At 44.4% G+C, this 288,358-nt stretch overlaps 1 long non-coding RNA gene across 1 annotated transcript; it reads right to left on the bottom strand.

The window, feature by feature from the left end:
* Nucleotides 1-63,562: 63,562 nt before the first annotated feature.
* LOC138583049 (uncharacterized) lies at nt 63,563-207,935 on the bottom strand. Its single transcript, XR_011305139.1, has 3 exons — nt 207,497-207,935; nt 83,693-83,835; nt 63,563-63,818 (listed from the first exon to the last, which is right to left on the bottom strand). It is a non-coding gene; the product is annotated as an uncharacterized lncRNA (long non-coding RNA).
* Between the last annotated feature and the right edge of the window lie 80,423 nt (nt 207,936-288,358).

Genomic DNA, 288,358 nt, shown 5'->3' with positions numbered 1-288,358 from the left:
TTTTGGTCTACCCGAAACGATTGAGTCAGACAGAGGTAGCCATTTCACCAGCGAAGTAATGACAAAGATGTGGGAGATACTTGGGGTTAAAAGGAAGCTACATATTGCTTACCGGCTAGCCTCTAGTGGTGCAGTAGAACGTTACAACAAAACCATTGTGAGCATATTAAAAAAGTTTGTGGCAGATTCTGGGCCAAGATGGGATATCCTATTACCTCTTGTCCTAATGGCCATCAGATGTACCCCTTCATGGGCAACTAAAATGTCACCGTTTGAGCTGATGACTGGACGCAGGATGGTGCTTCCCCAGCATCTGTTCTACAGGACCCAAGAGCAGACATTGATCAATGCCTCCACAACTCATGAGTATGTTGAAAATTTAAGAAAACACCTTCAACATGCTTTTGGCTATGCTCAGCGAAATTTAGAAAGATCAGCCTACAGCATGAAGACCCACTATGACTTAAAGACTACCAGTAAAGAATACAATGTAGGAGACCGGGTCTATCAATACAATTTCCAAAGGAACCAGGCCAAACAGCGGAAATTTCCACATACCTGGAAGAGACCTTTTGAAATTGTAGACAAGATCTCACCAGTCACCTACAAGATCCGCATCCCCAAAGGCAGTTTGTCAGAAGGGGAAGACAAGTGGGTCCATATTAATCAGCTAAAGTGTTGCCACCCTAGGCACACTCTACAGCACAACTTGAGGAGTCTTCTGGAACCCCAGAGGGGACCACTCCAGATCCATAAAATTCAAACTCTAAAATATTCCCTATATAGTCTATAAAATACAATAATGCAAATGTCTCCTGATTATAAAATGTATATGTCCGCCCCACTACATTAATAGTGGTGTGGAAATGTCTACAAATATGTTTTTGCTTTGTCATCCTAGGAGGGAAAGAGAGAGAGATAAACCATGGAGACTGACCAAGGAGGACGACCCGGGGACTGGGAGCAAAGATCCGAGGGGCCCCGGGGTATCGCTCATACTCCCATCAGGACTGGCGAGGACAACCAAGCGATCCACTCCTGATGGAGGCAAAGAAGCTGCACTTTGCCATTTGTGGAATCCGGAGAGATGAGGCTGACTGTCATGCCGCGGCAGGATTGGCGGAAGTGGAATCGCTGGCGGTTCTGTCCGCCGTAGCATTCCGCTACTCGTCATCCGTTTTACCGCTCTAGTTGTTGCACGCGTCCTTGACCCGGAAGTATTTAAGTCCTCACTTCCGGGTCGCATACGCGTTGCAACGTTTCCGGGTTCCTTCCTGTGTGGCTGCTGCTCCATCTCCCGGTGATTTATTCGTGTCTTCTTCATATCCTTTGCCAGCCTTCCCTCGCAGTTATTTCTCCACCCTGCCCAGTGCATGGTCTCGTCCTCGTCCTGCCTTTTTTCTTCTCCCTCTTTTCCTTCCTTTCCTTCTTGCCTTGTTGTTTTTCCCCCTTTTCTATCCCTATATCCTATTTGAACTGTTGCCAGACCCTTTGCCTGCCTACCGGACTGCCTGTGAATATCCCAATATCCTATTTGAACTGTTGCCAGACCCTTTGCCTGCCTACCGGACTGCCTGTGAATATCCCTATATCCTATTTGAACTGTTGCCAGACCCTTTGCCTGCCTACCGGACTGCCTGTGATTTCCTTAGTATCTCCTCATTGAAACCACCTTTTGCCATATCCTGGTCTACCGTTTGGATCCACCGATTTCCCGATTCGGTGCCTGCTCATCGGATCGCGCCATCTTCAGCTACTCACCTCCTGGGATCCTCCACGTTCAGGGGTTTTTTGTGCCTTCCGGCTTTTTTCCCCCTGTGAGGCGTTCTCGGTAGGAGTGCCCCCGCTGCCCCTATCTAGTGGCACGGTGGCATCCTATCGAGGGCGTCCTTATCTTCACAAGAAAAAAGAGAAGCCTCCACAACACAAGGACAGAAGGATTAAGCAGAAAGAGGAAGGTGAGGAGTTGGGGGAAGGGGGAGAACTTGTCATCTCATCAGAAGAAGAAGACAAACGTGACAGTTTGCAACGCCAACAAGAAACTGAGATGGCTACCCCCCAACAAGTCCAGGAACTGGTAGCCGCAGTCCAAAACCTTAATATGGAGGTCCAGAATCTAAAAACCACCAACGCCGCGTTACAGTTAAGAATGAATGAACGGGAACGAACCCCTGCCGACCTACCTCCGTACCCTCTGGTTTCGGGCAAATTCGATGGATCACCAAAACGAGTCAAGGAGTTCCTAGATGCCTGCAACCTTCATTATTCCTTCCGTCCACAGACCTTCACATCAGATCATACCAAGGTAGGATTCATGATTACCCATATGTCGGGTAATGCCCTGGCGTGGGCCACCCCTTTGGTAAATCAGTCAGATCCCGTGCTACAGAATTACAATGACTTCAAGACCCTGCTGCAACAAACATTTCTACGCACAGAAAGTGCTTTTTTAGCCTCAGAGGACCTCTTAGATGTCCGTCAGGGAAATAACGATCTCCTCTCCTACATCACTACGTTCAAACAGATAGCCGAAGAAGCTGGCTGGCAGGAACAAGCCCAGTATACCATCTTCCGTCGAGGGTTGAGAGAGGATCTCAAGGACGAACTAGCTCGGATCGACCGTCCAGCCTCCTTTTCAGACCTCATCACGGCCGCTCTTCGGATCGATTTCCGACTCTCGGAACGACGGTCAGAAAGAAAGAAGAACAAACTCTACAGTCTCCCTCCCTTAGAAACTCAGATACCATTCTCTCAACCACCTTCACGCCAGGGAAAGGAAGAACCGATGCAGATCGGTACTGCTCGTGCACCGCTCACCCCGGAAGAACGGAAGAGACGACGGGAAGGCAACATGTGCATGTATTGTGGAGCCTCTGACCATCTGTTACGGAACTGTCCTAACGTTCCTCCGAGGCGTTCGGGAAACGAGCGCCCTCGGTGAGTATGGGGACGCACTCCCGAGGGGCTTTTTCTAGTCCTTATACATCTCTGTCTATAGCCTCGTCTGGATTACTGGAGGATTCTAGGCTGATGGTTCTGTCAGTAACCCTTACTGTAGGCAGGACCGAAGTCCCAACTCAGGCTTTATTAGACTGTGGTGCTGCAGGTAACTTCGTAGATACCTTGTGGGCTAAGCAAAAGGGTATACCTCGTCTGGCCAAACAGGAAGATCAGAAGGTTGAAGGAGTGGATGGGGAACCCCTGATTTCCGGCATGATCACACATACCACTGAGGAATTACAACTATGTATCCAAAAACATACCGAAAGTATCTCGTTTGACATAATCCGAGCAGCCCATTTCCCTATCATACTAGGGATAGGCTGGCTACGAAAGCACAACCCTCACATTGACTGGGCGAAGAATGTACTCAGTTTTCAGTCCACCTATTGCAGATCCGAATGTCTACCTGAACCCAAGTTCGAGACTGTAGAAACTAACATTGTGTACGACTCCAGACTCATCCATTGTCTTCCACGCCATCTACAAGAATATACAGAGGTAGTAACGGAAAAAACGCCTAGTGATCTTCCTCCACACAGACCAGAAGACTGTTGTCTGGATCTAGTTCCTAATGCACTGGTACCGTTTGGTAGAATGTTCCCATTATCCCTCAGGGAAAAACAATTCCTCCGGGAATATTTAGATAACAATCTGACCAACGGACTTATAAGACCTTCAAAGTCACCAGCTGGGGCATCCCTGTTTTTTATTCCGAAGAAAGACACACAAGAACTAAGACCCTGTATTGACTACAGGGGTCTAAACAAGGTGACCATAAAAGACAGATACCCAATGCCACTTATCACCGAAATTATTCAAGCGGTTCATGGCGCCACGATCTTCACAAAGCTGGACCTTCGGAATGCATACCATCTCCTTCGGATCCACCAAGGGGACGAATGGAAAACTGCTTTTAGGACCCCTTATGGGCTGTACGAATACCAAGTGATGCCTTTTGGACTTGTTAACGCCCCATCTGTGTTCCAGCGCTTTATGGACCGGCTTTTTTCGGACCTGTTGTGTCAGACCACGATCGTCTATCTCGATGACATACTGGTTTATTCCAGAACTCCTGAGGAACATGTGGCTCATGTCAAAGAAGTCTTCCAGAGACTAAGAGAAAATCACCTCTCGGTCAAGATAGACAAATGTATATTTTCTGCAACATCTATCCCATATTTGGGTTTCATATTATCCAGTTGGGGTGTCTCCATGGATCCCCGCAAAGTTTCTGCCATTTTGGAATGGCCTTCACCAAAATCCATCAAGGAGGTACAAAGGTTTTTAGGTCTGGCAAACTTTTACCGGAAATTTATATCCAACTTTTCCCACCGAATGGTACCTATCACCACACTACTTAAGAAGAGCTCCAAACCTTTCCTTTGGTCCAGTGAAGCTGAGGATAGCTTCCACAGTCTCAAGGAAGCCTTCTGTACCGCCCCTATCCTTCTGCAGCCAGACCAAGACCGGCCTTTCATCATCGAGACTGATGCATCTTCATCAGCTATGGGGGCAGTTCTTTTGCAGGAACACCAAGGCGAGGAACATCCAGTCTCTTATTTTTCCAAGACATTAAATGACAGCCAAAGGAACTACTCAGTCATAGAGCGCGAGTTATTGGCCATGAAATCAGCCTGTCTAGAGTGGCGTCATCTCCTACAAGGAGGTAAACACCCATTCTCCATCAGAACAGATCACAGAAATCTACAAGTTCTGCGACAGTTTGAGTGCTACAACACAAGACAGGCCCGCTGGGCTCACTTCTTTGCCCAGTTCGATTTCAACATTACTTACATCCCAGGACCACAGAATATAGTCGCAGATGCCTTGTCTCGCAGAGGAGACTATGGGAATGAATCCGACAGGACGCCAGATCTTATGTTCCCCTTGACGAGGAGAATAGGCGTTCTATCCACTTTCTTAAGACAAGTGAAAGAAGCTTCAAAGGGGGGTTTTGAGTCGGAGCGTCATCCACAAGACCCCGCCTACGAAGTCAAGGAAGGCCTATACTTTGTGAAAGGGAAATTATACTTACCTACTTCGGAATTTCGGAGAATGGCGTTAAAATGGTGTCACGACTCCAAGCTGGCAGGTCATCGAGGTATTAAGGGAACATTGGAATTTCTACAGAGGCACTTTTATTGGCCAGGGATGCGCCAAGACGTGACCAGTTACGTGCAATCCTGTGTGACCTGTCTTCGCAGCAAGAGTTCTCGTCTGAAACCTTTGGGCCTTCTGAGACCAAATCCGGTTCCCGACAGTCCCTGGGAAGTGGTATCTACTGATTTCATCGTGGACTTACCTCCTTCTGAAGGAAGCACATGCATCATGGTAGTGATCGATTACTTCACAAAGATGGCTCACTTCTCCCCATTACCAAGGGTACCAACAGCAGCAGCCATGGCAGAGACTCTCATCAAAGACGTTTTTCGTCTCCATGGAATACCAAAGAAGATCATCTCCGATCGAGGTAGCCAGTACACTTCTCGTTTCTGGAGACATCTCTGCAACCGGTTGAGCATAGAGAGAGCTCTAACATCAGGTTTCCACCCTCAGTCAAATGGACAGACGGAACGTTTAAATGCCACACTAGAACAGTACCTACGGTGTTATGTGAACCTTCAACAGGACAACTGGGTTTCTCTACTACCCCTGGCTGAGTTCTCCTACAATAACTCTTTCCAGTCTACTCTCGGTTTCACCCCTTTTTTCTGTAACTATGGCTACCATCCCCGAGCTATACTACCTGTCTCTAATGTCTCTACCTCTCTGCCCACAGTCGACTCCACTCTCGCCGTGTTGAGAGACGTCCACCTACAGGCTAAACACAATCTTAGCAAGGCCCAAATGAGATACAAGGTCCAGGCCGACAAACATCGCAGAGCGGGGCCTGACTGGGGAATAGGTTCTCAAGTCATGTTGTCCACAAGATATCTACCACGATGGGCACACCCTTCCAAACTCTCCCCTAAATTTCTGGGTCCATACGAAGTCACACAAGTCATCAACCCGGTGGCCTTTCGGCTAAAATTACCCAAGAGTCTTCAAAGAGTCCACCCGGTGTTTCATGCCTCACAACTCAAACCTTTTCTTGCAGACATCTGGTCTCGCAAAAAGAAGAAAACCCCCTTACCTGCTACTTCGACCCAGGAGGTATTCGAGGTAGCCCAAATCTGTGACTCCCGGTACCGCCGGGGAAGGTTGGAATACCTTGTACGGTGGAAGGGGTATCACTGGTCGGAAAACTCTTGGGAACCAGCCTCTCAGGTACATGCTCCACTGTTGGCCCGCAAGTTCTTTCGCTCTCATCCGGGAAAACCGGGGGGAGGTCTCCATAGGAGGGGGCATACTGTCATGCCGCGGCAGGATTGGCGGAAGTGGAATCGCTGGCGGTTCTGTCCGCCGTAGCATTCCGCTACTCGTCATCCGTTTTACCGCTCTAGTTGTTGCACGCGTCCTTGACCCGGAAGTATTTAAGTCCTCACTTCCGGGTCGCATACGCGTTGCAACGTTTCCGGGTTCCTTCCTGTGTTGCTGCTGGTCCATCTCCCGGTGATTTATTCGTGTCTTCTTCATATCCTTTGCCAGCCTTCCCTCGCAGTTATTTCTCCACCCTGCCCAGTGCGTGGTCTCGTCCTCGTCCTGCCTTTTTTCTTCTCCCTCTTTTCCTTCCTTTCCTTCTTGCCTTGTTGTTTTTCCCCCTTTTCTATCCCTATATCCTATTTGAACTGTTGCCAGACCCTTTGCCTGCCTACCGGACTGCCTGTGAATATCCCAATATCCTATTTGAACTGTTGCCAGACCCTTTGCCTGCCTACCGGACTGCCTGTGAATATCCCTATATCCTATTTGAACTGTTGCCAGACCCTTTGCCTGCCTACCGGACTGCCTGTGATTTCCTTAGTATCTCCTCATTGAAACCACCTTTTGCCATATCCTGGTCTACCGTTTGGATCCACCGATTTCCCGATTCGGTGCCTGCTCATCGGATCGCGCCATCTTCAGCTACTCACCTCCTGGGATCCTCCACGTTCAGGGGTTTTTTGTGCCTTCCGGCTTTTTTCCCCCTGTGAGGCGTTCTCGGTAGGAGTGCCCCCGCTGCCCCTATCTAGTGGCACGGTGGCATCCTATCGAGGGCGTCCTTATCTTCACAAGAAAAAAGAGAAGCCTCCACAACACAAGGACAGAAGGATTAAGCAGAAAGAGGAAGGTGAGGAGTTGGGGGAAGGGGGAGAACTTGTCATCTCATCAGAAGAAGAAGACAAACGTGACACTGACATCCCAGTCTTGCAAAGTTCAATTGATGGAAGTTCAACGGCCATCGCAACAGGGGGGCTTGTGGGATGTATCAACCCACTCATCAAAGCCCAGCAACATCGCTATGCATTTTTGGCAGCAGAAACATCATAATGGCCACCGGAAAGCATGCTGCTCGCCAGAAATCACCAGAAAGTGTGCAGTGAAAACCTGAAAAATAGGCCACCATCTACTTTGTGCATATGTCAGTAGTGAGCACAGGAGATCACTGGCCGAAACCCACCAAGCAGCCTGAAACGGTGAGCAGTCATAATGTCGAAAAAATAATGTCGAATTAATAAAATGTCTAAAACATAATGTCTAAAAAAAATGTCGACTTTTTAATTTTTTTATTTACATGTTTTTTTTGGGTTCCGGGGGTAAAAAAAAGGGGTAAAAGAAAAAAAAATACAAAAAAGGGGGGTTGGGAAATAAAAAGCGACCAAAAAAAGAAATTCAACATTTTTTTTTCGACTTTATTTTTTAAACATTTTGACTTTCGACATTATGACATTCGACTGTATGACTATAAACCACCTGAAACCACTTGGAAAAAGCAATGCTGATTGCCAAAAGAAATACAGAGCTGTTTGGGAATCCGTTTTCTTGATTGTCAAAAATGGGCTAATATCATGGCTCACAAAACCACCAAAAAGATCCCACCATTTGTGTAAAGTTGAACAATTGAACCCAAACTATGCTAGAAGAAGAGAATTCCATCAAAATGCCATATAGAGTGCCACACATTGATTTAATGTTGAAAAAGACTGGATTTAATGATATGTTGCTTATTTTAAATGTATAAATGTATTTTTTTTTACAAGGAACTATGTTGCAATTGATGTAAAGTAACCTGATGCAGTTGAAACTCCAAAAGGCTTGCTTCCCCTGAGAACACTTCACACCTTAGGCCTTCCTACCAAAAGGGAGGATGTTGCATGGACATGTTAATCAGATAGGGAGGGGATTTTCTCTGCTGGCAGGAGAAAGGGACAATAGAGTCTTTCAACTGAATAGAATATGCTAAATTCGGGTGTAACTGACAACAACTCCTGGTAGGAGGATAGGCCATGTGACCTCTGAGTCAGCCCGGACCCTGGAGGCGGAGACAAACCATTGTGTGAATTGAATTGAAAGCAAATGTATGTTTTATAAAAATGCTTATCACAAATTGTACCAAGCTGACAAAAATGGGAAACTTTGAGGTTCTTAAAATGAAAAATTCCCTCATGATTTAAGACTAAGCTGGACGCTGTGTGATGTTCTGAGACCAAACCCCGGAATTTATTAATATCGCAGCTGCAGTGTTTTTGCTATGAACATAAGAAATTACAGAGATATGCTCAGATGGAGTGTGTATGCCTGTGTAAAATTTGGTGCAGAACCAATATTGGGAAACCCACCAAAAGCGCAAATAAGTCAGTCCATCCAGCTTATAGCGATTTTGCGATCCCGCAAAATGCTGCGAAAACGGCCGTTTTGCGCAAAATGCCGCAAAAACGGCTGTTTTGTGCAAAAATAGCAACTTAAAAAAAAAAAATTTAAATTATTCTGCAAAAATTACTGTTTAAAAAAAAATATTCAGGGTGCCAGGTTCTCCATTTTTTTTTCCGCAAGAAATGAAATGCACCAACGCATTTCATCACTTGCGCCCAAAAAAAGAGCAGCCCAATCCACAAGGGACACATGAATGGGCCATTTTATATATGCACTCATTCAGATGGCCTTTTTCACCTTCTTCATCAAATAAAGTGGTGTTTCTGCCAATTTAAAATTGCAGCACTCATTTCCAAGCAAGATGCACTTTTAAATGTGTAGAAATTGTAGGCAACCCTACGCGCACGGGATGTGGGGTTGCTACTGCATGACAGGGTCTTTCCTGACCCTATCATGCATTCCTTTAAGGTATGAACCGCAGCTGTGTCGCTTGCATTTCTGTTCATCAAACAGGATAAAAATGCATTTTTTGGGTCACATTTTACAGTGGCAGGCCCCTAAAGGGCCTGTCCCTGTGAAAGGCGCTGGGAGCTTGCAGAACACTGTCGGGAGAGCGATTCTATTCAAGGTACTACCCATTTTGATGGCAAAAATCGATCGAATGGTACAATTTGACCTATTTACTCCCGTACTATTCGATCGATTTTTATAAATACGGAACATGTGTGGCGGGGGTGTCACCCGCTCCCCAAGTTCGGTATTATTTGGTTTAGGGGGTTGCAGGGGTGTTCCCCACTTTTGAAAATTGGAGGCGGGGACAGAAAAAAAAGAAAATAACGAAAAAGGGACCCTGCGAAGTCGGAACCGACCCGCGTTAGAGGGACGGATCTGACAACGCAGGGTTGCAGGGGAAGAGGCAGCGACCAAGCAGTTAAGTAGGGGAGAGGCTGGTGGTGAAAAGTACATTTTGGGTTGTTTGGCTGAAGTGCAAATCAATTCGCGGCGAAATGGACTACTGTCAATTTCGCCGCAAATAATTACACTTCGGTCAAACAACCCAGAACACCATTCAAGGCAGCTGGCCAGCGCACAATTTGCGCTACAGATCAAGCCTGTGGAAATGCGCCGGTCACCTTTGAGAATAAGGTGACCTGCTCATTTCCAAAAATGGGTTGTCTAAAAATAGCATATCCTCGGCTCCATTTTTAAATGCCCCATTTTTTGATGGTCTGGATCAAAATCTACATTTAAAAAAAATAAAAAAATGGTTACACTATGAGAGGGAAAGGAGAGAGAGGGAGAGTGATGGGTGAGATGTGAAGTGATAGGCAAGACAGCAGAGGGAGAGCAGTGGGCCAGAGGAGGAAGGGGTGCACAAGAGAGCAGAGGAAGCAGTGGTGTGATGGGCCCGAAATCTGAGAGCGAGTGGAGGTTACAGAAAGTAGAGGGAGCGTGTGGTCAGTGAGCCAGAAATCAGAGAGGAAGCGGTGGGCCGGAAAGAGGCAGTGAGCTGCAGATTGGGAAAAAGGATGAGGGAAGAGTGCGATAGAATGGGAGAAAGGATGCAAGATGCAGAAGCATCACAAAAGAATTAAGGACTGTATATTATGGGAGGAATTGTAGAGTGTAAGGTGTGAGTTGGGAGCATGATTGGGAGTGTGGCAGGTGATGGGCAGTGCATATTGTGAATTGACAGTGTGATATAGCACGTGAGTATTTGTATGACAGAGTGAGAGGTTAAGGAATGCAAGTTGTGATGGGGAGTTGGTGAGATGTGTGGTGTGTGTTGGTGAGAGAGGTGTGTGGGTGTTTGGGGGATTGGAGAACATAGAAGGGGAATATGTTCAGCATTACAACTGATAATGATCAATTTAGTTAATACTATTAAATAGGCATGCACATTAAACCAAGAATGTAGCCAAATCAAAAACTGTTCTGCCAAGTCAGAGACATCTGGGACTCTTCCTATTTAATTAATACAAAAGATACATAATAATGATACCCTGGCTCTCTTGTAGCCTTGCACTCTGCCTATTTCCTGCAATGTGGCAATCTTACACCCTCCAGTTAATACAAAATGTCCTGCAGAAATGCCGCAATAAATAAAGATTTGTGCCGCAAAATGTGCCGTTTCATGTCGCAAAATTTGCCATTTCATGCCGCAAAATCCTGGAAGGTCTGATAAGTGGTCATTTCTGAACTCACGCTCGTAGGAACATGGGACTTGAACAAAGACATGCCTTAATTAATCTGTGATGTGTATATGTATTATGAACAAGTTGTGTATCTGGGAAATATGTTTTTGAGGGAAAAATAGGTTTTCTATGTTAAAGCAAAGGGGAGAGATTTCAGTTTAGCCATAAAACACAGCATCACTCTGACACATATGACACATTGCTCCTGTCTAAAATCAGGGGACAGGAAATTCTCTAACCTATCAGGATCCTTAGAGGGTTGGGCATAGAGAGTCAGCCTCCCCACCCACTTTGGAAACACATAAATAGGGACTGCTGAGACCCAGAAAGACACACTATTTCCACTCATCATCCGATTTCTTGGCGAAGCAGCCTGCAGGACTCCAGACTCCAGAACTTAGACTCCAGACTCCACATAGATCCAGAAACAAACTCTAGAACCCACACTCTAGAACCTTGAAGCAGAGAGGCCTAACCCACAAGCTGAATCCTTTTCAGCAGGCTTCAGAATCTTTTGCAAACCTAATTCTAACCCCTTAACTTCCACGGGGCCTAACCAAACCATTCAACAACCTGGCTGAGCTGTGTTGCTTCTAGCTAAGAACCCTGTGCTAGAACCAAGATCCAGACCCAGAGAGAGCAGTGCTGTAACCCAGAATCCGTCTGATCCAGTCCGAGACCGCCGTGCAGTGCTGAGAGCAGAACCCAGAGTGCCTGAGACCTGTCCGGTGGTGAGAGAACCCAGCCAAACCCTTGACCAGATCTTGACGGGGCCCATTCCATTCCAAAGCCTAGGAGTGAGTATTTCGTCTAGAACTGTACATAGCCAAACCCTTAGTTTAAAGTAATTCTATTCCATCCATTTCAACCTGTCCAGAACTGCATTATAGAACCTCTTTTGTCCATCCTGAATCCTCCAATCTTGATAATTGTAGCGATAATCATCTTTGCGCTGATATTTCTGAAGAGGGACAGGTGTTTTGACGGACAGAGATCAGAGCGGTGGGGCCGCGGTTCTGGTGGCTGCCCGTTGAATGTCTTGCTTCTTCATAGCTCCTTAGTATAAGTCCATATTGATTCCTACTCTTTAAAGCGCAATCTGTCATATCTGAAATCTTTACTTTATTTCTAAAAAATCTACCTTCACAAAAAACCTCTGTAACTTTTGAACCGCACGTTAAGATCCTAAGCTTTCTAACAAACCCAAAACGACATTCCAATTCCTTATATTTTTCCGTAATCGCGATTCACGCACGCAGAAAAATTGCTGCGAATTGCAATTTGGCTCAATTTCATTTTCTGTCAAAATAGATGTTTATTGCTTTCCACTGCTGAATTTCGTTTTCATTCAGATAATCATTCATGAATCATTGCTAGTGTTGATCTGTACCAATCCAAAGTAATTCTCACTAGTGCTGAATATCCTTTAGTGAATTAAAATCATTTTAGCTTATTTTCCCATCCATTGCAAGCACACTCAAAAGCATTTTGACCTGTGTTTTAAAATCATACCTGTTCTCTCTAAGCTTGCTGGGGGAACTGGGATTGAACTGCATTATTTATTGTATTCTTGAAACCTGTGTGTCCTCATTTCCATCTCTTCACATTGCATAGTGGGGGGAGTGAGTAGTCACAGGGGAAAAGTGATCATATTATCTTTTGATTGAAATCATATCAAGTTTATTTCTGTGTTGCATTCTTTCCCATCTTGCATTTCCTTGAATCCTATAAAGTATTCTCTGCTACCTTATCCTTCCTATTCCTACTCCTTACTGATTAAAGAGATTGTTGAGATTGTAACATTACCCATTGCTGATCATTGTCATATTCATAAGTGTCCTATTCAGAGATTATTTTATTCATAAAAGTGTGATATATATATTGTTCAATTCTTCAAATAAACCTTTTAATTTGCAAAACAAACCTACTTCTTAGCTCAGTGAGGTCGGGGAGATTCAAAGAGAGGGGCGTTATATAAGGGTTCATCATCCAGATTTAAAGAACTTTGACCTAAAAATATATAAATAAGGGCTTCGATTGGGCATCCCAGACTAGGCATTGACTTAGTTGGAGTGCTGGATTGAAGTCACTTACAATTCCCTCGTTCCCAATGCCTAAGTTGGGGGGTGGTTGTTTTTTAATCACCTCCAAGTCGTACCCCATTTTATGTAACTATGTGGTATGCAATTCAATGGGTTACAATGTTTTAACTGAGGTACAGTGGACATATGCGGTCTGTTTGGAGCCATCCTCCAACTTTTTCATCTCTTGACCCCATTCATGGCATATGAAGGCAGCACCCTTGTTACATTATGGTTGGAATCTAAAATATTCTTGTCTGTACCTATTTCATATTTTAAAAACTGTATGTGTATGTACTTGTTTTATGCCCGCTAGCCACTTCCGGTGATGTCATCAGGGTTAAAGAGTATCTGTTGCAATCCGGGGCAAAAAGGTCATGTGACATCACTTCCTGTGATATCATTAGGTGTGTGATGTCACTTCCACTGTTCCTGGCATTTGGTGAGTCAATGTCCCTGCCCACAACCAATGCTTTTTGGAAAATAAATGTTTCTCTGCCGTTGCAACTGGTATTAAACAAGCAGACGGGAGGCAGGGCTTTGGCGGGAGAAAGAAGAGAGCAGCTTTCACACAGCTAATTCCATTGTAACATCCAAGATGCAACAGGGCATGAACCAATTTCAGACCCAGACCCTCACGCACCACACAACTCCAGACACATGCGGCAATCCCAAAACAGGCCAACCCATCCCACCAAGGTGCAACAGGTTGTCCTAGGCTTTTTTCGTATGTGGGAGTGAAGCAGGATATAAAATGAGAGTTGACCAGTCACCAGAGGTGGGGCGTTGGAGCTGGAGAGGAATACTTGGAGGAGAGTGGTGAGCAAGAAGTGTATTAAAGAGGAAGAAGTAGTTGGAGGGTGAGAGGGGTTATTGGAAGCAGGAGTGTTACTATCTGAGCAGAAATTCTTATTAGAGTTACATTGCTTGAGTGTAGGAGAGGTACCATCTGAAAATGAGTTGTTGGGAGGAGGAAGGTTAACATCAGAGAAGGGGGTCAGTGGGGAGCAAAGTACTTTGGTAGACCATGGCTGTTAGTGAAAGGAATTAGATAGACCGGCGGATTGCTACACCAAGCCCAAGAAGGGGAGTGGAGTATAGGCTAAACCCTTACTCCTAACAAAAAGAAAGGGTAAAGACGATTCAATGTCACTGACTGACATTGAGTGTAAGGTAGACCCTGCCTCAGAGTATGACCTCCTTGGCCCAAAACCATAAGAGAGGGGAGGGTCATAGGTCTAGACAATTGTCCATTGTCCACTCAAGTTCTGAGGGATAACCTCGGTATTGGATTGACAGGCCGCCACTCAGTCAGGCAGAACATGCTTGTGAAAGCTGGCCAAGCACAGAACAATGAACCCCAGACGGATACAAAATCATTCACTCACCTGGGGGAAATCCCGGGACGGCACTTTTCCAAAAAGTCTTGGGAACTCCATAATCCTTAACAGAAAGCAAAGAATTGGATATGTGTTACATTATGCCGAGTTGGACTCTAGATCGGAGGTTGGGCTACTCTGAGATTGGGAAAGATTCCCGTGGAATCAACTGTAATTCCCAAACTTTCCCAAACTTTCATTCCATATAGGAATTGGGCAGCTCCCCAATCTGAGTAAGAAGAACATTTTTTTTTAAAAGGCTTGGTTCTCAGACCTCCTGCTACTCTTACTATCCCTTGCTACGTAAAGGTTAGTATACAAGACCCTAAGAATGACTTCACATATTTCTTCACTAAAGGTTTTGTGTCCATGTCCCATGCCAAAAGGAACCCCAGCCCAAGAAGGAGATAACATCCCAACAACCCTGAGATCGCGAAGTAAGCTTTTTCTTTCTTTTATAACCCGACACACCCTAACAGCCCATGTAGGTAAGCTGAGTAGCCAGTTTTATTATCCCTTTCACAAATACTGTGTTTAATAACTCCTTTCCACACGCACCTGACACTTTATTGTGACTGATTGCAATGCATAAGGTTGAGAAATCATATGCCTGACTCATTTTGTTTGCACTTGTGATAGTACCCTCAGATCATTTCTCAAGCTGCAAGTTCTTGTACTTCGACAGGTTGAACATTGTTCAATCAAATAGAAGTCATAATCAAAGGTCACTTCTTGGCTGCTGTTTGCTTTTTAGGTTCATGCAGGGTTTTGATACTTCGCTTTTTGGCAGACTAAAGCAGTTGGGGTCGCGAGAGATCTTTCCGATTCTAAAAAGTACCTTCTAAAGGCAGTGTAGGCCTCTGGGGACTTGCCATTAAGCTATTAAGCAAGTTGCTCATGGAGAACACCCACGTCTCCAGGTGGAAACAAAAGATGAAATGGCCACGTGCTGCTCCAACCTCAGCTGAAACTATTGGCCTTACACTGCTTATCTTTCTCGTGTGGGCAAGTAGGGGTACGCCGGGGTGTGTCTGTTGGAGCATATGAGGTTATCCCTTCAGTTTCCTTCTTGTTTATAGTTTACAATATATTTGGCTTTACTAGTTATGAAAAGGAATAGGGTCAGAAGGAAATCGGCTAATTGCATCCGAGCAGCTCGCCAAGAAAAGCAGAAGGCTCTTCCTCTTCACTTCTTGCTTTTGTGATCCAGTCACTGGCAGGTTCGGGAACTGTTCCGCGTGTAATTTCAGTCTTTTCCCTTTACATGCTTTGTAGCCCATCTGCAACAGCAGCCTGCATGTTCTACTTGATTATGGCTTTGCCAGATGGGAGTTCTGCGGCCTCTAGTTGCGATGACGCCGAAGACCTTACCTTCCTCCAGAATACAACTAACAGCTTAATTGCCATCCGATTGTTTTGGCAGTTGCAGGATTTCTTACAGCATAGAAGGACAGACGGAGATATACACTGGGCTGGGCACCAACAGCATAAGCACTGACAAAGTCAAAAGGTTTGGGCTGTTATATGGCGAACACATAGACACACATAGGCAGATGGGGATATCATGGCAGAGAGAAAGCCGACCGAGTGGAGAGGGGGGTGCATTGGGGTGGAAGTTTTGTATTATGGATTCATGATTCGTAATGTATTATCAATGTATTAATCATCATTAATTAAATGATTTTTGAATGATGTATTAATCATCATTAATTAAATGATTTTTGAATGAATGAGAGACAGATGATATGTTAATGAATGTATAATTAGTGATTGATGTCACACCTCCAATATAATGAATTAATATTTATTGTGTTATGGTTTAAATTATAAACTTTACACAAACCTTTAAAATAAGAAGAAAAAAAATGTGTACATAATCCAAATACAAATCTAAATACAGATACGAAACTTCATAACCTAACACATGAAAACTAACATATAAAATCTATTCACCTATATTTCATACATTCAACTCACAGTTGTCTATACAAAATTAAGATAATAACCTAAAGGGTTATGTCCAATCTAACTTCAATTCTCAGCCAAATGGTATATAGAGCTGTCAACGGGCGCATACTGTTGGAGTTCATACAATGGTGCCAAAACAGGTCATCCTTAAGATACATAATTTCATGAACATAGCTTCCAAGGAGGGGTGTAAATGTACTGGCCATTTCGAGGCATTCAGTCAAAAGGTGCTTTGCCGTCTCCAGCTGATCTTGAGTTTTACATAGGTGACATCTTCGCAGCTCGACAGCAATCTTGTCTTTTCTCCCCGTGATCATAATTGTGGGTAGTTGCTCCAATCTGAGCAATAAAATAAACCGTCTGAGTCTGGCTGATGGGCAGATGTTCAGATATCTCTGGGGTTTCTTAAACTCATACAATCTGTGTTGCACAAATTGATAGCTTCTCAGGCTCCTAAGATGTTCAAAATACTCTAACCAGTCCCAGAGATCTATACATTTGCTCAGAGCTCTATTTACTTCTTCTGAATAGCAACCATCCCTAGGTTGCCAACCTATTTCATGAAGCAGATCAGTCATCTGATCAATGGTTGAGCATACCGAGTACTCCTTATCCATTTCCTGATGGACAGCTGTTAATAATCCATTACTTGAGTCACGGGTCATATAACGAGGCCTGCTTCTTCAATACTAGTTCTAACCTAATAATGGCCATAGGGACACAGGGAGGTAGGCCAAAAATACAACGCCAAAATCTACCTTCTATCACCTGTAACCACTTTAAATCAGACTCAAGGAGGGCTTCCAACCCATAGATTATGGCCGGAGAAAAAGGTTGTACATAAAAGTTGTCGAGTACCCCACAAAGTAAAGCCACCCTGTTTAACAGTAAATCTGTGGAACAGGGTAGTCAATTGTGCTGCTCTGATGCTGCGCGATTGTTTACAGGCCACATAATCACCAAGGATTTCAAAGTCTATGCCCAGATATCGATACTGGGGAACGTAGGAGATGTTCACCAAACCTACTGTAAGTTGCACACGGGATACCTTCTTTTTTGTGTATCTCAGGACCTTCGTTTTTCCTAGATTAATACTAAGGCCATTCACCTCAGCATATTCCCACAGTGCAGCCGCCGATCTACGCATCCGACTAATGGTATAATCAAATATCACCAGATCGTCTGCGTACGCTAATACTGGACAAGTGGCTTTACCAATTTTAGGAGGGCAGTTGCTAGCAGCAGTTATTGCTTCAGGAATGTCATAAACACACATGTTGTATATTAGAGGTGCTGTGACGCAACCTTGTTTTACTCCACTATTTTGGGCAACGTTATCAGTTGTATGACCTTCCTGATCTAACTTCAGTTTGACCGAGTTATTATGGTGTAAGAGTCTTAGATAATATATTAAACCTTCCGGACATCCCATTAGTTGCAATTTTCTCCACAGGCGGCTTCTAAGTATTGAATCAAAAGCCGCTGTGAAGTCTATATAAAGGGCATATAGTGGGGCAGCCCCCCCTCTTAGTGCTCTAGTTCGTAAAATGTCCATTACCATAATATTATGGGAGGTAGAATATCCCTGGCTGAACCCACTTCGAAATTTAGACAGTACACCAGAACCCTTAGCCCCTGATTGTAGTTCATTAAGCAAAAATGAGGCAAATATCTTCCTCGTGGCAACTAACATTGAAAGCAACCTATAGTTGCTTGGATCGAGTCTGTTCCCTTCTTAAACACAGGGATTAATATTGCCTTTTGCCAAGAGTAGGGTATTTTACCTGATTTTAAAACTTTCTCAAATAGTATGCCCAACAGGCTCAACCAGAACTCAGGGTACGATTTCATAACAATATTGGCCTATCTGTTAGGGCCCAGTGCTTGTGAAGATTTTATCTCTTTAATTTTATTCAGAATGAGTTCATGTGATATGGAAATCGGAGCCTCTAATGGGGACTGCCCAATATTGTCACTTCCTCGTCCTCTGTATTTCTATTTTCCAGGAATTTTACCCACACTCTAGCTTCAATGGGGTTAGCCAATGCCCCCCTCTGAGCACCTCGTGCCTCACCCAAGGGGGACCATATATTACGGGTCTTTCCTTCACATATGGTCTTGACCAATCTTTGCCAGGAGAGTACCTTGTCCACCCCTTTTTTACCATAATGTCTGACCTGTACCTATTTTTAATCTCCCTGATTTTTAGAAAATATCCTTCTCCAAGGGCCATAGTTTTTTGGCCTTTCATAGCTCTGCTCTGAGATTACGTTTCATGTCTCTGATAGTTTCATCAAATGGCAGTTTTTTCCCCTCAGGACCCAACATCAACCCCATAGGTGCTGCTGCATGTTTACCTACGAAAGCATAAATCCAATCCTCTATGGAGTCGATAGACATCACATTAAAATTTGGCAACTTGTTGGATTCTACTGCCCCAGAGCTTCAACAGCGAGTGATATATTTTTATCCGACCAGGAAATCCTGGTACCCGCTTTATTGGTTTTCACCATACCTAGATTACTGGGTAAAGACTGTTCTCTGGGAATACCAATCACACATTTAGGCCAGCAGTCCCATTGTAAGACAGTTCATGATGCTGCACCACAACATATGTCCGAATACTCCCTGTAGAACAGTTTCATAATGCCTCTCCTCACAATATCTGCCAGAATTCTTACTTACACGATGCTGGAAACCATAGACTATGTCATCATTGCCACTGGAAAACGTTCATGATGCTGCACTGGTGCAGAGAAGAAATGACAATGTTGCCGCTGTGAAACCTTTGATGAGGCTTCACACACAATGTATACCAATGTTCTGACTGGAAACCCCTTTCATGATGCTGCACCGGTGCCCAGAAGAAATGACAGTGTTGCCGCTGTGAAACCTTTGATGAGGCTGCACCCACAATGCATACCAATGTTCTGACTGGAAACTCCTTTCCTGATGCTGCACCGATGCCATAAAGAAATGACAGTGTTGCCGCTGTGAAACCTTTGATGAGGCTGAACCCACACTGTATACTGATGTTCTGACTGGAAACCCCTTTCATAATGCTGCACCGGTGCCCAGAAGAAATGACAGTATTGCCACTGTGAAACCTTTGATGAGGCTGCACCCACAATGTATACCAATGTTCTGACTGGAAACCCCTTTCATGATGCTGCATTAAACATATAATGTATGTGTTGTATGGCACAAGCATAAATCAGGAGATACTGATAGTTGTATATGTGTTAGAACAATTTGGATACATTTGAAATCCTCGAACGTTGGTAATCCGGGCACAGTGGATCATAAACTACACATAGGAATTTCATAAAAGCAGTGCACGTGTTTTGGATTCTGTATTATGGAGAGGGTTTACAATGAGAATAATGGCATGTATGTTGGACACTGCCTTGTGAAATCTGGAGACAGTCCTACTGTTAGCCTCAGCATACTGGCTTACCATCCTGGTTGTAATCTGAAAGCCACAATGGAATGTAATAAGGCATGTATATAAATATAGCACATAACTAGAGTGCAGGGCAGCAGAAACTGCATCTGAGCACAGATGGAACAAACTGAAGTGATTGCTGAATGTGTGAATATAATCTATAATAACTAGTTTAGGTGCTAAACTTTACGAGAGGTTTTACAGAGAGTTCAGAGGCCGAATATGGAGGGGGAGATTTTTCCACAGATGAGGGTCCAGCACAGGAAGCTGCGAGGCTTGGGTTAGTCTGCCACCTTTGCAGGGACCAGTGCATGCATTTGCATTTGGAGGGATGCCCCTTGAAATAGGTCGTCATTGCAACAATATTATTTACCTTTGCACATATTCAGGGGGCGTTAACATATGAAAAAAACGAACCGATCATTGAGAATGTATTTATTGATCAGATCAGTGATGTTCATGGTCTCTTTTTAAACGCTCTCATCATTATGCTCACCAATGGACCTGGCCTGCAACAGGGCAGACCAGGAACCTGGGGAAGAGGTGCAGGTCTGCCGTTAAAAGGTGGTATACACCTTGATCTGTGGTAGGCCAGTTCCTGCCCCCATTAAGTGCACACATTGTGTGTGCCCTTTGCCTGCAAAGAAGTGGAGACAGCTCTCTTGTGAATCTTATGATGAAGTTTGGCTGTCTATGGATCAGCTTAATGGGTTACTCTCAGCCATGCAGACAGTTCTCTCCGAATTGCAGACATAGTTTGCCATATGGCATGATATGATAGGTTGTTTATAACGGCTTAATACCCAGAGGTTTCTAAGCGCGGGCCGGGGGTCGAACCTGTGTTGCTCCGTGTCTCCTTGCTTCCAAGGTGAGCACGTTGCCCCTGAGCTAACCTCCTAAGGCAAAATGACATGCCCAGCAGAGTACTTCCCTTGGGGTCCACACAGTTTGTGCCAACCTCCAGTTTCTACTGTGTCCTCAGCTCAGTACTTGGAGGCAATAGCAGCAAGTTGTACTGCTGGTCTCTTCGTTGGAGCTGACACATTTCTACTATCTCCTTCACCGGTGGACTCGTGTAGTAGAGTTTCTACGAACAGTTTCAGGGATCATTGCTTCAGGCTCATAGACAGTTTTGCTTCCAGCTGCGGGCCAGGCCCACACACCAGCGATAATGTAGAAGGCTTTATGTGACCCAAGGATGGTGTCATAATAGTCCATCGTACCTGTGTACTCACACAAACAAGTAAACTTCTTCTTTTCTAAAAAGGATTGTGACCTTAAAGATATTCACATTTAGTTGACCTACAGCCTGATAGTACAAAGGTATGAGAGAAGTCAAGTTTAAACTCTATTTATTTGAATGTACTAAATCATCAAACAATGAAAAATAAAAAGAACAAACAAGCAGTTCCACAAAATTATAATTTAAAACACATAGGGCCTCATTACGACTTTGGAGGCAGCCATCCCCTTAATAAGGGCATGGCTGCCTCCAAAACCCTGTCCGGGTTCCCTGAATGGGGAAACACCGGGCCATTCCGGTATGGAGGGCCCAGTATTTCCTCCTTCAGGAAACCGAGGCCCGGTCCTTCCCCATTCCCATTCGAGCCCCCACAGGGCTCAATGGGAATGGGTGCGGGAGCTAACAACGGGCCGATTACGACTGGCCTGTTGTTAGCTCCCTGGTCCCCTCGTGGGACCCGCTCTGGACGTCTGGTAAAACCTGGGAACCTTGTAATATTTCAGCACCGTTAAACCCATTCCGCAATAGTTGTAATGAGGCCCATAGTTGTTTCAGTAAATGTTCCAAACTAATTCAACAACATTCTTGAGCATTTCCTGAAGTTCTCAACTGCAACAGTAAAATGTAGTTACATCCTCTAAAGCTAGGCATTAAAGTAACATAAGGAATAAGTTACTTACCTGTAACTGTTGTTCTCCAACATTGGTCTGGCATGGATTCACATGCTCATGAATATTCCCTGTCGTCAGGCCTGGAATCCTCGGTAAGAAAAGAAAGCAGTATTGCTTTAAAAGTTTGAATACTGCCTTTCGTCTTGTTATCCAATCACTGAAAACCGGGTCATACTGCACCCATCCAATGATGATTGTCTCGCTGAGTCCCGCCCCCGGCGGCCATCTTCAGATTTGAAGTACATGAGGTGCCAGTATAAACCCAAAAGAGCCACAGCGGGGACAGAGGGAGGGTTCGTATGTGAATCCATGCCAGACCCTTGCTGGAGGACAACAGTTACAGGCAAGTAACTTCTTCCTTCTCCAGCATGGGATCTGGCATGGATTCACATACTCATGAATACAATTATACAGCAGCAACACATACACAACCACGGGAGGTGGCAAGGCTCAAAATAAGTACAAAACTTACCCCCGGAACAGACTCACCTCAAACAAACAGGTTGCGCAGCACCTTTTGGCCGACCCTGGACTCCTTCATGGAATCCCTGTCGCCATAGTAGAATCTCATGAAGGTGTGTGTTGACCTCCAAGTAGCAGCCCTGCAAATGTCCAGCCGGGGAACACCAGAGAGAAACACTGTCGTGGCAGCCATGGCTCTGGTGGCGTGGGCTCTCGGCCAGCCTGGAAGGGGTCTGTCGGCCAGACGATGACAGTGCATGATGCAGCCAGTGAGCCATCTGGATAAGGAAGCCTTGGACAGAGGCTTCTCTTGATTACCACGACTAAAGTTTACAAAGAGCTGAAAAGTCTTCCGGAAATCCTTCAAGCGGGCCACTTAGAACTTCAAGGCATGAGCGACGTCCAGCATATTTAGTGACTGTTAAGCAGCCGTAAAAGGATTCGGGAAGAAGACAGGAAGCACCAAAGGTTTGTTAAGGTGAAACTTAGATTGAACTTTAGGCATGAAGGAGGGATGAGTGCAATGATAGGTAGGCAGCTTTTCAGGAAAAAGCTTGAATCTCCCGTTCCGCCTGTCCGAAGTGATCACTACTGGGAATGCAGCTTTCCAAGAAAGAAACTTGAGTGGAGCATGATGTAACGGCTCAAATGGAGGTCCCATGAGCTTGTTCAGTACAACACTGAGTTCCCATGCTGGGGCAGGAGCCTTTACTGGAGGGAAAGACCTAAAGAGACCTTTCATGAACTCCTTGGCAAGCCTGTGGGAGCATAAATATGGCCTTGTAGGCGAACAGGTGTATTGCAAAATAGCTGCCAGATGCACCTTGATGGAGGCGTGGGCTAAATCAGACTTTGTCAGTGACAGTAGGTACGGCAAGAGCTGAGGAGCAGTGACACACAGCGACGTGATGCCGAGTCCTGCACCAACCTGTGAAGCCTTTCCATTTGTGACTGTAGCACAATAGAATAGAGGGCTCTCTGGCCTTGGCAAGGACAGCTTTACATTCCACCGGAAGGTTGTGCTGGCCAAACTCTAAGGCTGCAGGAGCTAGGCCATGATGTTCATTGATTCAGGATTGTGATGCAGGATGGTCTCGCCTTCTCTGGAGAGTAGGTCGGGAAGAGGAGGCTGCTAAATGGCCGGTGCAACTGATAGACAGAGCAACTGATAGACAGAGCAGGTCTGGAGCCCCACTGGAATGATGAGTATCATCTTGCAGTGGCATTGCTTCATTGTGTTGATGACACATAGCAGGAGAGGAATCAGAGAAAAAGCATACAGGAATTTACCCTCCCATCTGAGTGAGAAGGCGTCCACCAATCTCCCTGGCTGAGGAACCCTGCTGGCTAACTGCTTGACTTTAGAGTTTGCTGCTGTGGCAAACAGATCGATTTGTGGATAACCCCATCGGCAGAACAGGAGGGCTACTTGGTCCTACTGCATCCCCCATCCGTGATCGGACTGAAGTTCCCTGCTGAGGGCATCCACTATGGTGTTCTTTATGCCTGCTAGGTGAAAGGGTATGAGAAACATTTTCTGAAGAATCACTCAGTGTCATAGAGTGTGCGCTTCCAATGACAGAGCAGGAGATTGAGTCCCACCCTGCTTCCAGGTGTAGAACATTGTGATGGTGTTGTCTGTGAATATCCTCACCACTGGACCATTCAGCAGAGACTAGAATGACTTGAGGTCCCAGAACACGGCCTAAAGTTCCAGCACTTTGATGTGCAGATTCTTCTCCTCTAGCAGCCGAATACCTCTGGCGTGGAACTGTCCAGTGTGGGCCCCCCATCCGTCTAGCGAGGCATCTGTGGTGACTGTTGCCTGTAAGGGAGGGTACGGAATGGGAAACCCTGACTAAGGTGTGAGCACACTTCTTACCATTGGAGTGATTGCCTGAATTCCAGGTTAACCGTTAACTTGTCTGTCCAATTGCCCGTGACATGATGCCACCTGGTGTCCAGAAACTCCTGGAGCAGCCTCATTTGCAGCCTGCAGAATGGGATCACGTGTATGCATGATGACATCATGCCCAGCAGCAATCTAATTGCAGGATGGTTGCTGATTTGATGGTGGATAGACGATGCACTTTCCCCAGGATGGCCAGTACTCGGTCCTCTGGGGGAAAAGCTAGAGATGCCACTGTGTCGAGATGGGACCCTAGAAACAGAACGTCCTGTGATGGCGTTATGCACAATTTTGAATAATTGATGGAGAATCCGAGCTCCGTTAGTAGCCATATGATCTCCTGTGTTTGTTGCATTGCTAGGCTCCGAGAACGTGACCGGATGAGCCAGTCATCAGACATAGATGCACTGCTACTGGGGCCAAGCACTTCATGAATACCTGCTGCACTGACTTCAGACCGAAGGGTAGCGCCTTGATAGTGACGCCCCAGAACTACAAAACGTTGGAACTTCCGATGTTTTTGGTGAATGGCAATGTGGAAGTAGGCATTTTCCAGATTGAGAGTTGTCATGAAATAACCTTTCTCCAGTTGACCGAGCACTTGCTGCATCGTAACCATCCTGAACTTTTGGGATTTTAGGTATTTGTTGAGGTGTCGTAAGTCTAGGATTGGGCACCATCCCTCCCCCCTGACTTCTTTCAGACCAGAAAGTATCTGGAGTATTCCCGGAGCACTGGAGATGAGCGTATCATCTACTGCCTTTCCAAAGAGATTATCCCGGTTGAAGGGCAAATCCAGCACCTTGGCTTGAACATCTGGTCTAAAATTGGTGGCTTTTAGCCAGCCTTGGCACCTGAGCGCTATTCTGTTTCCCATTTGACAGAAGCCTTAATCTGCGACATCCATCGCCACTGTGATGGCATGATCTTAGGCCACCTCTCCAGCCTGGTAAAGGGCTAGAGCTGCTGTCGTCTTGTCATCCGGCAAGAAATCTAGGAACGGGCCCAGCTTGAACCATAAGTCCCTTTCATACTGAGCAAGGATGGCTAGGGCATTGGCGGTGTTAATGGTAGACGGTCTGCTGTATATGATGCACTTCCAAAAGGCATCCAGCTTTTTTCCCTCCTCCTCTGGTGCGATCATGGACTTGGAGCATGGGTTTACAGACCATTTGCTTGCTGCAGCTGAGCCCACTAAATCTGGAGATGGCTGTGAACTGAGACATTGTGGGATGAGTCCAGTACCCTGTACTTTTTCTGAAGCCTGACCCGCTTCGCTTGTGCGGAGCTTGGGGACTGCATTAAGGCTAGGCCCTCTTCCCACACCTCCTCCAGTAATGGGACAGGCAATATTGCCTTCTTGGCTGATGCTCGTCTTTGGTAGAGGAAGCCTTCCTTCTTCTTTTCCTCTGGGACTAAATTAAAGAGGGTATATGCACCTGCCATCAGGGAGTCGAATGACCCAACTTCATCTGGAGGTGAAGCTCTGGGGGTATCATTGGCACCTATCTGGTCCCCATCAGCCGGGATGAAGTCGTCAAACTCATCTGTCTCCTTTGTGCCGCTATCTGTGTTTGTTGAAGTATCAGTCTCCAGCGCCTTACCTGGCGGGACAGGCGGTGGTGACGATGGTCATCTTGGGGTGGCCGAGTGAAGCCTGCGCCGAGGTCTTGGAGGGCAGTACCTCAGAGTGCCCCCTGATGGGCCCGCTATTAGTGGTAGCTGCTGCAGTATCTCAGACACCAGAGAACTGAGCACTGTGAAGATGTCTTGGCATATATCCCCTGAGGCTGGGTCCCTGGGCCCACTGGAGAAGGACTAGTGTGCCTCACTGGGCTTGTGCAACCTGGTGACCCTATACCTATAGGGCTGTTGCCATCTGTGTCCAGTCATTCTTGTAGTGTGTCATCTTCAGAGCTAGTGTAGATCACCAAAGGACCACTGGAGCTCTCTCTGTGACCTACCACCCGTTCTGAAAGGATATTCGCAACAGGTCCTTTGGTCTAGCCGCTTCCCTTAGGGCTGAAGATACAACCGGTGCCTTCACCAACTAGGTAGTGGTGGTCGAGGAAGTAGTAGTCATGGTTGGATCGGTCATGGGTCTTGGAGGCAGCAAAACACTTCCCGCAGGCTTGGATGGTGGTTTTCCTTTGCTCGTCAATGAGGTGGCCGTTGACGAGGTGACCATCGATGGAATCGCTGACGAAGGGACCGTCAACGAAGATGCGCCCAGTGCAGCCGGTGACGGAGTCGTGGCCGAAGGAGCCGTAGAAGAAGGCTTTGTAGTTGCTGATGCAGCCGTGGAGGTGGACATCAACGAGGGCTTTGATGGGGACTCCTTTCGGGAATGCTTTTTAGGTTTCTCCTGTGATGAAAGACCTTGTTTCGAGGACCTTATCGATGACACGCCGGCCACTGGCAAGCTCACTGCAGAAAGACAAGGAGACGGGGAGAGCATGTGCCCTGTACTAGGACACGCTTCCGCTGCATCTCTATCTGGATCAACAGCCTGGCGCTTGGTTTTACGGGTACCCTCTGGGGGTACCTCCTTGGCTGATCTTGACCTTTTACACAAGGGAGCACATTCTGGAATGCCGCCTGATCCGGACTCTGTCTTAGTGTGCCCCGAGGCCACTCACGGACCCTGTCCTCTTTCAACCACACCCCCAACCATCGGTTTTGGCTGTGAAACTTCGGCATATGTCACATCAGTACTCTTCATAATCGGGATGAAGACAGTAGATACACCTTGCGTGCTTGTCTTCCACGTATATGTTCCTCAAGACACACCGGGAGCAGAGCCTGAACAGACTTCTCCTGCCTTTTTCCAACATGGCGAGGGGCAAAGTAGGCCTCACGAGGCCTCTCCAAGTTGACACAAAGTATAGATGTTGAACTTCACCAGCAACGGAGCCCCGTTACCGGTACTGACTAGGCGTCAACAGATTACATAATTTTCACAAAAATGTGGCTATTTCTCGTTGAAAACCAACAAATACTGAATAAAGCCCAGATAACAAAACTCGAGGACTCCCTGCACCAAAACGTGCTGTAAAAATCTGAAGATGGACGTCAGGGGTGGGACTCCGGGAGACGATCATCATTTGATGGGTGCACTATGACCCGGTCTTCAGTGATTGGATAAGAAGATAAGATGAAAGGCAGTATTCAAGCTTTTAAAGCAATACGGCTTTCTTTTCTTACTGATGATTCCTGGCCTGACGACAGGGAATATTCATGAGCATGTGAATCCATGCCAGACCCCATGCTGGAGAAAAATAATAATAGCTGTAAGTCTGAGGGGTATTTTCATATGAAGTGCCAATTCGAACATTTTTCAAGCACCCTCACACATTTTAGAGTGCCTCTCTGCAGGTTTGTATACCAACAGCCCTCAAGAAGTCAAGTAATTTTTGTCAACCAGTGAGAATGCAAAAGACATTCAAAAGAAAGTGTATAGTATTTTCTAACTGATGGATGGTGCACTTGCATGAGGCCTACCCAGCATTTAATTTTGTCCACTTGATGAGAAGGTAATTGTGAGTTAAAACTCCAAACGTAATCGTGTTTAGCACTTCCTTCCTGGATAGGGACCACATTGACATAATTACATATCATGTAGATGATCAAAATATATATTTGTTTATTCATATGGAAAGCTGGTAGTCGCCTTCAGTTTCCATTCTAAACCTGTTTAGAGGATTTCCAAGCCACTGAAATAACCTGTGGGAGTATCTTGCCAGTAACAAAGTTATACTAATTATGCTTAAAACTATGTTACTCTGTTAGAGTTTCTTTATTGTACCCACAAATCACAGTTCACATTTCCTCCCATGAGAATGAAACCAAGGCAGAATTAGCTCTAATGTTGCTTCTTACTTTCAGTGACTCAGACGTTCTGATACGTATACTAGATTTACTTGGATACATGTTTCCCGTGTGGTGATTTAAACTGGAATCTACTTTTTAATTCGATTTTTAATAAAAATCCTGTATCTGTATTTAACACAACCATGACATGTTACATAATATCAAAAGTCACCTGCAACTCCAATGATGGTAGATTAATGCACCTCTCTTGCCAAAGGCATCAATTGCTCCTCACTAGAATTCACAAAAGTCACGCCTTTATGACCGTACGTCGAATTGGTTTTGGAATTGCTCCATATGTTTATGGATGTGGTCAGTGATTACTTTCTCTTATGTTCCATAAAGGTGCTCTATACTTGGCCATAAACATCACCCTATGCTAGCATGCTGGGCTTCAATCAAGGCCATGCAAAAAGGAAGAGAATACTCTTCCTTAGCACTTAAGAGGCTAAAGAGCATGTAGCCCACATATAGAAAGATGAGAGGAAAAGAGCACAAGTTTTCAATTTCAACACATTAGGATATACTCGAGTAAAAGCAATATACCCAGTCTTGGAACTTATCTTCGATTTGCAGGTGAGTAGACTGTGTGGACAGCAGTGTCCCAAGATTGGTTTTGTTGAAAGCATCTGAGAGATAGCAAGGTACTACTACATGTTCCAACACCTGAAGAATTTCTCTCACCAGAAACTACTTAATGGTCAAATGAAGTGCATATGTCTATGAGGCCAGGCGACATCCAGTCAAGAACTGACTCATATGCTAATGTTAATCAATGAAGAGTTAGCTGTTCATGATTTCTTTTCCCCAAAATGGGCATTCAGAATGTTCATACAGGCTGACAATAGAGTCAGAATAGCAAAGTACCCCTGACAGGAGGGAGAGACCAAAGGAAAACTCAGGAGCACCCAGCTCTTGCCATTCATTAAAAGTGGGTGGGTGGAGTACAAACAACTGTGTACAAATCAGACTCTCCAATCAAGGAGCAAAGGACTGAAACCTAATCCCATGCATTGCAAGAATTTTGGAGCCCTACCTGTATCCGAACATCTGGGCATCGCACCACAGCGCTGTGAAGTGTGCCCAGCACAGAAGGGGACAACACTTTTACTCACACTTACCAAATGGCATATTCATGGAAGTAATGGTCACAAAAACATATGTTTCCAAAGACTGAGAAAAGCGAAATAACGTGACTGTTGTTGTTTTGTTGAACTGCATCCGAACACATGAAGTTCACATGCTGCATTTGTATTGATCCCTGATCGTATCCCCTTCCATTGTTTTCTTTTCAGATATATCATACACAATCAATAGGTCTATACACAAATGTCATATTTAAGAATTGCTCTTAAGGATTGTAATATGGAATAAAACAAAAGAAGAAACAGGAGCATTTTGAAGGAATATGATATTCTCGGCACTGGATCTCAAATTGGCAACGGGGCTAGATCACAGCCTCTGGTCATAGATGTCGAAGTAATTACCCCAGAACTCATCAAAATGCAATTCTCTCCCTCATAAAATCCAGGTGGGGCTGCTCCATAGAGGTGAGTCTGGACATCTCAGTTTGCCAGTCCTCGATTGTGGGTCTTCGCTTGGATTTCTACAACTGTATGATGTCTTTGCCATATGCTAAGGCTTTCTGAATCAACATTTCTACACTGTATATATGATCTGGAGCATGTTCAATACGACAGAATGCAAACTAGGTTTGAGATTTAGGTTCTTAATAAAATTTACTGGAGTAAATATGTTGTCCCAGATTGCGTTACTCTTTGGCCATGTGAAAAGCGTATGGACATACAAGCCTGTGATTTCATCACATTCCCAATATCTGCTTGAATTTGACGATTCCAATCTGTGTATTTTAGAGGCATCCAATATAATCCGAAGCATACATTCTGTTCTTGTAATGTCCATTGTTGACCTAGATCTACTCCAAAGCCATCCTGTTCTTATCAAATAAATGTTCATCCAACACCATGACCATCTTTTACATTTTTCAGATACTGCTCCTGCCAATGTTGCCATAGAATGGTGAGTGATTCCATGTGTGTTCTCACATGCTCTTCGAACGATTGAGGATCCAGGGAATCAGTAGCCCCTTCAATCTTAAGTCTTTCCAGATAGCTCCCATTTCCATTTCCAAGTTCAATTTTCCCTCTCATGAAAAGTGAGCCCACTGCCCCATCCTATGGCCTACCAGCATCGTTTGTAAAGGTTTCTGAGATATTTATTCTTCCCATTATCAAATATAAAAGGTACAGCCATATCAATGACAGTATTGAGTTGTAAAATTTGTTTGGGCTCGGTTGAAGGACTTTACGCCTTGTCAATTTCACAATGACCACACTAATTAGGTTGGGTGTTTGTGGGAGGTATCTAGTGAGAACCAAGAAAAATGTGCGAGGGTGGGCTCAGCAAAAGAAGAGACAGTCAGTTGAAGCAAGTTATTGTTCATTAATAAATTTCGTTTTGAGCGGCTGGGATTTGAGATTTGGATGGGTCTACTGTATATCATTGACTACAAAATCACCAGCCAACATGGATGAGTATTTTCAATTTTTAAAAGTCTCAGTTTTTAAAACACAGAGCGAGAGGAGAATAGAAAACACTTCATGTACTTTCAGAATTTCAAAACATTCCAACATTACAACAGGACCTCTTGTCAACCTCAGTTGGAATAAAGGTGTAAAAGGGTCTCATTACGACCCCGGCGCTAAACCATGGTGCTATTAGCACCATAGTCCATGCCGGGGTCCGCCATGGTGAATGCCGGAATTACCGCCCCATTCCAAGGTTGGCGGGGCGGTAATTCCCCATTCACCATGGGCCCTTCCCCATTCCCATTTTTGCCCCATAGGGCTCAATGGGAATGGGGAAGGCGCTAAGTACGGTGCCGCAAATTGCGGCACCGTACTTAGCACCAAGATCCCTTTGCGACACCCTACTTTAACGACTGGTAAAACCAGCCGTTAAGATCGGGTCCCTCAAAGGGACCCCGTAATCAGGCGTTAAGGGTTTAACGGCGCCGACACCTTTTACGGTGCCGTTAAACCCTTAAGGCCAGGGTCGTAATGAGGCCCAAAGTGTTGCTTTGTTTGGATTGCTGAATGCCTTAAGACGCTGTTTGAGAATCCTATCTCTTCTACTGATCATCAACCTCTTTGACTGGTATAGAACAAGGTGGGCAATTTGTGCGAGGTCTGCCTAATGACATTCTGCCTTTGGGTACCTGGTGAGCAAACAAGGAATGCACTTACCCCCTCCCTTACATCTGAGCAGCCCATGGAGGAAATAGATGATGCAGACTCAATGACTCACCAGTGCCGTTTGGAAGGTCAGATTGTGTGACACTCACAAGAATACAGATTCAAGGAAAAGGCAGCTGTGCATCCAATAACAACTGAAGATTGGGAGCACCTTTTCCCCCTGATCCTGTATCCCTTTGCTGTACTGGTCAGTGTCCCCATCCTCACACCCGATCAACTGTGCCCGTAATGTTCTATCCTTTTAACTGTATCCATGTTACTATATCTCTTTGTAGTGCAGTGCTCTGTTGCTGCACAGCTAGGTTGTTCTGTATAAAATGCCACCACATTCATAGAACAAAATCAAATACTCACAGACCAAGTCCCTTTGCAGCCTTTCAAACAAGAAATAATGACAATGTCAATCAAAAGATTACTTCATCTAGGTTTCTAATCTTGTTTTCTGATTCAACTACAATAGTCTATTTGGATCCTTAACTTTCGTTAGCCCAATTTCTAAACATATATGATTATGCATTAATTCACCAAGTGGTAAAGTGTTAACACGTTGCAGTTTCCAAACTGCTTAACACATGCTCTGATCATCCAGTATGATAGCACAGATGAGCCGCATAGTTCTTGGGAAAGGGTGTTTCTTGCTTCAAGCACAGAAGGGCATGTGAACATGGGGATGGCATAATTTACTAACAAACCAGCAACCGTAATTTCTACTTTTGCTCTGTTGTACAACTCTGGAACATGAATATTCAGTGCCTGATTATTTGTAGGTCTTGCAATGAAAAGCTTTTGTTCTCTGTCAGAGCGTTGGTATAAACATACTAAAGGGGCTAATTTGTCTATCGTGGTGCTCTGTGATTCAAACAGGTTCATCATGATGGTAGCACTGTTATAGTGAAAGCCATTTAGTAGACTTGCATGGAACGGTTTAAATTGTAGCAGGAGTTATTGCATGTTCCTTTTAAGAACTTGTTTCGTTTCCATGTTCCTTGGTACATTGGTGTGTTTTCCATGTTTGTGCTACAGTACACTGTGCTTGTTATTTTATTCGTGATCATTCTTCTTATTCATACTACTGCATATTGCTGCTGCTGTTCATGTGGCTGAAGAATGCACCAAGGGGGTGGATTGAAATCCTGATATTTGAAACTTGTTAATGCCCCCATCCATTATGGCCACCATATCAGACATTAGAATAGCAAAACGATATGACTTTGCAAATGTATTGGTAAGACTTTTTGGTCCTACGGGATTTTACACAATTAAATATTACCCTCTACATTTGCAAAGTCAGACATTTTAGCTTTTTCATTGCTTGTTTAAAGTGTTTCGAGTACACTGTGAGATTAAGTTAGTTTTAGATCACTGAACTGGATGGGGCAGGTATACCTACACATAGAAAATACACAGAATTGATGCATTTAGATGACACACAGGAACTAAACGAATCATGCTAATAAGAAAAGTCGGGTTAAGGACATTTTTATGGAATCTAAATCAACAGAATGACATTCAGGATTTGCAAAATTTTATCGAGGGTACAGAAATAAAATCTAAAAACTTGAAGACAAAAGGCAAAAAGAAACATAAAATAAAAAGAAACTTGATTACAAAAGCCAAAAAGAAACTTAAATGAACTTTAGTTCTTGACCCTATTGCAGAAGGTGAACCATTGTCTGTAGTGGATTTGTCTCTTGAAATGACGGGATTGAATGAAATTGTCACTGTCACCCCTTTACTTACTGATGACTTAATCTTTCTATTCTATTCAGAACCAATTCAAGTCACAAGTACAAACGTGCCTATAAACATGATTACAGTGGCCAGTGATGAGCTGACCTGTCATTTGTGTACATTGGAAGAAAAAACGACTCACCTGACTAAGCAATTTTAGCATAAATCGAATGTATTACATAAACCTAACACTTGTCTTTCTTTTAATCTAAATCGTTTAGGCTTGTATTCTGTTTTCCCTATGCACACCAGCATTGTTCTAAACACATTTTTTATTTTTTAGCATTGCTGTATGAAATTCCTGCGTTATGATATATTAACTCTGCAGATATTTTGCAAGTTGAATTTTCAGACCATAAACGTTTAGATAGGGTTATTCTTCCCATTTCTAACCCTATCAGACTTTATTGGCAGAAGCACCGACTTTACTCTTGATGGGCTATGAGTCATTTCCATTTAAGAATAACTTGCTACAAACTAATGATTCATGACAACTCAAAGATTGTAGCCGGAATGCTTGTGATACTGATCGACACACACAAACTGCGAATAAGATGTCTTGTGATGTCAACAGCACAGGAAGGTTACTTTGGTTAACTCTGCATCCAGAGGCCCTATTATCAAACTGCCCTGGTTGTCCTCTGCATTGGTATCATCTAAGTTCAAATCAGAAGACAAGTTTAAGCAGTTTATTCTTATACTATCCTGGAAAACATGGCGCTTTTCTCATCTATTTAACACCAAGAAAATCCAGTCACACAATTGGAGGTAGACATTTTGCTATTTCAAAAGTGCTGCTTCAAGAAAGCTCTTTATTAGATGGTGGTACTGTCCACTTAACTCCTGCAGAAAAAATGCACGAAACATGCCCATTCAGCAGCTTGCTTTTTGCTACAAATGATAAAGTTAGATCGGGAAAAATCAAGGTTTCCTTCATCAGAAGCTATTATTTGTATCACTGTTTATTGGATTGCTGAGAAAAGCACCTTTAATTTACAATTTGACATTATTACTAGGATTATTTCAGCATGGCAGAACCCCTTGAAAATCAAATTAATTATTTCTGGTGACGTCAACTGCTCTTCTTTACATCAAGGTTCATAAGAAGTCTTGTCTATTAACCTGACACAGTCTCACATTAGGGGTTAAAAGTGGCAGGAATTAATGTCATGAGGTTTCCAATTATTAAATTTGAATCTGATTGGCCGACATTCCACCCAAGAAACCTGGGATGATGGCTGAAGTAGCTCAGTGATTCATTACATTTTTGTAACCAATAATATGTTCGAAAATTGCTACACCCTGGAAGTTTATTATACTGATTTGAATGATCACCCTGCATTACATTTGAAGCAAGAGTTAACATTCAATCCCAGGGAAGTGTTGAGATGTGTAACTAATTTAAACATTAACAGGGGTTTAAATCATATAACCTGGAATGCCAAGTCAGAACACAAATGCATCACTCAGTTTGCATCTACCTTGACTATGGGTCTCCCTGAGCCTTTGTCTAGCACTTTTGTAATATCACTATTGATTTTTCTAACTCACAGTGTACTAATTTGAGCCCGCATTGCCATAACCGTTTTCCTTGTCCTAAACGTAAGTTTGATATTAAAATATTTCATTAAAAGAAGAGTTGATACATCATATTAAATCCCTAGTTTTGCTACCTCTAATTATAAAATCTGAACTGTAAGAATTTAACTTCAGCAGTGTAAAAAATGGTTGAACTCCAACAGATGTATCCTCCTCCAAAACGACTGTGAAAAAATGCTGAATTGCGTTCTTCATTCTGATGTAGCTAGCTTTTTGAAGATTCTCAATGATCTTATTGAAACTCAAGAGTCGGGTCAAACAAATCCAATTGGAGAAGATATCTGGTGGTCTCATTTAAAAAATGTATACACTACCATAGAAACATCCACTCAGTCTATTGAGTTGCATCTATCTTGGCATCTGGCTTTTATATTAGATGATATTCATGACTTGATTATTAAATCAAAGGGCACCAGGACCATATGTGCTGTCGAATTCTACCTTCATGGACAACCTGGGAATGTGGGCCTCAATTCTGTTCTGTTTATTTGCGCTTATAATGATAATCAAGTCTGTTCATTCATCCTGTAAACTAGCTCACTTGGTCCCAATTTTTAAAAGGGAGAGAATGAATCCATGTTATTATCTTCCTACAGTGATACTTGATGCCTCCTGCTAAATTTTCTCAGTTCTCATCTTAAGTGATTTAGAGGCCTGGGTACAAGCAGCCAAATTGATTAATTCCAATCTGGTTTTAGGAAGGGATTTGGCACTACCCTTATCAGACTTTGCCTTTCCCTGCTACAAATTAAGCTGTTAATATGAAACGCTCACTTTATTGTGCTTTTATTGATATTAGCAAATGCATTGGACTGAGTGGGAGGAAATACTCTGGCTAAATAGTTTGACTTGGGGCTGTCCTCAGTTCTTGGTTTCATAATGTAAAGATTTTCATTGGCAACTGAATGGAGTCAAATTGGAATTAATTACGCAGTTAGCTTACCTTGGTTTTATACCTGGTATTAATAAATCATCCACTTTGGTTTTTAAACATGTATGTGGAAAATTAAAGGTTTTAATTATGGAAGCAAAGAAGATCATCTCTAAATTTGCCTGCTCTTCCCTGTTCTAAGGATTTACAAAGCCAAGGTTAATCCTACTGTAATTTACGTTGCTGAGTGTTCTGATCCCACTAACTACCCTCCCTGTTATAAACTGGAGGGGATGTTTTGTAGATCCGTTTTAAAATGCCCTGCCTGCACCCTTTCAGCTAGCTACTCATTACGAGTTAGGGTTACCTTTGCTTGATTGTTTTGTGAACTGGAACATTTTAAGCCATTTGAATAAGCTATCTAATCCATCTAAAAAATCCTTATTTTTTAGTTTTTACTTAATTGAGAACGACCCTGCCCTGGTTTTTAAATTCCCAAAATGTGCTATCTGATATTAAGTCTTCTATGGGAATCCTGTCTACCAGACCAAATGAAGTTATAAACATGCCAATTTGATTGGTATAAAATAATGTTTTCAAACACCAGCTTTATAGTCATATTGGTCGGAAGGTGAAAAAAAGTGTTTTCCTTTGTATCTTACTAATTTCCATGTCCAATCATGAGTGAACAATTTTTAAGATTTTGTTTTAACCCCTTTTTAAATCATGAATTAATTGGTGAAAGATTATAAATTACTCAGGTAGATCATTTCTGTAGACTATGTCATGATTGCATTAAAATTGAAACCTTGGAACATTTGTTTACTGATTGTGACAAATTGCAGCTTATAAGACTTAGGTATTTTTCTAAATGTATACATGATACTGATGTATTGACAACTAAACATTTCTGGTATAGAATTTTAGTTGGTAATTAAACTTCCTTAATCATTGCATTTGTATGATTTTTATAAAATATATTTAAAAATATATAATGTTTGCTTTTTCTCTCTATTTTGCATGGAATTATTTTGCATGATTGTATGAATTTTATTAATAACTTGTTTGTAATCTATGTGAAAGGTTTGATCCAAACCGTATCTCTAAATTAAAATAAACCAATCATCCATTCTTCAAGCATAGCATCCATCCAATAGCTATGGTGAATCTTCAGAACACATGAGACTTCAGATGGAGGTTCAAACTGTTTTTACTTTTCATTACAAACATGTTGACATAAACATCTTTAGAGTATAGGGGCGTATCTACAACTAAATTAAGATTACTTCTTGGTATCCATAAATAAACTGTCAGGGTTGCCTACAAATGCAGTGGAGGTCTCTGTTTTGAGGATATTGTTCTCTGAACAGGAATCTTAGTTGTAGTATCCCATAGAATGTGTACTACCTAACTGCTTCTTAGCTCAAGATGAAATTCTGAGGCATTTAGCATTCAGTATTTATTTATTCAATATTTTACATAGATATAGTTAGGGTCCAGCTACTTCTTTGCCTCAAATCCTATTTACATAGGATGAGTATAGCATCCTGCACATAATTTGTAATCTACACCAGAATTATAGTGTCTGCCACACGCCTTCAAGATTCAGGGTTAAAGTTTCCCTCATCTCTGTGAGGCTCAGGGAGCCCTGTTCTCTTCCACATTATAACAGCTCCCAATCTTCCTTCCTGATAGGGATATAGCTCCCTTTTTACTCTTAGGCTTCTATAAGGGCTGTCTACTCCTTTTCTTTTTAAGGGTCATAGGGCCTCATTACGAGGCTAGCGGCCACGGAATGAACAGTGCAGGTACGGGAACGGCACTGTTCATTCCGGGCCGCCAGATATTATGAGATCTGCAGCAGGTCCCGCTTTTCACACCTGGTCAGACCAGACGTGAAGCGTGACCCGCTAGCAGGCCAGGATGCTAACAACGGGCCCGTCATTAACAGGCCCGTTGTTAGCATCCTCCCCGTTCCCATTGAGCCCTATGGGGGCTCAATGGGAATGGGGATGTACCGTGTACGGGTCCCGTGAAAGGGATTTACCGGGCCCTCCAAGGTCGGAATGGCCCAGTAAGTCCCCTTTTGCGGGACCCGGACCCAGGACCCGGTTTGGAGGCAGCCTCCAAACTTGTAATGAGGCTCATAGTGTCATTTGCAATAGAAGAGGTATGATGCCCTTCACACAGGCTGTGCTTAGGTTCAATAGGGTTAAGGGGCCCTTGTCTTAGGTCCACATGAAATTATTTCCCAGTTGTCCAGATTGCTATCCAATAAGCCTCTCGGTCCTCCATGACTGGCCCTCTCTGGTTTTTGAACCTTTTGTTAGTATTCCTGTGGTGTAAAATATAGCCCCTGAATGTCAGAAATAAAGAGGTCATGGCAGGCCAGTATTTAAGAGTGAAACTGGCTGGTCCTATCCATTGGAAAATAAAGGCCAGTCCAAAACACGTCTTTTTCCAACTTAAGGCCTAGTGACCTGGAAAGAAATGGGCCTAGTTAAATTCTACTGCAATGGGCAAGTGCGCAAGTGGAGAAAGACACTTCTCACAAATAAACTGACATTGAAATGCATTACACATGGACATATTTAAAAGCTGCAGCAGTGTACATGGGGCAAAAATAAATAGCTGTGCATTTGGAAGCTAAAAAGGAGGAACAATGCTTTTGCAATTCAGAAATAAAGGACAGATTACATTCATCAGGAGGAAAGAGACTTAATTTCATCATATACAATTACAGCATGGACAAAACAGGGTATATGTCATTTGGTGTAGATTTGAATACTGCTGCCTTATGTAACCATGGCCTATCTGTGTGGATAGAGTGAACGTATTTCTGTTTATGCAGTATGTAAAGAAAAGAGCATCCTGTACCTTTCAAATGTAAATATGGTGAATGTAATATGCTAGCCTTTCATAATGGTATACTGCCCCTTGTCTGACCCTCTAAGCTGAAATCACCCATTGAACTGTGAACTGAATAAGTGTGTCTAGATCCTGACCTCACAGCGCTTTGGTTTGATGAATACCAGGGATACAGGACTGGGTTCAAACAGATGCTTAAATATACAGAGAAAGAGATCGAATTTGCAGTAGATTTCTGATAACACAACCAACAGAAGCAACCTGTAAGGTCTGGTTCCCCATAAAAAATGTATTAGCTGTGATCAAAGACCCTTCGAAAATCTGAACTCCAGACGTTTGGCTGGGCCCATCCCGGTTCTCAGTGTAAAATGCTAAGATACACAAAAAGTAGACTGAATTTATTGGAGTTGCTGGTAACATGTCCTGCAGAAGTAACCTTAAAGTCAGGCTTCCCATAAACTGTACCTTAAGCACCAAGCAAGGCTTTGAAGCCAAGGGAAAGAAAAGATTAAGATAAACCAGATGGCTGGTCACATGTTTTAACAGAAATAGAAACCTAAGGAAAAACAAACTTACTGACACATGTAATGCATTGCCATTGATTAAACATTGGACACATGTTTTTCTTAAATAAAAAGTGCAGCGGGTATCCCACCAAGCTCAATCCGGGTTCATATTAAACAGAAGAAAAAGCCAATTGAGAGCCTGTAAAACATTTTCTGATGTACATAATTTAAGTTATGGGGAGAATTATGATTCTGCCATTTTCATACACCTAGGAAATTGTAAATTTGGCAAAGGGACAGATCATGAAAACAAACTTTGAATTAGAAATGGTCCCACTTGTAGCTATTTCGGCACAGGAGAAAACCACAATAAATGATAGCTCCACCCAGGAAAGGTGTGCCAAAATATAATTAGTATGGTCTGACTTGCCATACAATATAGAACCCAGATGTATATATCTTCAAGGGGTTATCTCAAAGATTAAGGGAGATATGACATGATGGGATTTTTCAGAAAGCTAATTTTAAAACTCCCTGTGATTTTGACATGATGCATCTATTCTTCTCCCTCAGCCTACATCATACATATCTCCAAACTTCTGGTCCTATCAGCAGCCAGTGGGCGTCCTGGTAGGAGGTAAAGGGAGCCAGTTAGCTTATCCGGACCATGGGAATTATGACCATGTTGCTGTGTCACTGGCCCTATAAAAGGGTATGTTTGCAGCAGAACAGGGATTTTGGGGCTTTTTCTCACTTATTCCGGGCGATAGCCTGCTACTGGACTCTTGCGAGGAACAACTAACAGAGAGGCAAGGAGGGTTAGTCAGGCCATCAGGGTAACCCTTGCCTGGAATCCTGGGAGGCCTATTTGGGAGACGGCTATCTGGAGGGAACTTGCTGTGGGAGAGGGCTCGTATGAGCTGCCTACCAAAAGAGGGTCCTAAAGATTCGGCTGGCTTCCTGAGCAAAGAGCATAGAGTCCCCATGTAAGTAGACCAATCCCAAAAAGCCATCCATTGTGTGGGAGCTACCTGCCTTTACCCCTTTCCATTAGTAGCTAAAGGGGGGGTGAAACGGGCTAGGCCCTTTGCACACATTTCTTGAATAGCACTTACATTATTTCCCCATATAAAGCAGCAACCTCTGTTGAAATTGCATTGTGATGGGAATAGCCCACCTTAATCCTTTCCATTAAACTGTGGCGTAAGGGGGAGACACTGTGTAGATCCTTAGCACATTTGATTAAAGTAAATCAATGAATTCCCATACAGAAAATCACGGGATAAGTATTGTTTGAATTTGAAACTAACAAAGCTCATACCTAGTGTGTTAGAGTCGGTATAGCCCATAAAGACTTGGTTGACTGTTTTCTGAAATCCTTGACTTCTATATAGAAAGGTGGGGGGTGTCCATAATCACAAAAGAAGTAATCCACAAAACACCACCTTTCAAGTCAGTGTGGTGGGTGCAAAAACAAAATTTCCCAAACATCCACACTCATTTTAAATCAGAATTACGTGTGTTGCAAAACGAAATTCCCCATTCATTTTAAATCTGAATTACAAATTATTGCATCTCATCTGTATGTGTGTTACAAAACAAAATTTCCCTTTTGTTCCCATTTTTCTGTGACCCCAAATGACCAACTCCTGCCTTTTATTTTCATGTGTTGACAAACGATTTCTATTTGAGTCCCTTTTTCCCGACCTTGTCTTTTAAATAAAGTTCAAAAACGATGTTCCCATTGTATTTCTTTCCCTAATACTGCAATTCTAGTAACAAGCCCAAAAATTTTTTCCATTGAATTCCCTTCCCAAACAGCGCCTTTTTGAATGAGTAGCCAAAACGTATTTTCCATTGTGCTTTCGCTTCCAGCACCGTGCCTTTAAATTAAAGGGGTCAAATTTCATTGAGGCCTGGAGGGTGGGTTTGCTGAGAGAAAAGTATTGTTTCAAATTAAGTCATTTGTGTGGTACTTGTATTGTATTGTGAATGTTTTCTATTGGTTAAATTGAAATTAAATCTGTTGTAAGTTGTTATTGCATGTTTCAAACTTTCACATCTGTTGTTTTATATAACCAAGTTATTGTGATATTGGCTGTTGCCACAGCATTGGTGGTTGATGTTAGTCTGTTTGCCAAATCTTAAATAAATACATATATATTCTCCAGCATGGGGTCTGGCATGGATTCACATGCTCATGAATATTCCCCGTCGTCAGGCTGGGAATCCTCGGTAAAGAAAAAACCAGTATCAGTTTCGTTTCTGATCTGTCTTTCGTAGTAGTAACCAATCACTGGTCTCTGCGTCATACTGACCACAGCCAATGACTGCCCTCTACCTAAGCACCGCCTCTGGCAGCCATCTTCAGATTTTTACCGCACGTTTATGTGTTGGGATCCTCGTGCTATTGCTCTCGAGCGTTAGTGCTATTTTTTCACGTTTTTTGCTCAAAAACTTCGTTTTTTCGGTCAAAAGAGCCTCAAGCTCCACCGACTCTCCATCCGATCAACGGGGACCCGTGTCGGATTCGTCTGCCCCCCTCAAGGGTGAAGATTTCGTCGAGCTACACTTTTGGAGGACTCCAGAAGCTTCTCAGGCCCGGACATGGCCCAGGAGAAGGGAAGCTCGACGCCCAGAAAGCTGTTCAGGGTCTGCCCTGGATGCCAGCTACAGAACGTCTTTAAGGAGGACGAACACTCCTTTTGCCTTTTGTCTCTACTGCTTACATGAGGACAAGACGCACGTGGCGAAGGACTGTGCGTTTTGCGGCAATATGTCGGAGCGGACCATGAAGGACCGCCATCAACGTCTCGCCAACTGGCTGGAAGGGAAGAGCCCGTCAGGCGAGAAGAAGAGGAAGAAATCCGAGCGGTCTTCTAAGACCTTTGAGGACGCCCCGGCGACAGGGGTCCAACACAAGGCCAAGCACCGCGAGTCCGCTGGCACCGGGAGCGCCGAACGGTCGGGCTCTACGGGCGCCAGGCAGGGCGCACCCTCCCCGGCACCTTCAGCCACGAGCCAACGCTCTGGGTCGGGTAAGAGGAAGGGCGAGCACCCGGCGAAGCTCCTGGAGAGGCCCCGGTCGAGCTCGAAGGCCCCATTGGAGGGGGAGCGAGGCAGTGTCCCCCCCTCAAGGATAAGGCGGTAAGCGCACCTAAGGTGGTGAAGGCCTTAATCCATCCGGCCAAGCCCTCTATCGATACTGTCGCGGCGGCCCTGGCTCAGCCTGTGGAGGCTACACCAGTGGTGGCGACCTCGGGGCTCAGAGTCTCCCTGCCACCTCGGAGGGAGTCCTCTTTTGTGCCCATCGATAGGACCCCCGTGAAATCCCCGGCGGGGAAGAAGAAGGGGGGGCAGGGCGTCGTCGTAGATTCGGCTTCAACCTCGGAGGAAGAGCTGATCGAGGTCTTAAGCCACGGCCTTGGCGTGGAAGAAGACCGGCCCGTCGGGATGGATCCCGACGCTGGTGACGACGACATCATCGAGGGTGCCGACGGGGCCCCTGATCGGCCGTCGGATTCCCCTCTGCCAGCGCCGCAAGACAACTCGGCGGCCATTTTGTTGGCTATACAGTCCTTATGCTCAGAGATAAGGACGAGACTGCCGTTGCCGACGGAGGAACCTCTCCCGTCGGGGGATCCTGAGCCGGGACCTTCTGGTGTTCCCCCGCCCAAGAAAAGAAGGATTCACCCTCCACCTCCTTTTCAGCCGTCGCGCACCGTCCAGCCCTCCTCCCCGTCCACCCGAGGGGATGATACGGGGACTGACACGGCAGCGACGGGTACGGACGACGAGGTATATGACGAGGATCTACCGTCGTCACCTCCCACCAGGGCTTCTCCGCCCGACGAGATTGGTTCGTTCCACTCCATGATCGCCAGGGCATCCGAGCTTTTCTAACTCTGCCCTGAGGAGAAGAAAAAGGAAGGATTCCTTTATCAACGGCGCGAGGCCAAGAGGAAGACGGTCCTCGCGGTGCCTCTACTGGACGACATTTGGGATGAGGGCCTCGCCCTCCTCAAGAACCCTTCCACTACGCCAGCTAGAAGAGACCGGTACGAGAAGAAGTACCGGGTCCCGGACGCGGCCCCCCTGTGCCTCCGGGCGCAGCCTACCCCGGACTCCGTCGTCTCCGCGGCGGCCAGGAAGAAAGCGGGGGGGGGGGCGGCCTCCACATCGACTTCCCCACCGGACGGCGAGGGAAAGAAATTGGACTCTATGGGACGCAGGGTCATCTCGTCTGCAGCGACGACGATTAAAGCGGCCGACGCCTTGGCTATCGTGGCCCGCTACGACAGGGAGCTATGGTACAAACTGGCTCCCCTGCTGGACTTCCTACCGGACGACAAGAGGGCGGAGGCCCTGGAGATCCTACAGGAAGGTGAGGTGGCGTCGGACCACTCCATCACTATTGCGACGGACATCGCCGACACTGGGTTTCGCCAGTTGGGCAACGGCGTGTGCCTTAGGCGGCGTGGATGGCTCAAGGCTACGGACTTCCGTCAAGACGTACAGACCAGAGTCCTGGACATGCCGTTCTATGGGAACAACCTGTTTGGGAAAACAGTGGACGATTCCCTTCAGGCCATTAAAGCGGACACTGAGACGGCCCGGGCCCTTGGGGTCCTGCAGCAACGACAGACACCCTTTCGGAGCAGCGGAGGCAAGGGCGCCTCCAAAGGTTCCGGCGGCGGTTTCTCCACCTACCGTCAAGCGGCCCGCTCGTCGTCTCAGGAGGCCTACAGAGGACGAGGCAAGTCTGGCGGACCCCGCCGTCGTCGCCAAGGAGGTCAAGGCGGCAAAGCCTCGTCGAAACAGGATTGAACCGACCGTGGGGTCGGGCCCCCACTGATGCACCCCGGTGGGAGGCCGGCTGGCGAGCTTCGTCAGCGTGTGGGAGTCCATCTCCACCGACCGTTGGGTGCTGGACGCCTTAGCCCGGGGCCACGCGCTCGAGTTTCAAAGAAGGTGCCCGCGCGTCCCCCCCGTGGCCAGGAAAGAGCTTCACGTCCCTCAGCTTCTCCTGCAGGTAAGGGCGATGCTCAGGAAGGGCGCCATCGAACTCGTCCCAAAGAGGCTTCGGGGCTCCGGAGTTTACTCGAGATACTTCCTCGTGAAGAAGAAGACGGGAGGATGGCGCCCCATCCTAGACCTGTGACGTCTGAACAAATTCATCAAGGCGCAGAAGTTCCGGATGGTCACCCTCCAGCACGTCCTGGGTCAGCTGGAGGAAGGAGATTTCCTGTCGTCGTTGGATTTGGAGGATGCCTACTTCCATATTCCCATCCTAAAGGGGCACCGAAAATTCCTCAGGTTTGTGGTCCAAGGGCGTCACTACCAGTTCAAAGCCCTCCCCTTCGGACTACGGTCGGCACCCAGGGTATTCACCAAGTGCCTTGCACCGGTGGCGGCGCAGCTGCGCCGCGAGGGGATCCACGTCTACCCCTACCTGGACGACTGGCTCATCCGAGCCAAGACGAGGGAGCTCGCCGTGGAGCACACGGCAAGGACTGTCCAACTTCTCACGGACCTGGGATTCTCCGTGAACTACGCCAAGTCCCACCTGGTACCCGCACAAAACGCACTGTTTCTGGGAGCGAAGCTTGACACAGTGTCCCTTCTGGCCTCCCCGTCGGAGGAAAGGACCAGGTCCATCCTGGGCAAGGTACAGCGGATGTTGGCTTCCGACGCGGCCAAGGTGAGGTCCATCAAGTCCCTCCTCGGAATGATGTCTTCTTGCATCTACCTCATTCCCATGTGCAGGCTCCGGATGCGCCCGTTGCAGGAGTTCCTGGACGCGCGCTGGATCCAAACGACGGGCGGCTTCGAGGAGAGGATCACACTCGACGAGAGTTTCCGCCGAGCGGTCCGGTGGTGGGGCACCCGCACGCATCTGACGGCGGGCATGGACTTCCAGACCCCAGACCACCAGGAGACAGTGACCACGGATGCCTCCCTGGAAGGGTGGGGAGCGCACACCGAAAATCTGCACGTGAGAGGCCTTTGGCTCCCGACGGAGAAGTCCCTCCATATCAACGTCCTGGAGCTCCGTGCAGTGTTCTGGGCCCTCAGGTCCTTCCTTCCGTCCCTCAAGGGCAAGGTGGTGAGGATCTTCACCGACAACACCACCACCAGGTCCCCAGTACTGTCCAAGGAGGCGCAGGACCTGTGGCATTGGGCCGTCGCCCAAAGGATGTTTCTGGTGCCGTTTCATCTGGCAGGGATAAAAAACACCATCGCCGACTCACTCAGCAGGGAGCTGCGCTCGTGCCACGAGTGGGAACTACGGCAGGATCTAGTGGATCGCCTCTTCCGACGGTGGGGCACACCCCAGATCCACCTGTTCGCGACGGCGACGAACTCCAAGTGCCGGAGGTTCGCCAGCAGGTTTCCCCAGGCGAGGAGCATGGGCGATGCTTTCTCGTTCCCCTGGGAGGGCCTGTTCCTCTACACGTTCCCTCCTTTGCCACTGCTAATCCGGCTCGTCAACCAGCTCAAGAGGTCACGGTGCAGGATGATCCTCGTCGCACCTGCGTGGCCGAGGCAGATATGGTTCCCGGACCTTCTGGACTTGTCAGCGTCCCCGCCAATCAAGCTGCCGGTGGACGCGGATCTACTTTCCAGGGAAGGAGGCACCATCCTCCACCACGACCCGAAATCGCTGAACTTGCAGGCCTGGCTCCTGCAGCGCTAGAGTTTGGAGGATACGACATACCGGCCGACTGCAGAGAGGTTCTTGCAAAGGCCAGGGCGTCCTCGACTCTTAAATGCTACGGACACAAATGGAAGAGGTTCTCTGTCTGGTGCCACGCACAGAAGATTAACCCTCTACGGATTACGGCTCCTCAGGTACTGCCGTACCTGCTGACGCTGGCCAAAGCTGGTCTGGCACACGCGTCCATCAAGATTCATCTTGCTGCGATCTCCCGATACACCAGAACCACGGGGCGGACGTCCTTGTGGTCTCATCGTCTGGTGAAAGAGTTCATGAAGGGACTGTTCAGATCGTTCCCGCCGGTGAAGGCTCCGGCCCCGGCGTGGGAGCTCAACGTGGTGCTGACCAAGCTCATGGGACCTCCGTTCGAGCCTCTGCACTCGGCCCTGTTGAAGTTTCTGTCGTGGAAAACAGCGTTTCTTGTGGCCATCACCTCCGCACGACGGGTGGGAGAGATCCAGGCCCTTTCCTGCAAGGCCCCGTACTTGACTTTTCACGACACGAGGGTAGTGCTCCTGACGCACCCCTCCTTCATGCCCAAGGTGCTGTCGGACTTCCATCTCAACGAACCCTTGGTGTTGCCTGTGTTCTTCCCGTCGCCTTCGTCGCCGGCTGAGAGGACTTTGCACTCGCTGGATGTGAATAGAGCGCTGAAGTTCTACGTGGACCGCACGAAGTGTTTTCGGAAGACGTCACAACTCTTTGTGAACTTTGGACCTGTCAATCAGGGGAAGGCTCTCTCAAAGGCTTCCATTTCCAGATGGCTCTCCGGCTGTATCATGTACTGTCATCGGTTGGCAAACCGACCGCTGCCTGGCCGTCCGAGAGCCCATTCCACCAGAGCGATCGCAGCTACCACGGCGTTCCTTTCTGGTGTGCCCCTGCTGGACATATGTAGGGCTGCTACGTGGAGGTCGACGCACACCTTCACGAAATTCTACTGCGTCGATCGGGATTCCAGGGAGGAGTCCAGGGTCGGCCAAGCAGTGCTGCGCAACCTGTTCGCCTAAGGTGAGCCTGGTGAGGAGGTGAGATGCTTAATGTTGAGTTTGATGTGATGCTTAATGTTGAGCCTTTGCCACCTCCCGTGGTTGTGCATGTGTGTACTGCTATGTATTCTTTATTCATGAGCATGTGAATCCATGCCAGACCCCATGCTGGAGAAGGAACAAGTTACTTACCTGTAACTGTTGTTCTCCAGCATGGGTCTGGCATGGATTCACATGCAAACCCTCCCGCCTACCCCTCTGCGGCTCTTCACTTGGTCATACTGCCACTTCACGTGCTTCCAAATCTGAAGATGGCTGCCAGAGGCGGTGCTTAGGTAGAGGGCAGTCATTGGCTGTGGTCAGTATGACGCAGAGACCAGTGATTGGTTACTACTACGAAAGACAGATCAGAAACGAAACTGATACTGGTTTTTTCTTTACCGAGGATTCCCAGCCTGACGACGGGGAATATTCATGAGCATGTGAATCCATGCCAGACCCATGCTGGAGAACAACAGTTACAGGTAAGTAACTTGTTCCTTCTTACTATACATCGGCCTGGTTCCTAATACATTGGTGAGACAGGGTATTTGTTGGGGTTGGGTGCGAGATGGGTTGAAGGCCTGACCAAAGAGAACCTGAAATCAAAAGTGCTTTATTATGCACCACCTTGCTTGGGGCGAAAGGAACTCCCTGAGTTGAGTGTGACCGCCTAATAAACCGTGAGATTCCGGCGGCACACTGGTTCCTGCAGATCCTAATCTGGCGTGCCTAGACTATGAGAAGGTCTTCGCTCCTTGGACCTTAATTTCTAGAATCGTGACATCCCACATGCTGTCACTAAAGTCCTCCCCTTTGCCTCTACTCTTCCTTCTCTTTTATAGCACTATGCCACTCTTTCATTTTAATTCTCACTCTCGGATTAGTTCCTTTCTGTGATAGTTTTTTATCATGCTCTAGGTTGGTTAATGCCTCTGCTGGCCCTTCCTCTTCTGGCTGGATGCTGCCTGAGTCCTCCAAAGTGCTGCAGAAACATTCTGAATTCATTCAGACCTCTACCATGTGCTGTTCTCTGTGTTCCTTCCTCACTGTTTCTTCTCCCATGGTTCAGGCATCAATGTGTTCCCGCATCTGTTTTCACTGCAGGTTTGTCCATGTCTGAGGATTCAATTACGTTCTGGGTTTTCTAACTCTTTTCATTCAGCTCACCTGCAAATGCTTGTGCTGAAGTGTGGTATCTTGTTGGTGTCTTCCTTCCCAATTGGGCAGCGACATTGTCCTCTACACGTACAGTCAGGACTTCAGTTTCTGATACATTTTATGGCACTTGAGAGTTCAGGTTATTTGGATCCTCTTGGATTCATATAGAGCAGCCTGCCTGAGAAAAGGAGAACATTCTGGGGTTCAAGCCCTTTAAGTTGCATATATAGTGCAGAGAATGGAAAGGGACAATGGCTTCTTCTTGATATCACTCAGGTCAGGCCGTAGTGCCCTTGACAGAAGGACATCTCTGCATCATCTGACATATTCTTTCTGAAAGACCTACACAGCTCTAGTAGGACTGCTCCATTGAAGGACTGCTACCAAATGCTGAAGAGACCATTCTGAGTCCTGTTACAAAGGTTGTGCCTTGACTTCATCAAATATCCACTCCCTTTCTCTGTAGTCCCCTCCAAAGGGAATATTCGCTATTGGACGGCGAGAGAGTAAATTCAAGTTGGACCGCAGCTTCCCTTCAATGTTGGATAATGAAGCCATTTGGCTGAAGACTCAGGAATCATCCTATAACTTAAGGGCTGACATCCTTAAGCATGGCCAGCCACTAAAGGGTTTGTCAGAAGCTAATATCTTTGTATGGTGAGATATTTGTGAGGCTAAATGGCCCACTCTGTCCCCAAACACTCAGATTCGAGGATAGTGTTGTTGTGCTTTCATGAAAGAATGTTCTACTGATATGCAATGTTTTCTCCCCTGAACTTCCTGGTATAGTGGGGCCCTCAAGCACAACTTTCAAGGTATCTGTTTGTGCAAAAAACTTTACGTTGAAGTCGGCATGATAAGTGAATCATGCCTCATTCAAATGGATAAAACTGGTCTTGCCAGCTTTGCTCCATGAACGTTTTGTAGAAATAGTAGCCTTCAACATATCTGTGAGGAGACTGGCCATTCCTGAAAATGTTGGAGTAAAGCAGACATAGTGGAGATGTAGTTACAAAAAGGACCACAACTTTTCTTTTGTGGTGGGTAGGGTTGACAAGTGTTCTGCTGCAACATATTCCACCTTCCTGCTCTTACAATAAAGACAAGGGGCCTCATTACGAGTTTAGAGGTAGCCATGGTGCTACTAGTACCATGGATGCCTGCAAACCGGGCTCCATTACCGGGTTCCTTCAATGAGGAATAACCGGGTCAATCCAACATTGTAATTCCCCTTTGAAGGAACCATTCCCCATTCCCATTTGAGCCCCCATAAGGCTCAATGGGAATGGGGAGGGAGGTAATAACGGGCACATTACGAATGGCCCATTATTACCTCCCTCTTCCCCTCGCGGGACCCGGAAACCTGTTTTACCAGACGTCTGGTCCGGGTCCCGCAAAGGGAACCTCGTAATCGGCACTCCCGTAATGAAGGGTGCCGGTCCCGTACCAGGAGCGCCACCCTTGTAACGAGGCCCAAGATATTTAATGGTGCTCTGTTAGATTTAAGGAAAGTTTACTGATAGGTCAGTCAGTATTCCACAGGGTCTAACAGACCAAATATAAAAGTGTCATGCACTCTTGTCAAGACTGACTTTGAATAATATGATTGCTGTATGCCCCCAGCCAACACTGAATATGGCCACAAAAGGTAACCCAGAAGACACTGGAATGTAGCAGGTGTTCTGTAACCCCTTGAGTGGAAGACAGTAAATTGCAAAAATTAATTTTGTGTTAAAAAGGCTACTTTCCTCCAATCCTCAGTGGCCAGGAGGGCCTGCCAATTCTCTCTATTCTGGCCTAAGGTACACATGATAGTGGAGGGACAGTTTCACCAGCAGCCCATTCACCCTTGGCATGGATCAGGCATTCACCCTATAGAAGTCGAAACTGACCATCCAGGCCCTTTCTGACTTTGCCACCAATGCTACTGGTGCCAATGCTACTGGTGAGAACCACAAGTCTAGCATCTTCTTCACTACTGTTAATAGCTCTTCAGGAGTTGCATATCCAAAACAGCCTACGTTGTATTGATTATCATGGGGATAATGAAATAAACCTTCAACTCACCAGATTTTTCCAAGAAGATATGGCTTGCAGTCTCTTTATTCCAGCTGGCAACTACAGGTACATTTGCAGCGTTCTCCTCTACTGAAACTGGTGTACCTTCCCCAGTACATAACCAAAGTCGCTCTGCCACTCCATGAGACATTTTGAGTTATATTTTCTCTTTTGTGTGTCTGTCCAGCTGCCATAGCTCTGCGGAATGCCAGATGGGAGATTTCTCCACCAAGTGGGGGTGGTAAGGCGTTCCACTGCATAACTGCTAGGTAGGAGAAGCTGGCGCCACCAGCTTGGCTCTCTTGATTTTGGGTACTGTGAGCATGTTTGCATATGGTGTTCTTGTGGGTCTGGCCGAGGATATGGGGTGGACTCTCTCTGAGAGGTAGGTGGGGGCGGTTAGGTGGATGCACTTGTGAGTCAAGGCAAGGGTTTTAAGGATTACTCTCTCTTTAACTGGAAGCCAGTGAGCTTGTATCCTTGCGGCCGTGATGTGCTCTCTTTTCGGGATTGTTTTGAATGACCTGTAGTTTAGCCATATTTTTTGTCGATGTTCCTAAGAAGAGGGCATTGCAATAATCCAGTCTTGAGCCAGTGATGGCTCGTGCAATGGTGATGCAGGTTTCTTTCGATAGGAAGGGTCTAGCTGCAGACATGAGTTTAGCGTGGTAGGCCGCCGCGGAGGCGATGGCGTTGACCTGCCTGGTCATTGATAGGTTGGAGTCAAGGTAGACTCCCAATGTTTTTACTGCATTTGCAACTGGGATTCTGATAAAGTCAATGTCATAGTGGCTGAACTTGGGGTCGAGGTTCTTGAGTGTTTCGTTGATGCCAACCACGAGCAGCTCATTTTTGTCAGAGTCCAAGCACAGTCTGTTTACTGCCATCCATGCTTGGATGGTGTTGTATATGTCATTCAGGGTCTTAGAGTCAGTGTCATAGTCTCCTGTAGGAGTGAGTTGGATCTGGGTAACGTCAGAGTAGTTAGTATACGAGATACCTAGTGTGTCAAGAATGAGGAAGAGGGGGCACGTAAAAATATTGTAGAGGGTGGGCGAGATGCATGACCCTTGTGGTACACCGCACAGAATGATGTTGAGGCAGAGGTAGAATCCGAAAAGACTTGCATGGTTCTTCCTTGCAGGAAGGATGATATCCATGTAGTGGTGTCTGGTGAGAACTTGGCTGTGGTGGCTAGGTGGTGGCATAGGACCTTGTGATCAACAAGATGGAACGCCGCCGAAAGATCTAGGAGGAGGAGATTAGCTGATTTACCTGCATCTCTAGCCTCATCCATCTGGTTTTTCAGGTCCAGTAGGGCGGTTTCTGTCCCGTGCCCTGGACAAAAACCTGACTGACGCAACCCAAGGAGTTTATTTTCTTCAATTAATTCTTGAATCTGAAGGTAGGCCGCTTTGTCTAGTATTTTGAGCAGAAAGCGCACGGTGGTGATGGGCCTATAGTTATTGGGTGAGGACGGGTCCAGGGTGTTATTTTTTTTAATGAGAAGGCATACCCACGCTTCCTTAAGGCAGGAGGGGACTTTGCCAGTCTTTGGAGGTCATTCCGAGTTGGGCGGTAAAGGTAAAACGATGCCGGTAAACGATTACCGGCATCGTTTTCCTTTACGGCCCATTCTGACCCACCAGACCGTTATTTATGGCGCCGTAAATTACGAGGCCGTAAATAGCGGTTTAGTGGCGCGCGCCCGACACTCCATACCGAAAATAGCGCCATGGCGTAAACCGGAGCTGATCCAAAGTAAAGCGGACATGGAAAAAACGGCCTCCACAAGGCCGCAACGTACCTTACCGCCATGGAGTAAATACCGGCATCGCCGAGAAGGTGTTAAGAACCATGAGCAGTGTTTCAAAGAGGCACAGAAGCACTCAATCAGCACAGGTGGAGGCAATGGAGTCTGTCACAGCACAAAAGGAGCACACCCACACACCACACCCCCTCCCACACCAAGATGATACCAATTGTAGCAGCATTCCTGGAGCTGGAGGCCCTGCTGGCAAGGCAGCAACTACAACAACAGCAACAACAACAACCACAGCCCCCACCACAGAGGATACACAGGAGGAAAGGAGGGTGAGACAGGCCCAGCATGCCCTACCGGTGCAGCCACCATTACCACGCCGGCAACCCCCAATCCCCTGCATCAGAGCCACCCCCTTCAACCTCACACCAGAGAAGATCCACACCCTGTACCGGCTTGACCGGGACACCATTACCACCATAGTGGACCTGATACATGACGACATAGTGAGCCGCATAGAAATCTGCACTGCCATCCCCCCTCTACTGAAGGTAGTGTCTGTGCTCCACTTCCTTGCCACAGGCACCTACCAGCATACAGTGGGGCACATGCATGGCATTTCACAGCCCGGATACTCAACCAAGTGCTGGATGCCATCCTCAACCACACAAGGGACTGCATATCCCTACCACGGACTCCCCAGGAGATATATGATACGAAAGTTGCCTTCCATGCACTGGCAGGCATGCCAAATTGCATAGGTGCCCTCGACTGCACCCACGTTGAATTGGTGGTCCTGCATGCCATGGAGGTGCCGTATCGCAACCGCAAGCAATACCACTCCATCAACGTCCAGATGGTGTGTAATGCCAGTAAAGCCATCACACATTGCAATGCCCGATACCCCGGATCAACTCATGACTCCTTGGTCCTGCGGAACTCAACACTACCACGCTACATGGAGCGACATGCTGGACGACATGCCTGGCTACTTGGTGAGTAACCTGAATGGCCCATGGCAGTGCATTGGGGCTGTGAGTAGGTTGTCTGCATACTCCACCTGTGTGGGAAAGGGGGGGATGCATACTCCACCTGTGTTGGAAAGGGGGGGGAGATGCATACTCCACCTGTGTGGGAAAAGGGGGGGGGAGATGCATACTCCACCTGTGTGGGAAGGGGGGGGATGCATACTCCACCTGTGTGGGAAAGGGGGTGAGATGCATACTCCACCTGTGTGGGAATGTTCACGCCAGTACACGATGTGCACCGCACAGAACACTGTGCCCTAAGACAAGTGACACGGCACATGACCACCTAACCACACAGTGCTGAATCCGAGGCGACACCTAACACTACATGACTAGCAGGAAACCTGGCCAAATACCACAACACATGCACCACTCATCGGCGGCCCTGACACACCGTAAGGGCATCCTGCACCATGCAGTGCAATAGCACCATGTCGCTGACTCCTGCATCACAACACACAGGACAGTCATCCCTGGGAGTGCATAGAAGTGAGTCTAACAGGGATCCCACAGCGTGTCACTGGTCCTGCACCCCATAGGATTGTTGCAAGTCACCATGGTAGGGATCAGTGCAGAATGACGAGTATGCTACCAACTACAGCCAACACCCCCCTGTCACCAAATCTCGCACATGAGATCAATGAATGCAGTCCAACACTGCTGCATGCATATACGACGCACATGCAACAAGACGTGAGTGCACACCATGACCCATCAGGAAGAAGCTACCCCCTCCATCATTCCATTGCACAGGACACATACCCGGGCAAGTAATGGGGTGACTGTATCCTGGGACATGTGTGCATGGCCAGTAATCACCTGCTGCCATGTAAGACTAGTACAGTTCTGCACCATGAATGTACAAACACTTACCTTCATTCCACTCTCATGCAGGTGATGCTGGCTACCCTTTGAAGCCGTGGCTCATGACCCCGGTCCGCAACCCACAGAACAGGCACGAGGAGGACTACAATAGATCCCATACCCATACACGGGTGGTGATAGAGCAGACCTTCGGCCTGTTGAAGGCACGATTTCGTTGCCTCAGCCGGTCGGGTGGGGCACTCATCTACAGCCACGAGAAGGTGTCCAAGATCACCATGGCATGTGTAATGCTGCACAACATGTGCATCCGTCGGAACGTGCCACTGCCCCCTGACGTGGAACTGCTACCACCAGATGATGATGAGGGGGAGGAGGAAGGAATGGCAGGACAGCATCACGGTGCCGATGCACAGGAGGGACGTTCCGTGCGGCAATCATTGATCGGACAATATTTCTGACTCACAAGTCAGCTGAGGGTGTGAGGATGACAGGACATTGGGCACTGGGTGTGGGGATACATGTACACCATGCACTGTGAGACATTAAAGGACACATGCACAATGATCAATGTCCACTCTGTTTCTTAGGGATGATCAACCAGTGTATTGAGTAATAATGTTCAAACGTGTACAACAAAACCTCCACCGTCACCTCCCTCCCCCTCCCCCCCAACTCCCACACACACACTCACCCCCATCCCCCTCCCCCCCAACTCCCACACACGCCCTCACACCCCTCCTCCTCCCCCCACAACAACCCCACAATAGTCCCATTGGTACAACATAGGCAACATGTGTGTGCCAGCATGGTCAACGTGCACTCCCAAAGCCAGGGGGATCCATGTTGTGGCAGCGCAATGTACGCAGTGAGCGTCGGACCGGGCAGGTCTGCGTGGACGAGCTTTGGGAGGGTGGGTCCACCCGCTCGGGCTGTGGTGTGGGGTGTGCTGCCTCCAGGGCATCTGCGATCCGGCCCAGCACCTCGCAGAGCCGGTTTGTGTTCGCCGTGATCACCTCGCCCAGAGCCTGAAGGTCATTGTGCCACTCCAACCTAGAATCACGATTGTCTCTGATGAACTCCTCAATGAGGCCTGTGCGGTGCTGGGAGCGCAATACATCCGTGGCCGATGTGCTTGGCAGGCTTGGTATTGGGCCTGCAGGCCTTTCCGGAGTGTCTGCAGAGGAAGTGGATTCAGGACAGGCAGGTTGTAATCCTTGCCCTGTGAGCCCTGGGGTGTCACTCTCCCCGGAGTCGCTGTGTGCCACCTGGCTGTATGATGGTGTGTCAGGGGTATGGGCAATGTCATTGGTATCCTCCGCGTTGGCTCCGGAAATTGATGGTGGGCTGTCTGGCACATCGAGGAGGCACATGGCTGCATGCTCCCCAGCCACACTGGACTCCTCTGAGTGCAGCGTGGGGCACGTGTCCAGCGGCACTGCAGGCATGGGTAGGGGTGCAGGTGGGGTTTGTGCACCCTCGATGGGGGTTGGAGGAGCAGGTGGTGTTGCTTGTGTTTTTCTCCTGCTTGCAGGTATACGTTGTCCCCTGCCTCTGCCCCTGGAGGTACTGGCCTGGGTGCTTTCCTGGTCCTCGCTGTCATGCCCGCTGCCTGTGGGGGGGGGGAGGGAGACGGCATGAGCAATGATTTGGGTGTCAGCATTTGTACATGCCTATGGTATCACAATGGGATTGCAGCGTTTTGTGGACATTTGGGTTGTGAGTGGGACAGTGATCTGGGCTTGGATGCTAAATGCATGCAGATGTCTGGGTCACTCATGTTGGCGGCGTACTGTGATGACTCACATTCAAAGTGTTTACAATCACTGCCCCGTGTGCCTCACAGATTTGGCCTCTTTGTGTGGTATGGGCCATATGGGTTACAACCTTGCACCTGACATCAGACTGGGTCCCACTTGTTACGGCATGATTTCATTGGGGGGGGGGGGTTTGCCCAACCAAGACGTGACACCTTGCCCAGCCCTTGGCAGTGACTTACATTAGGAATGCATGTTCTGTCTTGAATCATGACACTCACCTCCATCAGCGGATGACGCTGCACCGCACTCCATTTCGCCAACCCCTTCTATGGCTTCTGTGCCCATCATGGCCGCGCACGTTTCCTCCCACGGCATCATTTTGATGAGGGAACCTGGCCCTCCTCCTGTCTCCAGTGCCTGACTTCGGTTTGCCGAGAGGATGGCCCGCACCCGGAGACGGAGGTCATCCCACCGTTTCCGGCAATCCTTGGTGGTGCGGGGGGTGTTTCCTACGGCGCTCACCCTCTGTACTACCAAGGCCCAGATCTCTTTCTTCCTGACGACGGTGGGCCTACGCATATCACTGCTGAATACAGTGTCTGCATGTTCGTGCAGGGTGTCCACCAGAATCTGGAGCTCATCCTGGGTAAAGCGCTCCTTTCTTATGCGTGCGGCCCCCTTTTTTAGTGCTTTAGGCATGATGCTGGTCTCGAATGCCAATTTCTCTCTTCAGTATATGCCTCTGGGTCCTGTATGGAGAGGATGGCAATGGATTGTGATTTTAAAGATGGCCGCCGTGCTCCTTCCCGTTCCTGTGCGATGACGTTTTTTCCGGTTCCGTTCTTTACCGGTGACTCCATGTCGGTAGTGTTATGTACGGTGCATTTGTTGGCGGTAAGTGCTTTGGGGGCACTTTTGCAGCATGGCGCTAACTTTCATTACCGGCATTGAGGAAAGCGCATACTCGCGAAGTCAGAATAGGCCGATTTTTACGGTCTAGTGCCAGCACGGAAACGCTCTTAACGCCATGCCGGTATTCCCCTATACTTACCGCTCAACTCGGAATGACCCCCTTTGTCTTTGGTGAAGTTCTGTGGTGCGGGTGTGGGGGTTTTTAAGTCCCCAAAGATAGAGATAGAGAAAATCTCTTTGGTGTGGGATTGAGCTTCCAGGATCCTAGTTTCAAAGGAGATGGCTTTTGCTTTGAAGATAGCCTGTTTGTATTCTTTAGCACAGGTCTTAAAGTCAAGTTTTGCTTTATCCGTTTGAGTGGATTGCCAAAGTGTTAGGGCTGCATGTTTCTTGGATCGAAGTGCCAAGAGGTCGGTGGTGAACCATGCATTTGTGTGGCTGGAGGGTTTGGCCTTTCATGGTTTTAGTGGCGCGATATCTTCAACTGCTGCTTTGATGGCTTTGTCATAGGTAAGTGCCAGGATCTCTGGGTCGGCTGAGAGTGGGGGCCTGAAGGCTAGTCCTGACAGATAAGGAAATAGCCTTTCTTTTGTAATTTGCCTGGAGCTTCTGGCGAGGGCCCATGGCACGGGTGGCCTTGGGATATGTTTCTTTCTGGCAGTAGGTATGCTGAAGTGGATGACATGGTGGTCAGACCAGGGGGTGGGTGAGTTGGCAGTGATAGTGAGGGGGCAGTTGTGTTGGGCAATCCAGTCAAGGGAACGTCCCTGACTGTGAGTGGGACCTGTCACAGTGTTACTGAACCCTATTGTCTCGAGCGCAGTTTTGAACGATTTGGCACCAGTGTCATTGTCGTTGTTGAGGCTAAATTGAGGTCTCCTAGTAATATGGCCTTTGATGATTTTTTTAGATTGACAGACAGAAGGTGAGTAAGGGCAGTTTGGAAGTCACCTACTGGTCCAGGTGGTCGGTAGACAAGATGAACGTTGATGGTACAGTGGTGAGAGATGTTCATTTTAGCAAGTCACTGTTATTGTCTATGATCTTATTGGTCTTTCTAACCTTCCACCTTCTTTCCTGCCTTTCCTTTCACCCTGCCGGAGCTCTCTCCCTCTACTCCCCAGCACGGAACATCGTGCCGGATTTCCTTCACATTGCACTTTTCCTGGGGGTAAGGAGTGGGATCCCTCACCAGACAAAGATATTAGCTTCTGACAAACCCTTTAGTGGCTGGCCATGCTTAAGGATGTCAGCCCTTAAGTTATAGGATGATTCCTGAGTCTTCAGCCAAATGGCTTCATTATCCAACATTAAAGGGAAGCTGCAGTCCAACTTGAATTTACTCTCTCACCGTCCAATAGCGAATATTCCCTTTGGAGGGGACTACAGAGAAAGGGAGTGGATATTTGATGAAGTCAAGGCGCAACCTTGTAACAGAACTCAGAATGGTCTCTTCAGCATTTGGTAGCAGTCCTTCAATGGAGCAGTCCTACTAGAGCTGTGTAGTTCTTTCAGAAAGTATATGTCAGATAATGCAGAGATGTCCTTCTGTCAAGGGCACTACGGCCTGACCTGAGTGATATCACGAAGAAGCCATTGTCCCTTTCCAGTCTCTGCACTATATATGCAACTTAAAGGGCTTGAACCCCAGAATGTTCTCCTTTTCTCAGGCAGACTGCTCTATATGAATCCAAGAGGATCAAAATAACCTGAACTCTCAAGTGCCATAAAATGCATCAGAAACTGAAGTCCTGACTGTACGTGTAGAGGACAATGTCGCTGCCCAAGTGGGAAGGAAGACACCAACAAGATACCACACGTCAGCACAAGCATTCGCAAGTGCGCTGAATGAAAAGAGATAGAAATCCCAGAAAGTAATTGAATCCTCAGACATGGACAAACCTGCAGTGAAAACAGGCGCGGAAACACAATGATGCCTGAACCATGGAAGAAGAAACAGTGAGGATGGAACACAGAGAACAGCGCATGGTAGAGGTCTGAATGAATTCAGAATGTTTCTGCAGCACTTTGGAGGACTCAGGCAGCATATCTAGGGGGAATATCAGGGCTCCCTGAACCTCACTGTCAGGAGGCAGTGTGCTAGACACTATCCTTCGGGTGTGGAATGAAAACAGAAAGAAGGGTGTTTTAATTCCTTCCTGCTAACATCAAGCTGGATTTCCACCTCCTACATTTCAGGAAAGATCTGAAAACCCTGCTCTTCAAGGAACACTTCTCTGAACAAATGAAAACCACAGACCGGCAAAACTACCACTCCCCACTTTATTTTACCAACCTTAATTGTACTGTGCTCCATTGCATTCTAGCTAGGTTTGTGCTATATATAAATTACCTGCATACATAAATCACCTACATACATCCCTTCAAAGAGGATATGTGGCAAAGAATTGGCTGTCGGTTTTCTATCTCTTTCACTGTGAGCTGGATAAAGGAGCAGCTGGTTGCTGTATCCATGAGACTGTGTGTTTGAGCTAAGAGGCTGCTGAGTGGTGTAGAGTTCCATTGAGCAACTGATAGCTGTATGATAGGGACTCCCCGGCCCCCGCAATCATAGCCAATCATGACACTGTTTTTATTTACTGAATAAAGACTAACTGAACCTCCATCTCAGGTGCCATATCAATGGATCAATGGATCAAAATGGTGAGCAATCTATTCCATTTCCTTTCTGTTGTTATCAATTCTTCTTTCGCTCCATCAGTCAGTGAGTGAGCAATTGAGACTGTAGCTGAGTGTGTGCTGAATCTTAAATAGAACAGTAACCCCTGTTTTTTTAGGTATGTATACTTTCCCCAATCTAATTGGTCAATGTATGTGAATGGGCAGTGTTCCAAATGCAACCTCACAGTAGACATATACCTCGGCAGTCATTGGGCATATTTATGAAAGAGGCAGTCTGATGGGGGTAACTTCTAAACCCAGTTTTCATCCCATTTAATGTGAGGTTATCACAGGGATTTCTTGCATTAAATATTGTAACATTTTCAGGTAATATTACAATTTTATGAATTTGCCCACATATATCTCTGCCTGGTGCGAATCAAATGATGATGCAATTTTTATCACAATAGGACCAATGGTTAATTGCTTACTGATTTTGGCTATACCATATTAATACTTTTCTGTGTAAAATATTTTTCCATCTCAGTGACAGTCCCTGTGGACGCTATGACATATGACACACTAGCGTGCGACATTTGTTTGTGACAAAATAATACAAATGTGCCTAATTTCCATAATTTAAAATCACATAAGCAAAATTGATAGCCCTAAATACAGCATCTCAAACTGAACACATCACAAACAAGAATAATTTTTCTGCAACATTATTTTTCAGAATTATGGACGAAATAGTAAATCCCACTGCAAAAAAAAATGTTTTTTCAATACAAAATATTAAATCTTCAGTTCTTTAGGTGTTAGTTCAGGGCAAATACTATGACCCAGAGGCCTGGCAGTGATAACGTCTTTGAGGTTTGAAATTCTCGGGTCTGTAGATTTTCAGATAACCTTTGTTTTTCCAGGTTGTTTTCTGCCTTAATGAGTGCATGGGAGATCAGAGTAGGCAAAACAGATCGGCTGGTCACACTAAACCCCCATTAAGTGTTACTTATCTGAAGCCCACCATACACAGATGCAACTCATAAATGCAGGTTCAGGATTTTCAGTGAGGTCTAGCCTTTCTGTGACAAAGTTGCAAGCCAATAGTCATCTTTATGGCTCTACTCCCACCAGTTCATCTCCGTGAGAAAGCATGGGATTTGTTTTCTCATCTCATTTGAGGGTAAGTGGCATGAGGAGAATATAGATGTCAAGAGTTAATTTCTGGCTGATGCTTGATTCAGATTACTTTCTCCCAATTGCCAATTTTAAAGGACATGGTTCTCTACCCTTAGATGTAATATTTGCCATGAATGCAGTGTATCCACTTTAGCAAACAATTGCAGAATGCTTTCTGGTACTTGGACATCTTTATCTCTGCCCATGTCAATTATAGTTTTATTTGCGTGACTGCAAAACATTGTACATGTGTTTTTCAATGCTGTGCGCAGGCTGCAGCTTACATGTTGGTTTTGACCATGGCACCTTGTTCTGCATCTTTTCTTATGAATTAGATTTCCCTACAGCCAATATGTGTGGCTATTATATATGAGTTAGCTAAATCAATTAGTGCCTTCAGAAAATGTGAAAGATACATGGTTCTGACTACCTACTTTTGGTTTTTGCTCTCTCCTTTGCAGCCTTGCCATTGGAGTCCCACCTCTGCAGTGGTTAGTGTCTTCAAGGCATGTTCAAGGTTGGGTAATACTGTTGAGCAACTGCACCTTTGTGTGAGCTATTCTTTCCTGGTGTGGGTAGCCCACAGAGCTAAGTTTGTTTAACCTATAAATCCTGAAATCGGTAGGTCTGTTGGAAATAATACCACCTTTCCTAGGGAAGTGACCTGTCTGATGGCACTGCACAACTCATAACGAGCTGCTCCCAGAGTGGCCTTTGTCAGGTGGGTGGCCTTGTCCGATATCCTATTTTCAAATAAGAGACAGCTCAGGTTGAACCTTGGGGTCAGGTTCTGTCAATGACATCTAACACCATGCTGTGGCCAACCAACAGATCACATGGCACCTGAGATGGAAGTTCAGTTAGTCTTTATTCAAAATTGTAAACAAGCTTGGATAAAAAGGAATTCCGTTCTTGAGATCAGTAAATATAAACAGTGTCATGATTGGATATAAATGATTGCGGTGGTCGGGGAGTCCCTATCATACAGCTATCAGTTGCTCAATGGAACTCTACACCGCTCAGCAGCCTCTTAGCTCAAACTCACGGTCTCATGGATACAGCAACCAGCTGCTCCTTTATCCAGCTCACAGTGAAAGAGATAGAAAGCCGACAGCCAATTATTTGCCACAGCTCCGCTTTGAAGGGATGTATGTAGGTGATTTATGTATGTAGGCAATTTATATATAGCACAAACCTAGCTAGAATGCAATGGAGCACAGTACAATTAAGGTTGCTAGAATAAAGTGGGGAGTGGTATTTTTGCCGGTCTGTGATTTTCATTTGTTTGGGGAAGTGTTCCTCAAAGAGCAGGGTTTTCAGATCTTTCCTGAAATGTAGGAGGTGGAAATCCAGCTTGATGTTAGCAGGAAGGAAATAAAACACCCTTCTTTCTATTTTCATTCCACACCAGAAGGATAGTGTCTAGCACACTGCCTCCTGACAGTGAGGTTCAGGGAGCCCTGATATTCCCCTCCCCAAAAGATGGCTCCCCAAAAGATGGTTTGTCTTTCTTCCTGATAAGGGATATAGTTCACATTTACTTAATGGCTCAACTAAGGAATATAGTGTACTTTTGACTTTTTGAATCCAATAAGTGTAGCGTGACCTTTCCACTTTTCTCTTGATATATGTTGTCATTCAGAATGGGGCAGCCCAGATTCACTAGGGTAAAGCAATCTTCTACACTCGGTCAGCTGGCCTGCTCCTACTGCAGTTATCCTCCTTGCCTTTTCTCTTTGCACGCTTGTATAGTTCAAGCTAAAACTTTACTTTGCATTCCCACCATCGGATGGGTCCCTTACAGCCTTTACTTACACTTCTGGTGCTTCCTCTTCCTGGTATGTGCTACTTGAGACTTTGAAATGGCCGGTCACCATTTTGAATACAGGCAGAAGTCATATGTCACACTGTCCTACGTGTTTGGTCCTCACTGACTTTGCTTCTGTAGTTCCGGTGGTGCTGTTTCCTTTGTGTTTGAAGTTACTGGCAGTTCCAGGGATTTCCCCCCATTCATCTTTAGGTTACTGGATAGATGCAGCTTGGAGTTTGGGTGAAACTGCATTTTCTAGGGTGTTTCTGAGTTTGAGTTGTCCTTATCCTATTAGCTACACATCTTGCCTACTGGTGGGGAAAAGTGGCCATTCCAGGGGTCAGGCGCTCTGCTTGCATATAGGTGTTAGGACCTTGCAAAGGAAAACCAAGAATAGAGGGGGAACAAACAGTACAAGGGAGGGGTGACAAAAATGGCCAACCACACCAAAAGTGTTAAAGTAAACATAGTTTCTAGCTAGATTAGAGTCCCTCTACTGAGAATGCACAGAGTTTAAATAGTATGTGCTATGAAAATTTATTATAATTGGTATGGTGTTTATTGAGCGCATACTTTGCTTCAGGGAGCAACAGAGCAATTTACAAATCATAGGGGTAAGTACAAAGTAATGGAAGCAGAGATACAAGGGACTGAGGAGCTTAACACGGGGGTGGGCAGCAGGGAATTTGGCAGCAAGGGATCTATAAGCAGCCAGGGGAGTAAACAGGAGGAGCAGATTCTCCAGTCACATGAGTGGAGGATGTGTGGACTAGTTGTTAGGGAGGAGCCATTCCTTCCAGAGGAGGGTCTTGAGCTCCTTCCTGAAATGTAGAAGTGAATGGGCGAGTCTTGCATTTATGGGAAGGAGTCTGAGGGCATAGACAGCAAAGGCCTGTCTTCTGGTTCTTTCTTTTCTGCACCAACAGAGTTCAAGGCCGCATATTCCTTACTTCTGATGGATCGTAGGCCTACAGAGATGCTGAGCTTCTCAGCAAAGCTTTCTTGGGGACTTGATGGCAAGAGCCTTGTATATGATGCAGCAGGATTTGAAGTTACATGTGCTTGCAGCAGTATCCAGTGGAATTCGATGAGGGTTGGGGTGATCTAGCTGTGGATTCCTTTGCTGAGTCATGCTGCACCATTTAGGACGCATCTCAAGGGTGTCAGTGTGGTCACTGGAAAGCCTTCGAGAATGGCATTGCCACCATACAGATGGGTGAGGACCAATGCAGCAGATATTAAGCTGTGAAGAAGGGCTGGATATTCAGCAGGAGGGAAAGTTGGCTCCAAGCCATTTTTTCTTCCTTGACATGTGCTCCTTCAAGGAGTGGTGTCTGTCAATGTAGAACCCAAGGCACTTGACGAATCTGTTCAGCTGGGGTGTGAAGCCATTGGGGTACATAGCAGAAAGCCAGGAATGAATCTATGCAGGAGCGTATACGATCACCTTTTAGCCCACTGTACATCACCAGAGAAGAAATATCCATTTGTATATTAGTTCAGTATTCTTCTCTGTGAAAGGTAAAGAGAGCTGAAAACATAGTTTTAGATCCACCTGAGTGGGAACCATCCAAGAGAACAGGTTATTTGGCTGGTCTGTATTTATTTAAAATATTACCTTATTAAAGTACAGAATAAGACAATAACATATACATCAATTAAGACAATAACATGTACATCAATTAAGACAATAACATGTACATCAATTAATATACAACTTAGCAAGATACCTTAATCTAAAAGGACAAAAGATTGCAAAACAACTTTTGAAGAGGTCTGTTCTTACAGGTGTCCTTGTCATGTTTCCTTTTCATTTAACATTTAACACATATTTCACTAATTTGTTGTGCTGTATATTTAAATCAATTAATGAAACAATGAAGACAACCAAAATATGTAAATCATTTGTTTTTATTGCAGTGAATATAAACAACTCCAAAAATGCATTTGTTGGAGGAAATCAAAATACTAGAAATGTGGTGTCCTCTGGCCACACAAAACTCTACACAAAGAATTTTGTGGTTCACCTGACTACAACATGAAAACGTACGACTACAACTGGTTTAAAGGAATGTATTAAAGAATATCAAGTCAATAGAAGTACGGACAGATCTTACATAGTATCATCCGGAAGGGAACACAGTTCCATCTGTAAATAAAGCAAAACAATACAATTAAACACAAAGCATCATTTTTATAAAAACCAAATACGATTTTAGTATGTAAATCATGTTTTTTGGTAACAGCGATAGTCATGCGACAACACAGAAAGTGTCACTACAGGCCTCAATCTTTTTAATGACACTTCACTACCCCTCTCCAGAATTTCATTCACTTAACAATGTTTTTCACCCATGCTTAAGTAGGTAAACCCAAGGAATAGATAAGTGGAATATAATGTCTAAGGCACCCTAGATGATTGCTGCAAAGATCGATTTGGAAGCTGCTGGACACCACAGGTGTTCAGCCTGGTTGAGCTGAGAGTGCATTATATCCGTCTGAGGCCAATTGAATGAGCACGAATGAGTTGCCTCATTCTCCACCACAAGGTCTGGGGAGCGGATGTTGTTCGCAAAGCTAGGCCCAAAGCATGATTACGGTGTAAATTTAAGCCATGACCAAAGCGACATGACATGGTGGGCACAGGTAAAAGCAAATGTGCCTACATACAGCCATGGCCCATGCTTCAGACAGGACCCCTCATCCACTAAACACAATTTTGCAAGATGACGGTCAGCCCAAGTGGGTAAATTGGGCTTTAATCCCAGTTTGGGTGCACAGTTTGAGGTGATTAGTCTTCATACTACATAACCCCCATTACACCTTTCGGTTTGAATCTGCAGACACTGTATTCTGCATAGTTGTGTGTCAAGTGCTACACTAGGACTCTGTGCGTAGGGGTATATTTCTATATTTTCTAAGGGGGGGACTGGGCACTTTAAAGTTGCCACCCTTACCACCACCAGTGACATTTAAGAAAACGGCCAACTGACTCCAAACTCATTTGGGCAATTTAGGTCAATGGTGGGAGAGGTGGATGGAATGGAATGGTGCACAGACTTGAGGTATACAATTTCCACACACATTTCAATAGACTAGAGAAATGGGTATAGGGACAAAATAGGAACTATCTGACAGCGCTGCTTACTTACACCACGTGTTTTAAATATTTTAAATCAGCAGAGGCAAAGATGACATTTTGTCCCCTGCAAGGGTGTCGATATTTTGAAAGCCGTACCGTTTTAGCCAAGCCATTCTATATTCCTGTACAGTATTTTAACTTTTATTTCCTCGCAAGGTTTGTAAGTTTAACTGATAGGACTGGGCATTTCACATCTAGCACAGGCCATTTTGATATATATGTAATCTGCCGTCAAAGTGGTTATGAATGTTGTATAACTTCTCTTGGTCATAGGCATGAGTGTCCTAGATCAATTGGCTTCTTCTACTTTACAAGAGCATATGCATTGTTCATCGGTTCAGAAAACAAAGCACCTTCAACAGCAGGACTTTGCAATGGGGATTGCATCTTCCTCTGGAGCAATGCTGTGCAGACATACAGAGTCAGCTGAGTATCAAGTGGACTGATGGGCCAGCTCATCTACTGCATCCCTTAACCCTGCACCCTGAAGGAAAGACATCTTCGTTTGGTGTACATCAATCTACTGTTTGATTGTAATCCTAAACACCTGACCTGAATTCACAACTGCTGGAGAAGAATTCAGCTCTGATAAGCCTGAAATGAAAAACGTGTTAATATACATTGTGCGAGGCCCGAGGACTCGGCACATTGTGGTACATGCCTTTCTGTCATCAGGCATCAACCCAACATTGGTCCAGTAGCACATGTAGTTAAAATAAGACTATCTCCCAAGAAGTGCTGCTCTGTTTACAGTTGCACAGAAAATCTGCCCACACCTCCATCTCTTTTTGTGCCAATGTAAACTCATGGGGATCTGCTGCCAGACCCTGAAAGTTGACTTCGATAGGTGGAATGTGACAGTGTAGAAAAAGCACAACAAAGCTGTCTTCCAGGAAGAATCCGTGGTGGTTTTTTTTTATAGTGGATATAACATTCTAGCAAGGTTTTCACCAAAACCTCAGCCAGAGGCCTCCATCTGGGACAACAGCCAACAAACTAGAAATCCAAATGTGAATGTGTTCACCAGCCTTCTTCAACAGCAGTTCCATTGAGAAATTTAGATGGGAATATTTATCATAGACAATTATGGGGTGGCAAGTGGAGGTCTTATGTCAAGGTTCATACTGCATTACATCAGACAAATGCTACATTTTAAACACTTTTGCCTAAAGTGTTAATTGCCCACCCACGCAAACTAAATTCTTCTACAATTCCTGCCTGGCTCTAACAATGTCTTGCTGTGCTTTTCATTAGTATTCGATTTAATGCAGATCTGGGACTCAATATTTTTTTTGTCCTACTGTTTTATGCTATTGATGGCTGACTGGGCTCTCTCACGTCTGCACAAAATGGCAGCTAGCACAAAATTAGCCGCTTAGCAACTTTTCAAAGCAGCTATGTGGAATCTCTGTAAACCAGAGATGCGTTTGGATGAACTGAAGGAGACTCACCTCATACCTACCTTTTTCTTATGTCTTTGAAGGGTGGAAAAACACCACAATTACTGTAGCGTATGGCCTTGTTGATTGGATAAGGATAAACTAACTTGCCATTTTCATGTGATATTGATGCGCACGTGGTCCTGAAGGCAGGGAAATGCACATCCATTGCTCGGGCTTTTATAAGGTCTGGCAGTGGCTATCCCAACATCCTGCTTCTGGGTTTTATGGGGAAAAGAGAATAAAAATGGTGATGGCCAGATTGAAAGGAGACATCCATTGGCACTGTAGTATCTAGCACAACTTCCCCCTAACATCCGTAACTAAAATATAGGATATGGGGATTAAGGAGGCCCTCGCTGCAATTGAAGAAGCGCGAAGTAGGTCATTATGCCGTTCTACAGCACTCGACCGCAAATTGGGTTTAAACCTAACTCGAGTAAGTACACACGCGCCAAGTTCTATAAAGGCTAATGTCAGCCCACTACCCATGGAGAAACAACACATAGTAAACGTCTCTCCAGTGGTACACACAGTAATACCCCTATGTAAGGAAGATAGTCATGCTGCACCACTCCCTCTTCCTGACATACAAATTTCCCAAATGATGGATAGTAACATAAATTCTCCTGGGCTAGATATCACTAAGGGGATTGATGGGCAAAACATGCCTAATATGCCATTGCATGCACATCTCTTAGTTCAGAATACAGCCACATTAAATCTAGCGCTCCTCAACACCAGATCGCTAGTTAAACACTCAATAGATGTCCGAGATTATATTAAGGACAATAACATCGATATCATGTGCCTGACTGAAACTTGGCTGTCGGAGGCGCACGGACCTACGATAGAACAGGTTACCCCATCAGGTTACACCTTTTTCGGTAAACACCGCAAAGATGGACATGGGGGGGGAGCGGCTGTTATATGTAAAGAGGATTTGAAAATGTATGAATCCAAAATTGATTGCGAAGGATGCGACATCTTACATACTAAATTTATCCCCAATCCTAACTTCAGTATAAACATAATAACTGTGTATAGACCACCCAGACTTAATCACAATTTTAATGAACAGCTTATTAATGCTTTAAATACCATTCTATCCACAAACTCAGCCACCATATTAGTGGGGGATTTAAATTTGTGGCAAGGGAATGTTAAAGATAAAAAAGCTAAGGAACTGGAAAAAATGCTTAAAAGAAATAACATTCAGGTGCATAACAACGACCCGACACATGTTAAAGGCAACATCCTGGATTGGATGGCGAGTTACAATATTGTCTTATCAAACATCACCACCACACCTTGTATATGGTCTGATCATCTTTTTGTCTCTAGTCTAATACATCTTCCTCCCCTACAAAAGCATGAACATGAGCTGCCGCGCAAAATAATGCACAGGAATTACAAGGCACTTACTACAGAAATTCTAACAGAATGCCTGTCCTCACTCATGTCCGCCACAACTGATTCCGATCATCCGGACCACCTTGTGGAAAAATATAATTCCAAAATGGCCATCTTATTGGATTCAGTAGCCCCTATGAAATTAAAAAGTATAAGAAAATCTAACCACAAACAAAAATGGTTCTTACCACAGTTAACTATACTGAAGGCCACTAAGCGACGAGCAGAGCGCGCTTGGCGCAAAGACCAAAATTTGGCAAACAGAGTTATCTGGAAAACCCATGCCAAAACATACAAAGACGCCATTGCGGAAGCAAAGCGGACTTATTACAATGATCAAATAGCTTCAGCTGATAATGACACCAAGGAACTTTTTCGCCTTTTTAGGTCCTGGGAAAAACCGGAAGTTTTAAATCACTCAATTATCCCCACTAAAGAGGACTGTGTTAGAACACAAAAAGCCTTCTCTGATAAACTTACATGCGCCCAAGATAAAATTCGGAGGCAATTACCTCAACAAACCCTTGAGATAAACCCTACTTTAACTCAAGAGGTCAATTTTAACCATATGATCAATCACACTGAACCACAAGAAGAGGAGCAAAAATTAATGGACACTGGTTTTAAATTCTCTGAAATCACATTGGCAGAGATTGAAAACATCATGAGAGTTATGAATCCTACCAGTTGTCCAGGAGACTTGATTCCATCGAAAATCATATTAGATCATCAAAACATCTTTGCACCATTTATGTGCAGATTTGTAAACGCCTCTTTCAGGCATTGTACAGTTCCACAAGCCATTAAATCAGTGGCTGTTACCCCCCTTCTAAAAAAAGCTGGCTTGGATCCTAAAGATGCTGCTAACTATCGTCCAATTACCAACACTCTTTTCTTTCTGAAACTGGTAGATAAGGTTGCTACCTCTCAACTTCAATCATATATTGAAAACACGGGAAGGTTGCACGAGAGGCAATCGGGTTTCCGCCGCTTCCATGGCACAGAGAGCGCCTTGGTCGATCTCCAGACGCAGATGCTATCACTAATTGAGAAAGGCAGATAAGGCCTGTTAATATTACTTGATCTCAGTGCTGCTTTTGATCTTTTAGATCATAAGATTCTACTACACAGACTGTGGGATACCGGCGGCTTGGCCATTGAAACTGTTAACTGGGTGAGATCTTTTTTAGAGAGTAGAAGTTCCAGGGTGCATTGGGGCGAGGCCTTCTCGGAAGTAGAGACTATCCTTTGTGGCGTTCCACAAGGAGCTTGTCTGTCGCCCTTGCTCTTTAACATTTATATTGCCCCACTATGCAGAGAACTGGAGAAGTTGGGCTATTTTTTCACCAACTATGCAGATGACTTCCAGTTGTCAATGGAACTTTCAGGTGACCATCAAGCAGACCAACTCAAATTAAATAAGTTATACAGTGTAATAAAAGACTGGATGACCACAAACTGGCTATGCCTAAATGCAGGAAAGACGGAACTAATGATCTACGGGCCCAATAAACCGAGAGAGGGACTAGCTAAGGCTTTCACTGGCTTTCAGGTTGATGATAGCTTTATTGAAGTTGTTGGCAAGGTAAAAACATTAGGTGTTTATATGGAGGCTTCCTTGGATGCAGGCGCACACGTGGATGCTATAGTAAAAAATACCCAATATCATCTACGAGTATTGAGGCAGGTCGCCCCTCTTATCTCTGAAAACAACCGAGCCAAACTGGTCAGAGCCGTTATCTTGCCACGACTTGACTATTGTAATGCTCTGTTGGGGGGGCTAGTAGAGAAGACGTACAGCAATTGCAGAAAATCCAAAATGCCTCTGTACGTATAATATACGGTATGAAGAGGCATGAACCCACCTCTAACGCGAGAAGGGAGCTACATTGGCTCCCAGTATCAGCCAGGATTTCCTTTAAATTATTGACGTTAGGTCATAAATGCATCTATGGAACAGTCCCTAATTATTTGAAGGACAAAATCATGATATATCAACCGACAAGAAATCTGCGCTCTACAATGACTCTAAGTCTGCAGGTGCCAAGGACTAAGAAAGCGCGTGGAAATGGACGTTCTTTCCCGGTGCTCATGGCTAAGGCCTGGAATAATCTACCGTTAGGGCTCCGTACAGAGAGCAATCACCTGGCTTTCCGGAAACTCTTGAAGACAGAACTTTTCATCTAACCTACATCTTCGGTTGTCCTCACTGACCTCTCTGCTTGTGATGGAGCGCTTGGATGCCTCAGGGCTTGTAGCGCTATAGAAATTTAATAACATAACATAACATAACATAACAACTGGCAGTGGATAGCAGCTGAAGGCCTGTGGTATATTGGCCAAGTATACGTGACCAAAAGCATCAAATAATATTCCCTAAAGAGATCAGTAACATTAGTAAATTAAGATGCAGCTGTGAATCATTGATCTAAGAATGCCTTATGGACAGGCAGAATATTCTCGATGCTAAACTTTAACATTTATTACTCCTTTAGTTGAGCTTCAGATAAAATACTCGGTTCCATGTGTTAATATCTCTGCACAAATATCGCCATATTTTTGCGGCAATATTAAGGCAACCCCCGCATTATTTTTAAAGGAGCGGAGGACACCCCCACAACACCTGCTCCCAAAACCCCCCAAAATGATCCCCCCCAAAAATATCACCTATGGCCGTACCAGGCGACCATATATACAGTGATATTTTTGGTGGGTATAATATGTAGTGATACCAAATATTCGAATGGTCATTGGAAATGGGACGATCTTTGGCCTAAAGCAACTGAATAAATACCTCCTTTGCAGTATTTCCACTGTTGTTAGATGGGGCTGTGCTGGACCTTCTTATGTTAGACCTGATCAATATTGGCATGTTACAGACTATGATTTGCACTGACTTCAAAGAGCTCTGGTCTACTCTCTGTAAAAAACACATTACTTGTCAGTTTCAAAGCTACTTTACCTGACTAATTTAATAGGCATAGTGGTCTTGTCACAACTGCAACCCTATACTGACGACAACAAGGTTTTAGGCCTGGCAGTGATTCAGAGTCAGTAGGTTTGTCCACCTTTGCTGATCTGTTGCTTAAAAATGAGCAAGGTCAAAGCTCCATTCGAGTGCAGATCCTCTCTGCTGACTTTGATATGTCACCTAGAGAATCTGGGTCAATGATATTGCTCAGGGATGTTTTCAGTGTATATTCTCACAGGTAATTTGCAGAGTTCCTGAGGAGACTGATCTGCCCTCACTCTTTTTCAATATCTAAAGTGTGTTTGTCTTCCCCATTATAAAGATGTCATCTAGTCATTAGTCTATCCTCAAAGAAGCAGGTTAAATAACTCTCATTGGGAGCAAAAGTAGATCTACCGTCTTCATCGTAGGTTCACAAAAAGTAGAAATCTTATTTAGATAGTAGGTACAGTGATAGCACTTGCTTGTTTCTGCCTCAACTATGCAAATTAGTTCAATCAAATGTGTAAGATGTTGCCCCAATACCGCAATAAAATAGCGCAATAAAATGTTATAAAGAGTGGCCGGGAGAGGGAACATTCGATAAAGATATTATAGAAAGTATGTACTCCTACTTAGCAGCCACATACAAAGGAGCAAAAGTTAAAAAGAGACAGGAAATTCTGGGGCTTTGGAAATTATTTGTACCGCACACCGTCACCAATGGAATTGGTCCCCATGCGCTCTGTTGGATCTGCAAACTAAAAAAGGAGGGCTGAGGGGGGTGGGTGATGTAGAAGTAGGAAAGTGAGAAGGGTGGGGTCCTGTTGGCCGCTTCAGTTTGGTTTTAACTGTGTGATGCGCTTGGGTGTGATTATCGGATCGATGTGGGTCCTCATGTGCTGTTGGTACGAGTTATGTGTTGTTTGTTTGTTGTTGCAGTGTGTTGAAGTACGTGTGGTTTACTGTGGGGAGAAGTAGTTGTGTGTGTTTTAGTGTGAGAGATGAATGCAGAAAGTGGAGCTTTTGGGTTAGCGTTTTTTTTTGTCTCTTAGTCTTTGCATTTCTTGTTCCACATCTCTGATTGCCCCATGGAGTTGGTATTTTAGTTTGTCTGTCTAGTTGTTAGGCATGATGGGAAGGAAAATTTCCATCCAAGCTATTTCGGAGCTTTGTGTACCAGGTTGAGGCATGCATTGTCTCTCGGCAGTATATTTTACATTCATCAGCTCCCTTCCTATCCATTTCCCTGTCGGTGATCCATATTTGCCTATGCTTGCTGCATCAGCTAAAGGTGTGTTGACATGTCATCCTTACCCTTCCCTCCTGATCTCTCCATATTTGCTCCTTAGATCTTAACTTATCTACCTTTCATTTTGGTATAGTGATATGTTGTAAATTGTTCTTCCTCCTCCCTCTCTTTATGAAAGCTAGCTTAGGAAGATAGGGAGGATCGGTTCCTTCTCTGAGTATTGTTTCAGCTGCGTATGTGCCCCCATAGACATTGCTTCTAGTTATGGGGAGAAGAGCCAGTTTTTTGTGTCGTTTTCTGAATAGAAAGTGATCTCTCGTGTCACGTATGTTCTTTGGTAGCTCATTCCAGGTTTTTGGTGCAAGATGAGAGAAAGAGGAACCTCCGAATTTTCTTTTGTTGTATGGTTTTGGTTCCAAACGTGTGTCGCTGCTAGATCTGAGTGGTCTTGTTGGGGGGTAGATGTTTATTTTCTCTCTTAGTAACTCTGTGCCTTGGCCGTGGATTGCTCTGTGCGTTATGCACATTGATATGAACTTTATTGGCTGTTTAATTGGTAGCCAGTGTAGCCTTTTCAGGGCTGGTGTGATGTGTTCTTTTCGCGGTAGTTTGAGGAGAAGTCTGGCCGCCGCATTTTGTATGCATTGGAGTTTTTTAAAAGTCGCTCTGGCATGTCTAGATAGAGGCTGTTGGCTTAGTCTACTCTGGACATTAGATCAATGATGGTGAGTGTTTTGTGGGCGAATGAGAGGAATGGTAGGATCATTTTTACTGCTCGTAGGTGGAAGAAGCATTTCTTGATTAGAGCATTTACTTGTGGCTCTAGAGTTAGTTCATTTTCCATCAAGACTGGGGCTGGAGTTGTACCAAGTTCGGTTGGCCAAGGGATGTAGTGATTGTTTTCTCCGTTTTTAGAGATGATCATTATTTCTGTTTTGCCTGGGTTGAGTTGGAGGTAGTTCGCGTTCACCCAGCTGTAGATTTCATGAAGGCAGCTCTTTAGAGTTGTGTTTTCTTCTTGTGTGTCTTGTATTTTGTAGACTATTTGTGTGTCGTCAGCGTAGTTGTAGCATGTGAGGCTGTGTCTTTAAATGATCTTGATTAGTTGAGCATGGTAAATGTTGAATGATAATGCAGAGAAGGATGATCCTTGTGGTACTCCACAGGTGGATTCTCTTTAGGCTTCCCTTATCTGTGATGGGAAGGGCATCAATCATCAAAATGATTGTCCTCCCCAGATTCCTATACGGGTTCCAGAATGTGCATTACTACATTAACGCCCCCTTCTTTCGCTTGCTAGACACACTGCTAAGAGACTTCCTATGTGGGAAAAACAGGCACAGAATTGCATTCTCCACACTAGTCCTACCACATAGGCAAGGGGGGATACAACTACCACACTTGGAGAAATACTATTTAGCGGCACAAATCAGCCATGTAACCAAATGGCTGGCTGATGACACCACGTCTGAAATGACACTGCTACAACAAATGATCTCCCCAATACAATTGAAAGACCTAATCTGGGTGCCCGCAGCTCCTGAGCATGGTAACGCTGCTTGTTGAACTGGGCAGGAAAATATGGCTCAGGGCCAGAACACTCTTGCACATGAGACACCCATACTCACCGGAGATCCCGCTGCTGGCAGACATATGCACAACCAACGCAGACCTGAATAGCGTCAGACTATGGGAGAGATTCGGGGTATACACCTGGGGGGACCTGTAGAGGGCAATTTCCGGGAGTTTACCACACTACGAGAGGAGGAAGACATGCCAGGCGGCCAGTTCTTGTGGTACCATAAAATCCGAGGGAAAGCACGGACCAAGTGGGCAGCCTGGCCTGATAAACCCGAGGCAGACCCCCTAGTCACGCTGTTATACAACCTGGGGGAAGGCGGCAGGCCAGTGTCTCAAATTTAAGGCCAACTCAATGATACCCCAAACCCTAAAAGTGACATCCTGCGGTCTAAGTGGGAAGAGGACCTGGGAACCGAGCTGACCGATAAATAGTGGGACAGGGCGCTCATTTACCGGAAGGAGGTGTCCAGGAACTCCAGGTTCCATCTTATACAACTGAATGTACGTACCGCACGTACCTAACCCCACACAGAATAGCGAAGTTTAATAGACAGACATCATCCAGCTGCGTATGGTGCAATAGCGGAGAGGCAGATCTGTTCCACATGCTATGGGCCCGCACAAAGGTACAGAACCTCTGGACAAGAGTGTAACACGCCTGCACGAGAGCGGGTGTGACGAGATACAAATGGTCACCCAGCACATGCCTGCTGGGAACTTACCCCAGACTAGCCAAATCTAAACACACAATGAAACTCATGGACATGGCATGTGTACTAAACAAAAGGACCATAGCAATGGCCTGAAAACGCCCCGCAGACCCACAGTACAACACATGGCTCAAAGAACTGGAACGATGGGTGGGTGCGGAAACCAAAGCCTGGGAGGACAGCGTGGCCAGATCCACAGACTGCATGAGCGGGGCCCTGGACGCATGGAAGGCACTAACATGGACCATGTTCCACCCCTCAGATGATAAGCCCCGATGAATGCCTCACAGACCCGCAACAACTCACCAATTATGAAACCACCCGAGCAGGTACGCCTTGGAAAGCTATCTGAAACCCGTTCCTATCCCCATCATCCCCTCCCGAGCTGAGATTGCTTGCACCGGACTGCACAACTAACATATGGAGACAGTTATTGTTGTTTACATTACTTTGTACTTTTCTCTTTTTTCTCTTCAATCTCTTCCTTTATTTTCTAAGAATAAATGCCAGTATGCTCATGTTTCTATGACAAAATGCCAATAAAGAAATGTACAAATCAAATCACAGGTGGATTCTCTTGAGTTGGATTTGAAAGGTTAGATCCATATTTTTTCCGTTCTCTTTGTTAGAAGGATTTAATAATAGTAAGGCTGGGTCAGTGATTCCAATATCTTCCAATCTCCTGATGAGGATGTCGTGATTAAATGTGTCGAATGAGACAGAGAAATCTAGAAGCATCAGAGCAGTGTTTTTGTCTGAGTCTGCGTTTGCCTTTAGATCATCCCAGATTGAGAGAAGTGCTGTTTCCGTTCCTCTCATTGGTCTGAAACCTACTTGTGCTTGGTCCAATAGGAGGTGTTCTTTTATGAATTCTTGGGTTATTCTATAGACGTATGTTTCGAGTAGTTTCGCTGGGTTCAGGATGTTGGAGATATATCTGTAATTGGAGAGGTCGTCCACGTTTCCTGCTGTGTTCTTGAGGAGCGGCTTGATGTATGCTGATTTGAAGGATTGTGGCACTTTCCCTGTTGTGATTGAGTGATTGAAGAGGTTTTTGTAGTAATCCTTTGGTGATAATTGATTTGTATATTTCTGGGATGCAGGGATCCATGGGGGCAACTGTTCTGTTGCTTTTGTTTACCAGTTTGACGAATGTCTCCGCTGATGTTTTGGTGAAGTATCAGAGATTGTTTGGGCGTTCCTCGTATGGGTGGGTGGGTTGCACATTGCGGCCACATGGTCTGCCTTGTATGGTCTTTTGGATGGTGATGATTTTGTTTTTGAAGTGGTCTGCGAGGTCGTTGCATCGTCTCTTCGATGGTATCAGAGCATTGTTGCAGCCAGGTATTTTTTTAATTTCGTTTATGATTTTAAACACTTCTTTTTGGGTGTTTGGTGCTTTGATGATTCTGTTGTCGAAGTATTTGCTTTTGGCTTTTTGGATTTCCTTTTTGTATGAACACATTTGTTGCTGGAATTGGAATTACTTTGCACTATCGTTTTTGATCCACCATTCTAGCAAGGTTTCATGTTTTCCTTTTTATGGTGCTGAGTAGAGGGGTAAACCATTTTGCTATCGCTCTTTTGCATGTTTGGCTAGTGTTTTTGTGTGGTTGAGGGTTCTTCATCGAACCAGATTTTTAAGTTATCGAGGATAATCAGGTGATCCTGCTGGATGGCTAGATTGGTGATTGATTCCGTGAAGGCGTCTACGAAGGTCACATTGTAAGTCAGTGGTCTGTATACCAGTATACATTTCAGGTTTGTTTTTGGGTTTGTTGATAGGCTAAGCATTAGAGATTCACAGTTTTCGATGTTTAGTGGATCTTCAAGTTTAATTTCCAGGTGTTCCTTGTGGGCTATTGCTAGTCACCTTCCTCTTGTTTTTTTTGCTGTTTGCTTGGACGCATTGGAAGTTTTCAGGCAGGCAGTTGTGGAGTGTGATTTTGTAGTTGTCATCTAGCCATGTTTTAGTTATGAATAGGATGTTGATACCTCTGTCGCACAGGAGGTCGTAGATTTCAGTGGCATGTTTGGACATTGACCTAGCGTTGATTAGATTGCAGTGGACATTTTTGGTGTGGTTCGGTTTGTTTGTTGTTCTCTGTTTTGACTTGTGGATGTTCAGTTGGAGTGCTACTGTGTTGTTGTTGCCGGTCGGTTGAGGTTCAATGGAGGCCGCATTGTCGTTGAATCAGTCTGTTAGATTGATAGTTGGGTTGATGAATTCTGCAGCTTCATCATCTTTCGTGTTTTGATGTGGTTGTCGGTAGTGCCCTTCTGTTCTTGTGATATATGGACTAGAGGCTTGGTATCATCTCTTTCTCTTCTTGGGTCCTCTCATCTTTTTTTGCAGGGTTCAGGAAGACTCTTAGCTTGTCAGTGGCGTTGAAGTGTTGAGGTTCTGCAGTTGCTGCGAGGTACGGTGTAAGGTATATGGATTTTTCTCTTATGATGTTTGTTCTGTTGGTTGCATTGTTTGCTGGGGTGCGTTCTGTATTCGAGATGGCTTCTACTGGAAATGGGTGAGTTTGTGTAGCCATTGTGGTTGGTTCTAGTTCCAGGTCTCTTTGACAGCATCCAATTCTGTGTCGGAGAATTTTGTATCCTTGGTAGTAGGATTGGTTTGGATATTGAGTTTACAGGGGCAGTAGCCCACCTTTCGGGCCTGGTGCTCTGATAATATTGAGTTTTATCCTCTTATGTTGCGATAGCTGGATGCTCTCTGAGGGTGTCTGTCCACTCAGTCGGTTGGGTTTGGGTGTTCTATGGGTGGACTGTCTAGGGGGTTACAAAGCATTGGAAGGGGTGGTGCAGTTGGTTATGGGTGGACTATGGAATCCTGGTTAACTTGGGTAGTGATTCTGGTTGTAGTTACTAGATTTCAGTGGTTGCTTGGTGTTCTTGGGTAACTGGAGGGGCCTAGGATTCAATGATGGTAGGTAATGATACAATACACCATGATTTGAGATATCTAGATAACGGGGGAAAAGCTTAGGTTTCACAGAGTGGTTTACACTGAGATAATACTCTTAGAATTTTGGGATCTTAGGGAGTTGGCGAAAGGCCAAGGTTTCACAGAATGGCAGGCAGTATTTAAAAAACGACTAGATTTGAGACTCCTATATAACGGGAGAAAGACCTAGCTTCCACAGAATGGCAAGCAGTAATAAGAGACGCCTAGATTTCAGATTCCTAGATAAGGGAGAAAGGCCTAGGTTTCACAGAATGGCAGGCAGTGATGAAAAAACACATAGATTTGAGAATCCTATATAATGGGAGAGAGGCCTAGATTTCACACAATGGCAGGCAGTAATTAAAAAAAGACATAGATTTGATACTCCTATATAACGGGTGAAAGGCCTACGATTCACAGAATAGGCAGGCAGAAATAAAAAAGACCACCTATATTTGAGACTCCTCATTTTGAGACTCCTAGATAACAGGACAAAGGCCTTTGTAATTATACAAAGAAAAGGAGAAAGGGAAAGAGGAGGAGGAGCAGGGAAGTGCATTGCCACCACCCTATACCTGTTATTAAAACCAGCTGCAGGGTATACAAATCCTAAACGAGTGTCGCAAGATAAGGAAGAAACACAAAAAAAAAAGACAAGGGCGACACAAGCATTATCAGCAAGGATGAGAGAGGGATGAGGAAGTATTTAAATGACACAAACAAGAGCATGCAGTGAGGCAGAAAGAGTTATGGAAAGGGAAATAGAGGAAAAGGGAAAGGAACACGAGAAAGAAGCCAACAAACAGGGGTGGACAGCAGGACGCATACAGTTTAAAACAGACAAGTGGAGAGAGGACTCTAACCATAGTGGAACTGACATGGCAGATGAAGGGCACACCATATTGAACTGGGAAGACAGTGGCGACAGCGATCATGGGAATGACGACATAGAAACACACAGTGTGACAGACAGGAGAAGGCAAAGCAGAAGAGATGAGAGAGAAGAGGAGGAAAGAGAAGACTATGGTGATTGGGGAAATAGGCCTTGTAGCAGGAAAGCCAAAATAGCGGTAGAGAAAAGACCACAACGTGACAATAAACACAGAACACGCACGCAAATGCCCATTTTACAGAAAACAAAGGGCAAGTTGCACTACATATGGCAGACAATGGACAGGGACAATTTAGTTTGCAGTTTACCTTCATTTATGGTGGGGGCGGGCAAGTGGATTTCTGTTTTTGAGAAAGACAGCAGGAATCGTATTGGCCATAGAATACATAAAACGTTTGTTGGCTGTCTTGGTCAGTCTTGGTCAGGGAGAGAAGTGACAAAATCTGGCAACAGTCCGGATAGTCCTGGGTAAAATGAAGCTCTAATATACACGATGGAGCTCCCTTTAACAATTATCAAGCACATGTTTGGAATCCTCTAAAGGAGCTGTATCCAGACACGTCAGAGATGGGGTCTATTTTTGCTTGCAAAATGAAGCCTGACGAGGATCTCGCAGAATATATACGGTCCATATAGGAAATGTGAATGCAGGAAAATAAACAGTCCTGGGACGAAAAAATACTTTTGCTTTACCACATTTTAGTGAGGTTAATTCTCACATTGGCTTGAGACAGGTCCCTGTGCCCACAATGATGCCCGCTCTGTGGCTACATTTCTGGTGAGGGAGTTGCACCCGAGGTGGGGGATTCCAGATGAAATTTGCTCTGATATTGGGCAATGATTTAATAAAAGAAATTACAACTTTCCTGGAGATAAAACAAACTATGTACATTTTACCATCTTCAAGCCAATGGTTTGGCAGAAAAGATGAATGGAGAGCTGACAATTAGATTGTCTAAGTTTATACAAATGCTTGAAAAATCATGGGTGCACTGCTTGCCTCTTAATTTGTTTGCAAATACACCTGAGGGAGATCATCACTTGTCTTCCCATGAGATTGTTACAGGGCGTAGAATGCTTGCGCCAATTCCGCCATTGCGTACAATCTCTGATGCTCACTCTAGCTCTGCTATTCTGGGGGGAATTTGATCTGTATCCTAAAGAACTTACCAAGTACCTAAACTATTTCTGCTTGCAGAGGAGGCCTAATAACCAATATGGACAATCAGGTAATCGAAACAAACATTTCCATTTGGCAACCCCTCTTTTTCTGGGTGACCACGTCTTTGTGCGCAACCACGTGAGGAAGTGGAGAGAGGAACGCTTCACAGGCCGGCACGTCATCATCTGTTCAACACCCACAGCTGTCAAAATCCAAGGATGATGCAAATGGGTCCACATCACAGACGTTCGCTGAGACAAAAGTACAGTGTCCCAAAGCACAACCTAATAGGAAGTATTACAGAGTTTTCTCTTCATTTTCTAACAGCCCATTGAGATTATAAAAAGCCTGGGAAAGAGGGAACTGTAGAAGGTTACAATCGAAAATGGGTAACAAAGAAAAAGAAATGTTCAGGTTTCTGGAGCATAATGATATTAATATGTTTTAGTATATTTGTAATGCTTCATTTTATATGTTTCTAAAGAAAAAAGTGAAACCGGAGTAAATGCAAAAAGAAAAATGGGAAAGATAAATGTGATGAATGGGAAGGGCTTCCACCATGGCACTGAGGAAGAGCATAATTCATTGACAGGCAATATCTTGTATGATTAAATGATGCATGTGGAAAAAAAGAGAGTAAATGGCACATGCTACATGTTCTCTATCATTCCACAAGTAGTTGCAATGTCCAAAGTTCTCCTGCCCGAGGCTGTGTCCTACGAGGAGGCAGGATGCCTAATGCACCTTCCCCTTTGTAGAACAGTTCATTGGGAGAATGAAGGGGAAAATGTATATGAAGACAACTATGTAAAATGTATGCAAATGCCTCAAAGTCAGGAAACAAGGAATAAGGTAATAGAGTATGTCACCTAAGGCCCTAAAGAGGGGGAATTACAAATAAAAGACCATAAAAGATTGCAATGCACAACTAAAGAAGAGCAGAGTGTCATCTGATGTCACACGAGGCCACTGATGAGAATAGAGGGAGAAATTTGGTATGGGGACAAATAGGAGGGGGGAATAATGCATTGTCATGCTGAAGGATTGGTGGGTTTTGATCAAAACATGGTAGCCAAGGTTAATGACAACTGCCAAGCAAATTGGGGAAAGTATGTTCATGCCTTAACATGGTTACATGAAAAACATCACTCAGTTGACATAAGGAGCTTTAAGCGATTACCTTTGTGTTTCAGGTTGAATGGGTCCATTTTCCAGGGAACTCATTTGGGATGCGCCAAGGTGATGCAGAATGTAGCACTTAGGCGGGGAACAGCATCGATAATGGATTTCTGGTGGGCTTGCAGATCCAAAGCTTATGCCCAACTTCCACCTGTCTGGAATGGAATCTGTGCGTGCACTTGTGGTACCACAAAATAGCACTGCCATGAGCATTGCACTGCAGGGAAAAATGACACAGCAAAATGTGCAGCAACTGATAATGAGAAGGAGAAAGCGGGAAAATAGTTATTTCTTAAGGAAAAGCACAGAGAACCTGGCGGCTATCCCAGATGAGTGCCAACTGTTTTTCATGGCTGCCATCCTTTTACTTCTCTTTTGTTTTCAGGAGCAGGCTACAGCTAATCCTGTTACGAGCTATTGCAACTGGCTAATTCAACAGCAAAAGGGTTGAATGCAATCAAGGAAGAGATGAGGGCTTTACATGTGGTGGCCCTTCAAAATCTGTTCTGGATCTCCTAACAGCCATCAAAGGAGGTTTCTTTGCAAAGTTCTGGTCGAACTGCTGCACTGTAACACCTGACGGTGATGCCTCCAATGGAATTCTTAGTGCAGCTATACAAGAGATACAGACACTCCAGGGAAAGATGACAAGCTTGGTTAATGAAGTGCAAGGAAAAGACTGGCTGGACAGAGTATTCGCATGGGTGCCCACCTGGCTTTCCCGATTGTTTCGAGTAACTCTCCCCGTGGTAGTGCTGATTCTCATCACCTTTTTAAGAACATTTTTAAAGTATATTTTTACCAAACAAAAAGGACAGCTGATGTTACCCTTGAGTGTAGATAAAAGTAATTTTGAAATGAAGAGCAGGAAGAAAATAATAGGGGAAAGTGAGGGGGAGGATCCTGATGGATGGGTTTTTATGCATCCTGCTGATATCGAGAATTACAATGAATTCTGGATATAATGACTAAAGGATGGGACAGGGTGTTTATGGGTGGGGAAGAGCTGAATGGCTGGCGAGGAGACTGGGGGAGACATGACACGGTTGGAGAAAATATGGTTACATAAAGATGAAGTTGCTAAAAAGGAACGGGTGGCCCAAAAAGATGTCGTTATCAATAGATTAATAAAAGGGGGCAATAATGTAATAAAATGCAAGTTCAGTGCAATATCATTGAATGCACTTATCAGCTCCGAGAGTAGCACTGTAAAAGGGGGGGGGCTTTCTGTTATATGTGAAATTAAAGGCTTAATAAAACTAATCCATAAAAGCTGGGGCACAGGTAAGTATAATCATGCGTAGTGGTAGAATGAAATGCAGTAAATAGGCCCTAAAAGCTTGCTTCTGCTTTAAACGTGTGTGAGAATTTTGTTCACGGCAAAGGCCGCTGCAACTGGTAAATTAGTGTGGAGTCTGTAATCCCCAGCCAGCGTTAAAAGAAGCACAACGATTGTGATTTTTCGAGGTCAACAAATTAGAGCTCCCTTGTTCCGCCAGAGAACAATGAATACATGACCATTTTATAATTCAAAAACATTTATGAAATGCACATTTCTAATGGAGCCGGCAGGAGCCACAGCAGTTTCAAATCGCCCCATAGTATGTTTTCCCTGGGGAAAGGGTTAAAGTGTCCACAATATGCAACATTTGATAGGCAGCATGTCCGTGGTTCAAGGATTTGTTCTCATGTGAATCATGATGAGGTATCCAGGGCAGATTATTAATATTTAGTTGGTCGCCTCACATGTTTCAATTACATCATTTTGTGCTGTGGGAATTGGGAGTGGATTGTGACATAACAAGGTATAATTGAGGGTGGTGTGGGAAGGTTCACAAACCCAATCTTATGCTTCTCTATATGGATTAAAGTGCAAGATCCAATCAAACTGGCGTGGGGAGATTTTTTCATGTTGCACAATCGCATATGCTATTAATTTTGTTTTCTATAAAAGTTCTTAGTAATGGGGTGTTTCTTTTCATGCAGATCTGTCCTGCGATCTGTTTGAATTTGCTGTCCCAGCTGCATTTGGTGCCTTGAATAAAATTGCGTTACTTCTTGCACCAGCGTACATTCCTTTTTAACTACTTTTCATAATTTTTGGGTGAGTTCTACGAGGCTACCTCCTATACACATGCATAATATTCATGACAGCCTGCAACACATACAGACACAAACAAAAAAACATCACTCTACCTGTTCAAGAAACGTACCATCGCCGGAGGCCTAAGCCACAAAATCGTCAGGCTGTAAATTAAGAACTCAAAGAGGGACAAAAACAGTTAACAGAAAGATAGTATTTCCCCCTCCATCCTACACTCCCGGAAGGACTTGAAGATTCTCATATACAAAGAGAATCTGGCCAAATAACGATTGCTCAATTCAACCCTGATTCTCTCCCTCTGGAGCTTACTCTCTCTGCTGTTCCCCTTATCCATCCCAGCTGCTCTGTTACTTCAGCATTTTTATTTGTAACCTCTCGGCGTGAGGCCTCTGTGTACAACACTCCTTTGCTTCCCTGCTAGTTTACACTTTATAAATCCCACGAATATATACAAACCTTTGTCAGCTCATACACACCTCTACTTAGAAATCGTTTTACAATACATTGAAATGTACTATGTTTTCTCAAGTTTTTAGCACAAACCAAAAAAATATATATTGTCATTGGTCAATGTAGCTTCATGTTAAGTGGTGTGCAAATTAACTTAAATGATGTTAAATTAATATCATATATGAGTTAATGGAGAAATACGTTTTCTCTCAATCTAACCCGGTCTTCTCGAGTCATTGATCAAATAAAGATGTGTGGGTGGATTTTTAGATTCAGAATTGTTAAAGATGAAACATTCTGTTGTAGTTGCTTGACACATCACTATTTAGTATTATATTACTATTAGTTATAGGTTCATATAGAGTGGTGAAGCGATCTTGCTCACAGTTACGTAGAACAAACCTCTTGAATGAAATCCTCAGGAGGACCGACCGTTTGGTGAGTAAAGACTGTCTACCAGAAAAGGATTCCAATGAGTTAGTTTTAAGTCTCCATAAATGGTGAGAAAATCAAGATTCAACTTCTGAGAGAGATACCATAAATCCATGATCATATCATTGAATCAATGAAGTACATTCCTAAGGACAGAGTCTATTTGATCTGAAATGACCATAATTTAAAATACAACATACTAGTTGCATTGAAGATATGACATCAGAAGACACCTTGCATATATTAAGTAAGGTTGAGCATGCTGGCAATCCAAGTAGTACTATACAGCAAGTTTCTCGGGTTAGCACAAAGATTTTGCATGAGAACAAACAACATATAGCGAATAGCAGTAGATTTTTACCTGCATATTTATTAGGTTGTTCTTAAAAACTGACTTGATGTTACTGTTCAATCACCCGAAAAGCCCTGCCTTGATTTCAAATCAAGTCGCTACCTGTTCCTCACAGGCAAACATAGGCATATAGGCTTCTTCAAAATGACCATCTAGAGAGATACAGAACAGGTCAGTGGTGTTGTGCAACACAATCACATTTATCATCGGCAATTAATACACGAACACCAACAAAACAGTTTCCACTGTGTATTTCTAGTAAGTGCCCAAAACATATGAATATTTAGACAACGGAAACCCATTACAATCAGTTCAATTAAACATTCTCGAATTCCCTTCAGAGCACTTGCATGGTTGTTTACATCGAGCACACAACAAGATCAGCGACTGAGTTCATTTACAAAGTGGAGGCCACACGTTCTCTGTAGAATTGCCTCACTGGATTCCTTGCACTCACAGTAGCAGTCTGAACCCCAGCTGCCCCACTTGTATTTCTATCCCCCAAAGAGGAACTAAAAAGTGTTTTTCGTTTTGATGACATTTCACCATGACAGGCCCTTTGAGAGCCTGCCACCGCGACTATGTGCTCCAAGCACCCACATGAATGCTAATATATGCAAGTGGGCGGCCAGCCCCCAATAAAACCTCAAGTCCCCTTTGTGATAAAGGTGACCAGCACATGTCTTGACATCTTGAGTCACGCAAGTCTTTTTTTCTATGATTTTTATTTTGTGTGCACATTTTTTTAAATTGCGTCCTCCTTTTTTTGTTTCAGCAAGTATTGTTTCCCACTTTGAAATTCTCGTTCGGCAATTTAATAGATTTGCGACTATCCATGTAAATAAGCAAACTTTTCACTCACAAGATTGTCTGCTTTTTTCTTAAATTGACGCTTTGCTCTGCTATATTCTCAGAGGGCAAAGTCACCATTATTTAATAGGTCTCGCTAAAACAATTGTTTGAAAGAAATACTTCACAACCCACTATCCATAACTTGATTGGTGTCTTCGGGTTCCATTTCCCAAGGTCCTTACTGCAAACCTTTCTTTGCTTTCACGGAACATGCTGAACATTGCAAGAACAATAAGGATTTTTAGGGGCATTATGACTGGGTCAGTAAAACACAGCTGCCCCTAAAAGTCCCTCATTTTTCTTGCTGACTTTGGATCATCTTCAGCTGGTTCTTGGAGTCCAGAGAGCCGATTGACCTGTTCATAATCCAAAAGGTTATTTGATTTGTAAAAATATAAATGTGTAACCCTCACAAAAATGCTTCACTACACAGTTATGTTGCAGTTTTAAAAAGGAACTGACAGGATCACCACAGAAGTCAGGACCAGTACTACAATAAGGCAGTTACAAGCAGATGCCACAGGCAGCACCAGCATCCCCAAAAGGCGTGTTATTCTGCTTCGAAAACATCAAATATGGCCGCTTGTAAGGCGGAAGAAGTGCTAAATGTACTTTTTCTTGTGAAAGCATAATTACTTGCATCAGGCTTGCAGGAGTACAGGACGTCTAGGGCATACTTGTGAATCAGACAGTTTATATAGATGTAAAAAAAATGTAAAATAAAACTGCAGTTCCTGGGACCCCCGTGGCCAATGCATTCTAAATCAGGAGCATGAACGCTAAGCTAATGCATTCTAGGAAAATGATTACAGGAAGAACAACAAAACAAGAGTTTGCAGAAATATTTGAAGATTTTTCATCATGTCAAAGAAAAACCAAACTGTTAATTCATTATATATATTCTTTCAATTGACATTTAGGATATACACAATCCATGAAAAATGTGCTGGTTAACACATGTATCACATCTTCTATTGACTGTGCTAAGCAAAGGTATGAGCAGTCTCTGTCCCTTTGTTTAGAGACACTCCTCTTTCTGCCTCCCGCTGCCTTAGCATTCCTTTTTTATCAGCACAGAACACTTTGTTATTTCTTTTATTCCTCTATGTTTACTTATTGCATCTTTCAGTATTATTTACAGCCGCCACATTAAATCACAGGATGTTGACACCTATGCACACCTTCTTTTAGGTCTGGTTTTAATACGCATTTGACAAAGGCTTTGTGGACAAAATATTCTATGTGTTAGCATTGGAGGCTAGTAATCCTGTTGCCCAGAGTCTCCTTACCTGAAGGAAGTCTTGCACATTTAATATGTTGATAAATGCTCCAGCACTTCTGTTCAGCATGCAGACAACTATGGTGGATATTTTTTGCTATCACCTGTTCATGCTTATAGAAAGCTGGCAACATTGAGATGCCAATGACCAATGAGCACCGCAAGGAATCCTCTTATTTACCTATATGTATATATGACAAATGCTGCTTACCCAGTAATAGTCTTCCTGGAGATTGTATCTTTTCACTATCTAGTGGTTGGTCTGGGGTGTTACAAGTTGTTTATGTCAGAAGGCTTTGACCTTTAAGCCAGGGGCTATCTCCACAAGGGGGCAGAGGCTACACTTGCATTCCAAACATTCCCCTAGACAGAGTATGCAAAGCAGCAATATGGTGCTCAGTACATACCTTCACCAAACACTACTACCTAGATACACAAGCCAGATCAGATTCACAAGTTGGTCAAGTGTAACTAGAATATTTATATTCAATGGTACCATTTAGAAACCCACCTTCAAATAATACACGGCTCGCAAAATGCACAGCATGTGAATCCAAACAGTTTCACAAGCCCCAGAAGTCAAATTTTACTTTATCCAGTAATGAGCTTTCTGGACTTTGTATCTGTTTAGAATCACATGCACCGAAATGTGCACTGGTCACGCAAGTTACATGTACATTCATAAACATGTTTTGAAAGGCACATAAAACACTTGCACTACTCCCTATGACACAAGGGTCGCACCTCACAGAAAACAAAAAGTCCGAGGGCATCGAATGGAAGAGCATTGTGGGTACCTGCACAAGTAGTGTAGTACTAGGATGACAGGAACGCACCAGTCAACACAGAATTCGACTTTTGAAGTAAACAACTTTTAATACTCCACACAGTCAGGTAGATGATGAAGTATGCATAGCATGTAAAGCTAAGTAGATTCACAAAACCTCTGAAATATAATATATAGCAGAGAAGTGTATATTCTCTAAGGCAAGAACAGTTATGTAAGTAATTGACTCACTTAAATAAATATGTGTGTTGACACTGAGCCCTTGTAACAAATGTATGCATTGCGTTGCCCCACAAAGCATTTCAAGTGCGGGTGCCTCTCTAACTCACGTAAGTGCTGCTGCATTACGAGCCAATCCGGCTCCCTAATGCGTTTGTTGGCTTCCTAAAACCTGATGTCTATCATCCAAGGTATATTCATTGTGAGAAAACATTCCTCCATTATCAAGTCTTCTTTTTCAAGATCTCTCTACCGATTCATGTCCTGCTTGTGTCTGCAAAAAGATAGACGCAGTCCCATTAGCTTAATGAAACCGAAAACGTTAGAAGGCATTGAATGGCGAAATACCAAAATCACCAAAAAAGGCCTTGGCACTGGGGGGGTGGCGGGGACCCCATGACAGGCCGTGAACCAACAATATGAACAGTTCAACAATACAAATCCAACATTGGAACCAGATAAACAAGTGCATTTGGATTAAGTAAAGCAGTTTGTTAATTTGGTATTAAGTCTGATACTACTACTGGAAATGATGTTGTTGGGCACTCGATTTACCTCACACCACCACTCTAGGATTCCAACACACCCTTGTCCTCAATGAAAGGCAAATTCATAAAAGAACAGCTGTGAACATACTTTTTTTTTAATGCATTTGACTTTTTGCTAAGTGCAAATCACAACTTACTGTCTTCAGAAGGCGAGTAAGAGATCTCATCTCTTTGCCCCTCGTACGCAGTATAGCTATGCCATGGTTTGCATCATCCTTATACTTCAGTGGATGACACTATGCACTTTCTGATGCACGCCTCCGATATTGGTGTTTCTGTCGGAGTGTCTTTGTGTAGCGTTAATTGCCACCATGGCAGGTGGGCTTGGATGTCAACACAGGGCGGCAATTAAAGTTGCATGGGTGCTAAGTGCTTATAGTATTTTTGTGTTAAAAAAAAATCAACACCTCTTTCATTTCTATGCAAGAGTAGGCATGTGCTCAGTGCAGTGAGGCCAGCGTAGGACCGAAAGGCGAGGGGGAGAGGGACAGCAGATTGAGGGCCGGGCAAGCCCGATTAGGAGTAAAGAGTAGGCAATGTACCGGCCAACAGGCGTGAACATGGGCATACACTGCCCATGTGCACCCGCATTCTGAGGTTCCCGATTGGCTGGTGCCGTCTCCAAGGGTGCCAATATAGGCTATAGCATAAGATAAATCTATGACCTGGGAGCTCTGCCGTGGCCTGTACGCCATGTGGCGAGGTCATCTTTCTCCTCAAGGCCGCCTGGTAGATGGTGGCCATGTATATTTTACCAAGGGAGTTTTAAATTGATAAAAGAAAAATAACCGTTGATTGAAAGATATTTTTCATCTGTACTTTAACTGTATCTCTAAGGGACCTGTGGGTTTTGGACACTTGCAGCCAATAGTTTAAAATGTTCAAGATTGCATGTGGCTCTCTTGCCCTTTTTCTTAATAACACAAGCAATTGCAGAACTCCTGCATACATTTTTACTGCACTAGTGAATTACTGACAAAAAAATATTAATTAAAAAATGTAGAGGTTAGTATATTGACCTTCACAGTTTCAGAGTCAACAACAAAAAAAACACTTCCCATTTTGGGTGTGGCTGTACTCCCTCCCTCCTCCTTTGGTGTGTGCTGGGGGCGGGGTTTAAAGTTGGAATGAGACCGGCTTGGTTTAACCTGTGAAGAGTGAGTGTGCAGTATTATCACTGCAAATGGGGATTCTGACAGTAGAAAAGCAAAAAATACCATATCTTTTGTAGTGTATATTTTCGGGTCACTAATGCGATATATTCTTGTTGTTTCTTGATCTCCTTTTCCTTTTTTACAAATATTAGGTTTTTAAATTTTAATTATTATCTGAGTTCAGACCATTTATTTTTATAATCATCAGAAAGTAATTAATTTCGTGTTTATTAATATGTGATAAATGAAATTGTAAAAGTTGATTTATTCAGCTAAAAAAAATATATATATATATATATATATATATATATATATATATATAATCTTTTTTCACACAGCCATTTTCACAAGCGATTCTCGTTCTTAAAACAAAATCAAAATATATATTTCTAACGTTTGTGAGCCAAAAAATAAGGAAGATAGCTGTGGAGAAACGAACCCATTCTAGCAAACACACGTTTTCACTATTCCTACTCTATTGTGAAGCTCAAGCGGAGTATTACAGAGCTACTGACTTTCATGAAATGAAATAACACATATAGTGGAACATGCAGTCAGTGTTTTCACGCATTAATTCGTGATCCCCTATAGTTACGGCACCAGGGGCAGACCCCGAGAGGGTGCCGAGGCAACGTTCCTGTGCTTGTCTCTTTCTAAAGTGAGCGAAGTTCACCAGCAAAACGTCGACGTTTAACAAGCCCTGCCCAGCTCAAATCCTTGACGGATCGCTGCTCATAACCAACAATGAGCTTTAATAATGGACTTCACATTTTGTTCTGCTCTGCAACACTGAACTTCGGTCAACAGGAAAGCACGCCACGAGCTAGCACTTAACTTTCACAAAGGCCACGTGACATCCTCTGTTGGGCTGCGACTGACTATAGGAATTGCGGGCTTGCTCGCACTATGCTGACGAGGACAGTCTATACGGCTACTGCCTGCACTGCAATTAGTCCGAGAAGTCAAATCACTACCATATGATCTGCGATCCATCCTGCATAGAGCATTTTAATAACGACAGGGGCACAGGACTTGCTGGCTTGTGAGCACTGGCTGCAAGTGTCTTGCAAAACGGTGGCGCAAACGTTCCATTCATTTGGTCACTGCGTCCTTTCCTCGTTTCTAGCGGCCGGTATTACTATATATTTTCGTAAGCACAATTGTATTAGAACCAGTTCCAATGGGTTTGCACTGCATTCACAGGACAGTAAGATGGCTCCTGCACGGCAGAGCAGTGAATGAAGCAAGCAACCCTGCTTAGGGGCGAGCACAGGGATGGTAACGAGTTCCACAGCAAGGGCTCAGGGCCGTTACCAGCTCCGTTTGCCCCCCTTAGGGGAAGTGATTGCTATCAACACCCCAGGGTTCGTCCAGGGTGCAAATAGTTGTATTTAAGGCCACATATCGTATTGCACGAGCCCAATCTTCTGTAAAAAAATAAATAATAAACTGTACACCAAATAGATGGAATCCACCTTAGTATGGCTGCACCAGGGGAAGGGCCTCAGGTGGCTGGAAAGCACAGTGTGTTCTCGCCCGCGTTTCGAGCCACCTGATTGGCTATGCGCCTTTCCCCAGCTACGAATGGAGAATGACAGGTCGCTGAATTTCGAGAGCTCCCGTGTAAGTCTCTGTGCTGCAGTGGCACAGCCAACCAGTGGCTTCAGAGAGCAGAAGCCCTCCTTAATTGAAGAAGTTGCAGTCAAACGACAGCACTGGCAGCGAAGCCTGTTAACTCTCTATGAGACTGGAATATTTAAGTTTAAACAATAAGTAAAAGGTAGAAGCAAAACACTTTTAGAGACACAGTACAGAATCCTGCCCTGCCCATTTGAGTATACCTCCCACGATGAAGCCATAGGGCCTCATTACACGGAAGGCGGTAAACCATGGTGCTATTAGCACCATGGTTGCCGCCGGTACCATACCGGTACCACCATGGAGGAAAGGGGAATTACCACCCCATTCCAAGGTTGGTGGGGCGGTAATTTCCCCTTCCTCCATGGCCCTTCCCCATTCCCATTTTTGCCCCATAGGGCATAATGGGAATGGGGAAGGAGCTAATTACAGTACCGCAAATTGCGGTACCGTAATTAGCACCAAGGTCCCTTTGCGGGTCCCAACTTTAACGGCTGGTCTACACCAGCCGTTAAGGTCGTGTCCCGCAAAGGGACCTCGTAGTAAGGCGGTAAGGGTTTACCGGTGCCGGTAAACCCTTACCACCTACCGTGTAATGTGGCCCAGAGACTTCAAACAGCTCACACAGCTCTGCACACCCAGCACAGGCCAGACTAACAAAGCCTATAATCCTTGTTCTAGAAATCATGTTGCAGTTAGTGCAACATGATTATTTAAATAAAAAGCAAATCAGCAGTATTGCATCAGAAACTGTGATGCGATTTCGCTTATTCTATGCCTTGAAACTGCATGTAAAAAGCATAGTGTGCTCCTGTGCCCTGCTGCAGCAGTATCCTGATCTGCAGCTCCTGCTCTGCAGTGGCAGAGAGCAGGTTCAGAGGTGGCAGGTGCCCTGTTTGACAGCTGCTGTGCATTTGTGGAATTTAGTTCTGCATTCCTGTTCCAAAGCCATAGTAATTATGTTAAACTATCAACCAGGTTCTGGAATAAAATGGAAATATAAACAATAACTAGGTTTTGGTAAGGTGGCTGGTCCTTCACATAATTATGAAAGAATGTTTTGTAGCTTACCAGTATCCACCCTATGAGCTCAGTCCAGCTATGAAAGGCCATGTGGATTACAAGCGGCTGACTGCCTTCCAGGGAATGGCACAAAAGGCACGATGCCTGCCTCTGTTGACATTCTGGGAGTTTGGGTAACTACCCCTTGACAGGCACAGTAGCGCACAAGAGATCTTCTGGGTGCCTGGTTTCAAAGAGACAAGTCCATAACAAAGATCTGCCTTACAATTAGTGGTTGCACGCCAAAGGTCGTTTGAAGTGTAGGGCTAGAGAAGAGGTACAGTTTAGACAAACAGACAATTGTTTTTCTTTGGGTTTCTTTTGCCTTCCACTCTCCTACATTTCCTGTACAAGCAAAGCACTTTGGGTATAATGAAAGATGGCACACGACACTGGTTGCCATAACAAGGATTGGACCACTTAAAGCAGGCTTACTTTTAACCAATCCCATGTGACTTGTTGCCTTTATACGGAAGGGGCATGTCCCTCGTTATCTGATTCTTTCCTGGACTGCAAAAATAATCTTTTCCAAAGTCCCCAGCCAGTGAGGTGAAGGAGTGCTCCAAAGCAAAGGCAAACTGTACTCCCTATCCATCCCTATGCTGCTGGAGAAATACCTGCCCCTCTACCAGCTAAATTGGTACCCAGGACCACTTTCAAGGTGATGGACTCCTGCAGGTGTTAGCTAACCCCCTCTGAACTCCTCCCCCCTGGGTTGGGAGAGCTAGAGCAATGTTTTTTGGAGCCTCTGGATTGGAACTCACAGTTCTAGGAGGAGCAAAGCAGCAGGTTTCCTGCATTCTACCGCAGTGAAACACTGTTGTCCGTGTTCGAGCACACTCAAAATAACAGGACCCAGAGTGCTACCTTTATTACTGCTTTGAACCTCTTCAAACTGCTGCTGCTGTTCCTCGAGCCATTTATTTGCTGCATAGCACCAGTTTACCACATCACATGCTTAGGAAGGAACAAGAAGCTTTCCATTGCGGATGTCTTAAAACAGCATCTCAATTCTCCTGAATCTTTGTTATTGACCCAAAGCTCCATCAGTGAACCGCCCCTATTGGCATCATCAACCGGCATTCTTCAAACGGAGCATATAATCTCAGTGAGTTTCATACAGAGTCTAACTTGATGCCTGCTCTCCATCTGGATCAGCGCGACTCGCAGCATCTGAACCTTGTTTGACCAGGCAAACCAGCAAGAGCTAATGAAGATACTGCTGTGAGGCCCCAGCCTTCCTGGTCCAATTGTTGGGAACCTAGAGACCATTTTCCTAAAGGCATATCCATTTTTGACTCCCTCATTTAGTATATTCCACATTGCTTATATACTCTGTCTCACCTTCTAACCTGCCTTTACTGTATTTTGTAACCTCACCTGCCTGTGTAACCATAAGTTTAGCACCCAGATGCCCCCTAGCCAGGCGCGCTTATAAATAAAGAAATACAAATACAAATATATATTATAGGGCGGCCTACTTCCCATTAATTTTCCCATAGACAAAAAAGGTCAATTTTTGCCAAAGCGCACAGACCAAACCGCTGGACGGATATGGACCAGGTATGAAACAACTTGTGCATAAAGCATTCAAAAAAGTGCTTTGCTTGATTCAGTGTTATTCTATGCAGAAGGTATTTAAATATTTGACAGAGAAGGGTCTTCCCCATCCCCCCCAAAAAATAGAGATATCTCCCATGATGCATTGCAGGATCATGGTTTTCAGAATGAAACAACCAACATCTTGTTCTTCTCTCGGTTATGGGAAAATGAAACACAGTAAAAAGCTATTTGCAGGTCAAAAACATACAAATGCCATCAGGGTAGAGGTAGGGTGATGGCTAGAGGGCACTGAGTGAAATTTGGAAGTTGGAGGGGGTCCTGGGACCAAGTTTGCAATATGAAGCTTTCTGTAGCCAACATCTGAAGGCAAACTGTGTCACAGAAGCATTGTGTGTTCTGGGGTGAAAGAGGAGAGAGATGGGAGGTGAGGAGGCTGTCTGGGTAGTGGGGGGAACTGGCATAGATTAGGGGGGCACTTGGGATGGCCTGTGGGGCAGGGAAGCATTTATTTTTTCTGCCCCTTTTGCCGATATTTCCGGCTATATCCGAGGGTACAAAGGACTACAGATACTCGCGGGTAAGAGTGGTTCAGTATTCACGGCTATATGTTTTGGGGCATCTTTGTTTTATTTATTTTTTAAAGTTATTTTTATAGGTATAGTGACGCTGGGGGTGAAAAATCACTGCCCATGGCAGAAATGGCCATGGTCAGTGACTCAGAAGTTATTTATCTATTTGGGTTGTGTGTTTTTAGATTTATGTACATGTGAGACTGGAGAAAAACAGAAGAACATTGTTTGAAAAAATGTATATTAAAAGGATGTCTTCTACTTTAGTACCATATAACGTAGTATACTCTGTGTATTATCTCTTATGCTATCAGATTTTGTGGGTATTTGTTTTTTTGTGATTAGTTTATTGTCATGTTTTATTTTTAGCTTTCTTTAGCTTTCTTTAACTTTAGGTTTCATGCATTACTGCTTGAGCTGTGTTGTGGTGTATTGATGTTCTGTTGTAGTTTTAAATCTGAAGTAAGTCCCTCTCTTCTGAAGCAAAGTTTTGTAATCGCGGCTATGATAAAAGTCAAAGAACTGTAGCCGCCGGCATGAGAACAAATATTGTTTGCATATTTTATTGTATTTGTGTATTCATATGTAAAAAGACTGTTTTGGGGTACACTGAGTAGTATTTTAGTACATCTGGATTATTGTTTTGATGTTATCAAGGAATACTGCATTTCCTTCACTGGGTAGGTGTACTCTGTCATGTCTATAGAAATTGGCCATGTTGAACTGTATGTTGTTGTTTGATATCCCTAATTGGTTGTGGTTTCTCATGAATGCTGAAACTGATTTGTTAAAATTTCTTTGGGATTTCTCCATTTCACCATTAAATTTGGTGGTCCACATCCATTTTTGTCGAGTCAAATTGGAAAAGATAAAGATGGTGTGAGGAAATAGATTCATTAGTTTTGACATGGCTTGTTTTTTCATTAAAGTTCTTGCGGTTAAGCTGATCACTTTTCACTAACAATTACAGAAAGCAATGATAAATGTGAAGTTCTTTTTTATTGGCGGTGTTATTATTTGCGGCTACATACTTCTGCACCCGCTGATTGGACAGTGTAGTACGCGCGGATATCGTCATACGGCGTGGCCGTAGCCACGTCAATTTATCTGCATGTGCTATTGGACAGTCCGTAGGCATGGATGACGACACATAGACACAAGGACGTAGCGGGTAATATGACTGGTTGAAGAATGGGATGCGGGGAAGCCAAGCTGCGCGATTATATTTTGTTGTGCTATTGGGAGATTTTGCACACATGGGTGACAGCAACGGCTTGGGCATAGTCGCGTTCATGAATCCCGGGGTCCCATTAGTTCATTTGTTGATGAGTCTACGCAAGGAGCGGATGATGCAATTGACTGGTAAAAAGATGAGCAAGGGCACGTAAATGTGCAGTTTGTACATCTTTTGGCAATGTCCACTGTATATTTTCAAATAATAAAATGCATAAGCAATGGTTTTTGGCCATGCCCAATATGTATTATACAACACTAACCAGCCACTAGATATGGTCTTTGTCCGTGTCCGCTGTATATTATATACACTGATCAAGCACTATCCATGGACCTTAGCACAGTACTGGCCTGTGGCCCCAATCTTTGGCAGTGACCACTATATATTGTAACATATATATGGGCCACTAGCCAAGGCCTTTGACCTTGAGCAGTTTGTACATCTTTTGGCCATGTCCACTGTATATTTTAAAATAATAAAATGCGATAAGCAATTTCCTTTGGCCTACCCACTGTATATTGTGTACACTAACCATTGTCTTCAACAGAATACTAGCCAGTTGCCACATGCTTTGGCTGTGCCGACTATATATTCTAACATATTAATGGGCACTAGCTACCTCCTTTAGCCATTGTCACTGACTACATCTTTCAATGTTGGCCACTGTATTTTTTAAAACACTGATGGGCTACTATGCATGACTTTTACCAATACACATTGGTATTTTTAAATACTAACTGACCACTACCTATGGCCATTGGTGCTGGCCAGTGACCCCAGCCTTTGTTATGGCCATTTATACAGCCTAAACTTTTAAGGTAATCAAACATTTAATGAGCTAAGTTATAAATGATGTTATGTCTAATTCCATTATTGATGTAATCAGTTATATTTAATGTAATTAGTGTTGTCACCAGTGATGGCATCAGTGATGTGATTTGTAAACCTGTAATTAATGATGTCATCAGTAATGTCATCTGCGATGTAATCATTGTGGTCATAGGCTGCGCAACAGGGGGTGCGAAGTTAAGCTGGGTTTAGCTACATTTTAGGGGTTTTGTTGCGTTATGTCTTCACCTTAACGACCCTACAACTAAAGTTATTTCCTTGAATATATATATATATATAACCTTGATTGGGCATTCCTTTATTATGAACTGTTGTACTACTGCTGTTTGGGTTGCTGGTGTCTCACATTCACACCCCTCTTAAGAGTATAGCCTGCTCTCAAATCACGTTTCCACAAAAGACAAAGGAGGTATATACCTGGACTGTGGCTGTTTCATCTGTATGATTGGGATCACTGTTGTTTTGTAGAAGTGTGAGGGCTGGGAAGGGTGGTTTAGCTACAGCTCATCTGTGTACTCTTGCAGGAATTATGTCACACAGGCCCTCATTACAACACCGGTGCTAAACCATGGCGCTATTAGCACCATGGTTGGTGCCGGTGTTGTAATGGGTCCGCCATGGTTCAATGGGGAATTACCACCCCATTCCATGGTTGCCGGGGCGGTAATTCCCCATTTAACCATGGCCCTTCCCCATTCCCATTTTCGCCTCATGGGGCTCTATGGGAATGGGGAAGGCGCTAAGTACGGTACCGCAAATTGCAATACCGTACTTAGCACCAAGGTCCCTTTGCAGGTCCCTACTTTGACGGCTGGTGTAGACCAGCCGTTAAGGTCGGGTCCCGCAAAGGGACCTCATAGTAAGGCGCTAAGTATTTAACGGCGCCGCAGCCTTTTATGGCGTCGTTAAACACTTAGTGCCAGGGTCGTAATGAGGCCCACTATGCTTCCCTATTTTCGCTCAATTTATTGTAGTCACTGATGATCAGAGAGGCAGCTTACGTAGAGGGACACGAAGGCCAGAGTCCACAAAGCAAAGACATAATAATAGTGGACATGCACGCACTTTGAAGGGCTTTTTGTATTGGTGATCACTCATGGCCCCAATAGTGACCTGCTTTTAAAAACTGTCCCCCTGCCCCTCCAAATTATTTGGGATGGCTCCATCTCCCCTGCGCTGACTACTCTACTTACACAGAGCATATTTTCGGGTGACTTGCTCCCATCTGCCTTCAATAGGAAAGAGAGGTAAAGAGGGGTCGTGCTCCAGGTGAAGCAGATCAGAATAAATGGCGATGAACGTGATCACAGCCATTTTTTTCAATCTCAATACTTTTGCTAAAAATCAGAGCCGGATGCAGGGTGGACATAAGGTGCCTGCCTCCATTTCCCCTCTGCCATTCAAATGAATGTGCATTTACGCCAGCATGACTTTTCATGCTGGCATTAATGCAACTGATTTCTATGGAACCCACTTGAAATTACTCTGCTAAAAGCAGGCAGACTCCAAAGGAATCCATTGTAAAGCATACTTTACAAGCAGCATGTACACTTTTCCAATAACGTGGTGGAAAAGTGAAGAGTAAAGGCGAGTTTGCTATCTTTTACTACTAATTTTTCCACCACATAGTGGAAATGAGGGAAATAGCACAGAGAGAACCTTTTGCACACACATGCACACGGAGCAGCCCTCCTCGATGCAACTGACATGGGGTTGAACATTACCCCCAATGTGAGTTTTTTGTAAATTGCTTGACTGTGACAATTTCAAAGGATAACACATGCTTTTGGTTTCTATTTGCTGGAGGTAATGAGGGCATCCCTCTATCATCTGCCCCGCTTGTGACTTCTGTCAGAGGAGGTCAGCATGATGCTTCATTTCTGCATGAACTCATTTCCCTAAGTAGGCCTTAACAGTTGTATTTTATTCAATAATTGTCATCCAAACAACATTCAAAAGCACAGCGAGTTAAGCATTCGCTGCACACGAGCTGTGTTCAGAGCCATCACCAGCTCAATTCCTATCAGGTCTGGTGACACTTTTCATCCTTTGAGGTTCATTAATAAAGTACACATAATTTGAGTTCTTATAAACCTAGCCCCTTATAGTCTTCCCGGGGTGTTTCCCCAAAGGGCGTTGATTATGCCACCTGTACTTGAACAGTATTCTAACACTGTATTTAAGGCACTATACACAGGTAATGTTATTAGACTGCTGGATAGTGTCTGTGGCACCCCCCCAAATCAAAACGTCTAAAGCAGGTTAACCTGTAATACTTTAAAAATCCATTATAAAATTAGAGGAACGATAAACTAACGGAGCGTGCGCAGCGCGATAAAATTGTAGTGCACAAGGCACATCCAAATCGACCCACCATATGAAATTAACTCAAAAAGGAAAACAAATGTCTGTGGTATCACAAGATGGGTGCAGTACACATTGTCTGTGCACAAGGTGTACATGAGACTCACTTAAGTAGCGCAATCTGTCAGGGAGGTTTTGTGGTCTACAGCATGGTATCTCATTATGTGGCGCTCAGGTGTTTTGGACTACAACTCCATGTATCCTCCACCATACAGATTCTTGCTAGGGCCAATGGGAGTTGAAGTCCAAAACATCTGGAGGGCCACTTAATGTGTAACGATGGTGGAGAGGCTACTGGCAAATTTGCTGACTTTGGAAATTTGTGATGGGGGGATTTGAACCATAAGCTCCAGAATTTCAAAACCTTCTTGGCGCAACTTGCGCCAAAAAAGGAGCAGCCCAATTCACAAAGGGCAGCTGAATCTAAGATGCGCTCATTCAGATGTCCATTTCACCCATGAACAAATATGTGGGTGTTTCTGCATATTTAAAAGTGCATCCCAAATTCACATGCAGGATGTGCAGAAATGGGGGTTATCCTCTGTCGCCTGTTGGGAACAGCTGCCGGGGGGCAGTGAAAATCATGGCAGGGACATTTCTGACCCCATCATGATTTTTTCTTTAATTGTGACAGCCAGGGTTGCATTTCCATCCCCCAAACAGGGAAATCATTTCTTTTTTTTTGAGCATTTCACAGAGACGGCCACATTATCTTGTGCTCTCAATAACCACATGATGGCTGAAAGCCTGTCATACATCAGTGTTGGCAGTGTCCTCCCGAAGTGTATGGAAGGGGGCTGGACAGTGAATCTTTGCCCTGTTATCTGTTAGTATATGGTGACCCGCGCATTTCAAAGTTAGCGCGAGTGAAACAAGCATTGGCAATGCCAACAATTTAGGATTTTTTGTAGGCATGGGAAAAGCACTTACCAGGCACAGCTGTAGCGGTATTAACTGCCCATTGATAGTAGCAGGTGCAAAATAATGCGAGTACCTGAGCATCTAATGCCAATCTATGGCAAATGACTAATACTTATAGACAATGGGCCTCATTACAAGTTTGGAGGTAGCCATGCCCTTAATAAAGGCATGGCTATCCCCAAATTCGGGTATGGCTCCGGGTCCTGCGAAAGGGGAATTACTGGGCCATTCCAACCTCAGCGGGCCTGGTAATTTCCCTTTCGCAGGACCCGGAGCTGGCACGTCCCCATTCCCATTTAAGCCCCGATAGGGCTCAATGGGAATGGGGATGACGTAGCAGCGGTACCGTTCATAACGGTACCGTTCCTACCATCAAGTTCTGCGTGCGGGTGCCACTCTGCACGCCTGGTCTGACCAGACGTGCAGAGTGGCACCCAGGAGCAGAACTCGTAATGTGGCGGCAAGGTGACAACGGCACTGGTAGCACTACCGGTGCCGATGTTGCTTTACCGCCACTATTGTAATGAGGCTCAATGTTCAATGTTATGTTATTGTGATTTATGGTGTGCACCGCTGCCATGATCTCCAGGTGCTCTGGCCAGACGTCAAAGCGTGCGAAAAGTAGTATTGGAACTATGTTCCCTGCTGGCCCAACCCCACACTCCACAAACCTCATCACCACACTCCATCCTAGGAGCAATACAAACCCCATACCTGGGTCCCGCCTTTCCTTGATTCCACCCCCACCACTGTGTAAAGGCTGAAAGAAAAGAAATGAAACCATTCTGGAATAGTTTCTTATTAAAATAAAAAGTATAGGAATGGTTAAACTCAATTTAAAAAGTAGAGCAGCACCGCTCCCACTCACTTCAATCACTGCTCTGGTGAATCTGGAAAGGAAGAGGTTTGGGAGGTGTTAGTGGGAATTGAGAGAGAAAAGCGCAAGAGAACTTTGATGAGCTGTTGGTAGCTTCAGTTCAGAAAAACAGATCACTGTGTGCTGTTTTGCTTTTATTTGGTCGATGTTATGCAGGGTTTGATGCATGAGTGTCTATGTGTGATTTGTGTGTAATTGGTTTAGTGCCCTGTTGGGTGTCGTGGAGTGTCTGTAGTTTGCAGTCTTTTTTTTCCCTGCGGCCGAGGTATGTGTCTCATTTATTCAGTGTTTGAGGATGAGTGCAGAGTGCTTAGTAGGTTTGGTGGGCAGTCATCTTAGTCCTTTTATGCAGGTTAGGTTGATCCGCTGAGTTAATATTATTGTATGGTAACTTGCCGTAGGATGCTTTATTTCTTTCAGTGGCCCTGTTTGGGGCATTCAGGTTTTCGTTGTTCTGGGTATTTCTATTGTGCTGTGTTGGTGGTTTTCCTTCAACAGTGTTCCCTATTTACCTTGGTGAGCTAAAGAGACATGTTTTTAACAATTTTCAGAACTTTAGTTGATCTTCGATTTGTATTTCCTTAGGGAGCGAGTTCCAAAGTCTCACTACTACGCAGGAGAATCGGATCGGCTGAATTTATGCTTTGAGTATTGGTTCGGTTCGAGGAGAATGTCGTTGCTGCACCTTAATGTTCTATTTAGTTTTTAGATGGCGATTTTTCCTGGTATGAATTTGGATCCTTGGTTGTGGATTGCTGTGTGTGTTATGCAGAGCATTTTTAATAAAATGTGTTTTTTTACTGCTAGCCAGTGTAGTGTTCTCAGTGCTGGTGTGATGTTTTCTCCCTCTTAGTGAGTCTGAGGAGCAGTCTTGCTGCTGCATTCTGTATTCGTTGAAGGTTTTTCCATAAGGTATTCTGGCATTTCGAGATAGAAGCTATTGGCCTAGTTTATTCTTGACATGATGAGAGAAATGACTGAGTGTTCTGAGTGGGAACGTGAAGAAGGGTTGTATCCTGATTGTGTGTAGGTGGAAGAAGCATTTGTTTACTACTGCATTGGCTTGCATTATGAGTGTTAGTTTGTTGGTCAAAACTGTTGGCTTTTCCAATTCCTGTTTTTAACAGGACTTCAGTGAAGGACACAAAGTTTGCTTATAAATCGAGTGGCTGAGGCAACCCAGTAGAGACATTTTATTTACACCAATAGTGGGTTTACAACTAAGTCATTAACTCTCAGAAGACTGCTTTGAACAAACACTCGGAGGCACTTCGAATGCAATTATTAATGGTAAGGCTTGATTAAAGCGAGCTCAAAGAGTTCCATTGAGGAGGTGTTTTGGGTGGGGAGGGGCAGGAACTGGGTGGGAATGGCCAAAGAGATGAGCAGGACCATGGGCAGTCAAAGGGTGAATAAATACCTAAACACCTACAAGCTGTGCATCCCTCTTCATATGCCATTTCTCCCAATCTCTACTGTAATGCAATAGTTTAGTGGATAGGTTTCGCAAGCGACACCTAAAAGCCTAAATTAAAAAGCCCTTTCTCTGTGCTTTTTTTTCATTTGACCTCCTTCTTGAGAATCTGCCCCCAAGTCTTTATACATATATGTGAAGTAAATAGATCAAGGACATTTCAAGGGGGTGACATCTATTATTGTAACAATATCACATCCCCATCTCATCCGGGCACCAATAAGAACCCATTGGGTTTACAATTTCTTAACTACAGCGCATCAAACTGCTCCCAAATTTCAAAGTTGGTTCACTGTGCAATCTTACACAAGTGCCTGGCATTAAAATCAATGAATGCGTATACTTCAAAAACCACCATACAAGCTGTAAAATAGTGCATCTACAGCTGGAACAAAGCCATACACTCTGAGCAGACCTCTTAGAAATAACACTGGCAGCCCAAAGTTTGATGTTACACCTTGACAGAGCTATTTCAAAGAGATCCTAGGAGGATGTGCTTTGGGGTGGGGCAAGCAGTGGGTGAGATTGGGAATAGTGATTAGCATGGCTATGGGCAGTCAAAGGGTGAGTAAATAACCAAACAAAACTCACAAGCTTTGTGACCCTTCTTCTCCTCCCTAGCTGTACTCCAAAGCAATAGTTCTGGCTTGGAGATGGGGCTTATGCACCACCTAATAGCGGAAATCACAAAATAGGCACACTGGAAATCTCCCAGGTACTCCAGGAATAATTAAAATAGGTCAAATGAGGCAAACAATATGAATATTGTGTTTTTACATATTATTATTATTATGATATTTCCAGAGCGTGGACCTGGCTTTCGAGAAACAACGGAGCACTTTACACATGACGCGGTTATCATCTTGCTGCTTGAAACTCTAAACAGAGGGACATTGGGGGCATCATATAAAATGGCAGTTGTATTTGTAGAGCGAACATTTATCCCCAAAAAGTGGTATCTTTGCTCTATTGAGAGATAACAGATGTTTATTGGTACCCAACTCAATGGTACTCATTGTATCGACCTCAGAAGTATGAAGGGCTGAGTGGAGCTGCTGGGATAAGTTCAAACACAAGCCCCTGAAGTAGTAGCATTAGTCAAGCGAGCCACAGACCAAGTGTCTTGTTCTCTAATGAATAGTCAGGGTGCTAAGGACTTGGCAAACTGCAAAACTTTTGACTATATGCAGGCAATCACGTTTTTATATGGCAGACCTCCTGTGTGTTCAAGGCAGCAGAATGTTGGGGGGGGGGTGGATAAAGGTCCCCATGAGAAAGAGGGGTTCATGTTGCGTGCGCCATATTGGTCACTGGGGGGATGGTGATGTTGACACGAAGTTGCAATTCTACATGTATCTCATGTATCTAGTGTAGTTAATGGGAATGGGATATGTGTTAATTTTAATATTATTTTGTGTTTAAGTTGATACATTTTAGATTTGCATGCGTGCTGAAAGATACATTTTAAAACTGCTGAAGCAATACAAACGCAATGTAGGTGTGGTACGCCACATAGCGCCTAGAAGTTGTGCAATGAGGCGATTCATATGCGCATGCGAGAAAGGAGATTTGAAATGGGGAAATCACTCTGAAAGTACACAGAAGTCTTCAACATACATGCGCAGACATTCATACATGGGGGTCTTTAGAGAAATGTGTTTTGAGACAGTTGGGGTACATGATGAATGTACAGATCTGTATGCCACAGAGTCCTCAGATAAGCTAGGAATTGTGCAGGCTCAGGAGCCTGGGTTGGCGAGATGAACTGTGTGACTAGGAAAGCTGGTTTAACAAGGTTGAAGGCTCAGAAAGGCCACCAAGCAACTGCAACAATATCACATGGTCAGTTACAGCCAGGTATGTATGGCTTAGCACTATTGTAGAAAGAAGATGCAATCTTAAGTACATGGGAGCCTTTTATTCATTGTTCAGGGAAGTCTGGTCATCCGTTTGTGACCGAGTAATAAACTAAGTGTAAGGTCCACTCAATGGCAGAGTTGACAAATGCTTTATGGGTTTCAGTCAGTTTCTCAGGATGTGCCAGAGGCCATGCATGTTAAATTGGTAATTGTATAAATTAGAGTGAAACAAGGATGCCAACAAGTCTGGTCGGGTAAGATACTTATCGCCAGTTCAAAGAAAAAATGTGTATTACCCCCCTCCTCATATCATTTGAAATGTCTTTGCAAACCATGTTCTATCTGGTAAGAAAAGCAGCTCTTTTGCATGCATACTGTAATAGGAGATACCTGTACATTCGACTTTGTTTCTATACAGAGTAATGGTTTTTTGTTGAGCTGGGTCTCGGAATCAGAGATCAGACTTGGTGGGTACCAATTGAATTTTTGTTTTGACTTGCTATGCCGCAGGAGGTAACCCCAGTCACCATTGTTACGGTTCTCCTAGAAGCAGTAGTAAGCAAGAAGAACAGGGTGGTTCTCTCAGGCACTGACAAAGAAGGCAGAAAGTGGCGACAGTTGTTAGAAGACACAGGAGAGATAGGTTTTCAGATTGGGGTGCCTTGCCAGATAGCGATAGAGCAAAGGAAGTACCACAGGCCATGCTCATCATTTGAAATAAAACTCCATATTGGAAGGATAATTTGGAGAAGGTGCCAAACCATTTATGGACCAGCAATCCTCGTGATATGGGGCTGTTAGAATGTTGGAGCAGTGCAAATTAAATTGAAACCTTGTGAAGTATTACCACAGGTTAAGCAGTACCCCATGTTTAGAGAGGCATACAAAGGGATTTATGAGCCAACTATGGTATTGTTGAAGCAAGGCATAATACAACCTTCTGTGTCCCCATGTAACACGGACATCTACCATTTGAAGGAAGCAAAGGGGTCCAGTTGGAGGATGGTCCAGGATGTGCACCCTCTCAATAATATTGTTGAGGCAGAATTCCTGTTGGTACCTAATCCTGCTACCATTCTCTGTAAAATCCCTACTGGGTCGACCCCACTTTACATTTAAAGAATGCATTTCTCTTGTGCCCTTACATGCCGATTCTCAGTACCTCACAGCTGTTTACGTGATCAAGCACACTAGTTTGCCCCCCGGGGTAATGAGTGTCTTCAATAGGGTGGCTCAAATGGATTTGGGGAATTTACATGTATCCAATACAGTAATCCTCCAGTACATAGATGATTTGCTAGAATGAAGCACTTCATAAGAGCAGTGTCGAGGTGATTCAATAACGCTGCTCACCCTGCTTGTGGAGAAGGGGTAGAGTGACAAAGAAAAATTGCAATACTGCCAAACAGAGGTAGTATATTTGGGCAAGTGATATCGCCCACAGGAAGGAAGGTAATGCAAGGGAGAGCCACCACAGTTCATAATACACCGCATCCAGTAACAGTGAAACAAATGCAGCGGTTTTTGGGACTATAACTATTATAGATTGATGATCTTTGACTACTCTAGTTATGCAAGGCCCTTACTGCAGGGACTTAAGGAAGCGCAAAAGGTGAAGGGTCCGATAGAATGGAAATATACATTAAAAGAACACCAGTTCTCTTTTCTCTGTCAAAATTTCACATGACATTTAAGTGACATCCCAAACCGACCTCTGTGTGTGTTAAGTTTCAGGCACTGCTCTCAGGCTGGCAGTTTGGAATTAGCTTGGAATCAAAATAGCATGCACAAATACCAGCTGGTGGTGACCCTTCACTTGACCTCAAGCTAAGGATAGGAGGGAACACATGTTGAGTCCCCCTTGCATGTCTATTTGTTCTTCACTACGATTACTCACCAAGCTTTATGTTCACCCTGCCAGTGATTTATCTGTAAAGGACCCTGTTTTATTTACCTGTCATGCTAACACAGCTGGAAAAACTATATTTAAAGAAGGAAAGATTGTAAGTAAGTCAGAGAGCACTAGCACCACATATGTTGTTGCCACTCTTGGATTGAGTGCTTTGTGGATGCTAATCTGCAGCAAAAGTTCTGGTGAGGGAGGTATGTCCACAGTGGGGAATTTGTGAGGTCCTGAATTCTGGCAATGGGACCCACTTTTTAAATGCTTTGTTTGCGGAAATACATCATGCTTGGCGATCAAGCACAGGTTGTGTTCGGTGTACCGGTGATTTGAGAAAGAGTTGGCACTATTGCCTGCTAATTGTTCTGTTTCATTTGAGGAATCAGCCAGGGAAAGATCACCTCCTTAGTCTTCATGAGATTGTGCCTGGGTGTAGGTTACACGCTCCACACTCACCTGCACGCACAGCATCAGATGCACATAAATCAGAAGAGGTCCTGGGGGAGGAGTTTATGGAGTATCTTAGCATTTTAACCAAAAGTGTTATACTTATATCTTCACAAGTTGTGTCTTCTCATCAACAGTCTACAGGAGGAAGCAGCAAGGAATCAGACGGTCCACCCCAGCCACCATTACTCACCTGGGACCTGATCTACGTCCTCAACTTTGTCCAACGCCTGAATGAGTGGTGTTTTCATGGGCCACACTGTGTGAATTTTAAAACTATGTCTGCTTTGAAGGTCGAGGGCAGAAAGAACTTGGTCTACCGTAGTGACCTGCGAAGGGATACCGGTGCCCCTGCACCGGCACAGGTTTAAGTGTGCCCTAGGAATTCACAGTTCATTCCAGTAGAGAAGGGGGAGCGAACGTAGACCAGCAACTGTTATTGACATTTTGGATTCAAAATATTAGAATGAATGATTGTTTGTCTTTCTTGTTTTTCTTGTTATTATGTTCAAAGATAGGAAACAGTTTGGATGTGAATGGTTTATTAGTATTGTAGAATTTGATCAAATATTATTTAGGTCACTAAGAAGTATTGATTCTGACTTTATGGACAAGGATGATGTAAGTGAAATAATGGATGCACATGGTTTTGCAGCAGATCATGTATGGTATAGCTATATGAGGAGAGTGGGGAGAGAGATTGGTAGGATTTTGCTACATCTGCTCTCCCATTCCCATGCTTCTGGTTCCCCCTAGGGTGTTTATCCCAGATGAGATAGAGCTAGCAAAGGCACTGGGTCTAGTGCACCTATGAAGATACTTGCTCCCCAGGGTGTTGCGCTTATTTAAATTTTCAGTATGGGTAAAAATTCAAATGGACATTCCCTTATTACATTAAGTCAATATACATAGATTGTGCCCAGCCAACACATGTTTCGACCACTGATCGTCTTCAAGGCTTCAAGGCTTTTAGATGCACTTGTCATATGTATTCAAAATTTCTAATACATAAATGTTATTATCCATGAACATTTATGTTCATTCAATCAGTGTCCATTCAGGACAACAAAAGCAATAATTCCACGAAACCAAAAAAATGCAAATTAACGCAGTTACAGTTAGAGGAGAGATCTGCAATAGTCAAGTCATGACCAAAATATGGATTTGTCCAATGTTACTTTTATCACAATGACATTGTTTCTGTGGTTCAGGGAGACTCAGGTTAGTTTGACTCTACAGTGTCACCTAGCCCCTCCAGGCTGATTTTACAATAAACTTGCTTTATGGATAAGTGTGCACTCACTTCTTAAGTGGTGGGCCTACTTTCGGTAAAGATGATCAGAGGCCCATCTGCACACCACCAAAACTCCAAAACATGTATTGCTATTACTAATATGTGCTAATAGCCTTATAGAGCTTGGGAGGGGTCTTTACTGCTTGGGATAATGACCACAATAATGACCCGTCCCTCTGTCTATAATTAGCACATAGAAATTGTTATTGAACCGCCACTCAGCCAATCAGAATGTTTAGAGTGTAGTCAAAGACTGCTGATATTGACTGCTTTCTGAATATTCTGCTTTCAGGCGTATGCAGGAAAAGAACAATGCAATTTCTAGGCAAGATTTTGTTTTATCAAGAGACTTTCTAACTGGGAGGAATTTTTTTGGTGCAACAAGCTAATTAACACACAAGAAAGTAAGAGAAAAACATTGGAACATTCGTTCACTTTCTTATAGAGAAACCATTTACTTTTGCATGACACCTAAAACATGTCCATGTTAACACTGTTCCAGATCAACCAATTTGCAATTAAAACATTTACTTTGAAGACAACCATGTTATTTAAATTCTACACAATAAAATCACATTTAATTTACTAACTCGGATTGTCTATTTAGGTTGCACATTCTTACAGCACCATTTTTACTTCAGCATGAAAACTCCAAAACATGTATTGCTACTACCACTGTGTGCTAATAGGCTTGTAGACAGAGGGAGGGTTCATTATCACTTGGGATAATGACCTTTCCCCTAACTATGTCCCTCAGCTTTGTCTCATTCCATAACTTGGTGTCAGGTCATTATCCCACAAAAACACCCCCTCTCTCGGTCTATAAGGATACATTAAATACATTAAGCCTACACGGATAGAAAAAAGTGTCAAATGCAACCGCACATTAAATTGGTTTATTCAGAGATGGCAAAATATGAAAATAATGTTTTGGGAAAATAAAAGTAGAGCTATTCATGCATGTTAAAGAACTAAATATTTTCAAATGCAATAGTAAATAAAGTGTGCTTGTGTTTTCCTGTATTCTGAACATTTTGAGTGGTTTCTAACTGGCAAAGCTGAATCCTAGTCCTGTCCACTTTGAGTTTAGTTCAGATTAAGTACATAGGGTATTTCGGTCCTCACTGTAAGTGTTGTGGGTAGACGTGTGAGGATATGCAGAGATTTCACATTCGCCTACTTTTGTGTGGTGTACAGTCAAACTTAGCAAACTTCATAAAGTTGTGTGAAGTGCTGTGAAAAAGCATTATTGTACATACACCATGCATATAATGCTTTATGTACATATATTATATCAAACACTTGTGTAAATTATACATTACTTATCATAGGTCACATTCTATTGCATTATTGTGAGTTCCTCATACTTATGACTCAGACAATTAAGACCATTTTTGTCAGAATTACATAATCCTGTCACAGCACGTTCAATCAACAGTATCCACATTGATTATTATAATGATTTGTATGCAGATTCTACTAAATGCACAGTTCAGGAACTTCAGCTCATTCAAGATATGGCTGCTTGCATAGTGGCAAATGCCCATAGGAGGGACCATATGACCCCGGTCTTTAAGAAGTTGCATTGTCTTCTGGTTAGCACTAAGACTGACTAAGTTCAGACTTCTTACAATTGTTCATAAAGAACTTTGTGGCTCTGCTTCACAATTTATTAACCTTATTGCTGGCACATAACCTTGCAAAATCAACCCTCAACTCTGCATTCGTCAGTTGTTGTACCCATATTTCAGATGAGTAAGGCATTTGGTTGATACAATATTGTTCAGGTGCCAAAGCTCTAGAATTCCCTTCCAATAGCAGTTCAGGACATCTCAAACCATTTCCAAGTCAGAAGAAGGATTAAAACATAACTGCATATATAGGTCACAATATGTTCTGTGTTTTTCTTGTCCACCCCTCCTTTATGTGTAAGGGTACTTTGAGTGGTAGTGCCACATTTGCTTACTAAACTAAAAGGCTCCATTATATTGATAGCATAAACAATATTATAAATGATACCATGGGCAGATTAGCAAAGAACATGCGCTGTGCGCCAGATTTACTTAGCACCGATTTCCAAGCCGTCACTGTGTTGCTATTATGGTGAAGTGGGCTATATTGAAGCACTTTGTGCCCGCAAGAGAGCTGCCATTATCAAGAGACCCTAATTGCTGATTTAATCATTGGTAAAGTTAGCAACTCACATGGCCTTCTCCAACTGTCTTTACTCTACTGAGGTGGTTCTGCCCACTTGTGATTTTGTCATATTTTAATGGCATTCCAGCCCAAGGGATTGTAGGTACATCGGCTGCAGCAAGTAACTTGCCTTATTTCCATTGTGCTGCCTGCTAACCAGAGCTGGTAACCATGCGAAGGGAGCTTTTATAAGATGTGTTTGTACCACTTGCATACATCTCATATGTAAATGTTACCATTTGACAAGACTGGATGCAAAAATGTAGTTAGGTTGCATTAATATTACGGAGCAGTCTAGGTGCTTCTCAGAGTGACAGCAGGTTTTTTGTGAGAGACACCAGACATTAGCATTGAAACAAAATTGCCTTATTCCAACCTCCTCTCGCTTGTGTCCAGTTGGCAGACAGTTTATGTTCGTATCACTTCCTCGAAAAGATTGTTTTGGACTTAATTGAAAGTAGACAATTAGCCATAACAATTACCTCTAGTGCAATGAACTGTAGAACACCCTGCCTTCTCCGAATCGTGCACAGCAGAGACCTGAAAACACTCTTTCGACTAACATAACACAGAAGGTGACAGACTTGAATCAATAGAGAGGATGCAATACATTTCTAATCCCTGCAACCTCAAAAACGTCCTTATGTTATGGAGACAAAATGGGAGACAAAATTGGGGCGAAGGGGCGTAGTTTGGGCAACGCAGACAGAGTTTGTTGAAGGGGCGGAATCTGATGAAGGTGCAAAGTCTGTCAGAGGTGGAGTAAAGTTGGGGGGTGCATGTACTTGTTTGGGCCTAGGGCAGCAGAAAGTCTAACTAGGCCACTGCAAAGAGGGGATTATAAACACCATAAATACTTTGCCATGGAAATAACCATGGGTGTGCCAATGAGGAACTGCATAAGGATTATTACATGCTAGAAAGGAGGCAATTGTGAAAGTGAAGCTATGGCCAACAAAAAACAACTGGGGCGTATCACATAAATTGTACTGAAAACAAATATTTTTTTGCTCTTGTCACATAGTGCAGATGCTGTTCCTGCAACGCCCACTCAGTGTAATGACATTTTTTGCACGATAAATGTCAGTTCAAAGTTACCGATCAGTGAGGGCCTGTTATGACTCTGAAGAAAGTAGTGGCAATTACACGAGAAAGGAAGAGAGGGAGGGGAGGGAGAGATAGAGACCACAAAAATAAAGTATAGCTTGCACAGCAATTTACTGGTGGAGCATGGCCCTGAATGGAGATTCCAGAGTAAGAAAGTCCATGCACTTATTTTGCTCAAAGTATGTACACCAAGGTCGTCATGCTCAGACACGCACAGGAACATTCAAATACAGCACTCACTCAGATGGACATTCACACTTGTGCGCGCGCGCGCACACACACACACACACACACACACACACACACACACACACACACACATGCTCCTGCAAGTCAATCAATCACTCTGGTGGTTGCAGCAAGCAAGCAAAGGTCTTGAACAAAGGGATCCAAAGGATTGTGAAATAAAAAATTGTGCAAGATTTCAGGACAACAGAACCATTACACCAAGACTCAAAGTACAAAAGCATTTCCTGAAAAAGACAATCACCTCAAGAAGTGGTGTTACGGGTAAGACTGAGGTTAATAAGTTAATACTGCAAATAAACTAAATAAACTCGTGGCAGTGAGCCACATTAAGGGTATGGCGGTGAGGGAAGAAATTGGCAGTAATGGAATTACTACCCCTTTTCCCACTCTGCCTTACTACGAGCTTGGCCCTGATGTGGGGAATTCACCCACTTTACACCGAATCATCAGCACATTTGGTGGAATTATCGCCGGCAGAAATACCGCTGCAATAATTCTGCCAAAATTCCCCAATGGAGTTTTAGGGAATCCAAATTAATGGGGATTAACACTGCCACTTGTAAATCAGTTGGGCGGTATTCCAGCAGATTTACCACTGAAATACCGCCAAACCTGTAATTAGGCCCAGTGTTACTTAAGGTATTGTGTTACAATACTTCGAATTGGCTTCCATTTCATAATCATACTGTCCTTAATCTGGTTATGTATAGTCTTTAAATGTGTTCATGGTTGGGCCTCTGTCATCTTTATTTTGGCTGCTCCATTTCCTGCTTGTGTGCAATCCTGCACCTGTTCTTTTTCCATATTAGATCCTTACCTTTGCTTCTGTGCACTGCGTCTTCCTTGGCTATTATACGGTTTCTACTTTAGGAATATTCCTTCTTATGCCTCTTCCTCTCCTAGGTCCTATTAGCAATATTGTTACACTGCCGTAATCAAAGATTGTGTCAAATTGGACAGTTTGTATCTGTGTGCTGCTATATAAACTCAATAAATATGAACTAGCATCTGACAAGAAAGCAACAAAAAAACATACACAATTGAGCTAATCATTTTGCAGGGTGATAAAAGCACACAAAAATTATCATCTGTATTTTGGATATCTTTGCATGTAAATGGAAAACCTCAGTCAGTAACATTTCAGAAATGGCTAGCCAACTACAAAATATGTTCTCTCTACGTAAAAGGACAAAACTGCATAGCTCAGGGAATACTTTCTGGCAAGTAGTCAGCTGTCTGCAGTGGGATGGACAGACTAAGTCCCAGGAGTATGTGCTGTCTGTCTGCCTGCGTGTGCGTTAGTATCTCAAAGTGCTTCCATTTCCGAACCAATACATTACAGAATGTCCTTGTACGCAGAGGTCCCATCGGGCTCCAAACTAAAACAACAATTATTCAGCACCAAGGGGCAATGCCGTTATTAGAGTGGAAGTAGTATAACAGCATGGTATGACAACTGCCATGCTAGTGTGCAGCATTTGTGTCCAACCCTCTGTTGTGTTTATAGGCACATTGTACGCCGAGTGGACTGCGGCATTGATCCCAGTGCCCAATGAAGAGAAAGCAGCGCGATGGGACGATACTGTATATTGGACGGCACAGGGATATTTGTGGGCTGATCAGTATGAGGCCCCAGTGAGACAAAATGGCTTCTGCTCTGGCATAGTACTGGGATGAGTGGTGGCTGAACAGCCTATTCAGCCCCACACTTCTACAAACGAACAGTGATCCCAATCATAAAGGTGAAACAGGCAGAGCGAAGAGCTATACCTCCTTCACCTTTTGTGGTAACATGAGCTGAGGGAAGGCTATAATCTCAGTAGGGATTTAAATGTGATTCAGTAGCAACCCAAACAGCAAAGTACAACAGTCCCAAAATAAAAGAGTGCCCAATCAAGGTTCTATAAAAATATGTAACTTAATTACTCAAATAAATTGTACACTTAACTATCAAAAGCACTATAAAAACACACAATGTGAAAGGAAGACAGAAAAATCTATAATGTAATGATGCAGTACTCTAGATATTTATCAGTGAGGAATAAAAGATAACCAATGCAACAAGTAGTTCAACAAGGATTTGTCTTTTTAGGGTAAAGGTGCAAAAGGAACTTAATCAGTCTCTAGGACCACAAATGTTGGACATGGGGGGCCAGGGTCATGTCAAAGTATCTGATTCCAAGCATTGGTTGTTCAACATTAGCAAACCAGGCTTGGGGGAGCAACAGAGTGGGTCAAATGAGTTTTGGGTGCACTGAGGGTAGTGGTTCAAGTGGTAAGCTGACTTTCAGTCAGTTTGAATCAGGTGCAAGGTACGGTTCGAAAGGTGGCGGTCAAGCAATGCAGGTCGGATGACTCACTAGGATCCATATAAAGCTTGAGTATTTTCAACATTGGTAACTGCTAGTTTGGGTTGGCGTGTGACACGATGGTGCAGTGGTTTGAGATGAGGTCTGGAGGTTCAATGCTGTGACCCTGGTGGTGCGACACGATATTTGGGTGGCTAAAATAGGTTGTCTGCAGTTGGGAACTGGTTATTTGAACCAAACAGGGGATGTGCTCTATCTGGTATGATGTGACTGAGAGTCGGTTCTAAGGTGCAGCAGTACTTCAAAGGTCAAGACCATGCCAAAAGCCGCACCAGCAGGTTCCATTTATCCTAAGGTTATCAAACATGGTTTGAAGATATCTCAACGTGATTGGACAATGAAAACCACTGATCCTGACTGTTCTGACTCTCAGGGTGCTATGATTCCCTTTGCAGGAGGCTCTAGGACAAGGTGAGTCCTTTCAAGTTCTGCTCTCCCATCCTAGAGAGGTTTGCATGCAGGCTGGCAGTCCTAGAACCTCAGCAGAACTCACCCCCAATTAACCCTGTGAGTGGGCAGGGATCAGAGCTTTGCTCTGTCTTGGAACACTCCTTCACCTTAATGGTTAAGGTCTTTGGTAAGATCAACTCTCCCAAAAAGAGATCCAAATTCATTTTGTGTAAGACCTGGATGGTCCAATCGTGAATCAGCGAAGGATAGTGCTAGACTACCTCTTTTATAGGCAAAAGGCATGTGTGATTGGAAGAAAGTAGGCCTCCTTTAAGTGGTCCAATTCCTGTCCTATGGTCCTTGCCTTATCTTATTGCATCACACCCTAAGTGATTTGTGGTAAAGGGATTGCAGGAGACAAGAAGGAATGAGAAGAACAGAGAAAATCAACATGGTGGAATCCTACCCAAACTATGCCAAGCTCCTTCTAGCTACACTAACCCGCCCTTCTCAGGCCCACAGCATCAAAGGCTGTTTGGTATGCAACATCCTGGTGTGAGGCTAGTCTTTTTGTTATGAGTGTGGCCGCCTTTGAAATCTGTTTCCCTAGACAGCTCCTGCTGAGGGCTGTCCTGCTGAAGAGAGGTGTTACTCGACCTCATAAAGGATCAATAACGAGGCAGCTTCCACTGGCTATTATCCTGCTGGTTGCATCAGAAACAGCTAGTCTAGGGAGAATACATATTGACATGAGTATGATACAGATCAGTTGTGGCATTAATAATTATGTGAACTATGTATGTTTAATTACTCCACTCTCAATTTATCACTATCAGAATCTCAATATATCATGTACCCAAACCTAAATGTCAACAGGAAATACTTGTTCATTAAAAATAAACAAATTGACAAAAAATTCTACAGCTCTAAAAGTCACATGTGGCTCCCCGGTCAATTAAAACAGTATGCCAAATCTTTTATTGTCACCAGTGCTCCGGATAGGATTTTGAGGTGGGAGTATTTTACTCCCTATTTTAAAACTTTGAGAGTAAATGAGAATTTAAGAGAGTAAAAATGACTTTTGTCCTTTGCAAGAGAGTAAATTGTATGCAACATTCAGCCGATGTGTGCTAACGCTGTATGGAAATCATTACTATGCAGCAGCTTTCTGCATTGTGGCAGAATTTTCATTATTTCTCTAGGGTCTGGCCATTTGATCTCTGCTGTATATAGTTAAATGTTGAAATCACAAATACCTAGCCAATTGCACACTAAAACAAACATGAAATGTATTGTGTGTTTCAAGGTTCGATAACAGAATTGTCTTTTGATGTTTAATGAAGTCCTCATTTCCTGGAGCTGTTACTACCTAATGGTATGCCAATGTTGTGATACAACAGTGCAGAGAGGCAGGGACTCCATGCTAAATTCTATATCTAATCCAATGGTCAAATGTTCATTTATATAGCACTTTGGCAAAGTGCTGTACATAATGTTTATCACAATTTATTATCACCAAACTAAAGTCGGTACGCCTTTATCGACCTCGAAAAGATGAACGGCTGAGTTGGCATTGACAGGATTCGAACATGCAACCTACAGATCACGCACAGATTGCAGCAACAAGTGCTCAACCAGCTGAGCTATCGTATTGGCTAACATCTTTCAGAGGTCGGTTAACTGAGTATCGACTGAGGTATAATAATGACAGTGCCTAGATGTTGGACGAACCATGTATGAAGCGCTACATATAGTTAAATACCTATCTCGATTATCGCAGGGACAGGTTTTCCTGAGTTTATATTTCAATTACCAATGTAACTTTCATTTGTTTGTTTTTGAACAGTGCTTGCACTTCCTGGAGAGTCAGGTTTTGGATGTTTTATTTGTAGTTTTGAACATTTGAGGGGCTAGAACACCTGTGATTGGTGTAATGACAATCGCTCATCCTTGAGCAAATTCTCTGCTGCCACTGACCATTCATAGTAATGTACCCCACTAACTGCAAAGTTAAATAGATACAAACTAGACTGTTCATTGTCATCATTTTACACACTGTTTTTATAATTAGAGTGTAGATTAAATTATAAGTGTAAAAATGATCTGCCTCTGCATGATTATGCATACAATCCCTAACCCAGGGGCGGAGGGGGGTGGGTGGGCATAAAGGCAGTGCCATGGGTCAAAGGGAAGTCAACAGGAGGGCAATGCAAATGGCATCCCTGATAGTAGTGAGTCTAGTTGGGCATTTGAGACATTGCTCCATTCTGAAATTGAATTCATTTAACTGGCTCCCGGTTGAGAAGTGTGTTCTTTTTAAATCTCTATGGATCGTCCATCGTGCTCTCCATAAAGTAGGGGTGGAACATCTTGAGGAAGAATTCCCTCTCTATGTTCCATCTAGTCTCCTACGTTCACAGTCAGCCTTTCTGATATCTGTCCCTCGGTTGGACGTGCCTTCTCAGTCACGGCAGCAAAGGCATGGAATGCTCTCCCCTTTTCCATGTGAGTCATCTCTGATCATTTGGTTTTCCGCCGCTCTCTCAAAACTTGTCTGTTTTAGGCCTTGAATCAGTTGTGGTTGCCATTCTAGCGCCATGATACCTTCGAGCGGATGTGCGCTCTATAAGTACTAATGACATAACATAATGCTACAGATTACATTCCTGATCCTTATAGGATAGGTATGTTCCACAACCATTTGAGCGGCCTTATTTGGATATGATATGATAGTTTATTTATATAGCACCTACACACAATGCGTTTCAAAGTGCTTCAAGGCAAGGGAGGGAACAAGGGAAAATGCAATGACATTCTTAAAGGCCATGAACAACAAGAATGGGAAATAACTATCGTACTCAGCCTGGCGACATTTCAGATAGTGCAAGAGCTAAAACACAAATAAGGAAGGGAGGGTGTGGGAGGGAAATGGGAACATACAGGCGACTACCATACTAGGCCTGACGACATTTGGTACTGCTCCTTCCGATGGAGGACATTACTTGACCGTCCTGTAGACACACAAAATATTGTTCTTTTACAAGCTAACATGGCAAGGCATAAATTAGTTTTCAAAAATTGATTAGCAGAGTTTGCTTATTAAACTTAATTAGCAAACAAACCTATTTGATTAGAAATTTTGTAGTAATATTTGAAATGTCACCAGATGATATTTTTACCCCAGATATATGATAAAAAGGCTCTGATAACAGTTTTCTGTGCAGCTCAGTGTCATCAGTATAGCACAGGGCAGTGTCCTGTAGATTGTATGCTTGACCGATCAATTGCTGTGTGAGTTCAGAAGTTTCATAAACCAGTTTCATAAACCAAAACGTTCTTAATGTCAAAGAAAAGTCATAGCCTGAGGCTGAGCACATAGTATGGTTTTGCAGCAGACAGGGTAATTGTCAACTTCAGGTGGACAAGATGGGCCTTGATTGTCATTGATAGCAACTGTTTCCAATACAACATTAAGTACCACTTTGGGGGGGAATGGCAGGTACGTTAATGGTCCCCTAACCCAAATCAAGTAAGCACAAGCGCAGCATTCGAGCCTTGCACATCCATGACAGTGGTATTTATCGCTACTAGCACTCAGAGCCACCATCTGATGTGCGGATACTTTTTTTTTGTTTGTTGTTAAGGCAACCAGGCTTTGTGCAATTCATGCTTCCCTTAAACAGAACCTGTCCATATGTCCATGATTGGAAATAACTATTTCCAGGACATGCAGGTGAGCAAGGAGTTGTGCAGGTTAGTGGGCAGGGTGTCTGAAGTGGTCATCCAGTTCAGACTCAGCCTGGGGAACTGTCTCAAAGGACAGGGTGAAGGCTGTGAAAAGACGCAGCAGCTCGACATGAAATGCAGGCAGCTCCTTGCAGAATGTGCTTGTAGTCCCAGCCTCTGGATTTGGCAGCTCTCTCCTGCAAGGACCAATATACGATGCAATTATAATTGTAGAGCAACGCGAGCGCAGGAGACTTATTTCAGTCTATGCTATTGCAGTAGATATGCAGATGTACAGACTGGATTGAACAATTAATCACTACATCTAGATGGCCTTGTGTATTCATTATGTAAGAGTAAGAAAAGTAAGAGATTAAACAGTGGACAGCGTAGCAGGCAGAGAACTCGGCAAACTAGGTGGGATATAGTAGTTCTGCAGCCATCTCAGTTTCAGGGTAGCTGGTATAAAGCAACAGGGTGATAAGATAGAATGTGAATGAGTTTGGGATCAGCTCACAGGTTGACTACCAGTTGCGCAGATGTATGTAACCATCAGGTCACAGAACAAGGTTTGCCTTCGAAAGCATTTGGCCATGTGATCATGTACAGTTTCAAAAGTGTTCACTGATCACTATGATGCACTTTCTCCTCGAAAAAAGAAAGCTTAAACTATGAGATTTAGATATACTAACCTAAGACTGGAATTGCAAGACTGTCTTTTTAAAAAAAATAAAGGTGAACACATACTGGTCTTTGCCAGATTGGATATAGTTAGCATAATAAAAAGGACCTTCCGGATTCCTTTTGGATTGCAATTATTTGGAGAAAAAAAAGAATGTTTCTTGCCAAGCACTCCCACGCAAGCCTTTGGAGCTTTTAAGAGTAGATGAGGTAATTACTGCTGCTCTCCCTGTCCATTAGTCCCTTTGAACTTGCAGTGAATAGATAAACGAAGGCAAAGGGCACCCGGGGGGCAAGAGTGGAATGCAGGGTGAACTCTGCTTTCATTGAACCAGGTAATTTAAATATAGGGTTCTAAATTGAGGAGAGTTGGGAGTTATTTTTAGCTCCTGATTGTAGCCTAGAAGAGCCTGGTTGTTCGGCAGCAAGTTAACAGGAGTCCCTTTTGGCTCCACATGTCAACTGAATCTGGACAAATACAGCTATAAGAATGTAACTCTTTATTTTTCAACAAACTTAAAAATAAACATTAGGGCATTTGAAGCATATGGGTTCATAAAAAAGAAACAAAAGGACAAGTTTGCATCTTATGTGGAAATTAGAATTGCGGAACACTATGCACTAGCTCCTGGTTCTCCAGTCGTACGTAGCTCCTGGTCACTGGTTAATGCTAAATACACAGGGGCTGGTTTTAGCTCTCACTTATCCAATCTCAATTTCATCCCCTGAAATACCTAGCTGTGATACACAGGTGTTAATGCAATTAGCAAACCTACATAATTGCATAGCAAATTGCTATGCAACACTGCTTATTATATGCCTTGCATGGTCTTTGTTTCAATTTTATACTGTTAAATGTTTAACCGGTTAAATGTTGACCCACTATGTTATTTGGAATTGCATTTCTCTCCCTTATTTGTGTACATAACCAACACTGCTATGTTCCCTACACATGTATGCCAAATTCTTTGCAAGTAAAATCCAATTTACAAAAGTGTTGAATTAAAACCTGAAAAATAAAATATATTTGTCTCTCAACCTCCATCTGCTCTGGTCTGCTTGGTCCACCTGACCCTTACTCCTGCATTGCCTTGCTGCAAACTTTCCCCAAAGCATATCCTCATGGTGCACCAGGGCATTCTCGGGGAATAGAAAGAAAATCATTCTGCCAGTAACCAAGTGTCCCGGTGGATGGGAGTTTGCTTGAGGTAGAGGGCCTCTCTGATGTCCAAGAACCCAGCATGTACAGGGGCTCGTCTGCAAGAGATCATCTACTATAATGTGAGTACCGTTGACATGTTCACCCACTAAGCACAGAAGTGAAAAAGCGCAAGAATGGCCCGAAGAGGAACATCCAAAGCAAATTGTTATAAAATCGACAGGGTTCCTAGCCATGATATATGTCCCACTGTCCCATCTTGAGCCGAGACAGAGAGAAGACAAGGCCATCAGTATTATTGGCCTGGCTGAGCTTGACATGTTGGAGGTTTGCATACTGGAGGAGACAATTAACAAAATAACAATGACATCCCAATAGCATGGGGGGAGGTGTAATGAGAAGCAAAGACAAAAAGAAGAATCATTGCATCCAAAGGAATACCCATGTGCCCATTACTTCGGGACTCCCTCGGGGCGTCCAGCCATGGGAGTCCGGGATAAGGGAGGGACAGTGAAATGAAGGGTGAAGAACAGCTGCTGACCACCCTCTTGGCTGCTTATCTTATGAGCCTTTGCTTTTGCCTTTCTCCCGTCTGTACCTGTGAGTACACCCAGCTTGCTAATTACTCTGCTGTCTCTACACTGCAGTACTAACCTCCAATGCATTTTCTCCTGCTGCTCTCCATACTCACCTCTCCATATGCTTTCTCCAATCACGCTACAACGTTCTCCTTTCCTATCCCTATCTGATTGCTCACATCTTGAAACGCTGACTGCTCCGTCACTCTTGCAGATCATATGTCCAACAAATAAAGCTGATCGGCTAACCATATCCACCATATCCCGTAACACCTATCCACCTCGCCTCTCTTCTCCGAGACTCAACTTCTCTCTTTTCCTTACCAAATCAACTGAACATTGCACTCTGGAATTCAACAAAACATCCTTTATCACTGACTACTTTCATGCAAGCTCACCTCCCCTACACCTCCTTGCTATCACTAAACCTGGATTTCTCCATCTGACACTGCCACCCTGGAGGCCCTACATAACTCCAAACTATCCTTTATTCACTATCCTCGTCTGACTCGCAGAGGTGGAGGCTTCAGACACCTACTCTCTTCACACCTCAATGCCTCACAAATGTCCAATGCCATATACTCTACAACCCATTTTGTATTCATCATCTCTACTGTTGCTCCACCTCACTCAGTTCACACCATCTCCACCTATCACCCTCCTGGACCCACTGGACCATTCATTGATGAACTTGGCAACTCCTTGATTCTCTTTCCACTAAACATCAACTCATTCTCTCAGGTGACTTTAACCTTCCCTCTCCAACCACTTCTCAGAAATCTGAACTTCAGTCTTTTCTTAATCACCACATGCTCCACTCTATCCATAACTTACCTACCCACACTGGGGGAAACGCTTTGGATCTTATTTATCTCCTCCTCTCTCTTAGCTACTAATACTACTGTCACAACATCCCTATCTGATCACTCCATTATTTCCACCACCATCTCCTTTCCACCCTCTGACCTCCCCTCACCACTTGCCTCACCTATTACTAAAAGTTCATGTAAATCGTCTGCCATTCTCCCTTTCTCTCAGACCTCCCTCTTTGCCTTAACACCTGATGCCTCTTCCACTAAGACTGTCTTCTCCAGCTTCCAATTACTACCAAATGAGTCATTCTCCTCTCACCTCCCACTACTAATTTTCACCCCTAAGTCTCAGCATCGTCAACCATGGGCTACCCCTTAATAAGCTCTCTCCACACAGACATGCATTGGCTGCTGTGCAAATGGAGGCATACCCACTTGCTTGAGGACCTGAATCTTTACCTCTCTGTCCTAAAATCTCTGAAGTCCTCTCTTGATAAAGTAAAAATCTACTGCACCCTCATTGACTCTCACTCCAACCATCATCTCAGGCTACAGGGCACCCTGAACTCACTCCTTATTCCTTGTAAACCTATGACTATCAACTCCACTCTCACAGCTAATGACTTAGCTGAACACTTTGCTGCAATAATTTCCAAAATGAGAGACTCCCTCCTACCCTTTGTCACACTCCTTCCTCCTACATTCTACACTCCGCCTACTATCATCCTCTGACTCTATCTCCCTCTTTAGTCAACTAATACTGAAGAAATATTAGCTCTACTGATGAAGACTAACCCCTCGTGTGCCCCGTCAGACCCTCTTGCTCCTCAGCTAGTCAAGCATATTGCCCCTTTAATGGCCTCTCACCTCACTGTACTCTTCAAACTGCCGTAAGACTCTGCTTGCTTTCCCTCTATTTTCAAAACTGCAACTGTCATCCCTCTCCTAAAAAAGCAAGGAGTTGGCCCGAATCTACTGGCTTTCAACCGGTGTCTCTCCTTCGGCACAACTCTAAAGCGTTTGAAAGAATTGCGTTCAACCATCTTACCAGATTCGTAGACATCCACAACCTTCAAGATCTCCAACAAGCAGGTTTCCACTCCTTTCAATCCACAGAAACTGCCCTCATGAATGTCTCCAACTTCCTCTCCTCTGCTAAGCACACCAACCTATCCTCTATCCTAATTCTCCTTGACCTGTCAATTGCTTTGACACTGTCGACCACTCAGATCTCCTTAATACACATTTTCGTCTTGGGATTCAAGATCAAGCCCTTGCCTGGATTGAATCCTACCTGGCACCTTGCATATTCTCTGTCTCCTGGAGCAACAACACCCACACCTAACTTCTTTAACTGTTTGCGTTCCACAGAGCTCTATCATGGGTCCTCTCCTCCTTACATTCAACCCCTCTGTTCTTGGGTCACTAATCTCCTCCTTTGGATCCTCTTACCAACTCTTTACGGACGACACCCAAATCATCTTCTCTTTTCCTGAACTCGCCTCTGATATCGCCATCAAAATTTCAAACTATCTCTTTGTTATTAAATATTGGATGGCTTCAGACTCTCTGATGTTAAACTCTACCAACACAGAGGGGCTCTTCAACCCTGCCAAACACTCACTCTCTCATCTCTTTCCATGCCTATCCAGTTCCCACCTGACACTCTCCCCTACTCTTCTTCAGCTAGAAACCTCACTGTGATCTATGACTCTTTTCATACCTTCTTTACTTTCATCTCCAAAACTGCAAAAGGGGGATCGCCTCAAGCTCCTAAATATTAGGAAAGTACCTCCTTGCTTTCAACACTGCCACGCATCTCTTAACCACTCTTGTATTCAATAAATTGGACTAATGTGGCAGAATCCTCTTTGGTCTCCCCAACTATGCTTTCCGTCCTCTCAGCAAGATCACTATGTTTGCTACCAGGACTCTCTTTGAACTCCCTCACTTCACATCTACTTCCTGCTAAATGTCTGCTCCTGTTTCAGAAATCTATCCATGGAAGGCACCAGTATATCTATCCTCATCTATCCAACACTACAAGCCCTCTTGTAATCTCCACTCTTCTGCCTTGACTACACTTGTAGCTTCTCGCCCTGCCTACCCTTCCTCTCACTTCCACTCTCTCTCTTCTTGCTCCACTTGCATGGAATTCTCTCCCACCGTACATCAGAGAAACAGTCGATAATGATTTAACTAAACGCCTACCTCACGCCTCCGAATTACCCCCTTAACTACCTCTCATCTGCATTCTAGTTTATTTTTTTCTCTTACTTCTAACCCGTCCCTCACTTTCTCTAGCACTTCATACATCATGGCGACATCCCTAACACTGCTGGCCTACCTGCACTTAAACATGCCTAATGTTGGTTATCTATGTATGGCCACCCAGGAGGTTACTGTTCCGTTTATTAACCCCCCCACAACCTGGTCAGAATGTCACTCGAACGAACCCCATTTTAAGAAGTTCACTGCTTCCTGTCAAATCTGATTTCTTATCTATTGTATGTTCTTTTGTGATCGAAAGAGCATTGTTTCTCCCTGTATAAATAAATACATGAATAAATACTCTTGATGGCTAGTTAAAGGAAACAGACCTGGGAGCATACGATTCTTGCCCAGGACCGGTGTCGGAGGATGATCAGGGCCCACAAGTCACTGTTGGCCAATCAGCACTTCACACACACTGACTATGTACCAGCTACACTCCATAGCACTTTTCCTAACCTGGATTGTCAATCACAGTGTGATCAGGTGTGCTCTTTGTCTGGTTATGGTATTGTCCTTTCTTCTATTTCTAGCCTCCATCCCCTCCTTTGTTTTGTCCTCCTGATACATATAGCTTTTATTTTGGGGTGCCAGGTAGCAGCTTTTCTGCAATTCTGTGTGATAAGAAATTAAAATACAATAAACAAAATACAGTGAATGGATGCAGCAAAATATGTGGATTCAGGATAATGGCTGATTTTCAATGAACTCGCCCTCAGGAGAATGAACGTGTATGAACCACAACACTAGGAACAACGACCTCTCTAGGGCACAACCTCAAATTACACGTGCTGAGTGCTCCAGATAAGATTTGGAAGTGGAGTATTGTACTCCCTATATTTTAAAGTTGGGAGTAAAATTATTTTCTGGGTTGTAAAAATGTATGTTCAGTTCCCAATGGGAGTATATTTTTTTTATAAGTGTCTAAAAATGTCAAACGGAAATGTTTTTGTAATAATTATTTCTTTGCACCTAGCTACTCATGCACATTAAAAGATATGCGTACTTCTTTCGGGCAGTTATAATAGTAGTTTCTTCCTGTGGTGGTATGTGTATTACTGGGCCAAACACATCCATCGAGTTGCAAGATTGAAAACAGGGGCATCTGTCTGTACCCTATTTTTTGTTGACAGTACGTTTGAGGAGTATTAGGCCTTTTTTAGAGAGTAAAAGTGGCAGATAAACCTGTTATCTGTAGGGCTGCACGTGCTTCCTACCATCCAAAAAACATAGGATCACTTTTAGAAAAATAACAATTTGAGTATGCTTTCCAACTGTTTGCTAGTCCTTGGGAGGTGGTTGAGAAGCAATTCTACTAGCTAACATGCAACATCTTAGGAAATACCTTTTCAATTCAATCCCTTTTTACCACGAATGCTGCATGCATTTGCAAAATGCAAAGGCTTGTGAAAGGCTTGTGAAAAAATGAAAAGTGGGCACAAATTATAAGCCAAAGGAAATGCCAGGAGCCAAAAGGTAAGCCAGTTCACGTTAGCCAAACATCTCCCTTTACCTTCTTGATGGGGCTTCGTCAGTGATGAAAATAAAAAGAAATGTTGTCTCAAAAAGTGAGATGCAAGGTAATGTAAGAAGGTAAGGTAATGTGAATCTGGCAAATGTCGTTGGATTTGAGAAATTACATATGCCTTAAAAAAAATCTACGATCACAACATTTTAACATAATAGTATACAATCAGCCCAATTTTAAATGAGGAGCAAAACGACATTGGGCCATATTGCATAAAATTCACACAAGTTTCTCTAATTTGTGTATTAAAATCTCTGCGTGTCCACCTGTTGCAATTCTGGAGGAGAGGGATGTTTCGATGTGCGATACATTGTGATTATTTATAAGAAACCCTTTGACAGGATACTATGTTTTTTGAGGCTCATTACAAGTATGGTGTTGTGGGGACAAAGTGGCAGTAACGGAAGTAGCATCACTTTCCCCACTCCACCATACGAGTTTGAGCCTGGAGTGAGGGCTTTACCTCCAGCATTAGGCTGGAGGTACATCCTCCCATTTTCTGCTGAAACACAAAATGGGCAGAATTACTTCGGTGGTAATTCCGCCAGCGGTCATTTCGCTGAAATCCCCAGTTGAGTCCTCAGAGAATCTCTAGTAGGGTTAAGTCTTAAGGCAGGCACTTATCTCTGGCGTGTGGGTGCATTGGAAGCTGGATGAGAGCACATTGATCCTTCATATTCCCTTTCTAACCTATGTGGCCAGTGACAGCCTGGCAGCTATTCTCTCTCTGCGGAATATTTGCTGTAGCATCACACTGCCCTGATTGATCAGCATCATGCCATCGCTCTATCCTACATCATACCTGGTAAAATTCCTGGCTGTCCACCTGGACAGATGTAACCGCATTCCCTGCCCTGAGACTGCAGTGAAATAGATGAAATCTGGAGAACCAAAGGAAAGCAGGCCCCTTGTCGAGCCATATGGAATTCCCTCACAATCTCTCTCAAACGCATCAAGGGACTAAACACCTGATTCTTTTCTACTTTGCTTGTAGCAATCTGTCATTTCCAGATCACTCTGTTATTAGCGCCAATAACAGCCACAGGCAGATGTTCGTGCTTTACAAATCCATTAGAATAATCATTAAAGGGAAATTTGATAATTTGTTACAGAAACATACACTTCTGGATATCCAAAAAGCCCCTGGCCTCCTCGTGCTAATAATTTATTTATGTTGTCATTTGTAAAGTGCGCCTAACCCTGGGGCATCTGGGTGCTGACATTCTTAGGAGGTATTTATAAATATGTTGCATGTATATTGTCAATGGCGGTTGGTTACAGTGGGGTGGTGGGATACATGGTCATACATAATTCGATAGTGCATACATTATGATATGATTTTGTTACATACATGTTATCAAAAATCAGTTGAATATCTGGGCACATGAGTTGGGGTTTTCATAGCACATTTCAGCTTGCAGGTAGGGAGGGGTCGGTGGCCTGGGGAGGGGCAGTGGCTAGATTAGATATGTTGGTCTAAAGTAAATAGTCTGGTTTTCAGATTTCTGCGGAAGGTCCAGAATGAAGATTCAGATTTTAGCGTTGTTGATAAAGCGTTCCAGTGTTTAGCAGCAAGTGCTGGGAAGCTGTTGCCTCCTGCTTTCTGTTCCTGTTTGAATTTGGGGATAGTGAGTAGATGTGTGTACGTGCTGCGCATGGGTCTATTAGGTTTGTTCAGTGCAAATTTGCTTGAGCGGTATTTGGGGGCAGATGGTTTTGAACAGGATGCAGTCATGTACTGGCAACCAGTAGGCCGAGCGTACAGTCTCGCTGATCCGATTCTTTTTAGGGATATTGAGGGCAGCTCTTAATGCATTGTTTTGAATTAACTGTCATTTTGTTATGTTTCTTTTGTTGCTCCAAATTTAAAGGGCATTACTGTAATCCACTCTGGATAGGATAAGTGCTCTGGGTAGGGTGGTGCAGCTGTCAGGGGATAGGAAGGAACTGCAAGCGTTGATTAGCTTGTATGTGTAGGCCGCTGCAGTGGCGTTGACTTGTTTCGTAAGGCTGAGAGTCAAGATAGATACCTAATATTTTTACTTCCTTTGAGACTTTGATATTGATACTGTCTATTGTAAAGGATTCATATGTCTCGTTGAGTTTTATTAGTTTGGGTTGAGAAGCTATGAGGGGTAGTTCTGTCTTCTCATCATTAAGGCAGAGGCTGTGTTGGGCCATCCATGCCTGGATTGTTTGGTAGATTTGGTTGATCGAATTTGAGTCCTGGTCTTAGGATCCTGTTAGAGGAATGAGGATTTGGGTGTCATTGACATAGTTTGTGTAGGAGACACCCAAATCGTTGAGGCGATAGAGGTATAGTGAATATATTGTATAGAGTGGGCAAGATGCAAGACCCTTGCAGCACCCCGCATGATAATGGAGTAGGAGGTTATGATGCCAAGGGGGAGAAGACTCTCATGAATATATTGGTGAGGAAGGATTGTGTCCAGTGTATGGCATCGGTGGAGAAGTGGGCAGCTGAGGCGAGGTTATTGCAGTTAATGTTGCTAAGTCAAAGGCAGCTGATAGGTCGAGAAGGAGGAGAAGTGCTAGCTTCTGTTATCTTTGACTTCGTCCATTTGCATTTTTAAGTCGAGCAGGGCTGTTTCAGAGCCATGTCCTGGCCAGAAACCTGATTGGCAGAGACCTAGGAGGTTGTTGGTTTCTAGGTGCTTTTGGATTTGCAAGTATGCTGTGCGATCTAGTGTTTTGAGGAGGAACAGGACGGTTGTTATAGGACGGTAATTGGGGTCAAATGTTTGGGTCAAAAGAGTGGAAGAATCCATGCATCTTTGAGGTTGGTGGGGACGTTGTTGACATCGAAGGAGGCATTGATTAGGTAGGTGATGAAAGGTGTTAATTCGGAAGCACATTATTTCATAAGAGATGCCGGACATATGTCACCTTGACATTTAGACGGTTTAAGGCTGGAAATTATATTTGTTACTTCAGTTGTGGAGATTGGAACAAAGTTAAAGTATGAGTTTGATTACTGTATTGAGTAAATGGGGATCTGGGCTGGTTGGTTATGAGTAAGGTTCAGTTTTTTAGTTCGATTATGGATTGGAGTATGGCAATTTTGCCGAGAAGGGCTTTTTGTATGTCTGTGCACCAGGCCGTGTCTTTAATGCATACTTCTTGTGGAGGTACTGGTGACTCAAGCTCGCAAAGTATTGTAAATAGGTCTTTGGTGCCAGAATTGGCTTTAGTGGTTCTTTTGCTATACGTGGATCTTTGGTTAGAAGGTTAAGAACCTCTGCCATGTTCCACCTTTTTAGCAGCTTTAAAGTCTTCCTCAATTATTTCAGATTCAGAGCAGTTAAGGAATCATGGCAAAGAGTAGAATTAGCGCATGTATCATTAAAAATACTTATCTCAACGAGATTGGCAGAGACCTAGGAGGTTGTTGGCTTCTAGGTGCTTTTGGATTTGCAAGTATGCTGTGCGATCTAGTATTTTGAGGAGGAACAGGACGGTTGTTATAGGACGGTAATTAGTGTCAAATGTTTGGGTCAAAAGAGTGGAAGAATCCATGCATCTTTGAGGTTGGTTGGGACGTTGTTGACATCGAAGGAGGCATTGATTAGGTAGGTGATGAAAGGTGTTAATTCGGAAGCACATTATTTCATAAGAGATGCCGGACATATGTCACCTTGACATTTAGATGGTTTAAGGCTGGAAATGATACTTGTTACTTCAGTTGTGGAGATTGGAACAAAGTTAAAGTATGAGTTTGATTACTGTATTGAGTAAATGAGGATCTGGGCTGGTTGGTTATGAGTAAGGTTCAGTTTTTTAGTTCGATTATGGATTGGAGTATGGCAATTTTGCCGAGAAGGGCTTTTTGTATGTCTGTGCACCAGGCCGTGTCTTTAATGCATACTTCTTGTGGAGGTACTGGTGACTCAAGCTCGCAAAGTATTGTAAATAGGTCTTTGGTGCCAGAATTGGCTTTAGTGGTTCTTTTGCTATACGTGGATCTTTGGTTAGAAGGTTAAGAACCTCTGCCATGTTCCACCTTTTTAGCAGCTTTAAAGTCTTCCTCAATTATTTCAGATTCAGAGCAGTTAAGGAATCATGGCAAAGAGTAGAATTAGCGCATGTATCATTAAACATACTTATCTCAACGAGAAGTATTAGCGCATTTATCATAACATACTTACCTGACTCAAGTCGCATTATATTCAAGCCCCAAAACATTGGAATTTAGGTGATTAATAAACAATTAAAAAGCCACTGAAGAAATTGGGTAGAACAATGTTTTGGTATTTAATTGGTGCCGTCTAGATCTGGGGTTTGCAAACTGAAGCGCGGCATATGTTTTGGACTACATCTCACATGGTCCCTCACCATTGAGTATGCTGGACAGGGTTGAAGGGAGTTGTAATCACAAACATGTGGAGAGCGAAATGTTGCTGGAGGTGAAATCGGTGCAGAGGTAAGATTATAAGTGGACTGTGGGCAAAACTCCACAGACCTCCTCCTTAACAATAGCCTCAGCACTCCAGTCGCTCTCGGCCTCCTCTGGTCTCCTGGACGACCTCCACTTCCGCTGGTACCCACCCAACTGCATCCACACCAAAAAACTCCCAAGCTCCCTCATATATCCCCTTCTCCTTTCTGGATTGGCCACTCACCCTATCAATGGCTTAGCTTGCTTTCCAGGGGTGTGACAAGGCAGGGCTTCTCTTGGTGAGCTGGCTCTTCTTTGCTGGTCTGTGGTTTCTCTTGCGAGGATGTTGTGCATCGTGATGCCAGGTCCTGCCATGGTACCATCCTGGCAGGTAAGGAGAAGATGGGAGGGTACTTGTTTACACATTCTCTGGCATCCTGAATTGTTTGGGTTGGGGTCCCCCTCACTCCCAACAGGGCTGTACCAACGGCCCTGTCGGTGTGTATTTGTTTTAGTTCCCTTACAGTTTTTACCACGACTTCTAGAGTGATGGTAAACATTGCAGGCATGTGAGCTCATAACCAGCCAGTGTGTGCTGCATGTGTTATTCTCAGGAGGATGGTTTTCATAAATATTCCAGACCTCATCATTAGTCATCAGTATTTTCAAATGCCTCCTGGCTTAACCGTTTCAGCTGACTTCATAATGAAGCTGTATGGAATGCTGGCAGTGTGGTAAATGTTACCCACACTGATAGCCGATTAGATTCACAAGAACATGTGGGTGGAATGGTGTCATATCTTCAGGGCAGCAATGCCAAATTGAGTACATGATCATACCCAACGTTGGGAAGCAGGGACGAAGTCCCAGGCCCCTCTGCGATTCAGGACGAGGCGATTGTAGAAGGAGATGAAGTGAGGAAGCTGGGAGAATGGAGGGTTTCACCTATAGAAGCTGGATTGTAATGGAATTATAATGGATTTCGACATTAGTATCACGTTTGCAATGAAACTATATTTTATAAATTAGACGCCATCTTGAAATTGAGGCCTAGTGCTATGGCTATGCTAGTACGCTTACGTTCAGTCCCGAGGGTTAGAATGGCGTGCATGCGTTCTTTGATTGCAGCCCTGGCAGCTCTGCAGAAGTGTAATTTCTTGAACACACATATTTCTATGTTGTGGCTTATCAGTAGTGCATGCAACCCAGAAGGAATATGCCCCTCAAGGCCAAGAGAGGGCCGGAATGGTTCTTTGAAGAAGATATCCCATGAGAAGTGGGAAGAGGACTTTAGGCCTCAGCCAGTCCAGATTTTAAGTTGTAGCGGCCCGAGGCCCCAAAGCCCAAGACGCCACATTGCAGTATACTGACCATCCCAAGACCCCACCCATAAGACTGGAAAGTGACCCATCGATGAGAAAGTTCAGAAAGTAGTGGTGGGCTGCCCCCACCGTCAGTTCATATGATTTGTGCTGCGAGGAGCCAGGGGAGAAGGTAACAGATTCATGCCACAAGTGGGAAAGTTATGTAGGGGCCGGCGTGTCTGGGAAAGGAGCAGGGGTTCACGTAGTTCTGAGAGGATTATCACGACCTCGAAAGTAGCCGCCTCGCTCTTGTCCTTGGTACCAGGTGCACTGCAGGGCTATGAACTAATGAATTGTGTAAGCAAATTGCCAATTACCATGTTTGTACTGGATGAGGCAAGAAGGAGGTCCCCCCACATAGAAGAAGATGGACAGACGATGCTGGGACCAATCGTTTGGCATTCCATATGGAGCAGGCTATATGTGTAGAAGGTCGCACCAACCAGGTACCTGGATTTGTAACCTCTGTAAGGTACGTCACTTATGACGCTGTGTACCTTTAAAACCTGTTGCCCCTGCTGTCTTTGTCAGAGTGCTCTGTGGCAGCAGAGTTCTTTGCTGGCGCGTGCTTGTATATTTTGCAAGATTAAACCTTGTTCTCCTTGATAGAGGTGTGCTGGACCTTTTTCCCTAGTGGGTTGTATTTTTTCAGGTATGATCGATGAGGGGTTACTCTACACCTCATAGATGAATTACAAAATATTTTTTTTACAACAAATTGTAAAGTTCTTGAACTGCAAACCTCTCTCGTAAGTAACAATATGCGCATTGATATGAGCATTCCTTGATAGTAGCTTTTTTTATTTATAGGATATGACTGTAGATAATGTGTTTTGAAAGTCTTGGGTGCTGTCCCTGTGGTGGCTTGGAAACTCCCACTGGAAGGGAATCATGTGAACAGATCAAATTAAAATTGGGCTATAACCCAGGGTGCTGAGAAGCCTACAAGGCTAGTTTCATTTGATAGATTTGAAATGTTTAGTTAAACACAGATTACAGTATTGTGTTCCACAGATCACTGTACTTACAATTCAATTTCATTTGGAAAGATTATAGGCATCGATTGCTGGTGAGGCCCATCAGACTCACACATGCATTATTTACAGGTGCTGCTGCCTCCCTGTGTCTAAGATTCTGCTTCAGTGGTGTATGTTCTGCAGGAATTTATGTCACATGTATTCACTTCTCTTTCATGGAAAATTGGTTCCTGATTTCAGTCATGAGCACCTACTTCTTTAATATTTTGTTAAGATGGTGGCATGAATTAGTGTTGGAAGAGTGCAACTGTAGTGAAGTGAGAGGGTACAACTTTATCACTCGTCTGACACAGGAACAGTTTACTTTAGATTACATTTCTCCTTTCATTATACCGTGATATTAGAATAATCATAGGTTTCAGTTGTAGCATCCAAGAATTTGTTTAATGAGGGTTGCGGGTGTATCTTGTGATTTGACTGTTCCTGGTGCTGTTCTTGGTGAAGGGTGCAATCCCAATATTATACCAGCAACATCTTTACATCGGCACATTTCTACGGTGGACTTGTTTTCTGTGTAAATCCAACTTGGGTACCTACAAAGCAACTAAGGGGGAAAAAGAGATCGAAAAAGTGGTTAAGAGAAAGTACTAAGGATGGGAAAAAGTCGGGATGCATCCGGGGTTATAATGGTGTGATGGTCAACCACTGTTTAAAACAAAACACACAAAAGAAAATAAAGGTTGATTCAAAACGTGTAGAAAGAGGACAGATGCAAAGTAATGGCGGCATTAAAACGTGTTTGTGTAAGTGAGGGAGAGTGTGAGTTTTAGAGGTAGTAGGAGTAGTGGCAGACTGAAATAGTGGTGGAGGTGCTGGTGGTAACTGGTAGTAACTGGAAGAAAAGTAGGCGGTGGGAGTAACGAGTGAAGGAGCTATGTGGTAGTGGGTAGTAGAGGGGAGTGCAGGGCACCTTATACCTGGGGTCTCACCAGAGGCTAGCGAGAGGTGAGCAGGGCACGATATCCCTGGAGGTCCGGTGAGAGAAAGACAGTGGTAGTATAGAGGTAGTGGTAGTAGTGGAATAAGAACCGTGGTAGTGGTAGAGCGGTAACAGCTCCAGCGAGTGGGAGAGTAGGAGTAGATATTAGTGTAGATGGAAATTTAACTAGAGAACCAGTAAGAGGTGGGGAGAGTAGAGTGAGAGGAAGGAGGGAAAGGAATAACAGAGGAAGGAGGAAGCAGTAGTAAGAATAAGAATGAGAAAGGAACTGTAGAAAAGGGTCAGGTAGCAGAGGGTGTAAAAGGTTTGAGTGTGACATGAGGCGAAAGAAGGCACCATCCTCTATTCCAAGACAGGAGATGGAAAGTTCCCTAGGGAGTCGGGTAGCCAATCGTCTCAGGGCAAACACCTAAAGTGTAGAGAAGAAGAAAGACAGATAGATGTTACCGATCTGAGAGTTACTAACCACCCCATAGGGACGTCCGGACTAGGGAGATGGGAACCAAGCCCGGGGAAGTAGAGCGAGGAAAGGGTCGATCCTAAAGCCAACATCCCAGCCACTTTAGACCCCAAAGAACATTGTGAATCAACCATTAAACCATCCAAAGTCTATAAAAAAACACCCTTGAATTGACCAAGTCACAACACTTTTAAAACGTTTTCACAAAACAAAGGAATACGATAGCGCATCTCTTCAATTTCATGGACAAATACTTACGAAAATCACCCAAAGGGAGTGAAAAACTGTCAACTTCGCAATGTCATCTTCACACCAACACTTCTTTGCATTTGCAGGCTTTAGGCAGGCATTAGACACCAGCAGCATTATCTGTACTGCACGGAATCCATTTTAATCCTCTTAACGAAGATGGAAATGGATTGAATGAATGACAATAATGCATGCAGATATTCTGAAATACTAATTTCAAATCACCTTCAGATGTACATGATGATTTCTCATGAAGTGGTAATAACAGGTCAAAATTCGCCAAACCTATCTGAGCAGAAAATGTGGCCTTTGTGTCCTATCTTGCTCTGACTCTTAAATTCACAATTATTTTTGAAAATTGTATCCTTTCGAAATGAGTCAGAGTGACATAGGACCTTCTCAAAGACTTGGCTACTACAAGGGAATGCTCTTCCATTGTATTAGCATGCACATTTAGATACATATTCATTCTGTATGAAGCTAAATACTCCACACACAAAGGGTGACATGGGGGCCTTTTGTCATTCATGTTCAATTTTTCTGCAACAAGGTAATATCTCCTGAACAGTGTCAATGCAGCTGCTAGCACTCTGATTGAGGTGTGGGACATATTATACATCACATATGCACTTAAAGTTCCCGCAAGATATATGATCATATTTTTAATGTAATGTATGCTTCATGCATATTGTTCTGCAATGGTTTTAATGAAGACTGATTTGGCGAGCACTCCCTCACCAACTAAAGTAGTTTCTTGGACTGGATCCCCCTGTATCTTCCTGGTGAGGTTTGTGCAGGATCCAAACCCCGAGTCTAAGAGGTAAAGCAGATAGTGTACTAAATGCAAAGGGGAATATGGAATTGGACTGATCTTGCGTGATGATTTGCACCAAACGACAAATTGTTTCCATTTGTTGAAATAGCAGCTTCTTGTGTTGGGTTTTCGTGCCTCTTTTAGGATGTCCATACATGTTTGTGGACGATTTAAATGTCCAGATTCTATGACTTCAGGGGGCAAGCTGTCAAGTTCAGAGTTTGAGGACATGGATAGAGTATAGTCCCCTGGTGTTGGGACAGCACGTTGTATGGCATTGATTGGTTTTCAAACAGAGTTTGAGCATGTGTGAAAACAATGGTTGTTGAGGCCACATTGGTGCTATTAGGATCAGAGTGACTTGTCCCTGGTGCATCTTGTGAACTAGTTTGTTAAGGAATGCTGTTGGTGGGAAATGAATAAGCAACTTTCACTGACCAGTTCATCCACATGACATTCCCCTTGGGCCCTGTTTGGGGAAGCCTGGATGCTAAATCTGGGCATTGTGTGTTTTGCTGAGTTGCAAACAGATCTAAGTCTGGTTGCCCTCATTGAGTGAAGACCTTGTGTAAAATATCTGTGTGAATTTGCCACTTGTGTTCTGCTGGAAGCTGCATATTTCTGCTTAAGTTGTCTACTAGTGAACTGTGTTCCTTTGGAACATGTTGAGATAGTAGAAAAATGTTGCGTTGGTGAGACCAGTTCCAAATATTTTGGGCTAACTTGGACAGACTTAAGAGAGTGTGTCCAACCCTGCTTCTTGAGACAGAGCATGGCAGTGGTATTGTCTGTGCGGATTAGAACTGTTTGACCTGCCAATTAATGTTGTAAAGCAAATGATGTTGAAATGCATGCAGGGCCTTGAGGACTGCTTGCAATTCTAGTAGGTTGGTGTGATTGTTGGTGTTCATTGTGTCCACGAGCCGTGCACAGTCTGATATAGGTAATGTGCTCCCTACCCTGAGAGTGAGGCGTCTGTTGTGAGAGTGGCCTGCAATAGTGGGTTCAGAAAGGTTTTCCCCTTTAATATATTTTCTCTGGATCACCAGTGCAGAGCCAGTACTAAGGGCTGCAAAATGACCACTAGATCATCCCATTGACTGCTTGCATGAGACCATCGTTTCCCTAGCCACACTTGCACAGGACGCATGCGCAGACGCACGTGTGAAGCCAGGTATATGCATGAAGCCATCATCACGAGAAGGCACATTGCCTTGTGCACCGTTATCTGACGACTAGCAACATAATTAGGGATTTGGAAGAGCATGTACTGGGCTCTTTCGTTTGAGGGACATACTAAGCCTTCTTGGGTTATTATTAGTGCTCCCAGGAATTGTTTTACTTGACTGGGGATGAGACTTAACTTTTTCTTGTTGATTGAGAACCCAAAGTGGAACAATATATTGATTGTTGCTTGAGTGGTCTTTTGACACATTTGAGGTGTGTCTCCCGTTATGGGCCAGTCGTCCAGATAAAGGTACACTGGGATGGATTGCCTTTGCATGTGTGCTGCAACCACTGCTAGGCCTTTGGTGAACACCCTTGGCACTGATGAAATGCTGAAGGGGAGCACTTTAAACTGACATTAGGTGTCCCCTATTTGGAAGTGCAGGTATTTTCAGTGTGTTGGTAACATTGAACTATGCCAGTATGCATCTTTCATATCCAATGTTGCCATGTAATATCCCCGTTTTAGGAGAGGACTTACTTGTTGAAGTGCTGTCCTACAAAACCTTTGCGATTTCACATATGTGTTGGTTGGACGCAGGTCTAACACAGGGCTCATAGTTAAATCCTTTTCTGGCACTAGGATGTACACTGAATAGATACCCTTGTTTACCTCATGAGATGGAACCAGCTCTTTTGCGCCTTTTTGTAGGAGAGACTTGATCTCTGCTTGCAGAATTTCTTAATGCTCTGGAGACTTCTTCCTGCGTCTTGGTGGATAATGTTGGGGTTTCTCTAAAAACTCGATGGAATAACCCTTTGCCACTGTTGATAGAACCCAATGATGCCTCAACGATGAGAAGACTGAACTTCTCATTGTGGGATCCCATTCCAAAATAACTGCCCTCCATGCCAACTACTCTGCCATCAACATTGACGGCACTTTGACCCCAATACTCAAGAAAGTAAAAACTTTAGGCATATACCTAGATGCCTACCTCACCATGACCAAACACATCAACACCCTTGTGTCCTCCACAGCTTATACATCTAAGCTAGTCTCACTAAGCAGACAATTCCTGGCACCCACGAACCTGCTTACACTGGCCAGGGCATTGGTTTTTATCAAAGATGGGTTACTGCAATGTACTACTACTAGGCACAACTAACACCAACCTCAGTAAGCTGCAACTCATGCAAAATAAAGTCCTAAAGCAACACAAGGAATAAAAAAAAAAATTGATCACATCTCAAATACTAGAAAAGATGTGCACTGGCTGCCCATCAAAGCTAGAATTATCTTTAAAACACTCTGCATCACCCACAAATGTCTTGCCAAAAAAGCCCCCATCTACCTTAACAACGCAAGCCAGAAAAAAGAACCTACAAGATCACTCAGATCCAATGACAATCAACCCCGATACAAAACCACTAGAGCGGGGGGCATAGAACAATTCCCTCCGGGCTGCACTTGACATCGTCAAGCATGACAACATCTCAGAAGTGAGGACATCTGCCCACAGGCTCCCAGTTAAGGATGGAATCAAGTTCAAGATCTTGTCCATCGCACACCGCTGCCAGTCGTATGACGAAGCTGCATACCTCACTCATAAATTCAAGAGACATACACAACAAGGCCTTTGAGAATGGCCAATAAGCATCACCTCATCACCGCCCCTTCCGATCATCATCTTCACTAACACTTCCTGGACTTGTGCAACTAGCGCCTAGATGCCCATGTGCTTTGCGCGCTTGTACAAATGTTTAAATAAAATAAACCTGGACGGGAATGCCATTGCTTAGAGGCTGTAGAGCCTGGAGCAGTGCAGCTCTACCTCTACCGCTAGCTCTTTTGTAGCTCCTTTGAAGGTTTGACTGATAAGAGGTGGATTGACCTTGAGAAAAAAAAACAGGAAGATGATTGTCCCAGATTATAGCCCGTGTGTCGAGCATGCAAATCCCTGTACGCGAAAGAAACAGTGTGTGTTGAACTCTCCCTGTTGTATTTAGGGTTTATTTGATATTTGTCCTAATGTCTTTAGGGTTTCATGCTCTTTTTTTAGTAGTGTTACGAGCATCGTCTACAGCCTTGCTGAAGAGAACATTGGGTTCAATGGGCATATTTAATAAAGTTGCTTGTGTCTAGTTTAAAGCCAGATTGGTATAACCAAGTGTCACGCTTTAAGAGTGTTCCCTCTGAAATAACACGACCAGCATTATCTGCTGCATCTAAATAATTGTTTTTGAGGATGCAGTTGGCAACCTGCTTGCCCTCAGACACTGTTATTTGATTTTGGTATTTTAAGGGTTCAGAAACTGTATCTAGTTGTTGATGCACAGTATCCCATAGGTGACTGTTTTAACTAGCCAATAAGGTTGTATTATAAGCGACACGTGCTTGATACGCTGACATAGAACGTTTTCTGCCTATGGTAAATGCTTTTTTGCTCTCCTTCTTAGAAGGTGCCTATGCAGATGCTAATGTTGTACCTGCCTTTTTCCTTGTGGTTGTAACAACCAAGGAGTCTGGCTTGAGCTGTCCCCTGATATAGAGGGGATCTGTAGGTGCAGGTTTAAATGATTTTTATATTCTTGGATTTACAGCTGTGGTTAAGGAGGGAATCATTTAAGTGGGCTAAATGATTGAAGGGATGGAATGACTCCTAAAATATCATCCAAAAAGTCAGTGTGTTGCAGGGCTTCTTGTGTTTCAATTTGAAAATGTTCTGCTGCTGTAATGAGTAAATCATTACATTGCAGCTGATCGAGTACTGGAGAATCAGCAATTGGCTGATCCTGGTCCTAAGGCGATGGTAAGAGATAAATATCTGGATCCTCATATTATTGATGTATTGATCCTGTGAATACTGGTCCTCTTGAGAATATTGTTCAGCATGCTGGCGTTGGTCGTCAACAATGTAAATATCATCTGATAATCATTGGTTATCAGGTGGTTGTGGGGCAACATGTGCAGAAGAAGGGGGGTGTACTGAGTGCAACCTATGGTTTCTTTCACACTTGTGAGTGTGTAATTTGGTCACGATGTCTGGGCTTAAACTGGGGGCATCACGAAATTGAAAGGGATAAGAAGGATGTTTTTCTTGAGAATGTAAAGCTTCTGCCAATGGGGATGTGGAAGCTGTGTAGTGTGTCTGTTTTGATGCACTTTCAACAGACATGGAAACTGTAGATAGTTTTAAGGGGCCTCCATTGGACTTGGAAACCATTTGTGAAACATGTTTAAGACAGATTTGTTTGAGTTTCGCGGCACCATGCACTTGTGTCGAAGATTTATGTCAGCGTTTGGTTATCGGCAAACAAAAGGAAAGACTTTTTAGGCGCAGTGTCAGTAGTTATTTCGCACAGCACTTGCTTTGGGCGTTTTTCATGCAGCAATTGAGTATACCAGGGCCTAGAGAACAAGGGACACTTCGAGTCTGAAAGGGTTTTACTAGTTTCTTGTGACACTGCTTGGCTGTGCTTGTCCGACAAAGTAGTCAACCTACGGCTTGGGGTTGTGTTTTTAGAGTGGTGAGAATGTGTGCCTTTGTCACCGAGTGTGGTCTCCATCACAGAACCACTGGCCTGCTTATGGGAGGTGGGGTCTGGCACTAGGGTTTCGGCAGACCCCATATTGTCTTCGGCATCACATTGTGTGCTGTAGCAGCATTGTTCCTCCTCAGACTCTCCAGCACCCATTGGGATAATGATAGATGCCTCGGCCTGCATGGTGTGGGCTGCCCCAAAATCTTTTAATGTTTTAGGTTTAAACAATTTACAGGAATTAGTGTTTTTCTAAATGATCTCTGAGGAGGCAATGATTGCACACAAATTTGTGCCCTTCCATTAATATTTCCGATTGCAGGACTGGCAACATTATATAGGTGTATTTTCCATTATGCATGTAAAAGGTAGCACAAAGATGAGTGTAAAGGGGAGAGACAAGAAAAGACATTCTTTACGCTAAAGATGTATATGAACCCCCCACTATCCCTCGATAACAGGCCGAGGCCAGCTGTAGGCAGATTCCAACGGGTAGTCGAAAGCCACTGAATAATGCTCATCGAAACGATGAATAAGATGCGGATGGGAACAACTAATCTTAAAGTTAATAACTTCTATAATAATGGCATTAGCCAAGAAACTCTCCGTATAGAGACTGACTAGGATGGCAAAACAAATAACAATCTGAGGGACCTCGACACATGAAGGACCATGGGTGCAGTTCAATTCACACCAGGGATAGTATTACAAACACGCCCAGTCAACGTCCCTTTTCGAAAGTCATGCAATATTCCATGACTACCACTAGATGTCGGCCTAAGCACAGAATGGGATTCTAAGCAGATCCACAAGCCTAAGAAATATATATATATATTCACTGAAAAAAACGTAGTTAATGTGTAGTTAAATTGAGCAGATTTATCGCACAAAACACTTGAAATTCAGCCAATGTGGGAAGTGATGATCATCTTAACTCGGCTTGCTCCCATGGATGTCTCCCAAAAACTATGTCCCTCATAATGCCATTTTGTATGTCATTGTGAATCCCTTCTCTTATAAAATGTATGTGCTTTGCAACAGGAACATGGCAAGTTAAATTGTTCATGACTTCCCACATCCGCTGAATTTCAATGGTTTTGTTGCGTTAAATCTGCTCAACTTAATTACACCTTAACTAATGTTTTTCAATGAATTTCAAGGGTTTTGTCATAACATAGTGTTTTTTACGGGCCACTAGCCATGACCTTCAACCGTGTCAACTGTACATGTTACCCCAATATGTTTTTTCTGGACCCACTTGGTGGCCACGGACGGCCTTCGGCTGTGCCCACTGTATATTTTCAAACACTACCAGACCACTAGCCTTCGGCTGTGTCCACTGTACATGTTCCGCCATTATATTTCTTTTTAACCCACAAGGTGGCCACAGCCTTTGGCAGTGGCCACCATACATGTCTTTTAGGCTAACTAGCCAGGGTCTTTGGCCCTGTCAAAGGAGCATCACAGCCTTTGGCCGTGGCCACTGTATATTTTAAAACACAATTTCTTTTGGACCCACTAGGTGGCCACGACCTTCGGCAGTGTCCACTATACAGTTTTACAGGCCCACTAGCCAGGGCCTTCGCTGTGCCCACTTTATATTTTGAAACACTACCGGGCCACTGCACCTGTTCGTCCAATATTTTTCTTGTGGACCCACTAGAAGGCCACAGCCTTTGGCCTTGCACTCTGTACCGGTTCCCCCCGATATGTTTCTTTTGGACCCATTGTACATGCTCCCACCCTTTTTTTTATTATTCCAGTTTTTTGAACCCTCTCTTCTTTTTAAAATCTTTTTTCCTGTAACCGCAGTTATATTAGTAATGTACTACAAATAACCGCTGTAAAATATTTGAAATCGGCATCGGTTTGAATGGGAAAAAGAATTCTGCTTGGGCTACTGCCTGAAGTGCTGGATGGGTTTGCAGCACATGTGTGCAAGGGGTAAAAGCAAGGACCTTAAAACATGCTTTTGCAAAACGGTGCTGTGTTTTATTTTTTTCCATAGTGTAAAAATGTAGGTACAGAATATACTGATATAACTTTGGTGCCTGGGAAGTGGCCCTGGCCCCCATCAAGGACGAATGTCTACTCTGAATTGATTGGGGCCCGCGGCATGGCCAAAGCCCCTGCCCCATGGATTCTAGACACTGGCCATGGCTAGAAGCCATGAACACTGGCAATTGGTCACATTATGGGGGTATAGTGGACACTGGAACAGGATAAGGGCTAAGTGCAGTGGATAATGGGGATGGTTTGTTCGGGCTGGTGCCATGGTAAAGTCTAATGCTCTAGGCAATTCAACCATGACATGCATCCTCAGCATGCGCTACTGAAAAGGACAAACATCAGTATGCACTGCAAAAAATATGTTTGTTAAATGAGGCTCATAGTCCTTAAATATATGTTAAAAGAGGAGTAATTAATAACTTGTGTACAGTGCTGTAACATGATGAAACATTTTCACTTATAAAAAACCATTGAAATTCAGTGATAAAACATTGTAATTGGGACGTTATTGTTAATCTGCAGTAATAAAAACGTATGAAATTCCCTGAAAAAACGTTGGTAAAGGGACATTATGGTTGCAAGGTAAAAATTGAAAAACCAAACAAATTCGACAGTTATTGTAAGCTATGCAACCATAACTCGTGCCACTTCCATACACATCACAAATGGCATCATCAATGACATCAATCCTGATAGAAAGTCCCTCTAAGGGGTTCTGTTTAGAGTGTTGCCAGCAACATATGAAGGGTGACTGGGAGGAATCTCATGAACTACTCCATGTACCACAAAATGTACTTCTTGAAAAAGAAAAGATCGAATGAAGTGTTGTTACTACAGCAATCTAATACTACATATGCAGAGGCAATGGCTGCAGCATAGGCCATAGAAGTAGAGTATTTTTTATCTGGTATCTTTAGCAAGTAAAACCAGAAGTCCACACCTATCAGAATGTTGACTAATGTCAAGCTTGGAATTCACAGCTAGCAATACAAGAAATACTACAGACATTTGTTAGTACAACAAACATACACGGCGAGCATCAATGTATACAAATCTCAGGCACATAGAGGCAAACTATAGTAAGGAGGAAACAAATACCATGACCAGAATTTTACACTAAGATTAGAGTTCATCATCAAGTACAAACATTGGATTGTCTGTCTGGGGCATGTTTATTGTTACATTATTGTGTACAATGAGCTCAGGCCAAACCCTAGGGAATGTCCCTTAAGAACATTGCACAAGTTGAAGGTCTACATATACAGCACATTTAGATTATGTGTATCATGTTTTCAATGCAGTAGGACCAGTTAAAGTACTCTGCTTAGAATTCCTACTGTCAATGAACAAAAACAACCGCCCAGTTATGGGATGTCATCAGTGATGTCATTGATGATGCCATTTGTGATGTCCTGGGTGTTAGTCTTAGCAGTGCATGGCAGTGGCGCAAGATATGGTTGCATAGCTTACCATAACTGGCGGACTTCTTTGGTTTTTCGACTTTCCCTTGCAACTATAACGCCCATCTAACGTTTTTTCAATGAATTTCATATGTTTTTATTAGAGCAACATAAACATAACGTTCCTTTAGCAAAGTGTTTTCAGTGAAAATATATATATAAATATATATAGATTTTGTTTTCTTTTTTGCATAAGACGCATCAAGCTGGATTTGGGCATCTAGAAACACAGTGTCATTTGCATAAAGGGAGGTTGCCTGCTGGGTCCTGTGAGCCTGAAAAGTCTCTTCATTGACTTTAGCATCACGCATCGCTTTCTTTGATGGCCAAGGTTAGTTAGCTTGGTAAATGATATGTCACATTAATTTGTTCATCGAACTATGCTTAACTATAAGGACTTATTATTGTCCTTTTTACAGACTCTTTATAGCGATGGTAACCCAGAACGCACTGGGGAGGCCTGCCCTGCTGACTGAACAGTAATGTGGCAATAAAACCTGAGGCAGCGGGCCAATACCGCCCCATGTAATACCCCCAGAACCCATAGTTATAATGAGGCCCCGGGTGCATTACCACGGGTGGTATTGGCCCGCCATCAATGGGCTTATTGCCATTAGTACCCTGGCCCGTTAGACCGGGGTACTAATAGCATTTTTTTCTGTTTCAAAACGCAGCAAGAAAAAAAAAGTCAAATAAAATGGCCGCCGGGAAAGGGAAAACAGAGTCCGTTTTCCCTTTCCATGGCAGCCATCGGGAGCGGACGCGCTGGGAACAGAAGTGTTCGCTCCTGAGAAAAGAAGAAAAAAAAGATGGTAAGAGTGGTTGGGAGGGGATAGTTTGCAGGGGAGGGGGGTGGAGGAAAGAAAAAACATACCTGAGTCCCCAGGAGGGGACTCAGGCAGCCTCCAGCCGTGGGGAGGCTCAGAGTGGGGATTGCCCCGTTTCAAGCCTTCTCAGTGGCTAAAGGGCTGCCACACCCCCCACCGGGAACAAACACGGGCACGTATGTGCGGGTATGTATGCATGGTATGTGTGACATGCAATTTTTTCAAGAGTACTCACTTTGGATTTTTTGAGGAATGTTTGTCAGCCGCGTTGAGCTTGTCTTTAAATATACTGTTGTCCTCAGTAGGTGCATGAACCTTCACTTCCCTGACTACAAATGTTTATCGCTCTGATGATGGCTGGGCCAGCATCAAAATACAGGGTCGTTCTAACAGCCGAATAGCGAGTTGCCATGTTATGAAGATTCCTTGTAGAAATGAAGTGCTTCAGCAGTGTTTTTTATGCAAATCCATGCGACTAATCAAGCAATTATTGCTTATGTATCAACAAATGCATTTAAATTGGTCTGCATACCCGTGAGTTGGATGCAGTAACTGATGTCGTGTTTATACTGTTACAGGGTGATATTTTTATACACCTTGCTAGTGTCATTAGTGTTTATTTTTCCAAATTGTCACATGGTGTGTTATGGTGTTAGTTCACTGGTGTTGGGTGCGCACAGGGAGGTTATTGGTACTGCCCATCTGCAGTTTCACACATGCAACTTTGTTTGTGATATCAATTAAATTCATCGACAAGAGTGTTTTTCCAACTTTTCTCAAAAATTCTGCTTGTGTTTGTCAATACATAAGTATTTATGTGACATAAGTATTTATGTATGTCTGCTCTGTTGAGCAACATGTATTTAGTAAAAGAAACTGTTTTTGGGCCTCATTACGACGTTGGTGGTATGGTGCTGGTGCATCCGACATGCTCTGCTCGCGTGTGCCGTTACGGCTGCCAGGTCAGACCTGGCGGGCGGAAAGGCACCAGCGAGCAGAACTCGTAGTTTGCCGGTCCGCTAGTAACAGTGCCGGTAGCTTACCGTTGTTGTTACTACCGGACCGGCAAATTTGTAATGAGGCATTTTTTCAAAAAGTTGTTGACAAAATATTCTTTTTTTAAATGCAATAAAGTGATTTACTCCCTATAAATGTACAGCTACCCTTGTTCTCCCGTGTTTTTGGTTTTGATCCCACTTATAAGGGGCTGTCTTTTCAATTCAGCAACGTGGGTAACTTCTCCTTCTTCTGTTACATGTACCCGGTAAATGCGTGCTGGGACCTAGCATCAACCTGTTGGCAGTCTTTTCCAGCAGCCTACTTATGTGTTGGAATGAAAACTACACACAATAGAAAGCAAACCATCATATCTCCCAGGATGCTGAGCCCTACATGCCTTGCAATTAATCAGCCAAGTTGCAAAATTGTACTGTGAATGTTCATTGTTACCAAGCTTTAAGGTAAATGAAAGATATAACCCATTAATGACAAATTAGACATTTTCTAACAGTACAAAATGTATATATTCCACGGTAATATGCTATTTATTTGAAGTGGTCACAATGACCATTTGGACCTGTTATCAATATCCCATTATAAGGGGAATCAATGAAATTAGTGAATAGCCATCAGGAGGTAAAAGAACCTCTAGATGCTTTAGAAATATGAGAGGCATATAGCCCTGGAATGATGCCAGAGATGGCAGTATATCATTGTTTTTTCCTGTCACAGATCTCCTCTGACCTGAGGGAAACAGAGATTTGCTTACAAATCCTGAGCTACACTGCGCAGTAGGTGCCTAGCGCTCTGAGGTTTACTGCTAGTCACAGCACTGATCTGTGACAGCATTGGTGCCACGGGTCTTCCAAATAAAACAGTCCAGTGGCTCCCGCGCTCCCGGAGATCACCACAGTACTCAGCAGTTGGAAAATGTATCAGCAGACCTTGACATTGCTCAGTGGCACCTCTGGAGCCAGGAGACTCTGGAAGAAACTGGCCCTACAGAGAACCTACAAAGGGCTCAATGTTTTGACTCTTTGGGCCTAATTCATGGAACCTTTAGCACGGTGCAAAGTGACTGTGAATTAGGCCCTTTGTGTCAGTTGCCTGCTGCCTAGTGTGGCCCTGCGCTCTCACAACAATGGAGCAAGAAACCTGACATTGTAGCAGGCCTGCAAATATAGTGTAGTGATTCTGTACCAAAAAGTGAGAGGGGCGGCAGGTGTCAGGTCTTCATTTCTTTATAGAGGGGGTTAGGGAGCCACACATGGGTGGCTGGGAAGGGTGGCAGGATGCAAGATTCCTTTTAGTGTGGCAGCTGTTAGGGTAGGTTGGTAAAGTAGGTCGCCAGATATTACTTTTTTAGCTATCACGGTTACAAACCCTCTTGTCCTGCACTGCTGGTCCATTTCAACAGCACAGGAAGTGGGGAAGCTACATAGGGTGGAGGGCATAAACATTGCACAGTTGTAGATGAGTAACTATAAATAAATGGCTGCCTTTCATCTCGAGATTCGGAGTGAAATAAGGAAACTCAATCGTTCACGTGTCCCTGAGAATGCTTGGTGTTACTCATCTACAATTACACACTATACAATGTCCCTCGGGTGCCCCTATGACGCTGCTTGGAGGGAGGCGGTGAAACAATGAGCACCTGGTGAAGATTTGGAGAGGATACCTTGGTCTACCACAAGGCACTTTGGACAAGAGGCTGGGCCTGGTAACATGTGGGCCATAGATGACACGGGCCCCTTAAAACAGGAGTCAGATCAGGACTGTCATGCTGTCGGTTCAAAAGACCAGACTGTGCAGATCCTAAATTGTTGAATCAGAGTTTGCTCAAGTAAACCTCGCCCTAGAGCAGGCGGATCATCAGTCATGAAAGTAACAGCGGTGAGTAGAAAGCCGGTCTTTGCATGTGGGGATATGCAAAGGGGGCATTTTATTACATAGGGGCAGACAAATATGCTGTACATTTAGGATGTACATCAGTGATTGCATAAGTACATGCTTGCATTTTTTTTACGAGTTATAAACTTTTATTTTAACTTGCACATATAAATCATCATGTCTTTCATTTCTACATTCTAGCAATTTCTTTAACAACAGGTTAGATTGGGTAGATATTTCTAGGGAGAGGGCATGACGGGGTGAGATGATGCACTTTCTCTGGCTAGCAGGTGGGCCACTAGTCCTATGTTAAATACTTCAATAAATGAGCTGCTTTGCTGACAGGCAGGAGAGAATTACATCGCTCGGGGCAGTAAGGAGAATGTGCGGAAGCAGCATGCGGAAGGGTGAACATCGGCCAGGGAGGTTGTTGAGGGCTCAGTGTAGGCCACAGGAAGGAGTGTACAGTGAGATAGTTTTAGGCACCAGGAAGTTGGGGGGTTCTTACATGTATTGATTTAAAGACAAGGAGCAGAAATATGAAGAAGCCATTGTTCATAGTAAGCCACCCAACCTGGTGACGATACGCCGATGTGGGAGATGATCAATGTCACTTGTAGAGAGTGCATGAGGCAAACCTGAGCATTTTGTTTAGATAAGTTATAGAATACAGTGGTTGGCATGAGCATGCAGGAGCAGTAGTCAACTAGGGCCAGAGCGTTGGGTGAGCTTGACATTGACAGACCTGATGTTAAGAAGGTTGATCCTGGCCACTGTGACAGAGGCAGTAATGAAGTGTTGAAATTTGAATTCAAGGGCGAAAAGGGCCCGAGGTTGCAAGCCTTGGGTAATGGAGTGAGCAGGGTTAGATAAAATGAATATGAGTGGTGTTGGCGCAGAGGTCTGGAAAACGATGACTTCCATTTTTGATTAATTAAACATCAGTTCCATCAAGATAACAGAGAGACATTCAGTGCTGGCTCAGAAATGTTGGGGGTAAAGGAGAAAAGGAGAAGAGGATTGTAATGGTATGGTACAGGAAACCTCAGGACGAGGTTTTATCCAATGAGGTGGTGTAAAGAGAGAAATGAAGTGGGCCCAGGACTAACGGAAGGACTCAGGATATCCCCTACGTGTTGCTATTCCTCTTGTTGCCTTACCCTGGAGATCCAACAGAACCTTCAGAATTGTATCTTGGTTTAGGGCTGTGATCATCTTCAACAATTCCTGATTAATGCCCAAATGCAGTAGATTTGCCCAAAGCAGTTTTGAATACCTGAATCAGAGCCTGCACTATAATCCCAGACCCTGTTGTAGAGGTGAATATTATCCTTAGCCCATGTTGTTTTGGACATTAATCAGAGCACAATCCAATTTGCCAAGGCTGAGAGTCCCCCACCCCCAAATTGTTCCTGAGTAGAATGACGAATTTCCTTCTATGCTATCCAGTTAGTCATTTCAACTAGAAGAGGTTTCTCCAGGACGCTGGTATTCACCCAGTTTGCCTCTATTCAGTTAAGAGGATGTCAAATATATGTGCCCATTCACTTGAGAAGTCTGTGCCCATTCTCTTAAACAATATGTTATCACTATGTTGCATAATCCAGCCGGACCCGGCACCTGGGAAGGGCTCAATTTATGAATGTAGCTTTTCACTTCGTTTATGGTCACTTCCTTCCCAGGTAGGCCACTGTAATCTCGGTTTGAATGTTTTTGTGTGCTGCCATTCCATTATATATTGACCTATTAATTACATTTTCTAGCACCAATAACATAACATAACAGTTTATATACTCCTTCACCTTACTTACCCAATACATACACTCTACCAATCCGACGTACATAACATACACTCTACCAGTCCCACTTCCTAATACTGCGTAATTTACAGATAGCATGTTTCATTTTAGCATTTTTCCTCCCAATACCATCTATCCTCTGCAAGGATCTCTCATTTTGTTAATGAGGCCTTTCAAATGTATAGATATGATTGTTTTTATATGTGCTTAATTTCAACTCTTGAACCCTTTGGGACTCATTTTCGTCAGGGGCATACCGTGAATGCCATGAATCGAAAGCATAAAGTCTAGTGTTTGACTTTTATGCTTTCAATTCACATTGCGACCAATTTTCAATCATTTGCGTGGTGGAGAGTAGGGGCCATACACATGCACTAGCATAAAGCAGGCGGGCCCAATAGGGATCCATTGTTCACAATGCCTGCCAGTGTAGTAGGGCAGCTTTTAGTTGTAACTGTGAATACTGCTTACCATGAGCACATGGTAAGCAATGTTCACAATGAGAATTAAATGCTGCCCAACATGCAAGCATGTCGAGCTAAGGTAGTCACAAGCGAAGCTTCCTCTTCTCATTTTCGCAACCCAGGGTTTATCTGGGGTGCAAATTAATGTTTTCCTTCCCTCAGGAGATTGGATGTGGGTGGGATCAGGAGGAGAGCAGGGACCGGCAGGTAAGTGGGTAGGGAGGGAGAGGGTGGGAAGATGGTTTGTTTTGGGGTGGGTGGGGAGTCAACAGGCAGAAGCTCCCAGTTGCCACCCCACATAAAATAGAAAAACAAATTTGCCACCCGGGGATGGGCCTCGCCTCCTGATTGGCTAACAGCCCTTCCAAGGGTGCACATTTTAATTCTCAAATGCTTTATGTATAAATATTCATTTTTTCCCACCCTTAGTTTAGATCTTTATGGGATCTTTTAATTCTCATATTTGGTTAAAATGATCCTTTTTTGGAGAGCAATTTATAATGTGCAGGCAGCAAGCATTAACATCTCCAACAATTGGTATGATACATAAGAGAATTACAGGCCTATTGCAACCTCGACTCCACTATTACTTACCAACAGGCATCAAGGATTGACTACCTCTCGGGTATTAGATGTTTATCCCCACATTGCAATCTGCAAGGCATATCGATGTGACTGACCAGTACATGCAGGGAGGAGTTGAAAAGACTGATATTAGACATGCTAAAATTCCAACTCTAATCCTTTTTTTCTGCTGGTTCCCACATGTTGCTCATAGCGTCAATAAAAATGCAATCTATATCCCACACCAGCCTAAAGGAGCAAACATAATACTCATAAATACAGAACTTCTTTATTATCTGCATGCCTCTTTATACATCTTGCGTTTCATGACGCAATCTTCTAGTGACTCTCTGAAGAGTTTTTGGGTGCAGCTTACTTCAACAGGAAGCTTTTATCATTTTCCTCTGGTTATGAATACCTTCTCAGACTGGGACAACATTTTCCTATTAAATTATTATTACATTTTCCTGGTTCAACATTTTAATGTGGTTGAGTTTCCTTAGCTGGCAGGGCAACCACGTGCCCACCTATGTACCTCATGCCCACCTATGCTCATCAGGGGCCAGAATCAGTTTTGCTCTCTACATACACATCACACCTCACAGTATTGAAAAATAAGGTGATCAGCAAACGGGAACTTTAATGGAACTCTTAAAGGGAAGTAAGCACCTGTTCTCACCCCATCCCTTCATCCTTGTACCACAAATATATCTATTATGGGAGGACATGAATCGGTAGAAGAACATTTGTAAATACTTAATATATTGCAGGATGTAGCAGGAGGGCGTGTCCCTCCCAAAAACAATAAAATCAAAATTCTGTCTCGTCCTGTCAAGCCCTCCAAGAATATATTCCAATTCCTCTTTGCCACATTGGCCTTAATCCTACCTCACATCTAAACTGTGTCCTGAATATGATGTTCTGAGCGGTCCATGCTAGCAGATGTCATCACCTTGTTTGTTATCATCCTTCTCTACGCCTGCAAACAACTCAAGGTCATTTAAAGCCATTCGGCTGCAGGTTAGCATCTTTTTAAACCATCTTCATTTGATTCATAGTCATCTCCATTTGTGGTTTGTCCACATCGATCTTAAGTCATTCAATGCTATATTTACATGGTCTTTCTTGCCCAGGGTGTGTTTAAATAGTTGTTCAGATACATTTGCCCCCTTCAGTTGTACCATTTCGGTATCTAAACCCTTAATTCTAACTTTTTTATTTTTTGCTTTGATCTAATAATAGAAACGCCCAATTATTGTGTCTGAATCCTGTCTTTTTTCTAGTCAATTGTGTTGTGATCTTGTTGTTATGGATTTGGGATGAACTCTCAGCGCATTCTATCCTAGAATAGACTTGGTGAAAGGATTTGGTTGAGAGAGGAGGAAGATGTAGCTGCAGTTGATATCTTTAAATGCCAATTAAAGGTCGTCATGTTGACTTGCTGATTTTCTTGCGTGATTTGCAGATTTTCTTGCGTGATTTCCAGAAAACGATGGTGCCCCCGACCGATACATTGTGTAATAAAAAACTCACAAAGGCTTCTCAGGTAGAAAGGTGTATGATCAAGTTGTGCAAGACCGAAAATGTAGATAGAGGAGAGAAATGTGTGAGCTTGGAGGAGGTAAATTAAACTCAGAAAAAAGGAGGTTAGCTGTCAAGCAGCTGAAACAACAAAGCCCGAGGAAGCGATGGATAATGTTACATCAGAGGGTACATTGGATGAACATATAATAGGAAAGTTCTTTACAAAAGATTTGACCTGCTGCACCCTGTCAAGAGCTAATTGAAGGAATTGGAAGAGCTCCTTTGGCTCCTATGAAATTTAATCATTAAGAGGGTCAGGGGATCAAGGGCAGCGGGCTCTGATGGGGTCCATAATGGGGGGCCCTGATGGGGTACCTAATTTCATTCGTGAATCCAATTCCAAATTATGGGCCAAGGTTTTAAGTTTGGCATTCTCTGCAATTATTACAAAGGGGGTGATTCCAGAGCTACTTGGTCCCAGTGTTTAATAACTCCAGGTAATTATCAAACAATAGCCATTACGGACTCCTCCTCCAAGTTGTTTGCTGGTTTGTAGTTGGAAGCGATTTCGACCTGGGCCAAAGGAGTTCATAGGCCATCTAAATTCCAGACTGGCTTTTGATAAATTGTGGCACTTCCATGAATGGTCTAATGGACAAGCTCTTAGTAAAGGATCTCCCTGTCTATATATGGAAGGGTGGACCTAGCGAGTGCCTTCAACACCACTGGCTGCAACAAACTCTGGAATAAGATCAATGGGTGGGGGAATTCCGGATGGGTTGTTGCGTTTTTTGGTGGAGTTGCATATTAACACCACTGTTCAAGTAAGGGTTCAAGTATGGTTAGATTGCTGTGGGAAATTGGGTTCCCCAGTAATAACTAACACGGGCCTCAGACAGGGTTGCGTTTTAGCACCCCATCTTTTTAATCTTTACTTGTCAGATATTGTTGATTACCTGGAAGGTTGCCATAACTTGGTACCAACAATGGGAAATAGGGTACAAATACTCCTCTCTGCTGATGATATTCTTTTTGATAACACCCATATTGGGTTACAATGTTCGCTGAATCTGCTTCTTGAATACCGGATGGAAAATAATCTGGTCATAAATGCTGGGAAAACAGCTATAATGATAGTCGCAGGTACATACATTATGTTGTTTTCAAAGGCATGGTTGAAAGACAAACAGAATTTGGAAGTTGTTAATGAATTGAAATATATGTGATCTTGAATAAGGAACACAGAGACACTCTGATTGTGAGGCTAAAACTAACTATGTTGTTTGAACAAAGTAATTACATTTTAATGACATTTTGTAAATACTCCCTGAAACCATTAATCAACTTTTATAATGAGAAGTTACTTCTAACAATATTGCATGGATGGAATTGTACAATTGGGATTGGATGAAGTTTGAGTGTATGGAAGGCACATTTTGGGAAAAAATGTTTAAACCTTCCATTGGCTATCCCATAAGTGCTGATTCGACACAAGTTGGGATTAGCATCCTGGCAAACTTAAGTGAAATTGTATAGGAAAATCTTAGATCTGCATAGATGCTCCTTATTTGAGGATCTAAAGAATACACTGGCAGATAATTTTTTTAAACCCCTTGCTGAATTTTGTATGGAGTGTGTGACTATTCTTGAGATACTGTTTTATTGAGAATCCAGGAAGGGTAGTTAAGAAGATGAAGTTAGATCAGTGGTTTAGTGACCAAGAACAATTAAGTAGATATACATTGGAGACTGAGTTGGTTAATCAATATATATCATGTCTGAGTCTTCCAGAATATATCATACAAACAGTAACTATCGGAGAATATACATGAGGTTCTAATTTATTCTTCTTGGAACCCTGGATAGATGGGGTCAGATTTGAGGGTTGCCAGAGAAACAGTGGTTTTGTAGGATTTGTGGTAAGGATATTGTGAAGACACAAGCATTGGTGATCTAACTGTCCATCTACCAAATCTCTGAGGAAAGTGTATTTTGGAAGATTTGTGGCTGAGTAAGCAAATCTCGATGACGCTTATTTTTGAGATTGGCTTATGGGAGGTCAGGGTACCTCCCTGAAAATATAATTAGTACACATTTTAGCACTCATTCATGCCATTGTAGGAGAAATTATCTATTTAAATTGAGATTAAATATTGTATAGAATTGTTTTGTACAAAAAGAAATAATGTTTTAATTACGTGTTGAATTGTCAAATTAGGGATATATTAATGTGATTAATTGAATGTAGGATTTTATTTTAGTGGGTTTTATATTGGTTGATGTTAAAGATATTCTGTACGAATGGTTGTATTATTATGTGTTAAAGTTATAAACTAATGACACAAATGAAAAATAAAAATGCCAATTAAAGATCATCTTTACAACTCGCCAATGGTATGCAAGTGATTATTGGTTGATCGATAACCACAAAAAGTGGCGACGAGAGATAAGGTATGCATAGATCTCATCTGCCTTAGTGACAACATTGTAGTGGAAACTCATCCATTACCAAATGTAACCGAAATTATCCATGATGTACAGGATGTGCCCATCTTCTCATAGACTTAAGAAGTGCCTACCACCAAATTGAATTTACAGAGCAACTGACCACATTCATCACACCAAGTGGTTTGTTTCACTTTAACAGGATGCCATTTGGCTGACTTTTGCAGCCTCTGTATTTCAAAGACCTATTGGGAAACTATTTGAAAATACTCCAAAGGTCATCTAATTCCACTGTGACATACTCAGACAGTAATGATCTGGAGGAACATACAGAGATACTCAAATAAGTGCTTAAGAAACTCAAGAAGTGTGGCATGACAGTAAAGAAAGAAAATGCAAGCTATTTCAAACAGAAGTTAAATATTTAGGACATTAACTTTTCAAAGAGGGCATTCGAGCAAATAAATCACTAGTAAACACCATTATTGCTGCCCTACAGCCAAAGATAAAACTGAACTCATGTTGTTTTGGGAATGTGTGAGTTTTAAACTAAATTCACAAAAAACGTTGAAATTGTTGAACTGCTCAGAGAACTACTAAGTTTGAATGGAAGGATGACCAGTAAACTGCATTGGGGAGGGCAAAGGACTGCTTATTGAAAGGGCCCTCATTCAAACCATGTGATACAAAAAGAAAACTATAATTACTGTAGATGCGAGAAACAAAGAATTGAGGCCCGTACAAGAAGATGAAAAATTGGGAGATGCAACAGTCAGCTTTGCATCAAGGACATTGTCGAGAACTGAACAGAATTATTCTGTCATAGAGAGAATGGCATTGGCATGTGTTGGGGTGTGCAACATTATAGGCAACCTATCTGGGGTGCACCGTTAGTTGTGAGAACAGACCAGAAACCTCTCCTCTGCATACTGACTATGGGAGTAGGGAGTAGGCATCACCAAGGTTGTTTAGAATAGCATCAAGAGACTGGTAGAATATAACTATAGCATGGAGTTTGGGAAAGGGCAGCATAATAAAGTAGCAGACTGTCTATCCAGAATACCTGCACCAGAGAAACAATCTAATGAGCATAAGATGATGGACAATGGAGAATTATAAATGGATGCAAGTATGTGTGTTAGCTGTGAGTGCCATTACCACAAAAAGCTGGGTAATGGCACACAGTGGTGACATAGAACTACTAAAAGATGTAGATAAATAATGGAAGGATGGCCAGTTCCAAAAAAACAACCAGCGTACATAATATCAGTTGGTATAGAGACGGAAGAATTATTGCTAGACAGAATGATATTGAGAAGGGGTGAAGCGGGGATACCTCCCAAGAATGTTAGAGTACCTCATGAAATAGTTACAGATAATTAAAAGCAATTTGTGTCAGAGAAGATGACTAAATTTGTGAGGGAGACTGCTATTAAGCTCATTAACACACTGTTCTACCATCCAAAGGCTAATGGGTTGGTGGAACGTTTCAATCGGTTGATCAAGGAGACAGTGCAATTGTGTAAGACTGAAAGAAACATACATCAAACAACAGATCACCTTTTGAAGTAATGAGAGGTAGATGTCATAGAGATGTCAGATGTCCTGGTTGGTTAGGGGACAAAGGGTTGTAGATTCCAATGTAGATGAAGATATGGTAATGAGAAAAAGGAACAAAATGAAGGAACAATATGATAGGGAATGGTGTGGGGTATATAGGTGTGCAAGTGGGTGATTTTGTCAGGATACAGTTACTGCATCTGGTACACAAGGATTACACTAGGTACAGGTCACCCATAAGAGTAGATACAGTGACAAGGAACAGTGGATGGGTTCTGGTGGAATCCAAGTAGGGTTGTAAAATGTGTGTGATTGAATTGAGGTATGTCGGGGGGATGTGTTATGATCTTGCTGTCATGGAGTTGGGATGGACTTTCAGGACATTCTATTCTATAATAGAGTGGACTGGGAGGAAGGAGTTGGTTGGGAGAGAAGGAGGATGTTGCTGCAAATGTTGTATCTTTATATGCCAATTAAAGATCATCTTTACAACTCACCAATGGTATGCAAGGTATGCAAGTGATTTCTGGTTGATCGATAGGTTTCATCTACACAACAACAAAACAGAGGTTCTTTTCATAGGTAGTACTAAAAACGTACCCTGCCATTTTCCTGTCGAACTGAGATTTCCTGGTCCGATGCCTGTGAAAACAGTCTGCAAATTAGAGCTCAGGTTTGAGAGTGATTCTTCATTGGAGAATCATGTTCATTCTAGGTTGAATTCGATAAACTTTATATAAATTGTCATTTATTGAGCGTGGATCATAGGAAAGCATTTGTTAAAGCCATTGCTTTATCTCGTTTATATTACTGTTCTGCATAGCCTACTGGACACCGAAACAAGATAGAATTCATGCTGCTCAAAGTAGAACTACTGAGATTATTTTTGGACTAAGGAAGTTTTACCATGTATCAGCAACAAGGAAAATCCTTGGGTTGCTAGCCATGAATCCTATAATTGAGTTCAAAGTTTTATGCTTCACATGGAACATCATGGTCCTCAAAATTATCCCACATTGAAAGTACCTCGATTCAACAACACTAGCTTAGAGGGAAAATCCAAACTGGTCCCTGTTTTAACCCTTTTGAATTCTCTATGTAAACCTCTTAAAATCTTTTCTCAGCTTGCCCTTTTTAAAAAGTTTAAAGATATCCTTTTCCAACAAGTCACTTAATTAACTGCTTCACGGGCACTTCAAACAATATATTTATCTTGTAATGAATCAGTCAAATTATTTATTAACTGTATATCTTTATATGTTCGGTAATTTTGTTCTCTGCAGTGTCTGTTGTTATTTGTTCAGTGCCTAAAAGCTGTTTATATGGCGTTGCTGTGCTTTATAAATAAATTAAACAAATATTTAATCCCCCACCTCTTGCCCCTTAACAATTTCCTTTCACCCCTTTCTCGAACACCAGGTATGACTCACTCTCCTCAATGGTCTTCAGTATTCTATTCCATTTATTTGAATTCCTCCAAAATCCTCCTCATTAATATACTTCATTATCAATTACTTCACTTAATTCAAGCTTTGTGCCCAACTTGTTTCTTATTTGCGAAAATGTGACCATCTGTTTGGGTGTGCGTTTGAGCAAATTTTACATTTTTCTCTTTGGGGTGAAAATAAATGTAAAGGTTAAAGACCCAACATATCGTTTAAACCAGAAAATGTATCCAGTTTTGAGGGGTCCCAGGACACATATTGTGTTTGTAAAATGTTGTGCTGATCACCCTATAGCTCAAACGTTATTAGACATAGAATGTTTGCATTTCCTATGGATGTTAAATATCACCTTAACTATAGGATTTATATGTAGCAAATGATGTGAGCTTCAGCTTAACAAAGATATCCTTTTCCAACAAGTCACTTAATTAACTGCTTCACGGGCACTTCAAACAATATATTTATCTTGTAATGAATCAGTCAAATTATTTATTAACTGTATATCTTTATATGTTCGGTAATTTTGTTCTCTGCAGTGTCTGTTGTTATTTGTTCAGTGCCTAAAAGCTGTTTATATGGCGTTGCTGTGCTTTATAAATAAATTAAACAAATATTTAATCCCCCACCTCTTGCCCCTTAACAATTTCCTTTCACCCCTTTCTCGAACACCAGGTATGACTCACTCTCCTCAATGGTCTTCAGTATTCTATTCCATTTATTTGAATTCCTCCAAAATCCTCCTCATTAATATACTTCATTATCAATTACTTCACTTAATTCAAGCTTTGTGCCCAACTTGTTTCTTATTTGCGAAAATGTGACCATCTGTTTGGGTGTGCATTTGAGCAAATTTTACATTTTTCGCTTTGGGGTGAAAATAAATGTAAAGGTTAAAGACCCAACATATCGTTTAAACCAGAAAATGTATCCAGTTTTGAGGGGTCCCAGGACACATATTGTGTTTGTAAAATGTTGTGCTGATCACCCTATAGCTCAAACGTTATTAGACATAGAATGTTTGCATTTCCTATGGATCTTAGATATCACCTTAACTATAGGATTTATATGTAGCAAATGATGTGAGCTTCAGCTTAACATAGAAACAGTTGCTGTAAGCTGTAAACTTTAATGAAATCTGCTAGAATTATATGCATATGGAGTGAGACATAAACATGATTTAAATACTTTCTCATATCTAGTCCACTAACACCATGCCCTATAAATGCTTACATAGATACATAGACCATCTCGGGCCACAAGTGCATTCGACTGTGTTTGTAGGAATTAGCTTAAGTTCATAAACATTGTATTATGTTGCTTGGCTTCTATTTTGATATGCAAATTAACCAGTCCCATACAGTCAGTAAAATAGCTTATATCCGTGAGCAGCCTACAATAACAAATTCAAATCCTGGCATAGGTTGATACATTGAATGCTCTTTAATTGAGTGAGAAGAACACCTTTTCAAAGAGTTTAGCAGTTAGGAGTTTCTGACATGGACCTCTACAAGAGCAGAGAAACCAGAGGAACTATAAACCGTTTCAGTTTAATAATAAACCAAGGGAATGAATCTGTCTATTATTATTTTTCGTCAGAGAAGGCATGGCAAGATACCTTAGGGGGATCAATCGTAGACTTGTGTAAAAGTGTTAATGGAAATAAATCAGTGTGTAACATTGGCACTTCATATTTGACTCTTGGAGAGAAAGAAATGGTGTGCTGTGTATATATTTAGAATTGGGGTGGCGAGTGACTTGTTTAGGGCTCTCTAGTAGCTTGCAACTTGAATGTGGTACAATGACTTCAGGGATTGCAATTCAGATTCGATAGGCAGCAGCCAAACACAGCTCCTGGGTATCCAGCTTTAACCAGTGACCAGGAGCTACCGGTGGAGAATGAGGAGCTATTACACAGCTTCCAGAAATTTAACTTTCTTATAAGATGCAAAGTTAGCTTTTTTTCATTATTTAGGACTCCTTTTGCTTTAAAGGACCTTTAGATGTGTCCTAATGTTTACTTATAGATTGTTCCAAACACACTGAGTTAAATTCAAATAGGTGGGTTTGTTTGGCATCACTTGGCCTTAGGAGCAAAAAGTTGCTCCTGGCAGAAGTTGGTGTAAAGTTAGCCAGTCTCTTCCATGCAAAAGGCTGGAGCTAAATAGCTCCCAGCTCTGCTCAATTTCGAAACCTGAACTCCTTGTTGAACACAATCAGGTCTGGTGCAAGGATTTATGCCAACTCCCCACTCATCCCCTTGCAATGGGCTAAGATTTTTTGTTTTTGGAGCCACCTAATGCCCCACTTCTGTGGGAACTCTAATGAGCTTCCTAACTTTGCTTTATTGGAGAAATGCTCCAGAACAAATCTGTTGGAAGACTCGTCATTTTATACAAATTTAGGGTGGTATGAATAAATAATTGTATGGAGCCACTCAGGAAGGATACACATACTGTAAAATCTTAAATTGTAGATTTTAAGTCGAAACGTAGCTTCAAGTAAAGATGTTTAAATTGTCAAACTCTACCTCCTACCACTTCCTGAAGTTGAGAGAACAACTCTACAGAGTTGCTGATGTTTTACTCTTGCATATTTTCAGGAAAAGAAAAGGGCACAAAGCACAATTTGCATTCCCTTCAAAACAAAATATCTACACCATGCCCAAAGGTACAACTTTGTTCACCAGAAAGTATCACTACATCATTGCATTACATTTTAATCAACAATACCAATTTTCTTACATGCTCTTAAATAACATTGTTCTGAATGGTCATAAAGACGTTTAGGACATAAGGTGAGCGGTTCGATTTTATTGAAAATTCTGAAACTCTTATTTATGGGAATGTGATGAGTTTAAAGTAGTCATTGATAGAGGAACATAAATTGCCAATGTGTATAGAAAAGGAGGTTGCAGGAGAAGGAAAAACAAGAATCGTAACAACAAAATAAAAGTTAATATAAAGGTAATAAAACAAACAGGCACATGAATACATGAAAGAAAAGAGAGCATGTTGAGAAAGCAGAGCAGAAGCAAAAAAACACATCCTGAATTATGGACAGGGAACCAATGTGACTGACTGACAAAGACTGACTAAGTGGTCAAACCTAAAGACAAGTGTAATAAGAAATTAATTATACCAGATAATGAAGCAAAATAAAGGGAAAGGGCAAGAAATGTTTCATGGCCTCTGTAAACTGTGTGAAAGGATAACAAATCCCAAACAAGAAGAGGATAACTACTCATTTCAGGTAATTGAAGCTTTAACCATGGAGAGCCACCAAGAAGAGTCTACAGGGGACAAACACAACACTTTGTGATAACTTTTCCATTGGGTAGTTAGACAGACTGATTGGTAGGGTAGATTAGAAATAAGAGGCAAAGTAAAACACAAATAAGGATTTTGTTCCTAACAAAACATTTTCGCGATGGATTGTATTAGACAGTTTATGAAAGCAAATGAAGAACTATTAACACTAAATCAGAGTGTGATTATCCAATTATTGCACCTAGGACCCAATTTGAGACTATTATCATATCAGGATACTTATTGGGTGAACTTGCATTAAAAGGAGACAAAGTTCATTTAGAGTCAATTGGTGTTCCCACCCATGTATAGAAATGATCTCCCCTTATGTGGTTAGTGTCAGGAAATATGATTAAGTTATCATTAGAAATGATGTTCTGAGAAATACGGTGTGGAGAATTAAAAGAGGTAGTAACGCAAGTATTAGACATCATTAATGACCATAGCAAAAGGTAAATTTGGATGATTGAACTTCTAACCGTAAATCAGCAAGCGAGTCTGAAGGGGAAAACATAGTTGCTGAATATGTTGCAGCAAAATGCTACCACCATGTGCATTCCTAGTATCCCAATATGTTGAGTCCTACTTCTGCTACCTAAGCATATGAAATTGAGGAATGAAAAGACCTCTTTATGTCGCACTATTAGAGTTCCGTGCAGTGCGTGAGATGGTTTCCAAAGAAAGGTTACAAAAAGAATACTGAACAGCACCCTTTATAGATGAATATGGTTTTATATGAAAAATACAAGAGATAACGTCAGATTATCACAAAAATGCACTGTATCTAGTGACAGTGTGAGACCATGAAAGGTTTTATTTAATTGACTACGCTTTATAATGTGCATTTGGCAATTTATCACAGTTTTTATCTTTGGGCGGGCATTTACCCCAAACTTAGGCCCTAAACACTTACCAATGGTGGGATATGCAGACAGTATAATTGATTTTTTATCAGTGTTGGGTTACAATTATTGTTAAACACGAAGGGGGAATACTGTAGGGCTAATGACCTGATAGTATGTAAATAATTGAAAGCAAATTGAAGAGCAAAAGCTGGATGCTGCCTTCATTCATTTTAATGACAATATGGCAGCCAAAATCGTCTTTCCCTTATTAAAGCGAATCCAGGTAAATTGAACTGCCAGTTCTCTTTGGGGCAGATGTTTGGGTCACATGACAGAAGAAAGACATGGTTAGAGGTTCTACAAGGAACCAGGTAGTGCACATTTTTACTAGGCTTTAAGGGCACAACCGCCAGGATTATTCAATCAGGGGTAAAAATATGAAGTTGCAAAATACTACCCAGGCAACAATGTTGTTTGCACCTTTAGTTCTCCGCAGTCATACAACACATAATTTCTTACTCGCCAAGAACCATTTTAAACTTGACACTGGCTAGTGGTAAGTGGACATTTTGAGGTCTGTTTCAGTTACAATTGGGGTTAACATCCTTGCAGAAATTGGCTGATACATTTTAAGTGAGATGTGATGTGAAAATAAAAATAAAATGATGCAGTTATTTCCTTATGTAATATTTTAAAATTCTTAAAATGCAGGCAAGGGATAGTCAGGCTGGCAGACAATCTTTTGATCATTTAAACATAACTATGAATAGGTTTAATAAATATGTGGGTTTTAAAAGAGGAAGTTAAGCAATTGCTGAATAATTCAGATTATTCTTTTGATGTAGCTTCATTAGACATTTTCCTGTAGATAGAATATCACTGAACTGCAATAAATGTCATCCACAATTATATTCAAAATTCATACCATGCCCTAATGCTCGATGAATATTTAGGAAATTTAGATTTAATAAACTGACCCCCACTGGGGATTTTTGCAATTGTTCTTTGAAATAGATCATATTGAATCTTTACAAATTGCCTCAACAGAAGTGTATCAGAAGAAGACCTAGGGTATTCCTCTGCAGATGTTGCAATAGCCCACCACTGTTTGGTGTCTGCTAATTTCTGGAAAGTAATTGAGAAAAATTGAAAAATCAAAACATTTTAAATAAGGAAATGTTTTGTATGTGTAGATTATATAGTTTATATTTATTCAAGAATTAATGCATAATAATATGGTGGAGCGCTTTATATTTAAATTACATATAGAATATTGTTTGATTTGAAATGTTATTCGAGTGGTACATGAGTCACGCCCCCAGACAGTAATGCAGTTAGTCCAGCCTAGGAAAAAGGCCACAGGTGTGAGAGCAGTAGTGTGGTTCAGTTCGGCAGAATGGGAGTTGAAGCGTAGCCAATTGGCAGTCGCTGTACTAGTCTAAGATATTCATGTGAAGGGTGATAATAAGTACTGGGATTAGGTATTTGTCAGTCCATGTAAGGATCTAAGACTGGTCACTCCTTGGTACTAGGGGGCATCTGGGTATTGAGAACAAGGATTAGGAAGGAACAGTCTAGATCAGGGGTCTCCAACCTTTTACGTTCGCTCGAGCTACTTGTAGTGGAGGCCAACAGTGGAGAGCTTCTAGCGGACGATATCGGGGTGGGGATGTTTATAAACCTCAGAATTTTTACCAATATTTTTTTGGCCCGATTATTTCCCCTCTATAAATAGATGGAATAACATATGCCTTCACGATTATATTAAGAACTACAAAAACCTCTTTGTTGCATTATTATGTATTAGTAGCTATCTATCGGATATTTGTTGGACTACCACACAAATATCCTGTCATTTTTGTGCTCCTTCATTTGCGTTTTATGTAGGCGTTCTACATGCTGGGCAAACTGTTGTTTTCCAAATGTGCATTTCACACTTCCATCAAAAAATAAAAGTTTCCAAACTGAAAAATGCTGCTTGCGTTCACTAGTTTTCTTTGAAAAGTTTTTTAGTGTCACACACCACAAATACTCTGTTATCTGTGTGCCCCTCTGTGTTTTTCTAGACTCTAGATTGATAAATAAAACGGCTAGGTTCAAATCAGCCTAAATCTTTTTCTGTAGACTTGGGCAGACAAAATGCGGATATGACAAAAATGAAAATGCTGCTTGAAATGGCTTAGAAATAGATATACAGAGAGGCCGGAATCGAAGTGTTGGCCCTGCACCAACTTCCCGCCTGGGCCTGTAATGATTATCTATATATATAAAAGTCAAAATGATGTTTGTTTGTGGTGGGATCTGTGGCAAAGCGTTGGCCCTTATACTATTCCACACTGTTTCACCAATTTGCACCAAATGTTGCATAGTTGACTGTTAGGACCCTCCGGACATTACTGGCTACACGACATTTGGACACCACACCCCTTTCCACAGATTTCAGCAAAGTCAAAATTTGTGTGTAGGTCGGTGGCTTGCCGAAGCGTAGTTCCTTTTACAATTCCACACCGTTTCACCAATCTGCAACAGATTTTGCATAATTACCTGTTAGGACCCTGCGTACATTACTGGCTACATGACATTTGGACACCCCACCCTATTCCCTGGATTTCTGCACCTTCACAAATGAGACGGTTGCCTGAAATCGGCGAAACATCAATGTGGTCGTAGAAGGAGCGGTCCCGACACAAGGAACAAAACTCGAGGTCCAGGCCTTAGGATACACGGTTTCCAAGATATTTGCACTGCAACAAACTGCACCATGCCTCTCTCTTCAACGTCTGCTCCAGGGTATGTCAGCCAGCCACACGCGCCCATTCTCAGTGTAGTTTACTTCAGGGTGCAAAGCACATCAAGCGATAAGTGAATCAGAACAGTGACCAACAGGATCAGTGTTATCATGTCAGTCTACAGAACCGGTTCTGAGAACGGGTACTTTTGCTAATGTTCTTATGAAAAAATACAGCACTATATATGCCAAAATCTTTATTAAAAAAAAAAAAGATTGTTGTCAGTGCTGTTTGAACTCCTCTGGACTAAAAAGCTGACTACTTTTATCAGCATGAAACTCACTCTATACTACCTTATACTTTGAGGCTGTGGATTCATTGTGTCTAATTATTATTTGCATAATGTTATGTATTTGGGACTTCTATCGCATGTCTGCTGCCATTCAGAAAGTCACTTGTGTTCTGATCTCCAAGAGAGAGGGTGTCTGAGGTTAGTGGAACCATAGGGAAAGGAAAGATGCAAAACCTCAGGTACTGACCTGAGGTTCCTGTTGGCTGCATGCTGGTGAAATTCTGGGTGTGTTGGGCTCGAGCACCTGGGGCCGCTTGTGTTGTTATGCTTTGTTCTGTAACGAAGTATCCAAGTATTGCCCTTTAAGCATGGGTGGGTATGGGGGTTTGTTGACTGGTGGGATGAAGTCTCAAAATTTGCCCTGACAACTACCAACAAGGCAAGTAATAATTCACCCGTGGTGAGCAAGAAATGATGTGAGTGACTGTTAATACCTGGATGCAGACTTGACATGTTAACTCCTGGTGGGATGGTTGGTAAAGAAAGGACCAGTGTGCGTGTGTGCTTGTGTGTGTGTGTGTTTGTTTGCTGGTTAAGGAACACAGTGTAAGTTTAAGTCAAAAGAGGGCACATGATTAACTGGTTAGTGAGTGGTTAATAATGTATTATCACCCAGCTAAAATTGGTACGCATTTAACAACCTCGGAAGGAGGAAAGGTTGTCAGGATTCAAACAGTGAGACCTGCACATCAACATAGATCTCAACGGTGAGTGCTTAACCCACTGCATTATCTCACTAGCTAGGTTCACTGCTAGTAAGAGATCATGTAGGTGGGTACATGGTTCCATTTGTCCTTACTGACTTAGCCAAAACCAGGGCTGCCTTCTTCATAGTTCAGGGACCATGAACAACAAGTGTGTGCTTGCTCCTGATACTGCATGGGTTAATACTGTTAGTCTTGTGTCGGTTGCCCAAGCGGGATTTACTAAATAGTAGATGGTGATGAAGGATTTCAATGAACCATGTGAGTAGACAATCCCAGCATAGAGCCATTTCCTATTTGTTCTCAGTGATTTAAGTTACTGTTTGGCACAAGTGAATTTGCGGAGATGTCCGGGTTCACAAGGTTATCCTGATGTTAGTTGATGTGTGTTGAGGTTGGCCCTGTTCAATAAGCAAAGTAATTTGTGCTTTTTTCTCAATGTTTTAAGTGTTAGAGAATTAGATCATGCACTGGATTAGGTGGGATACATTGGCACCAGTCCCGTTGCTGGACTGTTTGGGTTGAGGGATGTTATTTTAGACTAGGGTGCAAAATTTGCTCTCGCCACTAGCCATCGGCTAGTGACATTTAACTCTTGGAGAGGAAGAAATGGTGTGCTGTGTGTATGCATAGATTTACGGTGGCAAGTGACTTTTTGTAGCTAGCTAGTAGCTTGCCAGTGCATTTTTGGTGTATGTGGTGGCCAGCCTAGTTTAATAAACGGTACCACAAGGCATTCTTTCTTCTTTCTCAAATACATGTTGTGCATGTGAACTCCTGTCCTGGGCTGTATGGCCTGGGGTATGCGATATAGTGCACACAGTTACATTTGCTGTCGACAGGGCAGTTGTCATAGTGTTAGGACTTGGGGGATCGTTGTGTGTGTTCCTGCCTTCCAATGAGATGTCCATAATGGCCTTATTTCATTTCAAAGACCATACCGAGCCTGATTTTCACGTGTTTTATAAAGGGCATGTGGTGGACTCCTTTTCTACATTTTTTAGGCCACTTCTTTGCATTTCATGTTGTTCCACATACCTCCCGTGCCTTTAAAATTGTAATTGTTCATTTTTGCATTCACTAGCACTATTCGGGCGGGATGGAACTTAATTTCCCAGTTGCCCTAGCGTCTCTCTCCTTATTTAGACACTGGCCAGGTGCACCAGCGCCGGCGCACCAGTGTCAAGCCGGTCTTTTCCGGCTATTTAAACAACTTGCTTACGCCTTCTGAACCATTAGGGCTTTGCTATTTCACAAAATAAGACTTGCACTTGTTTGAATTGCATCTTGATAGAAAACGTGTTTAATACCGGATTTGAAAATCTAGCGAATTGTAATCTGTGAACTACATCTAGATTGAGATGACTGTGTATGACTGAAATTGCTCCACGTACATCCTGTGCTTTTGCATTGGAATCGTCCCATTCCTGCATTCACTAACGCTATTCGGGTGGGATAGAACTTAATTTCCCAGTTGCACTAGCATGTCTCTCCCCATTTAGACACTGACCAGGCGCACAAGCACCGCTACTCCAGTGTCAAGCCAGTCTTCGCTGGTCATTGATGGTCCACGCCATATGCGCTGTGCCACTGATTGTGGGCCTCATTACACGTTGTGCGGTAAGGGAATAACGGTACCGGTAAGCGATTACCGGTACCGCTAAATTCCCTAGCTAATTACGACCCGGACTTGCTGCTATTAGCGGAACCGGTAAGTACGGTGCCACTAATAGCGATAAGTCCGTGGGGGCGCGCACCCCAGACCGGAAATAGCGGCATGGCGCTAATTGCACGGCATCACAAGCCATGCGGACATGGCAATAGCGGCACGGTAAAGACACAAAAATCCCTTACCGGCATGGCGCTAATTCCGACATCGCGAACCACCCATTAAGAGACCTGAGCAGTGTTCCCACCTGCCACAGGTGGACACATCCAGCACAGGTGGAGGCAATGGAGACTTGCAGCACAAAAGAGCACACACACCCCTTCCCACACACCTTCCCACACCAAAATGGTTCCAATACTGGCAGCATTACATGGGCTGGAGGACACGATTGCAGTGCGGCAGCACCAACAACAGGCAGCACAGAGGAGACGCAGGAGAAGGAGGAGGAGTAGGAGTAGGGCAAGACAGGCGCAGCAAGCACCACCAGGGCACCCAGAAATACCACAGAGGCAGCCACCAATACCCATGATCCAAGCCAGTCCATTTAACCAAACACCTGAGCACATACATACCCTGTACCGTCTGCACCGGGATACCATCACCAGCATCGTGGATAAGATACATGACGACAGCGTGAGCCTCATAGACATCAGAACTGCAATCCCCCCTCTACTGAAGTTGGTGACTGTGCTCCACTTCCTGGCCACAGGCTCCTAGCAGCATACTGTGTGGCAGATGCATGGCATCTCACAACCAGTATTCCCATGCCTTCCTGAAGCTTGCACATGAACACATATTCCTGCCACGGACTGTCCAGAAGATCGCAAACACCAAAGTTGGCATCTATTCACTTGCAACCATCCCAAGTAGCATCATGGCCATCAACTGTACCCATGCGGAATTGGTGGTCCCACATCACAATGAAGTAGTCCACCGAAACAGAAAACAATTCCACTCCATCATTGTCCGAATGGCATGTGACGCAAACAAGATAATGACACATTGTTGCTCCAGACATCCCGGCTCAACCCATGATTCAATGGTCCTGTAGAACTCAACCATACCACGCAACATGGAGCGATAAGCCGACCAACGATCGTGGCAACTTGGTGATTAGCAGGGCATGTACATGGCGGTGTGATTGGGGGGGAGAGAAACATACACCAACTGGGAGTTGACTGCCGTGCGTGGACCAAATGGTCAGACAGATGTACGCCAATGTCCATCGGGGAACGCCACAATGTACTTGAGAAGACCCCAGATGAAATGTGAAGCTGCACAACATTGAATACAATCCAACTTTCGAAAGATTACACATCCATCCACACCCACATTTCAAATCATGCCACACCACGTAATACACAAATCAGCAACATGCCGTCAAGACAGTCATACAGAATTTGGGCAGCACAACATCAATACAGCAATGTGCCCTAGAATGCATGCAAAGGGATCACCCCTAGCCATAGCATCTGACCACAAACCCATAGCACCACTGAAGTGATGCTTCACAGCATAGCAACATGGATGTTGGAATGGCAGTACACTGTCATTGCGGTACTACATTTGCCTGGGCCCAAGGACACCTTAAACCTGGCCTCACCCAGGACATTTCTATTACTGTCGGAGGCATGATTTGGGCATGTCGACTTGCATGGTCGACCTCAGCTTTGCACATTGCCGTCACGCAGATCGTCTGCATGCATGCTGTCAGTTTTGATTTCCAATAACAATGCAAAGACGATTTGTGTGACATGTACAGGCCGCACCAGAGGTGGCCGGTAACAGGTACCCATTCTTCACCCCATACAGGCAAAGCCGGCTATCCCCTGAAGGGGTGGCTCCTAACCCCTGTATGGAACCCACAGAACCAGCAGGAAGAGGACAACAATATTGCACATACCCGTAACCGCGTCGTGATGGAGCAGACATTTGGCCTTTCAAAAACACAGCTCTGGTGCCTAAGTGTGCCGGGGGAGGCTCTCCTGTACGCCCATGACAAAGTGCCGAAGATAACCATGGCATGTGTTATGCAGCACAAAATGTGCATCAGACGGAATGTGCCTATGCCACCTGACATGCAACCACCAGATGAGGATGATGTGGATGGTGATGAGGATGGTTGAAATGGCCCGCCAGGACATGCAAGAGGCGATGGCCAGGAGGGACACGATGTGCGTCAGCATCTGATGTATCAGATTCCATGAGATACAAGGGAAAACTATTATGGATGGAGATGGGTATTGTTGCCCTGATGCATGTGGTGAGTCCCACAAAGAACCATCTAACCAATACAGTACACATACACAATGATGAAGACCAAGCCTGTGTTTCAACTTCTCAACAGTATATTGTGAACAAAATTAAAACAAAAAGTGCATGGCCCCAACTGGTCAAATGACGTCACCCCCCTGCCCCCACAACACTGCCAAAAACACCCTTACCCCCCTCCCCCCACAACACTCCCAAAAACACCCTTACCCCTCTCCCCCCACAACACTCCCAAAAATACCCTTACCCCCCTCCCCCCACAACACTCCCAAAAACACCCTTACCCCCCCACAACACCCCATGTGAGCCTCATAGTGTGTACGTGTCCTTCTCCACATGTGCAACCTAGTCCTTGCTGGCTCTAATTCTCAGTGCCTCCTCCGCCATTGGGTGGTTGGAATGTGGTGCGCCTCAGGTTGCACAGAGAGCGGCGCAGGGGGCTTGTTTGCCGGGAACTCCCAGAGGAAGAGGTGCCCGGTGGATCCTGTGTTGTGGGTGGGCATTGGCACTCAATCGCGTCCGCTATACGGATCACGGCCTGCCTGAGTTGGGCCATTTCATTGCAAATCCTGTTTGTGCAGGCCTCCATGCCCTCCCTTGTCTGCCTTGCATACATACAGAGGTCCTCCCTCAGACGGGCTGCCTCGGCCACATGCTGCCCTACCAGCCCAGTGATCTCTGCCTGCCTCTGGCTGAAGGATGCAAGGTCATGTTGCGTGCTACGAGCAGGAGGGATGACTGCTGCGCCTTGGTCCATGCCTCTGGCATCAGGTGAGGACACCTGGGGGCTCCATGCCCCTTCCACGGTGTGGGTGGCTGATCCTCCATGGCTACCTGACCCTGATGACAACCTTGGGCTTGCCTCAATGGAGCGTGTTGGGCTGGGGTTCTGGCTTCGATCCACAATGTCAAGTGCTTCCTCCTCGTCCGAAAGTGGTGCAGTGGCTGCGGCCTCACCAGTTGAACTGGTGGCAGCAGAGTGCGTGCCCTCCGTGCTGATTTCACATGCAATGGGACACACTGCCGTGGGTGCAACAATGGCAGCAGCCATGGCCTCAGGCTCCGTGGAACTTGTGCTCTTGCTGCCTTTGTCCCTCTGCTGCTGGACACTCCTCCCGGTTACCCTTGAGGTGGTGGTGGTGTCCCCTGTCGCATCTCTCCTGGGCTTTTTTGTAGATGGGGGAGCAGGTGTTGCAGTGCGTGGGTCCTCAGTTTCTGTCTGTGATCCTGTAGGGGTGAGAAATGGGGAATATCATTGTTTATGGTTCTACCTGCCTTATGCTGAATGTTTACGTCATGCCGCTCTATGCATTGGGGCCTCTTTATTGTGGATTCCGGTAATGGGGATGTCGGGTGGGTCATGCATGAATGGGTCTGTGTTGCACGTGTATGTGGTGATGCATGCATGTATGTTTGTGGCTGGATCCATGGCCTGAATATGGACACATATTTGTGGGGCCCCTCACACTTCACTGTGCATTTTTTGATGTATACACTCACCTCCATCGGATGAAGTGGCCACACCATGCTCCATTTCTCCAACACCTTCTATCGATCCCACTCCAATTGTGGATGCGCAGGTCTCCTCCCACTCACAGAGTTTCAGAGATGAATCGCTGCCACCTCCTGTGCCCATTGCCAGCTTGCGGTTCACTGACAGTATATTTCTGACACGTAGCCGGAGGTCGTCCCACCTCTTACGGCAGTCCTTGACTGTGCGGGTGGTGGTGCCCACCGCACTGACTTTGTGGGCAACCTCTGCCCAAATGGCCTTCTTCTTGAGGATGGTCTCCCGCCGCATGTCATTGCTGAAGACTACATTTGCATTTGCTGCTAGTGTCTCAGTGAGCATGATCAGCTCCTCATCGCTGATTTTTTCCTTACGTTGGCGATCAGCAGCTTTTTTTACGACCTTGGGCATCTTTGGGCTATCCGGGATGGATTTGTGTCCGAGTTTCCTGGAAAGAGGTCCTGGATGTGGAGGATGGCAATTGATTGTGTTTTTAAAGATGGACGCCGTGCTCTTTCCCGTTCCTGTGTGATGACGCTATTTCTGGTTCCGCATTTTAACGGTGACCGCTAATAGCGGTGACCGCAATTTGCATGCAGCTTGAAGGCGGAGGTGCTATTAGCACTTTAGTCGAAGCCGGTAATGGACTTTTTGGGGACTTTTACGGCATGGCGGTAGGGCCATTACCGGCATGGCGCTATGCTCGTGTCCGCGTACTCGTAATAGTACGCAATTAGCGGCCTCTTGCGAGGGCGGAGACGCAAATAACACCATGCTGGTAAATGGCTTCATTTAAAGCACAACGTGTAATGAGGCCCTGTGTCTCTTTCTATGTGAGTGTCGCACTTCCACTCCTCGTTACTACGCATATGTAAGTACCACCAGCTCTTAGTAACTCGACAAACCTTTTCGAACTTACTACTCGCCGTACCCCATTCCTCCTTCCCACCCTGTGTACCGCCTAAACGCTTGTGCAACTTTTGTGCACTATACATCCACGTCATTGTGGACATTGGGCATCATTACGACCCAGGCGCTAACTGTTTAACGGCGCCGTAAAAGGCTGCGGCGCCGTTAAACACTTAGCGCCTAATTACGAGGTCCCTTTGCGGGACCCGACATTAACGGCTGGTTTTTCCAGCCGTTAAAGTAGGGACACGCAAAGGGACTTTGGTGCTAATAACGGTACCGCAATTGAAGCCGGTAATGGACTTTTTGGGGACTTTTAAAAAAGGCTGCAGCGCCGTTAAACACTTAGAGCCTAATTACGAGGTCCCTTTGAGGGTCCCGACCTTAACGGCTGGTTTTTCCAGCCATTAAAGTAGGGACACGCAAAGGGACTTTGGTGCTAATAACGGTACCGCAATTTGCGGTACCGTTATTAGCGCCTTCCCCATTCCCATTGAGCCCTATGGGGCAAAAATGGGAATGGGGAAGGGCCATAGCGGCATGGGGAATTACCGCCCCACCAACCTCGGAATGGGGTGGTAATTCCCCATTCCGCCATGGCGGACACCGGCATGGACCATGGTGCTCACAGCACCATGGTCCTCCGCCTGGGTCGTAATGAGGCCCATTATCTGTGTAGTCGTGAATTACATACTCAACCTTTTAGATCCCCGCTGAGACAACCGATTGGTTGCAGGGTGCCCGGTCACTTCCTCTGCCTCCACTTATATCTCCTCTGCACTGTGAACTGGCGGAGGATTTGTGAACGGGCAGATATCATCTACTATGTTCACATGGGCGTACACCTGTTCGGCACTCCTTCCTTCTACTCCATTATTACTTATTCCCCAGGTTGAGTCCACCTATTATAGGTCATGGGCTTTCACCCAGAACTTTCCCTATTCCTAGCAGCCCGGAAAGCTGCACATGAGCCCATTATACAAAAATATATAAATTAGTATAGAGACACCAACTCTACAGGAGCCAATTCAGTGTCCCCCTCAGTCATAACTGATGAAAATGTGACATCATTCGACCCCACACCCCCTCCTGCTGATACCAAGGAAAACATGATTGCCAATAAGCACATTTTGGGACCACACAGTCCCCCCATTCCTTGCTCACACTCTGGGTAATGGTACCACAATACCTACTCCCTATCCCTCTATTAGAGAACAGAGCGAAGTGATGATTACTCTGGCCCTGTTCCAGACTATGACTCTGTTGTGGTATAAGCCACTCAGCAGATTTTCAAACCCCATGAGGAGACTCTGCAAATAGAACTCACTGGACATGTAATAATCACTTGCAAGACCCGCTCACTGCTGAAATACAGGAATACCAAATTATTCAAGTATCCCTTTTAAACATGAGATCGCTAAACTCTGTTGCAATCGATGTCCACGACTACATTGTAGAACATACCAACGACTTACTATGCATCACTGAGACATGGCTCCAAGATGTTAGTGCCCCAATTATCGATCTGGCAGTACCGGATAATACACACTCTTCTTACAAAAATCGAGCAACTGGTAAAAGAGGGAGGGGTGGCGATCATAGCTAAGGAAGAGCTACAACTCTTTGAAATTTCTATCACCTGTTTGGGCTGTGAGATCACCCAATTTAAGTGTAAACCAATCCACACTAGTTGTATACATATTGTTCTTGTTTACTGTCCTCCTGACATTATGCCTAACTTTAACGAGGTGTTCACTCAGACATTAGAACCGTTAAACAAACCAGGCAGCACTACTGGAGACTTCAATCGCTGGCCTGGATACACCCTGACCCTAATCCAATCCATCTGGAACAGAGTTTAAATAAGTCTGAACTCACTGTACTAAATCAGGATCCCACGCATGCAAAATTCTCAACTGGGTAATCAGCCGGAACTTGAATGTCAGGATCTCGGGAACGAGACTGTGCATTTGGTCCGACCATTCCTTCATTGAATTTCAAATTCACCCACTGCAACAGTTAAAAAAGCGGTCTAAGCCATTGAAGAAAGTCCTGTATAGGAACTTTAAAAAAATGACTACCTCCGACCTTGCCGAGTGGACAACCATCCTACTAAGGGATACCATTGACAACGATGGTCCTGATACCTCAGCAGCGACCTATAAATTGCACATGACGCACATGGTTGATAGGCTAGCATTAACCAAAGCTGTCACAATGAGAGAAGGAACTCTCGTAATAGGGGGTTTACACAAATGTCAGAAGAACAAAAAAAGAAGAAAAGGCAAGCCGAACATGCTTGGCTAAAAACCAACTCGTGCATCTGAAAGGCCCAAGAGAAATCCTTCAAAATAGCTATCGATATCGCCAAGAAGAACTTCTTCGATGTGCAAATAATTAAAGCAAAAAATGCCCCCAAAGAACTCTTTAAAATGTTAAGAATGTTGGAGAAACCAAAAGGTTCAATCTCAGACATTCACGCCAACTAATGATGATTGCTCCAGGGTACAATAAGCTTTTGCCGACAAATTTGTGGCCGCACGGGATAAGATACAAACCAATTCCCATGCCAATCCCAAAGTTTCCCAAGCTCGCACCACCTGGAGCCCCTCTGAGCTAGAGGGACAGGCGTAGGTATCGAAAGATCGCAGAAACAGCTCATCTGAATGCAGAGGCCTCCTGGCCTTACAGGTTGTTATCCAACAAGAGGCTCTAATCAAGAGCACCATACCAACCCTCATTACTCTGTTTTTGCTATTACCATACACCTTGAAAAAGATGCCCGACGGGTCGAAACATGTGTCGGCTGAACTGTGCAATTAAACAATCACCAAGATACAAAACAACAATAAGTGTCTGAAATTATTACAAAAATCTATTACAAGAATACTGAGTGAAAATTTCTATTACAGGAATACTGAGTGAAAACTGCTCACCGACCTAGCGCCAGTATGACAAAGGTTCTCTATCCACCCTGTTTAATCCACTATTCAAGATGGAAGGGAGTAGTTTCTTACCTGTAACTCCATTTCTCCGGAGTTGGTATCTTCCATGGATTCACATGCTGTGAATATACCCCTTCATCAGGCTGGGAAGGGGAACATTCACAGCATGCCAATCCATGAAAGATCCAATGCTGGAGAAGGACACTGGGCCTCATTACGATCGTGGCGGTCCGGAAATAACGGTGGCGGTAAACCCGCCGCCACCGTTGTTTCCGGACCGCCTGATCCCGACCCCTGCAGGCGGGAGGTGATGTTCCCGCCAGGTCTGACCTGGCGGGTTTAACACCGCCCGCCTGCAGGCGGACGAGGAAACACCGGCAGCATTACAAGATGCTGCCGGTGTTTCCATGATCCCGATTCCCATTGAGTCCCATAGGACTCAATGGGAATGGGGATTTACACCATTCCGCCTCCGTGATTCCCGGAAAACCGGGGTTGTGATGCCCCGGTAATTCCGGGAGTCACGGAGGCGGAATGGTAATACGAGTCCGGCGTTAACCAGGCGGTTTTACCGCCTCGGTTAACGCCGGACTCGTAATGAGGCCCAGTCTCACAAGAACCTAGTCATCAGCAGCAGGGTCTCCCATTTTGTCGAATGCCACAAAGGTAAAACGTGGTACATGTTAATTTCACTAATTAATTGAACACCAAATGTTCATTTATCTCTGATTTCAATTCTCACATGAATATCACATGTGTATGCTTACTCTGATTATTTGCAGTGTTAGCAGTGGTGGCCATTGTCGCTGCGCTAAACAGACACTGCAAATAATCAGAGTAAGCATACAAATATGATATTCATGCGAGAATTTAATTGAGAGGTAAATAAAAATGTGGTGTTCAATTAATTAGTGAAATTAACATGTATCAAGTTTATTGCAAAAGAAATCAATGAAAATAAAGACACACTCACTCTCTTCTAAAACAATAGAAAATGAAAATAACACATGACCAGTTCAGCACAGACAGCGCGATGATGAACAATTTCTACAAATTACATGAAGATGGCGCTCAGAACACCACAAAACATAATGTCGAAAACCCCAAAAAATGTATTATCTCGGGAATGGGGTGACCTATCGAGCTAGAAATAGTTAGATTAATTTGGCACTGAAATAAAGAATATTCTATGCAAAAATCATGATGCCCGACCTCACCGTTCATGAGGAGTTACATCCCCATGATCAACGCCACATACAAACCCACAAACAAACACAACTTTGTTTTATATATATAGATAAGGAGTGCAGAGAGTTTATGAAAAAGCGAAGACTAAAATGTTAAAATGTTACCTTATCTAATGAGGGAAAAGAGGCTGTTCAATAGGAATGCACACGTTCCAAGTTAGTTTTCTATTGGTATTTAGCTGGTATTCTGTGCTTGAAAGTAAGCCTATCCTATTTTTAGTTTTAGCTATAAGGTGGCGCTTCAGCTCCCCTTTTCTGCTGAAACTATTGTCTTGGAATACAGCTAAGAGGGAGATGTCACGTGAGGAGGGACACACAACTTGTATGTGTTGTTTGGGTATTTAACCACCCTTTGACTGCCGATGGCCAAGCTAATTCTTATAACCATTTCCGCCCAGTATCTGCCCCTCCCCATCCAAAGAAAACTTTATTTGAGCTATCTGTATGAAGCAGTGATATCAAACTTTTACCTTTCTGTATTGTTTCTAAGCTGTAAAAAGTACTACTGATGTAATACAAAGGTCTTAACCAAGTGTGCCTGCAGCACATTGATGTATATCTTTTCATTGCACTGACATTCTGTTAAAAACAAGCATTGCATTGATGAAGCCAACAGTTTCATCTGACTTAATAAAGCCAACAGTTTTAGACTACTGACGCCTGACCTGGGGCATTATGGGACCAGTACAGTAATGAGATTTAATTTGATTATTATACAGGGCATATTCCCCATCTTAAAATGTGCTCCTCCAGACATGCTTTCTGGGTATATGAATATTTGATTTGTGAATGTCCATGAGCAGCTTTAAACCGGTGCTGTCTATTTCCACACAACATTTTATTGAGTGAATGCATTCTTTACATCTAACCATTTATTAAGCGGCTATCGCTTTGTTTTTGAATAAATAAGCTTTATCATATGAAATATCAAAATGTCTTATTAACGTCTGAACTTCGCTAACTGAATTACTTAGGTAATTATTGGTCCAAACCTTTTGTGGACAATGGTTAAGAAAAGCCACAATATTGATTTAGAAAATTATTCATTAGTAACCAGTGTTGTTAATGTGCTGACTGGGAAATTTGCACAGTGGCAGCTTTCAAAAGGAAAATACTTCTGTTTCCTTGATTATTTCATAGTTTAGTGCAAAAATGTTTTCAGTGTGTTGTGTACTTCGTTCCTACCTATTCTAAGCCACGCAGTCTCCATGACTGGTTTTTGAGTGGCCATGTGTCATGTCCTTTCCTGAAATATTTACATAAACTCTTTTTATTTTCAGTCTGCCCTGTTTAAGACACTGGAGTGGCCAGATGGAGGGCCAGTGGCTAGGGGAAAATCCCAATATACCACCCTAACCATTGGTTTGCAGACAGAGGCAAATCAAAATGCTTTCTTGAAGTACATTTGAGCTCATTGATATTGCAGTCTGAACTCAAATGTTTAACTCTCTTAAAGTACCTGGTAGGCCGAATCTGAGCTCTTAAGTTTACAGTGGCAATGTGTGAGGTGTGAGAAGGCCAAACAGTCATTTTACATGTATTTCTTGGATTCAAACTTTTCTTACATTTCAAATGGGAAAAAAACTATAAGTCTCGGGATCCAAAGGGAAAAAACAGGATTGGATGCCCTTCTCACATATGGCTACTTGAAACTGAGTTGCCTGGAATCAAAAGTTGGCAATTAAGGGGCACTTTAAGATCTGTCAATATGCTGCAGCTATTGCCAGCGGAAAGTGAGGCTAGGAGAAAGATAGGATATTTATCCACTCTGGTAAGTCAAATATAGGAAACAGACAAGAGGGCACCAGTTTTATTAGAAATGAAAGAAAACCTTCTCCAAGCCGTACCACTATGACGTGCTCCCTGTTCTAAAAAACAACAATCGGGTGCTCGTTAGGATGTCAAACAAATAAACTCGATCCTTTGTTAAAAACCTAAGCTATGCTAACATCTGTCCTACCGAGAAAGAAAGAAAGAAAGAAAGAAAGAAAGAAAGAAAGAAAGAAAGAAAGAAAGAAAGAAAGAAAGAAAGAAAGAAAGAAAGAAAGAAGTACTTAGATTAGTGTTGATCTGTCCATGGGTTTATTCAGTGAAGGCTGCTTTTCTGTTCCCTCCTCCCCCTCCCAAAGAGTTCTCAAAATGTTGTCTGGCTCCTAGTTTGAACCCAAAGAGTTTGTTTGATCTGTGGTCATTGCTATTTAGAAAATACAACTTCCTGTTCGATATTCCTGCTTGCAGCCTTGAGTAGGCAAAGGGATTGCTAAGTCCAACTTGGGTTCTTGACTTTGGCAGTAGTTTCTCTCAACCCCTCTTGGGTTCTACTGATTATTGGCCACGGTTGGGCTACAAACCTGCTGGGATCCGCTCTGGTTGTAGTTTCTCTGGCAATTTCTCGTATATCAACCTGGGGCCCTTGGGTTATCAGCCGAGTGTGGGCTATGGTCCTGCTTTGGTTGTGGTTTCTCATGCCCCCTCCTGGGTTCTTCTGATTATTAGCCCTGTGTGGGCTATCTGCCTGCTTGTCCCCACTTTGGTTGCAGTTTCTCTTGCTGCTCCTCTTGCCCCCTGCTGGGGTCTTCTGGTCATCAGCCTCATGTGCCCTAGGGGCCCGCTTGGCCCCGCATTGACTGCAGTACCTCTTGCAGTTTCTTTTACCCCCTCTTGGGGTCTTCTGGTTATCAGCACTGTGTAGGCTATGGGTTTGCTTGGCCCCACATTTGTTGCAGTTTCTCTGGCGGCCTCTGTTACCCCCTTCTGAGATCTTCTGGCTACCAGCCTGGTGCGGGCTCCAGCAGTGGTGCTCTGTCATGCAGGCGATCTCCTTGGGGTGCACAGACACACGTTCTCGTTCTGGCTCTGGACTGCACGGCTGCTTTGCCTCAGTTCTTTCCTCCCGGGCTGGAAGATCAGGACAACAGTGCATCTTCCATCATGAGAAGTGACTTCCTCTCCCACCAGTTTCGGGTTCGGCAGTCTCACCACTGTCGATTTGGAGACAGCACTCTGCGGGCTGCTTTGGGTCCCGGTCCCTGCCAACCACGCTCGGTGTGTGGCTCTCCCTTTCAGTACCTCCTAAGGGGGCAAGACTTTCTCCTTTGCAGAGCAGCACAAGCCGGAGTCTCTAGCATCTCCGTTGATTTCCCCCTCTCTTGATCTGGTGGTGTAGTTTAGGCCCTCCTTGGAGTGGAGGGAGAGATCCCATTGGTTCTCAGCTGTACAATGAGACTGCAACCGATATATGTGAGAGACCAACCTTGCTCAGTTACCATATATACCCAACAAATGCTTGGGACTTTGAAGTGAGGCGAAAGGGAATTGATGCTTTGTCATTCCTTGTCCCTGGGATGGGGGGCTCACCCCCAATGGGATCCTGCTTGTCCTGTCTCCTAGGCAGGGTATTGCGCAGCAGGCACTCCTCCCTAGTCCCCAAGGGGTGGCACCTTGAATTCCTTGATTCGTCACACCACCCATTGACAATCTATGGCCAGTCCAGTCCCTATGACCATTATCAACCACTACCTGCCCCTCCCCATCTAAAACACCCTTTCTTCATGATCTATGTCTAAGCTACCAGTGTGCTTTCAAGTGTAAGCCTATGTTACGTCTAAGCAGTCGTATATAAAGTAATGGCTTATTTGCAACTATAGACCAGCTCCTTGTGTAATAGAAATCTCTCAACCTAGTGTACCTTTAGGCAAATGAGTGTGTCCTTGTATATGTTCCTTGAACTGAAGGCCTGTTACTAACAAGCACTGGAAAAGCAAAGAATGTATGATCTTGTATAGGCATTAGATAGGGATTTGCCAGTCATTGTCATACAATACCCCGGAGCTAATGTCATTTACCAGGTGTTGCCATTTTATGGCCAGATAGGACCTGGAAATGTCTGTCCCATGCCTACATTAAAAGCCCAAACTGTTCACTTTCCCAATGCTTGTTTGAAGAGCTGCGAGCGATACAAAAAGGTCCTAAATGTGATACAGATACAAGGCATGGAAAATGTTAGTGAAGAACCTTTAAGGTGCGCTTGAAATGACCAAATTGCTTGTTAATAAAAAGGAGCTAGGACAACTTATAATGGGTATATCTGAACTTCGATGCTAAACTTTAGGGAAAAAGATGGCCAACTACGGGCAGAACACTCCTCTCCTTTTTACCTGCACCATAGGTTTTAATTGAGCGATGATTCGCTGACGGCTAATCCAGTCTCTCTCTGTGGTGCAGACTCAAGGGCCATGGATTAGTGAAGGAGTCCTGGTGTTGCCTGGCTGCAATGCTGCTGCGCTCCGGGAGGCCACCAGTGGTTTTCCTCATTGTACTTGATATGATAGGGCATTTATAACGGGCCTATACACAAGTGTTTCAAGGCGCGAAGAGGCAAGGCAGGGGGAAAAGAGGGAAGACAGAGACAGCGATTTTACTAGGCCAGGTGACATTGAGATTGTAGAGCGAAATAACACCCAGATGGAGTGTAAATCCTAGTGCCTCGGCTGCTCATAAGGGAGACTGAGTGTGCCATTCTCTGATACTCTTCACCTCAGAAGAAGCTATTGCACACAGAGCTCAGGCAGGCTGGAACGTACTGCTCTCTTGGAGTCACTCTGGGCTGCCGGTACTAATGTTGCTGGCGATGGAGCCATCAGCATCCTTGCCCCTGCTGGGCATGCCTGACGTGCTCCTCTCTTCTATCCATTTGTTCTCTTCTCCATTCCCTAACACCACCAAGCTCCCTTCTCCTCCAGTTTTTCCATTCTTTCTGTTGGCGACCAGTCCCCTCCATTATCTTCTTTGCCCCCAGCTCCCACCCCCTCTTCATACCATCCCCACTCTTCCTTTTCTTTGGGCTGCCACAAGCCCACACAGATGCAGTGGTCCTGCTGGAGCAGCCCTCCTCACGGGCCTCCCTCTCATGTCAGTGCTTGAGCCTTCTGTCCACACCCCTTCTACTCCCCTCATGCTGTAGCTCATGCTTCATCAGCCTCTCACACCCACCCACCTCTGACCTGCAGCCTGAATTACTTCAATGGCGGCACTGATCTCCTTTTCCGACAGAGCCGCTGCCCGTGCCATCATTGCGTCCTTTTCAGAGGGCGTTAATCTCTTTCTCTTCCAGCGAAACCGCCTTGCAGACCAATCGGTGCGGCCTGGTGTCTCGCGTCATCCCATTTCACCCACCCCTATTCTCACAATGCCCCTGGTGGACGGGATCATCCCTTCCCGCCCAAGTGGCCTTCTTTCTGAGCCCACCTGTTAGTGCTTCTGTGCCCTGGCATCGCTCTTCTCTTTGCTGACCACAGTGAATTATTAAAACTACCACCTGCTCAGTACCCACGCATATGCCTCAGTATACTGGTTTTCTTCTTTGCCAAGTTTGAAATTGAGTGAGTTGATAGGTATGGCTGCTTGCTATGGTGACTTTTTTTTATTATTGTAACATCCTTCTTACAACATCAATCTCCATTACCGTCCCTGTTGTGCTGTTTGTGGAAACTAGTAATACAAGTTTGCTCTCTGCAATCAAATGTGCTTGTGCGAGAAGGAGAAGGGGCACGGGCCCTGTTGTTGAGGGGTTCAAAGGAACCCAGGCACCTTGCGCTGCCCAGATAATCCATATCTGGCTGTTCTATCCGCCCTTACCAGAAGGGAGTGAACAGGTGTTGATCTAAGTGGCGGGGAAGAGGAGACACACTGAGGCTGAAGGAACGAAGACGGAAGCCCAGTTTGAGACACAGGCATACAATTTGAGATGCTGCATCAGCGTGGAGCTCGTACAGGATTCTGATTATAATTATAATTGGGTTTTTTATAGCGCACTTAATATCGAAGAGGTTTCTAAGCACCGATCGGGATTCGAACCAGTGCTGCTCTGCATCATCTTGCTTCCAAGTTGAGCGTGTATCAGATTACTGGCCCTGAAGGAAGGATTTATAGTCCAAGGGCTAAACGAAATGCTAGAGTCTCTACTGTTCCAGGAGCCAGGACCCCATCTTAGCACTCTAAAAACCCTATGTGGGTAAACAAGCCAAAGACTGTGATGAGAGCCCGGTTGTGAATCTTCAGTCCCTCCCATAACTGCAGCTCTGCTCTAGCCCCGGCTCAGGTAAAGCCCATGGTCACATTTAAGGTCAAATGCCAGTTCATACTCCAGCTATGCATGCTCTACTCCTCTGTGCTTATGACTCCTTAATGCCCGTGTCAATGTCCAAACCAAGAGTAGGTTCTGGAGACCCACATGTGTAGGCAAAAGATCAAGTAAAAGCACAAGTACAAAGAGATCGCTGGATCCTCTTCCTATTACAGCGCTACTTGCTACTAGGGGAGGAAGGATAGCTCAGGGTCAATGGTTTGTCTTGGGAGAAAGACAACACAGGTTTGAATCCCAATCCCACGCTTAGAAACCACTCGCTGGTATTAAGTGCGTTATACATTAACAATAAATACTTTACTCCCAGCTACCTTCCTACTCACTGGACTGCTATGAATGCAACCTATCTTGCTTGCCATTTACCTCCCAGTGGTAAATTGGAAGGGATAAATGATGGTATGCTCGGAACATCGTTCCTCAATCAAGTCCAGATGAATTGTTCAGTGTTGGGCACAACCTTCCCAGCCTGCGGTTGTTTCTCTGACTAATCGCTTTCTGTCACTCACTGAATCTGGACCTCAGACAAGCCTCACTCAAATAGTATACAGAAAGGTAGTGGTACACCAGAAGCGCAAAATCTTCAAATTGGGCAAGGATCGGAAACATCTACTGTAGGGTGGCAATCGTGGCATTGATTATGCAAAGGCAAATGAAAAAAGGTAGGCAAATACTGAGCTAGAAGCTGTGGCACCAGGGACCCTCTGGATATGTTGCCTAAGGTGTAAGCGACTATGTACAATGTGAAAGGCACTCTGAAGAGAGAATTAAATGGGTTTAAAGTCCAAAATAGTATTCCTCGCATGGATTTTCCTTTTTTATATCATGCCTGATGAAAGCCCAAGCACTACTAGAGGCAGTGGGAGCTTAAAGGATTGATAGACGGATTGAAGTGAAAGAGCTGTGTAGTCCATTTGCAGCTATCTGTTCGCAATAAACTAAAGTAGTCTAGCAGAATAATGGGCCTCATTACGAGGTTGGCGGTAACCCGCTGGTGCTACCGGCAAGTTGCCGCCGACCCCATAACACCGGATCCGCTGCCTGGCTTCCCGGTGCCACCGGGACATTGCAAGTCCCAGCGGATCGGGAAGTCAGGTGGCAGATCTTGTAAATCCCCATTCCCATGGAGTCCAACAGGACTCCATGGGAATGGGGACCCAGAGGCACTGGCACCGTAGCTGATGGTGCTTCCATGGCAACTCTGCCTACCGGGGCCACTACGCCTGGCAGGGTCAGACCTGCCAGGCGCAGCGGCCCCAACAGGCAGACTCGTAGTGTGGCGGTCTGGAAACAAGGATGCCGGTAAGCTTACCGGCACTCTTGTTTCCGGACTTCCACACTTGTAATGAGGCCTAAGTCTTTTTTTTAAACTAAGGTAGAAGTCTTCATGAATGGGGATGTAAGATTTTTGCCACCAGGAAGGAAATACAAGTAGTCACGACTCAATAATGTTTAATATTTAGGAGCATTTAAGAGACCAATTAGCCTAATGGTATTCGTATTCTCGGGTTCAATCTTTATGTCCTGAATTGCACGATTAACACACCTCTATGCCAGACATTGCGGTACTTATGCACTGAACCACTTTTTGGGCTAAATCCGGTTATTTAAATGAGCCCCCAAATATGTAAAAATGTTAAAGAATTAAATTGCTGGCTTGCTATTAAGTAGGCACTTTCTGGACACATCTTGTATTTTTAAGTTAACTATGAATCTTCAGTCTAAGGTAGCCATGATATCCTAGTGTGTACTACTGATGGGGTAGTAAGAGGGCTGCATCTTTTTCTGTAATAATTCATGTGTATCAGAAACACATGATACCAATATAGTATTTAAAATGGTATACAAAATGGGAGTTGAGGTGGAGATGCGCTAAACACGATATAAATAAGGAACACTAGTAGTACAGTTGACGCTTTAATTGTAGCAGGAACAGCCGACACGTGTTTCGACACGCAGGTCGTTTTCAAGGCTGAGTAGTTATATGCAACATTGATATTTCATAACAAAAAGCAAAATCCAAAGATTGTTACAATCACATTAAGTTAGAACAAATACAAGCCGTATCACATTACATTAGATAATGATTTAAATAAAACCGAATAACACAACACATTGTATAATAAAAAATCATTGGCATACCGTAAAACATGGTTGAAGGGTGGAATAAGCAGAAGCAAACGGCAGTTGCAAAAGTCCTCTTGAACTGTGCGCATTTGCGCTTTATTGGTCTGATGAAGGCTCATAAGGGGAAAAGGGGTGGCAACCTTCAGCTGAAACTACGCCAAATGGAGGCAAAAATTATTTGTCTATTACGTTGTACCAAACGGGGTCTAAACACAGACCAGGAGATGTCTGTATTTCTATAATAATTTTGATAAAAGAGTCACAATGGATCTTATGTTTTTGAAACAGTACTTGGAGTCGCACTTTGCCGGAGCCACTCCATCATGCTCGTGGGCACTAGCATCCTTTAATTTTAACCTATTCTATTCCCATCTAAATACTTGATATGTCTTACCATTGCAATAGGTAGTTCCTTTGGTCCTCCATTTTCTACTATTATTGTGATCTGACTTTTTCTTTCATATTCTGACATTGATTCTAACCAATATTTCGAGTCCAGGCTATATACTACATTGTTTGCTCAAGTATGAATTTATTCGGGTAATACTGTCTGTCTAACTCTGTGCTTATTAACTAATTTCTGATTTATTTTTAAAAGGTCTTAGCCTTTCACTAATGTTCTTCTTTGCATTCTTCCAATATGATGTTTCTGTCGGCTTAGCTTTAATTTTACGCTCAATTTAGTTGTTTATTTACAACTTACGTCATCAAGGCGACGTCAAATGCGTACTACGCTACGGACGTCACCGCTGTGACGTCGGCTGCTTCTCTTCTACTTCTCCTTTACTTTTTTATTATTATTCGGGTACCAGCCGCCTATTATTAGTCTTCTTTGTACTCTCCCAGCATGACGGCTTAGTTTTAATTTTAGTTTCAATTCAGTTGTTTGTTTACAACTGACGTCATTCACGCGACGCCAGATGCGTGCGACGCAACCTACGTCACCACTGTGACGTCGGTTGCCTTTCCTTCATTTCTCTCTAAACTTTTGCTTGGACGGCTGCTTTGGGGATTTCCTCTGTAATTGTGAACGCTCGATCTAGCGAGTAAGTTTGATTCTTTGTTGCTCAGTATTAGGTAAATTGATTCTATCCAATCTGGCTGTAGTACTTAGCCATTCTGTTGATTTTCTCTAGGCTATATATTGGTTACGGCCATTACGGCTTGGGCTTAATTTCTGAATGTGACATCAGCGTGATACTTACAACGCTCTGCTCTTTGTGGTATGTAGACTCGAATACTCTGATTTATAATTCATACTTCCATACAATTGTTAGAACCGCTTCTTATGCCGTGCCATCTATTTGACACTGATGTTTGTTTTACACAGGGATTTCCCATCACTGATTTTCTCGATATATTTCATTTGCCTGTGGTAAGTTTAGTTTATTACTTGCATTCTATTTTTGCATTGGACACTGGCTTCTGGCCAATCTGTGACCTTTAACTTTGGTGCCGAATAGACCATTACTTCATTGTTTGCATCGGTGATATGTGCACACCATGCATGATTGGGGGCTCCGGTGTTGTTGCGCACAGTTCAAGAGGACTTTTGTGTTTTTTGTTCCCCCATACCCAGAGTGATGTATTCTCTAACTGCTAAAGCATGTTACTTACCGTATATCTTCTGTTTTGTTTTATCATTTGCAACTGCCGTTTGCTTCTGCTTATTCCACCCTTCAGCCATGGTTTACGGTATGCCAATGATTTTTTATTGTACAATGTGTTGTGTTATTCGGTTTTATTTAAATCATTATCTAATGTAATGTGATACGGCTTGTATTTGTTCTAACTTAATGTGATTGTAACAATCTTTGGATTTTGCTTTTTGTTATGAAATATCAATGTTGCATATAACTACTCAGCCTTGAAAACGACCTGCGTGTCGAAACACGTGTCGGCTGTTCCTGCTACAATTAAAGCATCAACTGTACTACTAGTGTTCCTTATTTATATAGTGTTTAGCGCATCTCCACCTCAACTCCCATTTTGTATACGATTTTCAGTACCAGCCAGGGTGGACTGGTTGGCGCAGGTGGTAATGCAGCTTACACTTCCAATTCCTTAAGGTTAATTGAACTATTAACATAATCAGTGAACACCAGCGCACAGATCTTTACGCGTTAATCCACATCTTCTGCTTTACTAGTATTTAAAATGCTTATGTTTGTGATATTTACATTATGTATGATATTTATGAAGGTAATGATCAGTCAGGAATGCTAGAATTTAGAAGCATGTCACGAAGAATTAGATATATTCGATGTGGTACTTTAAGTCGGCTAATGAACAATATTGTATGGATCGCATATTTCACAGTGTGGAGACTCGCGATATAGCTTAGTTTATACCTCCATAAGGGTATTCTTTTTTAAATCAAGGTGGGCGGAGGAGTTTATTTCCCAAAGTCTCCACTACAAAAAACATTAATAACTTGATCCCTGAAAAACACCCCAGCAAAGGGATGTGGGGTGCCCTTTATATTATGCTCCCCCCAAACAGACTATCCCTATATTTCTTACCCTGCTCAGCAAATTGTCTTATAGTGCTGATTGTGAGCTCTTGGGATTAATGCCATCCCATCAGGAACTGCTTAGGCTTTCCCGGCCTGGGCATTAAACCCAGACTCAATTTAGATGCTGGATGTTTCACATGAAATATCTCAAAAACGATTGTTTCTTTTGTTAAGTGAAGTTGATGATTATTGGGTTTTCTATATGAAAAGGAGGCACAACTGCACACAGGGTGATGTGGGATTCTCTAAAGGCATACCTATGGGGGGGTAGAGACATCCTTTACAATGTGGGGCAGGAAGGTTGGGCAAAAAAGCAGGTAATAGGAAAGGTTCAGAAGGGTGAGAACAAGCATGCAGGTTGTACTAAACAGTAATTGATGGTGGACTGGGAGAGGGTCAGGGACCTTTTGGATGGGAGATGAACCTTAGACTATGCCTAGATAAATATGTTTGATTTGATGATGGGGGAAAGAGGGATAACGTTTAGTCATTGCTAGAAGAAAACAGAGAAATGTTTTCTAGGGCTGTGGTGGTCAGAGGCACTGATGCATTTCTGGCCAAAGGTAAAGAGGTCATCTTGAACAAATGTACCCACTTTTATGCCGTATTAACAAGAGAAAGTAGTGCTATCTTTAAAAGAAGTTACCAATCCTGTTTCTATAAAGCTAAAAAGATCCCTCCTTTCAGCTGATCAGCAAGAAATACTCAGAAAACGTACTTATGACAGCAAACGTGTAAAAGCTATTGGGGGTTTACTGGCGAGTAAGGCAGCGGGAGAAGGTGGAATGCCTCTCTGATTTCTTTTAATATGTATCGAAATTTTGGCTCCACGATTTTCAACCTGTCTGAATATTAATAATCCGTGACTTGACTCACCCCGCCTTTCGACATTGTAATACTTACTCTCATGCGTCTTTCCCGAGATTGCTTTTTTATTTGTTTACTATTTTGTTCAATAACATGTCATCAAAAATAGTCTTAACAGTGTAATTGCTGACCCTTTTTATTTCGGTAGCGCTATAAATAGCAGATGTTAATACTCCCCAAATGAAGACAATAAATAGATGGAGCTTGAAGGATGAGGGGTTCCAGCCATGCAGGGTTTCCAACATATGACCTGCAGGTCCCAAACAGAGCTCAGTGACCTGTTGGTCTCCCCGCCTCTTGTATTGCCTCTCTAACCTTTAGGGTCTTGAATGTCTGTATACTGCTGTCATTCTTCCAATATATGCATGGGTGCCTCATCATTCTTAGTATGATCGTCCTTCCAATTTTCATGTTTTCCTGGATAGTATTCAATTTATGTTTAACCTTCTGAGTGTTGTCTCCAAAGCATGGCACACAAACACAATATTCTGGGTAAAACCTAACAGGACCCAGCAATGTATGTGAGGACACTGATCTTCATCCACCACAAAGATCTGCTGCTCCCCCAGACTGTCTCATGTCGTTTGTTACATGCCTTGAGGTCAAGACATACGATGACCTTCAGGTACCTATCTTGTGTGGAAGGCCTTAAAGCCCCTAAACAAACCAGTACATCTATTCAGGGTTCCTGCGCCCTAATTGTGTGAGTTTACACATGGCTGCAATTAATCATAATGTGCGCCCCCATCTCCAAAACGATTCACATTGTTTCACACAACCTAATGGACAACATCAAGTCATTTATAAAGAGGCGAGCTTTACTGACTACCTCTTCTAAAATGTAATTTGCATATGTATTGAATAGCTAAATAAAAAAAATGCAATATATTCCACAAACCTGGGCTTATAGACCTGACATTTAATCAACCCGTCTGAACAAAAGTGGATCTGGAAGAGCTCCTTCCATCTCTCTCTCTCTCTCTCTCTCTCTCTCTCTCTCTCTCTCCCTCTCTCTCTCTCTCTCTCTCCCTCTCTCTCACTCTCTCCCTCTCTCCCTCTCTCTCTCTCCCTCTCTCTCTCTCTCTCTCTCTCTCCCTCTCTCTCTCTCACACACAGTTACTCTCACTCTCTGTCGCTCAGTTCAGAGTGTGAGAGAGAGAAACTTTCCACCTGAAAATCATATGCTTTTACTCACTTTTACCCACTGCTGGAATCAGAAAAATGCACTCTGGGATCACACCTCCTGCAGGGTGAGGTGGCGGGAGAGCAAGAATGGAGTTCTAGGGGCAGGGTGCAGAGTTGGAGTCAAGGCAGACATGATTGATTTTATTGTTCATTTATAAGGCGCTCAATACCAGCGAGTGGTTTCTAAGCGCGGGATTGGGATTCAAACCTGTGTTGGTCTTGTTTCCAAGACAAACGCGTTGCCCCTGAGCTATGCTTACTTGTAAAAACGTATAAAGACACAATGCTAAAGTAACAAGGTTTTATACGGACGACGTAAAAAATACACGAACCACATAATATGTCTGACAATATATGAATTGTTATAGTAAGGTGTTGAGCAAAAAGCACCACTGCAGCTTTATTTTTCCCATATCTGAATGCTGGGATTTGGAACAGTTGATCACAGCAACCAAACCGTACCGGGCATGGGCGTTTGGTTCCCCCAAAAGGCAGGTTTTTTCTGGACTCCTCGTCAAGAGAAATCTTGCCCAATTCCAGCAGTGGTTTCCCACCTACGCAGTTGGCAGTGTTTGCAATAGTATGAGGATTTGTGAAGTGCAGGCAGTCCAGTGGGCATTGAGCTACCAAGAACTGGAAGATGGGGTGGAAAATCTTGAGTGGTAGCCTTAGCAAAAATAGTCCAGGTTCTTTTGACTCTGTGGAAGCAAATGGGCCTCAAAAGCACAAACCCGGAGAGAAGGGGCACCCCTCAAAGAACGGTCTACAACAGTTAAAGAGCAGTGAGCACTTTGTTTCTGGGGTAAATATGGGACAAATATAGGAGCAGAACAAAAGGAGGAGAAATACGAACATAGGGGGATGTTAGGACCACTGTGTATCTCAGTTAAGAAGACCCAAGACCACAGGAGTACTAATAGTCAAAACAGATGGCCCGAAATGGGATGCCATCACGATTCATGAGCCAACAAATCGAACAGAATTGAGCAGTCACATGATCATACCAGCTGTCGCCAACGATCGGCCGATCAGCCTCATTTATTTTATTTAGCTGAAGGGCAAAACTATACAGAGGGTTTTCCCATATTCTAAGTGATAGTCAATAGGGGCTGATGCAGCAGAAGCATTAAGATCAGAATAGGATATTTGCAGATGCAACAGAGAGGGATAATGTGAAAGAAACAAAACTGGCCAATCTGAAGGACAATGGTGAGGTCAGAGTCAATAACAAATGCAGAATTATGAACTGTGCCCCCGGGCGTGCGGCTAGGGGAGGCACGCGCGCTTGATGGCCAGAATGAGGGTTTCACATCATCAGTCTTACGGTCCACAAGAACAGGCCAGCGCACGGCAAAGGGCGCATGTGCAGCTTCACAATGCCTCGCACTGCTGGGGGGGGGGGGGTGGGATTGCAGCCCCTGCTCGCCTTCAGAACCTTGATTAAGAGCATGCTGTGCCCCAGACAATACTCCAGAAGCTGGAATTTGAGCCTCGTAAATACTTTTTTTACCAGCTTTGTGAACATTTCAAAGGGTTGCTCTTTATCAATGGTGAATGGCAGCAAATCTCCCTAATGCAACGTTATTTGGATGATTAGAACTTGTGGGTGCTTTGCATCTGAAAGTCACCCCAAAACTCCACATGGCTATGGAAATATGCAACAATTAAACAGTCACAAAATAACCCATCCCCTCCTTTTCTTTTAAATGTCCAGTTTATTACCGTGATATATATTTGATGTCCACAAAAAAGGATTTCCTCGTTTAGGAACATCACATTTTCATACCTAGTGCATAATTACAAACTGCAGGGCTCCGTCATAAAATGAGAACAAGCAAGTGACCTTGCCACGCAGTTTCTTTTATTGTGTGTCTTTAAGTTTTGCAAGTACAGCTGCAAAACCCAGAGACGAATGTTTAGGCTTGCATTACTTTTCATTCTGGTAGTCTTCCGCTCAGATGAGAAATATAAAGCTACAAACATACTTTTTTTTATTTTGTGCAGCATGTTTCTAGAATGATATGATATGATTGGTTATTTATAACATGCTTAATACCCAGAGGTTTCTAAGTGTGGACCCAGGGATCGAACCTGTGTTGCTCTGTGTCGTCTTGCTTCCAAGGTGAGCACATTGCCCTTAAGCTATCCTCCCGAGTTGTTTTATACATTCTTAAAGTTGGTTTGTTAAATGCTTATTCCATCAGGGCGGCGGGGGGGGGGGGGGGGAGTTGGGTCCACATGTCAATAGCCCTGCTGGCTTGCCCGATTAGATCTTTGGAACAAGATAGGCCTGAATACGAAGTCGATGGGGGAAACTATGTTAAGTATACCTGGTTAAATGGTAAATATTACTCATGCATCAACTATGTTTATTTTATGCCAAGAACTATGGGGACTACTCACCCCGATTACCATGGTCCAAACTAACCTGTATGATCACTTGGTGCTGTCCTGGGAGTGGGTGAGAGGAGGGGGAAGGAGGGGGACCAAGTCGACCTGCCCCAATGTGGTGGTCAATACTTCAGGTAACCGCCTCTGTTGGTCAGACAGGGTGATTATAAGATGAATCCTCTCCTGGAGTACCAGGGTTACTTAATCACCATCAGCCTTGTCTCAGTGCGGGGGGGAGGGGACTTGCGGTCCACTTTTGTTAGCTTTTTTAATCATCTCAAATTAATCAGAGTTGGACCCCAGAGGACCAGATGCGGCTTAGCCCCTTTTGACACTGCGATTCAAAAGAGGAAAATGGTTTTTCGAGCAAAATCGAATGCCATTAAGAAGCAGGTCAATCTCGCTACTCCTGTGCGAGAAAGTAAGCTCAGAGCACTATCCGCAAAGTATCAGAACTGGATACACCATCACAAAAGGGCCCGACAGAGTGCGAGATGGGTCTACATGTTTGATCTGCTCCACACTAATGATAACGCCAAGTTCTGGTCATTTTTCTGGTTATACCTGTTGGGTCATTCCCCTTTGGAGAAACTCGGTTGACGTATATGGGATCCCTTTTCTTTAATCCCTCAATAATTCCTTCTGGGGGGCCGTGCAGTCCGCCACGTGGCTAGTGCTGGGCACTTTTGATGTGGAGGATATTGCGGCTATCATTAAAAACCTAAAGGTATCTGGATCAATTTATTACATAAATCTACTGACACACCTCCGCCCGCTTATCTCGCAAAACAGTCCAGAGATAATAGCGAGAGCCACAATAGGTTCAACTATTCACTATTGCTGTACTCTCCTCATTGGGACCCCTCAATCTGAAATTAACCGTCTGATGGTCATACAAAATGGCGAAGTCAAGGTGATTAAGAACCTCAAACGAAGCGACTACGTATCGGAGGCCAGGCATAGTCTGAAGGCAAGAGTCCAATTTAGAATGCTCTTGATCGCCCATAAATGTTCTTTAGGTCATATGCCAGCATGCCTGAGAGAATGCATGGTGAAGAAACAGAACTCAAGATCTCTCAGATCAAATAACACCTTCCAATTGAAAACACGCAGCAGTAAAACCAGTAAAGACCTCAAGGGAGCCTTTAGAATAGCCGCCCCAAGTGCATGGAACCTGCTCCCACTAGATCTAAGAGAGGTCAAATCAACTGACACGTTCAAGAAGAAATTGAAAAAACTATTATTCTGCTGAACACCCTAGTCAAGCCTGTGCCCCTAACCACCTTGCCCACTCTGAGGATTCTCTGTTCCCACGTTTGTATTATTGTTGTGTCCAATCTGTCACATGTGTGCCCTTAAGCCTCTGGGTATCTGGCTGCGTGGTATAAATGTGAAAGTAACGTAAAGTCCTCTCGGGTGGTTGGCCCTGATTCTATTCCTAACATCGTATTTAAGGCCAATCCGCCCATATGGGCAACAATTCTGGACCCTTGGTTTCACAGTATTATGTCCTCAGGTATCATTCCAAGTAGTTGAAGGGAGTCCATCTTGATAGCAGTCTTCAAGAGGGGTGATCCGGGGGCCACCTCTAACTATAGACTGCTGGCAATGCTGGACTCCTTCGCTAAAATCTTCTCCACCCTACTACTAAAATAAATGTAACAACTGGGCAGAAACCTCTGGTCGCATGCATCGTTGCCAAAAGGGCTTTCGCAAGGGCCATAGCACCATCCATAACAACTGCGTTGTCCAGTGTCTCTTCGCTGATATGATAGCGGGTAAGCAAGAGATGTGTTATGTGCTTTGTAGATTATTCCAGGGCTTTTGATATGTTGTGCCAAGATGAGTATTAGATCGTTCCCTCTCAGGATGGGTGGGGTGGCTATACACTGGTTAAGGAACGCAGACGATACCATTCTGATGGACCGCACACAAATCAGCCTCCAGCAAGCCATCAATGCATTGGCGGACTATGCAAGGGCAAATGACCTGATAATAAATCCATCTAAAACGAAGGTCATGGTCCTAGGCAGAAGGTCAAAGCAGCTGCACCCCTTTTCATGGTGGCTCAATGGTACTATGTTAGAGGTCGTGGAAGGATATACATACTTGGGTTTCCCGATTCGTACAAATCCAAAAAAAGGGATTCCTTGGTGAGTCTGTCTCCTGTTGTATCCTGAAGAAATGGCTATTGGTAAAACGGTTTGCAACTAGCTCAGGCGGCTGCAATGTGGAGCCTCTGATTAAGATTTACCAGCAAGTATTGTCCCTGCCCTATGGCCTGGACTTTCTAACCAAAGCATATGTGACTTGGCTAGAATAACTGGAGGGGAAATTGTTAAGGTCTATCCTGGCTGTCCCTAAAACGACTCCGGTCAAACCCCTGAGACTGGAACTCGGGGTTCGGTCGCTTCGGGCCCCTTTGCTTCTCAAGTGGTGCAAGTTATATTGTGCCCTGTGACTATGTACTAGGGACGACCATAAGCTCTTAAGTTTGGTCGCTCGGGGCCTTGGTGCGACCTGCCAAAACCCCTTTCTGGCAGCATTGACTAAAACGACCAAGTTACATTGTGAAGAAATAGGCTTCCAGCTCCACAAGCTCCCCAAGTTAATGGACTCCCCAAGTTAATGGACTTGGCACTGGGATCGTATAAATTCTTGCCACAAACTCGCTCAGAAGAGGCGATATACAGAGTACACTCAGCAGGCCTTTGAAATCGACAGCCCTTGCACCTACCTAACCAGACCTTGCTCCCAAAAAAAAGAGAGATTGTATTATATACTTGCAACTAAATATCTTTCTAAGTTACGGCTTGGTCTCGTCTGGTTCTGGAGAAGCAGCTGTGTCAGCTCTGTGGTAAGCACATTGAATCTAGCTGCCACATACTGACCCAATGTACCACTCTCGTCCATACATATCGCAGGGCATATTTAAGTCTGGTCTCCAATTGTGATAACATCAAAGGTGACCAATTCTGGTGTGCGTTATATGGGGCAAATTCGCTAGTGATTTCAGGGGCAGCATTTTATGTCTGGAAATAAGCGGCATAGGGTTTGGTTGGTGTTATATGATGAGCTGTATCTTTGGCTCCCCATAAATCCAGAGTCAACATGCTGGTCTATACTGTATGTGCCCCCCCTTAAAATGAAAATGTTAATTTTAGGTTTTATGATGTAATAAGGAGAATGGGATTGTGACCTTATTATGTTATATGTAATATTGCAAATGTTTTTTTACTTATCTTGTGTCAAGGTTATTTTGTTTAACCAAAATTCACAATAAAAAATAAAAATAAAAATAAATATAGGTTTTACCAACTACAGCTGAAAAGATATGCGATCAAAAGCCTATATTGAAGATGGGGTCAAATCTTAACCACTTACCTGAAATGTGTGATCATGGGCAAATCAGTATCTATTACTGTGCCTCATCTGCCAATAAATGATTCAGATTACAATGTCTGCTTTTTGGAAAAGCATCATTTACAATACAAATTACTATATTATTGCTCCATATATGTTAGTTATAATAGAGACACTTCAAATGCACATCACTTAAGTTATGTATCTCATGGCAAAATCTTGTAACTTCCCATGGTGCACTGGAGTATCAGACACTGATGTCACAGCATGTGGCATTACATTCTGCATAGTCACTTCTGGTGATGTCAATACATACACAAATTAGGAAAGGTGAATGTCTTTTGCCACACAGGGCCTCGCTAATCTTGGAAACAGTCCAGACGAAGAAGGTCTCGCTCGAAAATCCCAGGAGAAAAAACAAATCTCGTTTACTGCGCATTCGGCTGTTACAGAAATGTTCGAAACTGCGGGGCGTGCAGTGGTCACATAGATGCGCCCCAGAAGAGCCTCTGTTTGACCTGTGTTCATATTAAAACAAAGGTTCCTCATTGAATCTTCCATGGCCTCCATGCAGCTCGTAATAAGAGAGATTTTGAAAGCAGCACAGGAGAATAAAATGAAAGTCATAGGAGAGAAACTGGTTGGCCAAAGGCCAAACACAAGTATTAAATCAATTCGGAAAGAGAGCAGAACTCTGGAGAATGGCCACATTATAAGGGGCAGGTTCAGTAGGTGAAAATGGTAGATAAGCAAACTGTGTATGCAGGTGGAGAGAACGGATTTAATCCATTTAAGGTCGGTTCCAATGATAGCAGTCGCTATCAGCAGACTGAGCACGATGGCACGGTCATTCTTAGCAAATGTCACAGTTCTAAACAGTGCTCCAGATAAGATTTGGAAGTGGGAGTATTTTACTCCCTATTGTTTAAGGCTGGGAGTAAAATAATGAAAGTCCAATTCCTAATGAGAGTAGTGTATAAACAAGTAAAAATGTTTAGACTGAAAAACTGAAATGTTTTTGTAGTATTTATTTCTTTTCACCTAGTTTTTCACGGTCCCGTAAAAGTGGCCGAATCCAATGTTTTCGATGAAGAAGTGACCGAATAGTTATGTGGGGGTGGGGTAATGGACACTAATAACGGTAGGGGGAAGGACGGGGGGAGATTTCTGTGCGTTCTCCCCCCCCCCCCCCCGCAATAAAAGAATCGGTCACGTCACTCTTTCGAAAACATGGATTCGGTCAGATCACCTACATTTAGTTATTCATGCACATGAAAAGATACATGTTTACTTCTTCAATCAGGCAGTTAAAGTGGTAGATTCTTCCTGTGGTACTGCGACCACTACTGGCCCAAACACATCCATGGAGCTTCTGAGGGTGAAAGCAGGGGAGCAGGATTCCACATGTCTTTTTCCCATTATTTGTTGGGAGTATTTTTACTCCCTGTTTTTTTTGAGTATTTGCCAATATCTAGGAGGTAAAAAATGGCCGAGACACCCCTTTTATGCAAGGCTGGGTCTAAACAAATCTGTATTTAAAGGTTACTATTGCAATTTGTGAGTTCAAGGGAAAAATCACTGGACTTCACTTTTAATGCATTTTGTGTATCCATTCTATGATATGATAAGTTATTTGTAATGCGCGTGTACACAAGTGGTTCTAGGCGCGCCAAGACAAGGGCAGGTAGACAGAGGGAGGACAAAACAAACGATCTTACTAGGCGTTCTGTCATTCAGATTGTGGAAGTGCGATAATGCAAACTGCAGGGGAGAGGGCGAAGGGGGAAGTGCAATCAGGGCAGCATTGCTCCAAGTACTTGCAGCAAGGGCAGCACGGCTCTAGCTAAGTGCAAAGAGGCAGGATGCTGTAGGGTTACAGTTACAACCCCTAAGTGCGCGGTAGGTCCAGAGGCAGTGTAGGGGCGACTGGTCATGGGGGAGCCTGGTACCCAGTGAGACGATGAGGATAGCTAGGCAACTAGTCAGTGCAGCAGACGGGTAGGTCAGCAGTGGAGAGAGAGGAAGCAGAGGCGAAAAGGAAGGTCTTGAGCTGCATCCGGAACTGCAGCTGGTCCGGCTCAAGTTTCAGAGGGGAAGGGAGGCCATTTCAGAGGGAGGCACCTGCAAAGGAGAGAGATATACCCCCACTCTCTGCCTGGAGAAGCGTCTGACCCTCCAAGTTTGCAGAGGCTGAGAGAAGGGCTCAAGAAGGAAGGTGTTTTGGAAGAGGGAGAGAGTTGTATGTAGTTCGGCCCCGGCCCTAGAAAGCCTTGTGAACGATGCAGATGGTCTTGAACTTGATCCTTGCATCCACCGAGAGCCAGTGGAGAGATTTCAGGGCTGGAGAGATACAGTCCCTCTGCTTGAGGCCAAGGACAAGTCTCACAGACATTTGGATTAGTTGCAGAGGGCGGAGAGTAGAGGAAGACAGATTGAGAAAGAGGCTGTTGTAGTAGTCCAGCCTAGCTAGAACCAGGGTTCTGGAGACAGTGAGCTTCTGGGGGTAAGTGAGAAAAGGAAGAGGAGGTGCAGCTGGTAGTTGGCCTTCTTGGCAAGGTCAGTGATGTGAGGAGGGAAGGAGAGAGTGGATTTGAAGATAACACCAAGGTTGTTTGCCTCACAGGAAGGCGAAGAAAGAGGGCCCAAGGTTGGAGCCAGGTGTGAGAGAGGAAAAGCGGGAGCAGGGGTCCCAATGAGAAGGATCTCAGTCTTACTGGTATTAAGGCAGAGATCGTTGCAGGCTCACCAATCCTGAATCTCGGATAGAGAGTCAGGAGTGAATGAAAGAGTAGAGGAGGCAGAGGGGAGCCTGAAAGAGAGCTGAGTGTCATCCGCATAACACAAAGTTAGAGGAGAAGGTAGAGATCAGGTGGGACAAAGGGGCCAAGTAGATATTGAAGAGCCAGGGTGAGAGGTTAACCAGGTTCTCACAGAGTCAGTTGGTCAGGATGGTGTGATTGACCGTGTCAGAAGTAGATGAAAGGTCAAGGAGGATGCAGATAGCAAGAAGGCTTGTATCGAGATTAGTGAGCAGATCTTCACATGTGTTAAGAAGAGCCGTTTTCGTGCCTCTGGCTGCTCCGAAGCCAGACTGCTGGTCATGGAGACAACGAACAGATTCATTGTGAAGAGCAAGCTGGGGGATGGCCAGCTTTTCCAGGAGTTTGCTCAGGAAAGGAGTGATAGAGATCGGGCAATAGTTTGCCGGACAGGTAGGATTGGCAGAAGGCTTTTTAAGGAGGGGGGCACAAGGGAGTGCTTTAACTTGTCGCATGTATATTTATTTGTATATATTTTGTAATACTTCACACGGTTAACTGGGCATACCACAAATTCTCTAGCAAGCACAGTGTCTATTTCATTAAATTCAAACAAATACTTTTGTAAATAATCCCATGGGAGCCACGTCAGATTTCAGTCGATACAGAGTTTTAATCAGCAGTAGTGATCGATATCACCATAACTTTTATCCACTGCTAAGAGTTTATATTTTCCTAGTTCAACTTCCAAGCTCTTTAGTTTCCAGATCCTCTTTAGCTAGGTGGGGTTTCAAATTGTGTGTGTCTGGAAGATTTTAGCCAACGCTATGAGGACTCGGCGCTCAAGAATTTTACTACAACAAATTAGCCAAGAGAAGGAAAATCGTGAAGTAAATGCTTTACGGAAAATGTACACCCCAAACCTTCTATAATCCACTCTATAATCCATGCTTAAAGATGTCCACTGCCCACTGCAAACATTCGAACAGTAAAACTGTTCACTTTTTAAAATAGTCTTGTATGTTTTAATCATGCATGCATCTCGAAGTCCGGGCATCGAGTGGGCCCGATCACACCAGGATTTGAGGCTGATCAGCGATTTTGTAATTAACTACCATTCAGATCACAGCGCCCAAGTGTGTTTTATGCGGGTATAAAACATGGAGTCGATACAGCTCTTGAGGACCAGACTTGGAATACCTTTAAATCAAGGGAACGCACATTTTCCGATGCACACCCCTCAAATGCCAAGGGTCACTGGTTAGGACATTTCATGTTCCCACTTCGGTTGCAGGGGGTTCCAGCAGGCACAACCAATCCAAGAGATGTTAATAGACCAAACTGTAAGAGTATCACTTAGTCAATAAAAATGTTCTCGAGCATGTTAGTAGGTGACAGAGCCACCTCCAAAACGTGCTGAACTCTCTGACTCCTAAAGTCACCATTATAACTCTGGAACTCTATTTTGGGGCACATGCAGGTGTATGAAAAGTAAAATGTTTTTCCCACCCCCCCCCGACACACACCAAAAGGTTGTTTTTTGCAATAATTTGGTTAGCACCAATCTTTTAGGTGGTAATGAAATTACCACCAACTTTGTCACACTTTCGAATTCCGAGTGTGGTGGGAAAGTGGTGGATTTATCTCCAGCATATTGGTTGATGGAGAATTCTCCACTTTATCTCCAAAAATTGACAGATTTACCGCATTCGTGTTAACTGCAGTCGCGGTAAATCCACAAAAATCCCCATGAAGTCCTATGGAGTCTAAAAATGAGGACTGACACTGCCTTACCACCATGTGCGTCTGAGTGGTAGCAACAGTAAACGAGTACGGTAGTAATGCCACAGAATAACTAACGGTGGACTTGCTTCCACACTCACAACGCGGCCCTATGCCTGGGTGGAAGGCACAAAAGTACTCCTTTGCCTCAGGCATGGGACAAGCCTGTACTTTCAAACTTTCAATCCTGCCAGGGGTGACTCTGCATTTCATCTTTCCAAAATCAATACATTGAGAGCCATTATACTCGGTAAAAAACATATATTATTACAGCGCTTAGAAGTGAAAGTAATTTGGCATTGCGCACTATGTAAGAAGACAAATTATTTTCAGAATTCAAGCAATTTTTGTTTAAACTAGATCATGGGTCTAATGTGTTCTTCTTAAAATGTGTCACACTTACATCCAGACACAAGAATGGTGGCTTGTGGCGACCTAGGTTTTAGAAAACGTAAACTGTTCTTTATACTTAAGAATGCACTAACATTCTAGAAATGTAATCTGGTTGATAATGTTTAATTTGATCTCACTATGGACCAGAGGTTTCATGTATTTATGGGCAGTATTGGCACTTCATATTAAATAAAGTGATTTGGGAAAAGACACAACAGCACTGATAGGCTTATATGGGTTGGCACACAAATATTTGTATAAGTCATGTCAAATGAACACAGTATAACAACAACATCAATGGATGCATTTGTTTGATGCCACAACATCATTTCGCGTCTATAGGGCATCAACGGCGTGCCCTAGACGATGTCAACTGCCATGGCCAGAAATGAATAGTGCTAACCTAGGCGAGAACTCAATGACAGGATCGCACCACCCAAGAGATGGATGCTGGGCAGACAGGCACAGAGGCCACTTTACCAATGTGATGCCATGCTAGCTTCACTGAAGCACCAAAAGGGCTGGATGCAAGTCAGATGAATGCAATATCAGGGCACGGAGTACCCCCCCTGTCCTTCCGGCTTTTCAGAAACATTGGCCTGTCGAGAGACTGTGAACCTTACCACTGGACTAGTCTGCTGAAGGAACAGTGAACAGACTCTAATGCACCATTGCATTACCAGAGGCGTCTCTCCATGCAGCAGAAGGATGAGCCGACTGATTCAGAGAAGCTGGATGCTGGTCATGTTTTTGCAAATAAAAATCAAAAATATTCAGAAACAGAAAATCAGATGCTGTATTTGCATTGATCAGTGCCGATTGAGAAGCTGAGATGTCCTGGCTCACAGTATGGGGAGATGTTGCAAACAGCGCTGCAGTCACCTGCAGGGGAGTAGCGCAGAAAGATTTCAAGTTCTTAATTTAATGCAGGGCACGGAGGCTTCCTATTATGCAACTTTTTTTTTCTGATAGCAGCAATGACTGCATCTCACATAAAACACAAATTCCTCCCATATCTCAGCGCCTCTTAGACAGGGACTAGGCCTTCTTCTCTACCTTTGCTCCACCCCCACATCACCTCCTCTTTTCTTGCTGCTTTCGGGAGAGTTAGGTTCCCTTCTGGTCATACCTTAAATATACGTGTTTCTTTTGCATACGTTTTATGGATTTGGAACGCTTTTACAGCGCAACAATCCAAGCGCTGTAATTTTAGGGGGGACAAGGGTGTTTTTCCCCCCTAACTTTTGTGGCACACCATTTTGTTTGACTCATTTCGCAGGGACCCCTTTCATTTAGATGTCATGCCCCCTAACATTTTCGGCAAAGTTACTCCACTGGGCACTCCCATACCTTTGCAATTATAAGCGTGCGGAGTGCTTGTTACAACTGACACCAGTTTCCATTGGCATTTGCAGCGTGAAACCGAGGTCCTCCGATAGTGGCATGATTGCGGGGTCCAGCTGGGACCCGGGCGTGCTGTGAAAGGTCATTCCGTTAACATCACTGTTGTCCGTGGCGGTTGTCTCCAGGATACGTGATTGGTTTCTTCATGTTGCCTTTTTGTTCCGGGGCGGGTTTGCTACCCTTAATGAGCATCAACATTATCCGACGTTCACCGTGAGTGGACCCGGAGGCCTAAAACCTATATAATTCAGAGCCGAACAAGCTTGTATATTCTAGTCACAGATTGATAGCAGCATGGAAGGCCGAACAGAGGAGGATTCCCCGGTTGAGGAATATTTTAAAACCCCTGAAACTGAGGAACCACAGTCTTAAAATAAGAGTTGGCTTCTTTCATTGATATCTCAGTTTCTGGTTCATTAAGAAGACCATGAGGACCTCTGTTTGCTCCTGCCTACTCAAATAGCGACGAGGAAGGTTCTGACACTTCAGATGAGGTAGTACTAGTACCTAGTCTCGGGAGGATAGCTCAAGGGAAATGGGCTTGCCTTGGAAGCAAGATTATGCAGAACAACACAGGTTCAATCCCCGGGTCTGCACTTAGAAACCTCTGGGTATTAAGCATGTTATAAATAACCGATTACAATAGTCTCCCTATCCAGTCAGATTCTGATTTGGTAAGGACTAGTGGGGATCAGGGTCCTGAGGGCAGCCTCATGTGTTATCCCCAGTCAAACATGGTTCCTAAGGCAAGACAATAGGCTACCCTTGCTCACTTGCAGCCCTAGTGATAACGGGTGTATCAGTCACTTTCACTCCCTAGAAATTGGCAAATACTCCCAAAAATAGGAATTACTCCCAACAAAATTCGGAAACTGACAGAGAACAGCTTGTCCCAGGGCGTTTACCCACACATTTCAATGGATATGTTTGGACCAGTTTTATACATAGTTCAACGCGAAGAAACTTCTATTATTACTGCAAGATCTGAAGCGGTAAACAATTATCTTTTAATGCACATGAATAACTAGGTGCAAAGAAATCTTTATTACAAAAATAATTCGGGCCTAATTCACAGAGCAGAGCAAAGTGACTTTACACAGCAAAAGTACGCTTTGCACTGCGCTAAATGGGTCTAATTAAAAGAAAGCACTAGGGGCCCGATTCATGGAATTATTTGCACGGTGCAAAGTTTTTGCACTGAAAAAATACATTTTGCACAGTTCCATGAATCAGAGTTGGTGTCAGCAGTGTAAAAACACTTTTCAGCAGTGCAAAGTCACTTTCCACTGTGCAAAAAAGCCATGAATCGGGCCCTAAGTCTTAGCTACTAACTACTTTTTTGCGCAGTGCAAAGAGTACTTTTGCAGTGCAAAGTCACTTTGCTCCGCACCAAACTTTCTGTGAATTAGGCCCAAAGTCTGCTTTCATAGTACCCTTTATGCATCTGCATAATCACAATTTTTTTTTGTTGGGACATTTTATGGTTTACAACATTGAAAACCTTTCGTCAATAGAAAAAAATGAAAACTTCTTTGTTCCAATTTTCTTCCCTTATACATAAAATAAAAATACATTCTCACTTATTAAACTCATTCTCACTTATTAAACTCATTTTTTTTTCTTTTAAGGAAGAGGGTTGAGACAAAGATGGATCAAAGAAGGATAAGAAAGTTTGTGAAGCACAGAACCACTGGTTGTGTCGGATTACATATATCCAATCATCTCCAACCATTTCCAGGAGGTTATTAGTCTTCTCATCTTACCACGTCTAGTTTTGATTGGATTTGTACAAGGAGTTTCGACACCGCCGGGGTGATGTGCGTTTTCTCGCCCTCTATCAGGACTGACCACCAGTCTTCAATAGATCTGTTGCAATATTGTTAAAAAATGTTACCCATTTCTGATTCTCTTTCCACTTTTAACTTTGGACAGCTTAGGAGCAGATGTTCGATTCATTCAATTGTGTTGATCTCTGAACATAGTCTGCACGTAGCTGTAGCATTAGGGCCTGATTAGGGAAGATCTTTATTTATCCTGGAAGATCATTTAGCTTTCTTGGTCGAGACCAGAATTCATTGTAATGTTTATAGTTGTAGATTGATTCCTGCGTGTCAATCCAATCGTTAATGTACAACTTTTTTTTTTCTTATCTGGGTCGCGCAGCATAGACTCCTCTGATTCATTTATATTTCTCAAAGTCAACAAACATATTTCCTTTCATTCTATCAGCTGCTTCTCTCTCAGATCTAACATTGGCTGTTTCAAGACTGCAAAGGCACCCTTCAGGTTTTCCTCTACACATTTACGGTACTGGGAAATTGATTTTAAGACTAGTTCTCTTCGTACGATGGCTATAGGTATGCTTTTAGGCAGCCTAAGTACAGTTTTCCAGAAGAGGCCCTCCAGTTTTCACCATATGGTTTCGGATAGCATGAATGATGTCTCTGCACCGTATGTTAAGATTGGCTGCACTTTTGACCGGTAAAATTGCACCAATGGAATTAAAGAATATCAGCAATACTTCAGTAGTAAGATCCGACTTTGATTTGCCTGATTTTTAGCCTTTGTGCGCAATTCGGCTATCCTCTGTGCTTCACACTTACTGGTGTTCATGTTTACGCCTAAGTACGGAAATTATTTCACTGTGAGGATACGTTGTCCTTTCAGAGACCAGGGATAGCTTTCCTTTTTTGTTACTTTGTCTCCTGCTTTAAAGATCATAATTCTAAATTTCCCCGGGTTTGTTGTTAATCTACTTTCTAGATAAAGTTCCAGGGCATCTAGCTGATGTTGAAGGCCAATAGGAGTCTGATCTAGTATGACGATATCGTCAGCATAAAGGAGTCTTTCAATCAGGTTATTTGCAATCTTTGGTGGAAAGGCACGTGTCTCTGAAAAAGCCTTGTCGATTTCTGATAATCACTATGTTACAACGATGTCAGCATATTATGCTGCATCTTACATAACACGTTAATTTATATGTTATCCACTGATTGCTTAATAATATTGGTGGCTCTGTTTTGCAAATGTATTTCTGCCCAAATATTTGAATCAAACATATGTTTGATGAGGGTAGACTTGCCTCAAGCTGCAGGAACATTAAACCCCAAGGCAAAAAAACAGTACAATAGGCACCACTTTGCTTGCCTATACATTGAGTGAGCATAAGGATCCAGCACAGCAGTCGGAATACTGTGATGCATGAGTGTGTAGCATAGCTGGCCTCTGCCATGGTGGAAGGAGTATTGCAGTCCAATGTCCATCTGGAAGGACCCTCCCAGGCACTTAGGGTGATGGTGGATGTCAAAAAAGTCAGACTCAATAAGGACTCTGTGCAGCCCATTCACAACAAACTGAGGTGGGGGGTTAATTTGCAAAAAGTGGCAATTACATGGAGGGGATCAAGACATAAATATTCAAACAAGCCTTCAATAGTAAAGCGATAACACTGCCACACCTGAAGCTTTCAGCATATATGCCCAAGGATATGGTGAACCAAGTAGTATGTAGGTGGCAGTCCCTACCCCCCTTTTTGCCTGCATGCACTTCAATAATCGTATCCGCATGAATGGTATACTTTAAAACTCCTCTTCCCACCACCCCGCCTACCTCCATTACCTGTTTCCCCTGCATCAGTGCTTTCATTCCACATTATATGCCTAACAAATAGGTGCTAAACTATTATATCCTGAAACCCTTAATTATGGTACCTTCTTTGTGTCATTCATCTCTTGTTCCAGGGGCTGGAACGAGGGCGGATAACGAGAGCTCTGGGCCGTTATCCTCGGTTTCAGCCCCTGGAACGGGAGATGAAAGCCAATAGCACCCTGGGTTGCCAACGCGATAACCGGGGTGCCCAAAAACTGATTTTCCTTCCTACAATTGGAAGCGTGGGCGTCCCGCTGTAAGAAGAAAAATCCTTTTCCAAGATGGCCGCCAAGGAAAGGGACGGCAGGGCTCCTTACGGAGCCTCTCTTCGGCACCCGCTGCCGCCAAAATAAGGTAAGTAGGGGGGATGTGCGAGGAGGAAGGCAGGGATGGTGGGAGGGAGATGATGGCTGGGGGAGCCAGCCATCTGGCGGCTTGGAACACGGGCTTGTCCCGGCGCATCAAGCCTGCGTTCCTAGCCATCTGATTGGCTGGATCCCCCCGCCTGGGTGCTAATATCAATTATTCAAAGAAGGGCAAACAAATTGTTCTTCCCTGAACACACATCTTCCTTACTTTTATTTTTCCAAAATAAATGGAAAAGCGACATTCTGAACATGATTTTAAACATGACAAGGACTCTGTGGATCCCATTAGCAACGTTTTTTGGAGGGTTCATTTGCAAAAAAGTGGCAATTGCAAGGAGGCAAGCGCAAGTAAGTTCTCTTACGTGCACTTCCGGTCTCTCTGTGCAGTTTTCTGCATTTGCAACACAAAGGGTAAACAAGCATTGGCAAAGCCAACTGTTTTTGGTTTTGTGTAGGCATGGGAAAGGCATTTGCCAGGCACTGCTGTTGTGTTAATAACTGGCCATCGATTGTAGCATCTGCAAAATGGTGCGAGCATCTGGGCATATAATACCAGTGCCTGGCAAATGCCTAATACTTATGCACAAGACCAAAATGTTGGCTTTTCCAGTGCTTGTTTTTGACAGGGCTTTAGTGAAGGACATCAAAAGTGCTTATGAATCGAGTGGCTGAAGGCAGACCAGGTGGACATGTTTATTACACCAGCTGCGCGTTCATAGTTTTAATTAAGTCATTAACTCTCAGATGACTACTTTGAACAAATACTGGCAGGCACTTTCAGCACAAGTTTTGATGGTAAGGCTTGATAACGCTAGCACAAAGAGATCCCAGGAGAGTGTATTTTGGATGGGGAGTGGCAGGAAGTGTGTGAGAATGACCATAGGGATTAGCACGGACATGGGCAGTCAATGGGTGGGTAAATAAACACCACCTACCAGCTTTGTGTCCCTCCATATATCATTTCTCCCTGGCTGTAATCTAATGCCATAGTTTCGGCATATAGGCCACCTAGAAGCCAAATCTAAAAAGGTGTTAAAACAAACCTAATAACCTAAACACCATTTTAACACTCGGTTTTTCAAAAGGTGTAAAGGCTGCCTGCCATTTATGCATGACACACAGCATTTACAAAGAATTCCTTCGGAAACCATCTGCTTTCAAGTGCACAAACAGGTGGATTCCATAGGAATGTATTAAAAGTATGGTTTTGTGCCACGATGAAAATGTCATGCTGGCATAAAAGTAGGACGTTTTTTACAGGCGGAGTAAACAAGGCAGAAATGGCCATCTGATTCTGTGCCCCCGCTCGGCCTTCAAAAACTGGGAAAATCCAGTAGTGCGAAAAGCAGGTGCCAAATCTGGCATAAACCTTTCATGCCCTGCTTTTGCGCCTGCAATTTCCACTTACCCCTTTTGAGTAAGGCTGGCTTACTCATTGGAACCGGTTATACAAGAACTTACTATGAATGTCACGAGTAAATCAGCGGCACTCCAAGTAACTTGTTCTGTGCATTGAAAAGGCCGCTCCAGGGTAACCCAGACTTGTTTGTGGTAACTTATTTGAACAGTCCTCCCCTGGAGTAGCTCGGCTCCTTATAGAAATCGAATTGTCTTCTCCCGGAGTAACACGCAACTAGAGTAACTTATTTGTGACTTGATCCCTTTACCTTTAAAGCTTTCAAGGCTATATATCCTGATGTCGGTGCTGCATGGACAGGTTCAGCTGACGCAAGCAGTGCTCTCTGGGTGAAACACATACGCAGAAGGGCCCTCCTGCACTTACCAGGGACGTCATTTCACTATAATAAAAGGGGTAGAAGAAACAACATCACACGACCCTTGACCTCTGATGACATCACAGGAAGTGATGTCATTTGACCCTACCCCAAAAAAGTGATATCACAGGAAGCGATGGAACATGACCTTTCACCCCTTGACAAAACAGGAAGTGGCATCACATAGAATTGTTCCTAAGTACACTACGAAAAATATGGTTACAATATCACTATAATGTGATATACATTCATACAAGAATGCATTGCCATATGTATCATTAATATCAGTGTGTATAGGCCCATATTACCAAATTACTGAGAATGCAAGCAGACGTCCATGGCCAAAAGGTAATGATGTGTTATTATATAGCATTTACGCTTAAGCGTTTTATATAGAAAAAATACACACCCAATATCACCCAACCTGTGTTGGTACTCATTTATCGACCTCAGAAGAATGAAAGGCTGAGTTGAGGTGTTTAAGAACAGACTAATTCAATGACTCACCCCCTGAAGTGTGCATGAAATAAACATATAATGAGTTTAGCAATTATTGTGTAGAATTCCAGAAAGACAAATTATTTAGGGTCACTGCTGAAAGTGTTAGACTTGTGGAACCCCTGTTTTTTTTTTTTTAAGAGGCCTAACAAGAAGCCAGCCACTCCAGAAGCAAAGAGCCGCATGGTGCTAGCCACAGCCCAGGACCTTGCATTTAGATAAATAAAAATAAAAAAACACTTTTTTTGTTTTTTGTTTTTTAGGGGTAGCAAGAGAGACCACGGGTGTAGCAAGGGAGACCTCAGGGGTCGACGTTGCGACCCCTGGAGACCCCTAAATGATGTCCCTGGCACTTACGTCTGTAGAGGTTGGACTGCTTAAAATACATGTTATGTGCCCATCATGGCCCTCTCAACTTACACCAAGAAATAACAGGAGGTGGCGACACATTGCTGTCGATTGTGCAAGTACTGTGTGCTTGTCTTTCGAATCTTCAAGTAATTCCTAGAGGTTGACACGCATGCGTGCTACGACTAGATGGCACATTGCGCAAACAAACAGACAGGAAGTGCTCATTTTGGGCAAAAGAACAATACAATTAAAAAGTAAGTGAACAGTAACTATTTAAGTCCACATAAAAGACATTGGGCCTCCTCATGTGTTGGGTGGAGCAGGAAAATGCAGCGACAACAATATTACTGCTGCATTTACCGTTCCGCCCAATCGCGTGTTCCGGGGCATTCACCTCCAAGTGAGAGCTGGAGGTGAATGTGCCGGCTTCAAGGCCATTTCTGGCGTTATTACCCCCGGCGCTATTTCCGCCGGCATTAATAGCGGCCCCCGGAATGGGGAGTTACCGGACTCCCCCCAGCAACTCATGATCAGGCACAAATTGCGCCGGATCGAGTTGCGGTAACGCGAAATGCTTTGGGCGGTATCCCAGCGCAGTTAGCGCCAGGATACCTGACAACTCATGATGATACCCATTAAATTACACAACAAGACCAGACACTGAGGCCTTTATCGGTCCAGTAGAGACTGGTTGGACAAGGTCAGGGCAAGGGCTGAATCTGGGCGCCCACTCTTCACTAGAGAGTATGCAGGAAGCCATCCCATTTCCCGGGGGACTGGACAAGTTTGCACAAAACCCTTTGCATAGCACTGGAGACGCCCCAGTTCTACACGCTCACACATGGCGCTGCCGGGAGTTTGATGAGCCTGCATGTGGCTTTCCACCAGATCTCCCCCTCTGAAGATACTGGATCTTTCCATAACGCAGTCCGTCGACATTTGGGGCTAGTAATCATACTTAGAGGGGCTAGAGCATTGAGAGGACCGTAGGACCAGCAGGGTCAGAGTGGAAACTCCAGCCCACCCTGCCATTATGACACACTTCCAGAAACCTGCTCAGAAGAAGACTGCCACCTGGAAGCAGTAAAAGTACTCTCCAAAAGAAGAGCGAAAGCCCACGCTCTCCTTGGCCCGTGCTGGTGGCGCGGTACTGTGCATACATGGTTACCTTTACATATGTGAGGAGTAAGAGTTGGTATGAGTCACTCACTTTCCACAATCAAAATGAGTAACTGGTTTTGGCCGATGGAGGTAACTTGCGTTGTGTGATTAAGCTTCCTCTTTTCGGGGCGAGGCAGAAATAATATCCCATCTAACCCGAGATCTCTAGGCTGGCTCACGCTGCTAGGCTGGATCGCGACCCTTTTGGGGAGCTATTAGCAACTCGCACGTTTCTGCCAGAGAAGCCAGTCACCCCATGCACACGCATGCTTCCCGAGTATATCCGGGAGTCCGGCTTCTCTCTGGTCCTGGGCGCACGGGGAGCGGGCAAGAGAAGCAGGGCGGACCCGTCACAGAACAGGCACTTACATTCCCTAGAATGTGTCATCCTGGTTCCCACCTACTGGGTCTCCAACCAGGGGTAAAGCCTTGACCTACGACGTGTGCAGTATAGTGCCTGGAAAATACGACGCACATCAAATCTTGTTTGCACTGAAATAAATGAGTTTCTTCCTATAATGGACACCTTCTTTAAACTATTAAGCTGGGTTCTGTGGACATGAAAATATACACGTTTCCAGTATCGATTTCAAATCACAAAGGACAGATAACAATGGTGTTTTGCTTAGGTTTCCAGTTGTGTGAAATCCTACATTTGCCCTCGTGAATTGCAATAAATAAATCACGAATCTATTTATATACACCCATATAGATGTGTGTTTGTGTGTGTGTGTGTGTGTAATAAATCGTTTTTTCAAACTTTACACATACGTCCGTCTAGTCTATACATATATTTGTATAACACGTACACAAACTGTTTTAAACCAACCACTTTCTAGCACATTATACCACTTTCTTTCCTTGGGCGGGGGCAAGCGGGTCCTCAAAGAATTCGTTTCATTGTAGGAAGAGAGTTGTTTAAAACTGTCATCTAATGCAATTTCATCCTAAATGTTGGCCGTTCAGAAAGCTGCTTTCACACTCGCACAGAACCCCCTCTTCCCCCGGCCCCCCTGAAGCTTCAGCGTCCACTGGACTTGACTTCCACTGCGTCTGGAGGAGCCATGAGCTGAGAACTGGGACTTTGTAGGCCAGTTGGTAAGGGTCCTCATCTGGCCCAAAAAGACCCAGCCCTAAACTCACGCTTGAATGCAGATGTTGAGCGGAGCGCCTTGGAAAGTCGTGCACAGACAGATGATCGTGTTTTACCATATGCCAGATCCCAAGCGAGCGAGGCCTTGTCTCCTCAGCGCGCCACTTGCATGCGGAGAGAGCGCGCGGTGCTGGGCCAGGCCTTGCCTTGCCCGACGTGATCACCCGGGATGCGCGCTACTCTGGGCGCGGATCCCGACAGCCAGCGCCCAGCCCTCGCCCCCTAGCTAAAGTGCGCCTTGAAGCCCACCGACCCAAAAGGCGTGTTTGCTTGCGCCCCACCCAACATAAGCTTACAGGTTCCTTTATCAACAACGAAACAATGCTTCAACAATTTTAAACAATTAATCAAGTATTGCGCAACTTCGCTGAAGGGGAAGCAGATAAAAAGCGCAGTCACACACAACAAATCAGAAAGACGGGCCCCACCCCAGACAGCAAACGTTGTAAAGTACCGTGAAATAAAGCACACACTTGTATATTAAATAGGCACAAGCAAGACGAGCTAATGAAAAAAGAAAACGAAATACCCGGCAGGCAAGTAAGTGTGGGTTCAGAAACGGCGCGCAGGAGGCAGGTTTTCTCCGTGAGGTCTTCACGCGTGCACTTAGGTGTTCGCCAGCGCCAGGCAGAGTGCAGACAAAGTGCCGTTGCGTTCCCATTTATGCACGCTTTAACATCTGACCATAAGGAAAAGTGTCACGAGTAAAGTGGGATTGTAATCAACACTTCCCAGCCCCGTTGTGGACGTCACAGGCTTAAAGTGCACGCTCAAGTGCCTCCGACTATACTTGAGCGTCAGTTACCACATGGATTTTAAAAAACGACGAAAAGCCCCAATAAAACATTCCAGGGCCCCGCCCCTCAAAGCACCTTCAAAATGCGATCCTTTTTTTCCGAGAGCCATCTGATGCGGGCGCGACCTGGGTCCGGCAGCGGGTTTATATCTCATTTACAAAAAAGTGAAGAATAGTAATTACCCTTGTAATCTTGCCTTCCAGCTGCTGCGTGTCTCCTCCTGGCCCTTGCAGGAGTGTTGTTAGGCTGTAGAATTCGCAACATTTCCCCGTTTTTAAAAACATGTTTTAAATAGAAACTGTGTTACCATGCTGTCCGTAAAAAGAGGACAGGCGCCGGGAAGAGGAAGAGGAGGGCGAAGTGCCAGCGTTTCAACGCCAATAGGAAAAAAGGTCCCCGTCCGGCATTCGAGTGACAGAGGGAAGAGGCCCTCGAAAGTTAACGCACTCGAGGGTGTCGCCGTCACGTCCAGGCGACAGGGGGTCTGGGAGCATGGGGACTTTCCCGCAGTCCCTCCTAGAAAATGACCCCACCCTAGGATCTCTGCCCATTGGGGGAGCAGCACAGACCCCACCCCACCGCACCGCTCTACCTCCGCCTGCCTCATGCTGACACTGACAGATCCCGCGCGTGCTCCACACACAGGAGAGTCTTTTAAAATTAAAAAAAAGGGGAATAAAGCCGGACATTCGAAGATCTCGTCTTGCCCAGCCCTGTGATCGCGGCGCTCCGCCACGGGCTGCGAATACAGTAGTTTTCCCCTCTGCCATTCGCCTGTCTGCACATGTGTGACCCAGAAGGTCCCCCTAGCGGCCGTGTGTCAGAACGCGCCCGCTCTCGGCCACTTGTTGCTGACTCACGGATTAGGCACTTTCTATATTCGGGTGCCTGCTTTATATTTAGGGGTGGGGGCTGGAAGGGGACCGGTCCGACCCAGCCAATATGATGAAGTATGCACCTATATTCAACAAAAATGCGCCTCATCTGCATATATGAAGAGGCCATACCTTCGGGTAGCTCAGTCATGCGCGGTTTTGAAAGTGCTGCAGGAACAGCCTTTTAGCACCAACTCTGCTGGCTTCTGTTAAGGACAGCTTCTAAGAAGCAGTGCAGAGCTCCTGGCCACGCGCGCCACACAAGTACCAGCAATTCTGCGGGCGACATGATACCTTTATTGGGCACGGGACGGGGATATGATAAATATTATCATGTATTTATAACTCCTCCCCCCGCCCCCACCTCCTTATAATGTGCCAAAGCAGCGCCGCGTTGCATCTGCCGTGATGTGTGTGACCTGTTCCGCTGCATCCGGTCCCTTGCCATGTGAACGCCTTTTAAAACACCCGTGTCTCTAAAAGCAAGCACAAAAACAGTAGCACGAACATCAAACCAAGGGCAAAACTCGCTGACGAGTCGAATCCGCCACGTCGAAATACACGACAGTGCATTCGGTAGGGCCAATTCGCGCTCCATATATAGAAATTGTAAGGAGGGCCTCATCACGAGTTGGGCGGTAACCTCGGTCCAAAAGACACAAAATAAGACATATACAAAAGTAAAGGATGAAAGAAAGTGTGGGAACATTGAGAGGAGAGGGCCCATATCTGAATCTACCGAGACAAGTGAAGATAGCTCTTCTGAGTCAGACTCACCCAGAACAGCAAGAGGTCTTTCAAATGTGTGACAGCAAAATTACATGAGAAAACAAGGCAGCCTGTGACGATTAAGTGATCCTCAAGCAGACTGCTATGAATTAGTAGAACAAGCGATAAATCAGCTTAGACCAAATATCATCTTGGCATTGACAATAACTGCTGCACCAATGATAAAACGATATGAACATTTAAACGAGAGCCTCAAAGACCAAACTACTTTGATGGCGTTAGTAAACGCAAAATTATCAGACATGGAGCATTTACAACAAGAAGCGAAAATCCATACTGCTAATAATCAGAGAAACAATGATGCCTTTGTTGCGCAAATAAAGGACCAACTAAAGAGCAGCGCAGAAGATAAAAGACTCTTAGCCGAGGTGGCACGAGAAGCATTGATTATTCTAAAAAGACAGCAAATGCTTAATGAGGGAAATCAGCCACAGCGGTCTTCAGTTGATGTTGCACCTCCTGATGGGCCAAGAGTTGGAAATGTGGGTAATAATGAGCAAACGGTAGAGGGAAAAATGGCTCCTAGCTCTTTAGCTATTGGTGAACAACAAAAAAATTCTGAAATTGCAATTGAGTCCTCACCATCGGCCATTATTGCCATATTAGACTCTACGGAGACTCTAAATGAGAACCAGTTAGACGTGGTACCTGTAAGGAAATTATCGAGAGTTAAGAGTAAAGTTATGGAAAATATTGAGGATGAGGCCGAAGTTAGCCATCCATCGACCTCGGCAAACGCCGATGGCCTTATAGGACCTTTGTTGCCGAATCCAGAAACCGACTCAGAGCGAACGCCGGAAAAAAATGAAACGTTTGCAATTTTTGACAAAAATAAACGAGAAAGTATGAACAAAGGAGGAGCAAAAGATATATTGCCTATGAAACAAAGAAAACGAAAAACTTGCCTAACAAGAAAAAATCAAATTCTAAAAATTCGTGCAAATTTAAATCATTACATGTAATGATTCAAACTGCACCGAGTAAGTCAATCCAAAGTCCTCAGGTGAAAGAAACAGTAGCCCTTATTGAAGAAGCTTATTGAAGAAGTGGAGAATCCACAGATAAACGGGAAAAAGCAAGTGGTCATTATGGAAACCGGAGATAATGAAGATGATCCTATGATAAACTGGCAAATTCGTCCACTTAGTGGTGACGTAACATTGGAGGAAGAAGAGCATGATGAGGAAAACCTGATGCGAGGCTGGCACAGAAACAGCGACCTGAGCGCAATACAAAATGGAAAAAAGACCCAGTCAAGAACTGTACTATCGAGGATACACCTGAAAAGGAAAAAACACAGAGAATTAAATTTCAGGAGCCAGAGGAAAAACAACAGTTAAAACAACAGCTTGACACTGGACGAAAGATGGGCAGCAGCAAATCTGAAATCGACCGAGAATGCCAACATTCTGCATGATAAACCTCAAGAAGCAAAATATGACAACAGAGAGCAGATAAATGGCGAAGCAATGGGCGAAAAAAATAAAGAAAGAGTCATGACACGGAATGATAAAGAAAGGGAAGATTGGAGAGAGGATAAGAGAGTGCCATTTGACAGACAGAAGCTGTCGACAAAGAAACAGCAGGATATAACTTCAAACTTCTGCCTTTTATTAGAAAGAAACCTTCCATCAAATGATGGGTTAAATCTAAATAGGTAAAACGTGCTGAAACATTTGAACCATTTACCACAGTTACGCTCGATAACAACAAATTATATAAAAACAGTTGAATTTATACACAATGAAATAACTGATCGTGTACTTCTACACATCTACTCAAGAGCCTTTAGAGACATCATCGTAGAATACACCTCTGACTTTAATGTTTTGGGATTTGGAATAACTGAACCATGGGGTGATTCCCCATATATGAAAGCAAACCATGGGAGAACAACAACCAACAAAAATTGGAAGTGATTAATTTACAAAGGAATCAAATTGCAAAACAAAAAGTAAATTTTGAAAGAGTGAATAAAAGATCAAATGAAGATTATGATGTGCACCCTAGTGCCGAAGCTAGACCTGAACCTAAAGAACAAATTAAAATCACATTTGTTTGCAAAGAGAAGGATGATCAGAGTTAAAGTACCATCAATAATAGACAGGAGAAAAATGATGATGAGACTTGTTAGAACTGGGTTGCCAGCTCATTAAATTCTCAACAAAACAAATAATGCCAGACAAAAATGATATCACCGGTTTTAAGAATAGGGACATGGAACACAAGAGGCTTCATGCACTTGTTCAATAACAGTCTTGGAGGCACTGAAACATTACACATTATTTGCCTCCAAGAAACTTGGCTTCTTAATCAGCCCTTGGTGGAAGGCTGTGAAATAGCTTGAAACCCGCCCATAAAGCAAGCGAAAGGAAGACCAATGGCAGGGTTATTGACTTTAGTAAAACTAAACTATGGCTTGAGAATAATAAACTTTGGTAATGTGACCCCATCCATCCAATATGTGACAGTTAGAATAACGAATGAGAAAGTCAAAAACAATGTAAAAATTCATATAATTAATTTATATTGGCAGCACAACGCCTCAGATGAATGGGTATATCTTGACGTCATAGGAGATTTAATAGACACAATACTGTCTAGTGAGAAGAATCCAATACTCCAATACATACTCTGTGGCGATCTCAACATGGAATGTTTGAAAGTACAATACGTGAAAGCCCCACCTAACATAAAATCAGACACAAATAAAAAACGGTTGCTTTTAGCATGGGAAGCATGGTTGCCTTGGGCCACGCCGGACAGGTACGCAAGCAAGGCCCAGGGCAGGCAGGCGTGCGCTGCTGCTGCCCATACTGCAGCCGCGGGCCACGACCACGCCCGCATCTGCTAATTGTGCCGTTTTATATTTTCGGCATTTTTCAACAAAAAATGACGAAAATATAAAACGGGAAACGGCACAAGTCATCAGGGAGAGCCCTGGCAGGGAGAGGGCCTCTCCCTGCCAGGGCTCTCCCTGGTGACTTGTGCCATTTTATATTTTCGACATTTTTTGTTGAAAAATACAGAAAATATAAAACGGCACAATTAGCAGATGCGGGAGTGGTTGCGGGCCGCGGCTGCTCAGGACCAAAAGGATCATTTGAGGCAGCCCTTAGAAATGGGGTCAGTGTTGGAGCAATGACTGCATCAATTTACCTCGCTGAAAGGGCTGCATATTGGATTAGCCAACATCTTGGTTTCGGATCCCTGTCTGAGGATATGATTGGTTATTTATAACGCACGTAATACCCAGAGGTTTCTAAGCGCAGACCTGGGGTTCGAACCTGTGTTGCTCCGCTCGTCTTGCTTTTAAGGCGAGCACGGTGCCCCTGAGCTATGCTAGTCCCGAGACAACTTCTCTTGGACTTAATGAACTTGCTCCACACTGATTGGGTCTGGTTGATCAGACTACAATAGAGATGTTGGTCGACAGGCGATTGATACTCTGGGAAGTCTGTACCAGAGCACAGGAGAGCAGCGTAAGGGGAGCGCATGCAAGCTGCTAGGCGCACATGCACAGAATATCTCACAAGAGCTCTGTGAGGTGGGTGAAAAATATAGGAAGTGTGAGAAATTCACCTCAGAGGTTACAGGCTTTGATGCGGTGCCCACATGTCTTTGGTTAGTTGCTTAAATGCGGGGGGCACGGTTTGTCACTGATGTCCTTTTCTTGTTGGTTTAATCTGTTACAGGTGGGGTGGCCTGTTTCCCTACTCGGCACTTCTGAAGTCAGAGCCACGTGGCTGGCATCCCCTCAGTAATTAAGCACCAGAACAATTTGCAAGTTCATGGTCCTTACAATGAACATTTGTAGTGCGTAATGTGTGATTAACATGTGGCCCAGGAATGCTTGAAACCCGTCAGTGTGTATTATTTACTGGCTGTTTCTGTCACGATGCACTGCTGACAGATACACCTCAGACACCCCAACAATGAATGCAACCAAACATTGCCATCCTCGTGGTAGATGCATCTGCTCCTGTGCGCGTGTGCATAAGCAGAGCTCAGATGTCTCCCATATCCATGCAGTGAGAAGGCCACCGAGTCCTGTTTTTGCTTGGAATTCTGGGACTTGTAGTTTTCGTACATTTCAAATGGGTAAAAAAGACAATTTCCAGACTCCAAAGGGAAAACGCAAGACTGGTTGTCCTTCTCGTGCACGACCACGCGGAAGCATGAGAGCGAAGTAGAAGAGATGCTCATCCAGTCGTTTTTTTTTCTGTGCATTTTTGTCTTGTGGTATGTTTTTTCCACCAACCATAAATCTGTAACTACAGCTCATCCACCATTGATGTCACATATTTTGCTGCTGAATTGTCAATTACTAGCATAACCTGAGAACAGTGGGATAAGTCTGTGAAAAGACATACAATCTTATTGCATAAAAGTACCTCTAGGGACATTAAAAGTGACTGTGTCAGCCACTTCTGTTTACTTAAGCCCTTGTCCTCCAGGCAATAAGAAGCAGGCCCTATAAGGATGAGACAACAGGGCAGACATGAGTGAGCGCAGGAAGCTTAGACAATCAGCCTGCCCTCCCTAACTGACAGCTGATATCATTTTTAAGGACGCATGCTGAGAGCGGTGAGTCTGAAACGCTTGAGTAGTAGCTTGTTGCTCGTGCTCTATGGTAGCTTGTGAATGCATGGGTTTTTAATGTTCTGGGAGTGTTTGAGGCACATACTGAGGAGAGCCTTAAGGTGGCAGATTAGGTGGGCACAGCGTAGACTCTGCTACTGCTATTGTAATCAACAGCCACAAACTTTCCGTCAAATGCCAGGATGACGCAATGGCTGTGTAGAGTATGGAAGCTACTGTCCAGGCTGGCCATTCAGTCCTACAAGAAAATCATGTTACTGCCGCCATACTCAGCGCATCAACCTCCCATCCTCCATGTGCAAAGACCTTTAGGGCCTAATTCACAGAAAGCATTTCATAATGGCAAAACCCCATTGGAAAACGTTCTGTGAATCAGGGCCTTAGGGTAAGTGGCTGTGTGTGTGAATACTTCAGATGAGTCTAGTCAGCATGTAAGTCCGTTATCTCTCTCTTTGGAACACAGTGTTTAAAGGGCTGCCCCCCAGAAGCAGCCTGTGATCAGGTATTTCCCTGCAATAAATAGCCTGTTTGAAAGTTGATGAAACACACTTTCCATTTGCAGGCTGCCAGCCACTCCCAGTAAAAGGGCAGGGAATGTGCATACCACGTGTTGCAACTTTGAGCAATTGAAGCAATGGCAACTCAGCGAGGCAGACAGCCATTAGAGGTACGACAAATGTCGCATTAATTAAGTGGTTAAAAACTAAAGTAATATTTTAGCTGAGTTTCCCCCTTTCAGAAAATGCCTAAAATCCCACCTTAGTAAGAGGATGAACGCATGTGAATGCCAGTAACAGCATGACAAACATATGTTTCAATCATTGCTGATTGTATATAATGCATTTCTTTATGTATACACCATAGTACCAGCTATTCTCAATACAAGCTGCTGTAAAATACACCATCACACTTGCACACGTAAGAATAGTGTACCACCATTAATATGTAAAACCGTATGCTTTTTTCATATTTCGGTGGGTTTTTTGGACAGTAAATTGCACATTTTATAGGCCATTTTTCCAATGGCTACTTTCCGAGCTACTAAATTCGCCCAGGGAAATTTACGCCCCACCAGCTTTCAAACTCACCAGCCGCCACTGCTGATAGTACCATGTTATGTCCCAGCAGCTCTTGGAGATATTCATCGGCCTCTGATGAAGGTGGTGGGGGCCATGATGGGGCTGCCAGCATGAGCACACATCCCAGAGTCAACCCCATACTCGTCCTCAGTGGTTTGTGGAGCCTCAGACTGGGAATAAGGATAGGGAGGTTCCTAGACGTTCTGTCCAGCTCCATCAAGATGGGCACCACATCCCCCCACACTGGCACAGCACTGGCACAACCTCCTAGGCTGAAAGTGACTCAGCTCCCTGTGTGAGACTCCAAGTAGGGTTGGTTCGTAATGGAACTATGGAAACGGGTGGAAGAGATGTGGCTCCAATCCAACTTTGCAGGTGGTTTCCTAGATTTTAGCCGGCTGTACCTTACCCTATTCTCAAATGCCCTGGCTGTTGCTGAAGGGATTGCGACAGTGGCTGTAGTGTCATTGGCTGAGAGCAGTGTGAGTTTGGGAGGTGAGTAGTTGAAGATACAGGTCAATGAGGTGGTGATAGCTATTGGGGGGTCGATGGGGCCAGGTGGCAGTGCAGGTAGTGGGCCAAATACAACAGGGATGCCTGGTCTAAACCTCCTGACTCGCCTGGCTGGAGCTCTCCCTTGTTACATTGCTTTCACTGGAGGTGGCAGAACCCGTTGGCACTGTACTTGAGAGTGGGATTCAGACATATTGCTTTTTTTTCTCACATGAAAAGTTAAATTCATCAACACATATTATAATGTTTTGGCCCTAGACAATGCCTCAGGTGTGATAGACACATCTACATGAGATGCAGTTTATCGTTTTGCCCCTGATGTCCCCGTTGTGATGTAGTCTGTGGGCTCCACTACATCATCTCATTACAGATGGCCTTGCTCCAACAGTTTTCAGATGAAGGTAGTGTCGATATTTCCTTTCAGATGTGATGGCCAGGACAGGCTAGTCAGAATTGATCAGGAGATGGCATCAGGCTTTCTCTAGCAGCTGACATGAAAGATCCGTGTTATTTTGGGGGCGTTCGACACTCTGACAGATCAGCGTTGAGTCCTTTGGATTTGGTATTGTTGAGAACCAGTGGTACGCACAGAGTGGCAGAGATGATTTCTTGTATTGCCATTTGTGGTGGTAATCTGAAGGTGCCAAGCATGCAGTGTCGATCTTGCAATGCCAATCATCTCTGACATCATCTCTGCATTCGTCCATAGAAACACTTGTGTGTATGCGCGTTATACATGCCATATCATTTCTTATCATGTCTCTGCATTTGCTCAACTGTGGGTAATGAGAATAACCATATTGCAGCTATTGGAACTTTTGGGATGGTTGTCATTATTTGAATTTTTCATATATATAGAAGTGGGAGCGGGAAGTGTAAACTGACCCACTGGAACTAGTACTGTTCCAGAAATCATTAATACGGGCCTCCGCAAGCTGGAAAGCCTACTGGAAAAGGAAACGTACCTTTTTCAGATGAAGCACTGGGAAGAGGTTACACGTCACTACATAATACTGTTTGGTGCTAAGTCCATTACTACGTCAATCAGTGCAAAGAATGCACGCCTGGCACTAGGCTCACTATATTAGATGTAAAGAAGCGCTGGGACGGGCGGCACGAGATAAAAGGTGTGAAACACAGCCAAGCAAAGAAGCCGTGGAGAACTACCTTTACAACATGACCATAGCACACCAGAGTTGCAAGAGCTCTTAACAATGGACACTGCAAGTCCAGAAGGTGTAGAACGTTTGGAGAAAGAAAGCAACATGGAGGAGTTACATCATGCATGGTGTGCACAGGCTATAGATAGACACTTGAAATGTACAGCCCAGGCCCTATGTTTGTGTGGTGCATCTTTATTGCATTTGCAGGAATGTAGTTGTTGCCATCTAGGTGGTTGTTGTACAATGCTGTGGTTGGAGTAATGTTTCACTTCTTGAAGTTGCAGATCAGTCTTGCATGACAACCTTTTGTAACAGAAGTGTCCTTTCTCTTTTTAGCAGTGCAGGACAATGGAAACTCCTTTGTGCCAAGGACATTGACTGTACACCTGCAAGAGATGACGGCATGAGCTGCACTGCTGACGCAGAGAGTACTATGGAAGAGACAGCTGTTAGGCGAGGGAAGCATCGTGGTCTTATGGCACAGAGGACTCAAGACTGATAACCTTTCACTTTAAAGTTGTGGCAACTGTTATAAAGTACAAGCAGGATTGTATGATTGGCAAGGAATCTTGTCACGGTTTTAAAACACGGCACCCCCCGCCAGGGACTCCTTCCTCCTTCCACCGACAATGAATGTGGCGCACAATAAAAACACTTTGTATCTTTAGTAAACCACTGGTTCTTTATTTGAGAAGGCCTCCAACCCATCTCACACCCAACCCTCACAAACACCCTGTGTCACAATGGACTAAGAACCAGGCCGGTGTGTATCAATAAGATACTTATTAATTTATTATTTAATGGAAAAAGGAAAAATATTCAAAATACCATTTTACAACAGCCACCCGTGTTGTGGCAAGACAAGTACAATGATTCCTAAAGAACAATTGGTTCAAAATCTTACACAGTTCACATGGATCTTTAATGGCAAAACAGGAAAAACGGTTTTAAAGGAATTGACAGCACTAAGGTTAAGCGCTCCCCCTGCAACACTCACCCCCAAACATCAGCTAACTTAATCTCTTTTGGATGGAAGGCAGTGGCAAGGAGTAAGGATAAAGAGAGAAAAATTGAATTTGGAATACAGCTCCCACCCCAAAATGGGAAGTCAGAAAACAAAATGAAAACTCAATTTTAGAGCAAAACGGCAGAATCGAATTTGCTTGATTACTCGCACAGCAACTCACAACCGTGTGGGACAGCTAAAATGGAAATTTGTGTTGCTACACTTAAGATTCAGATGCTCCTGCTAAGATTGGCGGGAAGCACCTTGTTGTTTCAAAGGCTGATTCAATATCGGATATAAACAGATTGAAGATTGCAGGGGCCAATCTAGAACCCTGCTTTAGGCCATTCTCTGTTTCAATAGGCAATGATAAGCTCCCCCCGGCGTTCAATCTAACGGCAATAGTTGTTTTCAAGTGCAGTGCCTGTATTGGGTCTAAGATCCTCTTCGGGCATTCCCAGAGAGTCAGCTTTGACCATAGGATATCTCTGTCCACTAGGTCGGTCAAAAGCTTTCGCAAGGTCGATCAAAGCCAGGTAAATTTGATTTCCTTGCTGCCGCTTCGCCTCATTTTTAGCAGGTTAATCAAAAAACAAATTGAGGTAAGTTCCTATGCTTTTTACAAACCCTGATTTCCAGTTATCACACTGATTTGTAGAGCTACACTAGTGTGTCAGATTTATCAAGATCATAGCTGCAAATAATTTTCCAATTACATCCAACAAGACGATAGGCCTGTAGTTTCCGGGGTCAGAACTATCGCCTTTTTTAAAGAGTGGAACAATTATTGAATGGGTCCATGATTTAGGGATCTTCCTTGCTATTCTAATGTGATGGAAAAGTTCCTCTATAAAGGAAGCCCACTCCTTGGGATCGTCCTTTAACATTTTGTTAGTGATACCGTCTGGTCCAGACGCTCTTGAAGTGCTATATGTGCTTATCAGATTCTCTATCGATGTCGAAGCACCATTTGTTGGTGCGATTTGGTGTGTATTGCTGAACCACTTTCCCGGGTTTAGCGTACAGCACTTTAAAGTGCTTGACCCATTACACAGAGCCGACAAGTTGTTTTGATTATTGAAGATTCTCCATATCTTGCCAGTGTTTTTATCAGCAATCAGATTCAACATTTTCTCTGAATCCTTTTGGATTATGAGATATTGGTGGGCCTTCGATCAGTTTTTATAAGATTGTTTTTGATTTTTGACCATTTCTAGGGATTCGGGAGATTCTATTTTCACCAACTTCTTCACTTGTCGTCGGAGATCTTTTTTCCTAGTTGCCACTTCTTGATCAAAACAGTGACGTCTAACAAATGAAGGCTTCATACCACAAAATGTTTTTTCCGCAAACATAGTAAGGACTACAGTGTAATCTTTTAAATTCCTTGCGTCTGTCTGCACACAAGCTCAGCCATTCTGCATTTCTTGTGTCATTCTTCTGATGTTTTCTGAAGTAAGTCTCAACCTGGTAAGACCTGTGTTTATTTTGAGTTCCTGACTCATTTTAGTTCAATCGTTGGTAGGCCAATGGTCTAATGTAACCCCTATTACATTATGGTTGCTGTTGTTAGTTCGCATGACTTTCAAAGACTTGAGCCTATCATAGATAAAATCTGAGGCGAAGAAGTAGTCCAGGATCTTTGCTTCTTCACCCCTCTTCCAAGTCATTGTTGCAGGAATATCTCCTAGAAGGTGCCCATTCACTATGCTTATGTTGCAATCTGCTAAAGCTTGTCTCCATCTCAAGCCTCTCGCTGTAGCCGGGGAGGCATTGAGTAGGAGGTCAGTGAAGAGCTCTCCTGACGTATGGAAGCATTGTATGTTTGTCAGCGCACACTATGAATGCCAGGTTAGGGTATTTACCCAATGAGTCATCAATAAATTGCAGGATCTAGCTTTCAAATGATATCGCCAAAATCGAACCAAAGTTCCAATAACGGTTCAAAGCCATGACAGTTCCACAGGTTTTACCTTTTGAGTCTGTCATCTGGAATAGCAGAGCCTGTATTAGTGGCGTTGGTTGCAGGACCTCCAAGACTTTCAAGCCTCCTATGTGTCTGATTACTGTTAAGAGACCAGCCATGGGGCTGCCCTTAGGGCCCTTAATCGCAGGGTTCAAGTATGACACAAAGCCTTCCAATGTAGGTAGTTCTCGCAACCAGGTCTCCTGCAGGAATACCATGTCAAATTGGGCAAAATCTATGTCTCCCTGCCCAAAAAGATGCCGGAACCCCCTAGTGTTCCAGCATTGTAAAGTAATTAACGATTGTTTTCTGGGCGAGGAACTCTTTAGACGTTATGATGTCAATGACTTTGGGGCCAAGACTCCTGCCAACCCGCCCTATTCATCCCCTTGTATGCCTCTTGTTTTTGATACTGGTTTACTCAATGTATTTTTAACAGAAGTTATATGCTGCCATTGTGGTACACCGTCCTTTCATCGTGGGATGAAACAGCGATGAGTTTTTCTCCTTTGATATTTCAATGCGAAAACTCATCATTGTTTTGTAGGGGGTTAAACAAATATACAGATGGGGTGTGGGTGTCCGGGGATAGGTAAAATAATTAAAGGGGATGGAGGTTGGGGGGGTAACCCCCCCAAAAAAATAAAAAAAACGACAAGTTTTCGCATTTAATTATCAATGGAGAAAAACCCATCGTTGTTTCATCCCGCAATGAAATGACATGGAACCGCCACTGTAATATTCAACTCTGGTTGCATTCTTCCAGATTGCTTATTGTCTTTTCTTCTTGCTAACATGATTGTTCTCTCAGAAAATTTCAAGGGGTACTTCTTGGTTGATGAAGTCCCATTCTTTGTTGGGAATTTGCTCTTTGGTCTCATAGGAGAGCCCTGCTCCAAGTTGTTTACATTGTACTTACATAAATAGAATCCCATTGACAGCATCTTGTGTGCTTCCTGCAAGAGGAGATTTTTAACTTTAACAGACGATAACTAGAGAACCACCTTATCTAAGCAATCCTCTTCCAGAAACTCGACCAGATTTAACTCTCCTGTGGCAATTCCTTTTAAGGTTGGAATAGAATGGAAGAGTCTCAGGACATTAGCCCTGTTCAAGATGCGGTTTCATCCCTTTCCTTCAGTTCGTTATTCATCGAATTAACGTTCAATTTGCTTTTCTTCAAAGGTCTGTTTTCAAAGCTAGTTTTCTTGGGAGGCTTATTTAGTTGTTGTTTATGCACCAAGGCCTTCATCATCTCCTCCAAGGTGACGAAATAGCCATCAGAATCATGAGGTTTTTGTTTGTTTGTTCTCCTTGGAGAACGGGAATCTGCGGTTGCATGTGTTTTTGTTGTAAATTGAGTGCCTCATGCACATCTCTTTTGCAGAGAAGTGTGGCTTGCGGCCTTTGAATTAACTCTTTCTTCAGTCTTTGATTGGTATTCCACTTCCTCTTTGCTGCTCAATTTATCGCCCTCGTAGTAGCACTCTGACTCTGTGCCATCCCCTATAACACAGGAGCTTCCTGTAGAAGTCGATCCATCAACTTCACGCCAATCTGCTTCTTCCTGGTACTCTCCTCCTGAGTATGAGTATGTAGATAAGTTCATTAACTCTTCGTAATGAGAGTCTTCTGTGAGGCTAATTGATGGCTCTTGTTCCTCTTGTGGAAGCGATATATTTTCCTCGGGCTGACGATCCTTTAGATTGAGGGGCCCTTGAGTGCCCATGGTATTATAAACCAGGGTATCCCAATTTTATAGGTGCTTTTCTTCAGAAAATTCGATGCAATCTTAGGTATAAGTATCTTTTGGTTCAATCGTTTCAATCCCTGATTTTTCTTTTTATCCAATTCTTGTTATAGTGTCTTCCTTTTTATGTGCAGCGACAGACACAATGCTGGGTCCCCGCCCTTCCCCCCATCAGTTTTGAGAATATATTCAACTGTTTTCTGACTGAGTTTTTGGGGTTTAATAACTCCTTTTGTGGGCAATTTACTGGGTCCCTCACACCTTCCATCATGTCTATTGGCTGTTCACAGGATGGCTCCAGGGCCCCGCTCTTCTCCTCAATTAATATTGCCTGGTTGTTGGTTTCCATCTGTGTCCTCTGGGCCTGTTTACTGTATTTTCCTTGAATCAGCTCCAAAGCCCCACTCTTCTCCTCTATTGATATTGCCTGGTTGTTGGTTTCCATCGGTGTTGTCTGTGCCTGTTAGAGTTATTTCCTTGAATCACCTCCCTCTGCTTCTGGACCGGATTGTCATTTATTGCATTTTCGTGATTAACCAAACTGATGGTTGAGGGAGCATCCTCTCTGATAGTAATCATCTCCATTGTACTCAGTTAACGTTCTTTTCTGCATTTCGATCTATCCTCCATGATGGGTTCAGTTATTGAGTGTAAAATCTGAGTGATCTTTGCTGCGTTCTTGTCCAGGTTAGATTGCAGGGCCGTTACAAAGCCCTCCAAAAATATTAACTTTGAGTGAAGCATTGCAATCACTGTTGTCTGGTCCTTTAATAAATCGTTGAGAGATTCATACATTTTAATAAACGGATTCATGGACAAAGCGATCGCTGCAATGGTGCTAGCATTTATTCAGTATTACGTGACAATCCACATACCGGTCAGCCTATATCTGAGCAGCGGCCATGTCCAGGAGTAAATCATCCTCCTCTGTTAAAGGAGAGACGCTTACAGGCTGCTGTTTCTCTGGGTGTTTCGCCCCCTATCATCCTAAGCCGTTGGAATTATCGTTTGAGTTTTAATCTCAAGGCTGTTCAAAGTGGTTATTGCCTTCTTACCCAATCCAATTTGGGTTGTGTTAGAATTCATTGGGTGGGGTCTCTCCTTAGAGTGGTCTAGGGCCCTTTGCCTGGCCGTCGGGTCCTGTATTGTGTGTGTTTTTCACCAACGCTGATTGCCCTTATCATTCGCCCCACTCTGAGAGGTGCCTAACTCATCAGAGTGAACAATCCCTGATGTGGGACTCCTTTCTGCAAACAGTCTACCTGGCCAGATTCTTTTGAGTGTTGGTTGTTATTAAGGGGCAAAGAGGCCTGTTCTAGGTCCGCAGGACTCTGGCCAGGAACCAGAGTAGTCTGCTGATAATCGGATATATGGAGGTCAGGGGCCCGGATTTCCGGGGATGATCTTAGAGCCCTATCAGGGCATGTTTCCCCTTCCTCTTCCTGAGCACCTGGCTTTGATGGTCTCTTATAAAAAAGAACCTCTGCTTTAGTAAGGGTTCTGATGTTAGGCCATTCGGGTGCCATAACATTTTTAGGGATGCTTGATGGTATTGTCTTATTTGGTGGGGGGCTTTGGTGGTTTGAGAAACCCCAAACGTAAACACCTTTGAGTTTAATCCCCTGTCCCCACACAGGTCCTCACCATTTTCTTGGTTTTCACAATTTTCTTCATTTCCACTCATCACATCATGTTCCGACTGTAGTAGTTCACAGTCAGAAACCGGCATCAAGTTAATGGGGGCTATTTCAACAAGCTGCGGCCCTTCCTTGCTACAGATGGACTTACATGGATCAGGCATGACCTCGTTCAAAAGGTTTAAGGGGTCCGAGGTTGTGGGCTTTGTGGCCATAGACTCTATTGCCAGCATGTTCTTAAAAGAGGTGGTATGCGCCTCCACATTCACTCGCACCTCCAGGGGGCACCCACCCTTTCAAACCTTTCAAACCTTCCACTCATTAATCCATTGCCTGGCCCCCTTATTTCAACATCTCTGTGAAAAATGGAGCCTTCTTCACAGGCTAAATTCCTGCCTTTGTCACCAGTGTCACCCGTATCGTCCTTGTCGCCTCTGCCTACCTTACTGCAAGTCTCTGGCTCACCCTCACCCATGGGTGATACTGCGTCATTGCTATAGCTCAGCAGGGCGGTACCCAACAGAGCACTACAACAGCAGAGCGGCCTAGCAGCAATACAGTGATGCTGCGATGGTGCTGCAATGCTACTTCTGCTGCAGCAGAATGGAGCAGGAATGGAGCAAGAATGAAGCGGGATGATGCATGTGGGTGATACAGGCAATACAACTGTAGCTGCTCTTTTCCTGCTCCGTATCAGAGTTGCCTCTGCTCTCCACTCTCAACTCCACTCCTCTCCAGGACACACCTCCGAAACACTGCTGAAACTCATTAGAGGAAAGGACCTCTATGCGTGGATCGTCAAGCCGCACCATTCAAAACATAGAATCCCAGTCACGGCTGCATCCGACTAATCCTTTTAAGGCTGCACTTTAATGACTATAGTTATTATAGAAAATCACTAGGCACAAGGGGGTTAATTTCGAATTTTAACCAATTTACACCGTGAATTGCCTTATAGGGGAATTCATTGATTTACTTGAAAATAATGTTAAGGATTTATACAGACAACTAAGAGATTTATCAAAGGAATATGCTAACATACACAGGCTAATACAGATTCTTCTATGGGAAGGTGAAGGAACTATACTGGCAATTTGGGACTTTCAATGGGATTTTCTATGGGATTTATGTTACGAAAGGAGAGGATTATGCAATTTAGGGCTGGGGTTATTTGCTACTTACAAAGTAAGCCTTGGTCTGGGATTCTGGATAACAAGCTGGATCCCAGGACTCTCTGGAGAGCTAGGCAAGGGGTCTGGTCTCTGCACTATCCAGTATGGGATCAGCTAGGCAAGGGTCTGGTCTCTGCACTCTCTTGGATGGGATCAGCTGCCTCTGTCCTCTTTCTCCTCTCTCCCTGGATTCTTGTGTGTCTGTCCCTAGTACAGTCCCCACTTATATAGCCCAAATGGCATAATTTATTTTACAATCTGGGAGACGAACTCTAGAATTACTCCTACCCTAAGATAGGGCAGCCAACTATTATTCCCTCCACCCCCTGGCATCATTGATTCAAGGGGCGAGAGCATAATCTGTCTGTTTGGCATTTATGACAATTCTTTGTTCTCTTGGCCAACTTGTTAGCAAAACCGAGTTATGGATCATAACTTCCAACTTATCCTAGACACCGCCATAAGAGATAGATATGCGGTTTCAGTGGGGCATTGGGAATTAGACAAGTCAATCGCCGACTCTGTGTGAGGTAGCATAGCCCCTTGGCACATTTTTGTCCTTTTTATCAAATGCATAATAGTTATCACTCTAAAAATGATCAAGCATATTCCTAATGTACATCTCCCTCTTTCCAGCAACTGTCATATTGTCCCGTTTAAAAATCATCCCGAAATGAGTCTTGACTGGCCATTTCAGTTCACAAAGTCCTAGAAACATGCACATAGTCTAAAAAAAATCCCCCTGGAAATCACATGGACAAAAATCATAAAACTAAATTATTTCTTTTTCTGAGTGCTGGCGAAAAATGTCAACAATGCATAAATCCTTTAATGTCAATTTGAAGGATATGTCACATATGGGAGGGTGGTGCTTCATTCCCCTCAGCCAAATGTCTCCCCCTGGCTAGGCTTGCAACAAGGGCTTTTATTGTACCCTTTGAAATTTGTCAGTTTGACCTTGGGAGTGGGTACAAAAAGGAACTTGCACCTCTTGGTCAAGCACTAGCCACCCTTGCTTTCTTTAGTTTAGTTTAGTTTATTATTTGTATAGCGCAGCCTAACGCTGAGGTATCTGGGCGCTTGAACATGGAACATATGTTACGGATGCAGTAGACAAGATGTAGACATTTAAATCATGTTGCAATGTAAGCAACGCAAAGACATTGAGCAGACCAGTTACAGAATGGTCAGGGCAGTAGCAGCGAGATAGTACAAGTACACTAGTAAAACAGACACACCTATCTTAGTCCGGCTACTGGTGAAGCAGTTCTGAGAGGTAGAGAACTACGGTTGCTGGGAAAAGAGTAGGTCCTTCACTTTGGCACTAAAAGACCAGAAGGAGGGATCAGCTCTGATGTCTGTGGGGAGCAAGTTCCAGCACTTAGCTTCTAGCACCGGAAAGCTCGATCCTCCAGCTGTTTTTAGGTTGAACTTGGGTATGTTAAGGCATTGCAAATAAGGAGCTCTGGTGGGTCTGGTGGAACTATGCCATGAGAATTTGGCAGTAGTGTATTGGGGTGCTGTTGAGGACAGGCATATGTGAGTGATGACAAGGGTGCGTAATTTGATTCTGTCACGTACCTGTAACCAACGTACTTCTTTGTCTAATGTTCGAGATGTGATTAGCATGTGGTATGTTTAGAGCACATTGAAGGGCATTGTTCTGGAGAACTTGAAGTCTGTTCAAGTTGTGATTAGTGGAACCAAGAAATAGAGTGTTACAATAATCCACTTTGGACAAGATTAGGGCCCTAGTTACGGTGAGGCAGCTGTTGGTGGACAGAAAGGGTTTGCATGCATTGATTGGTTTGATAGTGTAGGCTGTGCTGGAGGCAGTAGAGTTTATTTGCTTTTTAAGTGAATGTGTGGAGTCGAGGTAGACACCAAGGGTTTTGACTTCTTTGGCAACCTTGATGATATTACTGTCAATGGTGAAAGACTGGTAGCAGGGGTCAAGTCTGTTGTGACAGACTTGTTTGCCGATGACCAGCAGTTCCATCTTGTCATTGTTTAGACGGACACTGTGAGTAGCCATCCAGGCCTGTATTTCTAAGTAGATTTCATTAAGTATAATAGTATCTTTTTCATAGCATCTGGTGAGGGTAATGAGGACTTGGTTGTTGTCCACGTAATTCGTGTACGTGACACCCAGATCATCAAGCCAATCAAAAAGGAGCTTAGTAAAGATATTATAAAGCGTAGGTGAAACACAAGACCCTTCGGTGACTCTGCACTGGATAGGGACTGGGTCCCCTGCAGCCGACGGTGCAAATACCCTAGTCGTCCTGTTAGAGAGGAAGGATTGGATGCAGTTAGTGGCATTCAGGAAGAATGTGGCAGCTGAGGAGAGGTGTTTGGTCAGGATTTGGTGGTCAACCAAGTCAAATGCTGCAGACAAATTCAACAAGAGCAGGATGGCCAAACTGCCCTTGTCTTTAGCTTCATCCATTTGAATTTTTAGGTGCAGGAGGACTGTTTCCGTCCCATGCCTGGGTCTAAAGCTGGATTGTCGCAAGCCTAAGAGGGTATTGTCTCCAAATGTTTCTGGATTTGTAGATAGGCCACTCTATCTAGGATCTTCAGGAGAAAAGGGACAGTCGTGATGGGCCTGTAGTTGGTCGGATTGTTGGGGTCTAAGTTGGTCTTTTTGAGTAGGGGCATGACCCAATCTTCTTTGAGGTTATTGGTGACTGAGAAATTCCTAAAGGAGCAATGAATCAGTGCTTTGATGAAGGGTGCCAGTTCTTTAGCACCTTCCCTGATAACTGATGCTGGGCAGGAGTCTCCTTGGCAGTTAGATGGTTTGAGGCTTGCAATTATGTTTACCACTTCTTCCGCAGTTACTGGGGAGAAGAGCAATGGAGGGAAAGAGGGCAGGTGTAGGCTTGGCGTATTGTGTGTGTATGTGCAATAGGGGCTAGGCTAGCCTTTTTTTTACTCTTCACTTGCAAGAGTGCTATTTTATCTGATAAGGCCTGCTGGCTATTGACCACCAGGCTTTGTCCTTAATACAGTTGTCGGTAGGCGGCACCGGTGACTCTAGTTCTCTTAAGATAGAGTAAAGTTCTTTAGTACCTGATTTGGTGTCCTGGATTCTAGTATGGAAGATTTCCTTTTTCGTATTGGTAATGGCCGCTTTGTATGTGGCCACTGCAGTGGAGAATCTTTCCTTGTTGGGGGAAGAAGGGGCTTTTCTCCAACTGGCATCAGATGTTCTTTTGATGTTGCGTAGCATTTTTAGTTCTGCAGAGAACCATTTGTTCAGGTGGGCAGCAGGTTTGGCCTTTCTCAATTTTAGTGGGCCAATTTTGTTCAGGGCTTTTTCCAAGGTGCCATTATAAAGATCAACCAGGGAGGAAGGGTCTGTGTTGGTGTTGGGAGGAAGGTTAGTGATAGGCTGTAGAAGAGGTAGCAGGTTCTCAAAGGTTATGTTATGTTTGTTCCTAGACAGGGATTGCGGTACCGTGATAGATGGTATGCTATGGTTATTGCCTTTGGGTATGGAGAAGGTGATACAGTGATGGTCTGTCTAGGCACACGGTGTAATGTTGAGTAAAGTGATGCCGCAGTTGGAATCAGCCAGCCAAACCAAAGTTCTGCCTTTGGCATGAGTAGGTTCATTGATACGTTGGGTGAAGCCTAATTGTGCGAGAGTGTCATCCAAGGTAGATGCACTAGCATTGTTGGGGTCGTGAAAGCCTACAGTGAGGTCGGCCAGTAAAATTATTTGAGAACCTGGTTTGGAGTTTAAGGTTAAAAGGTGGGTAATGTCTTCCTCAAAGGATGATATGGCACCTGGAGGTCAATATATGAGGTGAAGTAGGATAGTGCAGGTGTCAGAAAGTGAGAATTTGACTGGTAGGAGTTCTGCTGAGGGAAGTCCTGGATTCGAGAATTCTCTAAGGTTCAGGTGGGATTTGGTTATGAAGGCCACTCTGCCACCTTTCCCGGTGCTTCTGTCTGATCGAATGATAGAGTAGTTATCAGGAATGGCTAGAGATAAGGAGGGGCCTGCAGCAGGGTGTAGCCAAGTTTCCATGACAGAGAGAAAGTCCAGCTGGTTAGAGGTGATCAGGTCAGCGGTATCAGGGGCGTGCGCCACTAGTGAGCATCCGTTAATAAGAGCTCCCTTAATGGTAAGGCTGGCTGTGGCTGGGGCTCCTTGTGGAGATTTGTGGACCACGGTAGATCTGATGTCACTGTATGGTCCAGTTGGTACTGGGGGAGGAGTAGGGGTGATGGGTATATGGGGCTCGATGGGGATATGTGCGAAGGGTGCCCTTTGGGTCATGGTCCTATGGCGGAAGTGAGAGCCTAGTCTTTCATTTCTCAAATGTAGAGGGCATGGAATCAAAGGTGTTGGTGGGGATGCGAAGTGGGTGATCCATTCTGCTGGGGAGAGAGGATATGAATCATGGAAGAGACTAGGCGTGGAGTATCTGGGGGAGCAGCATCGGATTGCAATGCAGGTAGAAACGTGGGGGGTGTAATGGCATGGATTAAAGGAAAGATGGTTGCCATAGTAAGCATTACTCTCCTTAAGGCAGCCAAGGTGGCGCGTGAGCGTCTAAGCAAGGAGGGATGGAGAGAGAGTGGGAGTCAAGTTTAGTGCTGGGCAATGGTAAATGCTGTTCCGGTTTTACCGATATGCAAGGGAAGTTGCAATAGAAGAGCAGTGCTTGGTATGGTGCAGTAGGCTAAATGCTGTGCTATGCAGGCAGAAACTGGTTTTGGCCAGGAGAAAGAACCGTAGGCAAGGTGCAGTACAAATTTAGGCAGTGGTTACCATTTAGGCCGTGATGTTTGGCAAGTAACAGGCTGGTATCACCAGTATGGTCCTTAAACTAACACAGTGATGCAAGACAATGGTTACTAGTGTGCAGCGTAGATATGTAGGTATATTGGTGGTGCAGAGGTACTTAGTCACAAATCGGCAGAGTGGCAAGAATGGTAGTACAATGCAATAGGCATGCAAGTACAATTACACCGCGGTATAAATACAAAGCCTAGGCACAAATCTGCTGTGTTACTAAACGTAGGTACAAATTAGCGAGGTGGCAAGCATGGCTGTACAGTGCAGTGCGCATACAATTACACAGTGGTACAAACACACAGCTTAGGCACAAATCTGCCGTGTTGCTAAACGTAGGCACAAATTAGCAGAGAGGCAAGAAAGGCGATACCATACATTTGGCACGTAAAATACAACATTGGGTAGGTGAAGTGACTAACAATCACAGTACTGTGGGCATACGTGGCATAGTAATACAAGCGTGGTACATGCGCTGAACTTAGGTACAAATCGGTAGCGTGGCACAAATGGCGGTACAGTGCAGAAAGGCAAATGTGCATGTAAATACAGCATTGGGTATACATGGTTAGTAACAATCATGGTACTGTGGGCATTTGGAGGTTGTGTGCATAGTACAGTGATGTAGGAGCAGTACAAGACTCCTAGAAACGTGAGTAAGCAGGATGCTGATGCACAGTGATGCAAAGGGGCTGCAAGAGTGTAAGACAGGGGAAGGCACTCATAGATGACTTAGAACAATTAGTTTGAGGCTAGGTGCGACGAGAATAACAAGATAAGGAGCTGGCGTATCGCTGCCCCAGAGGCTGAGGCCGTGCAAATCTTTTCCGGCGCCATGCACGTTAGATATGCAGCCTAGAGGAGCAAGCACTTTGTGTTGCCCAAGCCGCTGTGAGTGTGTTAAGAAGGGTCCACGCTATTGCTGGGCGTAGGGTAAGGATACCCAGTTGTATATGGGTTAACAAATGAAGTAATTACTGATGTTGAAATTGTGTAGCACGCGGCCAATGATAACCAAGGGTAGAAAGACATTTCCGTCTGCTGTGTTCTTGTGCTCATTGTTTGTGGCCACGATGTACAAACAGTTTGGGAGCTTGGAGCTGGGCATGCTCGGTCAGGCTCAGTCAGGAGCCTTTTTTTGTTGCCTTTGTTGGGGGCCAGCTATCGCCTGCCGGTGCCCCGTGATAGGATAGATGCTGTATGCTGCCCAATCAGAAAGCGGGCACTTTCTGTTGTGGTGTAGAGGCCAGAATCAAAAGGTGGTGGCCATCTTAGAGGTGCTAAACCCTGCGGCAATGCAAATGCAGCCGAGAATCAAATGAGCAGGTAATAGACCATCAGCCTCAGCAATGCTGAAATTAGGCTTCTCAAATAACGCTGGGGCAGACTGGAATAATGCTATTGTAGCACAACAGATGTTGCACTCCAGCGTTGGAGTAGCAGTTAAAGCCCACAGCCTTACCTCAAATGCTCGGGTGAGCAGATAAGGATGAGTGAGCTGCTCCAGCAGCCCACGGACAACGGGAGCTCCTGCTTTGGCTGGAAGATGTTGTAGAGTGTGTCAGGCTCAGTCAGGAGCCTTTCTTGGTTGCCTTCGCTGAGGGCCGGCTATCGGCTGCCGGTGCCCCGTGATAGCATATATGCTGTAGGCTGCCCAATCAGGAAGCGGGCACTTTCTGTTGTGGTGTAGAGGCCGGAATCAAAAGGCTGCAGCCATCTTAGAGATGCTAAACCTCGCGGTATGCAATAGCAGTCGAGAATCAAATGAATAGGTAATAGATCATCGGCCTCAGCAATGCTGGAATGAGGCTTTTAAAATAACACTGAGGCAGACTGGAATAATACTATTGTATTTCAATACGGACAATGGGAAGACATTGTAATCTTTTGTCTTTTCTGCCAGCTTTCAAGTCTGGCAGAGCAGAGGATCATCACACCCTCCGACACATCACATGTCATTGCGGAATGGTTCACTTATTAATGTGACTTCCAGTGGGAGGCCAGGCTTTCAATTGAGCCCAAAACTGGTTTTACTGGTATTCTCAGTCTCAAGGTGCTTGAAGTCTTGTGGGGGAGAACATACAGTACATGTGCAGCCAACCTGCCCACCCACACTGACATTTCTGTGCAAGCAAAAGCTACCATCTAACATTGGCTTTTAAACGTCATTTTTCCTTATTTTCCTTCATACGTGTGCAAACCGTATTTCATTTAATGTTTGAAATGTGGTTCTGCAGGTCATGGGATTTTCTTTTAGTTTGACCTTTTCAGTTGGTCTGCATTACTGTTGGTTCATGGATACAGAGGGGCACGGCACAAGGTTCTTTTTATATGACATAAAGAAAAAGAAAACCAAGCCATTTTCTTTTTCATTTGCAGTGTTTTGAGCGCAGCGGTTTACATGAAAGGGAAAACAAAAGCCATGTCGGGTTGCATTTTGATGAAAACCTTGCCCCTCATGTGAATTCACAGTCAGACAAGGCCGTTTTCTTGATGGAGTGCATACTTTTTGACGTTCAGATGGAATAAAGCAGATGCAGGGCAATTCTTCAGTGCAGTGCATACTTCTTGTTATGCAGATGAAAGATAAGCAAAGGTTCAGATGAAATACAGCAAACGCAGGGTCGTTTTTCAAAGCAGGGTTCAAAAGCTTGCCACACATGTGCCAGGGAACAAAGCAGAGCCGCTTTTGGTGGCAACATTTAATGTACTTTTTCATGTGATGGGGACTTTGGTTAGGGCCTGTAAATGCACCCCACAGATTCCCCCCTGCTCCTCCATGACTTTTTGTTGGGGAAGGTGGGGTTTTCGGTGGAATTCTCTTTCCCGCCTTCCCTCCCAGGTGCCCGGGGCGTCCCTCACCAGGCTGTAATGTAAGGATGTTAATTTTCTAATAAAAAATAGAAAATAACAGGTTTTAGTACTTTTTACTGACATTATTCCCGGAAGATTTACAACAATGGAACAACGACAACAACTTGCAATTTTCATGACTTTTGCTTTTCTCATTTTTACAATAACACCAAGTAAATTACTCAATGGAACAACTCCCTGTTATATAGATATATCTATGCATCTAAAGACTTCTGTATGCTTTTTCCTCCGTTCTTTTCATTCTTCAGATGGTTCCTCTGCTCGATTTTCATTTGGCTCATCAATCAGCTACAAAACGTTTCTGGGGTTACAGCTTTTCAACTGATTGATGTGAACGCATTTTTCTTCTGACAGTTCTCCTTTGGGGATGCGGATCTTATATGCGACAGGTGAAATTTTGTCTGTAATTTGCCAGGAGGGGAGGAAATTCCGATGCTTTGTTTGGTTTCTCTGAAAAGTAAACCCTGTCTCCTACTTGATATCCTTTTTTAGTAGTCTTTAAATCATTGTGGGTTTTCATCCCCTCTGCCGATTTCTCCAGATTCCGCTGAGCGTACGCAAAAGCATGCTGAAGGTGTTTTCTCAGATTCTCAATGTATTCATGTGTTGTGGACGCGTTAATCAGTGTCTGGTCTTGTGTTCTGTAGAGCAGATGCTGGGGTAGCACCATTTTCCGTCCTGTCATTAGCTCAATTGGAAACATTTTGGTCGCATAAGATGGTGTAGACCTGATGGCCATCAGGGCAAGCAGTTACTGGACGTCCCAACTAGGACCAGAGTCTGCCACAAACATCTTAAGAATGCTCACAATTGTTTATTGTACCTCTCAACTCCCCCACTAGAGGATTGGCAGTATGCAATATGGAGTTTTCTCTTTACCCCAAGTATCTCCCACATCTTTGTCATCACTGTAACGCTCACCTGATTCTCGCAGAGGCGCCGGTCTTGACTGGGCGACTACCGTATCTTCAAAGGTGATGTGTAGCACCCGGTTGGCTCTTTGGGCTGGACCTCTGTGCACTGTATGCCTGACTTCAAGAGTAAGATGTCTGCAGATAGAAAATATGGGATTAATGAACTGGGGTTATTGGGGTGTCCCTATCTCTTTCCTTTTTTGCTCTCCTGTAGACCCCCAAAGGTTAACGCTCTCACCTTAGGTAAGTGAATGCCGAGCTCGCCATCTGCCTCGGGGCAGGGTGCTGTAACCAGTTTCTTCACTGGATCGGTAGCGCAGGCCTCTTGACTTCAGAGGACTGCTGTCCGTCGTTTACTGCACGAACTGTAAGTTTCGAGTAATTCTATTGTCTTTAAAGTCTTTAGTAATGATGTCTCTTGTTTTGCAGGTTCCGGCGATGGCGGATGACGGGCTGAAGTGAGTTGAAGGTGGAGTCCGTGTGATGAATAGAAGCGCCTGGAAGCACGTAAGTAAGCGCTTGTTGCCTGCTTCACGATGCGCTCTAACTGTCTTTTATTTTGCAGGTACGAGTTCGGAGCGGCTGCAGGGTGCCGGAATACCCACTGGGGTTGATGTGGAAAGGAGTAATGGCACGTGAGTATTAAAGTTCCCCAATGTCTTTAAACGCACCTTGCTTTGTCTTTCAGATGCAGGATGCAGCGCCGAAGGCCTCCGGAGTGTGCAAAGAGTTGGTAAGCTTTTGTCTTTCAGATGCCGGAATGCAGTGTGAAGACCTCCGGAGCGCACGAAGAGTAGGTAAGCCTTTGTCTTTCAGATGCCGGAATGCTAACCTGTTCTTTCTTGTCTTTATAGGTGTTGCTGAAGACTGGATTCAGGATGGTAAGCCTTTTTCCTTAGGCCCAGGATCCGATGCAGAAGACACGATGAGCGTTCTGCTGCAGAGGATGCAGAATAACGCAAAGCAAGATTCATCCACCGGGTGTGGTTTAAATAGCCTCCTGTAGTGCTTAGGTGTCTCCTTCCACAGCCACGCCTAGGTAAGAAAAGAGTTCCTGCTTTCCAGAAGAGTTCCAGTGTTCTGAATCTAGGGAGTGGCTCCTGCCCCACCCAACAGGAAAAGTAGTTCCAAACAGAAGAGGATCAGAGGCTCAGCTGGCAGGCAAGTAAGCAGCATGGTCTGCTGCAGGTAAGTCCACCCAAGCATTATGAGCCCGGCGCTTCCAGCGCTGGGACTGGGCATATTTATGAGCCTGGTGCCACTGGCGCCAGGACTGGGTCCAAAAGGTCCCAATTGGGACTGGTTGGCCCTCGGAACCTGGGTTATGGATCTGCTTCCAAGGGAGTTGGGAAAACCCTGACCTTTTGGAAGCAGAGATCAGGACAGTACCCCCCCTCAAGGCCCCTCCCAAACCGGGCTTCTCCGGGGGTTTTGGCTTGTCAGGAAATGTTCGGTGAAATCTTTTAATTAGGCGAGGAGCGTGGACATATTCAGCAGGTTCCCAGGATCTCTCTTGGGGGCCGTAGCCCTTCCAGTCAATTAGGTAAAATAGTTTAGATTTGGAGATCTTGGCGTCCAGAATGCTTTTGACTTCAAACTCGAGTTCTCCATCAACTAGGATGGGTTTTGGAGATTTAGTTAGTCGGGTTTGAGGTTGCACGGGTTTTAATAGAGAGACGTGGAAGACCGGATGTATCTTCATGTGAGGGGGCAAGTCCAACTTGACCGCTACTGGGTTTACTATGGTAGTGATGGAATAGGGACCAAGGTATCTTGGGTTGAATGTGCGTGGCCCTTTTAGAGGTAGATATTTGGTGGATAACCAGACTTGGTCCCCTACTTGATATTGAGGGGCTTCCTTCCGATGTTGATCTGCTCCTTTCTTGTATTGTTCTTTAGCCCTTTGAAGGTGAGAAACAGCTTCCTTAAAGGCTTGGGTGATTGTAGAATGCAGGTAGTCTACTGCTGGTGTTTCAAGATCTTGGAGGGGATCCAACTCCGAGGTTCGAGGGTGACTGCCGTACAAAAGAAAAAACGGTGTTTTCCCAGTTCCCGAATGGACAGAGTTATTGTAGGCATATTCGGCTATCCAAAGGATGTCTTTCCAAGTTTTTTCAGTTTGTTGCAGCATGCAGCGTAAATACTGTTCCAGAGTTTGATTGGTCCTCTCGGTTTTTCCGTCGGTCTGAGGGTGGTGACTGGTCGATAGTCTCACATCAATTTGAGCCGACCGACAGCAACTTCGCCAAAAATGAGAAATAAATTGACTACCTCGATCCGAAATTAGAACCGAAGGAAAACCGTGTAGTCGGACGATGTTTTTGAGAAATTCTTGGGCCAGAGTTGCTGCTGTTGGCAAGCCTTTGAGCGGAATGAAATGCGCCATCTTGGAGAATAAGTCCACGATTACTAGAATCGTATTGTATCCGGAGCATGGAGGTAGATCGGTGATGAAGTCCATAGAAAGCGTATGCCAAGGGCGAGGTGGGATGTCAATAGGGCGTAAGAGGCCTGCTGGTCTTTCCTTTTGACTCTTGTTTTGGGCGCATACTCCACAGGACATTATAAAGTCTCTGATATCTTTTTTCCAAGACGGCCACCAGAAGTAGCGCTTGATCTTTTCTGAGGTCTTGGCCATACCGGGATGACCTTCCATTAAAGAATCGTGATAACAGGAGATTACTTTTTTCTGTAAATCTGTGTTGGGTAGGTATAATCGTTCTTGGAAATACAATAAGTTGTCCTTTACTGCAAAGTCCTTTCCCTGCAGATGCCAATTCTGTATGTCTGCTGGAGTTACAAGTTGCCTGGCTTTATCCTTAACTTCCTCTATGGATTCTGTGGCGATTACCCCCAGAATTCTTTGTTCGGGAATGATTGGTACAGGTTTAGGGTTGATCAAGTGTTCTTCCACTCCCATCCGAGAAAGGGCATCAGCTTTACCGTTCTTTGTACCAGGTCGATAGGTAATTATGAAGTCAAACTCGGCAAAGAATAATGCCCAACGGAGTTGTCTAGAGGATTGGGCTTTTGCGGTTTTCAAATATTGCAGGTTTCGGTGATCCGTAATCACAGTAACGGTGTGTCGGGCCCCCAGCAGATAATGCCGCCAAGCCTTAAAGGCAGACTTGATAGCCAGAAGTTCCTTGTCAGTAATCGTGTAATTGATTTCAGGAGGCGAGAATTTGCGGGACCAAAATGCCACGGGATGCAACTGATTGGTTACCGGGTCCTTTTGTGATAGAACTGCCCCCATGGCAAGGCTTGAAGCATCAGTTTCCACGATGTAGGGGAGTTCGGGGCGAGGGTGTTTTAAGATTGGTGCAGAGATAAATTTAGTCTTCAAATCCTGGAAAGCTTGTTCCGCCTCGGTAGACCATTCAAAATGTTTGTTTTTCTTTAACAAGGCAGTGATGGGCTGGACTATTCGAGAGAATTCGGGGATAAACCTGCGGTAAAAGTTAGCGAAGCCTAACATGCTTTGCACACCTTTTACGGAGGATGGTGATGGCCATTTGAGAACTGCATCGACCTTCTTTGAATCCATACGTACTCCGCCAGGTGATAATATGAATCCCAAGAATTCAACTTCAGTCACGTTGAAAACACATTTTTCCAACTTAGCGAAAAGTTTGTGTTGACGCAATCTTTCGAGGACCATTTTCACGTGTTTCCGATGTTCAGATTCCGATGAAGAATAAACGAGGATGTCGTCAATGTAAACAACAACACACACATCTATGAGCTCTCTGAGGACATCGTTCATAAAATATTGAAAGGCGGCCGGGGCATTGCAAAGTCCGAAGGGCATGACCTGATATTCAAATAGCCCATACTTGGTGCGGAAGGCAGTCTTCCATTCATCGCCCTCTTTTACTCGTACCAAGTGGTAAGCTCCTCTAAGATCCAGCTTTGTATATATGCATGCTTTTCTGACTTGGTCCAGGAGTTCAGGGATCAAAGGTAACGGATATCTATTCTTAACGGTGATCTGGTTCAGGGAGCGATAATCGATACAAGTTCTAAGGTCTCCTTCCTTTTTTGGAACGAAGAACAAAGCTGAAGAAGCAGGGGACTTGGAAGGACGAATAAACCCATTCGCCAGGTATTGATCCAGGTATTGTCGAAGGTGAAGGTTCTCAGGCTCGGGAGGGCATACATTCTACTACAAGGAGGAGTAGATCCAGGTATCAGGTCTATCTGGCAGTCATAAGACCTATGAGGAGGTAGAGTGTTAGCCTGATCCTTCCGGAAAACATCTTGGTATTCAAGGTATTCGGGAGGTAACTGGGGAGTCTCTGAAGAAATTGCTGTCAGTGCAACACCAGGTGGAGGGTGACAAGTAGAAACACATTCTGGAAACTGGACCGTTCTTGCTCGCCAATCGATCAGAGGATTGTGTTTCTCTAATCAAGGTATTCCTAGAATAATCTGAAACTGAGGGGCCTTGATCACATCGAACACGATCTTCTCATGGTGTCCATCTTGACTTACTAGCGTCACCTCTTGAGTGGTATGCGTTACTGGCCCGGAGGCTATCTCCGTACCATCCACTGTAGTAATGACATCCTTTACAGCCTTGGGACAAAGAGTTAGATTCATCCTCAAAACCATTTCATGTTCCACATAATTGCCGATGGCACCGCTGTCGACGTAAGCTTCAATTGAATGTAATCGATCCGGATTATCAGGGCTAATGAGGACCATAGGTATCACGAAATGCGAGGTCACGGAACTGGTTTTCACGCTCGGCAAGAGGACCTCTATTCTTGTCGGGCGAGGTCGTTTCCCTGCTCAGAGTTTGTAACTTTGGTAACTGCAGCTCCTACTGCCTTCTTGGCAGGTTTCACCAGACAGTCTCGAAGAAAGTGCCCTGAGTTTCCGCAATATAGGCATAATTGCAACTGTTTTCTCCTTTCCCGCTCCTTTTGTGTTAGAGGACCTTTCAGACCCCCTATTTGCATGGGTTCCCCGGAGTCTACTCCTTTGGAAGGAGTTGGCGGTTTGGAAAATACTCGAGCATCAAACTTGGAACGGTCGGCCTTCCTGTTCTGCAGTCTATGATCTATTTGAACGACCAAGTCTATATAATCCGAACAGTCTTGTGGGGGATTCACTACTTGGGCTAAAACGTCTTTGAGCTCTCCACGTAGACCTCTGTAAAACAGCGTAATCCTTTTGTCCTCAGGCCATTGAGTTTCCACTATTAGTCTATTGAAAGATGCAATATAAGCCAAAAGGTCTTGATTACCCTGTCGCAACGAAAGAAGCTCATTGTCCAAGGCCTGCCCCGGTGAATGTCTTGCGAACAGTTTTTCCATACTAAGCTGAAAGGCTTGAAAATCATGGAGAACCGGATCATCTTGATTAACTAGAGGGATCGACCAGTCTGCCGCATTGCCACTAAGGTACGAAAGTACAAAAGCTACTTTAGCTTGATCAGTTGGAAAGGCTGCTGGCCGGCATAAGAAGTGCAACCGGCACTGATTGATAAATACTGCAAACCTCTTTGGGTCACCAGAAAATCATTCGGGCGGAGCCAGAGGTACATTCCCAGGTAGGTTGATCTGCACTGGATTCATAGAGGATGTTGAAGGAAGATTTGCCCCTGATGCGGGTAACGGGGTTTGTCCGGCTTGTGACTGTAGCAATTGTCTAGCAAGACCATCTGTTCTCTCCTTGGAAATAATTAGTTCCCTTCTTAGAGCATTCGTTTCCTGACGAGCTGCATGCACTTCTGCCCTTAGTTCCCCAAGTAACCGGGCTAGGTGGTCAGTATCCGAGGTTTCCATAGCGCCTGGGCGTGAGTTTTGCGGTAGGCTTTGCGTTCTGTAACGCTCACCTGATTCTCGCAGAGGCGCCGGTCTTGACTGGGCGACTACCGTATCTTCAAAGGTGATGTGTAGCACCCGGTTGGCTCTTTGGGCTGGACCTCTGTGCACTGTATGCCTGACTTCAAGAGTAAGATGTCTGCAGATAGAAAATATGGGATTAATGAACTGGGGTTATTGGGGTGTCCCTATCTCTTTCCTTTTTTGCTCTCCTGTAGACCCCCAAAGGTTAACGCTCTCACCTTAGGTAAGTGAATGCCGAGCTCTCCATCTGCCTCGGGGCAGGGTGCTGTAACCAGTTTCTTCACTGGATCGGTAGCGCAGGCCTCTTGACTTCAGAGGACTGCTGTCCGTCGTTTACTGCACGAACGGTAAGTTTCGAGTAATTCTATTGTCTTTAAAGTCTTTAGTAATGATGTCTCTTGTTTTGCAGGTTCCGGCGATGGCGGATGACGGGCTGAAGTGAGTTGAAGGTGGAGTCCGTGTGATGAATAGAAGCGCCTGGAAGCACGTAAGTAAGCGCTTGTTGCCTGCTTCACGATGCGCTCTAACTGTCTTTTATTTTGCAGGTACGAGTTCGGAGCGGCTGCAGGGTGCCGGAATACCCACTGGGGTTGATGTGGAAAGGAGTAATGGCACGTGAGTATTAAAGTTCCCCAATGTCTTTAAACGCACCTTGTTTTGTCTTTCAGATGCAGGATGCAGCGCCGAAGGCCTCCGGAGCGTGCGAAGAGTTGGTAAGCTTTTGTCTTTCAGATGCCGGAATGCAGTGTGAAGACCTCCGGAGCGCACGAAGAGTAGGTAAGCCTTTGTCTTTCAGATGCCGGAATGCTAACCTGTTCTTTCTTGTCTTTATAGGTGTTGCTGAAGACTGGATTCAGGATGGTAAGCCTTTTTCCTTAGGCCCAGGATCCGATGCAGAAGACACGATGAGCCTTCTGCTGCAGAGGATGCAGAATAACGCAAAGCAAGATTCATCCACCGGGTGTGGTTTAAATAGCCTCCTGTAGTGCTTAGGTGTCTCCTTCCACAGCCACGCCTAGGTAAGAAAAGAGTTCCTGCTTTCCAGAAGAGTTCCAGTGTTCTGAATATAGGGAGTGGCTCCTGCCCCACCCAACAGGAAAAGTAGTTCCAAACAGAAGAGGATCAGAGGCTCAGCTGGCAGGCAAGTAAGCAGCATGGTCTGCTGCAGGTAAGTCCACCCAAGCATTATGAGCCCGGCGCTTCCAGCGCTGGGACTGGGCATATTTATGAGCCTGGTGCCACTGGCGCCAGGACTGGGTTCAAAAGGTCCCAATTGGGACTGGTTGGCCCTCGGAACCTGGGTTATGGATCTGCTTCCAAGGGAGTTGGGAAAACCCTGACCTTTTGGAAGCAGAGATCATGACAATCACCTCGCTGGTGCAGTTACTTCCTTGGTCCTACTCAATCCTTTAGGAAAGGCCGAAACGCGAGATTGATCATCAGTGAAGCTGCTGTTTCTGTCTTGACATTTGGGACTGTGAGACATTCCACCCATTTGGTAAACAAGCATGTTACTGTTAACATGTACTTGTTTCCCCTCGAGGAGCGAATCACGGGCCCGATGAAATCTACGTGTAAATCTGACAAAGGCAGTGCCATCCCCCTTTTCTGGAGGGGGCTCAGTGTGTGAGTGAACTTGGCTGAAATTGTACACACACAAGACACCCCTTCAAATATTGTTTGAGGTCCTGCCCCATAGGTGGCCAGTAGTATGAAAACCCTGATGACCGGCTGTGGACGTGTCATGGGCGTGACTTAGCATCAGGCTTCAGAATGAAGTAGGTACTACCCCCTGGTCACGTCCAGAGATGGATCTCCTTACCAACAAACCATCTTGGATTCGGAACATTTTGGGAAACTTCATCAACACCTGGAGATCCTCTTTGCCGATGTGATTGGTTTCGGTCAGAGGAAAATTCACATGGTCTTCAAAGTGTTGATGACATTTCCTAATAATCGGATCCCCTTTTTTGCTGTAATCAAATCAGCATCTAGGGTCTCCTTACTCCACTGGGCAGTTGAGAGTTCATTTTGGGCAAGTGTTTGGGACCTGGTGATGGCAGCAACTTGGATTTACCCCAACAGGGACCCGATCTCAAGGAGATCCACCTGGATGGCTCTGGTTTTGCCCAACTGGTCAGCCAGGTCATTTTCGTTTTTTTCTGGTCCCTCTATTCTGAAATGACCCTTGATCTTTTTCCAGTAGATGATAATCCCATTAGAGGTGACCAGATCATCAATGGATTGTATTAGTTTGCCATGCTTGAGTCGTTTATTGTTTGCACACAGCATGTCTCTGGTTTTCCAATTAATCAGGTGCTGCACAAACCCATTCCAGACATAATCTGAATCAGTGATTATGACCAGTTTGTGGAGTCAGTGTTGCACGGCAGTGAGGATGGCCTGGTGAACTGCTACCAACTCTGCCACCTGACTACTTCGGGGACCGATCTTTTACCCAGCGGAGGGCTCCAGGGCATCCTTCACCCAGGCATTCCCAACGCCGGCCACCGGCCCATTGTTATCGACATTGTAGGAGCACCCGTCCACATACACTGTGGGCATCCCCTTGTACATGTCTTCTTCATAGACCTTGTGCAGGGAATTCAGGTGCGCCTCCATGTTGTCTTGTGTTTTGAGACTTTCGTCCTTGAGACAGTTTTTTCGGGCACAATCATGCAAGTCAGCCAAACCTTGCGAGAGGGGACTCTTCTTGTTTTGGTCATATCTGACCTCCACAGGAAAGCCTTGCATGGACAAAATCCAGGAAGTAAATCTGAAATTACTCACATTCCCTGCCTGGATTCTGTCACTTTGGAGGTATTGCAAAGGCTGGTGAGGAGTCTCGACGATGATGTGCTCCCCCTGGATGAACGGACAATAATTTTCAATGCTCACACTGTTGCCAGGAGTGCCTTCTCACAATCGTTGAATTTTCACTCCACAGACGATAAAGTCTTACTCGCATAGGTGAATACTTTATTGATCTTGTCATGCTTCTGGTATAATACTGCTGTTAAGCATGTATTCGAGAACCCCTTCTCCAAGAAGAACTCCTTGTTTTTGACAGGGTAAGCTAGACAAGGCACCTGTGAGAGGCTTCTCTTCAGTTGTTTCACTGCCTCGGCTGTTCTGGACCCCACTCCCACTTGACCCTAGCATTTAATAAATGTACCAGGGGTTTCATGACCTCTGCGTAGTCCTCTATGAGCTTTGTACTGTAATTAGTCAGTCCAAGAAGGCTCCTTAGTTCACTCAGAGTTGGGGGGGTCTTTCAATTTTAATAATGCTTCCACTTTTTTTGCCTGGGGACAGAGATCCTCAGGGGTGATTTCATTTCCTAAGAAGTTTACACAGGTCCTACACCACTGTGCCTTCTGAAAGGACAGTTTTGCTCCAGCAACCTTCAACTGGGTCAGAACATAGCAGATTTCCGCTATGTGTTCCTCCACAGTTGAGCTTTTAATTAAGACATCATCCACATAGGCCAGGATACCCCTTTCACCCCAATCAGGCATGGCCTTATGTAGAAATATGTTAAATTAATTGCCGGAGTTTATATCCGAAGGGAGCTCAGGTCCATGTGTACTGCTGCCCCAAAGGTGAAGGCCAGCCTGTACTGGTCTTCCCAATTTACAGGTACTTCCATTGGTCAGTTCAATGGCGGTGTACACCTTTGACCCCTGGATCTGGCCCAGTCCCTGGTCAATGTAGGGCAGAGGCCATCGGGACATGTGGACCTGTTTGTTCAGCTCCTTAAGGATAGTCTCCATTGGCCATTAGGTTTGAGAATCCCCAGTACCTGATTGTTAAAGGTACTGTGGACTGGACACATTTTCTCACGGCACTCTAGGTTCTTTATGATTTCTGTAAGGGACTCCATAGAAGCGAGCAGCAATCAATATTGCTTCACGAATACCGGAGTCCTCCCAGGATCCGTGGGAATTGAGGTAGAATGAATCTTGGTGCGACCACAGTCGTACGAGTCCACAGCAAAGATTTCATGAAAATCTAAAAACATCTGATTCAGCTTTTGCTTTTGCTTCTCGGACTCACAGGCATCAGCGAGGTTGACCCGTTCGTCAACGATCTGTCTGAAGCCTGGAAAGACCTCAGGTTTTGCAATCTCAGCGGTATCCTCCAGCTGTGTGGAGAGATCTCGGGTCATGGTGTTGGCCTGGACAGGAGGTTTCAGGTAGGGGAGGCAGTCATTGTAGAACTGGAATATCACCTCATCCTTCCTGATGTCAGAGGTCACCTCTTCTGCCCTCTGTAAGGGCAGGGAGAGTACACCAAGAACTTCCCCCCTTGCTGGGTGAAGATCTTTTCTGGTGGTTGGTCATCGTCACAGTCATAGCAGTCATTGGGGATCAGTCCTATGATTTCATTTCCTAAGTCCATGGAGAAATGCTGGTCATCAACCGCCATTCCAATAAAGGTGCCTGCGCCCAGAGTGATACTCCTAGGGTTGCTGTTATCCACCCCTATTGGAATGGTGTTGTGATGTAAATCAACTAATGGTGTCGGGTCCAAATCCAACCCCTGCTATTAGAGATAGTGATTTAGGTGTACATAAGCGTCCGGATTTTGGAGTTTTTGTCCTCTCTTAATATTTAGGGAAATTGCGAATTGTCGAGTCCGTCCTGGGATGTGACCTCCTCTCCAATTTGAATTTGCATAAGGTAGCAATTGAGCAGACTGAAATGCCTTTTCAGGATTGTCAAAACCCATGGGGTTGCCCCTCAGTCGGAACCAGGCTTTGCAATTAATGAGGTCCAAATTAATTGCGAACCAATTGAGAATGTCACTGCCTAAGTAAAATGCCGAGGGGAAATCTTGCACAACCCATCAATGATGCTCTATGCTTTTATCAGCAATGGACATTTTTAGCATGCACCTGCTAGGCAGGATATGTTTGGAATTGGGAGTTTCCAGGCTCATTTCCCACTTATCAATCAATTTAAATGTGGGAATGGTCTGATCTTTTCAAAGTTTCCTGAATAACGCTTTACTGATAAAGCTTTTTCCATTATTCAGGCATATTCTGAATGGGGAGGAACAGCTGTTCACCCTTTTTCTGACTATCAGCCAAACTTTGAGCTGGCTGGTGTTTCATCACTTTTTGTGGCTTTTCAAATTGTGGATCGGTATAAAACTTCAGGGTATTTCCTTCCAGTGTGGAATGCCACTTGGAACTGGAAGGAAGGTTGATTTTCAGGAATGCAGAAGAGTTCCCATCACCAGTTTGTTGTCCTACAGCAATTACAGTAATGTTGGGGGCTTGATTGTTCTGAAAATGGAACTCAATTTTGTCAAATCGCTGCTCAACCATGTGGTAAGTGCCATTTAGACTGACATAGTTGGTGCTCTGTTTTAATTTTATTGGCCGGTTAGCCCGCGTCCAGAGGACTTTGTTCACACAGTCTATTAGTGAAGACAACCTCCAAAGGAGGTCATTCCCTAAGAGACATGGGGTCCCCTCTGGAGTTACGACTATAACCGGGTGTTTCACCTTGTGTCACCCAATTTTGATCTCCAGATCCGCAGTCCCCCCAAGGGAAATGTCATTCCCATTGAAGTTCTGGAGTTGTCCAGGAACAGGTGTGAGAGGAATTTCGTAGCTCTCCCCATTCCTGAATTAAGTTTTTCAATTGCCTTGTTGGACAGGAGGGTGGCTGGGGATCGAGTGTTCACCAGCGCTGAAATTGCACACTGTCCTTGCACCCAGACGGGGGCATGAAACCTACCTTCTTTCTCCTCCAGGGGGCAAAGGAAATGGGCATTTTGGGCCAGCTGGGCAGTTCATTTCTTTATTTTGGGCTCCGACACTGGGGAATAGTGGGCAGTTTTCTGTGTCAGTGTTTGAGAATCTGTAAATAAAATTGGCATCCTGAGATTGGTGAGGTTTTGGAATCCTCTTTTTCCTCTGATTCTGTGCTGTCCCCCTTTTCTCAAAACCCCCCGTTCTTTAATGAGAAGACTTTCTTCCCAGAATCCTCCAAGGATTGTTCCCATTCAAACTGGAGGATGCAGAGCTCCTCTACAAAATGGGTCTTCTTTGTCTCTTTGTTTCTCCTACTTACCCTCTGTTCCCTAGGTTGCAGATTTTCAGGGGTAGGAGAATTGAGGTCAGGCTCAGAGGTTTCTAGGGGCTTTTCACGGGTGAGGAAGGAAGCGTCCTCATCCTCCTTCACCCTTCCCATCCTCCTTCCTCCAAAGCCTCCTCCTCTGGAACCTGCTGGTTATCTCCCCATCATTGTTCCGGGGTGCCAGATCCTGGATTTGAGCTGTTCGGAGCACCTTGGTTCATCTAAGGGTTCTGCTGAGCCCTCAACACGTGACTCAGGTGTTGGGTCAAATTCTGGACCTGGCGCTCCAGGTGGGACACCCTCTTTGGCTGATATGGGGGTCTTGAGTCAACTCTTTGCTGCTCTCGGGAAGGTTAACTGTCCCTTCTCACTGAGTAGCCTTGATATGGAAGGTTTCACTGGTAACCCTCTATTCTGGGCTTTCCCTCTCCCTGATTTGGTGGTCTAGACTCCTGAAAGCAGGGAGAGAAAGGAGGATTGTTCTGAACATTGGGGTTTTTAGGGTACCTGGGGAAGAAACTTAAACAAGAGGGTGGAAGATTACTGCCCTCCTCAGGGAAGTTTGGAGGGAAGTTTCCTGAGGCCATACTCACCTGATTGGATTCCTCCCTGGGCCGGGGGAGTCCATACGCACTCCAAGATGGGTCTATTTTCCTTGTACCTGGGGCTAATGTAGGTGGCAGTCAGGTGACACATTTGTGGGGTACCCTGCCTGGCTACCACCCGCTTGAGACTGGTCAGAGTGTCTTCACTGCCTCTGGTTTGATTGGTTAGTGGGAGGTGTATTTTAGACCCCCCATGTCCAAGTCCAAAATGGGGGTAACCTTCACCTCTGCCACCTTGGCAGCAGTGGGGGTGTTGGTTTGTTTGGGGGTTTTGGGAGGATTCTTATTTTTTACCGGCTTTTGGACCTCGTAAATCCAGGTAGCTTGCTCTATTACCCAGTCCAGGGTCCTTTCATTGTGGAAGTCCCTAACGAACTGCTTCATAATGTATTTAGTAAGTGCATGGAAATAGGTAGTGATGAATTCCCTACTCTTCATGCGCACCCACCTAATGGTTTGTGTAAATACCCGCTTCAAATCCTGAACAAATTCTCTCTGGGCCTGATCCTCTCCGCACTGCAGGTTGTAGGCCATCTTGCGAGCCTCCTGGGGATTTCTGTGCATGGACAAGTCCTTCAAGATGGCCTTGTTGTAGGTAGACCACCTTGAATGGTTTTAATCCCCCAGCCCAGCAAAGAAGCTGGAGCATTCTGGGGAGAATGTCCATTTGGCAAACTCCATCGAATTCTGATCGTTATTAATGCCAAATGAGGTCCTCATCTGGTCATACAGCTCCACATGCTCCCAGACTGAGTACTTGGCATATTTTATGGTACAAAGTCATGCCATTTCTAATGGCTTTCATCTGTCTGATGGGGTCTTTCACCAGAGTTCTCTTTTGTTTGGCAGCCTTCTTTTTCCACTGCACCTGAGTCCATTCAACCTAAGACTCAGAGCTGCTGTTATTTGAGGTCCTATCCCTATCCTCCATGCGCTCCATGATTCTGGGAAAATGAGAGTTTCTCCCAGAACGATGGGGCCTAGTCTCTTTTCCCCTGTTGCATTTTGGGCTCTCCGGGCCACTTCCCTTGGACTCCCTCTTTCGCACAGGGGATTAGTCATCTGACTCCTTCCGGGGTTGGTGGAGAACTCCCCTCACCTCCCTGATTGGGTGGAGGTTTTCAGAATACTCTTTTGCGGCCTACACTCAGACTCCTTTTCATTAGCAAAGTGGACCTGGTGGTTCCTTTGTAGCTGATGTTTCTGCCAGTCTAACTCCCTGATTTTCTCTTCATATAAGTTTTCCTGGTCAGATACATGGGCCACAATATTTTTGAGCCTGAACAGGGATGCGCGTCCATCAATCTCTGATGGACACTGGCCTGCCGGCTCAATCGTGCTGGGCCTACTTGGGTCTTGCTGCCTCATGGTTTCTGGTTCTTGTGAACCTGTGGACATGAAGTTAGCAGCACCTTGTGCATATAGGGTGGTAAGTTGGCTTAAGGCCCTCGGTACAGAGGGCATCACACTGTGAACTGGGGTTGCCCTGTCACTCTCTAACTGTTCAGGGTTCCTCAAGTCCTCATTTAACCTAGCACACTCTTTTCCTAACTTCTCAAATTTCTTTTTATCAGCCCCTATTTTTTGATAGTATGCGAAAGCCTATCAGGGTTTGACTAGCTTCTATGGCTGTCCCCTGTGCTACTACTTGGCTCTGGAGTCCCCTATTCCCATCACCAAGGCCTAATTTTCTTTCTGGGCCTCTTGTATTGTCTGGGAGTACAGACCATTTCTGCTGCAGGAGATACATCTCCTCACTCTAAGCATTTTCTGTCTGTATTTTCTGATCCAGATCATGTTCTATTTGCCTTATGTGCCCCATTAACCTTCCATTCTCTACTTTTAGGTTAGTCAGTTCCTGAAAACACGACTCACTTCTTTCCAGGTCTGTCTTTAATGTGCACATTTCCTGACCTAGTGCATCTTTTTCCTGATACACGGCGCAATTATGTTCACTAAGGTTATCTCTCTGTTGTTTTATAGCGCCTAACGTCTAGCGCTCCTGGTCAAATTCTGTTTGGGAATGGACTTCTTTACTGATTAACTGGTTATTCTCCACTTTTACTTGCTTAATCTTAGTTTGAAAAGTGCATATATCCTCTAAGCAAATTCTATTATATGTCACCTGTTGACTCAATTTTAGCTGACTCACTTCCAGAGAGTCAATCCCTTCCTGGCACTCCTCTTTCAGTGCAGACAATTGGGCCTCCTGTTCTGAATTAGTTTTTTGCTGATCTTCCAACTCATTCTTTAGCTGCTGAATGGTATTTCCTAATTCTAACTCATAGTTCTGGTTTTCTTGCATTTTCTCCTCTGCCTGCCTTATCTCACTCTGTATTTAATTTAATTTAACAGTCCAGACTGGTTTTGCACAGAGGTTACACATTCTTGGTATTTTTCTTCCATAACTAGCATGTGGAAGTAAATGTATGTGTTGAGTTGGACCATCCTAATCTGCTCATCTTTGATGTTCTGAATCATATAGAACTCAGTCAGGACTTGGTGTAACAGGCCACTGTCCTGCCACACATCCATGCTTATAGAGGTCACCTGTTGCGTCATACTAGATAGCCAGGTTTCATGTTTTTGTTCTTACCATTCCCCTCTAATGAATAATTTGGACAGAAGGTGCTGCCTAGCCATGTTAATTTCCATGGTGCTCATTATGAAGAGTGTTCTTCCTTTGGTTATCTATGCAAGGACGAAATATCTACCTTGCTCTTGCCTAGTTTAGGGTTACAATATTGTCATGATGCCCGCTCCCGGGGAGCCGGTTCAAACCCTGCGTCCCCGAAAGCGGACATCCAGTCCCCAGGGAAGGACCCAGCAACCCCATATAGGGGCCCTTTGGACAGTGTCCTGGCGCCTATGGCGCCAGGCTCATAAAAGACATCAGTCCTGGCGCCATAGGCGCCAGGCTCATTATGGGAGTGCTTGGGTGCACTTACCTGATGCAGACCATGCTGCAGGATCCCGGCCTCCTTGAGGCCTGAAAGGAACTACTTTACCTGTGGGACTAATTTACCATCTGGGCGTGGTCGGGGAAGGATACATACCTGATTGGAGGAAGGATACATACCTGGAACTTCTTCCAAGGCTATTTAAACCCCACCCGAACAGCCACACATGCTTCGCGTTGTTCTGCATCTAGCAGCTGGACGCTCACCGTGTCTGCTCCTGCATCCTGACTTCTGTCACGCCTGCCAGCATCCTGGATCACCTGCAAAGGAAGAGAAGAAGACAACAGAAGAAGGTAAAGACTTTTATTTAAAAGCTCATCGCGTCAATCGCTGCAGCGCCGCATTCCACTCACCTTTACAGGGCGCCTCCATGTTCAGGAGCGATCATCCGGATTCGCAGTCACGCCCCAGCGCCTAGGGAGAAAAAAGACAAGAACAAAAGGTGAGAGAGAGAAGGGAATAAGGAAAGCTAAATCTCCATGTTAAGACTTACCTGTTGATTCACTCCCCCTTCATTTCGGGTCTGCGCCGCATCCTGGCATTTCCGGACCCCGGCCCCTAAGGGGAAAAAGAGACATCAGCGTTAATGAGCGAATGAAAAGACATTACCAAAAAACGCTCAGTAAAGACTTACCTGATTTCTACAAGGATTTCACCTCTCATCTCGGGTCAGTGCCTGTTCCCTGGCATTCCGTACCCCGGCCTCTATGGGGAAAAAGACACTAGCATTAGTACATTAATGCATGGACACAAGGGGAACCTCTTATCAAAAAACTTACCTGGAAGCCAAGCAAGTTTGGTTCTCACCAATCCGAAAATCCAGTGAAGTAACTGGATACCAACGCGCCCCTGCATCAGAAGCAGGATGGAGAGCTTGTCCTTCCAGACCCTAAGGTGAGACGCTACGGGGAATCACAGAAGGGTTTCGAGGAGGGTGAGAGGGGAAAGTGGGAGGCCGATTGCATTACCCCGCAGACAGTTAATCCCCGATTTTCGCCTACAGAAGGATACTTCTGCGAGCCAGACAAGCCAGATTTGGCGGCCCGGTCCAGTCTGTCTTCCGAACCCTGCGCATCACCTTAGAAGAGGTCACAGCAGCGCGAACCAGGCCAGCGCCTCCGTGGGAGTCAGGTGAGCGTTACAAATATTTTATTTTGAGACACAAGCCTGATACCTAGGGTGCACGTTTTCTTTATGGCGCCTTTACAGTGTAACACAGTTTTATAGACCCTAAAAGTAATACTACCTTCAATGGGTCTGTCTGCTGTGTTGGACTGTCACAGGTGAAGACTCTGATCTCAATCACGGCAAGATCCCCCACTTTGTCACAGTTTTATAACACGGCACACTCCAGCCACGGACTCCATCCCCTTACAATGAATGTGGCGCACAATAAAAACGCTTTGTATCTTTAGTAAACCACAGGTTCTTTATTTGAGTAGGCCCCCAACCCATCTCACACCCAACTTTACAAACACCCTGTATCACAATGGACTAGGAATCGGTGCGTATCAATATGATATTTATTTATTTATTATTTAATGGAAAAGGGAAAAATATTCAAAATACAATTTTACAACAGCCACCCGTGTTGTGGAATCACAAGTGCAATGATTCCTACAGAACAATTGGTTCAAAATCTTGCACAGTTCACATGGATCTTCAATGAGAAAACAGGAAAAACGGTTTTAAATCAACTAACAGCACTAAGGTTAAGCGCTGCCCCTGCAAAACTCCCCCCCCCAAACATCAGATAACGTAATCCCTTTTTGGTGGAAGGCAGTGGCAAGGAGTAAGGATAAAGAGAGGAAAATCAAATTTGGAATACAGCCCACCACCCCAAGATAGGCAGTCAGAAAAGAAAATGAAAACCCGATTTTAGAGCAAAACGGCCAAATCGGATTTGCTTGATTACTCGCACAGCAACTCACAACCACGGTGGGACAGCTAAAAAGGAAATTTGTGTTGCTACACTAGAGGAGATAGGGAAGCTTATAGACTACTAATCAGCAAACCAGGGCAACGTGGAAACAAGGTAGGAAAATCGATTTTGGGGAAGAAAATAAAGGCAGAAGAAAAATGCACACTGCAAAATGGAAATTCGTTTCACACAGTGTTTGTAATGACAGGCAGCTAAGGAAAGAGATGAGCTGTCAAAATCAGAAATCGGTTTCAAGGACAAGGGCAGTGGCACATAACAGATAGGATTCTAACATAAAGGGATTGCTCTCAATTGGACTACGGTTTGGGTTTTTCAGTGGAACAGATGCGAATTAGGAATTCGTAGGAATGCATACAATACACCGACAAATTTGAATTTTCAGGGACAAGGAGAATAATCCTTTTAAGGCTATATTTAATGACTATAGTTATTAAAGAAAGACACTAGGCACAAGGGGGTTGATTTTGAATTTTAACCAATTTACACCGTGAATTTCCTTATAGGGGAATTTATACAGACAACTAAGAGATTTATCAAAGGAATATGCTAACATACACAGGCTAACACAGATTCTACTATGGGAAGGTGAATGAATTATACTGGCAATTTGAGACTTTAAATGGGATTTTCTATGGGATTTATGTTACAAAACGAGAGGATTATGTAATTTAGGGCTGGGGTTATTTGCTACTTACAAAGTAAGCCTTGGTCTAGGATTCTGTATATTCAGCTGGATCTCAGGACTCACTGAACAGCTAGGCAAGGGGTCTGGTCTCTGCACTCTCCTGGGTGGGATTCTGTGATATCCGACAGATTGTGATTTCCAAGATGGCTTCCGCTTTATTTCCCGTGCCGGCGGTGACGCGTTTCCCATGCGCTAATAGCGCGCGCTTATGGCGTGTGCTATTAGCGCAGTGTGGCGGTAGCGCATGTTGCGTTGGATTTATGGGTTCTTGGACCTTTTTTTCCATTGAGCGCTGTTTGCGCTACCACCATGTCCCTGATCACGTGCACGCAAACTCGTGATCTGGCGGACTATCAGCTGGGGGGGCTTGGCGGTAGCGCTAATTACGCTCAACGAGAAAACCACTGTATTACTGCCCAACTCATGATGAGGCCCTCTGTGCCTAAGGCACTTGCATCAGGGCTGAGCATGGCAATAGAACATCATTGGGAGGTACGTGCAAGAATCCCTAGGAGAAGCAAGGTGGAACCACAAGGCGGGGCCAAAGGGAGGGGCCATAGCCAGCCTATCTAAGGCCAGCCCAACCACATGCCCCCGCTTCGCGTTATTCTGCTTTGCAGCGTGACGCTTACCACTGTTCCTCAGCTCGGTTCCTGTTGCTCCACCTCTGAAGATCATCTTACCTGAAGCCTGCAACTCCATCGCAGAAGGCGCAACTTACCTGAGTTCAGCTGCTCCATCGCTGATGGCGCATCTTACCTTATCCCAGCCTCTCCATCGCTGAACGCGCACCTTACCTGCTTTCCATCGTCATCGGAGTCGGGGCCTTTCCTCACCCGATCCGTGTCCAGCGGCGCGGGAGCTCCTCTTCTTTACTTCATCTTCGCAGTATCTTCATCCGGGGCCGCAGATCGGCCTTCGAGCTTCCAGACTCTGCTCTACGCCGCCAGACTGCTCCTGCCAGGGAAAAAGAACACAACAGGTTAGCAACCTTATAAATAATGAACACGTGGCTGCTCCATACTTGAGTTTAGGGCTCCATTATAACGGCCAACTTACCTGCTGATTTGAGAGCTCCATCATCCTAGGGAATCCCCGGAACCACCCACAATTCCGATCTACCATCTTCACACCTATTGGGAAGATAAGAGACATTGCAAGAATGATTTTATTATTTTACAATCAAGGCAAAAGACTCACTGCCAAAGACATTATAATAAACAAACAATAATCACAACGAAAGACTTCCCTACCAAGTGGATTGGTCGCAGCCGGTCTGGATCGCCACTTCCTCGGGCCAGTTAAGCAACTAGGTCCACACTACGTGCCCCTGCTGAAGGAAGCAGGATGGAGAGCTCAGCATTACAAAACAACAGGTGAGCTTGCATGGGAAAACTCTTACGCACTACATTTTAGCACAAAAGGGTTGAGGGAATTCATGACATGCCCACGCCATTTTCATTACCTCTCATCTTCTCCTAGGGGCAAGACCAGCATCTAGAACAGCCTATACCACAGCAGTTGGGGAAGATAGCTGACACATGGGAGCCAAGTCGAGGGCGGGCTCCAACCGTGCCCCAATGCCCCCGCAGAGACCAGGTGAGCGTAACAGTGCATTGCCACAAGTGGCAGATAAGTAGTGTCGAGTACCTTTTGAGTATTTGTTCAGGCCTGCCCAGCCTCAAGAGGTAGTTGCAGGCACCATTATTGAAATGGATTTAGAAGGAGTTTTAGTGGCAGAAGACAGGATTGTTTTGATAGCTGTTGGCACGAACAAGGGTGAAAGGCACAGAATCTGGTGCATTGACCCTACAAAACCAATGAAAAATGTTTCAGATGAGGAGTTGTTTGAGAACCGAGAGAAGGACGGAGAAATAATATTGGAAGTGTGTGTTCCATGTGAAATCATGATTCAGTACAGTCATGTAGTGTGCCCCATGTTGTTGGTAGGGACCGCTCCTTCATTCACCTTTGCAGTTTTGGCCAAAGTCCCTGACAAGTTGTGCAGGAACAATCCACATGATGTGGGACTTTTAAAAAGCGTCACACCAATACCCATCACTCTGAAATCTGGTGCTGTGTTGCAGTGAGTAAAACAGTATCCCCTGTCAAAGGCAGCAAAAGAGGGGATTTAAGACACCATTATGACCCTTTTACATCAGTGTATTATAGTACCTTCAAATTAACCTTGTAATACAGCTACAGCTTCCGGTGAAGAAAATGAAAGCTGCTAGTTGGAAAATAATTCAGGATTTATGCCCATTTAATGACATTGTACAGGCAGAGTTCCCAGTGGTTCCAAACCCCACTACAATATTGTGTAATATACCTGTGGAGGCCACCCATATCACTGTAATGTACTTAAAAATGCTTTTTTTCTCAGTGCCCTTGCATCCTGATTTGCAGTACCTCACTGTGTTTACATTTGCCAGGAGCCGATTCCAATATACCAGGCTTCCTCAAGGGTACTTTGAGTCCCTGCATTTCTTTAATAGGGTAACACATGGAGATCTAGGCAACATCTCGGTCCCTAGTACTATAATTCAATATGTGGCAGTCTTGTTGGCGTGTACTAATATGGAGTACCAATGCAGGGAAGATTCTATAGTGTTGTTGCAATTGTTAGACAACAAAGGGTGCAAGCTGGACCTAGCGAAATTGCAATATTGTTAGCAGGAGGTGTTGTACTTGTAAACCCTGAGCGAGCAGCAGCAGTGCATGCCAAAGCACAGCCAGTGACAGTGAAGGATATGCAGAAGTTCCTGGCCGTTTGTAATTATTGTAGAGCATAGATTTTTGATTGTATTGTCTTGGTCTGATCATTGGGAGTTGCCCTACATATCTCACCTATGCCAATGTCTTTTGGAAATTATTTTGTTTGTTTTTTGCTTTTGTCAACATGTTGAAAAGTACAGTAGTACAAAAACCTATACATTCTAGGGCTAATTTCGTGCACATTTGGACCAGAAATTAGCCTCATGTCTTGTTGTTGGAGGTGATATTCTGTAGACTATGCAATGATGTCAGTGAGGTTTATGTAGTCCCTCCATGGATCAAAGTGCACAGTCTTGGAACATCTTGCAATCCAATGTCATATTGTAGTCCCCTCTCAGTGAAAAGTGCCTATGTTTAGTTACAGAACTACAACATTTTGAAAAAGACACTTCTTTTAAAAATGTGTGTTGAATTTTATGTATGGATTGGGACATGGCAACTGCTTTACCAGTTATCTGGCACATTACCCTTATTAATATTCTAATTGTGTGATGCATACTTTGTAACATTTTATTGAGAGGCCAACCTCAACACAGAGAGTTCCTTCCCACCCCACTCATGGTGTCCCGCAACAAACTATTTAATTGATTCTTTTATTCACCTCTATCTCCAATTCATCTAATACGCCTTGGATCACTCCCCCTAGCTACCAATGAGGCAAGAACCAGTCCGGTTTACAGGAAATATAGTTCTCTTTATTTGAATTAGATGTTAAGAAAAATCACACAAACTACACCCACCACCTTCTTTGTGGCTCACAATCAATTTCTTGCAACACCAATAAATCACACAAATGAATTGGGGAAGCACACACATCACAGTACTTTATCTCAATTTCAATTCAAGAAATAATTAGCGCTGGTCAATGAACACAAACAATTACAAATGTAGCACTGTGCAATTTCGGGGCTTCTGCATGCTTAAAAGGCTAGCAGTTTAGTTTTACAAATTTGGGCAAAGGCATATGACAATTATTATTTCACCCACACTTTCGCTTTAAAAGACCCACTTTGGTCTGGATTAGGGAAGTCTGACAGAAAAATGAGAATGATTGAAGAATTTTGGATTGCAGACCCTCCTCCACTGAAAGGCCTGTATCAACATCATCAGGGTCAACAGGGCAAATAGGATTACCCATTTAAATTATAGGCTATAGTTGTTCAGCGCACGCTGGGAAGTGAGCTTTGTTAATTACGAATTTTAACAAAATTCACCCCGTAGTGTTCTGCCAAAGGGAATTCATTAAATTAATATTTATAGTTAAAAAGGCTAAGGATCTCCAACATTTTGCCCCCCCCCTACTCCAGCCCACAATTAAGGGAAAGGATTTTAGGCCAGCATATTCCCCCACATTTAGGTTTCCCAGGGCTCAGTTCTACTAACATAGAAAGCCTCTGTTTAAAGATCAGGAAAGTCAGCTGTATGTCAGGACCCTCTGGAAGGATAGGGCAGGGGTCTGGTCACTACTCTCCCCATGATGGTCCCCAACTCTCCTTCATAGGGTCCAGTCAGCTTGTTAGGCCTCCCAGCAACAGCAAGCTCCAATACAGTACAGATTCAGATAAACTACCCAGGGATCTAATGTCCCATGTTTGGAACCTGATGATGTCACACATTGTTTTTTTGACTATACATGTGTCTTGAAATTCCTGCCACCTTCTAGCACACATTGGATTGTTATCTGCTCTAGGTGTGTTATATTATCATCTATGCTGTAGCCCCTTTGGCAGATAACACTTTAAAAAAAAACGTTATTAATAATTTCAAATATATAGCTACATGTAACAAATAGCAGAATGAGTACAATGTAGTTATTTGCAATGTGATATAACATAAGATGCATTAAGAACTACAAATCAATTAAATCAATAGAAATCAGAGCATTTTTAAAAATGTAAAAAAGTAACAAAATAATCCTATAATAAACATCAAATGCATACTTAGTCCCCAAAGTAAAATGAAAAACAAAACAGACTCACTAAACTAAAAAAAGAAAACAAAGAAACACCCCTCAATAATCTAAAACCATCTGTGCACGACCACATAAACAAGATCAACATCACAATTACCCAGACCAAACTGGAATCACCCGTATAAGTCATTAACGGATGTCTAAATATTGGAATAGTCATCAGAACAATTTTTTTCTTATACATCACTTTCTCATAGAAGGATAGTGTGATCAACTCATGTAGCTTAGTGTTTATTTGTGGCTTTTTCCTTGTTTTCCATACATTTAGGATTTGTTACTGAGCAATTGCCAAAATCCTGACAGTCCACATTTTCAAGTCAAAGCTTGCTCGCTTGCTGCAACCACGTAACCATAGTAATGTATGTTTGGAGTATTTTGAAATATCTGTGTTCATGACTTACTCAATTCGGTCAAGGATTTCTCTCATAAACATGTCAACCCTTGAACATCCCCATAACATTGCACATTCTGAATGCTCACAAGGCCTAGTAGGTACACCTCTTTCTTTCTCTATTGTTAGTATATTTGCCTTTGGTTCCCATGTTCCCTCTCTGCTCCCGTGTGGGTGCTTTGAAACATAATTTACTTGATGTATAAGTCCCTTACAAATGCACAATAAAATCAAATAAACATGTACCACAGTGTCCCCCATCCATCTCCACACCCCTCAGCAATGATAATCATCCTGGAGACCTAACAAACAAGTCTCTCTGGAGTCCAATTCAAACTAGATAAAATATTCTGCAGTTACAGTCATAATATTAGATCCAGCTTCTTCAAGGATGCCTCCTTAGCCACCTTTTCCCACACACAATGTGACAAACTCACAATTCAACTCAGTAGACCTCTTTGACCTCAAACGACCCCATCCATCAGTAATCTCAAACAAAACCGGCATCAGTCTAAGAAAGGGACACCATCTGAGGAGGCCTGTCATTAATCTTAGAGAGTCCTGGTTTATCAGCCAATGGGACATTAATCATATGAATCCTTTGACACAACAGAGATTTTAAATCCACACTTTTGTCTATCCTTCCCAGACAATCCATATTTATTCCAAAATCTATCACAAAACTAATAATCTGATCTTCTTCAAAAAGATCACCTATACTCATACCCTTCAAAACCCAACTTCCATACCCTTCGAAACCCAGCTTCCAAAGCTTCACTTTGTTATTCAACTGAAGAGCCGGATTGTTCCATAAGGAAGCCTGCTTATGTAACAAGCTAACCTGCTCATTCTTCTTTAACCATTAAAGCAGCGTGTTACTAAACATCCGTATAGAGGATACAAAATGATTAAGTCATGGCATTTTACACATACAATAAATGTTTGCAGGCCGGAAGGGTGATACCGACCATGCCTCCATATCCACCCAGATTGGTAAATTACCATCATTTTGTGTAAAGTACAATGCTGCCTTCTTAAGAACGAAGCCTCTACAATATTTACCCAGATCCAGATATCCAAAGCCTCCATGTCTGACATCACGAGCCGGGATATAATGAGGAATCATTTTAGTCTTTTTTTCCTCCCACAGAAAATTCTTGAACACTTTATCTACCCTATTTAGTAATTTCTTTGGGAAAGGGAAAGCTAGTGACTGGATAATGTATAATATGTTTGTTAATGAAGACATCCTTATCACACTCATTTTGCGCCATATGTTTAAAGAGATAGGGCCTCAGTACACGTTGTCCGGTAAAAATCGGAATTTAACGGCATGGCGCTATCAGAGTGTCTGCCCTCGCAAGAGACCGCTAATAGCGTCCCATCACGAGTACGCGGACATGAGCATAGCGCCATGCCGTAAATGACCGTACCGCCCTGCCGCTAAATTCCCCAAAACGCCCCTTACTGGCGTCATCCAAACCGTCGATAGCGCCTCTGCCCTCCCGCCACCTGTAAATAGCGGTCACCGCCGCTATTACCGGTCACCGTTAAAAATCCGAACCGGAAATTACGCCATCGCACAGGAACGGGAAAGAGCACGGCGGCCATCTTTAAAAACACAATCCATTGCCATCCTCTGCATCCAGGACATATATCCAGGGAACTCCGACCAGGAACCATACCGGATAGCCCGAAGATGCCGAAGGCCCTAAAAAAAACAGCTGATCGCCAGCAAAATTCTCCAATGAGGAGCTTGTGATGCTGACCACCACACTTGCTGCCAATGCAGAAGTAGTGTTTGTGAATGACATGCGGAGGGAGGCCCTCCTTAAGAAAAAGGCCATTTGGGCCGAAGTCGCACACAAAGTCAGTGCGGTGGGCACTATCACCCGGAGTGTCAAGGACTGCCGCAAGAGGTGGGTCGACCTCCGGGTCCGTGTGCGGAATATATTATCAGTGAACCGCAACATGGTAATGGGCACAGGAGGTGGCGTAGAGTCCCCATTGAAGTTGAAGGAGTGGGAGGAGATATGTGCCTCCACGATTGCAGTCGAATCGATCGAAGGGGTCGGAGATATGGAGCTTGGCGTGGCCATTTCATCCGATGGAGGTGAGTGTATACACCAAACAATGTCCCCCAATCATGTGTCCATATGAATGCCGTGGTCCCAGCCACAAACAGACATGCATGCATCACCACATACCCATCCAAACAGGGCCAATCATGCATGAGCCAGCCAACATCCCCATTACTTGCCTACACACTGAAGAGCCCCAAGTGCATTGGATGGCATGACGTATGCATCCTGCATAAGGCAGGTCGACCCATAGATGATGATTTACCCCTTTTCTCACCCCTGCAGGATCACACACGGAAACTGAGGAGCCACACACTTCAACACCTGCTCCCGCACCCAGGAAAAAAGCTAGGAGGGATGCCACGGGGGACACCGCCACATCCTCTAGGGGACCCAGGAGGAGTGACCATGATCACAGGGACAAAGGCAGCAGGAGCAGCGGTTCCACGCAGCCAGAGGCCATGCCTGCTGCCGTTGTGGCACCCACGGGAGTGTGTCTCCCAGCAAGTGAAGGCAGCATTGAGGGAGTGCACTCTGCTGCCACCAGCTCAACGGGTGAGGCAGCAGCCACTGCCCCACTTTCAGATGTGCAGGTAGCACCTGGCATTGAGGATCTGAGTCAGAGCCCCATACCGACATGCCCCTTACGGTCAAGCCCGATGTTCTCACCAGGTCCGTTTAGCCAAGGCGGATCACCCACCCACAACCAAGATGTGTCATGGAGCCCCCAGGTATCCACACCTGATGCCAGTGCAATGGGTCCAGGCGCATCAGCTATCCCACCGGCAGCCACCATGCAACATGACCTCCCAGCCATCTTTCAGAGGCAGACCGAAATCACTGGTCTATTAGGGCAACATGTGGCTGAGACAGGGCCCTGAGGGAGGACTTTGGTGCATTTGCACAGCAGACAAGGGAGTGCATGGAGGAATGCACCAACCGGATCTGCGATGAAATGGCCCAACTAAGGCAGGCCATGAACCGCATTGCAGATGCAATTGAGCGCAGATGCCCACTCCCAACCCAGGATGAACAGGACCCTGCCTCCTCAGGGAGTTCACGGCAAACTAGCCCCCTACGCCGGTCTATGCGCAACCTGAGGCGCACCACATCGCAACCACCCGAAGACGGAGCAGGCACTGACAAAAATAAGCCATCAAGGACTATCTGCCATATGTGGAGAGGGACACGTTCACGCCTTGAGGCTCACGTGGGAGTGTTGTGGGGGGAGGGGGGTAAGGGTGTATTCGGGGGTGTTGTGGGGGGAGGGTGGTAAGGGTGTATTCGGGGGTGTTGTGGGGGAGGGGGGTAAGGGTGTATTCGGGGGTGTTGTGGGGGGAGGGGGGTAAGGGCGTTTGCACAGTTGGGGTCATGCACTTTCTGTTCACGTTATGTTCGAAATACACTGTTCTGAGGTTGAAACACAGGCATGGTCTCCATCATTGTGTATGTGTGATTTTCTTTGGGACAGGGGCCTTTGTGGGCCTCAAAATGGGCACAAGGCAACAATGCACATCTCTCCATCCATGATATCCCACCTTTGTACATGATGCTATTCCTGATTCAGATGCTGACGCAGATCCTGTCCCGCCGTGCCATCGCCTCTTGCATGTCCTGGCAGAGCATTTCACCCATACTCATCCACATCCACATCATGCTCATCTGGTGGTTGCATAGTGGCATGGGCACATTCTATCAGATGCACATTTAGTTGTGCCTTACACATGCCATGGTCATCTTTGCCTTGAATCCGGGGGTTTGTTGGCTGCCCTTGTGGTATTTCTGGGTGCCCTGGTGGTGCTTGCTGTGCCAGTCTTGCCCTCCTCCTCCTCCTCCTCCTCCTCCGTCTCATCTGTGCTGCCTGTTGTTGTTGGTGCTGCACTGCAATCATGTACACAGGCCCATGTCATGCTGCTGGTATTGGGACCATCTTGCTGTGGGAAGGGGTGTGGGAAGGGGTGTGGTGTGCTCTTTAGTGCTGCCTGTCTCCATTGCCTCCACCTGTGCTGATTGTGTCCACATGTGGCAGATGGGAACACTGCTCAGGTCTGTTAACGTGTGGTTTTCATTGCTGTTATTAGCGCCATGCCGGTAACTGCTTTTTGGGTCTTTGGGCCTCATTACGACCCAGGCGGTAAGGGGTTTACGGCAGCGTTAACAGCACCGACCCTTACCGCCTGAGTACGAGGTCCCTTAGCGCCATGGCGCTTTTAACACCTGCTTTTAGCAGGTGTTAAAATCCATGGCGCTAAGGGACCATGGAGTAAATTACGCCACCGTAATTTACGGTGGCGTAATTAACGCCTTCCCCACTCCCATTATGCCCTATGGGGCAAAAATGGGAATGGGGAAGGGTAAATGGGGATTGGGGACTTACCGCCCCGCCAAGGTCGGAATGGGGCGGTAAGTCCGCCAACCACCATGGCGTAAACGTAGTTTACGCCATGGTGGTAAAGTCACGGCCCAGGCGGTAACTTACCGCCTGGGTCGTAATGAGGCCCTTTGTTGGGTTGTGATTGTGTGCTATTAGCGCCATGGCGCTATTTACGGTGTGGGGGTCGCGCGCACGCGGCCCCGCCGCTATTAGTGGCACCGTAATTTACGGGTCCACTAATAGCGGTGGGTCCAGGTCGTGATCGGCTTGGGAGAATAACGTTGCCGGTATTTCGTTACCGGTAACAGTATTCCCTTACCGGACAACGTGTAATGAGGCCCATAGTCCATTTATCAACATCTTTCCTTTCATTAGAAATCACTTTCTCCACATTAACCTCCACAATCTTTTTTAAATCTCTTACCAAGGTAATCCCCATATACGTTGTCAGGGTGATCTCCCGGGGGCCGGCAGAGCCATCCACGGACCTCCGGGGCTTGGAAGGCCCCAACTCTTCCCACATCCCAAAAGGAGTGTGAGGCACACAGAAGAGCAAAGTAATTACTGCTGTTTATTATAGTAACAGCAGGGATCGTTCTCCGTCCGTATGCATCCGGGAGACGCTCTCAATCTTAGTGGGGCTCGCAGGCCCTTTTTACCATAGTGTGACATGCTGCTCGTGTCACCTGGGAAAAAAACCGTCACAAAACCTATCGCCACTTCGGGTTGGCTCCTCGAGTGTTAGGGTTAGTTTAGATACATATATGGGGAAATGTTAGTGGATAAGGACAGGTCAGGTGGCACACTTGGGTTGTCCCTAACACTTGCTACAGTAAATTAGTTACACGGGGACCCTTGGTGATTGGCTACCCGAAATGGCGTCAGTGAGGAGCCCCTCATACTCTGATTGTTTCCCTCGTGAGCCCCCAAGCCTGGGACCATCGCTGTTCCCAGCCCACGAGGTATCTGGTGCTGGCAACATTGTGCAACTATGTGTTAGTGGCGGACAATGGACAGGTCTTTGCTAGTGGCTGATGATCACGCCTTTCCCGTCGGTGTAGGTGTCCAACTTGTGGCTTCGTTGTTGTAACCTGAGTCCCAGACGTGGGACCCAGGCGACTTTCTGTCTCGTAAGCTTGGCATCTTGTCAGTTTGGCTTGGTCACGTGTATAGAGACCATAGCTGGAGCAGAATTATGAGCATTTAATTTGTTTATTCGGCCCAGAGGGGTGCTGGCTGCGGCAGGTGTAGCCTTGGCACTGAGAGCTCGGTATCTGGGTTGCAACATTGTGGCCTTGGTGGTGGGCTCTCGCTGGGACTCGTTCTGCATGGTCAGCGCATTGCTTTTCGTCTAGAGAAGGTTTTTTTGTCTTGGAGGCTCCAGCCTGAGGACTCTTGCTTGCAGCCTACTCAGGCCTAGTTTTCCTGGGAGGCAATGTATAATTACTAACATAGGTACCGCAAGGTGACAGAGTGTTGCAAGCAGTAGTAGATATAAATATATGTGATGACATCTCTATGGGGTGGGGTAGCATGAAGCGTCTGCAAGCGTATACACAAGCTCTTCAGGCATCTTGCGTTTCTGCGGTGCTGTAGGAGGCCTATGTGAAAAATAAAAACGATGCATGTCTTTGAGTGTGTCAGTCCGCTATGTCGTAGCACTGAGTATGTTCTTCGTGTGAGTTGGTGTGTGAGTGACCAGGCTGCATGGTGGCACGGGTGTTCTTGTCTGTTGGCTATGTCGTCATGGCATCTCTAATGATGTTGATGCTTTGTGGCAGTTGTTCTAGTCGATCTGGTCCATGTCGCAGGTGTCGGCTTGGCCAGGGCATGGTAGTGGGCATGCTCCACGTGTATGCGGGCCACGAAAACATGGTACCTTGTCGTCTGGTAAGGATGTGAGCGGGTCAAACTCCTCTCGTGGGGGGTGCTTGGGCCGTGATCCTCTAGGCCAGGCTCTGGATGAGAATGGGGGAGGGTGTTTTCCCATTTTCCCACTTCAGTCCCCCCTCTGGTCGACTTGTCGACCACAAAATTATCCGCTCTCTTGTCTCTGCGTTGTCTCCAAACCTTTGTTATCCCTCCTAAGTGTCCATACTGGTTCACATGATCTTCAAATGACCAGTACACATACACACATCCGCCAACGGGTTTGCAGTAGACCCAATTCCCAACATAGCTCTTCAGGTTCCTTGGGTTTTCTACCTTCACAGACGGCGGGTGCGAGTCATTTTCTAATATTTGCTTGCGCAATCTCTCCCTTTCCTTTATTATTATATCTGTGTGTTTGTCATCTTCTGCTGGCATTAAGGCGTGCATGCCTATCATTTCCATCATTTCATCAGTCATCCGTGCCGTCCAAGCTCTCCACATCCTTAATCCTAAAAAGGCAGCCATTCCCAATATTATGCCCCCAGCTATTATTTTAAGGCCATCTGACAACCATGATGGCATCCACGACCACAAGTAGGAAAACCAGCTGCCATCTTTCTTCACTCCTTTAGCTTCTTCTTCCATCTTGGCGTGCATCTTGGCAAGTTGTGATACTGCCTCAGTAAGGGTGCCATTATCTGCGTCATTAGCAGGGATGAATGTGCAACATGATTTTCCAATTTTTGCACAAACCCCTCCTTCCATTGCAGTAAGGAGGTCTAGCACATATCTATTCTGCAGTGCTACCATTCGTACTGCCCTCAATTCTTCTTTTATTGCATTAAATCCATTGACGGTGGAGTTTATTGTCATAATTAGCTCCCATCTTGTTATTTGGAGCCATTTTGCATTTGCATACGCCTGCAGTCCTGGATGTATTATTGATGAGAAGAACATTGCCGCTCTGCTGAACAGTCTGTGTCCTGGTGGGATGTCACTGAGAGCTGTTTCTGATCTTCCCCATAGATTGTTTCCTGTCAGTGGCTCTCCTTGTCTTTTTACTCTTGACAATATATTTGTACCATTATTTTCTTTTCCTTCTTCAATCCTCACAGATCTTTTCCTCCTTTTATTCCCTTCATCTGGGATGGAGAGGCCCTTGAAGGCCATGTAGGTGATCGTGGCCTGGCTCCAGCTTGACATCTTGGAGGGCTGGGGACATGAGGAGCAGGAATCATGACAGCACTCCCCCCCAAGGCCCCTCTCAAGGTGGCTCTTCTGTCTGGTCCTGGTTTGGTTGGATGGTTTTGATGAAATCGTCTAAGCAAGCGAGGTGCATGGATGTACTCACAAGGCTCCCATGTCCTGTCTTGTAGACCATACCCCTTCCAGTCTACTAAGTAGTATAATTTGGATCTGATGTACTTTGAATCTAGGATGTCCTTGACTTCGAATTCTGGCTCCCCGGCGACTACTACTGGCTGCGGTGGCGTTGCAACCCGGGTCCCAGGTTGAACAGGTTTATGGAGAGACACGTGCAACACAGGATAAATCTGCATGTTTGACGGCAAAGCTAGTCTGAACGCCACAGGATTTATCACGGAGGTGACGGTGAATGGACCCAGGTATCTTGGATGGAAAGTTCGGGCTCCTTTAATGGACACGTGTTTAGACGCCAGTCAGACTTTGTCTCCCACTTGGTAGTTGGGGGCCTTTGCTCGGTGTTGATCAGCAAACTTCTTTTGGCGATTCTTAGTTTGAAGTAGGTGTTCAGCTGCCCTTTTAAAGGTTTGAGAAATGGTTGTGTGCAAGGTTTTGACTGCTGGCATTTCCACGGTTGTAGGAACGTCCAACTCAGAAGTACGTGGGTGCCTGCCATACATGGTATAAAAGGGTGTCTGCCCAGTGCTGGTGTGTAGGGAATTATTATAAGCATATTCAGCTATCCATAATAGGTCGAACCAGCTTCCTTCAGCTTGGTGTAACATGCAACGCAGATACTGCTCGAGCGTCTAATTTGTCCTCTCAATTTGACCATCAGTTTGGGGATGGTGACTGGTGGATGGCCGGATGTTGATCTGGGCCATAGAGCAGCATTTTCTCCAGAAGTTAGATATGAATTGAATACCTCGGTCTGAGACCAAAACTGAAGGAAACCCATGGAGCCGTACGATGCCTTCAAGAAATACCTTTGCCAGAGTGGAAGCATTTGGGAGCCCCTTAAGAGGAATGAAATGTGCCATTTCTGAAAATAGGTCCACCACCACAAGAATAGTGTTAAACCCTTGACTGGGTAGTAAGTCAGTAATATAATCAGGGACAACGTGTGCCAGGGTGCTGGTGGGATTTCCAATGGTTGTAATAGCCCAGCCAGTTTCTGTTTGGATGACTTGTTCTAAGCACACACTCCACAAGATAGGATGAATTGGAAAATGTCTTTACACCACCTGGGCCACCAATAATTTTGTTTTACCTTGGCTAGGGTTTTAGCGATTCTGGGGTAGCCCTCGATCAAGGAATCATGATAACTGGACATGACTTGTAATGTTCTCCTTGTGCACTCCACGCTTGTAATTGCCCCGGACTCATCAGGTTTTGGATTTCTTCATGAAATTATTTCTGAGTTATGATTGCTGTGGTTCCTAGGAGCTTGTCACTCGGGATGATTGCTATTGGGTCAGGGGTCTGATACCCTTGCTCTTCCACCCCCATACAGGAAAGGGCATCGCCTTCCCGTTTTTCACACCTGGTCGAAATGTAATCACGTAGTCATATTCAGCAAAAAAAAGAGCCCAACGTAGTTGTCGTGAGGATTGGGCCTTTGCCGTTTTTAGGTACTGGAGGTTCCAGTGGTCAGTTATTACAGTGATTGTGAGTCTGGCGCCCAAGAGGTAGTGCTGGCATGCCTTAAAGGCTGACTTAATGGTCAGGAGTTCTTTGTCTGTGATAGCGTAATTGAGTTCAGGGGGTGTGAATTTACACGACCAGAAGGCAACAGGGTGTAACTGGCCCGTTTGTGAGAGGACGGCTCCCATAGCCATGCTTGAGGCGTCAGTTTCAACCAGGTATGGGAGATCAGGGCGAGGGTGGAGTAAGATTAGGGCAGATGTGAATCTTGCTTTGAGTTCCTGGAAAGCCTCCTCGGCTTCTGTTGTCCACTGGAACTTTTTGTTGCTTTTCCTTAGTAATGACGTGATGGGATGCACGATTTGCGAAAATCCTGGGATGAACCGGCGATAGAAGTTTGCAAAACCCAGCATACTTTGAACCCCCTTGAATGAATTTGTGGATGGCCAGTTCAGGATAGCAGCTACCTTGTGTACATCCATTCGGATTCCATTCGGGCTGAGAAGAAAGCCCAGGAATTCCACCTCGGAGACGTGGAATGAGCACTTTTCGAGCTTGCCGTAGAGCTGGTGTTGACGGAGTTTCTCCAATACGGATCGGACGTGTTTAACGTGGTCCTGCTTTGATGCGGAATATACTAGGATATCGTTGATGTACGCTAAAGCACAGACATCAATCAATTACCGTAGGACATCGTTCATGAAGTATTGAAATGCAGCAGGCGCGTTGCAAAGGCCAAAGGGCATTACTTGATATTCGTACAAGCCGTATTTGGTGCAAAAAGCGGTTTTCCAACCGTCCCCCTGTTTTACGCAAACAAGGTGATATGCCCCCTTCATGTCTAGTTGTGTGTAGATTTGGGCATCTTTACTTGTTCAAGCAATTCAGGGATCAGTGGCAGGGGGTATCGATTTTTTACGGTAATCTGGTTCAGTGTGCGATGGTCGATGCACGTTCTCAAGTCCCCCTCCTTTTTCGGTACAAAGAATAGAGGACTGGCTGCTGGAGACTTCGAGGGACGGATGAACCCGTTGTATAAGATAGGCCTTCAGGTGCTGGTTTTCTGGTTTTGTGAGTGCGTAAATTCGTCCACAAGGGTTATGTGCGCCGGGTATCAGCTCGATTTGGCAATGCGGTGGCAGGGTATTAGCCTGTTCTTTCAGAAAAACATCTTGAAAGTCCTGGAATTCACTTGGTAGGGTGCCGATTGCCACAGTCGCAAGCGTGGAGGTTCTGGCGTCAATTGGTTGTTTCTCTTGGCGATAACCTGTGTGGGCGCAAGTCTCGGGAAAGGCCAATTCTTTTGCTCGCCAATCGATTCGAGGATTGTGAGCTACCAACCATGGCATTCCCAAAATTAACCAGAACTGTGGTGCCTTAATGAGGTCGAAAATGATAGATTCTTGGTGTCCATCCTGGCACAGAAGGGTTAAAGCTGCAGTGCATTGGGATACTGGACCAGAAGCTATTTCTGTGCCGTCGACAGTGGTAACAGTGTCGGTGGTTGATTTAGGGCATAACGTAAGCCCCATCTTTGCGCAAGATCCTGGTCGATGTAATTCCCAACGGCTCCACTGTCTATGAACGCTCTTACTGCGTGCATCCGAGATGGTTGTTGGTGATTGATCAAGACCACAGATAGTGCAAAATGAGAGGTCTGTAGTTCACTTTCTTCGCTCGACAAGTGGACCCCTACACTTGCCGGGCTGGGGAGTTTTCCGATTCCTTCATGGTATCTACTTGTCCGTGGCCCCTACCGTCCTCCTCTGTGTCTTCACAGGGCACTCTTTAAGGAAATGACCTGACCTTCCACAGTACAGACATAACTGCTGCTGTCTCCTTTTATCCCTTTCTGCTTTAGTCAAGGGGGATCTGAGCCCCCCGATTTGCATTGGTTCTCCTGAACCTTCCGTTGTTGGGCAGTATTGTCGTTTGAATGCACATACATAGGGCGAGGGTCCGGTCTGGTTTGATCTGCTCTTCGGTCCTGCAACCTATGATCCAGTTGAACAACAAGGTCAATGAATTCTGAGCAGTCTTTCGGGGGGTTCACTACTTGTGCAAGAACATCCTTGAGCTCCCCCCGCAATCCCTGATGAAATAACGTGGTTCTCTTCTCCACTGGCCATTCTGCTTCAACTACGAGTCTATTGAACGTGGCTATGTATGTTAATAGGTCTTGATTCCCTTGGCGTAGGGACAGAAGTTCGTTGTCTAATGCCTGCCCATGAGTGCGACGGGCGAACAGCTTTTCCATCTCCTGCTGAAAGCCCCTGAAGTCATGCAGCAAAGAATCGTCTTGGGTCACAAAGGGTACAGACCAGTCCGCCGCGCTACCACTCAGGTAGGATAGCACAAAAGCGACCCGTGATTGGTCATTCGGAAAGGCCCCTGACCTACAAAGGAAGTGCAGGTGGCTCTGGTTAATGAACGTTGCAAACCTCTTTGGATCCCCGTAAATCATATGGGCGGGGCCAAGGGAACTGCCCCAGGAAGGGTTATCTGAACGGGATTGGCTGATGGCGATGGCATTGAGGGCACGCTTCCCGGCAATGGTGCATGCCCTGCTTGTGACTGGAGAAATTGCCGGCTTAAATCATCAGTGCGTTCTTTGGCTACTATCAGCTCTCTCCTCAGCGTGTTGGTCTCCTGCCTGGCTGCATGTACTTCGGAACGTAGCTGCCCCAACATGTGGGCTAACTGGTTGGTTTCTAACATTTCCATGACGCCCAGGTGGATTTTGATGTGAGGCTTTGCGTTCTGTAACGCTCACCTGGTATCCACGGGGACGTCACTCAGCCTGTTCTGACCTCTTACGACCTCAAACCCTACCCTGGAGGCTATTCGACTGGAGACTGGGCCTGAAACACAGGATTGGTAGAGTTTAACTCCCTATTGTCTCTGTGTGCTTGAACCTCTTGTTCCCCGGGGTCCAACCCTTCCCTTTGATCCACAGCTCACCTTGTTTTCTTGGATATTGTGCTCTCCATCCTGCTTTCAGCGCAATGGCGCGTTGATTGATGCAGGCTCGTTGCTGCCTAGTTACTTCAGTGGCAAGAGTCCGACGGGTAAGTATAATGAGTCTTTTGAACAGTTCTCTAACTTTGTTCCTTTCCTTCCTTAGATGATGTCCGGCGTCCAGGGATGGGGGCGTGCTGCTGAGATGAGTAGCGCTAAAGGTGAGTGAGAGCGCGATGCGCAATGCACCCCTTTTGTATTTGCATTGAACTGAGTTCTTTTTCTGTGTCTTTTAGGTGCCGCAACGTTTTCAGCGTGGATGCCGGTTATGAAGAACAAATGCGGTGGGTAAGCGCGGTATGCAGCGCCTCTAGATGTTTCCATGCTAACCTGTAGTGTCTTTTCCCTCTTGCAGATGGATGAGAAGTTCCGGAACATAGTTCCCCCAGAGTGGCTGGGATTCAGGTAAGCATTTGAAGCTTGTACAGTATTTAAAAATAAGCGAAGATTTGCAGAATGCTTACTAATGGCTTTTTTCTGTTCTTTTCCCTTTTCCTTAGGAAGTGGCGTGCCGGGATGGGAATGACACTGCCGAAGATGCCCGCAGAACAGAAGGAGCGATGAATGATGGGCAGAAGCGCCGCAAGGTAAGGCTGTTCCCAACAGTGTTCTTGTTCTTGCAGGAGCTGAGCGCAGAAGAAAGATACAGGCCTACTGGAGACCGATCCGAACACAGTGAGTGTCCGCTGCAGGTGCAGAAAACGCAAAGCATGTTTCTCAGCCTGGGTATGGCTTAAATAGTCTCTGGGTATCCCAGGTGTCTCTGGGCTGAACCACACCCAAAAGACTAGACTGCACATGCAGTTCTGGGAACCGAAATATGTGGGGGCATCCATCTTGTCTCCATAAATGCACTACGAGGCCAATCCCCAATGTTATCCTATGGGAGTGAGTGAGTCTGGTGCCACAAGCGCCAAGTCTGACTCCAAGTGGGTCTTTGGAGGGATGGAGTTCCAAATGTCAACCTCTTACCTGGCCCCGTAATTTGGGGACTTCGACGGTCCGCTGGAAAGGAAAACAATCTGTTTATTACACAGTCATTACTTATAACTATGGCCCCTTCGACCGTGGCACACAAACCCCCCTGTGGTGATGTGCCCTGTGCGGCGTGCTTCTGGGCTGCCCCACCTTTCTCTCCCTTCCATACGTCTCACACCTTCAATGTAACTCCTCCTCCTCCCCTTCTCTGCTCTTTCCCCTCAAACCACTAGGCCGCCTCTCCCCCCATAGCCCTTCCCCGTCTGAGTGCGGCCGGCATTCTCTGTGCGTGGCCCCCTCTCCCCCTTTGGCCCTTCCCCATCTGAGCGCAGCCAGCGTTCTCCGTGTACGGCTGCCTCTCCCCCTTTGCCCCTTACCTTCTTGCACCCTCTGTCCCCGGCCACCCCTGGATGGATGCGAAATGGGACACGAGGTGTATCGCAGTGTCCTATACAAACCCTATGGGTGATGTCACCACCTTCTACAATACACTGTAAGTACGTACTAATTTCAAAACTTCGAAATGCGCGCTTGTTCTCACACACTTACCCCCATTAACCCCACAGCTGTCTTCTCGCCTCGTCTGGAGCAAGGTAATCCACAATCAATTCACTTAATATAATTGGTCTGCGCACGCTGCGCCGCCTCATGTGTGATACGCCCCCTCTCCAGAGGAGCTTAACCAGCCAATTATCTTCCGCACTCGGTAAACAACCTATCTACCCTCTGTGGGAAAACGTCATCTACTTAACGAGCTTCAGCACTCAATTAGTAGGGAACCTCATCTATTCATTGATCTACAACGTCAACTCATAGGAAGCCACACCCACCCTTTACACAGGTGTCCGCAATCTCTAACCTATACGCGCTCTGTAACAGTCACATGTGGGTGCCTGAGGCCCCACCCAATCCACTTTGTGATGCTGTAGGGGACGGTCCTCGTGGATGTCCCGTTACACCTCACGCCGCTACTGCCGCGGAACAGTACAAAATCAAGTTCCACATACTGTTACAACCTCCCCCTCCCTCTTTACAACTCCTCCCACCTTCCGCACAACATTACGTTGCTGGCTGGGTGTGCCATGCTCACCGAGTCCTCGTGAGTAGGGGCTGCTCGACCGCGGGCACCCTCCAAAGCGGCTCGCCACTGCCCCTCGTCTGGACCACCTCTGGACACTCGCCAACTGCGGGCGGGATACTTTTCAAGTGGGCTCCCGAGGATCAATGTCCGGATTGCCCTGTCCGGTCTTCTCGCAGTTCCTCGAAAGCTGGCAACGGCAGAGGGGGCCGCGCTGCCGGGTTGCCTCGCTGCAGGAGGCCTGGTTATGCTCTTAGGGTAGGTTAGGTAGATCTCAAGCAGATCTCAGCAGTGCCTACAACTTGTCGGGGTGATCTCCCAGGGGCCGACAGAGCCGTCCACAGACCTCCGGGGCTGGGGAGGCCCCAACTCCTCCCACATCCCAAAAGGAGTATGAGGCACACACAAGAGCAAAGTAATTACTGCTGTTTATTATAGTAATGCAGGGATCGTTCTCCGTCCGTATGCATCCGGGGAGACGCTCTCAATCTTAGTGGGGCTTGCAGGCCCTTTTTACCATAGTATGATGCTCTGCACGTGTTAACTGGGAAAAAACCTTCACAAAACCCATCGCCACTTTGGGTTGGCTCCCTGAGTGGTAGGGTTAGTATAGATACATATATGGGGAAATGTTAGTGGATAAGGACAGGTCAGGTGGCACACTTGGGTGTCCCTAACACTTGCTACAGTAAATTAGTTACACGGGGACCCTTGGTGATTGGCTATCCGAAATGGCGTCAGTGAGGAGCCCCTCATACTCTGATTGTTTCCCTCGTGAGCCCCCAAGCCTGGGCCCATCACTGTTCCCAGCCCGCGAGGTACCTGGTGTTGGCAACATTGTGCAACTATGTGTTAGTGGTGGACAATGGACAGGTCTTTGCTAGTGGCTGATGATCACGCCTTTCCCATCTGTGTATGTGTCCAACTTGTCCCTTCATTGTTGCAACCTGCGTCCCAAATGTAGGACCCCGGCGACTTTCTGTCTCGTAAGCTTGGCATCTTGTCAGTTTGGCTCTGTCACGTGTGTAGAGATCGTAGCTGGAGCAGAATTATGAGCATTTAATTTGTTTTTTCGGCCCAGAGGGGTGCAGGCTGCGACAGGTGTAGCATTGGCACTGAAAGCTCGGTATGTGGGTTGCAACATTGTGACCTTGGCGGTGGGCTCTCGCTGGGACTCTTTCTGCATGGTCAGCGCATTGCTTTTCGTCTCGAGAAGGTTTTTTGTCTATGAGGCTCCGGCCTGAGGACTCTTGCTTGCGGCCTTCCCTAGTTTTCCTGGGAGGCGATGTATAATTACTAACATAGGTACCGCAGGGTGACAGAGTGTCGCAAGCAGTAGTAGATATAAATATATGTGATGTCATCTCTATGGGGTGGGGTAGCATGAAGCGTCTGCAAGCGTATACACGAGCTCCTCAGGAATCTTGCGTTTCTGCAGTGCTGTAGGAGGCCTATGTGAAAAATAAAAACGATGCATGTCCGTGAGTGTGTCAGTCCGCTATGTCGTAGCACTGAGTATGTTCTTCATGTGAGTTGGTGTGTGAGTGACCAGGGTGCATGGTGACACAGGTGTTCTTGTCTGTTGGCTATGTCGTCATGGCATCTCTAATGATGTTGATGCTTTGCGGCTGTTGTTGTAGTCGATCTGGTCCATTTCGCAGGCGTCGGCTTGGCCAGGGCATGGTAGTGGGCATGCTCCACGTGCATGTGGGCCACGAACATATGGTACCTTGTCGTCTGGTAAGGAGGTGAGCGGGTCAAACTCCTCTCGCGGGGGGTGCTTGGGCTGTGATCCTCTAGGCCAGGGTCTGGATGAGAATGAGGGAGGGTGTTTTCCCATTTTCCCACTTCAACGTGACCCTTTCATCTGACAATTCCATCTTTCAAAATCATTCATAGAGTAACTGTCTGTTAACTGAAATATTTCACTTTTTGTCCAGTTGATCTTGTGGTCAGATAACATCACAACACCATCAAAAATGCACTTTCGAAGTAGACAGGACATCTGAGGGTGCTAAAGTGCAACCACCAAACCATCTGCATAAGCCAACTCTTTAAATTCAACGGCCCCTATCTTCAATCCTTGAAGATTCATATTCTGATGTATAAGCGCAGTAAGTGGCTCTAGTGCAATATTTAATAGAAGAAGTGAGTAGGGACAGCCCTGTCTTGTGTCTCTATATAACTTAAATGCTTCAGAAATAGTACCATTAGCCCAAATCCTGGCTGCAGCAACATTATGCAAACAATCACCCATATTTACAAATGTATCACCAAAACCCATCTTTTGTATGGTAAATCTCAAAAAGCTCTAGTTAACTCTATCGAAAGTTTTCTCTGCATCCCAAAAAATCAACGCTGCCTTCGAATTCAGGACAAACATATTTCTAATCACATTAATAAGGGTTCTCATATCATCATATCCATATCGTTGACTAATAACCCTGGACTGCGAAGAAGAAATCACTACTCCAATACAGCCGATTAACCTATTTGCATATAGTTTTGCAAGAATGTTCATATCAACATTGAGTAAGGAGATTGTGCGATCATTTTCACAATTAGCATGGTCTTTGTCAGACTTGGGGATTAACGTATGGAATGCTTGCTTCATAGTTGCACACAGTTCCCCTCTAGCCAGTAAACAATTAGGAAATACTCACATTGATTGAATATTTTTTTCGAATTATACAATTGAAGGATTTTTTACTGTACTTTTTAATCGTCCTTCAATTTGTTTGCAGAGGGTAACGATCAGCGGCTGCTTTGGTGAGCTTCTGGGATTCCGTCTTCACAGGGACCCTATATCCCGGTCTTAGGCACTTCATCTCCCTGACGCCCCTCGAGCCATCTCCCCTTTTCTAGATAGATTGCCTTTGTCTTGGGACTTTTAGGCTACTGTGGTCCTCTCAATTCATTCACTTTCAGGCAATCGCTCTTGGGGTTGCACTACAATTCCTGGCCCCAGATCCTCTCACTTTAGCCTCTTTAACTGTAAATGGATATGTGCTGTAGCCCTGTCGCGTAACAAGCCACACCGTGACTCGCACACTGCATTTCCAGGAGACCTTGACTTTATGAACCCATAGAGAAAACAACGACCTGCGCGAGCTCTGCATTTATCTTTAACTGCCCCTCTTATTCTTGATTGCCTTTTTCTGCCTTTGCCTTATTTCATATTTTCTTTTTTTCTTTTTAATAAAATGTAAGCTGACTACCATTCATTTTTCTTCTCTGTTTTCAAATATTTTGAAACAACATTTAATTTATCTTCTCTGCATGCCGCATACCCTTATAATTACATTATTAGTTCCATTTTTTATTTCTCCCTATAATCACGTACCTTATATTCATATTTACTTTTCTTGGATGTTGTTGCATGAGCGCAACCGTTTTCTTAACAAGATACTAACACGTCACTTCCCGAAATACATTTATCGCGAGATTTCACATCTGTTTACATCCATTCATATGTCTTCACTTCTGGGTACAGTAACTTTATTTTACCTCTGTATTTACTCATATTAGTTTTTTTAATTCCTTATTATACCATTTCTAATCACTATTAACATTTATTTACTGTATATATATATTAGGCATCGCAATTACGATCAAAACTTTGTTCAGTAAAATCCTATCCGGTTCTTTCCACTGCGATAATTTACATCACGATCAATCAAACCAAAAATTATAAACATTACACGGTATTGGAAGAAGCTGGCTTGAGAAAGATCAATAAAACTTTACATGCAACCCATCCAAGCCCGTTGATCTGTCCACTTGTAATTGATTAATAGTCATAGAGATTAGGAGTCAGACAATTAGCCTCGGGTAATTCAGGCCACTCAACTTGTTTAAAGGATGAGTCCAATTCATTATGTGTATGAAATATATTTACGGAACAAAGGGACTTATAATACAATTTGAAGCCCTTGTAGATCTCATTATCACTCACTATGTTCTTTATAACAGACTGATGGAAATAACCTCTGAATTTCTTAGCCAAGAGCTGACTTTCCACTTCCCCATTCTGCCAGAAAGCTTGTCTGGCTTAAAACAAACCTCTCTCCATTTGTTGATCTATTTTACAGTTAGGTAATTCCTTCAGTCTACTCAGTTCAAGCATGTCACTATCGTTATTAGAATTTGCATAACGTCTCTGTATTTTTACCAGTACTGATTCCAATAATTTGATCTCTGCCACACCTTGTTTCTTAAGGTGAGCAGTCTGACCTATGAGTACCCCCCATATCATAGTTTTAAAGCAACCCCATACAATACTGATATCTGCAGTATCCAAACTATCAACAAAAAATCTGTCGATATAGCTTTCCATCCCCCTAGTAATGGTGATATCCTTTAAAATGTGTGCGTTTAGTCACCATCTTCTGTAACCTTGGCTAATTCTTTTGATAACGAACAATGGCATGATCTGAAATGTTCCTCTCCTGGATGTCTACATCAGTTACCCCATCAAGCAACGTATCCATATAAACAAATAGTCTAATCTTGTGTAGGAATCATGTACTGGTGAATAAAAAGTATATTACCTAATAATGGGAAACGTAGCCATCCAGGCATCCTCTTTGTCAACATTCTCAATCATGCGCTTCAGACCATTTGTCACACTGTGCCCCGAGTACCTACAAGAAGCTGACCTGTCTAATCTGTCGTATTGGACACAATTGAAGTCTCTCCTCAGAATCATGCAGTCACCACCCAAGCTTTGCATCTTGCAAAGACAAATCCCAAAATAAAATATTACCATTAGCGCAAGGACCGTATATCGATCTAATCGTGATCTTAGTATAATCTAGAATAATATTGTCTAATATAAATCTTCCCTCTAGGTCCTTAATGACTATTTGAACTTCTACAGGAAATCCTTTTCGGAATAAAATACAGACCCATCTTGACCTGAGTATACCTAGAATTCAGCTACATGTTCTGATCACGTGCCAATATGTGGGTCTCCTGCAAAACATTTATTCAACTCAAGTCTGATCATGTGGCACAGCATCCGGATCATGACAGTAGACAGAGAGAAGGTTGATGAGAGCAGATACGTAGTGAAACAACAGCACTCCTCAATATAGTCAGTGCTTTTATCATCCGTAATTCCATGCCTTCCTTGAATCCTAGGTGGAGCATAGCGTGCTATATGTCCTACGCAATTTCATCCATGGGTTCTTTCCTCTATGTAACATCTCCTCTCTAGCCCGTCGAAGGATCCTGAAGCTAAATTCTACCACGGCCGCATGATGTTGTCACGCGGTATTTGGACTCACTGAAAGAATTTTTAAAAAATAGACTGAGGGTTATAAAATTATTACTAATTAAAGTAAAAGTAAAGGAAAAAAAAGAAGAACCAAAACTTAGATGTAAAACAATAATTGCATATCTGACTTCTTACCCCTCCTGACAGGGGGTTTCTTTGAAGAAGAGGTTGCCTCCATTGGTTCAGTTTCACAGTCATCCTGATCTGACAAGAAAGCATCGGCCCTTACACAGTGACTAAAAGAATGTATTTGACCATCCAAGATCACACGTAGGGTTGCAGGATAGATCATGTAGTACTTGCATTTCTTTTCCCTTGCCTTTTCTTTTGCAAACAAGAACAGCCTCCTCTTCTGTACCACATCTCTGCTGAGGTCTCCAAAGATCATGATTTTATGACCAGCCCATTAAGATGTCTTGCATGTCTCAGCACCATTTCTTTTATGGGAAGCGTCAAGAATTTCACAATGAAGCACTCAGACCGCTACCCTAGTGATGGTTTAGGATCTAAGGACCTGTGAGCTCTCTCAATGCCCATAAAATGCCTGGAGTCAAGATCCAATATTTTAGAGAGGTTTTTCTGTATAAACTTTTCCGCATTCTACATTTTAAGGAAAGCCAGCCACACGTACGTTATTTATCCTGGAGTGGTTTTCTTTTTCAGATATTTTGAGACTGAGCCTCTCATTTTTGCAATTGCAGCTCCCTGATAATATCTGCCATCTTAATGACCCTCACATCTAAATCATTATTTCTTGTTTTCAAACAATCACTTTTTGTGGCCTTTTCCTGACACCTCTCCTCTGAGTTGTACAGTTTTGCATTGACGTCAGCAATGTCAATTGTCACCTTAGTCAGCATATCCAAGATTTCTGCATCCCTTTCTTCCATACTAGATGTCTCCACTTCATTTTCATCAGCTTCGGACCTTTATGCAGGTTGTGAACGCTTGGTATTTAAAGTTTCAACCATGGTATTTCAGTTGAGGCAGGAGCTCTGTATTCAGGCTGCCATATTTGAAGCTGCTAGGTCTAGAATCAATACCATTGCGTAAATTATAAAACTTGGGGTTTCACCCTAAGTAACTGAGGGTAATCCAGATGTGGACCCCTTGCTCACTGTGCCTTAGAGAGTCTCAGCTTCACCTCACTGAGGAGGCCCAACAAGGGCGAAACGCATGTCTGGGGTTGCTGGTGGTACTCTTGTTCGGAGGAGAATCACCTGCCATTTTGGTGCTGGTATGCCTTGTGGGTGGGACCAGACTGATATGCAAATGGGTATTTCTCCTATGTGAAGGGTGCAGTGAGCTAATACGTGGATGTAGAACCTCCTGAGTGGAAGTAATTCCATAGGACAGGTTATTTGACGCATGTTCGTTCTCAGTAGAGAGGCTTCCACACTCTTGCTTATAAGCAAATATGATACACAGAACGCCAACCTTGTCTCAGAAATTGTGATGAGTGAGTGAAGGACTTGTGTGCCCATTTTGTGTTTTCAACTCTTTTTTTGTAATACACAAAGAGTTCCACCTGGTTGCAATGGCCGTTCTGTCATGCTAAAGTGCAGAGGCAATCTTTGAGGTGAGCATTTGTTGCATGGTGGCGGGGGGAATAATGTTTCATTTGCAATACTGTGCATAATGCCCACATGCATGCGGCACTATCAATTCTGTTGCTTTGCTGTATGTAGACATTTAGCTCCAAAATACTCGGGACTTCAGGCAGGTAAAGCAGTCACATGGATGTTTCTTACTTGTCTGACTCCTTGGAGCGATGCTATTGACCAGCTCGAGAGAACATTAAACAACATAGATAATTAGCAGACATCGTGACAGCTTCTAGCAGATAAAACATAGGAAAAAGAATCATCTACTGTGCAACATACATAAATCTTGATTTTTACTTTCATGTCAAGAGATATTTGTGAGAACAAAAGAAGTCTGACTGTCTAATGCTTTGCGTTTCCTGGAGCATACGATAACTTGTTGCAGAAGTGAAACAATATGGGGCAAGGGTGAGGAGATGAGAAGACGGCTAGAGGGCACGTGTTTCATAAGAGGTCCCACAACAAAATCTCTGAACTAGGTGGGTATTTTTTTTATTCATAAATGCCAGTGGCTCCCTACTTTTAGATATCAGACAGGATCCCCACACACACAAATATAGTGTGTTTGACAGATGAACTGGTATGTCTCCAGAGCAGGAGTCTGCAACCGTTGGCTCTCCTGATGTTTTCGACTACAATTCCCATGATCCAACGCCATTGACTATCATGTCTACGGACGATGGCAGTTGTAGTCCAAAACATCAGGAGAGACAAAGGTTGAATACCCATGTTCTAGAGACTCAGTATGGTCCTTCAAAAAAGGAGAGTGCTCCAGTTCTAGGCGGAGAACAACCCCTGGCAAGCTTTGGGTGCTGATTGATGTCATTACCGACAGATGGCCACTTGACTACTGGAAAAAGGAGAGGAAACAGTGGTGGGTAATTTTACTTAAGCTACAGTTACTGTGGGGCCACAGAAAGCTCCCTTTGAGTAAGAAGGTTTTAGTTAAGGTGTTTGTTTGGCTGAGTGTATTTCAGCAGGACAGTTTCTGTTTTTTTCTTTTTCGACATACCCCGATTAAATGAGTGGTGGATTGAGGGTTCAAATATTTTGTTTATCAGTTTTGTAGCTACAGGGGAGTGGGTGCCCTTTGTGAATTTTCCACCGATGTTCGGAAATAGGAAGAGTAGTGCTGCTTTCAAAGGATTTCAGGATGGTTGATTCGGAGTGACCGTCAGGTGCATATGCAAACAATGTTAAGCCTATCCACCTGAAATGGCATTCAGTGTGTCACGTCACAAGACACACACCGTTCAGGATTTCATGGGTATGGCGTCGCATACGTTTCCTGATTCAGTTGGACATTTGAAAGTGTAGTTTTAGGAATTGTAAGCACTATCTCCATTTTTGTAAATAAAAGCTAAACAAACTGGTATGGCTCGATTCTAGTAATGTGTTCATAGTTTGGTATACTTCACACTTATTTGTATATATACATTTTCAGTTTTTAATTATTATTGATTTATGTATAAAAGTCACAGGGAAAGCAATGCATTTTTGGCACAAAAATTACCAGTAAATGTACCATTGATATCAAAGCAGAGAGGACATGGGTCCTTTACAATGGGGTGATAGAATGTGACTTGAAGACCAGATGTCGCAGAGAAAAGTGGAAACATAAACGAGGGACGAGAGCAGGACAGAATGAGATAGGAATGGGGTGGCAGAGGAAGTGCTAGATTAAGGAGGCTGGGGTGACGGAAAAGTGCTGTAGGGTTGTCAATGAAGGTTAGCGAGAGAGAAAACAGGGTGATGCAGTAGTATAAAGTGCTATAAATTATTGCAGAGTAGGGGAGCAAGGGCAGAGGGAGGGAGTGGAAACGAGAGGGAGCAGAGGGGACTTGAGTGGTGGTAAGGAGGTGACGTGAGGATGATCGTAACAAGCAAGGAGGCGAGTAGGGAGTAAAATGAGAAGATTGGTGGGGTGGGGCAAGTCCATGGATTGCTTTGGAGATGAAAATAATTTTACACTTAGCTCTTTGTTACATAGAGAGCCAGCCTATCAAGCGACAGGCAGATGTGGTAGAATTAAATCGAGAAAGGTTGAAAAGTGCGCAGACCATGATGTTGATGACTTTGTCGAGTTGTGAAAAAGCATATTTGGGAAGGTCATAGAGCAGACTGCACACTAGTCACATCTACCAAGGACAAAGGAGGAGATTAGCTATTTAGCAGAATTGAAAAGAAGAGGACAGATTGTTCTGATATTGAGGAGGTTGGCTGCAGTGGCAGATTTGTGATGAGTCGAAGATGACACTAAGGTTACGGGCGGAACCAGAGCAAGGAAAGTACTCAGCAGAGAAGAGAAGAAGAGGGGGAGAGGAAGAGATAGCCTGTTTGGCTGGGAAGTAGAGAACTTCATTCTTAGTTGAGTTGAGCAAGTGAGACACCATCCAATATTTGATGGTGGAGAAACAGTTTGAAATGTATGATATCAGCTCTTCAGATAAGGAGTGAAAGTAGAAGAAGATCTGAGTGTTGTCAGAGAACAGTTGATAGGGGAAGCCATATGAGGAGATCGGGGCACCAATAGCTGAAGGATACAGAGTGATGAGAAGTGGACCAAGGACAGACCACTGGCAAACTCCAGCAGTAAAGAGGGTGAGGAGAAGGTAAGTGCTGTTTCAGGACACCTGAAAGTGTCTGGAGGCAAGGTAACAAGCAAACCACCAAGGGCCTTATCTCTGATGCCAATTAGAGATAATGTAGAGAGAAGATCAGAATGGTCGACAATATTGAAGGTAGCATAGAGGGTGAGTAGAATGAGAATAGATTAAAGGTTTTTATGATAAGCAGAAGAGATGAATTTGCTGATATTGAGGAGAGCTGTCTCGGTAGAATGAAGAGGTTAGAAGCAAGATTGAAGAGGGTCCCAGAGGTTGTGAGTATCAACGATTGAATACTACTCACTCTAGGATTTTGGAATAGTGTGGTAGAAAAAAGACAGGGCATTAATTGGCAGGACAGTTAAGATGTAGCACAGGTTTCGTAAGCAGAGGGATGACAGTAGCTGTCATATATGATGAGGGGAAAGTGGCATCGTCAAGAGCTGAAGAGAGAAGCAAGATGTGGGTCCACGCTAGGAGCTATGTGCTTCACAATGTGCAGGGACTGTGGGTCTGTGGGGGCACAGGAAGGGCTAAGGTAGAGCAAGAATCTCATCAGTGTTTGTGGGGTCAAAGGAAGACATGGTAGTGGGAGATGAGACTAAAAGTGGTGGCGAAAAGTGAGCAGGAGGAGAGGATAGAAGGTGAGTAGTGAGGGTATTGTGAATGCTAGAAATGTTAGATGCAAAGTAGAGAGCAAGACAATTTGCAGAAAGAGTAGTGGTGATGAAGGTGTGTTTAGGAGGTGAGAGAATTGAGTTCATAGATCTTTTGAGGAGTCTAGGTTGGGACAGTTCAGACAAAATGAGAGAGATGGAAGTCACTTTTGGCAGAGTCAAGAGTAGAGGAGCAGTTTTGAAGAGCAGTGAGATAGAGATGGAGATCAGAGGAGTGTCTTGACCTTTGCCAAGCGCAGCATTTTTTCCGAATAGTTGTTTTCATGGTGCGGATGAGAGGCGTAATCAAGAGGCCATTGAGGGGAGAATTTAGGAGGGAGTGTAGTAAGAGTGTAGTGAGAGAAGGGAGCATAAAGAGCAGTGTTAATGTTAGAGAAGGTGTCTTCAGTGAATGGACATGTGAGTTCAGCAGAGGTAGAGAGTGAGTGGTGTAGGTCAGAGAGGTAGTCAGGGAGTTTGGAGGAGGGAAATATGCGTTTAGTAATAGTTGTAGTAGATGGAGTGAGTGAGGAAGAAGCAGGAGTGGAGATTGAGGCGAAGACAATATAGTGATCAAAGGAAGGGGAGTTTGAGGATGAAAACGGTCGTACACCACCACCCCTGCCATTGGGGCGGGAAGAGTCAGTGAAGGTTCTGGCAGGGTCATGAAGGGCAGCAAGCATTGCAGAGTCAGAGGGAGAGATCCAGGTTTCAGTAAAGGTAATGAGGTCAAGAGAAGGAGAATGAGAAAGGAATACGTCAGAGGTAAATGAGGTTTTATTGCAGACAGTGCATTCCACAGAGCATTAGAACGAGAGGGAGATGTAGAAGCATAGCAATGTTGAATATGATAAATAGAGAGACACTGGGGTAGGTGCAATAAGACAAAGTGTAGTGGAAGTTAGGGTTGGAATAGGTTTTGTGACTAGATGACTAGAGAGAATAGTGGAGCCTGAAGAGAGATGGCATCGAGGAGAAGAGTTGATAGAGATGGGAAGAGAGTTGAGATGGTTCTGAGTGGATTGGAGTGAAGACTGAAGTAGAAGGGAAAGGAATAGATAGCATGAGAAGTGCCGAGTGAGGATGATGCTGAGAAGAATCAATAATCGGTGCTTAAAGAAAAGTAGAAGAACACAGCAAAGCAAAGGCTCATACACTAAGAGGCAAATATGCTGGTCAGTGGGTGGTGTTCACCATTCACAGTGCCACCCTTAACTGGGACGCCCCTGTCAGGATGCCCACAGGGATTCCAGAAGGGATGTCACATGATTTCATCATCTGATTACCTAGTCCATCAGTGTTTGGTCTTTCTGATTGTGTCCCTGGTTTTTGCTTGGAAGAGGAGATTCTTTCCTGATTGGCGTTCCCAGAGGAGTCTCTTGTGGCCTTATTATGCTGATCTACAGCAGTTCTGTCAACTCCTAAAATGCTGTTGTGAATCTTATGTCATTATTTTAAATTAACTAGTAACTGAATATATGCATTTATTTATTTATAAATGCTTTTTAAGATGCCATCTGTGAAACGCTGTCACTTTGAGGTGCCACAATTTGAATGGGGTGGAGGATAGCTGCACTTCACAGCCTTGTAACATTCCGGTCATATAAGTACCATGGGTAATGGGCAGAAGATAAGTGCACAGAGGGTACACACAGGAATTCACAAAACAAGTCAATGTCAGGACCAAAAAAAGTGAGCTGGAAAGAAAATCCGACAGGCACAGTAGAACACCACCGTAGTCCTTACAGAGAGGCACTAGGAGAAAGGCCTGCAAGATAAGGTAGACAGCATAAGGTAGACAGCAACTCGTATTAGGCAACATGACAGAAGATAGGCACGTGCAGGTCACATCTAGGGAGGGAAGCCAATGCCAGAACCCCAGAACTCAATCCTTGGTGTAATTGACCAGAGACCACTCACAAGGACATAGGCGAGAGGATGGAGAAGTAGTCAGTCGAAACCAAGGGTCAAAGAATTCCCCGAAGAGGAGAGTCTAAAATACTTTTCTGAAGCATCAGTGACTTTTTTGATCCGTGAGGCAAGACAGGTGACAGTTCCACAGACAGGCCCAATCAGCACAAAGGGTCCTGATGCAAAACGTTTTCCTATGGAATAAAATGTTCCTTTTTTTATTGTATGTTTATTCATATAGTGCCTAACGCCTAAGCACCAGAGAGAGATCAGTACAATAATTGAGATAAATGCCTAATCAAATAACACGCCAAACGTAATCAGAAAGAAGGTGGTGCTGGAGCCAAGATTTAAAATGAGGCAGAGAGGAGACAGACAGAGGAAGAGCAGTCCAATGTTTTGGTGCTAATAATTAAAATGAACGGAAACAAGAAGAAGCACAGGAATGACGGGGGACCGCTAGAAGAAAGAGGGCACCCCTTAAAAAAACACCCCTCTAAAGCGATTTGAACCCCAGGAAGGAGCCCTCAGGTGTGAATATTGATAACTCCTTCATGCAGGGAAATACAGGGCCTATAACGCCCCGGACCCCTTGCCATGGCCCTTGCTTCCCTGAGGCCTGCAAAGAGTTCGGCTGGTAGGCCATTTCAGGGTGTATGCACCCCTGAATATGTGGGTGATTGCTATACTGCCAGCACAAGTTACCACATAGAAACAGTCAGAGAGATAAGAAGACAACCACAACAGACAGAGATACCAAGAAAAGAACGATATGAATAAACAATAGTGTGGTTCACTCTATAAAAAGTCCCCTTCAATCAGCCCTACATTTCTAGGTCTGGATCATGCCCCTTTCTGCTCAGGTCCCACACCCACACCTGGCACCCCTCTTTTGGATGTTTAGGCCTCCCTGCCTTTAATGCTACCATGCCAGTTCCCTGGCTGCTGATGAGCTGGGGAACCTAGCGGTCAAAACGTGGTCCTCCTTCAGAATCGACATCAAAGTGTGGGTGGCGCCACCCAGCCCACATGGTTCTTCCAGCCCCATCAGTCAGTCCACTGCTGCTTACTATGTCTTTCAAGGATCCTCTCTTTGTTCCTTGATTCAGATTTTAAAATATATTGTGTACAAAATGTCATTTTATTATTATTTCTTCATTGTATGCCAGTCAAAACAATTCACAAATTAAAAAAGCACAGATTGCGGGATTCCAAACCAACTTTCACTACCAATGCTGTGGTCATGAAGCATGGGCAAGCATATATAAGCTTAAGCGCATCACTGTACGCCATGACGCACCTCGCACTATCTTGGCACTTGTATTGTGGGTCAATTGCCCTTTACTAGGATAATGCAAACGTTGGGTATTGCTTGCACCTTGCACCTGGACATGCAGGGTGGTCTGTGTCTATTACCACACCATGGAGATGATAGAGAAGACAAGTTTGTTTACTTTTCTGTGAATCATCAGTTGTGAGAAAGAGAGAACTGGGTGGGATGTGGCAAGGTGTCAAGGCATTCCTTCTCATTGATGTGAACTAGCTTTCCAAACGTGTGTCTGGGAAGCAAAGAACACAAGAAAAGAAATGTGCTAATGAATGATAGCAGCTATAAATGACAGGTCAGTGCAGATAAATTCCCAAATTCAGCTGAAATGAGCATCACATCTCTCATATATAAATGATTAGTGAAGACATTTTGCACACTGCTAGGATCAGAGTCAGCATCAAAGAGCGAGCAACAATATTCCTGTTGGCAGTGATCCAAGAAATCACCTATAAAAGAGTGCATTATCTAAGTGAATAAAGAATAGGGACTAAGTACTGTTATCGCAGTCAAAGCTGCTACCATACAACAGTGTTAACTTGTGTAGCTAAATAGCAACTTGGGGCAGGCATCAACACGTTCCACTTGTACATGTGTTCCATGTCACCACAAATGATCAATGTGGAGCAAAACCACACCAGGTAAGAAGACTGCCGCACATATGACTGAATTCACTTCATTACGCATATTGGCATGATTGGGAATGGGGCCAAGAGGTAATATCTGTAGACATGTTGTGCTCGATTTCACAAAAACATGTTTGTGTGCGATTTGGAGATGTGCAAGAGATGCGCATGGAAAACATGTGCATGATTTACAGAAATGCGCATCGTTAAGATGCACGAGTGCATAAAACATGCATAAAGTGAGAGGAAAACATGTGAAGCAGCCACATTAGACAGCTGACACAAAAGCAAAGGGGAAACCATCACACACTATAGTGGGCCTGCGGCCTTCTTCCCAGAAGACACACACAGCCTTCGTATCCAAGTGTGTGCTGGTGCATTCCCAGGTCTCCTGTTGGTGCGCTGTGGTGTGGTGGCAAGAGAGGGCTTACATTGTAATTTGCAGTGCACAGGAAATGCCGTCTTGTAGCTCCACATCCAATGAAACGATGACATGGCTTGATGGTGCTGGCATGACTGACGCAGGTGCGTCAAAGGCACGAGCAGCATGCTTTCCGGCGCGCTTGCCGTCTGTGTGTTGAGACACTATAGTTCTGTGTGTTGAGGTCTCTGTAGTCATATTTAACAGCTAGTGATCCAAATCATTGCTCTCTACCGGCGAGGCATATCTTCTGACACACGCCCAGTCTCCCAGTGTAAACTGGTATTGAGGGCCTGGCGTAAAGCTCCTTGTTGGCCCTTCAGCTCCTCCTTCCAAGTCCGCTGTCGACGGTGTCACTGGGCCAGGCTGGGACTTGCAAGATGAATGCTATCTTGAGGGGAAGCACTGACTTTTGCCGCCATGGCATCATGAAGATTTGGCCCATGTGTGGTCGGGGATCCATGGGCTGGCACTGTCTGCTCACCTGTATTGATGTCCCCCAAAAACTGCAACCTCGTGAGTGGAACGTACCTTGACTGCATTGCCTTCCAAGCCTGGCATGACCTCATACGTGTTTTCATTCACTTGTGCACTACAATTGTTGGAGTGAAAACATGAGAGGGATGACGTGAATGCAGTGTATGTTGCCACGAAATCATGCATGTGTCCCAAGAGTGCAAAAAGGAATGATCTTGCAGGTTGCCTAATTCTGTCATCAGGCCTTTAGCATTTATTTATTTATTTATTTATTTATTTATTTGTTTGTGCGTATAGATCGAAGAACTTTCACATACAAAAAATACATATTCAATTCAAATAACACAATCTAAGAAAAGAGACCACTTACATACAATCTAAATACGTTCATGCATTATTTCATGCATAACAGTTCTAGCAAAAGGTAAAAGAAAAGTAAAGAGTTCACAATTTCATTTTACAATAGCTTAGTAAACAAAGGGATGTTAAACTGTAACATTTAAAATTAATTGCATCTTTGAATAAACAGTTTATTTCCTATTCCCTTAGTTTGGTTTGTTAGGTCTGACAAGTTTTCCTGAGGCTGTGACTCCCTTACAAACTCGTTAAAGTGTGATGTGTACTGATTTGTTTCCCGTATTTAGACAGTATGACCAAAAGCTGTCACCTTTGATGTCATCGTATCTTGTGGCAAAGGGCCCAAGAAGAGTCATATATAAAGAGGCACATTCTTCTCTAAATTCGGTCAGAACATGTTGGGCAGACTCAGGTTTATTTTATATTATGTTAAGTTACTTTGCATTTATATAGCGCCTTATGTACCATTGGTATGATCTCAAGGCGCTGGTAGGTTGAACGCCCTCGGGAACCGTACAGTGTCAGCAAATACTGGCTTCTTTTGGAATTGAGAGTTCCAGACCAATTATTTCCAGAACTAGGTGTTTGTTGATTCGCAAAAGTACTAGAAATTTGCGAATCATTGAACTAGGACACAGCTTCAAGTACGGTGAGATGCCCTACAGGTATGTGACAAATAATGCAACACCTCGCCATAACTCCTTAGAGTACGCAGATGGTTAGAGTTGGAGCACCAGTCCCACATATCTAGTTTAGTGCTAAACCCATCTCTCTGGACGTGGTAGCTCTCCTCCCAATTAGTTGTCCAATCCACCATTTTAAAGGTTTCCTCAGCCAATGAAGTAAGGCTATCATTTGCATGTTTGCCCTCTGTCTTGCCAAGTAAGGACAGCAGTGGTCAAACTGGGGCGAGTTTGGCCTTTAGGTACAATAAACATCTTTTTTCTACTTGTGCTACTAAATATGTCAGTCCCAATTCCAATCTTATTATTTCAATTGGAACACTTGGGCCCACTCCTAGTACCCTCCTCCAAAATGTTCCCTCCACAGCCTTCGACCAAGACAAAACCTTCATACCTAAAGCCTCTAACCCATATAGTATTGCAGCACAAAACCTTTGTTCATAAAGAGACAATATGCGAAGCAAGCTGAAGCCAGATGTCTCCTTAAGACATCTTGCAATGACTTGGGTCAGGGCAATTGCTTTACGCTTCTTCTCAGCAAGTATTGCCCCATCGTCACAGTGGGCCTCATTAGAAGGTTGGAGGTAACCATGCCGCTTTTAGCGGCATGGTTACCTCCATACCGCAGTCCGGACCGGGGTTCCTCGAATGAGGAATTACCGGGCCATCGCAACCTTGGCGGACCCGGTAATTCCCCGTCCGAGGAACCCGGACACGGTCGATCCCCATTCGAGCCCCCATTGAGCTCAATGGGAATGGGAATGGAGCTAACAACGGGCCTGTTAATAACGGGCCCGTTGTTAGCTCCCTGGTCTCCTCGCGGGACCCGGTAAGGACGCCTGGTTTTTCCAGGCGCCCATTGCGGGTCCCGCGAGGAGACCTCGTAATAGGGCGGAACGGGTTTACCGGCACCTTTACAGGTGCTGGTAAACCCATTCCGCAAACCTTATAGAGAGGGCCATTGTGTCATAATTTCAAGTCCCAAGTATCTGTACTGTTTTACCCGTTCTATGTCCGCACCCTCTACCACCAGATTTGGCACAACCATATTTTTGGGAGCGAAATGCATATACTTGGTTTTTTCAAAGTTTATCATAAGACCATTTTCTGCTACATACTTACACAAAATAGTCGGGGTGTGTTTCAGACCAGGGTAAGTATAGTCACACAGAATAAGGTAATCTGCATGCAGGAGGCACTTTATCGGGACACCACCAATGTTAGGTGGATGATTAGCCACCTGTCCCAAGTATACTGGTAGGTCTGCCAGATACATATTGAGCAGCACAAGGCCCAGAGTACATCCCTGTTTTACTCCCCTCTCCATTTGGATGCGGCAAGGCATTGTTCCCCCACTGTCCAGCCTGACCTGTACAACCGTGTCCTTATGTAGGTTCCGTACAGCAGCTAAGATGTCAATTGGGCACCCATTTGTCTCGAGTTTTTTCCATAATCTGCTCTACTGTGTCGAAAGACAACCTGTAATTGATCATGGCCATATACAGAGAGGGATTTCCCTTGATTTTAGCATCCCTGGTTAACCTTTTGATAAGCCAATGACAGTGTGCCATCTTAGGTGATGTTCTATTACCTTTTTTGTAGATAGGCACCAAGACCGAATTTCTCCATGAGCTCGGGACTCTACCCTCTTTACAAACTTTATTAAAGAGAGCATATAGGACCCTTGACCAATATTCTGGGGATTTCCTTAGCACAGCATTTGATAGACCATTTGGGCCTGGAGCTCTAGAATTTTAAAGTTTTTGTATTTTTGTTGCAATGTCCTTGAGATCTAAGTTTAGCTCAAAACGTCTCTTGGTATTAGAGCATACCTCCCCAATGCTCTTCTCAATCATAAATGTTTCACTTATGTATTCAACCAAGCGTGCTAGGTAATACCACAAGTAATTAAGGGAGCTTTAGCTTTGTTAAATTTAGACAATGAGCTCCACATCTTTTTGGTATCATTAGATGTT

This window comes from Ambystoma mexicanum, chromosome 3q, assembly GCF_040938575.1.
Source record: "Ambystoma mexicanum isolate Mex_15411 chromosome 3q, UKY_AmexF1_1, whole genome shotgun sequence".
Taxonomy (NCBI): Eukaryota; Metazoa; Chordata; class Amphibia; order Caudata; family Ambystomatidae; genus Ambystoma; species Ambystoma mexicanum.
The sequence above is the reverse complement of the archived record's forward strand: the minus strand, read 5'-3'. Positions and strand labels throughout refer to the sequence as shown.